Genomic DNA, 288,358 nt, shown 5'->3' on the forward strand with positions numbered 1-288,358 from the left:
ATGACAATGTAAAAAAAAAAACAGTTTTTGAAATTGTTGCAAATTTAAAAAAGAAAAAAAAAAAAAACTGAAAAATCAAACAAAGCACCAAATATTTTTAACTCAACCATTGGGCTTTTTAGAGTGTATGTAAATCACATTTCAATAATAACATGACAAATCATATAAAATAATGTGGTATTATACAATCATATTTTTAAAAAATCTAATCAAAATCAGTTTTGTGCCAACCTCGCCAGATTCTTGTTCTACATGTTCAACCACTGTGCTTATTTTCATATCACATTATTGTTTAATTTTTTTTAAATAGCATGCTAAATTATGGAAATACAATGTTCTTTACAGTACAGTCACATTAGAAAAAATCATTTTAAATCTAATTGCCAACTCTACCAGTTGTGCATGGCCTTGTTCTACACCCCCAGTCTGCCAACTTTGGTATACTATTCGATCGCCCGAAACCCAGTCCATAGTAAAGTTCCTAACCCAGTGTAGCAGTCGATTCTGTTCCCTTCTGGAATTCAAGTTCCCCCTCTAAGAAGCGTGTCCACTAACAGCACACCCAAACATAACTGGATGTAAGGAAAGCAAAAAGGGACAAAAGTGTTGGCAATGATTTCATGTCTTGCAATGTCAAAGTAGCGTAATAAAATTAATCTAACACTCCTATTACATATTTTTTGTGGTTCTTGTTTGTATTCTTAGCTTTTGTTTTAATCTCTTGAGCTTATGCACCCTAGTTTAATATTGCGCATAGGCCTGCAGTTATGTTAGTCCTTTTTATTTTCAAGTTCGTAAAAAAATATGTACTTTTGGAACCACTTTGCTTTCTGTACATAAAGTTGGGTTTAGGTGTGTCTGCATACTCTGTTAGCGGACACACTTCGTAGAGGGGGAACTGGAATTCTAAAAGGAATTGGCGACAAATTGCCACCACAGTCACTGCTTTGTGCAATGATGATGTTCATATTCATAAAAAGTCACTTAGGTTAGCGTTAATTTACCTGAATTTATTTTTATATATATTTTAAACAGGGGTTACTGTGAACTGCCACGTTTAGAACGATTTACATATACGTAAATCGCTATCGTTACAACTAACAATAAGGGAGAGTGAGAGGAATGTACTATTTTTCATAAAAACTATTTTAAAGGTTAATGCTTTAGACTGAAATACTGTTTTACTATGGTAACTGACACACAAGTGTGACCTGCGTCAAAGACTCTAGAATACTCCCTTAAAGGGGCTTAGCCTGTGTTCAATATCAGTTGGTATTTTGTACAAAGAACTATAAAACAATTATAGCATATTGATACTTTTGATCCCTTCATTAGGGACAAACGTAACATGCTCATAAGTAACCAACAATACAAAATAAAATGATTATTTTTATTAATGGCAATGGGCAATAACTTGATAAAACATCTAAAAGGAAACACAGCAAACTCTTATGTGAAAGTGAAAAATAAATACAGATATTAGCAGTGGTAGTCTACTTTCCTTTGTCCTGACAGGAACTTATGTAAAATCCATTTATACCGGATTTAATTTAAACTGGAAATTAATTGCTAATGTAAGGCCTTTATATAGCACTTACCTGTAGATTGAGTCTTACTCTGATCAATTTTGGCTTTGTTCAGTTACTTTTATCACCGCTTGCATATGGTAAGAACTCAGTTAGGGCTGTTTATCTTTAGGCAGGCAAATTAAAGTGATTTGTTACATCAACAATTGTTTTAATCAAACTAATAACTGCAATGAAGGTGTGGGAGGAACCAACTTAGGCTACAAAGCACAACAGATTAATCAAATCCACAGTGGCGTAGCGGACGGGCCCGCAGGGCACGCACCGCGGGGGGGCCCCGCGTGATTAGGGGGCCCCACGTCGTCGCGATTTTTAATAATTGAAAATCCAGGAACCGCAATAATCAAACTCTTGGGAACAACTGTGGTCGGAACCAAAGTTTACAGGTCTGTGTTCTCTGAACTCCGCTCAAGCGGTGGACTACTTCATTCTGATTGCTTGCCGCCGAACCACGTCATAGCCAATGAAGACGCGCCGCTGTTTCTTGCCGCCGGTTCTCGTTAAAAAAATTAATGACTTCTGGCTACCTTGACGCTCTCGCCACTTTCGGTTTGTGATCGCTCCTCAGTTTGTGAAGGATTCCCCGCGTTGTCACGCCACCCCGCCTCCTTTCCCCGCTCCTCAATTTGTGACATAGATATATACACTAGATATCGCATAGGGACCCTGAGCATGCGTCTATAGCGCCGCCACATTGGTACAGTGCTCCCAGGACAAATGTCATTCAACCGCACTAGTCAAGACAGTGTTATTACGTGAAGATGCTGGACTTTAGCGCTGTCTACCGGTGTAGAAACGAGCAAACAAAGAAAACAAAGCACAAAGGCAGAACATTTCATAGGATTAAGTTTTTGACGTTTATGTATGTTTTGAAATTTGTGCTAAACAGGTCACGTTATTGATAATAATAGCTATAGTCACTTACTGCATTCACCATAAGGCAAAGTAGCACCAACTCGCACTAAACACTCGGTTTATGCTAGTTTTGTTGAATAAATCAGCAAACAATGCAAAAGAAATATGACAAAGAGATGCTGCGCTGCCAGAAACTTGTATTATTGTTGGCTAGCGAAAGAGTTGTTCATAACGGAGATTCATTCACAAACGAATCGCTCCCTCCGTCAGTATGAGAAGTAAAAGCAGGAGAGGAGCTGTGTTTCAGGACATGATTAGATCAAATTTAACAGGGAGAGTGAATAGTACATTTCCATACACACAAACACAAGCTTTTTGTCAGGAATGCCCGTGCGATAAGTGATCCATCAATGTAGAAAAGTGATGTCAAATAAAAATTTTCATAATTAAATACAAAATGCATACTAACATCCAGGAAAACTCCCGATCACAGATATATGTGTATGTGTATATCTCCCACCCCACCCCCCGCCTTCAACTGGGGGCCCCGTCGGTGACCCCTGCAGGGGGGCCTCCGCATTTTGCGCTACGCCACTGCAAATCCACTGATAATACTCACGCAAATCTTCGTGCTGTTGAGCTCATGGAATCCCTCCAAAATGACACCACTTCCTGAGGGACGACGTCATTAATGATTTGGCTGTTAATTTGTTTTAATTATAAATATAAATAATTATATAGGGTGTCCAAACTCGGTCGTGTCTTACAAAGTTTAGTCCCAGCCCCAATCTGACACACCTGGCCTTGCTAATCAAGCTCGAACTAGGCTTCTAGAAAATCCGTGCAGGTGTGCTGAAGTCTGCAGGACGCCGGCCCTCCAAGACCGAGTTTGGGCACTCCTGGTGAAAAGGATGAACATTGAAAGCTATACAAAGGTCGACAACAAACATAGCATTTTAATTAAAGTTAAAATAAGTATATTTATAAATTGTACACTTCCCATGATAAGTCAGCATAACAAAACAAGACTAAAAAACATAAAATATTAATATTAAAAAAGTAGGTCATAAAAAAAGAATTGCCTGTTCATTATTGCAATGTTAAAGGATAATAATCTGTACAAAAATTGACATGACTGTCCAAAAGCAAAGAAGTTAAATACAGCGATCATAAAATTCCTTAACTTTACAAGACTTTTCCAGAACTTTCAAGCACATTTTCAAGACTTAATGTTTCATGTCTACATATAATAATAAGATCATTATTAAAATAAATTCATTATTAAATAAATAAAAATAATTTATTAATAATAAATAATAAGAAAATCAATGGTGTTCAAATTAATTACAGCATATCAAAGAACACGCAACAATCTATTTTGTTTAAACTTGTTTTTATATCTATAACATTGATTTTGATAATGCTTAAACAGCACTAACAATGTGAGAGCATATAAGGACGGAAAATAAGTAAAGATAACTATCCTATATTCAATTTATTGCTGCAAAATATATCGTTTTAACATCGATATCGCAATGTGTGCATCCGCAATAGTCACATCGCAGGATATGCAATGTTGGAATTATAGTTTAATATAGAATTTAATCAGAAATGTTTATCATCTAATCCAGTGGTTCTCAAACGTTTTTTTATCCAGTAGCATCTCAGAATAAAATTGTCTCTCCAAGTACCATTATAATCAGTATTAAAATACAGTAGCGTAATAGGCCCAGTAAAGCAGCTACAGCACTGCACAGTTAAAAAATGAGGCAGATTAATTCCTATTATTAGGATTATGTATTATTGTCAGCCACTTTAAACATTATAAATAGTTTGAACATTACTCTGTACTGTGCTTATATGTATAAAAAGTCAACATTTAAATAATAATGTGCTTTTAAAAGTAATAAATTAGTAGGTTACTGTAATTAAACAGTAAAAAAAAACTCATGTGCTTAAATTTAAAGTATTAACATATAGTGGCCTATTTATCAACACCTGGAAATGTTGGTGGACCTCATAAATACAGGCTATATGCCATCATATTCATATATAAATATTTTCTGATACATTTTTAATATATATAACTTTACATATAACATATTTGATTCCTCCACGTACCACTAGTGGTACACGTACCAGTTTGAGAGCCACTGATTTAATCAATTTTTAAACAGATAGTTCACCCAAAAATTACCATTTTCATCACACCCTTCACTTGTTTTAAACATTTATGAGTTTTCTTATTAAATAGAACACAAAATGAAGACAATTTAATAACTCCTACAGTATTGAAACAAGTGAATTGTGAGTGAATAGTGAGTACATTTTATTTTTTTAATAATTAAGTTTTTATTGCAGAGAGATACAATTCACAACATCGGTAGACATATGCCACTTTTACAGTTTTTACAATTTAAATTCCCCTATCAGGGACCAAAGAGAAAACACAAATTTCTTCAGGACAGCAACAGAACATATCCCTTTGCCTTATTTTCTATTATTCTAATCAAAACTATTTACAAAAAAAAAAGAGAGTTAAAAAAACAGCTTGGCTGTCTGGACTGTATAGCTGGGGGATTTTCGGTTTTGTTCTCCGCCGCTCTTTAGCGGGATCAGGCGGGTCGGGCAGCGGGACAATAAATTCTTAATATAAGCGGGAGCGGTCGGGTTCGGGCTAAAACCTGGCGGGTGCGGGCGGGAGCGGGATTCAAAATTTAGTCCCGCGCAGATCTCTACTTCAGGGCCTGTGACTGGTGAACATTTCAATATTTCAGAGTTTAAAACATTCGACCACAAGAAATGTTTTGTAACTTTAATAAAGATTAAATAATATACAATGAAGACTATGCAGTGTTGATTATTCAATATCTGTACCTGAATATAGAATACCTGAAATCTATAATTCACTTTTATCTTTACTATATTTATCTATGCTTGTAATTATTTTTTTATATATTATTCGAGATTTACTCCTTTACAAAATCCTTCAATCAATCCAAATAAACCTGTTAAATCATCTGGTAAAATTGTATAAACATTGCAATATACATCACAGCAATACAAAATACGGTAATGTCAGATTTTTCCAATCTCGCAAAGCCCTAATTCAACTATACAGATATTTGTTAAACTAATTTCCATGACTTTTCCAGATTTTCCATGACCATATAAACCCTGTAAATAGTTTGAAATTCATCCGTGCATGTTTACTTTATTGTCATATGGTTTCCATCTATTTGTTTATATATTGTTATATTATATTCAATATATTACAAGCACATGTATTGCATTGCATATGACCCCACACTGAGTTCAAGCCTCTTATTTAATTGTTCAGTATGCTGTACTGCACAGCATGCATTGCCTTCAGCAGAGCGTTTCAGCACAATGAGCCACGTATTTATCAAGAATCAGTGTTTATGAGGAATATTTAGTCTCCGTTTATGTGATTGATCTGCCCATCTGCCTCGTGTGAGTCTGCCAGCGCTGCAGCGGAGCTCAATCTGAAGGTGAGATCTGATCAGAGATTTCAGTTTTGCTGACAGAGAGCTGAGAGACTGATGAAAACACTGAACTCCACTTACCTTACATTCAGCACACAAACACACACCGACCGACATTCTCCATGAACAAGGCACAAATATAGCCTGCAGACTGTATTTATTTATTTATAGTTACTTGCAAAGATGACCAGTAGCAATGTTTTGTTTTGTGTCAAAGACCAGTTGTTTTTAGTTTTGGTGTGAAAGTGATTTCTTACAAACAAATCATATACAATCACCGGCCACTTTATTAGGTACACCTTACTAGTACCAGGTTGGACCCCCTTTTTCAACAAGGTACTGGAAATATTCCTCAGAGATTTTGCTCCATATTGACATGATAGCATCACGCAGTTTCTGTAGATTTGTCGGCTGCACATCCATGATGCGAATTGCTTGTTTCACCATCCCAAAGGTGCTCTATTGGATTGAGCTCTGGTCACTGTGGAGGCCATTTGAGCACAATGTCAACACGATGAGAACATCGTCATGTGCAAGAAACCAGTCGGAGATGATTCACGCTTTTTGACATGGTGTGTTAGGTAGGCTGTGGTGTTGACACAATGCTAAGTTGGTACTAATGGGCCCAAAATGTGCAAAGAAAATATCCCCCACACCATTACACCACACAGTGGCGCCCCCAGAAAATGTTCTTAGGGGTGGCCAGAAGAGGCCACACTCAAGCTTGGGGTGGCATAAAAAAATGATGAATTCAGTGTAATGTTATATTTTTGTTTCTGGAAAATGAAATAATGTGGTTTTAATTAATTTAATTAATTACTCTTGAAATATCACAATTAATTCTTTAAAAAAATCAAGAAATCAAATTCAGTAAAATAAAAATCTATATGCAGTTAAAAAAATCAGGGGTGAATCAGCTACGTCAGTGGCACCAATCAATCCACCATAATTTAGTGGCTGCTCTTTATTTATTTATTAAAATATTGTTAATTTACGCAAGTACATTTAAATTAATAATATCAACAGCAAAATCATATTGGGGTGACCACAGGGGTGGCCAGACTCTAAACAGGGGTGGCCCTGGCACCGCTGACACAACCACCACCAGTCTGAAGCGTTGATCCATGCTTTAATTTTGTTGATGCCAAATTCTGACCCTACCATCCGAATGTCGCAGCAGAAATCGAGACTCATCAGACTAGGCAATGTTTTTCCAAATCTTCTATTGTTCAATTTTGGTGAGCCTGTGCAAATTGTAGCCTCAGTTTTTTTTGTTCTTAGCTTACAGGAGTGGCGCCCAGTATGGTCTTCTGCTGCTGTAGTCCATCCGTCTCAAGGTTTGATGTGTTGTGCGTTCAGAGATGCTCTTCTGAAGACCTCGATTGTAACGAGTGGTTATTTGAGTTACTTTTGCTTTTCTATCAGCTGGAACCAGTCTGGCCATTCTCCTCTGACATCAACAAGGCATTTGCACCCACAGAACTGCCGCTCACGGGATATTTTCTCTTCTTCAGATCATTCTCTGTAAATCCTAGATTGGTTGTGCATGAAAATCCCAGTAGATCAGCAGATTCTGAAATACTCAGACCAGCCCGTTTGACACCAACAACCATGCCACGTTCAGTCACTTAAATCCCCTTTCTTCTCCATTCTGATGCTCGGTTTGAACTGCAGCAGATCATCTTGACCAAGTATAAATGCATTGAGTTGCTGCCATGTGATTGACTGATAAGAAATTTGCGTTACCAAGCAGTTGGACAAGTGTACCTAATAAAGTGTAAATACGTTTAAAGGTTGAAAAAATAAACAATTTATTTCTCCACTTATTAATTTATCTAAAACAAGAAAATAAGTGATTATGTTGTTCTAAGACAATAATTGTTCAATAGGTTTAGAACAACTTAGCTTAAAGGTTTTACACTTATTTTATATACGTAATTGCTTTGTTTCTTGAAAACAAGGCTATAAAAACAAGACTATACATTTGCAGTATGTGCGTAATTAAGGTTATATGTATAATATTTTTTATTAACAAAAAACTTTATATATTCAGTCTATTAAATGAATAATAAACATTATGTAAAAAAAATGGGTGGAAAATTAGAAACTTCCGAGACTGAATAATTGTAGCTAATAGTTATCAACGGCTGAAAATGTTACAGCTAGTGTTTTTCTCATACTGATAAATTCCGGTGACCAGTTATTGTGAGTTTTTTCATACCCAGCAAGCATTTTTTGTTTTTAAAAGACGTCTAATAGATGTCTAAACATAGTCGTCTTGGCTAAAACAAGGGTAAATTTGGGCTGTCAGTGAAAATCTAATAGATGTCTAAGAGACCAAAACTAGACTAGTCATCAAATAAACAGAATTGGATGACTACACATATAAAGTCTGCCTCATGTCTATTTGATGACTAGTCTAGTTGTGGGCTATTCTTAGATTTGTACTGACAGCCCAAGTTTAGCCTTGTCTTAGTCAAGATGACTGTTTAGAAGACTATTAGACATTTATGGAGTCAATCTAGGGCCATATTTACTTGCAAAATAAAAGAAAGCTTTGCATACAAATAAATTAGTGTGCAAAAATAAATAAATATAAAAAATAAATCTTCAAAAATCGTAAAGTAATTTTTATAAGAAATAAAAATTTATTTTACAAACAAAAATAAAGAATTGCAAAAGAAACGTTAAGTTTTGAGAAATAAAAATGAAATTTGCAATAGTAAAAAACTGCAAATAAAAATTAAGCAGTGAAAAAAAAAAAAAATCTAAAATATTTGCAATAAAAAACACTCGATATATTGCAATGCTCATTTTGATTAGCTTTTTTAGGCGACAGTGAGTTTGCAATGTTTTTTTTCACGTTGCACTTCACGTTTCTGCGTGTTTCACTTTGTGGCCCTGATTTGACAAGGGGCCATAAATGCTCAAGTTCCCTTGACTCATCGCAAACTCACTATCGCCTAAAAAAATCTAAATAAGGCAATCCAATAAAAATATTTTGATATATATATATATATATATATATATATATATATATATATATATATATATATATATTTTTTTTTTTTTTTTTTTTTTTTTTTTTTTTTTTTGTGAATATTTTAGTTTTTTTGCACTGCTTGATTTTTACTTGCGGTTCTTTTTTTGTTTGCAAATTTCATTTTTATTTCTCAACTTTTCCGTTTGCAGTTCTTTTTTTTTTTTAGCAAAATTTAATTATTTTTTCTCAAATTTATTTTCGCTTTGCAATTTTTGAAGATTTGCATTTATTATTATTTATTGCTCAATACTTTAATTTTAGTTTGCAAAACTTTTTTATTTTGCAAGTATATGTGGCCCTAGATTGACTCCATTTTTAAAAACAAAATAATACTTGCTGGGTATGCTTAAAATGGCTAATAAAAATTGCATTACTTCAGGGAACTCCTGTCTCATTAAAATATAGTTATCGCAAATGCCCATCACAATGCATATTTACTGATTAAACTGCTGGAGTTTTAGCTCCTATTAATAAATTCTGTACAAGTATTGCTCAATGGTTCACTCAGATCCATGATCAAACTCCTCAACTGCAGGTTTCCCATCACTGACCTTAAACAACAGCGATTTATGAATGGCCGCTGTCAGACTCATATTTGTGGGCTTCGTGATGCCGGTTTTGTTGAAAGTGGGTCACAGGTGTTCATTCCGTCCAGGGGAATTTATGAAGCCATTCTTCTGGGCCGCTAATTTCTGTCTGTCCTGTGGTTGTGCTTCCAGCTTTCGCGGCGAACCTATTTGTCAGAGGAATTCACATTTGGCTTATGCTGGTTGACAATTTTTCTTTTTAACCACATTAAAAATATGAAGCTATGCTCCAATTCTGGCTGTTTACTCCCTGAACCTGCATGTTCATATTTGTGGTATTTCTGGCACATAAAAACCTGAACTGCACACAATGTAAAAACAATCCCTTTATGTCTCCCAACGCAAATCAATCAAGGTAACTTAACGGTTTATACCATTTTAATTAGATTGAACAGAAAAGAATTAAGCTTTTCCCCCTAAAAAAACTCAAGATATGTGTTCTTTCAGCTCATTTTAAGTAGCTAAAACAAGCAGCAAAGGTATTTTCTTGAGTGCAGGTACTAGCAATGAACTTTTTTTTATATTAATAAAAGCTTTACTGAAAGCATTTGTTCCTTGTCTGAGAATATCCAAGATATTAGCACAACCAAATCGATCAAAAGTAAAAGGTTTATGCTGTTAAAAACGTTTTCTATTGCAAAATAGTGATGATCCTTTGAGTTTTCTATTTATCAAATAACCCTAAAAATATACATATACCATCCATTCATTTTGCTTCAGCATAGTCTCTTTATTTATCAGGGGTCGGCACAGCGGAGTGAACCACCAACTATTCCAGCACATGTTTTATACAGCGGATGCTGTTCCAGCTGCAACCCAGTGCTGGGAAATACCCGTACACAACTTAGCTTATTCAATTCACCTATAGCACATGTCTTTGGACTGTGGGAGAAAACGGAGAATCCAGAGGAAACCCATGCCAGCACTGGGAGAACATGCAAACTCCACACAGAAATGCCAACTGACCCAGTCCAGCACATGAACTAGCAACCTTCTTTCCGAAAGGCGACAGTGCTAACAACTTCATACTAATAAAATTAAATGTTATGCACTGTTGAGTTATGATGCTGAAAATTCATCTTGGCATCCCAGTATTTTTTTTTTGTTTGTTTGTTTTAAAATATATTAATATAGAATTTAAATTGTAATTATTAAGAAAAAATGTTCTCATTTAAAAATGTAAATGCAACCTTCTAAATGCCTTGAAATCTTACCAATCTCAAAACTTGTAGTATATGATTACAGTATACACTACCTGACAAAAGTCTTGTCGTCGACCCCAGTTGTAAAAGCAACACATAATAACTTGACTTCTAGTTGATCATTTGGAAAAGTGGCAGAAGGTGGAGTTTTCCCATGAATCATCTGTTGAGCTGCATCCCAATCATCACAAATACTGCAGAAAACCTGTTGGAATTAGCATGAACCCCAGATTCTAACAAAAATCTGTCAAGTTTGGTGAAGGAAAAAACATGGTTTGGGGTTACATTCAGTATGGGGTAGTGGATGACAACATCAACAGCCGGAGGTATCAAGACGTTTGTGCTGCCCATTACATTACAAAACAGAGAAGAGGGGGAAATTCTTCAGCAGGATAGCGCTCCTTCTCATACTTCAGCCTCCTCATCAAAGTTCCTGAAAGCAAAGGTCAAGGTGCTTCAGGATCGGCCAGCCCAGTCACCAGACATGAACATTATTGAGCATGTCTGGGGTAAGATGAAGGAGAAGGCTTTAAAGATGAACCCAAAGGATCTTGATGAACTCTGGGAGTCCTGCAAGAAAGCTTTGTCATTCCAGATGACTTCATTAATAAGTGATTTGAGTCATTGCAGAAATGTGTGGATGCAGTCCTCCAAGCTCATGGGAGTCATGTACAATATTCATTCTGTTTCCACTGCAGCGTGACTTTATATACTATATATTATGTCTGTTAATGACGAGTTTTGTTAAAGCAAGTCAGACCTTACTGTCCTAATTAAATAATTAAAAATCAAGACATGATCATATTTTATTTTGGTAAAATAAGCGAAATCTAGAGGCCTTTGCCTTTCATATATGCCACTTCTGATACCAAATGATCAACTAGAAGTCAAGTTATTATTTGCTTTTCGTAAAACTTGGATGGACGACAAGACTTTTGTCGGGTAGTGTATAGTCATGAATTAGGTCTCTTTGCAGATTCCACACACATAATCTATAAGAATAAAGACCACACGTAAAGCAAACAAAGAAAATCATTCCACACGTCCTCTAATCCAGTTTTATTCTTTTTCAGCAAAAGAGGAAAGGGAAAAAAAGGAAAACGAGAAAACAAAAAAAGAAAGGCTACAGAATTTTATCTTATCCATATCTTCATTTTTGTATGTTTTTTTAATGTTAACCTAAAAAGGGCAAAGTAATGCAGCTCTATGCTTAGAGTGAGAGTTAACCAGAAACACAAAGGAGGTTAAATAAGGATTTTTTTTTTCTTAAGATACACAATATTCATCTCTTTTTTTCAGTTCTGTCCATGTCGAAATCTCAACCGAAAACCGAAGTAGTAGCAAAACCAAAACGAATAAAATTAAAACAAAAGCGCAGGGTGGAGTCGGGGGGGGGGGCTAAATTGAGACTCCGCCTTCCTCGTTCCCACCAGAGCTGAACACATCCCTCCAATGCCATGATGAAAGGGAAGCAAAGAAAAGAAAGACGAAAAAATACAGAAAGAAAAGCTAGCATGAGCAGAAGCACAGGAACTAGTGAGAATAATGAGAGCAAAGAATGAGAGAGAGAAAAAAAAAGCAGCCGAAATCTTCAGCTGCTTTAAAAGAGGCAGAGTGTATGACAACGCAAGGGCTGATGGGAGCTGTACGAGGTTACAGAGTGTGTTTATTCAGACCTGAACGAACTACAGTTCTCAGATGAGCTGTGGGCGGCCGTTTTTCCCAAGCCAAACCGATAGGGTACCGTTTGATTTCGCCAGAACGGCACATGAAAACACGGCTGTAAGTGCATATGTGTGAGCGAGTGTGTATGTGTGTGTAAAACGACCTCGGCTCTGAAGTGGCTCACACCAATAAGAGCCAAAACAGAGCCGAGGTTTATTTCCCGGGACAGGGGGTGACTCGTGTTATCCAGGTCACCCCTCTTCCCTCAGTTATCATCCGTCTGCGTGATGGAGCAGAAAAAAATCCCTAGAAGTCTGGACCGATCGATGTGTTTCCCCTGGAGTCGATCGCAGACCAGAGCAGTTCTCCGAAAAACGGGTCTGACCTGCTGACCTGCGCGTGTGAGGGACTGATAACAGAAAGTTAAGGCTGTGCGGGTTCGCCTGTGTTGCTGCTGAGGGGGTCACAGGTCAGAGGTCAGAGGTCAAGCAGGGGGTGCGGGGTCCTCTGAGATGTGTTGGAGGATAAAAGATGCCACTAATGGGTGAGTGTGATCGTTGGAAATGCATGTGTGTGTGTGCGTGTGTGTGTATATGTGTGTGGGTGTGTGTTCAAGAGCACTCCTCTCCAATGCGCTGGCAGGTTCGGCCCACCTTGCGGTCCAGTTTCACCATCTTCAGCACGGCTTCCTCTCGGCCGCGGCCCAGATGGTCAAACATACAGTCGTGCTGCTCTGGCAATCGGTGCAACATGCAGAACACATAACCTGGGAGCAAGAGAGACAGAGAAGCATCATAATGAGATGGAAGAACTGTATAACCGGCTCAAGGCAGAACTCAATTTAAAGAATGACTCACACATTTTTTGTAAATAGGCTAATTTTATGGATCCCCTAGAGGTAAACTGTTGAGTTTTACCATTTTTTAATTTAATTCGGTCATTTTTAGCTTAGCTTAGCATAGATCATTGAATCGGATTAGACCATTAGCATCATCTTGCTCAATTTTTAAAACAAGTTTTCTGTTTTTCTTTATTTTTTTCTTAATTTTTCTATTTATAAAGCTTTTGTAGTTACATGTTTTCTAGGCTGATATGGCTAGGAACTATACCAGGGTTTCTACAGGTTACATCAAATCAAATTTAAGACTTTTTAAGAACATTATAAATGAAATTTCAGACATACATAAGGATAAACTCTAAGGATTTTTTTCTAATGGCTCAATTAGAACTTTAAAAACATACGTTATTGTAAGAAAAACACATAAATTGTTCATAAATAAATAAAATATCTAGTAAAACTTTTATTAAGGTGGGGTTTTAGTGATCGGATGCATTGGGTAGCTTTACATGGACACAGGAAAATTAAGACCTTATTTAAAATGATTTAAGACCTACTTCATTGATTTTAAGACTTTTAAAGGCCTAAAATTAGTTTTTAAAAATTTAAGACGTTTTAAGACCCCACAGATACTCTGTATACTCTCATTTAGCGCCATAATCAAAAACCATCATTGAAACGGATTAGACCATTAGCATCATCTTGCTCAAAAATATCAAAAACGAGTTTAGATCATTGTCCTATTTATAACTTGACTTTTCTGTAGTTACATCATGTACTAATACAAATGAAAAATGAAAAGTTGCTATTTTACAGGCTGATATGGCTGAAAACTTTATCAGGGTTCCTACAGGTTTCATAAAGTCAAATTCAACACTTTTTAAGACCTTTTTAAAGACCATAATGAATTTAATTTCAGAGTTTCACCAGAATAAACGCTAAGGATTTTTTTCTGAATGGCCCAGTTAGAACATTAAATAAAACATATGTTAAGGAACAAACCATATTGGTAATAAATTGTTAATAAAGTAATAAAACATTTATTGAGGTGGAATGTTAGTGATTGGATGCATGTTGGCATGTTAAGACCTGTTTAAAATGATTTAAGACCTACAACATTGATTTCAAGACTTTTTAAGGCCTAAAATTTAGTTTTTAAAATTTAAGACTTTTTAGGACCCCACAGATACCTTGTATACTCACATTCTAGTGCCTCAATCAATGAAATTTTCTGGCATACTATGACTGCAGCAGGAGCAATGATATTACGCAGTACCTGAAAATAATCCCCAGTTAGGAAAACTGAGAAACAACACTGCAAAATATCCTTTTCCCTCGGATGCAAACATGGTCTATTGTTTATTACGGAAGAATGAGAGTATAGTTCCTAGCCATATCGGCAGAGAAATTGCAGCTTTTCATTTTCCATCGTTACACAATAAAACTACAGACAAGTCAAGCTTTAAATAGGAAAACGATCTTATTGTTTTTTTTGACATTTTTGAGTAAGATGCTAATGCTCTAAAATAATTCAATGATCTATGCCAAGCTAAAAGTGTTCCTGCCAGACTCAGAGACCTCAGACAGAGCGCTTTTAGCTTAGCTTAGCATAGATCATTGAATCGAATTAGACCATTAGCATCATCTTGCTCAAAAATATCATAAACGAGTTTGGATTATTTTCCTAATTATAACTTGACTCTTCTGTAGTTACATTGTGTAGTAAAACAAATGTAAAGTTGCCCTTTTCTAGGCTGATAAAGCAAGGAACTAAACTCTCATTCTGGTGCCATAATCAAGAAATTTTTCTGGCATACTATAGCCGCAGCAGGAGCAATGATATTACACAGTGCCTAGAAATAATCCCCAGTTAGGTAAACTAGGTAACAGTGCTGCATAATATCATTGCGTAGCTGCAACCATTGTTCCTTGTTTATTACGCCAGAATAAGAGTATAGTTCCTAGCCATATAAGCTGAGAAACTGCAGCTTTTCACTTTCCATCAATACACAATGAAACTACAGACGAGTCGAGCTTCAGAATCGATTTTTTGACATTTTGAGGGTGATACTAATGGTTTAATCCCATTCAATGATCTATGCCAAGCTAAAAGCGTTTCCGTCAGATTGCGATCTCAGAGGAAGTTTATTACGCTAGAATGAGCGTATAGTTCCTAACCATAAGGGAGAGAAATAGCTTGAACAATGAAACTACAGATGAATCAAAATTTAAATAGGAAAATTATTTTAGAGCGCAATGCTAATGGTTTAATCTAATTCAATGATCTGTGATAAACTAAAAGTACTCCCGGAGATCAGTGGAAATGGATTAAAAAGGGTAAAACTTAACTGCTTAACTCTACATGAGATGAGCCTGTCAAGCCTATTTCCAAAAAAAAAAAAAAAAGTGGAGTGTTCCTATAACGAATTTTAAAAGCATACTTGAGAGCACATCATGAGCGCACACACATCAGGAATGGCTTTGAGAAGTCACTCATTACGTCACTGTTAACACTTCTGAAGTGTCGGTTTCTTTATTGAATGCCAGAGAGCTGGCAAAGAGATGTATAATGATCTTAGATCATTTCTAAGTGGGAAAAAAATACATTTCAGAGGTGCTTGCCCATGCAATGCATCGCTGACATGATGAAGTGGTGTTGTGGGTGGACACTGACTGGTCAAAGTGAAAAAAATGACTGATTCCTGAAGACAAATATGGCTCAGATGCAACCTTCAATGCAATTCAGCATGGGCGTTTTTTTAATAATACAAGGCTAAATAATATAAAACAAAAAAACTAAAAAGTGAATACTTAATTACTATTTACTCAAACATTTATGAGTTTCTTCTGTGATAAGATATTTTGAGGGCAGAATAACAGGAACCACTGACATCCACAGTATGAAAAACACATACTATGGAAGTCTGGTTATTGGTTTCCAGCTTTATTCATTCAAAATGTCTTTGTGGTCAACCGAAGAAAGAAACTAAAAAGGTTTTAAACAAGTGAAGGGTGAGAAAATGATGACAGAATTTTCATTTTTGGGTGAACTAGCCATGTCAAAAAAAAATAAAAAATACCCAAGCCTCTATCATAGCGTCAACTATAGAGACAAATGGTGCAATGTGATAAAACTAAATACAATAAAAGCCACTACAATCAATGGTTTTGTTGACACTGAATGCAGCACTTTAGACACTCTACAGTTAGATATGGCTCTGGGCTCCCTATCAGAAAAATTCAATGATATTTCTTTTTTTTCCCCACTCCAAAACTGATCAGTGTCAATTTAGTTTTCTACTGTTTGACAAAAAAAAATATGTCTGAAATTCAGATTGTGTGTGGCTCAGCTGTTAGAAGCTAAATAATTAAGGCTGCATATTGAAAAAACTAACATTGCAATATTTTTTTTAATTCTGTGATATCCATTGCTATATGTACACAAATTCACTAGATGAGTTGAATAAATGTTTGTAATAATACAAAGTTTTTGTTTTGTAAAACAATTCAATAAAATGAACAATTATTAATGTTAAGTTACAGATATATTGTGCCCTAAAAAAAAAAAAAAGAAAAAAAAATAATAATTATATATATATATATATATATATATATATATATATATATATATATATATATATATATATATATATATATATATATATATATATAAAATTAGGAATTATTTATAAAATAAAATAAATACAAAAAAATCCCCAAGTTTCTTCAATATCCTAAAGATGGATATGGCTCTTGTCTCTCATTTGGTGCAATTCTATGGGATTTTTGGGGCCATTTTCTCCCTTCTCTTCCAATTTAGGGTTTTAATAATATGACAAAAAAGCAGCATTGTCTTCAGATCAGCTGTTAGAGGCTAAATAATATGAAATATGATAAAGAAAGAAAGGAATGATTGAAATACTAATAATTAAATAAATAAAAACAAAAAAGAAAAGGTACCACAACAAAAGAGTTTTTCTACATGACTTCTAAAGAGTTCTCCCACACATTTTGAGAAATAATTCATAATCAGACCACACTGAGAAAAAAATATGTTAAAAAAACACTACTAACCTTATATTAAGGCAATTAAAATATCCTATAATATACAAACAAGAAACTAGTAGTTACATAACTGAAAATAAAGCAATAAAATAAAGTTATAATTACGGTTGGGTCGATAGACAATGCCATGGTCCATCACCGATGGCCTTTAGACATCACGATGCTAAGCCGGTATCACGATCCTCCGCCTGCCCAGGTAGCAGCAGTAACCCGCTCGCAAAAATACACACTTAGACCCCATTTGCACTAACTCGTATTAGAATGAAAACGCTCCACCTCCACATTGGCGTTTCATCTAGCATTTCTGAAGAGATCTCATCCACACTATACAGCTGAAAACGCGCATCACATAACCACACACACACTCTGGCATGCACTGCAGCAGCATATGCACACGTCCGAGCTCTAGGCGGTCAGCGGGTGCTTTGAGCACAAAACCCCAAAGAGCAGAGCACGTTGGACAGTTTATCAAGGCTGTATCGCTGGATTGCGTCTCACTATAGTTGTTAAACGTGATATTTAATTCATCTTATCTCCATCTAACAACTCTTCTGTCTTTTGAACCTATCAGTTAACGTGTCACAGCATCAGTAAACTGCTTTCGCTTTCACGTTCATACTTTGTAATTTTAACGAAAACCTCAGATATTGTTGGTTTGTACCTTTTTTTTGAACCAAAGTTTGTCGACGCCATTCTAACGACACAGATCACTCTGATATTCATACCAGAGTCCCGTGGAAAAAGTGATTGACCGGTGGTAATTTGTGTGCAACTTATCTTTCTTTATGTATTTACAGTAGGCTACAAATAATTAATTCGTTATGAATGAATTATTCATAAAGAATAAATTCACCGCAACATACAATGACGATGCCTTCATCCATCGTGATGTTTCACATTAGACATCGTACGATGCCAAATTGGTCAACATCGCCCAACCTTAGTTATAATATTAAAATAATACACACAAACACTTTTATAACAATTCATTCTGAAATTAGCATTACAAAAACATAAGCTACAATTAAATTAGGGGAGACCACAGTGTTATATGATTAGTAAGGTGTTTTTAATATTATTTTAATTACAGGAAAACCAAACGTAGATTGACTTCTTAGGGAGTGTAAAAACTGAGATCCAAGTTCATTTAAATGTAAATAAAACCCGCTCTGTGCACACGGAGGAGAATCCATTTTGTCTTAAGAGCCTCATTAAGAAGAGAGTCGCGTTAAGAAGTTTAATATATTCATTAATACACATGGTGTTTTTAATGAGTCTGAGATGATTAAAAGCTTACAATGTTTCAATTACAGCAGCCACAGAAGAGCTGCACACACCAGTGCATAATATAGCACTATTCAGGAGCAACTTCGCAAAATGTGCTTATATATATATATATATATATATATATATATATATATATATATATATATATATATATATATATATATATATATATATATATATATATATATGTATATATGTATGTATATATATATATATGTATATGTATATATGTATATATATATATGTATATATATAGATTAACTATCATTTTTTAAAGAAAAACACTTTATATTCATGTGTTTAGGTGTATATTGCATAAAAGCTGAATGGCACTGTCTGGAGATGTGCATGAAGTCTTCAGATGTGCAACAATACACTTTGCCTCATATCATTATACATCATGTAAATGGATAAATGGACTAACCAGCAGGCGATCTCAAGCACACCATCTCATAATGTTGTTTTAGTCATTCTGAAAAGCCAAAGTCTGTCATCAAAATGATTTGGTTAAATTTCCTCCCAGAAATGACTCACAAGGTTGTGTTCCCAAACATCAGGCATCTGAACACAAGATAACATGACAGTGTTTGTGATCGCACATGTCGCCTGCCACTCTGAGGCAGGGCTTTTTCCCCTTCTTGCTGTTTCTTTTTTTTTAATGCAGGACAAAAAGAGGTGGTTTTTCAATATTGCTAAGAATAGTACTTAAATTTTTCATTTTAACCATCCGCACTAAATTCTCAACGATGTTTAAACAAATGATTTGAGCATTATTCTTTTGTATAAGCTAAATTCACAATATACGAATCAGTCAAATATTCTCTAATGGCCTGTTTCCACTAAGAAGAAGGTTCAGTTCAGTACGGTATGCTTTTGTTTCCGTTTCCGCTGTCAGAAGAGTTGAACAATTCACATGTATGACTTTAAGACCTTTTTAAACACCAAATTAAAATTAATTTAATTGAATTAAATTAATATACACAACAACACCCCCCAACACAAAGGACTTTTTCTAATGGTCCAACTTTTCAATTTAAAATATTTAAGATCTTGGGTCTGTCAGACTGAAAAAAATAGTTTTGGGGTAATGTGAAAAAAAAATTAGAGGCATTTTAAGGTCTTCTATAAAGCACACTTTATTCAAAACATGAATGTACCCGACGTCACTCTGAAGAGCAAAATAGAAAACTGTACTGAACCATTTCATTGGGACCCTTTCATAAGAGTATCAAGCAAAAAAAAGCGCAGTGTTAAGACTCCATGAATGCTATTAGTTCACACAGAAACTTTCTCTCTCTCTCTGTGCAAACTTGAGAATGCAAAAGATACAAAATGTGAACAGCCCATATGGCTTTCTGCTTCTAATGAGAACTGATGTCAAATTTTCTGGTAAACACCATGCCTACCAAGTAAAGGCTGATTTATACTGCTGCATTGAGTGCATACAGATGGATCGGAGTAGTGTAGTCACGATACTGGAATTTCGGTACCAATCGGTACTAAAATTTTAAAAACATCCATTTCTCAGTAACATTTCCTAAACAGAAATAACTATAACTGGCCGTGGAGATCGTCAGTTTACTGCTTATCAACAAGTACTAACACACTGACAATGGAGAGCTTCAAAGTCGCGTTGACCAGCTGTCAATGAGCTGACATCCCAGCGGTCCGCTGATCTACACGTGTTTAAAACACCCCAATGTCCCTGTATCTGTGTTTGTGTTCGGTGAACTGATGACCTTCACAGCCAATCAGTCTTTTCTGTTGAGCACATGAACACAATGGCCAATCAGAAGTGTTTAAGTATGTGCTCAAATGTTTCAGTACCGAAATTCCAGTATCGTATCAACACTAGTCCAGCTTAGCCTTTGCCGTGGCTGATGACAACCCTGATGCACATCTCTCAAAAAAATTTACCCACACATCACGATGACGCATATCGCTAGCTCTCTGATTGGTTGGCTTGGAAGCATTTCCGAGTGTGGGTGATGCCGAGAGCTGCAGGCCAATAGAGCGAGTGTTTAACAATTGTCAAGTCCCGTGGATGATTCCATGTGGATACTTTTGTCTTGTGTTTAATTTATGGTTAAAGTTTTTGCATGTCTGCCGGTTACCACCTCTGAACGAATGAGTTTAAGCTACTTGTACAGTAAAGCAGCATTATAGGTATTTCCGGTGTAAACAAAACACCCACAAAGAAACTCGACACAGAAAAACATTGAGAAACCTCACTGCTATCTAGCGCTTCGGAAGTGTTATTGCAGAGCAACACAAACAGAACATATACAGTTGAAGTCAGAATTATTAGCCCCCCCGTTTATTTTTCCCCCCAATTTCTGTTTAATGGAGGGAAGATTGTTTCAGCACATTTCCAAGCATAATAGTTTAAAAACTTATTTCTAATAACTGATTTATTTTATCTTTGCCATGATGACAGTAAGTAATATTTTACTTTATATTTTTCAAGACATTTCTATACAACTTAAAGTGACATTTAAAGACTTAACTAGGTTAATTAGGTTAACTAGGCAGGTTAGGGTAATTAGGCCAGTTATTGTATATTGATGGCTTGTTCTGTAGATTATCAGAAAAAAATTAGCTTAAAGGGGCTAATAATTTTGTCCCAAAAATGGGTTTTTAAAAAATTAATAACTGCTTTTATTCTAGCCGAAATAAAACAAATAAGACTTTCTCCAGAAGAAAAAATATTATCAGACATACTGTGAAAATTTCCTTGCTCTGTTAAAAATTATTTGGGAAATATTTAAAAAAGAAAAAGAAAATCAAAAGGGGGCTAATAATTCTGACTTCAACTGTATGTATAAATGCATAGCTATGCAATCACTTGAAGCAGAAGTATAATTCAGTCTTAAGAGTATGTTGGCAGTGAAATCGCAAGCCTGATAAAGGTGACCCATACAGAGTCATACTGTAATGTACTGTACTGCTCAGTGGAAACAAGACATTTTACTTTACTGTAGATTTATAAAAAAGAATTTCTGAAGATTTTCTAACCCTAGGATGACAACTCAGCAGAGTTTCAATAACTGCAGGAGTGCTGTCTAAGACAAACCCCGGCGGGATAATGACTCAGATGCGAGCTGTCATAGGAACAGTCGGATCCATAAGTGTATTAGCAGAGCAGTGGGAATTGTGATTAGACTGATGACTTGCAATACCACCTTCAGTTTAACAAAACAAGACAAAAAAATAACCAGCACAGTCAGGAGAACTGATGTTAGCTGCGCAATTATGTTTAAACGCTCACTTTATTTAAATGACCGAGGGGGGTTAAATATATTTTGAATTTTTTTTAGGGATCTGAAGCTCACATGAAATCGAGAATAGGTCAGAAGAAACAAGGAATCGTTCGTTACCCTAAATAAAGCTGTCCTGACTTTAATGTGAGTCAGGAAGTGTCATTTTTCTCGTTGCATCGTCTGGCAGAAAATGACAGTGATACTAACCACAGCGACAGGACCCCAGCTCCTGTTGTACGAGCTCCAGTTTGGTTTGGCAGCGATGGCACCGCCGACGGTTCTTCTGCTTGGGAACCCGTGGAGAGTCTTCAGAACATGAGGCTTCTCCCACACGGACACGCTTCTCCGGGGACGACTCGCTCTCTGAACCTGAGGCTGAAACACACACACACACATTTATAATGCTTGTGCAATAGCATAACAATTACTGCTGAACGACCTGAGGCCTGCACCGTGATTCTGGCTGAACAAACTTAGAATTACAGCATTAGTTTTAGTTGAAAAAATTAGGGCAGTCAGGCTTTGTTTTTAACTTTTAAAGCCAAGTTACTAAACTCCCAAAATCATTTTGCATATATTTGTAAAATATATGGACAAAATTCTGCACAGAAATAACAAAAAATGTCCACAGATTCTTTCTGGCCCTTGTTATTAGTTCTAGAGAAGAACACAAAAGCAGTTGAGTTAAACAGCAATGTTTTCCTCTTCATCTCATAAACAAATTAGGATAAAGTATTTTGTCCTCACACTTTGTCTGGAAGATTTGAGGTAACGAGGATGAATGCACGTCCTAGGTGGTTGCTAAGGTGTTATAAATGGAAATCAAAAAGCTGATCACAAGGGACCAATTAAAGCATGGCATAAACCGGAATCTGTCTCAACCTACTTGTGATCAAATCGTTGCCTTTAAGACATCATACGTGAATTTAATATAGAAATCCAACTTTCACACTGTTCATTTTCATTTAAGACATAAACAACTGTGTTTATGTGTATATTTATTTTATAAATTTTAAAGGGACAGTTAACAATTTCTGCCATCGTTTGCTCACTCTAAAAACGTACTCTAAAACTGTTCTTTCTGTTCAACACAAATATACACTCACCAGCCACTTTATTGGGTACACCTTACTGGTAGAGGGTTGAACTCCCTTTTGCCTTCAGAACTGCCTTAAACCTCCGTGGCATAGATTCAACAAGGTATTGGAAATATTCGTGAGATTTTGGTCCATGACAGCAACATGCAGTTGCTGCAGATTTGTTGATTGCACATCCATGATGCGAATCTACTGGTTCTCCACATACCAAAGGTGCTTTATTGGATAGAAATCTGGTGACTGTGGAGGCCATTTGAGTCAGTGAACTCATTGTCAGGTTCAAGAAACCAGTCTGAGATGATTCACTTTTATGATATGGCGAGTTATCCTGATGGAAGTAGCCATCAGAAGATGGGTACACTGTGGTCATAAAGGGATGGACATGGTCAGCAACAATACTCGGGTAGGCTGTGGTTGACACGATGCTCAATGGGTACTGATGGGACCAAAGTGAGCCAAGAAAATATCCCTCACACCATTAAACCACCACTACCAGCCTGAACCACTGATACAAGGCAGGATGGATCCATGCTTTTATGGTGTTGACGCCAAATTCTGACCCTATCATACGAATGTTGCAGGAGAAATCGAGACTTTTCAGACCAGGCAACGTTTTTTATTCTTCTATTTTCCAATTTCTGTGAGCCTGTGCGAATTGAAGCCTCAGTTTTCTGGAGTGTCACCAGGTGAGGTGTTCTGTTGCTGTAACCCATCCGCCTTAAGGTTAGACGTGTTGTGCGTTCAGAAATGCTCTTCTGCATATTATTATTGGAGTTACTGTTGCCTTTCTATCAGCTCCAACTAGTCTAGTTCAGATCATTCTCTGTAAACCTTAGAGATGGTTGTGTGTGAAAATCCCAGTTGATCAGCAGTTTCTGAAATACTCTAACCAGCCCGTCTGGCACCAACAACCATGCCATGTACAAAGACACTTAAATCATCTTTCTTCCCCATTCTGATGCTCGGTTTGAACTGCAGTAGATCGTCTTGACCATGTCTAAATGCATTGAGTTGCTGCCATGTGATTGACTGATTAGAAATTTGCGTTAACGAGCAGTTGGACAAGTGTAATAAAGCGGCCAGTGAGTGTATTCTGAAGAATGTCATTAACTTCAATAGTATTTTTGTTCCTACTATGGATGTCGATGGCTGCTTTTTTCCCAACATTCTTCAGAGTATCTTGTTTTATTATCAATTACAGAAAGAAATCCCACTTGAGTGTGAGAAAGTGGTGATGAAATTTCATTTTTGTGTGAACCATCCATTTTAACATGCTTGAAACTGACTTTGTACATGGTCTGAGAAGCAGCTTGCAGTCTACTTCTTCAAAAGTGTGTTAATGTGCATCTTTTTTTATTAACATGTCAATAATTCTAAGCAGTCTGAATATATTTATATACACAAAAAAATCCATCATCAGACACTTCATAACAGCACCACAAAATAGACTGTCATACCAGCCAACCCTAAGAACTGAGTACATCATAAAGCCCCTGCAAAGAGACGGCGGAAAGTTTGCAAATGCTCCAGACAGCGGGTATGGCTTGACCACAGCTTCAACTCTATTGATTTAGCTCTTTCTGACCTTGGTTAGTCAGTCTAAACCACAGCTTTCGGTGCTTTTAGAGCTTTAAAACTCTTCTTCTTTCTGGATGGAGAGGTGGTAATGTATAGGGAGAGAGAGAGGGAGAGGGAAAAATGATGCATCAATTTAAAAACCTAAAAAACTGGATTTGATTAACTTCAAACAGCTGCTTTGAGACTTCCAACCCCCATTTGTACACTGCTGTACATTTACAACTCAGCGGTGTGATGTGCTAGGCTATCAAAAGCTGCCAGACACACACACACATACACAAGTGTACCTGAGTCGCAGGGTCGTTTTGTAGGAGTGGATAGCGTGCCGCGAGCGGTGTCTGTACTGGAGACTTCTGGGAGAGAAAAACAGAGAATGAGAGAAGATTTAGATTTATGCATTTGGCGAATGCATTTATTCATTGTGACTTTGCATTGCATTTATCAGTTCATGCATTCCCTGGAATTCAAACCCGTGACCTTGGTGTTGCTATTTTGGGGTGTTTTTTTTTTTTTGTAACTCACCATTTGAGATGCAGAACTCTCAGCACTCAGACTTTCAGGTTGTCTCAAACTTTATTCAGCATATCATATTGCCCAAAACTAATAAACAAACACTATTATAACGTGTCAGATGATCTCTTTAATCTGCAATATTCTTTTTCAGCAGTCTATCATTTTCCATGACTGCTGCGTAATATTAAAACGATTAGGGCCCATGTGAGCGTAGACGCAACGCACGGCGAAATTTCATCTTCGTTATTAAAGCCAAGACAGAAATCATGTCCTCACCGTCCTGTGCAGGAAGAGGCGTGGCTTCTGTCGAGGGCTCCTCGGAGCTGGCTGGCTTGGAGGACAGGGTTTGGCTACTGCTGCTGCTCGTCTCATTACAGAAGACTGCTGATTGGCTATTGCTGGAGCTGGGGGCGGGTTCTGGAGTGCAGTCCTCGTCTGGCTGTTTCTTCTGTATGTCTGATGGAGAGAGCAGAGTGTGTGTGGGAGTCTCTCAAAACACTCTGATTCAAGTGCAATCTTGAGTATATAGACAAAGTAACTTACCAGCAAAACATTTGGAGCAAAGATTCATGGTTTTGCTGGACCTGGGGAATGAAAACAAAGAAATTCTCTTGAATAACAGTATAGAATGAACAGTGAATTTATATTGATGCGAATTCCCATCCTAATACTAAATTAAATATTTGAAACGTCAATTGGTAACCATTTATTTTAAGGTGTCCATGTTACATATGTTCCATGTGGTTTTTAAATAAATTACTATATATATATATATATATATATATATATATATATATATATATATATATATATATATATATATATATATATATATATATATATATATATATAGAATATATATATATATATTTTTTTCTTTTTTTAAAGATTTATTTTTGGCCGTTTTGCCTTTATTGTGTGGATAGGTCAGTATTTTAGACAGGAAATGAAGTAGGAAAGAGAGAGAAGGGGTAGGGACGGAAAATGTCCCTTAGCCGGGACTCGAACTAGGGACGCCCTGAAGTGCTACTGCACCATATATCAGCGCGCTAACCACTAGGCTATTGCGCCAACGAGAAATTATTAGTAATTATGCTAAATTCTACATTACATTTAGCAGATGCTATTCTCCAAAATGACTTTCATGCAGCTCAGCATTAACCTAACATTTGGTGTGTGTAAAAAAATCCATTGTTCAGTTTATGCGGATTTAGGGTGCTTTCACACCTACACTTTTGTTTCGGAACGTGTCTCGTTTGCCGAGTTAGCGCGGTTCGTTTGGCATATGTGAACAGGGCAATCGCACTCTGTTCCGCGCCAAAGTAATCGCTCCGAGATCGCTTGAATGAGGTGGTCTCGGCTCGATTGAAACGAACCCAGGAGCGGTTCGATTACAGTGAGAAAGCGATCCGATCCGAGCGCGGTTATATCACAGTGTTTTATGGATATGTAATAGGCATACGGCTATATGAAGAGAGAATTATGAGTATGGCGGGAAGTTTTGTGAGTCTCCGGATGCACGCAAATGAGTGATGATCTCCCGGTAATCTCGCGTCTCCCTCCCGGTCCTCAAATAGGCTGCGTCGCCCACCCTTCTCACCCCTCCCCACCGCATCTCTCCTCAGACACATCACGCACGCGCACCCTGTCAATCACCATCAAACCACCACCTCTCCTGACAGTTTAGCGGGATGCAGCAAATTAAACCCTGACACTCTGACCAATGAGAGGAGAGTTTACTCGCACGTGACTTGTTTTGGCTCTTTTGGTCCGATTATAAATTTTGCAATGTGAAAGCGAACTGCTCCAAGAGCAACAATGTAACAATTGTAATCTCTGTTTCGGAACAACTGAATCGATTCACGGGTGTGAAAGCACCCTTAAAAGAAGTGTTGTACAAAGATTATGATGTCTCTGATTTAGAAGAGAAGGTGTGCCGTATTTAGTGAGTCACGTGACTGCGAATCAGTTCAGTTTAGAATCAACTGAATGAATCAATCGAGAGTGAATCAGTTCAGGAATGGTGATGTGAAAACAGAGGTCCAACAATCTCATCTGTAACTCAACAAATACAGTAGATTAATGTCTCATCCTGCAGCACCTAAACTTTGTGAACTACAGAAGACTGTATTATAATCTGGATTGACAGCGGATGGGTTTTAATAATGCTTATACGCGGTGCTGAAGTCACACTTGTGACGATCCTTGAAAGTGCGTCATTGAGAAGTATATTACATTATACCCTTAGGATTGTCAGTTATTTCTGTTGAATTGATGTACTACTACTGCATTATTGATGTAATATTTCAGTATTTAATGATGTCTGCATTATGATAATCCAAATGCATGTTGTATGGCTGTGAAAGCACATATGTAGTGCTGCTGGTGTCCATCATACAATGACGGGACTTTATTACTGACCACCTTAATTTTTTCATTATAGAACCACAAATGTGCAAGAGTCATATGAAGCAGCTTCATAATTATTCAGCAACATCCACTACTGACTGAAATTCCCGCCCTTCTCATCGCAAGAGGATTCATTGTGCACCAACGGCCCTGAGACTGTAGCTTAAAGACCAGCTTCATTTCGACCTCCCTTCATCTGAGGACTTTTTTTTTATAAAAGTTTCTTCGTTGTTTGATTTGTGAGCAATCAACATTATACCTTTACAACTTATATTGTGAACTTTTCTTTCATTATTATTTTGCGCAGGCCTACGCTCATTTGATATACTTTTTTTGTTTCCTTTGGATAATATCGTTATTTGATCATATATACATCTAATTTGAGTAAACACCAACAATTTAGTACATCTGTGTTTTTTTTTCACAGTTATTAAACATCAATAGTGTTAATAAACATACTGAGACGAGTATGTTCTTCATAGCACGACTAAGCAAATATGAAGCACATGCCATTTTCCTTAGCATCTTACTTATTTCACAACACTGGACGTCTGAAGCAATACCAACATTTGATATAGGTGGATCATGGAGTTTAAACTGTGGTGCATTGAGATTATAGCGTAGAAAACTGAAGCCTATTGAATAATTTGTTTATTACTACAGTCGTACCACAACAAAAATATATAATTACTATGACAGTTTAATTCAAGTTATAATCTATAGTATGCTTCCAAACACTATAGCATTAGAACCACATGGTTGAAAACAACCTATAGCTCAGCAAAAGAAAGTTTAATTTGATTTATTCATTCATTTTCCTTTGGCTTAGTCCCTTTATTCATCAGGGGTCGCCACAGTAGAATGAACCGCCAACTTATCCAGCATGTTTTACACAGCTAATGCCCTTCCAGCTGCAACCCAGTATTCGGAAACACCCATACACTCATTCACTCACATAGACTACAGTCAAGTGTATTTAATTCACCTATAGTGCATGTCTTTGGACTTTGGGGGAAACCGGAGCACCCTGAGGAAACCCACGCCAACGGGAGAACATGTAATCTCCACATAGAAATGCCAAATGGCCTAGCCGCGACTCGAACCAGCAACCTTCTAATTGTGCTAACCACAAAGCCTCCTTTAATTTAATTCAGAATTAATGAATTCTACTCACTGAAAAGAACTTGAAGGAGCCTCAGAAAAATTAGCTCCTAAAAACATACATCGCTACGACTTCCAATCAGATGTTCCTCTACACTAAACTAATACTTATTTAATGAGATATTTTAGTGGACGCGTTTGAAAAAACTAATCTGAATAGTTTGCATTGTGAACAACAAAGCATCAGTTGCCTCTTCAGTGAAGTGCTCTTCACAGTTTACCTGCAGGCTGAAGGCGGCGACATATCAAACACTTTATTTACACAGATGCATGCACTTCCTGCATGAGACTCAAAACTCTCGCTCTCTCAGGATGCCACAGGTTAGCAATGAAAACAACATCAACAGACCTTCTTCAACACAATCAAGAGCAATCATAATCAGCGCCCAATCAAGGAGGCGGAAGGAAGCATGGGGAGAGAGAGCAGAGCATTGTGGGTAGGAATAATGCATATTAAGAAGATGAGTCTTGAAGAGCATATCACCGCATGAACACATCAACGGGGCAGCCATAAAAAGATTTGAAAGATGTTACTCACAGTGCTGACAGTGTAACGCATGATGGTTATCATGGAGATAAGCTAATACAGTTAAATCTGCACCGGTGCTACCAAGCAAAAAGGTTAATTTCGAGCCCTGCACACACCATTACACCACCACCACCAGCCTGAACCATTGATACAAGGCAGGATGGATCAGTGGTTTCATGTTGTTGATGCCAAATTCATGTTCATGAAGGTCATTCTCCTCTGACGTCACATCAACAAGGCATTTGTGGCCACAGAACTGCCTCTCACAGGATATTTTCTCTTTTTTCAGACCATTCTCTGTAAACCCTAGAGATGGTTGTGCATGAAAATCCCAGTAGATCAGCAGTTTCTGAAATACTCAGACCAGCCCGTCTGGCACCAACAACCATGCCACATTCAAACTCATTTAAATCACCTTTCTTCCACATTCTGATGCTCGGTTTGAACTGCAGCAGATCATCTTGACCATGTTCACATCCCTAAATGCAAAGTTGCTGCCATGCGATTGGCTGACTAGAAATTTGTGTTAACGAGCAGTTGGACAGGTGTACCTAATAAAGTGACCGGTGTATGTATACCATGTGTACATACTTATTTTAGAGCAGTAATTTACATCCAAGCTTATCATCTTGTCAGAATCTTATGCCTAGTTCAGACTGCGTGATTTTAACCCCGATTTTGGCTCGCCGACAGGTTTTGAGAAATCGCCGACAAATGCCTGAAATCACAGGCAAATCGCTGCTCGTGCACGTGAGTGACAATCACACAGTATGAACTATCAAAGACGCGATCTGAGAGAATCGCCGATGAGTCGCCGATGCCTGTGAGATATTTGGCGTGCTGAATATCTGGAGCTGTCGGCGATTCAAATCATGCCGTGTGAATTGAGTTTTGACTGAAAATAACATCAGCGATCACCTACAGCCAATGAGAGAGCAGCTTTCACTTGTGTATAACTGCTGCAGGTCAGCGGGAGGCTGGGGGAGAAGTTAAAAGCGCTCTTTTTCGGTTTATTTGGACCCACGAAATGGAGGAAAAACTAGTGGAGGTTTGACAGGGCTCAGGAGCAACTGTGTCTGTTTGACGTTTCATACAGAAAGAAATTAGTTTATTATCAACGTTGAGGAGAAATAGCTAATTCCCTTTAAACCCAGGTGAGCAAACATGTACATGTTCTACCCCATTAAAGGCTTCTTTCTCATTATGTAGTTAATAACAAAAGGTATACTACGTGTTTTTGGCTGTGAGACGTAGTTTGGACGAAGTTGTCGGCGATTCTCCCTATAGTAAAGTCATGCAATGTGAATGTCCATGTCGCCGAACCATCTTGCAGTGTAAACAAAGCAGCGACGAAACGCAAGCCCAGATAGTCATGCAGTGTGGAAACATCTGTGACACGACTAGTTTGAAAATCATGCAGTCTGAACTCGGCATTACCTGCTAACTATAACTGGCTGATTAATGCTGTAGTGCCTGCCTATTTTAGTTGTGAACTTTGACTTGTCTCACAACTTGAAGTAAGGTAGAACTTGGCAATTAATCTGCAAACATAATTGAGCAAAGGTGCACATCTTCTCAGAAAAGCACAGTTGTGTGACCATAATAAATCTCCTCTAAAGGGCAGAGGGAGCTCTCGTTTGGAAACTCTGAATGCAGGTGCCATACCCATTAAAAACACAGAAAATTCTAATAGAGTTGCATTATAAACAAGATTGAACTGCTTTCATAGATTACGCTGAACTAATATTCACTCGACAACAAAGTCATCTCACAGAAGAATTCATTTCAAACCCTCGACTGAAGCTATGAAGTTTAGATACAAAGCATGTTATTATAGGTGGCATTTTGATGTGCAGCTTTTACTAGAAACTACAGAAAAAGCTGCCATTATGTCGCAGAATGATTATCTTAACGTTCAATTAAATTTAATACTGAAGTCATCAAGCTGGGTAAAAAATATTGAACGTTAAAGAGCCCCTATTATGCATTATAAAAGATCATATTTTGGTTCTTGAAACACTTTCATGGTCTTATAATATGCATTTATTTTTACCTAATTATCCCAACGACTTCCATATGATTTTTTAAGTGATTCATTTGCTAAACCCCTCCTTAGCGCGAGGATAATCTGCACTGATTGGTCCAATGACCCATTCTGTTGTGATTGGTCGACTGGGTTCAGTGAGAGACGAACAGAAACAGCCAAGAAGTAGTCAGAGCAGAGTGTATATGTGTGAACCCAATGCAGGAATGCATTAAAGCAATGCAGTTTAACACCAGCATATTGCTCTATTCTTAACCCTAACCCCAAGTAATAACAACACACATTTAGTATTATTCCACAAAGTGGCAAGTGTAGAACTATTTTGAAAACTGACTCCGTCACGAACAGCTGATGGTGGCCATGACAACAACAAATGACAGAGGACAGAGAGTTCGCAACATGTTATCAAAGTGGTTTTGGACACAATATGTGAAATAGGCCATAGAGGATACAGTACAAGCACTGATCTATAACAGATAGGTGATTACAAGCTGACCGGCGCGATTACAAGTTACAATTAAACATACAATTAAACACATATTTTGCAAATTACAAAAAACAAGGCAACCATTTTAAACACACTTCACTTTGGAAGAAGAAACACTTACAGGATCTGGATGAAAAAGAAAGTGGTCCATACAAAGTCTCATACATAAGTAGTCTTTGCTTATCCTTCCTTTAATAACATACAGTCAGAAAAGTCCCAAGCTAAAGGGTAGGTTATTGTATCAATTATCAGAAAAATGACAGGAACAAACACAGCCCACGGTTAGCTATACTGTGGTATTGTTGTGAAAATGAACTTTAACCCTTTATTCCCCACAGTCGCATGTGTGGCCATCTCTCAGTGATAGTAATTTTCACGTCATGATCAATCACGTGATCCATCACACTACGCTAGTATCTGAAGGGAAAGGCACGTTCACGTTTTACCAGATCTGGCAGTTCATAATTGGTATTGTTTCGTGTCAACGTCAATACGAATAGGCAAAAGATCCAGACGAACAACGAATCATTTAAACCAGTGGTTCTTAAACTTTTTTTAACAAGTACCACCCCAGAATAAAATTGTCTCTCCAAGTACCACTATAACCGGTATTGAAATACAGTAGCGTAACAGGCCCAGTAAAGCAGCTACAGCACTGCACAGTTAAAAAATGAGGCAGATTAATTTCTATTATTAAGATTATGTATTATTTTCAGCCACTTTAAACATTACAAATAGTTTAAACATTAACACTGTACTGTGCTTATAAGTAAAAAAAGAAAACTAAATAAAACGTCAACATTTAAATAATAATGTGCTTTTAAAAGTAAAAAATTGGTAGGTTACTGTTCTTAAAAAGTAAAAAACAAAACAAAACTTGTGCTTAAATTTAAAGTATTAACATAGTAGCCTATTTATTAACACTTGGAAATGTTGCCTGGACCTCATAAATACAGGCTATATGCCATCATATTCATATATAAATAATTTTTTATACATTTTTAAATATATGTAACGTTACATATGACATATTTGATTCGTCCGCGTACCACAAGAAGAAAGCCCACGTACCACTAGTGGTACACGTACCACAGTTTGAAAACCACTGATTTAAACGACTGAGTCGACTCTTTTATTTAAAAATAAAAATATAATAATTTTAAACAAGGTGCATTTTCAGATTTAAACCTCAAGCTGGATGTTCTCATTCACTTGTGTGTCGCAAACTGCATGGAAGGTCATTTAAAAAAAACAAAAAACAATAAAAGGTGCTCTTTTTGTTTTTTCATCTCAATATATTGTCTGTGAATTGATCGCAACAGCATTGCAATCATAATGTATTGTAAAAACAATTATTTTCCACAAGTCCGCTAATCACACGGTCACAACCTATTGGCAAATTGACCTGAAAGAATCACACTGGTAGTACAAGACCAATTACAGGGCAAATAACCCTACCAATCATACAGCTGCAGCTTTAACATACCTGACACATACATAGCATTGTAAACAAATTGTGCAACTTTTTTTAAACATTTCAAACAATGCCAACAGAGTTTATGTGTGTGTGTATGCATGTGTGTGTCTCTATGGTCTTTTCACAAGATTCCAAGCCAATCAAGCAGACCTCTCTCCGGATTAATCTGACATCTCCTGTTAAATGTCATCTGCAATTACTGCTTATGAAAAGAAGCAACATCCCAATCAAGACTCCAGCGCGCGCACACACCTCAGCCCACCTTCTGAAGAGTCAACAACCCCAAAGAAGACAAATCACATCACACCATTAATCAAGCCATTTTACTAAATAACCACAATAACACAGAGTCTAATTCAGAGATGTGATTGATGCAACGCTTCGTGCAGAATAAACCTCCCGCCAAATAATTGAATCCAAATGCATATCAAACAAAACAAAACTAACATTTGGATAAGTTTTCATTTATTCATTTACAGAAAACTTCAAAAACAAAAGATGCGTAATTAAATCTGAATGACTTTCAAATACAATTTAAACAACAACTCAGAAGTTGGGTTGTTTTTGGATCGTTAATTTATACGAATTTATACTCTTTGCATTACTTTATATCAATAATTTTCTCATCCAATTCCACATCAATAGTGTATTTTATGCTTATGTTTGGGGTTAGAACCTTAAATCTGACATAATAATAGTTTAAACTGATTCACCAGTGTTCATGAAGGACCAATAAAACCAAGAGTTTCTTATTTGTTGGAAATACACTCATATATGCAAAAATTAGGGACCAGAGTATCCTATTAGAATACGTGTTTCCATTTTCAAATTTGAGATTTATATATTTTCGCGGGACGAGGCATGCACTTCCGGCAAGTCTGCAGTTTATAAAAGGTTTATTAATAAATGTCCATATTAAACTTGAACACAACACTACACTTCCTTTGGTACACAGTAGGGCTGCATGGTTCTAAAATGAGAATCACTCTATATACAGTTAAAGTCAGAATAATTTGCCCACTTTTAATTTTTATTTTCCTTTTTAAATATTTCCCAAATAATTTTTAAGAGCAAGGAAATTTTCACAGTATGTCTGATAATATTTTTACTTCTGGAGAAAGTCTTATTTGTTTTATTTCGGCTAGAATAAAAGCAGTTATTAATTTTTTTAAAAACATTTTTGGGACAAAATTATTATCCCCTTTAAGCTAATTTTTTTTTTCAATAATTTACAAAACAAACCATCGTTATACAATAATTTGCCTAATTACCCTAACCTACCTAGTTAACCTAATTAACCTAAATAACCCTTTAAATGTCACTTTAAGCTGTATAGAAGTGTCTTGAAAAATATCAAGTAAAATATTATTTTCTGTCATCATGTCAAAGATAAAATAAATCTGTTATAAGAAATAAGTTTTTAAAACTTTTATGCTTAGAAATGTGCTGAAACAATCTTCCCTCTATTAAACAGAAATTTGGGAAAAAACTAAACAGGGGCGCTAATAATTCAGGGGGGCTAATAATTATGACTTCAACTGTATATATATATATATATATATATATATATATATATATATATATATATATATATACAGTGCGAGATTCTTTTATCTTTGCCATGATGACAGCGCATAATATTTTACTAGATGTTTTCAAAATACACGCATTCAGATTAAAGTGACATTAAAAGGCTTAATTAAAGTAATTAGGCAAGCCATTGTATAACAGTAGTTTCTTCTGCAGACAATCAAAATTCCATTGCTTAAGGGGGCCAATAATTTTGACCTTAAAATGGGTTTCAAAATGATTAAATCTGCTTTTATTCTAGCCAAAATAAAACAAATAAGCCTTTCTCCTGAAGAAAAAATATTATAGGAAATACTGTTAAAATTCCTTGCTGTTAAACATAATTTGGGAAATATTTATTTTAAAAAAATTCTCAGGAGCGCTAATAATTTTGACTTCAATTGATAATCGTTTCGAATAATCGTGATTACAATTATGACCAAAATAATCGTGATTATGATTTTTCCCAAAATCTAGCAGCCCTACTATTATTTGCAAAAAACATGGGGCAACAATAAAAATAAAACAAAGCCTAAAGATGCCCAAGCGTTCTAAAGATGTGACATGCACATTTACCCTACTTGGCCTGAAGTCGTTCATCTTTAGATGTGGAGCCATGCATGAATTTACAAAAAAAACGTTGTACACACCACTAGCTGAAATAATGACACGCACACCCAAAGCAACTTCAAGCAACACTGCGAAAGCATCACATTCGGTGCATTCACCCAGAAGAATTTGCAGATGCGTTGAAAATTGCATTTTGAGTTTAATAGCTTAAGTTAATAACTACCGAAGCTCCAAGGATTAAAAAAAATGGTATTCCGACCAGACCCAATGCAAATGCACTGATTTACTCAGGACATTCCAGAAGCAGGAGCTGTTCAATAACAGCATGTGAAGTCCTACCAATGTCAACTGAATACACACAGATAAAATCAAGCCATGTGTGTTTGTGTTCTAAAGCAGCTCAGCAAGCAAAAGAAGTGCTGCATGTTTTAAATAGTATGTGCTGTTCAAGGTTTCCAACACTACGGTCTGATATTACAGCACTTACAATGAAAGGCAATTAAAGCAACATTCAACCGGTGAAGGTTTTCTTTAGAAATAATGAGAGTATTCTGTGGGAATCACAGGGGACGGTGTGTCCAAACACAACAGATGATCTCACCATCCACACTCGCTCCCGGCCCGCGCTGGCTCCCAAAAGATAATGCATGCTTGAAAATGGGAAGAGCAATGTGCTAACAGGTGTTAAAATAGGAGATGCCAGATGGAAGCACGGAAATAAAATGAAAAATGAAATGCCACAGCTGCCCTTCACACTTCAGCCCCTTTGAACTGCGACGCCCTCTATCTCTACACAGAGAAATGCCTTCGAAAACAGAGCAAACATCATTCATTTAGGATTATATAGACTCTCTAACAAAAAACAACATCATTTTGCCTATTTGATTTAATATTTAGGGTCCAGCTTATTAAAAACATAGGACAACAGCAACAAATAAACACAATTGTTCATGTGAACAAACTAAGTGGCATTGCACAAGTCTTTCAAACCTTTGGCATTAAGGATGAATGGTCCCCAACCCCCAGGCCATGGTCTGGAACCGGTCCGGGGATAAATTGGTACTGGGCGGCAAAAGAAATCATTATTCTGAACGAGCTTTTATTTTGAAAAATGACCGTATTCTCGGTTACATTTCTGTCACTTAAGCGTCAAAATTTAACCCACAAGCAGCAAAATGAGTAAGAAACAGACGTCTTTGAAAAAAAAAAAAAAAATCGCAAAGGGGAAAAGGCCCAGTGAAGGGCCCACAAACTGCTAGGAAATAAACCCACAAGCCACTTGTCAACAAATTAGGTGAATCCAGCACATTTGTAGAAGAAGATCAACAACTAGAGATCTTTCTCAGTGATCATTCACATATAATGTCTTTTCCGTGCACAAGTTCAATATTTCCCAATGGGACTTCCAGGCACACCCATTTGAAAACATGTTCAGACTGCTACAAGCGTGACAAGAACTGACCAACAGTTTTATTTTTTGTATGGAATATACACATTTCAGTAGACTAATTTTGTCAAACACTGCCGTGCTTTCTTCATAAATACATTTTTTTGTCCGCTGAGAAAAAGGTTGATAGTTGCCTAGCAATCTTTATACATGCTCTGGGGATAAAATTGTCAAGTGTTGACTGATCCGCAGTGACAAACAGATTAGGGACCAACCTAAACTAATATAGTTCAAACATATTTAATTCACTATTGGCCCGTTTTCACTGAGTGGTACTGTATGGGTCACCTTCATCAGCCTTGCGTTTCCACTGCCAAAAGGGTACCAATGGTGAGCGTGGTGTACGACAAAGTCGACGTCATTCTCGCTCGAGGAAATGTCAAAGTAAAGCTGTACGGGTTGTTTACATATCATATGAGAAGTACTTCTCAAAAAACAGATGCTTTATACACATAAATGATCACTACTAACCTTTCTATGAAAATGATTTGATTATAACTGCAGATCAATGCAAAATAGCCTACTGTAATGTCTGCGATTATATAAAATAAATAAATGCAACATATATGAACACATACAGACCCTTAGTCTCTGATATGTTACCAAAACAGAAAAATTGCACACAACATACATTTAGTCCTTATTTGGGTTCAAAAACAACACTCAACATACAGCCCAGTCAGTGCAAACCTCTCATCTGCATCTTTAATCTTTACAAGCACATGTAATCTCTTATTAGAAAGTAATTCTGTCATTCCGAGTTCAAAATAGTCCAAAAGGTGATGATAATAGTTAAACATGGCAGTCTGTTCATCTTTTAGGTTGCTTAAAGGGCCATGAAACCCCTCGTTTCAGCAGGGTGTTTTCACACCTCTACTTTGGAAAAAGTCAGAAAAGTGGGCGTGTCCAGCTCTGTTTAGGGGGAGTGTTGGAGGAAGAAAAGTGGGATGGTGTGGGAGTGTCTATTTGGGCACGCGTGAGTTTCAGAGTCAAAATACACACACACATACAGGAGAAAGTGATGGTGTTTAACCTACATGGACATCTGTAGTCGAATTATTTGCCAAATTATTAAATGGTGGACTTTAACTGCAGTTTGGCTCTTTCATTCAGGGAATTCATTCATGCCCCTAGATTCGATATGAACAAGCTGAATAAACAAAGAGCGCTGGTCGCTCACTTACCAAATCTGTAGAGACAGGACAATCACCAGCAACTAGAGCGGCGTCTTTATGAAGAGAATACTACAAGCGTTTGCAGATGAGAACATCTCTCAGGTAAACAATGTTGCTCCTTAGACATGCAAGTTATTGTTGTCGAACGTTGCGTACACTGTTAATCCACACGTGAGTCTGAGCTCTCACAGAGAGAAAATAAAAACGAAACTTAACTGCAGCAAACTATAAAAGCAACACTTCACGCTTGTTTTGCCAATACAATGTGGCGTCTTTGCCGTCTAAACACTGTGACAGTTATGAATATTAATGAAGTTGCACAATAGAGCGCGCTGATTGGTTTGAACCAACCCTTACTCATGCATTAATGCATCACACTGTAAGATGTAATAAGACTCACTCTGGCACAGACGCCCAGTCTGCACGCTGGAATACACACTATTATGTCATGACCGTGACGCAACTTAAAAAATTCATTTCAAACCAGAAGTACGAATTTGCTTAAAATAACGCAAAAACAACCAATTTACACTTTTTAGTGAAATATAGGTGTCCTAATAGTGTTTTTAGCAGTGTGGGACACATATACGACTGTCAACAGCTCAAAAAATGTCTTTTGGTGTTTCGTGACCCTTTAAAGAATCATTTGCTCCTTTGTTTTTTCGCGCTTCAGTCTCGTGTTTGTCCATTTCTGCAAGGATGTCAGAAGAACATGCACGTCATTACCATAAGCTCAAGAAGTTCGTTATTTCAAACATTGACGCATGGCGAGTGGAATTAGGCCAAAATTTACACCAAAACAGACACAAGCACATAATTATCTAATTCGTAAATTGCTATTACATATACAACAAAATAAATATCAGTTTTATGAGTTTATAAAATCCACAGTAGGACAAATGAACACTATGGAATCAATGGCTTACTGGTTTCCAGCATTCCTCAAAATATCTTCATTTGTGCAAATGATGGCAGAATTTTAAATGTTGAATAAACTATCCCTTTAAAATACCCCATATAAACCTGTTTTTAGAATCGTAAACTTGATTGGATTGATGAAAACGCTCTTTAAATCATATGTAAACAGCACTCATTTGAACATCTCAAAAACTGCGTTTCCACATTAACATTTAAATATTTCAGCAATAAACCTGAGATATACTGTGCCACAATTGTTGTTTGCTTATACTTTAAGCTATATTTTAAGCATACAGCTTAAAAAAATAAACATTAAATAGCAGAAATATAACAGCAGCGACAAAAATAGTATGCTAATGTTTGTTTTGCTCTTTTTATTCATAAAAGACTTGTCCCACCATATTGTTTTGTTCACCAATTCACAGAAATAGGAGTAAGCGATCACTGTATACTTGGAGTCTTTGCTATTATCCATGTAATAGTTAACCACATTTTCAGATAACGTTCTTCAAAAAAACATGTGCTGAGTTCACTCACGTGATTTACTATCAGATACAAGGGTCTAATCTGGACATGTTAGTAAAGATGTGCTGTTATTTTACAACTCAAGAACACTCTTTTTCTTGACTCTGGTTATCAAAACAGAGCCACATTTGCTTGTGTCATGAAACACCAGTTGGGCAAGTCCACACAAGGTACAAGGTTGAAGAAAGAACCACTCACGTTTTCACACTTGAAACAGGTTAGCCGAAACCTTTTCTCAAGTATCGGTTTGCTTGAATTTTACGTTCTGCACAATCAAAACAACTGCCCTACAAGCATGTTGTTCATGTATGCCAAGCAAGACAAACATAGGCCTATCAGACCTAGGGATGCAACTGTTAGAGATTTTTGTTGTACGTATATAGCCTGAGGAATAATCATGCATTTATTAAATTTAAAAGCTTACTAGTTTAGAAAAATCACATGAAACCTACTTGTATTGTAAAGTGTTATTTATTGCTGCTCGGTAACCTAATAATACAGCACAAAATAATAATAATATAAACAAACAATAGTCAATTTCTCTTTGGACTTAAAAATAAGTGAAAAAAGTTTGGCAATTAAACATAAATACTTATTTTACACTGAAAATAAATGACAGAACAATGAATAAATAAATACAAATAAGAATAAATTAACACAATTTTATTTGTCTAATGTAAATCTAAACTACATATTTCTTATAACGTGACTCGCGGCATTCTTTCAACTAGATGTGCCTGGAAAGCATGAGAGTCGCTCCCAATATGTGCACACAAGTCGCACTGCTCCATAGGAAATATTGAACTTGTGTGCGCAAAATATGTGATATGTAAACGGTCCTGTCCTTAGTTAATAGCCGCAGTTAGTTAATCCAGTGTGTGTGTGTGTGTGTGTGTGTGTGTGTGTGTGTGTGTGTGTGTGTATTAGCCTCTGTGTACTAGCTCGTAAATTTAAACCAGCGCACAGTTGGCATAACTTTGTTAAGATGCTGCAGTTTTGTTCCAAGCAGAAGCCGCAGTGTTCAGTGACGAATTAAAGCACGTCTGATAAATAAGTTGGTCAACCGTTGCCTAATCAAGACTTTGATGGAAAGCAAATTATTTGTGGGCTCAATTCTTAGTGAATTCACAAACTATTGGTGTGTGAAATGTTCTGTAACTTCGCTCAAATGCAATATATATAAAGATATAAAGTAGCAAATGCAATAGCAAAATAGCAAGTAAAACAAAACAAAAATTTAAAGCAATGAATTTAACTTAATTATTTGACATTCATTCCATAGTCCACCTAGAAACTTAGAAATCCCAAAAAATTCTTCACTTTTAAAAAAAGAGCTAGGTCATACACACAAAATGATAAATAAATAGATAAATAAATAAATGCATTTTACTAATATGCATCTTAGATGACTTCATATTTTTTAATGGCCGTTTTGGTAAAAAAAAAAAAAAAATATATATATATATATATATATATATATATATATATATATATATATATATATATATATATATATATATATATATATATATATATATATATATATTGCAACAACTTGCATGTTAAAAATTTTAATGCAAAAACAAAATAAAGTTTTAATGGTTCAACAATATTTACAAAAAATTCAGAAGATTGCGTAATTGTCATGATTTATATTCACCAAACTAAACAAAAAAGTCATACAATGAACCATATACACTCACCAGCCACTTTATTAGGTACACCTTACTAGTAGCAGGTTGGACCCTCTTTTGCCTTCATAAGTGTCTTAATCATTCTTGGCATAAGTTGAAAAAGGCACTGAAAATATTTATTAGAGATTTTGGTCCATATTGACATGATAGCATCATGGATTTGCTGCAGAATTGTCTGCTGTACATTTGTGATATGAATCTCCCATTCCACCACAATCCAAAGATGCTCTATTGGATTGAGATCTGGTGATTGAGGAGGCCATTTGAGTACAGTGAACTCATTGATATGTTCAAGAAACCAGTCTGAGATGATTCGCACTTTATGACACAACCAGTCTGGCCATTCTCCTCTGACCTCTGGCACCAAGGCATTTGCGCCCACAGAACTGCCGCTCACTGGATATTTTCTCTTTTTCAGACCATTCTCTTCAAACCCTAGAAATTGTTGTGTGTGTGTGTGTGTGTGTGTGTGAAAATCCCAGTAAATCAGCATTTTCTGAGATACTCAGTCCAGCCCGTCTGGCACAAACAACCATGCAAAGTCACTTAAATTACCTTTCTTCTCTTTTCTGTTGCTCGGTCTAAACTGCAGCAGATCGTCTTGACCATGTCTACATGCCTTAATGCATTGAGTTGCTGCCATGTGATTGGCTGACTAGAAATGTGTTAACAAGCAGTTGGACAGGTGTACCTAATAAAGTGGCCGGTGAGTGTAGGTTCACTGATATTTTAATGTAAATTTCCATGAAGAAATTATGCAAACAGCATGAACTAACACACACACACACACACACACACACACACACACACACACACACACACACACACACACACACACACACACACACACACACACACACACACACACACACACACACACACACAAATCTATGATTCACCAACTATTTCAAACCTGTATGATTTACTATTCATTGAACAACAAATTAAGAACTTCTGCAACAAGTAATGACAAACCTACAATGACTTTCAGGTCTACAACTTCTTGTGAACTTAATCCTCAGATTGAGCTAAAAGAAAAAAGAAACACTAAATCTTCACTGTTAGGAAAAAAGAAACTTTAAAACATTGGAAAATCTTAGGTTAAATGACAACAGATGTTTGAGTTAAACAAACTTGTTTAACAAAGTTTAAATAGTAAGCCTCTAAGTTGCACACTACTCAGACAAACAATTTATTACTACAATAAACTGATTTAAACAACTGATTTACAAAGCAAACAGAGACACTTTGAGAACATCTACTGTATCACTGCATGTCTCCACCACAAATTAGTCAAAGTCTGAATGGAAAAGCAGTCAAGGAATTAGAATAGAGATGGCTAATGTGTCCCAGAGATTTAAACCACAGTCCATTAAACATCTGTGACATTCTTGGAAAAACACTGATTCCCTTATAAAGCCAGATATGGTGTGGTGTTTATGTGAATCTTCAACGACATCAACCATGTCACTTCAAAAAGAAGATTCCAAAATAAACCACAGCTACTATTTAGGAGTCCGTCAGCCACACAAACATGACACATTTAAGGCGTTGAGCTGAAAATGACGAGCAATTATGATGATAAAAAGGCTAATTTGTACAGTATTCATCACGTGTCAGCTTGATTATCTACACACACCTATGTACACACACACCTGAATACACTTTGACTTCATTCCAGAACTCATACCTGAAATACTAACCATGACAGCAGCCAATTTACCCTTCAGTAAGCCCAGTTTACACATGGTATAGAGATGTGTTTTCGTCAATTCAACTCCAAGTGGATAATGGTTTAAACGTGGTGTAAAACATTTTCATTTTGTCAATTATTTGGACTTTCCTGTGGTAGTCAAAAATGTATTCAATTGGATTGCCCTCATAGTGTATGATGCTTTGGTTAAATGCATTCAAAGGGGGATAAAAGACCACCTACTCTCTGCCTACTGACCTCATTTGTGATCATTACGAAACAGTTAGTGACAAAGCACACTATTTCGGTCAAAATAGCAGTCGACATCTACACAATTTGCCTGCACGTTTGCTTTTCCAGTCGCCTCTAAGCCAAATCAACTGAATATCAGGTAAATATAAATGAAACTCAGTTTGTTCGTGCTCATCTTACTGAGTACCCCTGGGAAATAATTTAGAACGTGATAAAATAACAAAAGTGGCCCAAACAGATGCATGTTCATTCCTGGTGGAAATGGTAATGCGCCTTGGCTGACCACTTGGCTAAACTTGCATGTGAACACCAGGTGAAAACAGGTCCTAAGGGTCATTACTATACTATTTATTTTACAACTGCTTAGTCAAAACAAACAGAAGTGAACTAGAGATTTCCATGAAAAATGGATTTTTCAGTAACCACACGGTATGAGTGGTAAAAAGTATTCTCATGTGAGCTGGAATGGAGCCCAATATTGCTTTTTCCATTTGCATCTGCCATTTTCCACCACTTGCAGGGCCCACGTCTTCAAACAGGTAGTCCTAATCACATCTCACAACATTTTTTGAGACAATCTTGCTTTGTTCGATTGTTTATACCTTAGTATAGAAGCCATCTCTATCACAATCAGTTCCATAAATCCCTAAGCTAACAAATCAAGGACATCCTCAACAGACTTAGTCTAATTTACACAAAACAACTGGGTATTTAATAACGGCGTAGTCTCTGTGAGCTTTCTGTGAATAAATCACCTGATAAAGTAGCCAATGAAACATGTAATTACTGATGCATCATCAAAATTTAATTGAGGTAAAGTTGATTTTATGTTCGCACATTTGGGCTTTTACCTCCTTAATATAATTTCAGAAAAGTTTTTGTTGCAAATTTCAAAGAGGCAAATCAATAAGCCAATGACTATCAATACAAATTTGTTTACTGTATGTAACACTAAAAAAATGATATGTTGGCTTTAATTCACTTTTTTATGTCAACAGGTTCAACGTAACCTGTAGTTAAGTTACCTTTAAGAAAGAATATTTATTTAAGTAACCTTAAGTTATTTACATAAAGGTTATGTAATGTTGTTTAGTTCAATCAACACATTTATAATTTAGCTTTAACCTTCCTGTCGTGTTCAGGTCAAATCTGACCGATTTACAACTTAAATCACTCATAAATATTGTGTTTTACATCTGATTGCCTCAAGGCCTTATATAATCCTCCACACTATGCACTTGAACATTTAAAAGTGATGATATCCTCTTTCATTGAATTTTGAGTGTTTTAATCAACCTTGTTACACCAGAAATATTAGTTATAGTTAATTAATAGTTAAGTAAATAGTGCTATTGTTGTTTTGAAGTCGTACTTACATGCGATTTCAGATCGAATATTCAAAGTAGCATGTCTCAAATTGTCATTGTTTAAAAATAAACCAATGTGTGAATATAAATCCAAACAGAAGTGAACTAGAGATATCCATGAAAAATTAATTTTTCAATAATCACATTCTTTGACATTATTGAATTAAATAATTTAACAAGTATTCGCATGTGAGCTGGAATGAGGTCCAACATTGCTTTTTCCATTTGCTTTTACCATTTCCCACCACTAGCAGGGCTCAAACGCCAAACAGATTAAAGTCTTCAAACGGGTAGTCCTTGTCACATCTCACAAGTTTTTCTGCCAACCTTGCTATGTTGGATTGTTTATACCTTAGTATAAAACCCGTTTCTATAGCAATTCATTCCATAAATCCCTAACCTAACAAATCAAGGACATCCTCAACAAACAGTCTAATTTACACAAAACAACTGGGTATTTAATAGTAGCTGGATAATGTAAGAGGAGCTTCATGTGAATAATTCACCTGATAAAGAAGCCAATGAAACATGCAATTACTGGTGTATCATCAAAATTCAATTGAGGCAAAGTTGATTTTATAGTCACATAGGGTTGCACAATTTACCGGTACTATGGTAGTATCCCGATAATTACTGCCGGTGCCACTGTAGTTTGTAAACAGTAGGATCGTCAGTAATGGTTTATCTACAATAGATAATGTTGCATGTGGTCAAGTCACTAAAATGCTCACACGATTGTGCAACAATAAACCATTTTATGTAAATAGTCTGCGGAGCCCTTCAAGTTTGCAAAACTGCGTAGAATTTGCATCTTTTATGGTAGCCTATTGCACATTTTCTAACGCTTTAGTTAGAATGTACATCTGAATCGGCTTATTTCTTTTCCTGTTTAGGGTTGGACGGTGTCGACCAATTTGGCATTGTACGATGTCTAACGTGAAACGTTGCGATGGACGATAAGTTACACACAAATTATCACCTGTCAATCACTTTTTCCGCAGGAATCTGGCATGAATAGGTAGAGTGATGTGCTGTGACACCTTACCTGACAGATTCAAAAGACTGAAGGGTCGTTAGATAGAGACAAGATTAATTAAAAATCACGTTTAACCATAGCGAGACATGATCCTTGATAAACTTTTCCGACATGCACTGCTTTTTGGGTTGACTGCTGGAGCTTAGAGGCTGCAGTACATGAGTGTGAAAGGAGGGCTTTTCAGAAATGCTAGGTGAACCGCCAGTGTGAAAATGGATCATTTTTGTTCTAAAATGCCGTTTTAAAACTAAGACGTGATAGTGTAAAAGGGGCCGAGTGTATTTTTCGCGAGCGGGTTGCTGCTACGACAGGGGTGGGGCAGAAGATTGCAATGGCGGCTCAGCATCGTGACGTCTATCGGCCATAGGCGATGGCATCATCTATTGACCCAACCCTATTTCTTTTCATATGATTTGTTAGACCACGACCATCTTTTAAAAAGAACGACTCACAAAGTGAAATGTTGAATTACTTTGGATTGTTACCTGATTAGACTGAAAAAAGTTGATGAATATTTGACCTCTTCATATAGCCTAATTTTATTGGAAAAATGCTCTTTTGTAACAAATTTGATTCAGCATAATTATTATCTTTATTTTAATGTATTTTTGTTGGTCAGTTATCTACAAAATAAACAAAACAGTGAACAAATTTTACGTGAAGTGGGGTGCAAATAATACTTTTCGGCCTTTAAGGGAATTATAAAATACATTCAGGTAGGTCTATTATAACATAAAACATAGTATTTCGGACAAAAAAAATCTTTATAATTTGAGTTATAAATTACAGTATCGCAATACTACTTGGTATTGTGATACTTTAGCTGGTATTGTAAGATTAATCAATGGTATCAACAACCCCATAGTCAAGACACTTTTAACTCTCACCTTCTTAATATAATTTGAGAGAAACATTTGTTGCAAATTCCACATAAGAAAATCATATAATTAGCCAATGACTATCAATATAACTTTATAGTGCGAATGTAAAACCAACTCAATCAAAATTTGATCAGACTACAACTTAGTTATTATTATTTCCAATCCAAATAGCTAATGAAGGCTGCTGAATGATCAACTGTCAGTAGCCTGTCTTGGTCTAGACCAGCTCTGGAGCATTTGTTTGCAGAACACAGGGCATGAAGTGTCAAATGACGGCACATGTGCTCCTGAGTCCTGACACATGCAGGAGGAAAAGCTCCTATCATAATCCTTCAATTCATATACATGTAAAAAAAAAACTATGAAATTCTACCCAGACAGCATTTTAAGGCATTAAATATCAAATGCCATTCACTAGGTTTTGATTTACAGCACATGAATTACTTCCGCAGTAATGTCAAACTATGCTGTAAGCACCCACAACATCCAAAATGCTTTCTAGGTCAGAATCACACTAGGTTTAAATATGTATTTTATACTATAAAATCTGAAAATTGTAATTAAAGATTTTTGATTCAAAGAGGTCAGTGTTTAAATAGTGTATAAAAATGTAAAATATAATTAAAAGAGATCAATAAAAAATTATAATTAATAAAAAAAAAACAATTCTAAACAAATATATTAAACAATGTAAATAAAATAACGTACAACTTTCATTCCTTAATCCAATTAATTATTTCTACGAAAAAACAATTAGGCCATTCATTAACCTGGAAAATACAGTAACATCAATATTAGGATGGGTGTCCCTCACGTAGCAATGATTATATTTGTGGGTCAATGGCATCTAAAAGGCTTTGAACACTCAATGTCCCATGTGATGCTATAAAAATGATTATAAATACTTGCAGCTAACCATGTTCTAAGATTCAGACCAAAAACATTGCCATGTATAATGGTTAAAATGTTACACACGCAGGCACAAGCTAGTCGAGCAGGCAGCACAGTGGGTTTCCAATATAAAAAACACAACATTATGCTAGCTATAGATTTTGTAATAGAAAAAACGACGTCCATTATGATGTCATAAATACATGCAAATGTATATGCCGCTAAAACGGTCAGTTCATCATGAGCTGAAAAATACCAACATCAATCTATACTGTCAAATATGCTGTCCTGATAAGGTTTTCACAGCCAATGACTGTGTTGGAGGACAGTATGATATCACTGATCTGTCAGTCCAGCTCAGAAGACTCGTTAAAAATCATTAGATCACCCAAATCTGCTTTCTAATTAGCCTTGAAGTTGGAACGTGATATACTTTTGAAGGAAGTATATGTTTTATGCGTGTATTTGAGGGGAAACAGCAGCTGTGGATGTGAAAAACAGGAGTGGTTGTTCCCCACCCCCATCCATCGGCCTACAACAATGAACAACAAACACTGCACATTTCATTGAAATTTATCGCCTTACCCACATCAAATTCGCAGCACGGGTACACTCACGTGTAAACTGAATCATCTTACCCCCAAAATCCACAAGGGCAGCGGGGAGGAATACTAGGCGGCTTGCTGCGCTCGCTTCCTGTGTCCCCCATGGTGGCGATGTGAAGGCGGCAGGTTTCTGCAGGAAACTTCGGGGATCCGCTCGCGGCCTAGTGCTTGTGCGGGAATTCCTCGGCTCGAAGTTTGATGAAAAATACCTTACAACGAAATCCCCGAGCAGAAAATGCAGCGTAAGAACTGTAAGATGCGGACACGAGCGGCCGCTACTATAAATTCGAGGTAATTTTGACAAAATGTAAGAAACCAACGGCCGCGTACAGTCCGACGGACCGCACCGGGAGTCGAGGCCGATCAGCTGGCGAGTGGAAGATACCAACTCATGAATAGGGTTTTGTTAATCATGATTAAAACTCATTTAAATCCACATACGTCGGATTTGCTACTTATACACAAAAACTTATTATAAAGCTAATTGTATATCATGATGGTCAAACGTCTGTACACCACATATTAAAATAGCGTTTTATTAATGTTTTAGAAAACCAACATTCCCCCAAAATAAAGTGGAGCCGTCCAAGCTGTATTCCTTGTTTGTAAAGGGGATTTGTGCTTTAAAGCTGTTTAAGTACAAGACCTGCTGTAGACCCTACATACGATGAACTGCTCTCGCGGTGGCCTTGAATACTTCACATATTTATGCAAGTTGTACACTATGACATTGGAAGTATGAAATATCATTACAAATACATGACATTGAATATAACACTAGCAGCACACTGGCTCAAGGCCATACCGTAATGTTTCTTTCTCTCAGCTAACTGGAAGGTAGATTCTAGACATTGAACGGGTAAATACACAGTGAATTGCAGGCCTTTTAGAATCAGATCGCAAAAATTGCATTAGAAATAGCTGACTATCCCTAATTAAATGAGCATTTGAGTTGAAATGTTAGATACGATGCCTTGTGTATTTATACGTTAGCACACTGACATTGTCAAGGCAACATAAATATACATCATTACAAGTCAGGTGTACTGTCAGACCGGAACAAAATAAAGCAATGCACAATTAGAGATTCTAACGGTAATTTAATACAGTACAGTTAATATACACACAAAATAGTATATTTAAACAAGTTAGCTGTTATACACTTTTTTAAAGTGATTATTTTTTATATGTTGGTAAAATCAATTGCTTTATAAGCACATATACACTGCACATGCTGACTTTTTATGACATTTCCAACGAAATTGACATAACAGCAAAAATGTATGTATCAAATAAATAATATTGTAAAATTATAGTCTAATACACATTTAATATAATTGTAATTTTAAATTGAAACTAGGGAGGCACCGACAGTATTTATTTGATCTATATTGATTTTACAACAGCAATCGGCAGATTGCAATACCAATATTGACACTTGCTCACTTATTTAAACTTTTGTCAATTGCATTAGTTTTGATCCTTAAAGGGCACCTATGATGAAAATAATCTTTTGTAATGTTTTTTGGACAGAACTGTGTGTAGGTATAGTGTTCACAGTCATATTGGGGTGATAAAAAGACAGCAAGTTTTTTTATATATTTCCTGACATTAAAATAGAATCCAAATCCCTCCCATTTTGAGGCCCACCACAAAGTGACATAGGAGTGTGGTTTCCCCGCCCACTGAAGTGATTAACATGTTTTTGTAGTAACGCGTATATTTATATCCAGGCCTTTACATTAACTTTTTTGATCACCAGCCACTGTGTAGATTTCAACATTACTAGCCACTTGCCATTTTCACTAGCCACAATTTTGTTGTTTGGAAAATATATTTTATATAAATAAATGTGACTTTGACATGGTAAAATTACTTGATTTAGATGTTGTGTTGTCCACATGCTTCCTCATTAATTTCACTGTTTGTGTGTGTGTTGTGTATGAGCTTGCTCACTATGCATGAGCAAATGGGTTGTGTCGCATTGCAATTTGTTTTTATTTCACATGACTTTTTAGGGCTCAGAATTAAGGTTTTACCAAATTCACCTCTAACAACACCAAAAAGAAGTAATTATTTTTTAGCCACATATTTTAAATGTTTCAAAACAAGCAAATATAAAGCTGTATACATGTACTTTTTATTCAACAAAACTTTTTTTTTTTTTAAGTTAACATTTAAAAAGATTCTAAAGTATGCACAGTAATCTGTCCTGGCTAAAGGTCCCAGATCACCAGTAACTACACACAAATGGAGAGTTAATCTCATATTAAAGAAATGTTATGGTAAAGGATTATAATTAAACTATATTAACAAAATAACTGTAAGCAAAAGGAAGTAGTTAAAAACATACCACAAGTGATAATAAAAGGATGATCACCTGCCTGAGAATAATTAAAACGACTGCTGCTGCTTACAAAACGATATATATATATATATATATATATATATATATATATATATATATATATATATATATATATATATATATATATATATACATATATAAAAAATTATTATTTTTTTTTTCAATCTTGAGCTCTTAAAAAGCAGCAGGACTGTGGGTACACGGTGTGGGTAGTCTAGTCTTTTTCAAAGAGAACTGATCGCACCAGTTGCGCCTCCTTTACACACGGTTGTTTCGCGCAAGTATAAGGGAGCGTGCGCACGCTTTTTAACAGTCGCACGCATTACATCAACTGTGACGATCAAATGTGATCAAGAATGACTTGTCCAAGTTTAAAACGTCTTTAAAACAGTGCATATTTGAAATGAATTACAGCAATTTTTCCATCTTTACTTCATCATCACAGCCGCATATCAGAACAATTATAAAAGAAGACGCTTCAATCCCAGTTGTGGACATTAAATCAGGTTTATTTTGCACATTACTATAACGGCTATCCATACAGCAGTGAATAATAATGTATATTCTGTCACATTTGCTGTGCAAAAACAGTGCAAAGATAAACGAGCAGGCTGTGTGTGTGTGTGTAGTGGACTGTCTGTGTGTATGCGTGTGAACTTTGTAATGACATGGTGTGTGACTCGTTGCAGAAAGGCTTGAATTAACTCCACAACAAACACATTAAATAATCATTGGGAAATTTCTAACTGTAGTATTTCTCACAAACGTTACACGAGATCTGCTTCCTTCATGCCTGTCACTGTGCTGTTTATCTGTCGCAGCTGAGGCGGAGATTGAGACAAACTCTAACAGGCACATGGGAACGGTGGGCCGGGAGAACTTTAAAGGCACAGGTCACAAAAACAGCTACACTGAGTTCAGAGCAAAACTTTCCAATATTCTGAAAGGTATAACAAATAATCTGAAGGGTGTTTTGAGCTGAATCTTTAAAGACACATTCTGGAGACACAAAAGACTGATCTTAAATCTTGAAAAAGAGGTAAAATAGGAGCCCTTTAAAGTCTCAATACATCTGCATCATCCAATCATTTTAGTATACATATGCGAATGACCACCTGCCTAATTTGCTGTTTGCTCAACATGTGCTGACAAAACACCGAGCTGTTGAGGCATGGACTCCTCCAGATCTCAGACGATGTCTTGTGGTTTCTGGCATCAACACATTAGAAGCAGATCCTTCAAGTCCATTAGGTAACGAGGTGTAGCTGCTATGGATCAAACTTGTTTGGTCCACACCACACAACAGCTTAAGATCTGGAGAGGCCACGGCGAGCTTAAACTCTTCGTCATGTTCTTCAAACCACACCCAAACAATGTGCAGCTCAGCAGGGTGCTTCATCCTGCTGAAAGAGGGCTTTTCCACCATTGTCATTGATGGGTGTACCTGATACAACCAATGTTTATATAAACAGCAGGTGACAAACTTTCCTCAAATTGAAGGACTGGACCTAGGGTTTGCCAGCAGAACATTGCCTATAATATCCCACTATCCATAGACTTGTCGACATCCTACAGGCATCCTGGTGCCATTGTTTTTTCAGGTAAATGGTACACACAAACACAGTCAGTCAGATGATGTAAAGAAAAATTGCATTCATCTGACATTCACACATAGAATTGGTCAGCAAATATCACAAGCCTGAATAGCTGAAAATCATCATAGGCATTTGATTTAATTGCAGAGTAGGGCAGCACAATATATTGTTTCAGAATTGATATTTCATTGTGCGCATACGAAAAAATGACACATCGCAGTATCTGGAGCCAGTTAAAAAGAAGCCAAGGTATATCCATAATAGAGTACATATTTATCATTTGCATGTGTTTGTAAGGATTTCGGAAGAGTTTAAAGCATTCAGAGATGAGAAATTTTAGTTTGTAGTTGGGCTGTTCGATTTTGGGAAAAATCATAATCACGATTATATTGGTCATAATTGTAATCACGATTATTCAAAACGATTATCAGTTAAACTCAAAATTATCAGCGCTCCTGAGAATTTAAAAAAAAATTATATATTTCCCAAATCATGTTTAACAGAGCAAGGAATTTAACAGTATTTCCTATAATATTTTTATATTCTGGAGAAAGGCTTATTTGTTTATTTTGGCTTGAATAAAAGCAGTTTTAAATATTTTGAAACCCATTTTAAGCTCGATATTATTAGCCCCCTTAAGCAATAAATATTTTTAATTTTCTGCAGAAGAATCTACTGTTATTCAATGACTTGCTTAAATACCCTAATTAAGCCTTTGAATGGCACTTTAAATCTGAATGCTAGTATTTTGAAAATAGTCTAATATTATTTACTGTCATCATAGCAAAGATGAAAGAAATCAGTTATTAGAAATGAGTTATTAAAACTTATGTTCAGAAATAAGTTGAAAAAATTTTTTCTTTCCATTAAACATTGGGCAGGAAAAAGGTTGCTAATATTCAGGAGGGATAATAATTTTGAATTTAACTGCATATATACAGTCATTTTCCACCCTGCAAAGGAAAGAGAAATAAATACAATAGAATAAAAATATGAAACAAACTGTGCTTAAAGCATCTTCACTCTAAGAAAAACACTTAAGCTACAAAAGTTCTTCAGTCGAAAGCACTGAGGGATTTTCTCGTTTTGTTGTTTGATTAATAATCATAAAAACAGGCGGCAGCAGTGATATTTCGCGCTGTCACTTTAATGGTTTCTCTTTCACGTCTTTTTGATTCTTAACTCGTTTGTTTATAACACAAATGAGGGTTAATATGAATAATCACTAAACACCGCGTTTTGACACCTATTTGACTATTAAAACGTGTGTGCGCTGACTGCGCTCTGCTCGTTTCAGTGTGCGAATGAGACCGAATGCTGACCGCATGCTTCTGTGTGTGCCACACACACACACACACACACACACACACACACACACACACACACACATAAGCATGTGGTCTTTCGCACTGCTAAGGTAATAATCGTTTATCTCGATTAATGGTTATTTATAATTGTTAAAAGCTAAAATCGAAATCGGATTTTTGATTAATTGCACAGCCCTAGTTTGTAGTTAAACAAAGATTAAATGTATAGAATTATTAATACGACGAAGACTATACAGTGCTATTTTACATGTGATTATTCAATATCTGAAGCCGAATACTATTAAGACTCCCAATAAATGTGTAAAGCACTGTTCATATGTTTATCTGTTGTATTTACCAGTGATTGAAATAGGTATGGGAAGATAACCAGTTTCAAGGTTTACTTTTTGGAAAAGTCAAGGTTTTGAAACCCCAAACATTTTCTTTTATACCGTTTCTAAGGTATATGTAAGTTGTTTTTTGTTATTGAGTTTTTATTACTATTTCTTTCTTTCTTTATTTTTTTTAGGTCAACAGGATCTACAGCAAAATGACACTCCATATCAAAAGCTACTGGTCAGCCCATGATTCTGGAATTGTTTAAAAAACAAGTCAATACACCAACATACAGTAGTCAACATTTGGCAAATCTAGTAAACCAGGGATTCTCAACCAATGGGCCGCGAGATAGCTTAAAATTAACCTAAATATTACACTATAATTATTTGATTTCATTATTAGATATGTCATATTAAAATGATCCAAGGAATGGCATTTCCCGCTTTCTGTGAATTGAATAAGCTAATTCAGATTCGGTACAAAAACAGCCTCACTGTTAAATGCATACTGTGGCTTAAATTTCCAACCGCTGCACATCAACTAGGACTATGTCCTTGGTTGTAAAAATCAAACCGTCACGAAAATGTAAAGGTAACGATGATTAGTTATAATAACCAGCTCGTGTGTGCCTCATGTCCGCGACTGGAACTGTATCAAGTCGCACAGGTCCGTTGATTCACAAACTATTCGTGTTCTCTTTGTGTGAAAGCTTTAAAATATCTGCATAGTTGTCCAAATTAACATCCTGTGCGTGTTTTGTAGCGAACACGCGCCTGTACAGTAGTATCCAGCGAGACTTGGTGGGGTTTCAATAGTGAACAGCTGTTCACTGTTCCTGTTAGCTAACCCCAATAATGTTCAGCTACAAACCAAACCACCTTCAGATCGATGTGTTTCAAAAGATTTAGCATGTTTTTACTGTGTTTTACATTCATTTTTAATGTACATGAAGAATAGATTAATAGATAAATAGTAGTCAGTCTAATTCAAAGCAGAAACTTTATTTTTGCCATCTCCTTTTCTCCTGTCAGGTTTTTTATTGAAGAAAAGACCCAAATACTCTGCAGTTGTAAAAAATAACTGAAATAAAGAATTCAGGAGCTTTGAACCTATCTGTTTTTTATATCAAAAATATATATTATTATATTTTACATTATATATATATATATATATATATATATATATATATATATATATATATATATATATATTAGGGGTGTCAAATCGAAATCGATCGAAATTTATGCTCAATTTCAATTATCGAATCAAAAAATAGAAACGTTGATGCTGCAATGCCCCCATGTCATGTCAGCTTGGCTTGCCAAGCGGGAAAAAAACAGGCTTGTTGAAGTGCTTGTTAAACTGCAGAAGCAGGAGACCCATTTACAGAGCTTAAACCCTTTCCTCTTTCAATGAAGTTGCCGGTGTGTAAGCATTTTGGATTTCCAGTGAGTAATGTTGACAACGTTCGTGTTGTTGACAAAAAACACAGTTTTGCAAGCTCTCCTATGTACGTATTACGTACGGTTCGTCCGATAGACAACATCGGCATCACGATCCTCCGCCCGGCCCCGTTGCAAATCCGCTCGCGAAAAGTACACACTCAGGCCCTGTTTACACTGTCTGTTTTTAAATGGCATTTCAGAACGACAACGATTTGACATCCACAGTGGCGTGTAGCATTTCTGAGCAGCCCTCCTTCCTCTCTACTTCCGAAAATGCACATCACGTGACCACACAGACAGACGCACACAGCCATATGAGCTTGAAACAGCAGGTCCAGGCAGTCAGAGGACTGCTTCAATCTTTCACTCACTTGTACTTAGTCATTTTAGCGAACACCTCAGATACTGTTGGCTGGTTCCTGTTGGTTGTGCGTTTTTTTTACCGACGCCATTATTACGACACAGATCACTGCCTATTCCCGAGTCCCGCAGAAAAAAGTGATTGACAGGTGGTAATTATGTGTGTATCTTGCCTTTATTCATTTACTGTATGATTTGTTTATGGGTAAAACAAAGACCATGCAGGTCAGGTAGTTTAAACGGTAGGCTACAAATAATTAATTAGTCATTAATTAATTATTTATAATCGAAAATCGAATCGAATCGTGCTTTTAGAATTGAAAATGTAATCGAATTGAGGATTTGGAGGATCGTGACACCCTTAATATATATATATATATATATATATATATATATATATAGTTAAGTTTTTTATATAAAATGATGTATACATACTAAAAGAACAATAGAATGCAAAATAAATGTTTTGCTAATAAATAAAGCTTAAAAATAAGCATTTTCTCTAGACAATCAGTTTGGGTTCTCAAAATTTTTTTTCAGAGAATGAGGTGGGTCTCGAAGTGAAAAAGGTTGAGAACCCCTGTATTAAACAACCACCATAAGGCAAAAATGAAGATTGTTTTATAGTTTCAGGACACCTTTGATGAAGGTTTTGAATCACTTCAAATGTTGAATACTGTACAAGCATGCTATAGACCTAAAAAGTGCGATGCTGTGCATAATTTTAAGGGGTGGAATAATTGACCCTTCGTTAAGCCCCACCCTCCTTAGTTACTGTTGCTACACCTGTCAAGCTTTCATGCCTGCCACATCTATTAGTGTGTATGCGTGTGTAGTGTTTTGGCGAACAGGTGAGATATCTGAGAAAGCCAGACAAAAATGCAATGAATATCATGTGTACCATCTTTTTTCATTTTTATTCACAGGGTCCCTTTGGCCCCACCTGAAATATTATATCATCAATTAATTACAAGTATTCAGCTTCAATGTGATCCATCTGACAAGACATACTGCAAACATACATGTCATTCCCATAAGAAATAATGACTATTGTCATTAGTGTTTTCAAAGACTAAGGGCCCTATCATACACCCGGCCTAATAAGGCACAAGGTTTGTTGCTATTTTTAGACCAGCGCAACACTAATTTTCATGTTATTTGCCATGTTGTTTAAATAGCAAATCCATGTGTGCTACTTTGTGGACTCGTAAGTGTGCCGGTCTATAAAGGTGTGATATGGAGATGGTTTGAAAGCCATGATTAAACTTTGGTTTGGTAAAGATGGTTACATTTTTTTGAAGGACATCCTGGGATCGGTTCTCACTGAACAGTATAAAGTACCCATCAATATTAAGACCTACACAGATGACCAAGCGCAGCCCTGCTTAACTTCAGTAGGTGACCATGTGAGAGTTGCAGGGAGCTAGTTGCCACACAAATCAAAGTGGTGTGATGGTTGTTTTAGCACTTCTATAATGGTTTAAAATGTTTGGCTGATTTACATGCTAATATTTAGATGAATCCCAAACTACACTATAAAACAACTTTCCCAACTTTTTCATACGGCTTAACAAAAATGGCACTGTTGTGTTGCAAATACCCAAGGCATGAATCTAAACTTTATCTGCAGAATTTGTAAAGCAAATTTAGTCAGTGTTTCATGACCTACCAGATGCTGAAGCGATGTGTTCAGTATCACCGTGTGCTGTGCAACCATGCGATGATGTACACAAGCAGAGGGGTGGAACGATTCCCTTTCAAAGCAACATCTCCCTCATCACTGGCAAAGTCCAGCCTGAGGCCTCCAGGTCTCCTGAGACACTCCACACAACTTCAAAGGGAAATTTCCCCTCGTTTCTACACACAGAACTTTAGGAATTAATGAGAAACTGTTTCAAAGATGACAGAACTATAATGTAGCTTCAGCTACTCAAGAGTGACACAGATTTGCAGCATTTCATTGACTTGAGTCGCGCGCAAACACTGAACAGTCGCTTAGGAAAATAACGGGCTGACTGATACACATATTCATTAAGGGTTTACAACAGTTCATGTCAACTTTTCAACTTTTTGCGGAGTTAGAAATCCCCCTGTACCCTCTGTGTTGTTTCCTGCCTGAAGAAAGACTACAAAGACGACACGCTCTCAAAGGAGGTTTGATTATTTAATGGGGGAAATCAGGAGGTGCGGTGCAGCGGGACCTTGTAGATGCATTGATGTGCAAAAAAAAAGACAGAAGCTCAAGGTGCCTGGAAGAGCAGGAAAACAACTGATAATTTTTCTGTGAATTGATGAACATGGGTGAACTTTCATGCTTTTCAATAGCGCTGCAACAAGGCCTTTGGGTAGAATATGCTTAGATTTAACTTTTATCAAGGTAGGCACATTCAAATGCTTTAATAAGTGCTGCATTGAAAGGTAAAGCTTTCAAAGCTACATGCAGTCAACTCAATGAAAATTAGATCTACTACATCTACAAACACATTTCAAGCAAATTAGTATGAAGTGTCTTGTGCTTGCATAGACTGGAATGTTTATGGTTTACATAAGCTCCATTTATAGCTGGTATTTATGATGTTTTTATTCCGTCTGATCATTATTAGACAATGCTAAATGCATGTGTACGTTCAATATTACTTCTGCGGAGTCATATTGAATATGATGAAATATGTGGTCAAAAAGATGTGGTAAAAAGAGTCTTCATATCACTCAACATTATTAAATGAATAGTTTTGTTGGTGAGCTTTTAAAGAGCATTTTAGCCATATGTAGAACATTTTTTTCAACTATAGAGTACATTTTGTGTAATGGAAAGATTTCATTTGTGACCCTGGACCACAAAACCAGTCATAAGTGTCAGTTTTTAGAAATTTAGATGTATACATCACCTGAAAGCTAAACAGATGTGGGGTCGCCACAGCAGAATAAACCATCTTATCCAGCATAGCGGATGCTCTTCCAGCTGCAACCTAACACTGGAAAACACACATGCACTACTGCCAATTTAGCTTATTCAATTCACCTATAGCGCAAATCTTTGGACTGTGGGGGAAACCGGGGGAACTCACGCGAACACATGGAGAACTTGCAAACTCCACACAGAAATGCCAACTGACCCAGGCGGGTTCGCACAAGCGACCTACTTGCTGTGAGGCGATCGTGCTATTAACCGTGACACCCATAATAATTTAATTTTAATAATAGAAAATATAGGTCAGGTCAGCATCTTCAGCAGTAAATTAATGGAGAACTTTTAAGCAAATGTTACTGTAAGGACAGTAATTAAATTTTAGTTTTTGATTATGAAGTTATATTGAGATGGATTGTTGGTGATTGTAATATCCCTCTTATGAGAAACTTGAGTGTTAATGGCCAGATTGGGTAACTATACATGAACAAAGGAAAATTAAGACCTGTTAAAAATATTAAGACCTACAACACAACATTTCAGTAGATTAAAGACTTATACAGGCCTAAATTTAGCTTTTGAAATTTAAGACTTTTTAATACCCCGCAGATACCCTGAGATAAGCTTACCACTGATGTGGCATGTTCCAGGACAGGACAATATTAGGCCAAAAAACTACAATTTGAATATCTGGAATCTAAGGGTTTTAACATGTATTTGTAAATGTATACGTAAAAGATTTCAAATGCAAATCAAAATACTGAGAAAATCACCTTTTCACTTGTCTAAATGAAGTGCTTAGCAATGTACATCACTAATCCAAAAAAGTTTATATTTACATAAAATCTTAATGAAAACATGGTCTTTAATTAATATTGTAATAATATTTAGCATAAAATAATATTATTTTTGACCCTTGTGGATGGATGGATGGATGGATGGATGGATGAATCTTTTTAAAAGCTTTCTTAGCACCACCTTAAAGAAAGAAGATAGACAGACAAACAAATGGTTGGTTGGTGGGTAGGTAGGTAAGTAGATAGATAGATATTTTAAAAAGCTTTGTTTGCACCACTTTAGGGCAATAATAAAAAAATGAGAGAGAAAGAATAAATGCCATGTGTGCTGCTCTAGATGTCAATACAGCTGCTTGATTCATGAGGGCCAATTTCAGAGGAGGGATGTTTAAGATACAAACACCCATGGATTTCATGGGAAATCTTTATGTGTGCATGTCTCTCCATAAACGAGTGCTCCTCTTATCCTTTAATTCCTTCCCAAGAAAAAGCGAGAGCTTTATTGACAGCGCGCTAGCAGTGTTTCAGTGTTTATAGGGTTGTGGATAGGATAACACAAAGCATCCCTCTTATGAGAAACTTTAATCGGGTTATAACTGGATTGGACTCTTGTTGCAGTAATGCAATGTCTACAGTAATGTATCATGAGGTTACGTGTGTGTAATGTGCCTCTCTAACTGTGTTTATCATAACTTAACAAGAATAAGTGTTGAATTATTACATTTCAATGTTGATATATATATATATATATATGCTTTAAGAATCAAAGTAAAATGAACATGTGTTTAAAGATACATTAAGATGCTACAAAAAATATAGTTTGAATGGTTTCATGGTTTATTGACCATTTTATCTGATTATTATCACTACTTAAAATAACTAGTCGAAGACAAAATTATCAGCTTGTGAAATGTAAGTTATTTTTCTTATTCAGAAGTCTTGTTTGAAAGTGTAAGGATTTCCTTTCAGTGATTTCTATAATATTTTTTTCTGCTGAAGAAAGTTTTATTTATTTTATTTTAGCTGTAATAAAAATCAATTTGAAAACTGCTGGTGTAAATTTTATTAGCCCCTTATGGAATACATTTTTAGCTATTTAACTTATTTTATTTATATGTTTTGATTTTGCTAATGCCTTTCAAAATGAACAGCAAGTAGCAAAGATAAAGAGATGAAATTTGATGGGAAGACCAAAATTCAGAACAAATGGAAAAAATATAGACGAAACATTGTTTGTTGCTTTAAATTATACAATGTATAATGACAGCTATAATGAAAGCCACAATAAGCACATATAAGCACAGTAAACAGTCTGTTCAATCATCGATTGAATATCACCGATGGTTGATATTAATGACTCCTGAAATCTAAACAGTTGTGTTCTGACCAATGAGATAAGAGTTTACCTGTACTCAACAAATGTTGGTCTGTTAGAAATACATCCCTGTAAAAGTGAACAGACCAAAGAAAATGCAGTATTGTGACCATTTTAACCATCATATCTATTGACCTTTCTAAAATGCGGAAGTGCGCCTGTTTTAGCGATTGTCTTAGAACTTCCGTTTCAGTCGCCTACGGGAGAAATGACAAGGAATAATAAACGGCAAAAAATGGTCAAACTACTTGCTCTACAAACAAATGTTTGCATGACTATACAGACCAAGTAGAATAATACAACAAGGAAATATCAGTTTGCAAACAGCGAAACGAGCAGTTTTTAATGTCTAAAAATGAATGGAAGTGAATGAGACCGGAAGTCTCGTGCCAAAAAGATTCAAATGGCAGCGCCCGCTCGTCTGCGGAGAATAAAGTCAATATGTTATCATTAAAACAAAACAAAAAAAGCTTATAGTGGTGTCCAGAACACAATTTAAAGTGATAGTTCATCTTATTGATTGACTCATACTCAAGCAATCCAAAATGATGACGGCTCTTTTCTTTAGTTAAACAGTAAAGAAGATTTTTAGCTGAGGCTCTGGTCCTCTGCTATCCATATAATGGAGGTCAGTGGATGCCATCATTTTGAGTATCTAAAAAACATAAGAAACAAACCATAATTACTATGAGCACCTTGTAATATACGTATGTATTCAAATATATGTCATTATGCGATGAGACAAACATAGTGCATACTTTGTCAATCTGTTAATCATTATGAATTGTTTTAAATGTTTGTTTTTTTATTCAAAATGATGGCATGAACAGAATTAGCTTTTCTCTCCTGTCTGCCTGATTTGCCGAATTATTCCACAATCTGAAATATTGTGATGGATTTTTATTATATTTCTTATGACTTTTATTGTTCTATGTAGCTGTGTTAATCTGCTTTTGCAGTCTACATCTAAAAGGTGCTATAGAATTAAGTTGAATTAAATTAAATAGTTCGTATGTGCCCTAACATGCATTCTTATGCTGCGTTCACACCAGATGCGGAACGCGCATCAAGCGCGAGTGATTTACATGTTAAGTCAATGCAAACGTGCGAATAGAAATCCTGCAGCGCGATACGCGCGAATGGCGCGGTGCGAATGACGCAAATGGCGCAGGGCGAATTGAGCGTTTTGCGTGTTTGACGCGCTTAACGAGCGTTTCGCGCGAATCTCTCAAATTCGAAAATCTGAACTTCAGCGTACATTCGCGCTGCGTTAACCAATCAGAAGCTTGCTCTTGTGGGGGCGTGATTGTGACGTAGAACCTGTTGTCGGTGTTCCGAGGGAAATCCTCCAGCCTTCACCTTCACAGTTCATCAAACTGGGCTTGGCTCAGTCAGAAGCACCGCTGAAAGCCTCTGTCATCCAGGTTAAGTTTCTGGAGGAGTTTATGAGCTCACAGAGCTGGATGCACCTCTGAAAGGATGTAGTGGACTCAGACACGACCCTAAATGTATCGACGCTGTTTTTCAGTCTTCATAATGCACATTAACACTGTTATTTTCTTCATAAAATCCATGTTAGCCATTTAGCTATGAAGCTAGAGTCTTCGGGCAGACAGAAGCCCTGGCAATCATGCGAATCTGCGTCTGTTCTGAAGTGAATTTGACACGCGATTGAAGGGGATTTGACGCGCGAATGAAGCAAGTAAACTCAAATGTTCACGCGGCTATTTACGTGCGTTCCGCGTCTGGTGTGAACACAGCATTAGGGATTTGATAAGTGGTCAGTCATGACACATTATTGTTTTCAGCTGGTATTAATATGCATTCAAATGCATCTCATGTGCCCACTTGCATTCAGATGTCTTTGAGACCCTTCTCTCTTCTCTTGCCACACTCAGTCTATATACCGCATTTGCAAGAGCTCTACAAGTAATGCATGAGTGCTATTGAATCAACAAACCCGTTTATGCAGCTTAAGAGCCAGTAAGAAGGCAAGCAAATGAAAATGATGTTGGCAGTAACTATGATTTCTTTATCATAAACCATGTGTTTTGGTTTAATGCAGTAAAACTTACTTTAATGCAGTTTCTCACAACACAACCAACACCAGTAAGTAGGAGGAGAGTAGGTGGTGTTTAGTGGTTTTTCAAATGCAGTAGGCCACAGAAGCATTTACACTACAAAAAAAGCAATCTGATCAAATGCATTTTCAACAACTCCTGGATGTGGTCAAAATTGAACAAGCTCAAAACATATTAGACCAACCTGATGGTAAGGGGCGGAACAGTGGCTCAGTGGTTAGCACAAGTGTGCCGCAAGCCTACGTTTGAGTGAAGGTTTCGGCCGTTAGATCGCCCCCTGGGGGCTGGCTGCAGTACAAGTCATAAAGCCCGCCTCCCCCGTGTTAATGAAGGAGACTTGAGCCCAAATAAAAAAAAATATTACACTTGCAATAAAATGTCCCGAAAGATAGTTCTGGTCGATTAAGGCACTGGTTATTGTGCTGAAATAGGTGCAGATCTTCATTTTTGTAAACAGTTTGTTTTTAGCAGTAATTTAATGCTGGGCGTGTCATCGTGATTTACAGCTGTGATTGACAGTTTCTCAAAGCGCGGCGTCTGAGCTTCGGCAGGAGACTGAAGTAGACTGAAATGTTATTTTTCGATTTCTGTGTTATTTTACCATGACAAAATGAGTTCAGCAGTAAACTATAGTTTCTGACATACATGATCCTGGTGGAACACTGTTTATTGGCTAAGTTCAGGGCTTTTTTCGGGCTTTATTAGTTTGCTGATACACGCCTAGCCACCCAGATAGCAAAACACAGTTCCGGCTAGATTCTCGCCTGCCGGAGACTTATCTCTTAGAGCTCAGACTGACTAATGTTACCTCTGCTGGACCTACTCCGGATGCCTGGACTCACTGCCCGATTCCAGTCCGAGTCAATCGAGCCAGATGCGGCGGCCGAGCGAGCCGGTGCTGCCGCATGCGAGCCGGAATCAGCCCGCGACGCCGCGAGTAAAGTTATGCGCTGCGGCCTGGAGCTGGCGCGATTGAATATATAAAACCCTCATATTTGTTAACGTTATTACATCCATTTGTGTTGATATGACAGCAAACGCATGCTGAGAAGTTCGGGGGGCGTAGTTGATTTTACATAAAGCGTTTGATTGGAAGCTCGACTCCGCTCATTTTCGCGGCTCCTCCTCTGGCTCCATCAGACAGTCCTTCTGCGCATGTCTGGCTCCAATTTCAGCAGTCTTTTGCGACAGTTTGTGCCCGTCAAGCAGGCGTTTTGCCCTCAAGGCGTTCAATGGGAAAAAGGGCTGTCGCGTCGTCCATATTTTTTACAGTCATTGGGTTAGCACTGTCACCTCACAGAAAGAGGGTTGCTGGTTTGAGTCCTGACTGGGCCAGTTGGCATTTCTGTGTGGAGGTTACATGTTCTCCTCCTGTTCATGTGGGTTTCCTCCGGGCGCTCTGGTTTCCCCCACAGTCCAAAGACATGTGGTACAGGTGTATTTAACAAAATTGGCCGTAGTGTATGAGTGAATATAAGAGTATATGGGTGTTTCTCAAACTCTCTGCTTAAAACATATGCTGGAATAGTTGGCGGTTCATTCCTCTGTGGTGACCTCAGATATATAAGGGAATTTGATGAATGGAGGGAATTGGATAAATGAATGGTACCAGTCTTAAGTGTCTTTCACCTATAATCGCACTGACATAAACTAGGGCTGCATGGTATTGAAAAAAATCTGACATTGCGATAATTTGTTTTGATGCGATGCATATTGCAATATATACGTTGCGATATGAATATAAATTTCTCCAGGTGATTTAAATAGCTCTATTTGGAAAGATTTCTTACATTTAGATTAACTGAGATGATTAAGTCAAGCAGTGTATCTCCATGAAAAAACAACAAGCATATATAATTAACATAGTAAAAATAAAAGTGAAACAAACAGTACCTTAGAGTTTTCTTGGGAATGTAACAGTATTCAAGTACAGAAATTAAACAATAAAATGAAAAATGGTTTTAAAAATAATAATAATAATAATAATAAAAAAAAAAAAATATATATATATATATATATATATATATATACACACACATACATACATATTTAAAAATGGCGATTCATTCCTTTAAAATAAAGACTAAGCCGAAGAAAAATGAAGGATGATATACTTAATAATAGTGATGTGATGTTGTGCATGTTGAGGCTTCGAAGCATGTATCAAAAAAACTACACATCTCTCAGTGAAACAGTGTACTGGAGCTTGATTCATTTTGCCATCATCACGTGATCAGTGACATCCGAAGCTTCATTTTTGCCTATACCCACATGACTGCTTAGAATTTTGATTCAAAGGTTTAAACACCCTCATGGGCAGGGCCAGACGGAATCTGCAGACATTTTTTGCTATTTCTGCGGAGAATTTTGGTAAAAATCTGCGGATTTCTGCGGAATTATTTTGGGAGTATCCAGTGGAGTATCATAACTAAAACCTTAATATATTAAACAACAAGTAATAAATTACTAAATAAAAACTGAATAAATTCATATTTACACATTTACTCAAGTAAATAAAAAGAATTAATAATGGCCTAAAAATCTCCAGAAATCTGCGGAATTCTGTACGCGCAGATTCCGTGTGGGCCTACTCATGGTTTAGTAAAGTGTATAGCGAGAGATGACCATGGATTACATACATTTCTACTGTTTCAAAGCACTGCACCGGTCCCACACACCAATTAATTTAGTAATTAAACTAAAATACAATAGTAATTTATGTTAAAAAGGTTTTGAACCATACTAAAGTGTATTAGCGTATTTTTTACAACTATCTTTAAAGAAAACGACTGTATATCATAGTATAGTGTTTAACGGAGGCCAGCTGGCGAGTGCAGTTCGAAAGCAACACTCTCATAGCCTCCTTGGAGCATTCGACTCCTGTGCAGGAATCGCTGGTTCGATCCCCACTTGGAACGGGACTAGGAATATGATAAATGTATATACTTTTGAACACCTTGGATTTTACTAGTCATCGGTGGTGTAAAGTTATATACCTTATGTGTAAAAACTACAGTAATTGAGTCATTTGTTTATATTACAGTTGTTGTATTATTACATGAACGAGTTGGTCAGCAGTGAACATTTGACATTTTTGAAACACAGTGCTCTCCTTCATTTTAACCAGAAGATGTCCTCATCGAGCTCTGATTTATTTTTCCGATAAGATTGAGTCGAGAGCTTCACTTGTTCAGAAAGCTTCATTTCACCATCACTACTTAATAATATCTTTATATTTTCATTAAATAAGTCTAATTTTACGATGTATCTATTGCCGATACACACATTGCGATATTGATGCTTAAACAATATATTGTTCAGCTTTCAGACTATCTTCTATTATCCAATTTTGGTGAGCCTGTGCGAATTGTAGCTTCAGCTTCCTGTTCTTAGCTGACAGGAGTCACACTCTGTGTGGTCTTCTGCTGCTGTAGCCCATTCGCCTCAAGGTTGTATGTGTTTTACATTCAAAGTGACTTAATCACCTTTCTTCCCCCTTCTGATGCTCAGATTGAAATGCAGCAGATCGTCTTGACAATGTCTATATGCCTAAAAGCATTGAGTTGCTGCCATGTGATTGGTGGATTAGAAATTTGCGTTAACGAGCAGTTGGACAGGTGTACCTAATAAAGTGCCGGTGAGTGTATTTTTAGAATGCTTGTTATATTTTTAATACATTTCATGCATAATTCCCTCTCCAACAAAATCACCCTAATCAATCTAATAAATTCTTTCCAAGTAGAGCTATTCAATTCATCTGGTGACATTGTGTTCATGTTGCAATTAAAAGAAAAAACATTGCAGAAAAATAAATATTGCAATGACTAATTTTTCCAATGTTGTACAGCCCTAATTGCCACCGTTTCCAATGCAGCCTATTTGCCATCAGATTCATTATATTTAAATGAGCTGATGTAAAACCCTTCACTGCTTGACCTGTTAATGAGATATATTGGGTTTTGCTGGCACGCTGAGTTGCTCTGTTCTCTGTGCAAATAAACAGACTGCAGCCTCTGTGGCACAGTGTACAAGTGAAACGACCCAGCAAGCATCAGGGCGGGCCGCTCCACCATCGCTCAAACCGCTGATCAAAGCGCCTCTAAACTGCCAGAAACTACAGAAGGCAAACAAAAGTATTGCAGTCTGCGAATACTCAGAAGAGAGGGGAGGAAAAAACAAAGGGAGATGGACAGAACACGTCCATGTCTGGTCACGTGAACCTGACTGTGCCTGACAGGTCATCGGTGCCAAAGCTGGAGTCTTATTAGAGATTTTAAAGGGCATGGGAAAAGGAGGAAGAAAGATCAAAGGGAATACAGAGGGAAAATCTGCAGGAAATGCAATGTAGAGACTGAGAGATGTTAAAGCAGGATGAGTGCAGGGATAATAATGAGACAGACAGCAGAGAGAGAGACAGACAGAGGTCATGAGGATCAAATCCATCATGTATTCAAGAATGTTTGAGAAAGATCAACATGGTGTAAGAACCAGATAAATCCAAGACCACATACATGACTGATTTTACTGCGCCATCTGGTGGAGGAGTGGCTGTTTTACAGCCACTCCTTATTTTTTTCCAAATAAAAAAGTCATTTAAAGTAGAGTGCAGGGCTGTGAAAATCAAAATTTAAGACTTTGGGTATATAAGAGAGGATGGAGCAATATAGACTGTAAAATCAACTGAAAATTGCAAAACATTGTTTCCGCCCGGTTTCGAACCGGGGACCTTTCGCGTGTGAGGCGAACGTGATAACCACTACACTACGGAAACCTGCATATATGAAGACATGGAACATGCGAATAAAAAGGATCTGTGAAAGAAGTTGTGCAAGCTTTGTTTTGTTTATTCTTAAAAGAAATCTATAATCTCTACATTACTTTTATTATAGCAATTTTTTTTGAAGCTATACATCTGCAGTTTACAACTGATCTCACAGCTCTTGTGCAGTACCTAACACTGAACCATTAGTTAGCCAAACTAGCCATTTAGCAGCATCAACTAAAACACTTTTGTTAAATTCACTTCTTTTAAAGGCTTTTTCTGTTGAAAAATATTAAAGATATTAACGTGATTGTTTCATTTGTGAAATCAATATTTAGCAATTTATCTTTCTTAAGTGTGCAGCAAATATAAAAAGATTCCCCATGTAGATGCATATACAAAGCATACAACAGGCAAAGTTTTAGTACTATGAACGTGGCGACCAGGTGCAGTCTAAGTCTTTAACATATGTAATAATACAGTTATAACAAAAAAATAATAATAATTGTTTCCGCCCGGTTTCGAACCGGGGACCTTTCGCGTGTTAGGCGAACGTGATAACCACTACACTACGGAAACCCACATGCTTCTTCCTGCACCTCAGTTGTTTATGTTACTCAGAACCCTAACAAACACTCCTAATAAAAAAATGCTTGTGCTTAATTTTGGTCTATGTCTACATACAGTGTACCTGCCGTGTACTTCATTTAAATCAGGTTAAAGTTAGGTTTAGAGGTAGGGTATTCGCCTTGTTTTGCAGTGCAGAAGTAAGCTATTTTCAGCAAATACTTAAGACTTCTGATTAATTTACAAAGCAAATAACTAGGATTAACAAGTTACACTAAAGCAGGGGTCACCAAACTTGGTCCTGGAGGGTCGGTTTCCCTACAGGGTTTAGCTCCAACTTGCCTCAACACACCTGCCTGGATTTTTCAAGTATACCTATTTAAGACCTTGAATAGCTTGATCAGGTGTGTTTGATTAGGGTTGGAGCTAAAATCTGCATGACACTGGCCCTCCAGGAACAAGTTTGGTGACCCCTGCACTTAAGAGTCAAACCAGATGAAAGCAAAACCTCAGAAACTACTGATTTTATTGCACCATCTAGTGGAGGACTGGCTGTTTTACAATATTATTTTTAAGTCATTTAGATTACAGGCCTGTGAAAATCAATTTTTAAGACTATTGTTAGATTTTTTTAAAAAGATGAAATAATTCAAGACTGTAAAATCAATTGAAATGAAAACATTGTTTCCGCCCGGTTTCGAACCGGGGACCTTTCGCGTGTGAGGCGAACGTGATAACCACTACACTACGGAAACCTGCATGGATGCAACCATGGAACAAAGCAACAAAAATGACCCGCCTGGCCGGGGACGTCTCAGTAAAAACTTAAAAAAATAAAACTGTAGTTCCTACATTTTTATTTTTGCTTTTGCTATAACAAACTTTTAAAGCTATACATCTGCAGCTAAAAACTACTCACAGTTTAGGTTTGCTCACTCTGAACAGTGAGCATGTAGCCATTGAGTAGTTTTCAACATGAAGTTTTCTTCTCACTTCCTAAAAGGTCACTTCTTTCTTCTGTTGAACAAGATGAAGGACATTAACGTTATTGATTTCTGAAAACTTGACTTTAATATCAAGTTGGGGCAAAAAATAAGATCTGTCTTTATGACAAACAGTTAAAAACAGAACATTGTGCAAAATATGAGCACTATGAACTTAGCGATGACATTAGATTAATAATGTCTAATTTAACTAAATAAATTCAATAATGTCCAAGTAATAATCATACTATTTATTTAAAAAAATAACAATAATTGTTTCCGCCCGGTTTCGAACCGGGGACCTTTCGCGTGTTAGGCGAACGTGATAACCACTACACTACGGAAACCTGCATGCATTGTAAATGCCAAAATATAGTTTTGTACTGTACAACCACAGAAGTATTTACTACTCACGTAACTTTTAATTCTGCATTTACATCAATCGCAGTTTTGGTTCCTCGACAATGTAGTTTTTCACTTGCTTTAGGGGGGTCAGTGGAGCTGCTTTTCAGTGGATCGTTCTTTACATTACACTAAAGCAATACTAATCTAACTAGAAACATTAACGTAAGTTCACCAGTAACGTTATCTTACTACCGCCTCTAACGTTACTCCTCTCTCTGCATCAAATGCTGAGTATGAACCATAGTTTTATACATTTTATTTTTCTTTAGATATAAAGCTGCTTAATCTACATGGTAAACAGCAGAATGTTCAAGGACATACTCAAACGACACTACGGAAACCCGCATGCATTGTAGATGGCAAAATTTGGTAATTTACTGTACATCTACATAATGAGTATTTAATGCTCAGCTAACTAATAAAGTACTACTATATAGGATAAAGAATAAGGTAGATGATTTGCAGTGGTAGATTTAGGGACAGTATCTAGTTATTACCCAGTCCAAATGACACTAACGTTAAATATTTGAAGCAAAAAAAAAGTGCACGTTATAGGTTAACTTGCGTGATTCAGTAACTCAAGTTAGGCCTATAACGTAGACTATCTTAATTAATCGCACGAGATAAAAAAAAAAATAACATTATATTCGAAAATATATTTGAAAATTTAGTAAAGGAATGCTTTGGGAACGTTTTGGAAACATTTAAAGAACGTTTCCTGACTTTTCTCCTCAGAAGATTCTTGTTAATCCTTCCAGTCCAAAGATAAAACAAAATGCGTGTAACATATGCATGAAACACCATGGTTTTGTCCTAATCTTAGACTATACAGTAGTAGTTAAGAGCCATTTCACTTAAATATCGCATGAATTACGTTAGTTTTATCAACCCAAATGTTACGTTAATGTTAGTGTCCCGCGCGGTATGAGGCCTAACGTAACTTAGTCGTGAAATGTGGTCCAATTACGACAAATTAACGACTAAATTCAATCTTAAACTTAAGTCGCTGTACTGGATATTGTTTTATATGTTCTATAAGTTACATATGTATGTACATAATTGTAATTAGCATTCAGATTTGACTGACAACCGTGTTTTGATAAGACGTGAACGTAGTCTAATGAAATTCGACGGTTAGAGCAAGTTAGTAAAAAAAACAGTTTATCCTGCATGTAAAAACATATTTAAGTGTTTATGGATATACTTTGTTTTACCTTTCGTAACTCTGTTCGTGGTTTTGTCGACGAGAGCATGTCGCAGGACCCATTCATGTGGCAGCCGTTAAGAAAAGATTCGTTGTTCGTTCTTAACCGTAAACAACTCAGTGTTTAGCGAATCTTTTAAGTGAACGAGTCTTCAAAATGTTGACTCAAATTGCTTTATATTAGGTTTAAATGTGTATGAATCTTCAAACCAACCAACTTATTCTCTCAATTTATAATATATATATATATATATATATATATATATATATATATATATATATATATATATATATATATATATATATATATATTGCATACATGGATTTCTGCTTAGTATATTTGATTTGTTTTATTCCAGCGAGATGAAAATACAAACACATTCAAGAGAATATTACAAAAGAAAGGAATATACAAGTTATAAACAGAGAAAAGGTAAATTAAGGTAAAATTAAAATGTATAGAAATGCATCAAAATAAATAAGAGCATTGCAGGATCAAATTTGATTAATCAGGATTTTATATACGATGCTGTATGATTATTCAGAACACCAAACTGAGCAAAACTATACAATTTCTTGCAGATGTTTTTGTTTGTATGGCCAAACAATATATCAAAATTATGATTTTATTAAGCTAAAGCTTGTACCACTACTGATGCTGGCATTTTACAGTTGTAAAACAAAAGCATACACACATAATGTATGGATCCTCATGAAAAGCCCGAGTTGCTCCAGTAAATATGATCATCAACATAAAAGTTCTGCATAAATATAATTTAAGAAACAATTACTAGAGCAAAGGCCGCCTCCACATCTATACAGTACAAACTTTTATAATGATTTCCTATAGCTTGCCTGATAGTAAGTACAAATTATCACACATATGACCGGAGCAGGCATGTAGTAGGTTGTGTGCATAAATGTTTTGATCCAGTTCATCATTTAGAAATCCACATATCCATTAAGTATATAGGGTTAAGATGGTCCTTTAATCCTAATATTCAACTTTACACTCATGTCTGTCTGTCATTCTCTTCCCCCAGGCCTTAGGGAAGTCTCCTGATTGCTGTGAGGAAGTCTGATAGGATACGTCTTGTCTAATGAAGGTGGTATTATGGTGTCACTCAATCATGTCTGATTAAAACCCAGTATTTATTAACACTCCACAGAGAAAGAAGCATGTTAATATGTGATCTGACTAAAGAAACCCATTCACACAATCTCCTGCTCATCATAGTCCATCGAATAAAACAAAATTACAACATGTTCATTTATGATTGTCCTGAAAAAGACTGAAGTCTTAATGCAAATGAATTATTTGATACACAGTGCATCCGGAAAGTATTTATAGGACTTCACTTTTTCCACATTTATTTTATGTTACAACCTTGGGAATTTTTCCCCATTTCTCTTTGCAGTACCTCTCAAGCTCTATTAGGTTGGATGGGAAGTGATGGTGTACAGCCATTTTCAGATCTTCCCAGAAATGTTAATAGGATTTAGGTCTGGACTCTGGCTGAGCCACTCAAGGACATTTATCGAGTTATTGTGAAGCCACTCCATTGATATTTTGGCGGTGTGTTTTGGGTTATTGTCCTGCTGAAAGAAAAACCATCGCCCCAGTCTGAGGTCAAGAGCACTATGAAGCAGGTTTTCATTCAGGATGTCTCTGTACATTGCTGCATTCATCTTTCCCTCTATCCTGACTAGTCTTCCAGTTCCTGTTGCTGAAAAACATCTCCACAGCATGATGCTGCCACCACCATTCACTGTAGAGATGCTATTAGCCTGGTGATGAGCGTGCCTGGTATTCTTCAAATGTAACGCCTGGCATTCTCTCCAAAGAGTTAAATTTTAGTCTCATCAAACCAGAAAATTTCGTTTCTTATGGTCTGAGAGTCCTTCAGATGCCTTTAGGCAAATTCCAGGTGGGAAGTGGCTTACATCTGGCCACTCTAACATACAGACCTGATTGGTTGATTGCTGCACAGATGGTTATCCTTCTGTAAGGGTCTGCTCTCTCGACAGAATGCTGGAGCTCAGGCAGAGTGACTATCTGGTTATTGATTGCCTCCCTGACTAAGGCCCTTCTCCCCCGATGACTCAGCTTAGATGTCTGGCCAGCTCTAGGAAGAGTCCTGGTGGTTCCAAACATCTTTCACTTACGGATGATGGAGGCCACTGTGCTCACTGGAACTTTCAGAGCAGCAGAAATTTTTCTGTAGCCTTCCCCAGCCTTGTGCCTCGAGACTGTCTCAGAGGTCTACAGACAATTCCTTTGTCTTCATGCTTGGTTTGTGCTTTGACATGCACTGGGACCTTATCTAGACAGGTGAATGGCTTTTCAAATCATGTCCAATCAACTGAATTGTCCACAGGTGAACTCCAATTAAGCTGCTGAAACATCTCAAGAATGATCAGTGGAAACAGAATGTACCTGAGCTCAATTTAGAGCTTCACGGCAAAGCCTGTTAATACTTCGGTACATGTGATTTTTCAGATTTTTTATTTTTAATAAATTTGCAACAATTTCAAAAATTCTTTTTTCACAGTCATTATGGGGTTTTGTGTGTAGAATGTTGAGGAAATAAACTAATTTAATTTATTTTGGAATAAGGCTTTGACATAAACAAATGTGGAAAAAGTGAAGCGCTATGAATACTTTCCCGATGCAATGTATATAACTACCTAATGTAGTAATTTAGGATGGTAAAATAAAACACATCTGTAAAGAGGAAATCAGAAATGTTTTATAAACATTTAGTTTTTATTGTAAATGATCAAACTCCATGATTTGTTAAGTGTGAATTGTCATTTGGTAAAAGCTAGCCAGATGCCAACGTAAAAAAAAGAACCAAACAAACGTTGCATATAAGTAAATACAACCCAGGTTATATTAAATACTAATTTGCATGCAATAAGAACAAACATTGTTTGTGCAAACCACAATATACATTTTGTTTTTATTGTTAATATAACTGACAGAGCTAATAAATAAATAAATACAATTAAATTCAAGAAACCAAACCTCTAAAAGTCAAATCAATCTGTTATACTTCATCCTAAATAATTGATTTTTAAATTTGGCGCATGACAACTACAATTGATTTTTTTATTATTACAATAAACAATTTTAATCTAACAAATAAGACGCTACTCCAAAACCCACTAAGTCTGCAATACTTTTATTGTTACGTTTTGTTTGTAGTTATCTTAACATAATAAAATAAGTGCATGTGACACCAGCATGTTATAATCAGCTCAAGTAATTTCTCATTATAAATATAAACAGTTCTTTCTGTAGCAGCACGTAACCTTAAGAACACAACCTTGTAAAATCAGAACCCCTAGCATGTCTTGTCATACTTATGCGAGCAAGTGGCATGAAGAATTCATCCAGAATCTAAGCGTGCGAAGACGACGACGAGGGTTTTTGGGCCATAAGGCTCTGTGAATAGGAGTTCTGGGAGCTGGTTTCTGGTTTTGGCTGATCTGGTCCAGGACTTCCTTCTTTAACAACTGTGTCCATTTGTGCAGGGCACTCAAAGTGAACGCAGTGAAACACCTGGTGGAGCAAAAAAAAAAAAAAAGTGCATTTGGGTTTCATAATTTCAAAATAAAATGTGATTAATTTGACAATGAATGCATGTGATTAATTCACCATTAAAGAGAAGGTAATAGGGGTATTTGAAAAATCTCTTATTTGCAGTCTAATGTAGCTGTTCCTCAATATAAACAAAAGATAAGTCACAATAAAAGTGCATGATAAAGACAGTCAGCTCTAAATCACCTTAACGAGTCATTAGAATTTTGAATCTTTTACTTGTTATCGATCTACAATAATCGCAATAAACACGATTGAAGTGACACATTTGCGTAAGCCCCGTGACATTCGCGTTAGCCCCGTCTGTGAAACATAAACACTCTAAAATGGGTGTTTTATTTTTGACATGCAATAGATACAAAAAAAACATCAAAATCTAACTGACCAATCAGAGCAGCATTGACTGTGTAAATACACAAAACACTTAAAACATGACCGATTGTTATTGTGCATTCACACCAGACACGGATGAAGCATCAAGCATGAGTGATTTGCATGATAAGTCAATGCAAAGATGCGATCAGACATCTTGTGGCACTATTTGCGCAAATGAGGTGGATTGAATGACGTGATTTGCGCAAATAAAGTGATGCGAATTGCGTGTTTTGCTTGAGTTGAACAATCTGAACTTTGGCGGACATTCGTGCCACATTGCTCTGGTAGGGGCGTGATTATGACGTATCGCCTGTTGTTGTTGTCCCAACATGGAACAACAGCTCATCAAACTGGGCTTGGCTCAGACTGAAGCACTGCTGAAAGCCTCCATTATCCAGGTGTAGTTTCTGGAGGAGTTGATGAACTCACAGAGCTGGGTGCACTTCTGAAAGGATCTAGTGGACTCAGACACGGCTCCGAACAAATCTACGGTTTTTCAGCTTTCCTAAAGCACAGTTAATCTCTAAATAAAATCCATGTTAGCCAACCTTGCAGACAGAAGCCCCATCCATGACATGAATCCGTATCAATCATGAAGTGAATTTCATTTGCAAATAAGGCAAATTTGACGTGCAAATGAAGTGTGTAAACTCAAAATGTTCATGCGGTACGTGCGAATAGCACAATTTATTTATTTGCGCAGGCCACATCTGGTGTGAATGCCCCATGAGTGTGCCTCACACAGGTGAGTGTGCTTGACAAAGCACCTGTAGAAACACTCCTCACTCTCAATAAAAACAAAACACTTCCCCATACTCTAGCAATTAAATGTAAATGTACTCTTTTTACTTTTATATATATACAGTGGTCACTTGCTATAACGCAGTTCACATTTCGCAGCTTCACTGATTTTTTTTTCTAGATTTTGACATGCTTTTTTTCAACAGCACATTGTGTTCTGCGTCCTGATTAATGCATTGTGTTCTGCATCCTGACTGGCTGTAGACCATCGTCAATCTGTCTCCTCGTGCCGTGTCTCCTGTACACTACAGAATGTGTCCAGCTTGCCAAATTTACATAAATCTTCGATCGCTAGCAGTGTGACTCTGAAGAGCTGTACTGTATGTTTGCAAGTTAAACCATAATGTTGATGAAACATTCTGCACCAATGGCACCTGCGGCATCACCCAAAAAGCAGAAGAAGATGCTAGCCATTGCACATAAAGTTGGACTTCTGGACATGCTAAAGAAAGGTAGAAGTTATGCGGCTGTAGGGCGCCATTACGGAATTTGGTTTCATTCTATAATTGGTTTAATTCTATAATATTGGACTTAAATTTCTTTTTTTTTACCATAATATTTTTATTTTTCATTTTCAGTTTGTACACATTGAAATACAACATTTTACAAACATTTCACAACAATAATAACCTTGTTGCATTTACAAATTATACAAAATATAAGGATATATATATATATATATTTATAATAAAAACTAAAAGCAAACAACAAACGAGCAAACAACAAAAAATAAATAAATAAAATAAAAATAAATGAACATAAAACGGCTCCTCTTTGTTTTTTAATAATGGTAATCTATTCAAACATGACAATTATAATCATACTGAGTACTTGGCAAAGCAAATATATATTAAGTAATGTATCAATGCAAAACTATAAAGCTGGAACTGCATTATCCATCAAAAATTATTCATCAACTTCTTCCTCTGTTAATTCCACTTCTTTGATATAACTAATGAAAGGACTCCATGATTTCAAATGGACTTATATTTCTATGAAGGTTTGAATTTTGAGAAGAGAGAAAAGTTTGAAAATGTTAAGGCCTGTCTGAGAAAAGTGTGTAATGAGGGGTTTTACAGCCTTAAAACATCTATACACTGCAAAAAGTGCTTTTCTTACTTACATTTTTCTAGTCCAAATATCAACAAATTCTTAAATCAAGAAGCATATTCTAGACAAGCAAAACATATTGTCTTGTTTTAAGAAATAATATGCCAAAATGAAGTGAGTTTTTCCTTAAATCAAGCTAAATAATCAGCCAAAGCAAAATAATCTTATCACAAATCGGAAAACAAGATTATTTTGCTTACACCGTTGGCAGATTATTTTGCTTGATTTGAGGACAAACTCACTTCATTTGGGCATATTATTTCTTAAAACAAGACAAAATGTTTTTCTTGTCTAGAAAATGCTTCTTGAATTAAGAACTTTTAAATATTTGGACTAGAAACAACACAAAAAAATCAAAGTAAGAAAAGCATTTTTTGCAGTGTAACCTTTGTAAATAAAACAAGCTATGTCACAGATTGCAGGTTATTTTTAACCCCCACGATAAACAAGTATAGTTGTTAAACGATGTATCAATAGACTTCATTATTTTGTAAATATTTATTTTCCCTCATCAACTTTAATCAAACAGCATAACCTTCCCTCCCCCTCGAAATTACTTTATCACTACCGGTCACATGGAATGCCTTTAGGGAGGGGCTTTCAGTAATTCTGCTCTGCCTTCATCCATTTGTTAATCTTCTTTTATTTTGTTAGCAACATCCAACAATCTAATTGGTTCCCAAAGGATGAAATCATGCACCACCCTACATTTTTATCTAATTTGAGGACTACTTATAGTGGATGTATGTCATGATAGAGGAAAAAAGGATAAACTTAACTTCAGTTTTTATGTTGACTTTGAGCCTTGAATTAATTCAACTAAACTATATTTAATATAGCAAAATGATTCTATTATTAAATGCATTTTCTGGAAATAACATTGTTTCCTGTCCTTGCAATTAAACCTGTTGAAGGAGACTCTAACTCACTATTAGGGCGTTTTAAAATTTAATATGATCCACACTTTAAAAATAAACCAGGAAAAAGTCCCAGAAATCGCTCACCTCATTAGCTGTGTTGTGAGTTCCTACAATACGAATAAAAGAAGCAGGCTGTCTGTCAAACGTCAGAGTCTGCCATGACCTGGAAGAATAACAGGGTGCAAAAACAAACAATATGTTAAACACTGAAAGGATAACAACATAAACATTTTAATGCAAGCAAATAAAGAGGTAACATTATAAAAAGAAAAGTATTGACTTACCTGCATTCATCTTTAGTGCGGTCTACAATCTTCACCCAGTTTTGTTGATTGGTGGACAGCTCAACATAATAACTATAGCTCCTCTCATCACAGTCCCACAACAACAACCTACAGACAGATTTCACAGATTAAGACTGAGTATGTTTACATGTATACTGATATGCTGAATTATTATTAGTGGAATAACCTGTTGTTCCTGTTTACATGCAAACTAATAATCAAGCAAAGCAAGTGACAAAAAATATAAAAATATGAATATATAATACTGAATATTTAGGTCAGGTAAAATAAATAATTCAAAACTGAGGAAAAGTTTAACAAAATACTTTAACAGGACATCATAATCAAAATAACCAACCAGGACCACCATAAATTAAAAATAATGGTGGTTAATATGTTTAGATAGATTTATACTGGAATTCAGAATAGCTCAACACAAGTGTAAGAAACTCTCTCCTTCTACCACGGTCACAGTTTAAGGCTTATCACAGCATATCAACTGCAAAATGGTTGAAGACACGCTTTCTATGCTAATTAGTTCCATGTAAAATATCAGTAAACTGACCACTGCTTTAGTAAATATTACGTAGTCCCACACAGAATCTGGGCATACAGATTTTAAGCAAATCATTCAATCTATTTATTTACTCATTTAAAGTGTGTAAATATACAGTCACTGGCCACTTTGTTAGGTACACCTGTCCAACTGCTCATTAAGGGTGCTTTCACACCTACACTTTTGTTTCGGAACGTATCTCGTTTGCCCAGTTAGCGCGGTTCGATTGGCATATGTGAACAGGGCAATCGCGCTCTGTTCCGCGCCAAAGTAATCGCTCCGAGATCGCTTGAGTGAGGTGGTCTCGGCTCGATTGAAACGAACCCTGGAGCGGTTCGATTACAGTGAGAAAGCGATCCGATCCGAGCGCGGTTATATCACAGTGTTTTATGGATATGTAATAGGCTTACGGCGATATGAAGAGAGAATTATGAGTATGGCGGGAAGTTTCGCGAGTCTCCGGATGCCCGCAAACGAGTGATGATCACCCGGTAATCTCGCGTCTCCCTCCCGGTCATCAAATAGGCTACGTCGCGCACCCTTCTCACCCCTCCCCACCGCATCTCTCCTTAGACACATCGCGCGCGCACCCTGTCAATCACCATCAAATCCCTACCTCTCCTGACAGCTTAGCGGGACGCTGCAAAATAAACCCTGACACTCTGACCAATGTGAGGAGAGTTTACTCGCACGTGACTTGTTTTAGCTCTTTTGGTCCGATTAGAACCTTTGCAATGTGAAATCTCTGTTTCGGAACAACTGAATCGATTCACAGGTGTGAAAGCACCCTAATGTACATTTCTAATCAGCCAATCACATGACAGCAACTCAATGCATTTAGGCATGTAGACATTGTCAAGAACGTGGCATGGTTGTTGGTGCCAGTCCTTTCAGCTAAGCACAGGAAACTGAGGCTACAATTCACACAGGCTCAACAAAATTGGACAATAGAAGATTGGAAAAAAGTTGCCTGGTCTGATGAGTCTCGATTTCTGCTGAATAGGGTCAGAATTTGGCATCAACAACATGAAAGCATGGATCCATCCTGCCTTGTATCAACGGTTCAGGCTGGTAGTGGTGGTGTAAAGCTGTGGGGGGTATTTTCTTGGAACATTTTGGTTCCATTAGTACCAATTGAGCATTGAGTCAATGCCACAGCCTACCCGAGTATTGATGCTGACCATGTCCATCCCTTTATGACCACAGTTTGCCCATCTTCTGATGGCTACTTCCAGCAGGATAACACGCCATGTCATAAAATGTGAATCATCTCAGACTGGTTTCTTAAACATGACAATGAGTTCACTGTACTCAAATGGCCTCCACAGTCACCAGAACTCAATCTAATAGAGCACCTTTGAGATGTGGTGGAACAGGGGATTTGCATAATGGACAAGCAGCTGACAAATCTGCTGCAACTGCAAGATGCTATCATGTCAATATTTCCAGTACCTTGTTGAATCTATGCCATGATGGATTAAGGCAGTTCTAAGGGCAAAAGGTTGTCTAACCTAGTACTGTAAGGTGTACCAAATAAAGTGGTTGGGGAGTATATATTTATTCAGTTTTTATTTTTAATTCCAGTAATAATATTGCATAACATGCAAATGTTTTAATTGTTTCTGACTTATGTGCAATACAGTTTGTGAAGTACTATTCTCTGTCTTTCAGTAGATATATTAGAGACATGCTTTGTTTACCAAACAAGTGCATTTGCATTGAGAAAACCTTAAATGAAACTTAAAAAGTTATTATTCTCATGTTATTATCTCATGTGCTATATCTGTAGTTACTATACTCCAAGTCATTTAGCATAAATCCACAGACAAATTATGTGCAGACATCACAAAAAATGTGCACAGATTCTGTGTGGAACCAATCACACAATGTGTAATGTAGCAGCATTGACAAAGAATGCAATTTTAGATAGATGTAAACCTATACTAACAACCCGCAAAGCTAAATTAGGAACATTTAAGACATCATAATAATAATAACTCTTGTGATAAACAAAATACCGCATGGAGCAAAGCATGTATGGCTGAGCAAGCTGGATGACGATGGCTCCAGAGCCCAGCTGGTGACAGGTGTATCCCGAGTCCCAGTCGTAATGGCTGGTGTCTCCATTCAGCAGGGCGTTTCTGCTGCGACTCACACCCTCCACCACACTGGCACATGCCTGCACGGTCGCCACGTTCTCTGTGGGAACTGCAGGGAGAAAAAGGCATGGGATAAGTTTCAGTAGGTGATGTAGAGTACCAATAGAGTCATCAAACCCCTTTAAAACATTTTCTTTATTTGTCATACAGCCTGAAATCCAATCACACTCTAAATAACTTTCCCATCCTTAGTTTTTGTAGCCTTCTTCTAATCCGTGCCTTTTTACAACTTTTCCCTGAAAGTCTTTTGAAAGCTGGTGTACTGTGAGTAAAGGTATAGATTTTCACAGATGATTTTCTATTGACCTTTTTCTTCATGTACGAGCGGTGCAGCCTTTGGAATCTTTTTTTTTGGCTTGACATTCGCTTCCACTGATTTTGAGACATTTCAAGAGTTCACACTTAGCTAATAATCAATAAAGCGTATTTGGCATGCTGTCCCGGGAGAGAGCCCTGTGCTCGTAATATCCTCGAGAACGGGGCTCCCTCCTGTTAGAAGGGCGAGAGGGGAATTTGAGGTCAGGTAGGTCTCGAGAACTCCCCTGCTTGTCACCGTGAGAAGTGTAAACTAAGGTTGTATTGGGTGATAATTTGTTTTAGTCGATTGGCTATGGTTTATGTTTTTGGACGGTGGGAGGAAACCGGGGAACCCAGAGAAAACCCACGCGAACGCAGGGAGAACATGTAAACTCCACACAGAAACACCAACCGGCCCGATGGGTTGGACCGGCGGTGTTCTTGCTGTGAGGCAACAGTGCTAGCCACTGGGCCACCGTGTCGCCCGATCAGAAAAAGTGGGAGGATGTAGGGGTGGAAAGGGGGGGAGCTTCAAGACGAAGATAACTGGAGTGAAAAACTCAGGTTATTTATAATCCTTCCGTAATCATCTAATCGGGATGATTACGGAGCTAACAAGGAGCCAGCCGTGTTGATTATAAGCACATGATCCTCTCGAAATTAGTTTATGAATAAACCACACTAAAAACAGCTGGTTATGCTGCTTGATGTTGCAAACTGACATGTTCTTATTATATTACTCCACCTTTTATGTATAGTCTTAAACACACTTGTTTGTAGAGCAAGTAGTTTGACTGTTTCTGTCATTTATTACTCAAAGTCATTTCTCCCGTAGGCAACTGAATTGTAAGTTCTAAAACAGTCACAAAAACGAGCACACTTCCGCATTGCAAAATAAGGTCAATAGGCACTGTAACTTAGGAAATTATGTAAATTAGAAAAACTGCATTACCCAATAAGCCTTTTTCCAGGGTGAAAGGTCGCAGTGTGTACATGCACTCCAGAGCCACCAAGTGAAACACTTTGTTGACGGTGTTATGTGTTCCCACAACACGAATAAACCTGTTCACCAAACAATACATAAACAAATAAGGTATACAAGTCATTTCTGTCCTCTGTCCCCTTTCGATTTTTAACATTGATCATAATATTAATACTGATAATACTGATGCTTCCTTATTTTATAAAAACAAAACAAAAAAAACACACTTATTAAAAAACAAAACTAGGATTCATATATTTTTATGTGTTCTACCTGCAGACTCGTGCTGGGAAATATAGTTGCTGCCATGAGCGGCACAAAAACTTAGAGTGATCCACCACACGGACCCAGTCCAGCTCATCCATAGACACCTCCACATAGTATGAATATGACCTGCAGATATGAGTCAGGTTAATACCACATATGATGCTTGTTGCAAAATGTTTGTACACTTAAAATATTGCACATTCAAAAATAAGATACATGTAAACAATCTGAACCAAGCTTAAATCACAACATCTTTTATGATGAAAGACCAGTAGACTTATTTTTTTATTAAAATATCCAAAACCACTAGAACAGTGTATTGTATATATACAGTTGAAGTCAGACTTATTAGCTCCCTTTTTAATTTTTCTTCTTTTTTAAATATTTCCCAAATTATGTTTAACAGAGCAAGGAAAGTATGTCTGATAATATTTTTTCTTGTGGAAAAAGTCTTATTTGTTTTATTTCGGCTAGAATAAATGCAGTTATTAATTTTTTTTAAACGCCATTTTAAGGTCAAAATTATTAGCCCCTTTAAGCTATATATTTTTTTTTTCGATAGACTACAGAACAAACCATCATACAATAACTTGCCTAATTACCCTATCCTGCCAAGTTAACCTAATTAACCTAGTTAAGCCTTGAATATATATAGAAGTGTCTTGTGTCTTCAAAAAATATCTAAAATATTATTTATTGTCATCATGGCAAAGTGAAAAAAATCAGTTATTAGAAATGAGTTATTAAAACCATTATGATAAGAAATGTGTTGACCAAGACTTAAAAAAAATAAACAGGGACTAAAAATTCAGGGGGGCTAATAATTCTGACTTCAACTATATATATATATATATATATATATATATATATATATATATATATATATATATATATATATATATATATATATATATATATATATATATATATATATATATATATATATGTGTGTGTGTGTTAAATGTGTTTTTTTTATTTAACAGAAAAAAGATACTCATAATAGCATTGAGCCACCTGAAGGTGAGAAAATTTTCTCAAAGTATGAGTAAAAAGTAGCCCTTTTAAAAGTACTCGTGAGTTGTGAGCATTACACTGTGAAAGGCTCATGCATTTACATGCATTTTTGCAGGGATTTGTAAACGTAACATTCCATAGTGGATTTAGTTTTTGTTTAAGGTCATTTGGCAATTTCAGTCATCATACAGTAAACATCCTTCATCTTCTCATCAGTGACATGCAGTCTAAACTAGTGGTGTAACGGATCACAAATCTCATGGTTCGGATCACTCTATGGTTTTTGAGTCACGGACTGGACCATTTTTTCAGATCAGCAAAAATGGGAGGAGACAAATGTTATTTTCTTTCCATTTATACAAAAATAATACTGCAAAAACCATTGGGTTTAACAAAAAGAACTTAAAACCTGTAATTTTAATTAAAAAAATAAAAATAAATAAAATAAGAACCAGCTGAAAAGGAAAATATTCAATATGAAAAATTATATTTGCTACTATTGCTAATAATGCTAAATATAGAAATCTAACATCTAAAACAGATCCTATTTATTTTCAATTAATGATTCAACAATTCACACATTAAACTTATTAATTAAACTTATTAAAACCGATTCAGTGACATAATTTTGATGGTTGTTTGTTGCCACCTATTGGTTACACAATGTAATTGCTACAACATTTACCAGCGTCAAGTTCCATTAACCAGTGATTTGAATCTTTACCATAAACATCAGTGTTTGTATCTGAACTATAAACTGTTCTCCCAGTACTTCTGTGTTATTTAATAGTGTGTGATGAACTGAAAACGTATAACAAACACAGATTTGAATGCAGCGCTTCGAAGGATCAATAAATATATGCAAATCATTATCATTTATCATGCATGTTGTGTGGGTTAGAATTGAGATCCCGATCTTTTAATTGTGCAGTTTTACACCGATTGCATTAATGCAGACTAAACAAACAGTGACAGAAAACACCTTTGAATAATATCCTATGAAAGCATTTAGGTCCCACCACAACTTTTTCTGTCATCATTATATTTTACAAGGAAGCCAATATGCTTTCTTGAGTCTAAACCAGGGGTGGGCAATCTCGGTCCTGGAGGGCCGGTGTCCTGCACAGTTTAGCTCCAACCCTGATCAAACAGACCTCCCTATAGAGTTCAAGTGATCTTGAAGACACTGATTAGTTTGTTCAGGTGTGTTTGACTAGTCGGAACAAAACTCTGCAGGGACACCGGCCCTCGAGGATCAAGTTTGCCCATCCCTGGTCTAAACAGTCTCTGGGTCATTGCGTGTAAAGATTTTGGACATCTTCTTGAACACTTTTAATGCTTCCAGATGGTTTGCTGCATTTATAAAGTGTCCATGTGTTCAGCCAGTTTAGTCTAATTCGGTTTACTTTCTATGTGCGATTTGATTGGACAGGAATCACAGGACTGATTTTTCTACTTTAGCCAATCACCATAGACAAGAAAAAGTAAACAAGTGACTGTTGGTTGAAGGAAAGAGCTGAGTAAAAGTACTGATACTAAAAATGTACTCAAGGGAAAGCAAAAGTACCCCTTTTTAAAACTACTCAGTAATTATTCTTAAGTAAACTGCTCAATTAGAGTAATTTGAGTATTTGTGACGGGTTAATTTACACCACTTACTATCTCTTTCTTATTTCATTACCTGCTGTCCTTGTCCCACAGGAGTAGGCGTATGTGGTTGACGATGGAAGGTTGACCCAGGCGGACCTGAATGCCAGCGGCTCGGCCTTCCTCTTCTATGGGGTGTCTGGAGAAGCCGTGGTCCAGATCATAGTTCTGCGTGTCTCCATCCAGGAGGGCAGACTTCAGCTCTCCCTTCACCACCACAGCACCGTGCTTCATAGTGGCAATGTTCTCTTCTGGGACTACAACACCAAACACACAGCATGAATAAACTTTTGTCATAACTTTTATTGAGATAGAAAGATCGTGATTGGATGGGTGTTGGCCCGATTGGGTAGCTTTACATGGACATAGGAAAATTAGGACCTGTTTAAAATGATTTAAGACAACACAATATTTCAGTGAATTTAAGACTTTTTTAAGGCCTACAATTTTGATTTGGATAATATAACTGTTGCTTTTAATAACCTATTAAAAGTGTTACTTGTTTCTACAGAGTGATAAACGCACTCAGCATGCCGCGGTAGTTGAGATCCATGTCTCTGCTCTCGGAGCGAGTCTGTATGGCATCCAGCAGGTCGTCGGGACTGAGGAGGCCTGAGGGACGAACCACATTTAGCATTTCAAAGAGGGTCATCAGAGGAAGTCGGACGGCTGACATCACTTCCTTTGCCTCTGGGCCATCTCCATTGTGGTGACACCAGTGGCATAGAGCCTGAAAGATCTCCCTCTCACTCGAAGCGAACGAATCTCTCCTCACAACTGTCAACAGGGCAGACTGCAGACAAGAGTTTATGCATTAATCTTAATGATTTGGGCATCATGATATTGTGGAAAAAACTGTGATTTTTGTTTTTTCTGCAATATATATTGTCAGATAAAACAAATACAGGATTTTGAAAACAATTACATACGAGCACATATGGTTGGAAATGTTTCACTAACAAATTAAACTGTTACATTTATTCCGCCACTCACCTTTGAAAGAGTCAGAAAGCCGTCTGACTTTAACACTTCAACGGCGTTACGGTCCATGTAAGCCATGCAGGCCTCCGCCAAACCATTCAGACAGTAGAGACTGGCCACATCGAACACCAGACAGACGTTTCGCGTGCTCAATAAAGTGCGGAGGAACTCACAAATGGAGACCTCTAGTGGTTGGAGACCATAACGGTGCGCAAGTCCCAGGAAATCTAACAGTGTCTCTTCTCTGGCTTCACTCAGTGTGGCTCGGCCTGTGTACAGATACCGCAACAACATGGAAAAAGCCTCAGCGCGCGTTTCCTCCAACCTAACCTCCGCCTGCGCCCGGGACTCCCTCAGCCCTCCATACAGCAAAGCTCTGAGGAATTACAAAGAAAGACATAGAAGTAAAAGGCAGGGATTAAGAAAGACTCCTGCCAACATTAGGTTACAAAGCTTAGTTTATTAAAGGGTCACAAAATACCAAAACACATTTTTTGAGCTGTTGACAGTCGTATATGTGTCCCACACTGCTAAAAACACTATTAGGACACCTATATTTCTCTAAAAAGTGTAAATTGGTTGTTTTTGCGTTATTTCAAGCAAATTCGTACTTCCGGTTTGAAACAAATTTTTGAAGCTGCGTCACGGTCATGACATAATAGCGTTGTATTCCAGCGTGCAGACTGGACGTCTGTGCCAGAGTGTGTCTTATTATGTCTTACAGTGTGATGCATTAATGCATGAGTAAAGCTTGGTTCAAACCAATCAGCGCGCTCTATTGTGCAACTTCATTAATATTCATTACTGTCATAGTGTTCAGACGGCAGAGACGCCACGTTGTGTTGGCAAAACAAGCGTGAAGTGTTGCTTTTATAGTTTGCTGCAGTTAAGTTTCGTTTTCATTTTCTCTCTGTGAGAGCTCAGACTCAAGTGTGGATTAACAGTGTACGCGACGCTCGACAACAATAACTTACGTGTCTAAGGAGGATTTTTGTTTACCTGAGAGCTGTTCTCATCTGCAAACGCTGAGATCCGGATTCGCTTGTAGTCTTCTCTTAATAAAGACGCGGCTCTAGTTGCTGTGGATTGTCCCGTCTCTACAGATTTGGTAAGTGAGCGACCAGCGCTGTTTGTTTATTCAGTTCATATTTTATTTGTATCAAACAAACTATTGCACCGAGTGTAAACAAGTTAGCTTTACAACCAAACTATAACCTCTTGTTGGATTTTGTGACCGGAATAACACACGCGGCTTTCTGACGCTACCTGCCGAGTGCATCTAAGTTTCCGGGAAATGCTGAGTTTTTTTTCTCTCATTCGCCGTGCGGTATTAAACATTGCATGAAAATACACGGTTAGAACAGTTCCTCGAATCAAATATCTCGTTTGTGGCGAGGGACATGAATGAATTCCCTGAATGAAAAAGCTAAACTGCAGTTAAAGTCCACCATTTAATAATTTGGCAAATAATTCGACTACAGATGTCCATGTAAACAGTCCCTTTCTCCCCTGTTGGGTGTGTTTTGACTCTGAAATTCAGCGCGCCCAAATAGACACTCCCACACCAAGCCTCTTTTCTTCCTCCGACACTCCTCCCTAAACAGAGCTAGACACGCCCACTTTTCTGACTTTTTCCAAAGTAGAGGTGTGAAAACACTCTGCTGAAACAAGGGGGTTTCATGGCCCTTTAACAAGAAACAATTATGAAAGGTAAAAGGTACTACTTTGCGACGTTATCTCAAAATTGATATTGAACAGAACTGAATCAACACTGAATCTGAATAGTGATGAAAGGGACTCATTTTTTGGCCATTACTCACTCTAAATCCATCCAACATGTAAATAAGTTTATTTTAGTAGAACATTATAGAAGAGTTTTAGTTGAAAACTTTTTGCTGAAATGGTTTCACATAATGCAAGTCAACAAGCTACCAACATTTTCAGAGTAAAATTTAGTACCCGTGGCTTCTGACAATACACTGAGTAGAGGTGTGAACCTATACTGGTCTCACGGTTCGGTTACGATTATCATGCCTTCGATTCGGTTCAATTCGATATCTCGGTGCATCACGGTGCATTGACGATGCTTTCCATATACAGTGTTATATTTTGGGGGGAGGCTATAACAAGCTGTCTGAATAAACACAGACACACAGCACCACACTGTCTCTCATTCAAACACATACACAAACATAGACAGCACCAAACAAACAAACACACGCACATGCACACGCGCACGCACACACACACACACACACACACACACACACACACACACGGAGACAGGGAGAGCTGAAGCTGAGGGGAAAAAAAAAAAAAAAAAAGCACTTTTTCGACGGTCCCTTACTGAGAGCTCCTCTCAGCACGAACTCTCCCGGCTAAACACATATTGCGAGGGCTTAAACAGAGCAGTGCTCGTAATGTCAAGTGAAAAAAAAAGAAAGACAGCTGTGAAACATAACCAGCTTTGTCTTTTTGTAGGAAACACACTTTAGATCTTTTTAGGGTAAGAGGTTTTTGAGTTATTGCAGTCTATAACTGAATGTGTGTCAGGAATATCGAAAACTAAACCAACTGAACCGCGCTCATTTCTGGCGCTCCCCTGGATATACAGCGCCCTTAGCATTTGCCTATGGTGCCTATGCCACGGACCAGCCCTGATTTGGCTGAGTGTTGTAAATACTCGCGCTCACCTCCCTCGCGACAGAGCGCATAGGAGATAAATGACGTCAGTACATAATAACCGGTTATGATTATTACTGAACAGATACCGAATTGTCCGCGTCTGCATCACGGTGCACCGAAAAAACAATTAATTTTGACACCCAACACTGAGGAATAATGGAAGTAAAAAAAAGCTATAATTTAAAGATAATAGTACAGCTAATAACCTTCGGAGTTCCTTTACAGATGGTAATTTCTCTTCATAAGACCTCAATGTTTCATCAGGAGCCACAGGTATTATTTTTGTTTTGTCTATTTTTTGGCTCTCAAAGTGCCGGTAACCATTGACTTGCATATGCATTTCATGTATTACCAAGGATCACAGTTTCAGCTGAAAACCTTCTTTAATGTTCTACTGTAGAAAAAAGCACCCTTGTTAACAAATTTTATAATTTAAAGTACACAAATGACTCAAATGCACTTGAAATCATACATAATTACAGAATATTTTTCTTTGACAAAAAAAATTCACTCTTTGAAGGTTAAACATTAGTTCTGAACTGTTTTCTGGTTAATTATCATCCCAACTTGACATTGCAGAACATGCCATGTGACTATTGCTGATATCGAATCTGAAACAATATAATGTGCAGCCCTACTTAAGGTGATTTCACCCAAAATCAGCCCAGCAGACAAGTGATATCATCTCACAAACCTGAAATACTGGCAGCGGGCCGCTAGAATGACCCTGTGTGCAGGAAAGCGCTTCTCCTCCACCACGAATGTGACATCGCTGTACTCTTCACCAGGAACTAAAGCGCCGAGCTGCTCTGACAGGAGATGCAGGTGGTCGATCTCAGACGCGGAGTTCATCGGCCGCAGAGGATGACTGTCACTCATGACCACAGCTGGACAACACCTTCACAACTCAAACAAACATTTGAGCCAGTCAGTGAAAATAGTGAACAGTAAAGTAAATAAATAGCATTACCACTAAAGAAGTAGAGCACATATGAGTTATTTTATGGAAGAAAAACTGTCAAAAGTGTTTAAAAATATAAAGCTTGGTGAATAGTGAATTCTAGAAGGAATTTGTGGAATATGACGTATTGAACTTTAAATGAAATTATGTGTGAAATGTTTTGAGCAAATTCAATGCATTGTTTTCTTTTCAGTTAGTGCTATTTGACAAGCTTTTTATTCCAAAAACTTTTAGCATTACTCTTGTTCCATATATTTTTTTGTAATATGTGACTATGGATTGCTAAACCATCTTCTTTTGTGCCCCCAGAATATTTGTAGGAAAGGCCAACATTACATTATGGTCAAACAAATAATATTGTGGGTTTAAAATTATTTAATTTTTAGCAGAACACATATGAGAGGTGGGCATGGTCCGGTATGAGATTGTGACGGTATGATAACCTTGGATAAAAATATCACGGTTTCATGGTTGCTCTAAAATATATTATTATATATATTAAATGTCTGGCTGAAAATTTTTTTTATCCCTTTGAACACAATATTTTTTTAAAAGAAATATTTAAAATAACTATTAATATTTAAAAAACTAAACTAAACTAAAACTAAACTAAATAAAATAGTCACAAAAAAAACATGTAAAAAAAAAAAATGTACATTTACTGTAGGAATGATATAACAGATAATTCTGTTATCGTCCCATGCCTGATGAAAGGTATTTTATGGAATAAAAATAATGCCAAATGTATTTTAAATAAAAAAGTTTGTTGAATAGCACTAAGTGAATTCTGGAAAATGAATATGAAATATTAAATATGAAGAAGTGTGGTAAATATTTTAGTTTAGTTTTAGTTTAAATAAACTAAAGCTATGTTTATTGCATTACATGGCAAAAACTGGTTAATTCAACTAATTATTTTACTTGTGCTATACAACAAGTATTTTATTTCAAATACTTTTGGCATTATTTTTGTTCCACAATATTTTCAAGTATCTTCATTTTATAATATGTGATCCAAGTTTGCAAAACCATCCTCTTTTGGGGCTCCAGAATATTTGTAAGAATAGCGAAAATTACATTATGGTCAAACATACATTATGGTTGCTGATTATAATAATAATAATTATTATTATTACTAATATGCAGAAGGATAACACATATAGGAGTTTTTTTATAGAACAAAAACATTGCCAAAGGTATTTGGGGAAAAAAGGCTTGTCAAATAGTGAATTCTGGAAGGTGAATATGACATATTAAACTTAAATACTGAACATGTCTGTGAAATATTTTTAGTTGAAATATTTACAGCTTAAATAAACAGCTATGATAAATTTCAGGCCTAAAAACCCTGGCAAATCAAGTTATTAAAATTCAAGAATTTGTTGATTCAATGCATTATTTTCTTTTCAGTTAGTGCTACTCAAACTTTTATTTCAAATACTTTTGGCATTTATTTTGTTACATATTATTGTACATTTTACATCCGTAAAATGTGTAGCAATAGCCAAAAATACATTATTGCCAAACAAAACACATAGTGGATAAAAACATTGGTGGGTCAAAATGATTGATTATTACTAATACTATTATTGCTATTACTATTATTAGTATTACTACTATATGGGAGTTATTCTATGGAACAAAAATAATGTCAAATGAATTTAAAATAAAAAGTTTGTCAAATAGTGAGCTTTGGAAAGTGAATATGAAATAGTTAACAAGTCTGTGAAATATTTATAGTTGAAATATTCAAAGCTTAAATAAATAGCTATCTTAAATTTCAGGACCTAAAAAAAAAATCTAACCCTGGCAAAAATACCAAACTAAAAAATACATTTTGATAAAACTAAATACATTGAGGGGAATAATTTATTTCTTTTACGCCAAAAATCATCAGAATATTAAGCAAAGAAGATCATGTTCAATTAATATTTTTAAATTAATTAATTCTCAAAAGAGCTTAGTCCCTTTATTAATCTGAGGTCGCCACAGCGGAATGAACCACCAATTTATCCAGCATAAGTTTTACACAGCAGGTGCCCTTCAAGCCGCAACCCATCTCTGGGAAACATCCATACACACACACTACGGACAATTTAGCCAACCCAATTCACCTGCACAGCATGTCTTTGGACTATGGGGGGAAACCGGAGCATCCGGAGGAAACCCACACGAATGCAGGGAGAACATGCAAACTCCACACAGAAACACCAACTAACCCAGCCGAGGCTCTAACCAGTGACCTTCTTGCTGTGAGGCGACAGCACTACCTACTGCTACATTGCTCAGAGCTTAATTTGGCACCTTGCTTCAAGGGCCATTTTTTCAGTATTTGGATAATTTTTAATTCTCAGATTCCAGATTTTGAAATAGTCGTATCTCAGTCAAACATCAATGGAAAGCTTACATAGAGACTGCCCTGCTCTCGGTCGTGGAGGATCTCAGACTGGCTAAAGCAGACTCTAAATCATCAGTCCTCATTTTGCTGGACTTGTCAGCTGCTTTTGACACTGTCAACCACCAGATCCTGCTATCTACGCTTGAGTCACTGGGCGTTGCGGGCACTGTTATACAATGGTTTAGATCTTACCTCTCTGACAGGTCATTCAGGGTGTCTTGGAGGGGAGAGGTGTCCAACCTACAGCATCTAAACACTGGGGTACCTCAAGGCTCTGTTCTTGGGCCACTTCTCTTCTCCATCTACACATCATCTCTAGGACCAGTCATCCAGAGACATGGATTCTCCTACCACTGCTATGCTGATGACACCCAGCTATACCTCTCTTTTCATCCTGATGATCCCTCGGTTCCAGCTCGTATCTCAGCCTGCCTGTTGGATATTTCACACTGGATGAAAGATCATCATCTTCAGCTGAACCTCGCAAAAACGGAAATGCTTGTAGTTTCTGCCAACCCGACTCTACACCATAACTTTTCAATCCAGATGGATGGGGCAACCATTACTGCACCCAAAATGGTGAAAAGCCTTGGAGTAACGATTGATGACCAACTAAACTTCTCTGACCACATTTCTAGAACTGCTCGATCGTGCAGATTTGCACTCTATAACATCAGAAAGATCCAACCCTTCTTATCTGAACATGCAGCTCAACTCCTTGTTCAAGCTCTTGTTCTCTCCAAACTGGATTACTGCAACTCTCTACTAGCTGGGCTTCCAGCTAACTCTATCAAGCCTCTTCAACGGCTCCAGAATGCAGCAGCACGAGTTGTCTTCAATGAACCTAAACGAGCACATGTCACTCCACTGCTAGTCCGTTTGCACTGGCTGCCAGTTGCTGCTCGCATCAAATTCAAAACTCTGATGTTTGCCTACAAAGTGACTTCTGGCCTAGCACCTTCTTATCTGCACTCACTTCTGCAGATCTATGTGCCCTCCAGAAACTTGCGTTCTGTGAATGAACGTCGCCTCGTGGTTCCATCCCAAAGAGGGAAAAAATCACTTTCGCGAACGCTCACGCTCAATCTGCCCAGTTGGTGGAATGAACTCCCTAACTGCATCAGAACAGCAGAGTCACTCGCTATCTTCAAGAAACGACTAAAAACTCAACTATTTAGTCTCCACTTCACTTCCTAAGCTGCAATTGCCTCTTTGAATATCACACTAATTGTACAAAAAAAAAAAAAAAAAAAAAAAAAAAAAAAAAAACTACTAACACTTCCCTTCTTAGACTTTACAGACCTGAAACTTGCCTTTAGTACTTATTCATTGTTGCTCTTGGTTGTGTAAATTGCTTCCTTGTCCTCATTTGTAAGTCGCTTTGGATAAAAGCGTCTGCTAAATGACTAAATGTAAATGTAAATGTAAATATTCAGGTCTTATATGGTAAATATAAATCGCAATTGTCACCAGTCCAGGGACATTTGAACTACATTTACCTTAAGCAAAATGTTGTCTTATTTTAAAACACAATTATCACAAATAAAATACCATAAATGCATTTCAATTTTTTTAAATACAGTAGGCACTTTCTTGTGCTTCATTAATAAAATGATGAATATCTATAAGGTTAATATTATGTCCGATTAAGGCATGTGGTGTTCAATATTAATACTTACGAATATAATTATGTAATAGTAATGTAAGATACATAATTATTGAATATAGAGCACTGATAACTATAAAAACGTGATTATAAGTCCCAACACTGTTAATGTGTGTTTTAAATGGCTGTTTTAGCTTGAATAAACATAAAACAAAAACATCAGCGAGATAATGCCTTGCCAATCATATTATGATCAATTAGAACATATAAATAAGTGAAAGATACACTGAAATATGAACATTTGTTTAAAAACATCCACAGACCACTCGGTCACACAATATAATATGCAATGTTATCGTCAAACTGACACATGTCGAGAACATTCTGACTCACCGACACCAATACAGATTTAATCAGTCTCCGGCTGAAGCAGACCGAGAAGGAAACGGTATTTAGATTCAAGCAAACGTATTTCGTTGATATTTCTTTCAAATATTATATTGAATATGTTAAATACACATTCGTGACGAACAACAAATCCATCGGATCCAAGTTCCAACCGTAAAGCCTCTACCGGATGTTTTGACGTCGCAGATGTGTGACGTGTTTAAGTCACAGCGCCGCTAGCGAACATATGAGGTATATAGTCTCTTATCCTCCGGGCCGATAGAAGAACGATTGACTTTTCTGCACTATTTTGAGGTAAATTGTATGATTGAATAATAGTTTTATTAAAATTAAAAAAGGGCGACAGGATGGCACTGTCGCCTCACAGCAAGAAGGTCGCTGGTTCGAGCCCCGGCTGGGTCAGTTGGCATTTCTGTGTAGAGTTTGCATGTTCTCCCTGTGTTCTCCTAAACCTGAACAAACCTCAGTTGGTGTTATCTGTTTCTCTGGATTCAAGCCTAATAATCACAAAATTAGATCTTTAATCTTAAAAGAAAATATGTCTATACCATGTTATTTTTTACTGGAACAATGTATTTAATAATATAAACTGGACTCTAGTATGGACATCACCTCAAACATTTTTTATTACAATAAGGCGAAAAAAATATCATTTAAAGTGCTTCATAGAGTTTATCCTACAAAATAATTTCTACAAAAATGTAAAATTGATATTGAGTTAGAATGCTGTTTTTGTGAAAGCTTTAATGAAACTATTTCACATTTATTTTGGTTTTGCCAATACACTCGACTTTTTTGGATCAATGTTGAAGCTTTTATTGCTCATATTTTAAAATTAATTTCCTAGCCTTATAAACAGAATTTTGGGTTTTTATGTTAAGGATCACTTTTTAAAAGATGCTGGTTTTATTATAAACTTTATTTTATTATTATGTAAATTTCACATACATAAATCCAAGTTTTCCAAAAGCAAACTTCTCTTCATGGTGCTAGAAAAAGAGATTCAAATGTATATAAAAGTGATTTCCAAGTCTAAAAATAGGAAAGCAATTAAAACAATCGATATATGCTCCTCTTTTAACATTTTTACATAAAACATGTTTGTATACATGCATTTCCTGTAGTAAAAGTGCACTAATAACTCTTGTTAATAACTAAAATTGGAGAATGTGCGTAATATATTTGTATGTATTTGATAATTATATACCCTCACCTCTGTTTTTTTCTCTCTTCTTTTCGCCTTTAATTTTTTTTTCTCACTTATGTCATTCTTGTTAAGAAATGTAAAGTGATTGTATTGTATAAGAAAAACTCTACATGCTGGTTCTTGTTAATAAAATAAAAAATAAATAAATAAAAATGTTCTCCCCGTGTTGCCGTGGGTGCTCCGGTTTCCCCCACGGTCCAACGACATGCACTTTAGGTGAATCAAATAAACTAAATTGACCGTACCATATTAGTGGGTGTATTAATGAGTGTGTATGGATGTTTCCCAGTACTGGATTGCAGCTGGAAGGGTATCCGCTGTGTAAAGCATATGCTGGATAAGTTGGCGGTTCATTCATTTGTGGCAGCCCCTGATGAAGATGACAAAAAATGAATGACCGAATATATTATATGAACTTATCTGCATACTTTTGTTAATTGTATTTTGTTAAATTGTTTTAGCACACCAAATCAGCTTAATGAGAGATAAAAATGAAGGTAATTATATATATTTTGCAATAAAAAAATTATATCAGATAATATTTATTTCATTTCAAGTCACAAAAAAATACATATGGGCAGCAACTGAAATCTGCAGGAAGGTGGCTCTCCAGGAACAGGGTTGGCCACCCCTGGTATATAGTTTTGGCACACCAAATTAGCTTAGGTGGCATAGAGGTCGCTGGTTCGAGTCCTGGCTGGCTTTATCCTACCCATCAGATTACGCTACCAACAATGTACTTGAATGGTTCTGAGGTTAGAGTGATATAAAGGCTTCATATCACACTACTCCACTTTAAAATTTACACTGGTAGCAGAGTCTGCTGCGCGGCATACTGCGTCATTAAATTGTGCCACATACTTTTTAAATGGGAGGTAGGACAATCTGACAAGGTAGGTCAAATCGACAGAACACCGGTTTCCCCCACAGTCCAAACACATGCGCTATAGGTGAATTTAATACACTAAACTGTATGTATGTAAGTCTATGGGTGTTTCCCAGTACTAAATTACAGCTGGAAGGGATGTGTAAAACATAAGCTGGATGAGTTGGCAGTTCATTCCGCTGTGGCCATCCCTGATAAATAAGGGACTAACCCATAGGGAAACGAATAAAGTTAGATTAATGAAATAATCTTACTAAGACGAAGGTAATTAAAAAAAAAAATGCATCAGGTAATATTTCATTTCAAGTCACGATGAAAATCTACATGTATTTAGAAATGTAGTTAACATTTAATTTAAACTGAAAAGTTCTAGGAAAAAAACTTAAAACTAAACACTGAAGGATGAATACTGATGTAACCAGCTGCCTTGTTTGTCATAACACTCATCTAGAAACTGGTTGGATTGTTGCCTAGCAAGATTTTTTTTTAATTTGCCTTACACATTTTGCAACCTCACATACTTCCCTAATGTTTCCAAGGCTTTGTGTGCAGCTTACTTTGCTTAAAGTCGCATATAAATGCTAGTGAACAGTTTGAGCTCTTAATCTATTTAAACTGCAAAAATTGCAAACCTTATGATGCCCTGGCACGCTCAAACATGCAAAGTATGCTATATGATCTATCAGAAGATAAATCTGTGATCCTTACATAGTTCATGCTACACGTATTACTGCAAATGAAAGTACTTCTGCTCTCGTTCAAACAGTCAGCAAAAGAATGCCACAACAAAGCACTTTCCTTGGTTTATTTGAACAAATATAGGCAGGGTTTTAGGGTCAGATATGAAGGATGTATTGTATTAACTTAAAAAATACTCTATTTTGACAAAGTAGAAGCTTTAGGAGGAGAATGGCATCCTTTCAAATATATTCCTATTTTAACAAAGTGTAATTTAAAGAGACAGTACACTCAAAACTGTAAATGCTGCTATCATTTACTCCTTTGAGTTTCTTTCCTCTGTTGAAGACAAAGATAAAAAGAAAATGTTGATAATGAACAGACATTGATTTATATCATAGTATTTTGTGTTCATACACTGTAAAAAAAGCAAGATTCCACACAATTCAGTGGTTTAAGTTAAATCAATTAAGTTAACTTAACAAATTTAAGTAGACTGAACATAAAACAATTAAGTTGTCCCCCCAAAAAACGCAAAAGTTATGCAGTTTCAGCTCATTTTAAAGCGCAAAATCATCTTTTTTAATGTGTTCTACAGATATCAATGACTGATTTCCCCCCCCAACATTCTTCAAAATATCTTCTTTTGTGTTTAACAAAGTGTAGAACTACTTAAATGTGAGTAAATAGTTAAATTTTTGAGTGAACTATCCCTTTGAGCTGACTGAATGAGGGTCTGCAATGCATTCATTCAAAAAGTGACTATCTGATGACATTGTTGCATTATATTGTTAGATGTAAACACTGTTAGTCTTCACTGCACTGCTTTGCAGAGAGCAACCACCCTTCCTTAAATCACCCATCTGTCCTTTATTTATATAGCTAGTTTTTTCGGATCAGGTCACAGCATAACAATGATCTTTACGAAGTGATGGACACCATGTTATTGGGGCTGAGAATCTCAATCCAGTAACCGTCAGGATCCTGGATAAAGGCCAGACCCTTCATTTTACCTGTAGGAGAGAGACACAAATGAAATAAATGTGTAGAAAATGTATACAGTTGAAGTCAACATTATTAGGACTTGCGTGAATTTTTTCTATTTCAAATATTTCCCAAATGATGTTTAACAGAGCAAGTAATTCACAGTATTTCCTATAATATTATTTCTTCCAGAGAAAGTCTTGTTTGTTTTATTTCGCCTAAAATAAAAGTAGCTTAGAATTTTTTTTAAACCATTTTAAGGTCATAATTATTAGCCCCCTTATGCAATATTGGTTTTGGATTGTCTACAGAAGAATTAGTTGAACAATTACCTAATTAACCTAGTTAAGCCTATAAATGTCACTTTAAGCTGTATAGAAGTGTCTTGAAAATTATCTAGTCAAATATTACTTACTGTCATCATGGCAAAGATAAAATAAATCAGTTATTAGAAATGAGTTATTAAAACTATTATGTTTATAAATGTGTTTACAAATATTCTTTCCAATAAACAGAAATGGGGGGGCTAATAATTCAGACTTTAACTGTACATTGAAATATAAATATTAGGGCTGTGCAATTAATCGAAAATCCGATTTCGATTTCGGCTTTTAACGATTATGAAAAGCCATTAATCGAGATAAACGATTATTCCATCACGTACCGCCCCCTTTCAAGTTGTACACGTGTGAAAACTCTTTGCCTCTGCAAAGCTCAGTTCCATGTCAAAATGATTAAAAGCATGAGCTGTAATGTAACTTTTGCAGCACGGGATGCGCATCTTTCATATTTTTAAAAGCGCAAAAGTGCTGTTGTGTGTGTGCGCGCCGTGCATAGCCTCGGACAGGTAGCGTGTGTGTTGCTACACATCTAACGCAATCTTAATGTGAGCGCTTTAATGGTGAAATACATGCACATTTGTGTCAGAGCGCGGATTCATATTAACCATAGACTGTAAAATATATGGACGGAGTATTCGTGATGTCACCCATAGGTTTCTAAAGAGCGCAAAAGAAGCCACAAGTAGGCGTGGCCAACCGTCGCCATTTTGTTCGCGCGTCATCACACCCACGGCGGGATACCAAACAAGGGCAAAGAGGCAGAGAATGAGCTGAGCTACAGACACCTGCAGACAGTTTGCTTGGACCTGGTTCAGACACACTTTGCTTTGGGAGAACGCTTAATACTTTATCACCTGCGACTCGTTTGTGTTCTGACCACTTGTGCTTGGTTGTATACTATATCAATAAAGTGTTTAGCCTTTTAAAAACACTGCTGTAATACATTGAGCGACTAAACATTGTTCTTATGACGTTTTTCAACAAGAGGAAAACGCGAATTACTTCCAAACACTTCAGATATAGTCTGTGTTAGTTAATGTAAGACTATTGATGAAATCCAGCATAACACTGTATGACAACCCTTCAGATGACTGTTCTAGAGCCTACAGCTAATCAATCTGACAGACTCTGGAGTGCATTACAGCTCTAAATATAAATATAAACGATAAATGATCTTTAAATAAAACAAATACATGTATAGAGATGGTATATAAGTATATAACTTTACTCACATGGGAAACGGAGGCCATGTGAATGGTTTGTGAGCACAGTTAAGTGCAGTCAGCATGCCAAGCCATCTAATAATTGTAGGAAACAAGTCCAAAAGGCAGTTGACTGTGTAAAGCCACATGAAACAACACAGAAATACGATAAATATGCCGAGTTCAGTGGCTGATCTGAAGGATTCAGCTGAGGTGACGTGACGGCGACCAGTGAGACCAAGCTGTCACTCAAGTGGCCACTCCCTTAATTATGCAAACTTAATATAACTTAATATAAAGGAAACGGATGAGTTCTAAAAAAATTCACCCCCCTCACAGTTGTCATGAAGGGTAATATTAGCTGTATTAACCAAAATCTTTTTTTGTACCAGGCTGTAAACACCTTTTTTTCTGCTGTAAAGTTGGCCATGCTAACAGTGAGCTCAATTGAAATTTGCTCTGTTTTGCAGCCAGGACTAGCGGAATTTCGGATGAATTGCAGTTTTAGTTATTTCCGTATTGGCTTCCTGAGAGAGAGCGGGAGGTTGCCGCTTGATATTAACCCTCATTTGTTTAATAAACAAACAAGTTGAGAATCAAAAGACACGAGAAAGAGAAACCATATCAGAACCACACTATTCTTAAAGTGAGCATGCCATATTCCTGCTGCTGCCGACTGTTTTTATTAGTAATCAATAATAAAATCAAAAATACAGTGAAGATGCTTAAAGCACAGTTTAAACATAACAGATTTAATAACTCATTTCTAATAACGGATTTCTTTTATCTTTGCTATGATGACAGTAGATTATATTTTACTAGATGTTTTTCAAGATACTAGTATTCAGCTTAAAGTGACATTCAAAGGCTTAATTAGGGTAAATAGACAAGTCATTGTTTAACAGTAGTTTCTTCTGCAGACAATCAAACATATATATTGCTTAAAGGGGCTAATATTATTGAGCTATTAAAATAGGTTTCAAAATATGCAAACCTGCTTTTATTCTAGCTGAAACAAACCAAAAAATCCATTTTCCAGAAGAAAAAAATATTATAAAAAATACTGTAAAAAAAAAAAAACCTCTGTTAAACATAATTTGGGAAATATTTATATATATAAATAAATTCACAGGAGGATGAATAATTTTGACTTTAACTGATAATCGTTTTGAATAATCGTGATTACAATTATGACCAAAATAATCGTGATTATGATTTTCCCAAAATCGAGCAGCCCTAATAAATATTATAAATGTGTACATTGCTCATTACTTGTTTAGAAACAGTTTAGCTAATTTATTACTTGTGGGAAACATGCAAAAAAAAATAATAATAATAAATAATAATAATAATAATAATAAAAACATACCCTCATCAGGCTTTTTTACAAAGGTCACTCCATTCTCTTCAAATAGCTTGCAGGCAGCATAGACATCCGGTACTGCAATTCCAATATGGCCTAAAATAAATAGAAAAATGTTAGATTATTTACATACTTTAATTTAGTTATTAGTAATGGGCCCTTATTGACGTTATCGTGCTGAGTTAACGCGAGACTTTTATCGGGCGATAAAAAAAATATCGCCGTTAATCTATTCTAAAAGTTGTGTTGGGAGCTGGGTCTATTCTATTCCATTCTATTTTAACCTTCTGAATCAAATCAGCAGCATGCCCTTCTGGATCCTTCACTTACTTTGAAGACACTACCGACTACGTTTACATGGACATCTGTAATCTAGTTATTTGCCTTAATAGACAATAACATGATTAAGGTGTTTATGTGAAGTGCTTTCATTAGAGAGTTTCCTGTAATTTTGGGTGACTTTAACTGCAGTTCGGCATTATCACATTCACTCATGAACATTTCATTCATGCCCCGGTGACAAACTGGGGTATTAGACGCAAATAAGGACTGGTGAGAGTGTTATGGAATATAATAACGCACGGCAAACGGAAAGAAAAAAAACTTCCACATTTCGTGATCTGTGTGTGTGTGTTAAAGCTGCACAATTAATCGTTAAAAGATCGCGATCTCGATTCGACCCCCTATACGATCTTAATCCAGCATTTCTACGATTCTGCCAATCATATTTTCAAGTTCAGGAGAGAAGAAAAGGCGGCTGCACGAGTCTTTTCATTATTTCACACACGTTGCTCAGTGACATTAGCCCCTTTCACACAGTGATACCGGTAAATATCTGGAAAATTTACGGAACGACTTTACCGGTATATTCAAAAAAGCGCTGTTCACACAAGCGAGGACATTACGGAAATTTTCCGGAAAAGAGCATTCACACATCCATTCCAAAATACCGGTAAATTCTGACATCATTCACCACAAATGAGCTTTAAACGGCTGCGCTTTTATTTGTAAACATTTGACTACATTACAAACTCTGTGGATGATCAATATTGCGAACAACTTTCGCAGGATCACTTTCGCATGTCGAGATGTTCATAATATGTGCGAGTGCAGGCGCTCACAGGCACATGCAAAGCTTGAAGGTAAACAAACAACGGCTTATCATAAGCATCTCATCTATGATTATTTACACAGTTGGCATTAAGAAGAACATATAAACATGATCTGACTAACTTCTAGCAGCTAAATGTGTCTGGGAAAATATTCAAAGGCTTTTATTCTCATAAACCACGCGGACGTAAATGCGTCTGACTGTTGTGATTGGCTAAAGCAGACGTCTTATGTCAGCACGTTCTAGACGTGCACGCGCTTATTACGGCAATCTTCCTTCTGCATTCACACAGCGCAGCATTCCGGCAAATTGCTGGTAATGTTACAACTTCTCTTTCCGGAAAATAGCCAAAACGAATTTACCGGTATTTTCAAAAAGGACCTGTTCACACATACAACCTTTCCGGAAAATTGCCGGCAATTTTCCGGAAAGGTCTGTATGTGTGAAAGGGGGTATAGACACCTCCAAATGATGTTGAATGAGTCACATACTGTATTTATAAGGTATAATTCACCTAAAAATGTCATTTCGAAATCACACGTGAGCTGTTGTCTCAGAGAGGCCTACATAATGATAGACGCGTGCGTCTACTTTAGTGAACAAAACCTGCATATGTTGCGAGTAATAGGTAATACAGTTGTAAATAATATTAATTTTGTGGCACAGGGTGATCGTTTGGGAGCCGCGCGCGAAGTATGAACAAGCACTTAGAAGTCAAAATGAAACCGAAAGTGTGCTCTTCATTTAAATGATCATATCGCATTTTAGAGTTATGATTACGACAAGCATTTGATATGTTTTTTTCTTTCATAGTGAACACAGTTGTGCATGAGAATAAATGTTTACAGTCAGTATAACTACTCTAGCCTATATATGGTTGAATATAATCTGATAATGGCAAATGTCTGATTTTACCAGTGAATAAAATGGTCTAATATGACAGATTGCAAGCATATATCTGAAACATAATACTTCAACATCAGAATTATTATAAGTAGAAACCAGTAGACCTACACATAATATTATTATCGATGTTGTGCCATATGTTTGTTTTTACCATACCTTTATTTTACATCTATAGAATCGTGAGAAAACCGTGATCTTTATTTTAAGCAAAAAAAAAAAAAAAAAAAAAAAAAAATCGCAATTCTCATTTTAGCCAAAATTGTGCAGCTCTAGTGTGTGTGTGCGGTCCTGTATTGACAGCCATGTGTGTGGATCTTGTTGGAAAATATGGTGTCCTACATGACGGTAATAGTTTGATTGCAGTGTTTACTTCAATAATGCCACTAATATATGCATACTCCACACGTCTTAATTCCATTTCTGTTTAGGTCAGTTATGACTTCAAAAATAGAACTTGTGTAGGCCTTCACAGTTCAAAATTCATGTTTAACTGAATAAACAGTCAGTAAGCACAAGTACATCTTATTGAACATCACTTATTTTCATCACCAATTAATTATCATAATAGAACAGTTTCTCAAGCAGTTTGTGATGCATTTTGGAAATGACTCCTGGTCTAATGCGCCACCAGGCTTGAGAAACCCATTCAAAGACTTACTTTTAGTCATTATTTGGGTAGCACACATATTCTGAATGCCTTCGGCAGAATTCAAATAAGCAATTTAATCTAAATCAATTCCAAGATTACAGTAAGATTAATCTAGATTTTAAAAATGATCTATGCCCATCTATAGCTATTACACAATACTTTGATTTAGGACTATATTTTTGCACATATACCAGCACAATCAGAACAAATGTAAAATTCTGAAGAATTATTTTTAAAGTCCATAACAAACATTTTAATGCACTTTTTCTGACCATTAGGACTTCAAATCCTTTGTGAACTGCATTAAAGATTCATTAAGCAATATTTCAAAAATGCTTTTTTTCAGCAGACCAATGCTGCGTCCCAATTAGCATACTATCCGTCCTAAATAGTAATTGAATATAAAATTAGTAAAGTATGTAGAAAACAGTATGCCAAAAATTCCCAGATGGTAAGGGTGTGACGAGACGCTTACTAATATTTGCTATTATATGAATGTTTTGTTTGGGAGCTTTCAAATATCATCGTTGGCGAAATTCACTAAGTGAAGCTTTAAGCTGGATGTTTTATGGTATTTTATATTAAAGCTTATATGTTGATAAAACATTAGAGAAAATGTCACAAATGCTATATTTACCAAAGCCTCTTGGGTCTGAGTTGCCGTTGTGGTAAGACTGGCTGTCATCCGTTTCTGAGCCCCAGTTACTAATAAAAAAAAAAAAGACAAAGAAGACATAGCACATGAAAACAGCTCTATGCAGAAAGTCAGCCATCAAATTTAGATATCTGGACCGGCTATTTAAATATTCTACAGCCTGACTTACAACTGATGATGTAATTTTATCCAATCACAAATGGAACCAAGAAAGGTCTAGTCTTTTAGGAGTAAAAATGAGCCGAGTATTGCCAAAATTATTGAAATGTTTTAAAACAATGTTCCTCAAAGAAGGAGTGGAAGACATTTAGATATATCACCATCAACAGTGCAGAACATAAATAAAAGATTCAAGAAATCTGGAGGAACTTCAATGCATAAGGGACAAGTGCGCAAGCCTAAGCTGAACTACACTAGCTATGTTTCCATCCACCTATTTTATACCTATTTTTATTTTATTTTATTTTGCAAATGCCCATAAAAAAAAACAGTTGATGGAAACGCCATGATGCGCATACATTTTTAAAATGCGCATAAAAAACTTATGCGCCTAATAGGGTTGTAACAATATACCGGTATGACGGTCTACCACGATTTGAACGTGCACGATTATCATACCATGAACAATTGCATATCAACGGTTTTAACCCTTAAAGACCGAGACAGCCGCCCGCGGCTAAAAAAAGTATTGCTATTAAATGTTTAATAACTTTTGATCCGCTGATCCGATTCATTCAATTCAAAGATTGGCATAAAGAAGAGAATCTCAGCTTTCCAGTGCTGTATCACATAACATTCGACTTTCAGAGTCTCCGGAATCAGTGGGGTTACATCATCAAAATTTGACAACGCTGATTTGACAAAGAAACGCTCATCAGTGTGTCTTCGGACAAATCAGACATGATACATTGATGCATTGTCCCTCCTCCATGCCCAGATTGGTTCAAACTCGCTATATCACAACCAATAAGCATAGGTTTCGCTTTTGTTTGTGGACCAACACTGAGCTTTTTGAACAACACGGAATGAGAGATAGGCATACGTTTATGCGCGGCTAAATAAAACGCAAAAAAAAGTTTTGCATGAAATAATTCTCATACTAAGTACTTTTGCATGCACAGAAACATGACAAAACAGTGACACAGCAAAGACGAACTGCTGCTCTTGCTGTTTTCAAAAGACGCAAATGAAGGTGCAGCTGTTTTTCTGCATTGCACACAACCAAATCCAAATCCATATCCACAGACAACCATATCCATGCTGGCACATAAAACCTAAAGATGTTCCATATTGAATCTAGTTTCGTTATGTAACTATTTATAGTATAGTAAATATTTATATCTATTTTTTACTGAGGATTTGCACCATGTTTATTTGGACTTTATTTGTACTTTGACACATTATTTATTATTTTCTTATTTTTTTATTTGTTCATTGTAAGTGGTGTTGTTTATAGTAACTGAAAATATATTATTTGGAAAAAGTCAAATTTGCTTCACTGTTCTATTATTTTGTAACATTTGTAACATACCGTATACCGCGAAACCGTCAAACCATGGTATTGTTTTAGACGATTATCATACCGTAAAAAATTCATACCGTTACAACCCTAGCGCCTAACTGGGTAGGATAAACTTTTTATTCTATAAGAAAAGATGCGCATAAACTACGATGGAAACACTTTTACTGCACAAACTCCAGTATGCGCAATAAAAAAGGTCATGTGATTTTGTTAAAACAGATCACGTGATGCTCAAAAGGTGTATGAATGGACAAATCGTCAGGCAGAGCACATTATAAAACATCTGAAATGTTATTTTGGTCATTATAAAACGCCTTACCGTTTCAGTATTAGTGTTATTATATTATTAATGACCTCCAGAATCAAGAGCGCCTGTGCTCCGCGTCTGACACCTTCAAACACCACTGCGAACTCACTGCATGTCAGGATTGTCTTCTGAGGCGCATTCATTTAGAAAAGATCGATGCAGCTTCTCCTACTGCAGCAAAGGCAGTTTTTACTGTTGATATTTGGCGCCAGTTAATCAGGAAGTGACGATTTTGGTCGATTTGACTCGTTGGATGGAAACACTGCTTCATTCGCACAACTTTTATGCGATAATGCAGTTTTGCGCATAAAGTTTATTCACATTTTTGGATGGAAACATAGCTACTGATCAATCGATTCCTCAGGTGACACTGAATCAAGAATCCTCGTTTATCTATAAGCCATATCAAACCTTTGTCAAGTACCACAATTCATAGTTACATCCACAAATGCCAGTTAAAACTGTACTGTGCCAAAAGAAAACCCTATGTTAACAGTGTCTAGAAGCACCATCAACTTCTCTGGGCTCGAAGGCATCTGGGATGGACCATCAAACAAGGGAAATGTGTATTGCATTCAGATAAATAAGTATTTCCGGTATTTTATGGGAGAAATTGATGTCATGTGCTCCGGACAAAAAAAATGGCATCATCCAGACCAGGGGTCACCAATCCTGGTCCTGGAGGGCAGGTGTCCCTGCAGGGTTTAGCTCCAACTTCCTCAACACACCTGCCTGGTTGTTTCAAGTATACCTAGTAAGACCTTGATTAGCTTGTTCAGGTGTGTTCAGGTGAGCTAAAATCTGCAGGACACCGGCCCTCCAGGAACAAGTTTGATGACCCCTGATCCAGACTGGGACAGCAACAAGTCCAAAAGCCAGGGTCTGTCATGGCTGTGTCACATAGACTGTAAAATATATGGAAGTAGTATCCGTGACGTCACCCATAGGTTTCTAAAGAGCACAAAAGAAGCCACAAGTAGGCGCGGCCAACCGTCGACATTTTGTTCGCGTGTCATCACACCCACGTCAGGATACCAAACAAGGGCAAAGAGGCGGAGAGTAGGCGGAGCTACAGACACTGCTGGCATTTTGCTTGGACCTGGTTCAGACACACTTTACTTTGGGAGAACGCTTAATACTTTATCACCTGCGACTCGTTTGTGTTCTGACCACTTGTGCTTGGTTGTACACTATATCAATAAAGTGTTTAGTCTTTTAAACTGCTGTAATACATTGAGCGACTAAACATTGTTCTTATGACGTTTTTCAACAAGAGGAAAATGCGAATTCCTTCCAAACACTTCAGATGTAGTCTGTGTTAGTTAATGTAAGACTATTGATGAAATCCAGCATAACACTGTATGACAACGCTTCAGATGACTGTTCTAGAGCCTACAGCTAACCAATCTGACAGACTCTGGAGTGCATTACAGCTCTAAATATAAATATAAACGATAAATGATCTTAAATAAAACAAATACATTTATAGAGATAAGTATATAACTTTACTCACATGGGAAACGAAGGCCACGTAAATGGTTTGTGAGCACAATTAAGTGCACTCAGCATGCCATACCATCTAATAATTGTAGGAAACAAGTCCAAAAGGCAGTTGACTGTGTAAAGCCACATAAAACAATGCAGAAATACGATAAATATGCCGAGTTCAGTGGCTAATCTGAAGGTTTCAGCTGAGGTGACGTGACGGCGACCAACGAGACCTAGCTGTCAATCAAGTGGCCACGCCCTTAATTATTAAGGGTGTCACGATCCTCCAAATCCTCGATTCGATTACATTTGATTCTGAAGGCACGATTCGATTCGATTTTCAATTATGAATAATTAATTAATTAATGACCAATTAATTATTTGTAGCCTACCGTTTAAACTACCTGACCTGCATGGTCTTTGTTTTACCCATAAACAAATCATACAGTAAATGAATAAAGGCAAGATACAAGAAAATTACCACCTGTCAATCACTTTTTCTGCCGTGAATAGGCAGTGATCTGTGTCGTTATAATGGCGTCTGTAAAAAAGACGCACAACCAACAGGAACCAGCCAACAGTATCTGAGGTGTTCGCTAAAATGACTAAGTACAAGTGAGTGAAAGATTGAAGCAGTCCTCTGACTGCCTGGACCTGCTGTCTCGAGCGCATGGCTGCGAGTGCGTCTGTGTCTGTGTGGTCACGTGATGTGCATTTTCAGAGGTAGAGAGGAAGGAGGGCTGCTCAGAAATGCTACACGCCACTGTGGATGTCAAATCGTTGTCGTTCTAAAATGCCATTTAAAAACAGACAGTGTAAACAGGGCCTGAGTGTGTACTTTTCACGAGCGGATTTGCAACGGGGGCAGGCGGAGGATCGCGATGCCGGTGTTTTCTATCGGACGAACCGTACATAATACGTACATAGCAGATCTTGCAAAACTGTGTTTTATTGTCGACAACACAAACGTTGTCAACAACAACTCACTGGAAATCCAAAATGCTTCCACACCGGCAACTTCATTGAAAGAGGAGAGGGTTTAAGTTCTGTCGACTGGTCTCCTGCTTCTGCAGTTTAACAAGCACTTCAACAAGCCTGTTTTTTTCCCGCTTGGAGAGCCAAGCTGACATGACATGGGGGCGTGGCAGCATCAACGATTCTATTTTTTGATTCGATAATCGAAATTGAGCATAAATTTCGATCGATTTCGATATGTGACACCCCGATTAATTATGCAAACTTAATATAACTTAATATAAAGGAAACGGATGAGTTATAAAAAATTCACCCCCCTCACAGTTGTCATGAAGGGTAATATTAGCTGTATTAACCAAAATCGTTCTTTGTAGCAGGCTGTAAACACCTTTTTTTCTGCTGTAAAGTTGCCCATTCTAACAGTGGGCTCAATTGAAATTTGCTCTGTTTTGGAGCCAGGAGCGGCCAGGACTAGCGGAATTTCGGATGAATTGCAGTTTTAGTTACTTCCGTATTGGCTTCCTGAGAGAGAGCGGGAGGTTGCCGCTTGTTGTGTCAGTGCCCTTGGCAAAAGTAACTTGCACTTCTATGATGGCACCTACAATTATTTTTTATTTGCATTTTCTATACTGTCCTAACTTTTTCATATTTAGGATTTTACAGAGTGAAGGAACTATGACGTAAATTTGAACGCAAAAACCTGAAAGCGAGTTAGCATTTTAGCAGTTCCGGTTCCCTCGTTCCCTCGTTTTTTCAATAGGATTCAGTTAAATCACTTAAATAAGGTTCGTGGCCAACACTTATAAAGGCTGTTGAGACAGATTATTTTGTTGATCATTTATTTCAGTTAAAGTATATTATGAAGATACTGCTTACCAGTGCAGTTTATCTGTTTCCTTCTCTTAGTAATGCAAACGTGTGAATAAATGTTTAAGAAATACACACAAATTAACTGTCATTTTAATGTGATCCAGGGATTTTTTGGTTGTTTTTTCTTCATCTGAACACATTTACCTCTGTCATAACTGCAGTATTTACACTCCTCCCTTAAATGTATAGCAGATGTGACTGTATGGGCTGCTTTTCGCTGTACTTCGGGACATAAAAAGATTATCTCTATCCATGATGGAACTAGCAGGCATCTAGATTTGTCCCTCACGCCTCATTTCTGTCACCTGTTAAGGTAAGCAGACTGTATGCACGCAAGTGATACACTTATTTAAATATGTCTTATGATAATACTATGTAGGCACATTTATACATACATGTTTAAAACTTTTACAACAACCTTAAAGCAAAACAAAATGTATTTCCCAATCAAAACATGATCTAAAAGGCACGTATGTCTATACAGATGTGTTTTTGCGCATGTATTGGTTTATAATATATAGCGTGCATTATAATATAATAAACAGAGAGATTAACTCTTTGTCATGGAGCATATTTCTAAAAATAAGCAAGAAAAGTTGTGTGTAGTAGGGTGGTGCTGATGTCACAGACGAGCGCACTGAATGCACTGTAGTTCATTTATAGCCTAATGTTAGCTTTTCAGTTCTTGCGTTTGTATTTAAGATCCAAAAGTGCTAAAAGTTGTATTTTGGTGTGAGGATTATCCGGCTGGACAAAACGTGTAAGTGTAATGAACAGTGTTTGAACACAGAGCTTATTATTTGCAATCTTCGAAAAGCCTATGGGAAAATCCTATAGGGATTTTATTGAGGGAACCAGTTTTATGCTAGCAGCCGATTAGCCTACAAGACGACGTCATAGTTCCTCCACTCTATTACTTTCTTTGACTTCCTGCACTGGGAAAATTTAATGCAAGTTATAGATGTTGAGTTTTGTGATAAAGCTATTTGCTTGCGATATAAAATTTCCCTAGAGAAATACTATTTTTTTCACCATTTTTATTAACATTTTTTTATTTATTTACGTCAAACAGTAAAATAAAAAAAAGTTAAATAAACCGTAAACATTCAAATAAACAGTTAATACATATTTTTCTTCAATCTTAAATTCTAAAATCTATTTCTAACGTCATGTCATGGAGCAAACATTAAGATTTTTAAACATAAATAATAATAACATTTTTAAACTTAAATGAATCACTTTTGGGTTTTTTTCTTTGCTTGTCTCTACTCACACCCTTATTATTTACTTCCATCTTTCTGCTGTAATGCACTAAAATAGGTTCACCTTTAGACCAGTTGAACCAATCGAGCTGTTTTTGGTGGTCTGGTTTCATTTTAGTTTAGTCAATAGCACTTACTGGAGAAGTGGGTAGAAAAAGAGTAAGACTCCATCTGATTGGTGAAATCTAGATAAACCACCAATGCATGCACGCAACAGACATAATACTTGACAATGCTTGACTTAATGCACCTCTTTGTGATCCAGATATTGCATATGCTGCTATCGTGGTTTTAGATATATTGTGCAGCCCTATTACTTTCCCTATTCCATTCTAAAACTGTATTTCCTCTTTGCCTGTCCTTTGTATTGAAAAATTGTACACATACACAAATATACACACTGTTTAACTAACTGATACACGTCACAGCATTTACATATTGTTGCTTCTCTTGCATTTACATATTGTTGTGATTTAAAGTGCTTCTATTATAATCATTTGCAAGTCGCTTATAAGGATAAAAAGTATCTGCTAAATGAATAAATGTAAATGTTTATGTGGTCAAACGCATTCAAACAGCCACAAAATAAAATGTTGTGATAAACTGCACCAAAATATTGCACACACTAGGGTTGTGCCGATTGACGATAGTATCGTGTATCGACGATAGGCAAAGATATTGCCAAGAGCTGAAACCTATGACGATTTTAAAGACAATATTTAGCTCATTTCGCATTTACATAGACCTATTACAGGTTTTAATTGCATTATTGAATAAAATGAACAGTATTTTTATTTTTAAACATCGTCATTAATAATAAATTAACTGTAAATAATTTGACAGCTTCAGCTGTTCACATCAACATCACCTGACCGACACTTTCGGACAAAAATTAATCATTTCGATTGCTCTCTCTCGCAGCGCGAGCTACACGTGAGGGCACAGCCAAATCTCATAGCAAATTAGTTTGCAACTTTGTTGTCTAAAAATAATAGGCTCAATAGTAAAACTGGATTTAATTAACAAACAAGTTAAATAAAACGATTTGTAAAAATAAAACAACTGAAAAAGAAAATGAAAGAATTTTGAAACCAGCTCAAATATTCTGGAATAAGACGTGTTGCGGTCATTGATCATTTGATACTCCTTGGACAGCACTCCCGCAAGATTATCTCTTGCTTTCACAAAAAAGCTATTTATTATCTTTTTTATATGTTATTAATAGCCTATTTAAGTTTTAAGGGGGTTATGGACTATATTTTCAGTGCATGCATTGACTGCTCCTTCAAATACACAGAATATACTTGTTTATTTGTGTTTAATTCGATAGATTGATAATCACGGACATGCGCATTATTCAGAAAATAACCTATTTATTTAATTTTAAAAAAGGCTAATTAATTTAGGTCAAATAGGCTATTTAATAATAGAGCAATTGCCGACTCGCCGCAGCCATGTCTAAAATGAAACTTATCCGAAAACAATAAACACATGGGCTGTTTCTCAATTCCAAGAACGCAGAGAACGGACTCGCGTTCTTGTGGAGAGCGGTCTTGCCAGGTGTACTCGGAAGAACGAATTCAGGAGACCGCGAGGGCAGAGAATGCGTCCTTTGAGAAATGAGATGCTGCGTTCCTCCTGATGGTCACGTGACCTTCACGTGTTTTAAATGAAAATTATTTAAACATTACAGCACTTATACCACGATTTATTGTTTTTCCCCTCTTCAAAATATATACTTTCCATAAAAGCATTATAAATATATGTTGCACAATATAAATAAAACAGATTTTAATACGAATTTCAGCAAACAAACACCCTTAATGTATTTATTCCTTTATTAAGATGTCCATGGTAATGTTTACTTTTACCGTTTCATTTAGGGAAACTCCTGAGGTAAATAAATTATATCTCTGAACTTAAATAATAAATCTAAATAAAATGCAGCGCTTCCCACCTCCAGTCGCAATGACTTCTGGGACTTCCAGAGCGAGTTCGGTGCTCAAGTCTGCATCGTTGCGTCCTCAATATCAAGAACACATCCGGGAAGTTTCACGCGTCCTTGCGATATTGATTATTGGAACTGAACTTTGGCAGCTGATGATGACGTTACACGAGAACACGAGGACGCAAGACCGCTGAAGAACGCATATTGAGAAACAGCCATAGCCTATGCCAAGCGCAATAATTGTGTTAGATCTTAGCAAATACAACTGTGCCACTGTTGATGACGTTTGTGATGATTAGACCTGAAGCCGCGCTGCGCTCAACTGAACAAAAACATTGAAAACTTCACCGCATAGTCACGTGCGGGCGGCGAGTCCTCCATCCACCTTTCGTCTGAAAGAATCTTAGAGCATCGTTTCTTCTGTGCCTATATAAATATCATTTCATTTGCTTTCATCAATGTATATTATATCCATTTTGCAGCAGTCCCGCGGGCCGAGGATAACGGCATGAACCCGAAGTCACCATCAAATCCTGTCCCGCGCCGCACTGTTGCATTGAGTCTTGTTTGAAATAATTTCAGTGTAAGCGCCTATTTAACTGTAAGAGCGTGGTGATTTGCATTGGTTTGAATTATTATCCAAGATCAAACGTCATAGAAATGCAGTAGGTTATTAAATAAGTAAAAAAATCAGCCAAAAGGTTATTAAATATCTTTAGATATAGTTAAATATAATTATCAAATATTATATATATATATATACATAAACATAACACTGCCGTGCCCCCATGCGATAGTATCGTGTATCGGCGATCTCACAGGGGGACGATATGGCGATCTGAAAATTGCGTATATCGCCCAACACTAGCGCACACACACACTTACTGAGTGAGCTCTATAGTGGCTCTACGGGAGAACGTCCAGGCCGTCCTCTCCTTCACATCTGCAGGGATCTCTTTCTTATCTTCGTAACCCAGAAAGTAGAGGGTGAAGCGCATCGAGGGGAAATCAAACTTCTGTAACAGCCTACAAATAAAACATCCACACATTAAGGCCACCTCAATGCTTCACTGATCTTCACTTTTAAGCAGGGGTACACAAAATGCATAAGTGCATGCACGGTTAAAGGGTTAGTTTGATCACTTTTGTGTGGCAAAAACACCACAACAGTTCAGGGTGCACGTTTACTATAGGCATTAGGTAGGCACAGCACAAGCATTATATTGCTCATAATAAATGCGCACCATGTGGAAGACTAAAGTTTTTGGTGCGCAAAAGTGGAGCTTCGTATTATTACAGTTGAATCACAAAAAATCTTTTGACAATGTTTTCGGTTCCTCTTCTGGACTCTTTTTGCAGTCTATGGAGGATGAGAGAGCTTTGGGATTTTATCTAAAATAACTTAATTTGTGTTCTGAAGATGAATGAAGGTCTCAGGGGATTGAAATGACTTGAGGATGAGTAATTAATAATGCAACTGTCATTTTAGGGTAAACTAATAATTTAAAATAAAAAAATGCAGGACTACGACGGAGCTAAAGAAGCACTTTTGCATAGCAACTCTTGCCATTTTGGAACCTCATCAACCAAGTGCAAAATGTGTAGAGTGTAAAATTATGCACATATTTTCCTTATATAAATTAATTTGTTTAGGATGTAGCGGTGCCGGCATGCTTTGGATTTAGTTCATGTTACCTCAGATTTAATTCAATTGGGTGTGAATCGAATGGCATGGGACATAGAATATGGGCTTGTGCAAGTTTACATGCTTGTGGTTTGGAAGAAGAATGTAATATAAAGCTGTTCTCTGTGTGCAGATTGAGTTGCAGTCAATGTCGGACTTTACAAAGAAGTTGCTTCCAATGAACTTCAGATGGTGGCAACCGGGATCTCTCTAGTGCACAAACTGTGGACCGGCCACAACCTAGAAAACTGATTCACCTGATAGAAATCTTATATGTGACATGCAAATCACATATTTAGAATACAAGTTCATATTTAGATTTTAAAGATATGCAGCACATATATATGCTCAGAAACATACACCTACTGGCCACTTTATTAGGTACAACTTACTAGTACCCAAGTACCTTCTGCCTTTAGAACGGTCTTAATCCTTCATGGCATAGATCCATAAAATTCCTCAGAGATTTTGGTTCATATTGACATGAAATCCAATTCCTGTGTGAATTGTAGCCTCAGTTTTCAGTTCTTAGCTGACAGGAGTGGCACCCGGTGTGGCCTTCTGCTGCTGTAGCCCATTCGTCTTAAGGTTGGACGTGTTGTGTGTTCAGAGATGCTCTTCTGCAGACCTCGGTTGTAACGAGTGCTTATTTGAGTGACTGTTGCCTTTTTATCATCTGGAACCAGTCTGGCCATTCTCCTCTGGCATCAACAAGGCATTTGCGCCCACAGAACTGCCGCTCACTGGATATTTTCTCTTTTTCAGACCATTCTCTGCAAACCCTAGAGATGGTTGTGCGTGAAAATCTCAGTAGGTCTGGCAACAACAACCATGCCACGTTCAAAATCGTTATCAAGCAGTTGGACAGGTGTACCTAACAAAGTGGCCGGTGTGCAACATACATTTCAAAACATTGCAAAAATGATTATTTATATGTGCAAAGTCCATGCATACTGGACAGCGCCAATGCGAAATGCAATGCGCATGTGTTGCGAATGCAAAGAATTGTAATCTTTTTGGAAACATGCTTTAAGAAACAGAGCAATCACATTAGATTGGGGCATCTAATCAATACAGCTAAACATGTATTTTGTTTCTACGTGCACTTTTTAACATTTGGGCTTTTATAAATTAATTAAGACTAACATAAATCAGTCCAAGACACTGTGTGTTGTGAGATCGGTATCTTATACACTAGTACACTCACGTCATTCCCAGGATCCGTGTGTAGAAATCCAGGGATTTAACCGGATCCTTCACCCGCAGCATTGTCTGCTGCATCATGAAGTCCTACAGGAGACAAATTAAATGTATAATTTATTAATTAATGCAAAAAAGGTAAAACACAAAATATATCATCTACAACAGTGGTTCTCAAAGTGGGGGTCGGGACCCCCTGGGGGGTCACGGGACAATGACAAGGGGTCGCTTGGTGATATCCAAAACTCAAATAAATTTTATTAAACTATCAGAATTACCATATTTTATTCATAACCGACAGAATATAGTTAATAGTTGCATTAAAGAAACAACAACATAAAAATAACAATCAGCCTTCAGCCTTTAAATTTTAAAAGCAAAATGTAATTAAATCCATAAATGACTTTAAAAAACATTATATGGCTAATAGACTGTTGCATTTTTGTGTTGTCAATAAGCTCATGTTTATATTTGCCTATAGTTGTGTCTGCAACGTTTACATATTTACACCACCTTGAAAAATGGGGGTCGCGAGCCACTGATATGATTATTTTTGGGGTCGCGGGCTGAAAAGTTTGGGAACCCCTGATCTACAAGACAGACCCAAAAAGGGGAACGAAAAGATAATTTTGAAAAGCACATTATTTTCTTTCTCTGAAAGCATTTGAGAGTCTTTTTTTTTTTTTTTTTTTTTTTTTGGATCTTTGTCTTGCTGAAATGTCCACCCTGGTTTCATCTTCATCATCATGCTAATATAAAAGTGGGACTGAAGCAGCTGATTTTCATTTAAAATGATGAAGGGCAGAGGTTTGCTAAAGAACTACTGAGAGATTTCAGCTGCTGTCTGGGCCTTCACTACCTTTCTACACCTCCCTTTCTTCATGTGTTCAATACTTTTTCCCAGCATCATTTTATTACACATAACTTCATTTATAAACTAATTAGATTAGTTTTCTTTGCATGAATGGATTTCTTTGATTGTTACCAACATCCAGGGAAAACTTCCAAGCCAACAGCACCTTTAGAAATACATTTTCTTTAAAAAAAACAGTGAAGTGTTTCAAAAACAGTGAACAGCTGTTCTCTGTGGGCAGACTGAGTTGCAGTCAATGTTGGACTTTACAAAGAAGTTGCTTCTTTGTTGGAACCTGTCTGGCCATTCTCCTTTGACATTGACAAGGCATTTGCGACCACAGAACTGCCACTAACTGCATATTCTCTGGTTTTTGAACCATTCTCTGTAAACCCAAGAGATTGTGCATTAAAATCCCAGTAGATCAGCAGTTTCTAAAATACTCAGACCAGCTCTTCTGGTACCAACAACCATGCCACGTTTAAAGTCACTTATGTTGGAATATAAGGTCAATTCCATGCGTGTTCAATAAGAAAAAGTCTGGAGAGAGTTTTTTTCAATGCCAAAAATATTAGTAATTTATTAGATACAAATGAATAATTCGATGACAGAGCTCTGGGTTACGTAACGTTACCCCAATGCAATACAAGAATTACATTCAAGAGGTTCGCAACTAACATACATTTCCTTGACTCCAGCATATATACACAACTGATATTAACAGGTGGAGTTGTGTAACGTCACTCATCAGTCATTCTGCAGTCCTTTGGATCTTGTACCCAGACATACTTCCTCTTTCTGCAACCCTTCTCTGCATACCAGAACTGAACAGTTACGTGCATCTTTAATATATTTCACAACTTCTACAAGCATCATGCTCCTTGTGACATGTCTTGACTTTGTTTTTTCCACACTTACATCACCTTTCTTCTGCATGTTGATGCTAGGCTTGAACTGCAGCAGATTGTCTTGACCATGTCTACATGCCTAAATGCACTGAGTTGCTGCCATGTGATTGGCTGATTAGAAATTTAAGTTAACAAGCAGTTAGACAGGTATACCTGATAAAGTGGCCGGTGAGTGTATATAAAACGGTAATGCAAGAATATTCCTTTTTAAATACTTGTTCAATCCATTTCTTGTCTAAATCTTTGTGAAAATTCCCTGATATCTCAATACGTATCATTCTAGTTAAAGTATGGGACACCAGAGAAGTCAGGATTTCAATGTCAAAGGTCGTTGGATAAACTTATATCAACCTGCATTACAAACAGAACCAACCATATGTTCATTTTCTTTCTCATATGACTCAGCAATATTACAATACAACATTACACAAATATATACTTGATCAAAGTCTGCTGAGATGCTAACAGAGAGGCTGAGAAAGCTCTATTGAATAGCATTTATGTGTTGTGAATCTATTTTTTCCTGCAGTATTGTGATTGTTGAGGTAAAGTTGATTTTATATTCGCACATTCTCATTAATAATATCATTTTAGAAAAGTATTCTTTGCAATAGGTAAATCATACAAGCAGCCAATGACTATCACCATTGTTTAGAGTCAATAATATAGTGCTAATGTTGTTTTGAAGTCATACTTACATGCGATTTCTGCCCCAATATTTAAAGTAGCTTGGTAAACAATATAAAGAAGTTGTGACTGTTGAATGAACGAATTCGTGCGAATAAGAATCAAACTTTACCTCAATTGTTGAGAGTTAACGTTGTACTTAAAGCAGAACAGGGGGAAAGCGACGATCTTCGTGTTTGATCGACAGGTTCCGCCCAAGTTCAGGATATAAAAAAGCGTCTTACTTTAGTGATGGAGCTTCCCTCTTTACACGCGGCGGCTGCAGCCTCGTTTGTCACCCCTTGGTCGGTCATTTTTAGGTGTGTTTCGGCCTGATGGTCACCTGGCGGCTGACAGACAGTCCGACGGAAAGACACCTCGCGGAGGGGCGGGGCTACTCAGAGCAGCGTCAGTGGTATGACGTGTCTGTGGGAGGAGCGATGATGGAGTATATGATGAAATGGCGCTGTGCTTTCACTTCTATTCCTGCAGAGGGCGAGAGTCACGTTTATCAGACAGTGAATTTGCTAAACGCATTCATTTAAATATACACTCAGCACTTCAATTTATTTTTATAAACAGGTACTGTTGTCGTGGTTCATTATAATACAGACACAATTTCACTTCTCATATCTAACAGTTATTGAATTGAGTGTTTTTACCTATTTAGTATAGACGGATAGATATATAGATGGCTAGCTAGCTGGATATTTAAATTGTTGGTGAGCTAACCATTTAAGTTGGAATGATTATATTTAAATGACAAAAATGTGTGAAAAGCCCTTTTATTCCTTCTGTAGTTCACCCAAAAAGTATAAATATCTCACCATTTGCTACACGATTTAATCTGCACGATGCACATGTCTGCAGAAGAGCGTTTCTGAACGCACAACACATCCAACCTTGAGGCGGATGAGCTACAGCAGCAGAAGATCACACCGGGTGCCACTTCTGCCAGATAAGAACAGGAAACTGAGGCTACTATTCATACAGGCTCACCAAAATTGGACAATAGAGGATTGGAAAACGTTGCCTGGTCTGATGAGTCTTGATTTCTGCTGTGACATTCGGATAGTAGGGTCAGAATTTGGCATCAACAACATGAAAGCATGGGTCCATCCTGCCTTGTATCAAGATCAGTTGTACAATGAATCATTTACTTGAGACTCACTCTGAACAAATCATTTGGATCAATTTAGTTGTTTTTAATTTCTTTAATTCTGTCTAAATATGTCGACAGACACAGCTCACTCTGGTAAACACAACAAACAGAGAAGGCATTTGACAGAATCTCAATTTCTTGTTGCTATAATTGTATTTTTCATAACATATCGTCACAATATTGTCCCAAACTGCACACAACGAAAAGAAAAAAGGTACAGGTAATAACAAAAAGTTCACTACATTTATGTGCATTACCTCATTGTATATCAATGTTTAGATTAAGCAAATTAAATTAAATTGTAAAAGAACGATCAACCAAAACTTCACAATACGCTCTCACTAGTTTGTATTCATCTTAAATATACACAAATTATTATATATTTATTTATACAAATACTTGATTGTTAATGTTTTTAAATATAAAATACATGCTAATTTATTATGAATCATTGCACACGATTAATAATTAATAAAATAATAAACCATTTAACAGTGAGTTTAATTGCATAAATTCAACAAATGCAGTCTTATTGTAAAGTGTCAATCAACAATAGACCTATAAACAGTCAGATTTTAATCAAGCTGCTGGACATGTTCTAGCGCATGATAAACGTAAAAATGTTCGGTGCAGTGGTGAAAATGAAAAAGACAATCAGAAAATTCTTATCATTTCCGAAAAGCATAAATAACGAATAACTTTGTGGTACTTTGAGGTCACGTAGACCATAACGGTACATATTTATCATCATAACACAGATATTTTGAATTTTTGAATTAGTAAATTTCCTATTCCCACATGCACTGCTGATTCACTAATATAATTAAAAGACAACTAAATCAAACTAATCTCTACTGCAATCAAACGACAACCTCAAACCATGCAGTTCTGAGTGTCACACAGGTGAGTGGGCTTGACAAACCACCTGTAAAAACATACTCTCCAATACTTTAACTGACCAGGTTTTGCACACAACACTTTCTTACAATCACTATATATCTAAAATATAAATAGTCAGTGGGGTTGACAAACCATCTGTAGAAATCCAGTTTCTCGTCTCTCAGACATTTTAATCAACACTTGCACCATTTTTTGTAGGTTTGCACTCTTGTAAGAAAGAGTCTATGCATTTATAAAGTGTGCTTGACAAACCACACGTAAAAACAGTACTCAAAAAACACCCCCTCCTCCTAACTCTAGCACTCAATTCTGAACACCGACACTTCCTATTGAGGTAAAGTTGGTTTTACATTCGCATTTATATTCTGACTTTCTCATTAACAATATAACTTCAGAAAAGTATTCTCTGCAAAATCTAAGTAGGGAAATCATATTAGCAGGCAACGACTAAAGTACAACATTTTTCAGTCAATAATGTAGCACTAATGTTGTTTTGAAGTCATACTTAGGGGAGAGCGGGGCTAAAAGTAACGCAGGGTTAAATATAACACATAAGGTATTTGCTAAGGGTTAACCGTGGCATGCTTCAGAGGTTTTCACCACAGTGTCAGCAGATGTCTTCCTGACAATTATTGAAAAATTTTGGTAAAATGTAGATGAGAAACACAGGAGAAACCATTTTTGCAGCATAAAATAATTTATTATAGTCAATATTTTTTTATTTAAAAGAAAAAATCTGTGAAAGTATGAATATGAAATCTTATATTGTTGTGATTACCGTCTTCTAGACTAAAAGATGAAACCATTTTGAAATATGCAAAAAAAAATAATAATAAAAAAACAGACTGCTAGCCGTGTTTTGAGAAAAAAAAAAACACGACAGCGGGGTTAGTTGTAACAGGGTGCTACATTTAAGCCACTTTTTTTTTTGAGTGTAATGTTAAGAACTTTTTAAATAAAAACTGTTTTTAAATAGATTTCTTTTTTATTGCTAATACTACAAATAAATGCATTGTATAATAATGGATGATAATCAATATAAATCCAAGTGTGTTTATCAAATAAATGAATAAACATAGGGGCGAATTAGCTACTGCTGTTGCCTCACAGCAAGAAGGTTGCTGGGTCGATCTTCGGCTCAGTTGGCGTTTCTGTGTGAAGTTTGCATGTTCTCCCTGCATTCGCGTGTCGTGGGTTTCCTCCGGGTGCTCCGGTTTCCCCTACAGTCCAAAGACATTTGGTACAGGTGAATTGGGTAGGCTAAATTGTCCGGCGTTTGTTGACTAACAATAATCAAATGCCGAGCGTGACGCATGCTTTCTGTTTATACTAGAATGCGCATGCCCAGAGTGCGCGAATGGTCACGTGATATACGTTTTTGGTGGCGTAGTGTGGACGGAGAAATGTTCAGAAACGCTGGGTGAAGCGCTAGTGTGGACGCGGATCGTTTTTGATCTAAAATGCCATTTTAAAACTAAAACGCACTAGTGTAAACGGGGCCTAAGTGTGCATGTTTGTGGATGTTTCCCAGGGATGGGTTGCGCTGGAAGGACATTCGCTGCGAAAAATGTGCTGGATAAGTTGGCGGTTCATTCCGCTGTGGCGACCCTGGATTAATAAAGGGACTAAGCCAATAAGAAAATGAATGAAAAAGAAAAACATACTGTGCTATGTAGAATAAAAAATAACTTGAGCTAAGTACTGAGGAAATAAAGCGACTGTTTAATGTTAAACTACATTTAAATTAACTGTGTGTAATCTGCCGTTTAAAGCATGTATTACAACTAACTCTCTGTCTGTCACAACTTTCTGTGCTCATTTGTAGAAGAGGCTTGTGTTTTGTTGGTAAAAAAAAAAACAAATGGTTTGTCTAACCTCAACACTTTGCTTATTATTTGACGAAAACCAAAAAGTGTTACCATGTGCCCTGCTCTCCCATACATATTTGGTAAACATTATAAAGAAGTGGGCACAGGTCAAAAAGTGCGAATATAAACCAACTTTACCTCAATACAGTTTCTTGTGTATAAATAGCACTTCTCGTGAGTATTGCCTCTTGTTTTATCGCGGAGTGCCTCCTCAACTGTAAATAGCTCCTGCTAAATGACAATGTAAACAAATGCATTTCATCGTGGTAAACAAGAAACTCGTGACATGCATTATCGCTTATTATATTAGCTTTTGGCTGAGTGTCGTTTAACATGCATGTCAAAGCTGTATTTATAGGGGAAAGTCTTTCCACAGTGTGGACAGGAGTAAGGTCTCTCTCCTGTGTGAATCCGCATGTGCTTCTCCATCGTCGTGCGCCGTGAAAACCCATTTCCACACACAGGGCAGCTGATCTGCTTCCCAGAATGGCAGTCCTTGTGGTGTCTGTTCAGATTGGTTTGACTGAAGAAGGTTTTGTCGCAGTGAGAGCAGGCGAACGGCCTTTCTCCTCTGTGTTTGTATAAATGACTCTGCAGAGAGGTTGAACAGTGGAACTTCTTCCCACACTGATCACAGGGGTAGTTCTTCGCGTCTTTTCGTTTCTCGCCCGTGTGGATGAACCTGTGAACTTTAAGCCATGCTTTACAGCGAAACCCGGTCCCACAGAGCTCACAGACGAACGGCGTCTCTCCGGTGTGTATGCGCATGTGACTCGCCATATGTGTTTTTCGGCTGAACTCTTTGCCACACAGTTTACAGGTTAACTTTTTAACAGGAGTCTTCGACGGACCTTCCCGTTCCGCAGTAGGCTCTTGCTTTTTAACAGCATGCTTCATGATTAATGTCGATTCAGTTAGGACACCAAACGGCAACCTTAAAATGACTAAATTGGAGAAGCAAAACAATCCGGTTTATTCCAACAGAGTCCAACTAACTGGTAAAAGTCACCACCCCGGACACTTGAAGCTATGGTCTGGTCTTTCCTGCAGGGTTGCCAGATTTTCAAAAACTCCAAAACAAAACTACCCTCATCATAGCACAAATCAAAATATTCCACTACTCCTATATTTTGTATCAATACATCTTTATTGGTATGACAAACGTGTCGCCAAAGCATTTATAAAGTTTACATTAAAAATAACATACGTATATGACATACAGTAAATAATAGTAGCATAAAAGGCTATGGTGCGGTCTCTGCAGGGTTGCTAGATTTTCACAACAAACAATATCAATGCAGTCAGGAGGACACCAAGAGAAACGGCAACCTTGAAATGACGAACTGAATTGGAGAAGCAAAACAGTCCAAGTGGTGCTCCAACAAAGGCAACTAACTGGTAAAAGTCACCACCCCCGATTCTTGAAGCTATGGTCTGGTCTTTCCGGCAGGGTTGCCAGATTTTCGCAACAAAACTAGCCTGATAATATCACAAATCAAAATATTCCACTATCCATCCGTCAAATACATATTTTATTGAACAGATTGCAATATATATATATATATATAAACAGTAAATGAGTAGTTTCTCTTAAATTCAATTAAATTTATTGGCATGACATACATGGGAGAGGCTGTGGTCACGTCTTTCCTAAAGGGTTGCCAGATTTTCTCAACAAAACTAGCCTGATAATATCACAATCAAAATATACCACTAGCCTACTTCTAATTTATAAAATACATATTTTGCATAATAAATGACTTCATTGACATGATGGCATTTGATGCCACTGTGACCAAATCAATGCTGAATATAGCATTCCAGTAAACTGACTTGCAAGTAAAAAAAAATAGTGGGAAAAAGATCCCTTAAAGCAAAATATAACTTTGTATAAAATATAATTTTGCATATAAAAGTGTTAGTACAGGTTGTAATAGAACTTAATCACACTCAAAACAACTGGAAAAAAACTGTGACAAAAGGAAACCATGTGCATTCACAATCTTTACTGAAAAGATAATATAAAGTACAAAGATTAATAAACAGGGTGCGGCTCAAAAGCAATAAACTTTCCAGTAACTCTGACAAATCTTGGAGCAATGGAAACAACCAAGAAAACAAGTCTGCAGTTTTCAAAATGCATCTATATAATGAATGGATTCTGAACTTAGTATTTAACAGTAGATGGAGCTATAGGCTAGTTTTTAACAGCAGACGACACTCAGGGCTAGTTTTTAATAGCAGATGACGCTCTAGGCTAGTTTTCAACACATCAGATGGCGCTGTAGGCTAGTTTTTGACAGCAGATGTCGCTCTGGGTTATTTACCTTTACAGCAAATGGCACTCTAGACTAGTTTTTAACAGGAAATAGTGCTCTATGCTAGCTTTTAACAAAAGACGTTGCTCTAGGCTAGTTTTTAACAGGAGAGGGTGCTCTAGGCTAGTTTTTAACAGCAGATGTCGCTTTAGGCTAGCTTTTTTGACAGCAGCTGGCGCTCTAGGATAGTTTTTAACAGGAGAGGGTGCTCTAGGCTAGTTTTTAACAGCAGACGTCGCTCTAGGCTAGCTTTTATGACAGCAGCTGGCGCTCTAGGATAGTTTTTAACAGGAGATTGGGCTCTAGGCTAGTTTTAACAGCAGATGTAGCTCTAGGCTAGTTTTCCTTACAGCAAATGGTGCTCTAGGCTAGTTTCTAACAGGAGATGGTGCACTAGGCTAGTTTTTAACAGCAGACATCACTCTAGGCTAGTTTTTAACAGCAGATGTAGCTCTAGGCTAGTTTTCCTTACAGCAAATGGTGCTCTAGGCTAGTTTCTAACAGGAGATGGTGCTCTAGGTTAGTTTTAACAGCAGACGTCGCTCTAGGCTAGTTTTCTTGACAGCAGATGGTGCTCTAGGCTAGTTTTTTACAGGAGATGGCCTGTTTGGCTAGTTTTTGACAGCAGATGTTGCTCTGGGCTAAATTTCTATACAGCACATGGCACTGTAGGATAGCGTTTTTCCAGCAGATGGTGCTGTATGCTTTACAAACAGCCATACTCTTCTTGCATCCAATTCCTAACAAACACCACTTGAACCAAAAGTGATCATCAATAAATTTCAGAAAGGTAATAACAAGTGTTCACAGTGAGCTGTGTTTACATTAAACTTGTGACAGTAAATGCCATCTTATATGATTCGCCAAACTAACAAGTGCTCCTCCTGATGAGCATTTGAGTTTACATTTAGGACATTTACATTTTTTAAAGTTCCATCTGCTATTTAAAACTAACCTAGAGCGCATCTGCTGTTAAAAAAAACTAGCTTAGAGTGCCATTTGCTCTTTAAAAACATGTGCTGTGTCCCAGTTACGCCCTAAAAAATTGTGTACTTTTTTGTAAAGTTAAAGTATATACTTTTGAGTGTGTAACAGAAGAGTATGCAAACTTTGGGACATACTACTTCCTTGTTAACAGATCATTACGTTGCTTAGTTATGTCCCTTGTCAATCATCTTGACACATCATCCACACTTCTTTCATATTTAATGACCTACCTTATTGGAGAAGCAGCGGCAGGATAATCTGCCATTCACAAGTCTTTCATGCAGAAAATCTCCTCAGTTCTTTGGGTAACTATGCATTCAGAAGTTAGTGTCCAAACACATCTTTATATAAGTTCAACATGAAATACAACACAGGAAACAAGGTTTAAATATGTTCCAGTTGGATAGATATTGATTAACAGTCATTCAAAGAACTTTACCGAAGCCTCTCTACTTGACGATTGATCTCGTGTGTCCACCAAGTTTGTGGTTTGTTTACACTTTTTACCCTAGTTTGTAGTTCTAATCAAATTCACATCCAATGTGCAATGTGTTGTGGGCAATATTAGCAGTTAAAGTATGGACGCTTCTACATTTCCAATTTTTACATCCGGTAAATTTTGGCATACTCTTCAACATACTATGGTTTGGGACATACTAATTCTACTTTTGAACACTATTTAGGATAGATAGTATGCAAATTGGGACGCAGCACTAGACTAGAGCACCATCAACTGTAAAAAACTACCCTAGATCTCCATCTGCTGTAAAGACACTTAGCCTAGAGTTCCATCTGCTGTTTTAAAACTAGCCTAGAGTATCATCTGCTGTTAAAACTAGCATAGAGCATCATATGCTGTTTAAAAAGTAGCCTAGAACACCATCTGCTGTTAAAAACTAGCCTAGAGTATCATCTGCTGTTAAAACTAGCATAGAGCATCATCTGCTGTTAAAACTAGCATAGAGCATCATCTGCTGTTTAAAAAGTAGCCTAGAACACCATCTGCTGTTAAAAAGTAGCCTAGAACACCATCTGCTGTTAAAAACTAGCCTAGAGTGCCATCTGCTGTTGAAAAACTAGCCCAGAGCATTATTTACTGTTTAGAAATTAGCCTAGAGTGCCATCCACCGTTAAGCTCTAGCCTAGAGTAGTGTATGCTGTTAAAAACTAGCCTAGAGTTATATCTGCTGTTAAAAACTAGCCTAGAGCGCCATCTGCTGTTTTTAAACTAGCTTAGAGTGCCATCTGCTGCTTAAAAACTAGCCTAGGAACTATCTGCAGTTTAAAAACTAGCCTAGAGCATAATCTGCTGTTACAACAAGCCTAGAGCGCCATCTGCTGTTAATAAACAAGCCTAGAGCACCATCTGCTGTTTCAATAATAGCCTAGAGCACCATCTGCTGTTTTCAAACTAGCCTAGAACAACATATGCTGTTGAAAAACTAGCATAGAGCACCATCTGCTGTTTAAAAACTAGCCTAGAGCACCATCTGCTGCTTTAAAACTAGCCTAGAACAACATATGCGGTTGAAAAACTAGCACAGAGCACCATCTGCTGTTTAAAAACTAGCCTAGAGCACCATCTGCTGTTAAAAACTAGCCTAGAGCATCATCTACTGTTAAAACTAGCCTAGAGCACCATCTGCTGTTTAAAAACTAGCCTAAAGCATCATCTGCTGTTAAAACTAGCCTAGAGCATCATCTACTGTTAAAACTAGCCTAGAGCACCATCTGCTGTTTAAAAACTAGCCTAAAGCATCATCTGCTGTTAAAACTAGCCTAGAGCATCATCTACTGTTAAAACTAGCCTAGAGCACCATCTGCTGTTTAAAAACTAGCCTAAAGCATCATCTGCTGTTAAAACTAACATAGAGCACCATCTGATGTTTAAAAACGAGCCTAGAGCACCATCTGCTGTTAAAAACTAGCCTAGAGCATCATCTGCTGTTAAAACTAACATAGAGCACCATCTGATGTTTAAAAACGAGCCTAGAGCACCATCTGCTGTTAAAAACTAGCCTAGAGCATCATCTACTGTTAAAACTAGTCTAGAGTGCCATCTGCTGTTTACAAACTAGCTTAGAGTGCCATCTGCTGTTAAAAACTAGCATAGAGCGCCATCTGCAGCTAAAAACTAAGTTTACAATCGTTTCAAGAGAGAATATAGATGCATTTTGAAAAACGTTTAGATTTTTCGCCACAACTCTAATGAACGCTCAACCTTTGGCCGAGTGCGTTTTAAGATGCATTTTCAAGGTGTATTTTAAAGGAAAAGTCTTTCCACATTCAGGACAGGAGTAAGGTCTCTCTCCTGTGTGAAGCCGCATGTGTTTCTCCAGCGAATAAAGGCGTGAGAATCCACTCTCGCACACAGGGCAGCTGAACGGTTTGCCGTCTGAATGAGCATCGACCTGGTGGCGTTTCAGATTGGTTTGACTGAAGAAGGTTTTGTCACACAGAACGCAGGCGAACGGCCTCTCGCCTTTGTGTTGATATAAGTGACTCTGGAGAGCGGTGGAACCAACAAACTTCTTCCCGCACTGATCACAGCTAAATTTCTTTACAAGCTTGCGTTTGACGCCCATGTGGATGCTACTGTGCAGTTTAAGCCAGTCTTTCCGCCTGAAGGCTCTTCCACAGAGTTCACAGACGTACGGCGCTTCTCCTGTGTGTATTCGCATGTGCGTCCCTAGGTTTGAGCTGTGGCGATACTCAATGCCACACAGTTTACACACGTACTTTTTACCAGGAGTTTTTTTGCTTCGTTTTTTCCGTTTGCCAGATTTGGAGACGGATGCTTCCGGTTCAGTGTCTGAAGAACTTTGATCTGATTCTTGAATAGTTTTAACTTCATATTTCAGTCGCTGGCAAAAGAGTGCAGCTGATCCTTCAATTTTACTTAGAACCAAAGTTTCCACATCATTATTAGTGGATTCAGACTCCTGAAAGGACTCTTCGTTTTTGATCACAGGCTTCATATTGATGCAGTCCGGACTCCAAGCCAACATCTAGTGAAACAGACTGAAATGAGAGGTAAACATTCTTCAGCTCATTAAACCCAAATTTTGCATTTATTAATAATACAGAAAGTTCTTGATATAGCTCTTTGTTTAATTGTGAATTCTCCTACACAACAAGTATTAGCAATTCCATGCGAATGTCAACCTTGCCATGAAAAAAAATTAAATTTAAACCAAAATAATAAAACCCTTTCCAGGTTTTTTGTGCAAGTATTTTACAGTACTTTTGAAATACTCAAAAATATCTCTATCAGTGTTTTCAAACTACTATATTTGATTTATCAAAATCACACAAAGTGACAATTTCACATCTGTGACTTCCATAACGGAGAAATGTCACATCCATAACCAAGATGAATGCAAAAATGTTAAACAAAATAAAAATCAATGACTTAAAATCAATGAGCCGTCTCTTATCATTTTGATTAACATTGTTTCTTTTGGGTTGTGCAGTTTAATTAACTGAATTTCTACAAAGTATTTTGTAGACTGTAAACTGCAGACTTTTTTGTCACATCCATAATGCATGTTTATTTTCCTCATTTTAAATGCAAAAATGTTTACAGATTGATATTTTTCTGATCCCATAATTCTGTGATGATTAGTAGTTTTGTCAAATATAAACAGATGTTTCGATATAATGTTAACATATGAAGAGTTCAGAATCAGATGCAAAACCCTCTAAATCCATCAGACCTCTTTTCTTGTAAATGAGCATTTTCTATCAGGCTCCTCTGATTAGGTTCAAACGTTTCATTTTATAGATAATGAAAAGGTTATTAGCTGGTAAATAAAATACCTTTTTTTTTCAAAAATGTCACTTTAGAAAATTCTTTGTTTTTTAACAAGGTAAATTTTATTTTGCGACAAAACCAGCCTAATCCACGACTGCTTTTTTTGCAAAAACCTCTAAATCCACCTATTGAGACTCGACAGTGTAATCACTAAAGATGCCATTAGAAATTATTTTACCAAAAATAAAACACATTACGGCTCAATAGCCTAGTGGTTAGCGCACCGACATATGGTGCAATAGCACGTCAGGGCGTTGCAAGTTCGAATCCCGGCTCGACAACATTTCCCTACCTCCTCTCTCTCTCTCTCTCTCTCTCTCTCCCACTTCGCTTCCTGTCTCAATACTGTCCTATCTAATAATAAAAGCAAAAAGGCCAAAAATAAATTTTAAAAATAAAAATAAAAAAATAAAACACATTACACAAACCACCTAAAATTAAAAACATAAATCTGTCAAGTAAGTTAGGGTTCACTGCGCTGTGGTAAACCAGGGAAAAAGCAGAAGGAAAATGAATGGAATCAAGTAAGTGCATTAATCAATAACACTAAAGCTGACATAATTAAATCTTAACAATCTGTTGTCATTTCTAAGATTTGTGATTTAGATTTAATGCAAGTAGAACAATGTAAACATTGTAAGATAAGCTTGGTAGATTCAAATAATGTAGTGTAAAACGTTGTGAAACATCAATATCTGTGCATTGTCCATTAATATAAAAAGCTTATCAGATCTAAAGGTATTATGAAGTATTATAAATAATGTATAGTTTTATACATTATATTCGTCCTTTAAAAAAATAGCTTACATTAGCAAATAAAACACAAGGCCTACTGGGCAAAAAGGGGATGCCTCTCAGACAATTTTAGAAGTCATTCATTCATTTTCAACATACTCAAGGTCATACTCATACTCTTGGTTTCTTTTTCAGCTCGTTTATCCTCATAGCATCCACATGGATAAAAGAACGGCATCTTAACTTTGTCTTTTGTGAAACGGAGTTGCTGTTTAATGTATAGTAAATCAGACTCATGCATGTTACACTTTCGACTGTACATTGGGTTTCCTTTTTCTTATAATAATGCATAAGTTTTGAGGTAAGGGACGTTTTCATTTGACATTCACTGACAGTCAGACAGGCTCATCCAATTCATCAAACTCAGTCTTTTAAAATTGAAAGCTGAATAAAGCAGTCTCCTCATAAAAGCTGGCATATCACCGTGCTACTACAATGAAGACATATGACTCGATTTGCGCCTTCTGATTGGTTCTCGGGATATATCGGCTTTTGCTGTCAAGTGGTGTTTAGAGGCTTTTGCCAACAAACTGCTATTTCTGAATGGGCTGACTCTGCAATTTAGATCATTTGAAGCAAATCTATTGGTTGATGGTGTACTACATGCCTAAAGCATTCACTCAATGTCATTATCTCATTTTCGGTGGAAGTGGCATTTAGCGGCTCTTGTCTGAACACTTCATATACTCTCCCTCTGAACTCATGCTTTGAATTTTTACTTAAAATGTCACATCCATAACGCGGGAATTGCTCACGTCTACTAAAAATGTTTCATTTTTAAAAGCTAAATAGCTAAAATTGTTGGTTGTTTTAGAAAAAACACTGGCTAGTCTAGTGTAAAGCATTGCTTAATATAGCAACAAAATTCTATTCTACATTAATTAATAATAAAGAAAGCTCTTGAGATACTTACACCACATTTAAAATTCAACAGATAAACGAGCTGTTCAACAATAAAAGGAATTGAGTGTACCGTATTAGTGAACACAAACAGAAGTTATTAGGCATCAGTGCTTTAACAACTTAAAAACAGGAAAGAGTCAACAGATGGAACTCATTGGACCAATGAAGAGACTAATTTCATAATACGAACGAATATATAAATATTGTTTATACAGGAAATTAAAACAGCTGACACTGGGCCAGATGTGTTTTCAAAAGGTACACATTTGGCCTCTAAATTGTGTATATTACAATCACAAATAAGAAAATTAAAAATGTTTTGTCCTTGTGTTCTCTATAGGGGAGTATTTCAATTAAAGATCACATAATAAAATAATAAACAACATTAATATTAAAATGACACACATTTGGTCCAGATGCAAGACAAAAAAAGTAATAATAGTAATAATAATGAAGATGATGATTAGGTATGGGCCGGTATAAAATTCTGACGGTATAATAACTTTGGGTAAAAATATCACAGTTTCAGAATATCACAGTATTGTGATTACTGCTGTAAATTATGTTCTTTTTAAATGTCTGGGTAAAAAACAACAACCTTTTCCCCTTGAATATAGTATTTATTTTTTAACATTTCAAATACTTTTCAACAATAAATGTCAGGCTAAATAATATAAATAAATAATTGACTTCTGCGGTCTTCATTAGTTTCAAAAGCAGATTTCTTTTCAACTTGAAAAGGCATCTTTGGATATCTTTCTTTCTTTGGATATATGGTAATTCACTGCAATGTTCAGCTTTATAGCATGCTGGATAGGGCTATGCGATTATTCGAAAATGGAATCGCAATCGCGTTTTGAAACGTTACAATTAGCAAAACAGGCTGCGATATGAAATATTAATTCATTTATTCATTTTCTTTTCGGCTTAGTCTCTTTATTAATCTTGGGTCGCCATGGAGAAATGAACAGCCGACTTATCCAGCATTTGTTTAATGCAGCAGATGCCCTTCCAGCTGCAACCCATCTCTGGGAAACATCCACACACACACTCATTTACACTCATACACTACGGACAATTTAGCCTAGCCAATTCACCTGTACCGCATGTCTTTGGACTTGTGGGGGAAACCCACGCAAACACGGGGAGAACATGCAAACTCCACACAGAAACGCCATATGAGCCAGCCGAGGCTCAAACTAGCAAACTTCTTGCTGTGAGACGCCAGCATCACCTACCTACGCCTGTGGAGAATTCGGATTTTTACAGTACTTTCCAATGCGTCTCAGCATGGATCAACGTTTATCCTTTTCTCATCAGTAGAGCTGTCGCCTCACAGCAAGAAGGTCGCTGGTTCGAACCTCGGCTCAGTTGGCATTTCTGTGTGGAGTTTGCATGTTCTCCCTGCCTTCGCGTGGGTTTCCTCCGGGTGCTCCGGTTTCCCCCACAGTCCAAAGACATGCGATACAGGTGAATTGGGTAGGCTAAATTGTCCGTAGTGTATGAGTGTGTGTGTGAATGTGTGTGTGGATGTTTCCCAGAGATGGGTTGTGGCTGGAAGGGCATCCGCTGCATAAAAACTTGCTGGATAAGTTGGCGGTTCATTCCGCTGTGGCGACCCCGGATTAATAAAGGCACTAAGCCGACAAGAAAATGAATGAATGAATGAATAAGCATTTAGCTTTGAATTGATTTTAACTAATGAATAAGTTAACACTGCTTTATGTAAGAATGTTCAGTGCATTTGCCTGTCTCTTTATAACTATTTTCAGGAGCCACCAAACTAGGTCAGAGGTCTCGGAGACCTTGAGTGGAACTGAGGACTGGAAGCAACTGTTTCTATTGTTATTTCTATGAGTTTATACTAACTAAAATGTCCAAAGTGATTTTGCTGTTTTTACGGTTAATTAGTTTAAGGTGATTCTACTTTTTATTTAAAATAGACTTTGTGTATTAAGGATATAACTGCCTGAATGTAGATTATACTGGTTTTTAATCAGTTTTGATAAAGACGTCTGAGAATACACTCAGCCTTGGATAAGAAACAGATTGTACTTTAAGTGTGTGTGTTCTATTTGACTGTGGATCAGTTTCACAGGTCTGGAGTCAGCTCTAAACAGTCTAGTGGATGTCTGACGTTAATGCTTAAGATATTGTTCAGAATTGTACGGACGAACCCCACGTGGAAATGTTCCTAGTCTATCTGTGTTTAACCAATCAGGTTAGAAACCTACATGTATGACACAGTTAATGACGTTATGTGAGAGTATAATTGTTATTGATTGGTGATTGTAAGCAGAGCGGCGTAGGAACTCATGGCGAGTGTTGAAGCTGGCTTCTGCTGATGAAACTGCAAACTATCTTCAGTAAACTTGATTTATTGATTTGAATCTCTGACTCCGGCTCTTCTTCATCTGACAGACTGCTCATTCTTTGGGTTTAACTTCATACAATCCCTACAACACCTGCTATATGAAATATATAATATTTAACTTCCTCCACCCAGAACAAATGCGTGACTGCTATCTGTGTGTTACAGTCTTACTAGCCAATTGAGTGAGCACTCTTTCAGAATTGCGCAATCAAACTACACGGAAAGCCAATAAAAAAAATAATAATAAAAAAAACACAAACAGGAAAGCGCAGACGAGTAGGATGATGGTGCTAGCCGCTTCAGAAGTATTAATAGACAAATTAATATCAAGTAAACAAGATATCTGTAATATGTAAATGTTTTGGTTTCAAAGTCAGACACTGAACAAAACCAGGTAATTTGTCAGAGCTGTCACAGAATTGTTGCCACATCTGGAGGAAATACAAAGCGCCACAGGTGACTATATGAGGAGTGTCTTGCTAAAAAGTCAACTGAAAGTATTGATAGTAGGCATTTGGACGATAACTGGTTTTAAGGTTTACAGTGCTTCTAAGAAGTCAAGGTTTTAAAACCGCAAAAATTTTCTGCTGTACCGTTCCTAAAGTATTTATAAGTTTTTATAATTGTTTTACGTGTTTTTTTACGACTACATGATTTTCGCTACATTCATTCTTCCATGGCAGGACGCCATGCCAAAATTCATCCCGCCACGGCTCCATTACAGCTTCTCATTCGAAACATTTAATTGTTTAAATAGCGGGTTATAATCGCACCAAAACGTATTAAAAGGTAAGTGAATTATAACAGCGCAAACTTTTCTGTAAACGTAGTAGTGCTGTGCATTATTTGTTTAACCCTTTAAGTTTACGTGCTGACTGACTGACTGACAGGTGCGTGATGCGTGAGGCCAGCAAACACGACGTATAGCCGTTTCACTTTACTTCAGGACGCATCAATATCGCTGTAGGTCTATTGGAGACATGCATAAATATTTCTAGCAAATTTAATAAATGCTGGAGACATACTCGTTACGTAGACGCACTAAATCACACTTCAGCAGCGTTTATTTGAGAGCGCACAAGAAGATCTGCACACTCTTGAAGCAGCTTATATTTGAGGGTGCGTGCAAGAAGTTTTGTGCACGAGCTGAGGAAATCGGCGCGCAAGCAAAGAGATCAGCATGCTGTAGGCTATCACAAAAATGTAGGGATGTAACGGTATTGTAAATACCGTCATACCTCAATATAAATTTTTTTCGATATTACCGAAGTCGCATGACTCGTTAAAACTATAGGTCTTCTGAGAAAATTTGCTCAGGCGAATGAAGCGAACGGGAGGTAGCGAAAACTACAATTCCCATCAGCCCATGCTTGACCATCATCCCTTGCGGTCTGTTGTCGCTACAGATCCAATAATGCGGAAATGGAGTGTGCTGCTAGAAGCGGGGATGAAAAAGAGCTGGAAAACTCTAAAGCGGGTGTTGTCGCCGCGCGCGTACTGAATAGCGGTGTTGTCGCGCGAGTTCTTATCAGCTGTGTTGTCGCGCGCGTACTGAATAGCGGTGTTGTCGCGCGAGTTCTTATCAGCTGTGTTGTCGCGCGCGTACTGAATAGCGGTGTTGTCGCGCGAGTTCTTATCAGCTGTGTTGTCGCGCGCGTACTGAATAGCGGTGTTGTCGCCAGAGTTCTTATCAGCTGTGTTGTCGCGCGCGTACTGAATAGCGGTGTTGTCGCCAGAGTTCTTATCAGCTGTGTTGTCGCGCGCGCGTACTGAATAGCGGTGTTGTCAGCACACTGTTCAGATTGATGCAGACATGAGACCTCTATCTCACTCATGGTTTGTCCTCTCAAGTGGGGGAAAGACAATGCACAACGTTACCCACTGCTGTCAACCTGGGCCAAGTCATATCTCTCTTGTCCCAGAAACCTCAGTCCCAAATGAGAGGGTTTTTTTCTGTTGCAGGGGACATTGTAAATGCCCAGAGATACCAGCTTTTACCAGATTATAGTTGTATGATAATTTTCCTTTAAACCCATCTCTATCTAAGTGAGTGAGTGATTAAATGTTGAATGTGATGAGTTTTCAACGATACTAAATTGAAACTTTATTTTTTTTTACATGGTTTAATATTTTTTTGTTATTAAAATTGAAGTTCCTGTTTCAAAGCTTACAGATAGATGACTAATTTGTATGTCATTGACACTTTTGGCACTTTTTTGGAGTATTTTCATAAGTTTTGTTTTTCCTGTAAATGATTCAATAAATATCGTACCGTGACATTCATACCGAGGTATTACCGTACCGTGAAATTCTGATACCGTTACATCCCTACAAAAATGCGATCTTGACTTCTAATACTGAGCTCACAACATTTGTCATTGAAATAATGCCACAGGTAGTTGGTGGATGTGTAAAAAAAGGCCTGCCTTCACAGCTAGAAAAAATCCTAGAGGAAACACTGGTTTTTTAGGGCAACATTAGAAAGACCCTCCACATTACAAGCTACTGGTCAGTCCGTGATTCAAGAAATATCTGAAAAACAAATCTCTTATAAACCAACATCCAACAAGCTGTAGTGCTGAAGCGGCTTTACTTTATATCCAAAGAAAAGAAAGATATCCAAAGATGTTTTTTTCAAGTGGAAAAGAAATCTGTTTTTGAAACTAATAAAGACAGCAGAAGTCATTGACTTATTTGAATTAATTACGTCGACATCTTACTGCTTTCAAAATATTTTAAATAATAAAAATATATATATCATGTTCAATGGGGTTGTTTTTTTTACCCAGACTTTTTAAAATAACTTATTTTAGAGCAGTGATCACAATACTGTGACATCGCAAAACTGATATTTTTGCCCAAGGTTATCATACCATCAGAAGCTTATACCGGCTCATGCCTAATTGCCAGTGTCACTCAATCTAGTAGCAAGCAGCAGCAAAGTACAATTTCAGAGTTGTTTGCTAATATAAGTTAAAAACTTTTCAGTTCCTTTTTAACTAACACTCACTGCATTTTAGCAAGGCAAGGCAAACTTTATTTATAGAGCACAATTTAACACAACCGCAGTTGATCCAAAGTGCTTTACAATAAAATAAACTAGGCAATAAAACTAAAAATAACTGGTATTAAAAATACAATAAAATATATTTAAAAAGTAATACTAAAATATAAATAATACAAAAATAACATGCATGCATCAGTCAAAGGCAAGAGAGTAAAAATGTGTCTTTAAGTTAGATTTAAAAGCATCCAAAGAAGGAGAGATTCTGATATTCAGAGGGAGACTATTCCAGAGCCTTGGGGCCGCAGCACTGAAAGCTCGATCACCCTTTGACTTGCAGCGAGACCGAGGGACAGACAAAAGAAACTGATCATGTGATCTTAAGAATCTACAAGCTGTATATGGCCTAATAAGCTCGCTGACATAGGCTGGGGCAGAATTGTGCAAAGCTTTATAAGTGAAAAGAAGAATTTTAAAATCAACCCTGTATTTTATAGGTAGCCAGTGCAATGAGGCAAGGACAGGGGAGATATGATCTCTTTTCTTAGTTCCTGTTATTAATCTGGCGGCTGCATTTTGGACCAACTGTAGCCGAGAGAGTGTTGACTGAGGTAGGCCAATATACAAAGAATTGCAGTAGTCTAACCGAGAGGAGATTAAAGCATGGGTTACGATTTCTAAATCTTTTTTAGAAAGAAAGCGTTTAACTTTTGCCACCAATCTAAGCTGGAAGAAACTGCTCTTCACAACCGCATTTACATGTTTGTCAAACTGCAAGAGTGGATCAAAGATAACTCTAAGATTCTTGGCGTGATTGTGCAGATTGTCGTTTAGGGCTCCTAGCTGAGTTTTAATTGAATTGTTGGTAGCAGCAGGACCTAAAATTAACACTTCTGTTTTGTACTCATTCGCAGTAAGAAGCTACAATACAGATTAATCAGCTGAAGCTTGACAACCAAATTAAATTGGAAATCAAATCGAAATTGCAATAGCTGTACAAAAAAATGCAATTAGATGTTTTTCCAAATCGCACAGCCCTAACGGTGGATGTGTTTTTTTAGGAGATTTGTTTTTCAGTTGTTTCCTGAATCATAGATTGAGTTGTAACTTGTGATGTGGAGGGTCCTTTTCTATTGCTTACAAATACCTTAGGAACGGTATAACAGAACATTTTTGCGGTTTTTAAAACCTTAAAATCAGTTATCGTCCCATGCCTAATGAGACAGAGAGAGTTTTAATTTTATTGCCATTTCATCTTCTATGGCTATGTCATGGCAAAAAAAAAAAAAAAAAAACAGATCAAGTTTACCACATTTTATAAATACCACTTTTCTATAATTATAAAAATATTCTTACAATTAAAAGTAATCAACAGTGATAAATAATATACAAGGTAAAATACATCAATAAAAAAATAATAATATATGATAAAAATCTAAAACAGTTTTTTAAGGTTTGCCATGTCTAATGATGACAAATAAAAATTTAATTTTAATGTCACATCTTAATTATGCTCAACGTGTGGAATTTAACGCAACGATTTAGAAACACATGGTGAAAGCAATAACTAGAAATAGACATAAAGAATCATATAATGTATTAACAATTTATATTTATTTTTTCATAATTACACGGCACACAAAGACAAACAATAACAAAACAAATAAAAATTGTAAATAATAATAGATGAATACTAAAGTTTACATAATTATATACAAATAAAAAAACATTTTACTTCTATAAACATATATCTAATAAAACTCCCTGTTTAATTAAGTTAGTGGCCACTGCAGTATTTACACTAACGTTAAAGATACAATCACATTGCTTTGTAATGATTATATGCTGGGTCACTTTCTTCTCGTTTCAAGTGAGCAAATAAGTAACAATGAATAAACAAAAACACAATTCATTCATCAGTACAGAAACTGCAGTTATCGCGTGAAACTTTTCCTCACACCTCCACACACGACAATGTTTTTGTCGTATTTGTTCGTCGTTTGTCAACTCACAGCGCGAGGACACATTACTAAAACACGATGTATATGTATGTTGTAACAATAAAGCACTTACTTGTACACAAGCGACATTTATCTTTCTTCCAGAGAAAAATCCAATCTGGTCCGTTTACAACTTTCTCATGCATGTTTCTTCTTCTTCTTCGCTTCACAGTAGATCATGGTGACCACTGAAACAGCGCCCTCCGGCCATTCAGAGGAACTACACATTCACAGCCACAGCAGTTTGTCACTGAACGACACTGAATACGGTTTGGCATAAATGTAAGTGCTAGGTTTAAGACTTGAGCGTACATGTCAGGGGTAGAGGATTTTTCTTTTCAGCAAATTTTTTTTGTTTTTAATTATCAAATGCATTTTTAAAGAGCCACTGGGGGTGTGGGTATATAACAAAACATTTATTTATTTATTTATTTATTTATTTATTTATAAACATAATGTTTATTTATGTGCTCAACTCCAACAATATCTCCAATGATTACTTAGGCATCAACCATACAAAAGACAGACATAACAGGAGGATATTTCTGTGGTCAGAATTATTTAAATTGAAATTCAGCAAACACACACACACACACACACACACACACACACACACACACACACACACACACACACAAAGAGTACTTGTCTACTTCAAGAATATCTTGCTCTCCAGCAGACATCTTATCAAAATGGTACAATAAACATCCTTCCACTGGTAGCTAACGAAGCATAGAAATGCTCCTTCATACAACAGAAATAGAGAAATAAAAAGTTAAATAATTTAGTCTTTAACACACAGTAAAATTCACATCTAGTGACTGGTGTTCAAGTAGCATCAACCATCTAGTTTCACCATCTAGTTTCACGTGAGAGGTCTTAGTGGCCTCTTCAATGGGCCTGAGGAAAATTCGCATACAGAAAAAGCGATGACATGAAAAGGCATGGCACTAATCATAGTCTAAGACCAGAGTTGTCCAAAATCTCATTTTATGAATGCTGTTGATTTTTTAATCTAGTCTTTCTCAATCATACCTATATTTCATTTTAATCTCCTCGTAAAATGCCTTCAAAGCCCGGAGGAGGGCAGCAATGTGCCTTCATGATTCCAGTTTACCGCATATATCAGAAGAAGATAGTTGTAAACAGACCCGACGATGTTAGATCAATATTTGATTTGCACTTGAGTCCTTAAGTATTGTTCAAATTATTAACAGTGTGTATCAGCAAATCTCTGAATGAGTATTATTAAACATATCCCGTGTTTCTTCTGTGTCTCACTCTCACAACTGAATCATAAGTGTCGTGTGAACAATGAGTTAATTAAACTTTCTGAACTGTGTGACCAATATTAGGTTAAATTAGAACATTATTTACTCACTTGTAATGGGTTCTCCATTTGTTTCCCTGCTGAAAAATCCAGCTTATACTAAATTGGCCGTAGTATGCTGGGTTGCAGATTGAAGGGCATCCGCTGTGTAAAACATATACTGGATAATTTGGCAGTTCATTCCACTGTGGCGACCCCTGATGAATAAAGGGACTAAGCCGAAAAGAAAATGAATTAATTAAATATTTATTCAAATGATGTATTTTGTGTTTTGCTGTATTTTAAGATGCATTTATTCAAGTGATGCAAAGCTGAGTTTTCAGCATCATTACTGCAGCAGTCTTATTAAGAAATCTTTCTAATATGCTGATCTAGTGATCAATTATTATTCACTATTATCAGTTCTCAGATATTAAATATTAATAATATGGAAACTGATACATTATCAGTCATAGGTTTGCAGTGAAGTGGCAGTAAAGACATTTATAATGTAACATCCTCATGTAAAGAATGATAAACATAATGCTCAGTTAATTAATAATAAAAACAACAAGTCTTTAGGTTCAGGATGTGATCAGATTCACTGAACAACTGTGATAAAATGAAACCATGTAATAAAGTAAAAAGACTCAGAAGGAACGACCAGAAATTAATGATGTTATTGAGATGACAAAATAAACAGGAACACATTTGGTGTGGATTTCTGTGCATTACATCATCTTCAGGCTGAGTGTCGTTTAAGATGCATTTCAAAGCTGTATTTATAGGAGAAAGTCTTTCCACAGTGTGGACAGGAGTAAGGCCTCTCTCCTGTGTGAATCCGCATGTGTTTCAGCAATGAAGTGCGCCGTGTGAATCCATTTCCACACAAAGAGCAGCTGTGCTTTTTTTGTGAATGACAGTCATTGATGTGTCGATACAGATCAGAATGACTGAAGAAGCTTTTGTCACACTGAACGCAGGGGAACGGCCTCTCGCCTCTGTGCTTATTTAAATGGCTTTGGAGAGCTGTGGAACCATGAAACTTCTTCCCGCACTGATCACAGCCGAATGTCTTCTTGCGTTTGCGTTTGACACCAGTATGAACGCTGATGTGCAGTTTAAGCCAATCTTGACGTTTGAACCCTTTCCCACAGATTTCACAGACGTATGGCGTCTCTTCTGTGTGTATTCGCATGTGGCGCACCATATTTGAATTATAAGTAAACTCAAAACCACACAGCTTACAGACAAACTTTTTACCAGGAGTTGGAGATGTGGAGATGGGAAGCTCATCTTCTGTGTCAGTATCTGGTGAACTTTGATCTGATGTTTCATCAGTTTTTACTCGATATTTCAGCCGTCTGCAAAAGAGAGCAGCCGATCCTTCTGTTTTACTCAGAACCAAAGTTTCTACATCATTATTAGTGGATTTGGACTCTGGATCTCCCTGATAAGACCCTTCATTGTTGATCACAGGCTTCATATTGATGCAGGCCGGACTCCAACATCTAATGAAACAGATTAGAGAGAAGAAAGCATTCAGAGTTATTCTTCAGCTGTGTTTCTCATTACACACTGATTTATTAAATATGAGTAATAAACCCTGCTAGAAAAAAAACAGCTTAAACCAGCCTAAGCTGCTTGGCTGGTCGACCAGCCAGGTTTGCAAGGGTTTTGGCCGTTTCCAGCCTGGTCTTAGCTGCTCAGGCTGAAAAATGACCAGCTAAAACCAGCCTGATTTAAGCTGGACATAGCTGGTTTTGGCTGCGCTCCCAGTCTGACCAGCTAAGACAGCCAAAACCCTTCTAAAATCAGGTTTTAGCCAGCTAAAGCCAGCCAACCAGTCTAGGTCGAAGTCTGAACACTTACTTAATATCAAAGGTTGTAACACAATAAATGTAGTTTGTGTGAAAATAAACAAATGTTATTAGGCATCAGTGATCTACAACCTATCTATTATCTACAAATAGAGCTTAGAGCACCAATGGTAGATCTTGTTTGTAGATGCAAGTATGCACACATTGTTATATAGGAAACAAAAAATTGCACATGGACCTCACTCATCAAAATAATCCATCATTGTGGATTGCTGAAACAAACTTATTTTAAGTCGTGTATGAACTGTTGTGTTGGTCTGAGTGAGTTTTGTAGATGAGCTGAACTGTATAGAGGTAAAGTTGGTTTTATATTCGGATATTGAATAATAAATGAATAGCTCTTTATATTTTAGATATATTGATAATATTATAGATTGGTTTGGCAAAAGTTCATTACACCTAAATATTGGGAAAACAAAAGAGTTATGTCTGGGGAGTCAAACCAGAAGAGTAGATACTGGACTCTTTAAACCAGTCACCATAAACGGACAAATAGTAGAGCAGGTTTCAAATTTCAAGTATTTAGGCACAATTATTGACAATAAATTGAATTTTAATAGTAATGTAGAGGCGGAAAGCAAGTCAGCGCCTCTATCTCCTCCGCAAATTGAGAAGTTTTAATGTTAGTACACAGACTTTAAACTTGGCATATAGATCACTTATAGAGAGTGTTCTCACATATAATATTGTTTCATGGTTTGGTAACACAACACTTAAACAGAAAAAGAAATTAGCGCAAATTATCAATCAGGCAAATAAGATAACTGGTCACAAACATCATTCATTGCAGATTTTATTTGACTCTTATGGAAAAAAGAGCAGTTGTGATTTTTCAAGATAATACACACCTCCTTCACTCAGCATTTGAATTGCTACCATTAGGACGCAGGTTTAGAATTCCTAAAGCACGAAGAAATGCCTATAAAAAGTCATTTATCTCAATGGCAGTTGTTGTTCTAAACCGGATCAATGTTTGTAGTGAATGAGGTGGTTACCAAGTATGATTTGCAGTATTGTGTATGGGGCTAATTTGGTTTTTAAACTTTTAACTTATGTTGTTGTGTTGATAAGTGTTATTGTGTCGTTGTTGTATGTTTGTAATTGTTGTCCTAAATCCAGTGTTGTAGAAAAATTTCCTTTCTGTGTCAAGCAGAACGGACAATTAAGTTTAAACTAAACATATTCACACTTTCTCCTTAATGATTTCAGAAAAGTAAGGTGTACAAACTCTAAGTAGGGAAATCATATTAGCAGTAAATGACTACGATTGCATCAGAGCGAATGGGCAAAGGGCTGGTCCTTCCCCCATAGAGGAAAAGTTGGTTTTATATTTGCACATTCGTTCATTTAGCAGTCTCTGTATTGTTTAGATTCTTTGAATATTCGATCAGAATTAGCATGCAAGTATGACTTCTAAACAACATTAATATTCCCTGCTAAAAAAAATCCAGCTTAAACCAGCCTTGGATGATTGGCTGGTTTTAGCTGGTCAACCAGGCTGGTTTTAGAGGGGTTCTGACCACTTTCAGGCTGGTTTTAGCTGGTCAGGCTGAGAGATGACCAGCTAAAAACAGCTTGACCAGCCTAGCCAGGCTGGGAGTGCAGCCAAAACCAGCTATGTCCAGCTTAAACCAGGATAGTCAAGCTGGTTTTAGCTGGTCACTTTCCAGCCTGACCAGCCAGGACAAGTGGCCAAAACCCCTCTAAAACAAGCCTGGTTGACCAGCTAAAACCAGCCAACCACCCAAGGCTGGTTATATTTTTCAGCAGGGTTATCTAATTGACTGTGGCCAATGTTGTACTTTGAAAGTCATTTACTGCTAATATGATTTCCCTATTTAGAATTTGTAAACATTACTTTTCTGAAATTACATTATTAAGGAGAAGGTGTGAATATCCGATTAAATAAAAAACTTTATAATTAAACTGTTTAGTCTAGAGTCATGGTGGTAATGAACACTGAACAGTTTTGAACACTTGGCTTCAGTATTGTACAATGTTAGCGGTTGAAATGGTAAAGAAAGCAGCGTTTGTTTCATGGCAACATTAAAATGATGCTGCAAATGTACATCATATGTCCTTCTAATACGTTAGTTTTATAGTTCTTATGCTAATGTCAACTAAAATTCCCAACTATGTGTTAAATGGTACTGATTATATATCCAAAACATTCCAACATATCTAAAAACATGAACTTCGTAATGTTTATCGTCCTGTTGAAGTCTTCTGCACCTTCTCTTAAAATCACCCGTTGCAAAGCTCAGAAATGTCAGTTTAGTATTTACAAGACACTTGTACAACAAGGTATATTTGTGCTTGTAGACTCAATGAGAAACCTGCTGAAACTGTTTTAAAACCGAAAAATAAAGCACTTACATACAAATCAACAACTTTCTCCTCAGGGCGACCATCTTCTTCTTCTGACATCTATTTTAGACGCATAGAGACGCTCTGCTGCCCTCCTCAGGTCTTTAAGTGTCTTGCGTATTTCCTTTAGAAGTGGAGACAAAATAATTTCTGAATTGAAAAGCTTCCAGTGGGATTGACTTCATATGGAAAGTTGCTCAAATGGAAAAATTGTTATAATTTACTCAAATAACTTCATTTATTTGCTGAAAACGGAAATATTCAAATAAGGTATTTTGTGTTTTGCTGTATTTTAAGATGTCATTTATTCAAGTGATGCAAACCTGAGTTTTCAGCATCATTACTGCAGCAGTCTTATTAAGAAATCTTTCTAATATGCTGATCTAGTGATCAATTATTATTCACTATTATCAGTTCTCAGATATTAAATATTAATAATACGGAAACTGATACATTATCAGTCATAGGTTTGCAGTGAAGTGGCAGTAAAGACATTTATAATGTAACATCCTCATGTACAGAATGATAAACATAATGCTCAGTTAATTAATAATAAAAACAACAAGTCTTTAGGTTAAGGATGTGATCAGATTCACTGAACAACTATGATAAAATGAAACCATGTAATAAAATAAGAAGACTCAGAAGGAACAATTAGAAATTAATGATGTTATTGAGATGACAAAATAAACAGGAACACATTTGGTGTGGATTTCTGTGCATTACATCATCTTCAGGCTGAGTGTCGTTTAAGATGCATGTCAAAGCTGTATTTATAGGGGAAAGTCTTCCCACAGTGTGGACAGGAGTAAGGCCTCTCTCCTGTGTGAATCCGCATGTGTTTCAGCAATGAAGTGCGGCGTGAGAATTCATTTCCACATAAAGAGCAGCTGTGCTGTTTTTCCGAATGACAGTGCTTGATGTGTCGATACAGATCAGAATGACTGAAGAAGCTTTTGTCACACTGAACGCAGTAGAACGGCCTCTCGCCTCTGTGCTTATTTAAATGGCTTTGGAGAGCTGTGGAACCATGAAACTTCTTCTCACACTGATCACAGCCGAATGTCTTCTTGCGTTTGCGTTTGACACCAGTATGGACCCGAAAGTGTTCTTTAAGCCAGTCTTGACGTTGGAACCCTTTCCCACAGATTTCACAGACGTATGGCGTCTCTCCTGTGTGTATTCGCATGTGGCGCACCATATTTGAATGATAAGTAAACTCAAAACCACACAGCTTACAGACAAACTTTTTACCAGGGGTTGGAGATGTGGAGATGGGAAGCTCATCTTCTGTGTCAGTATCTGATGAACTTTGATCTGATGTTTCATCAGTTTTTACTCGATATTTCAGCCGTCTGCAAAAGAGAGCAGCCGATCCTTCTGTTTTACTCAGAACCAAAGTTTCCACATCATTATTAGTGGATTTGGACTCTGGATCTCCCTGATAAGACTCTTCATTTTTGATCACAGGCTTCATATTGATGCAGTCCGGACTTCAAGCCAACATCTAGTGAAACAGACTGAATAAAGACATAAACATTCAGAGTTATTCTTCAGCTGTGTTTCTCATTACACATGCCAAATTGAATAAAATGTCACAGATAAGACCAAAAAAAAATAAAAACTCATAAAAGAACAAATTATGTTATCCGACTATTCAAAAACATTGCCTTTATATATATATATATATATATATATATATATATATATATATATATATATATATATATATATATATATATATACATATATATATATATATGTGTGTGTGTGATTGTGTGTGTGTAGGTTATAAGGTGTTTTTTTTAAATGCGGACCTCCTCTATTAAAACACACACACACACACACACACACATACACACACACACACACACACACACACACACATTTATATATACATATGAGCAATTCCGTGCAAATGTCAACCCTGCCAAGAAAAAAATTAAGTTTTCACCAAAATACAGAAATTGTTTCTGGGTTTTTTGGGTAAGCAAGTATTTTACAGTACTTTAGAAATACTCAAAAATGTCTCTGTCAATGTTTTTAAACTATTATATTTGATTTACAAAGTTACACAAGTGACAATTTCACATCTGTCACATCCATAACGAAATAAATCCCTCATAAATGTGAAAATATTAAATAAAATAAAACCAATAATTTTTGTTTTATAGAGAGCCAACTCTTGTCTTTCTGATTAGCATTGTTTCTTTTGGGTTGTGCAGTTTAATTCACAGAATTTCTACAAAGTGTTTTGTACACTGTAAACCCACAGACTTTTTGTCACATCCATAACGCATGTTTATTTTCCACATTTAAAATATAAAACATGTTTATACAGATTGATATTTTTCTTGCTCCTATAACTCTGTGCTCAGTTGTTCTGGAAAACATAAACAAAAGTTTCAATATAATGTTAACATAAACTTTCCATGTGAATTTATGGTTTGAGTTTTACTGCAAATGTCTCGTCCATAATGCTGGAATTGCTCATACACACACACACACACACACACACACACACACACACACACACACACACACACACACACACACACATACGGAACCCCGGAAGGGACGTAGTGGAGGAGAAAAAAAATGGGTGGGTAAAAAAAAAATAATGGGTGAAAGAAAAAAAATGGGTGGGAGGAAAATATATATTTCTAAGTTTTTTGCGTTCTCTCGCAAAGATGTTTTGCGTTCTCTCGCAAAACTGTTTTTCCACAAACACTTCCTGTTCACTGCACTCACATAAACCCTCCCGTTTTTGCTGAAATTCTCCCATATATTACCATTCTATCCCACTTTCTTTACATTACTGTGCGCTGATTGTCGCCTTTCACTTTGCAACCTCTGAACCAGTGAATGCATGTTTAAGCGCTGACTGACAGACGCGCTCCATACAATAAACTGATCCCAGATCAGCGTCTGTACGCGCCATTTAAAGGGACACTTCTGTTATCAAACAAGTGCGCAGCAAATGAATCTCATGTTTTGTTTAGTTTAATAACAGAGGTGTCTCTGTAAGAATGCACAGATCTATAATGAAAGCAGTCCATTACTTTAGAAACTGTTTGTGCTCATTTAAGAGAAAATAAGCTGTTTAAAATAAAACATGCAGGACGGAGATATTTCATATTATTCAGTGTATTTGTCTGTTTAAACATACACCCGCTCCTCTGTAAATGGCGTGTACAGACGCTGATCTGGGATCAGTTTATTGTACGAAGCGCGTCTGTCAGTCAGCGCTTATACATGCATTCACTGGTTCATAGGTAGCATACGCACAGTAATGTGAAGAAAGTGGGATAGAATGGTAAAATACGGGAGAATTTCGGCAAAAACGGGAGGGTTTACGTGAGTGCAGTGAACAGGAAGTGTTTGTGGAGAAACAGTTTTGCGAGAGAACGCAAAACATCTTTGCGAGGGAACGCAAAACTTTGCGAGAGAACGCAAAAAACTTAGAAATATATATTTTCCTCCCACCCATTTTTTTTCTTTCACCCATTATTTTTTTTCACCCACCCATTTTTTTTCTCCTCCACTACGTCCCTTCCGGGGTTCCGTACACACATATACATACATATATATATATATATATATATATATATATATATATATATATATATATATATATATATATATATATATATATATATATATGTATTTCTCCTAAAATCATTAGTTTGTTACAAAGCTCTGAAAAGTTAACTTAGTTCTCCTTTAACTCAACACACTTGTTAAGATTTTGCTGAGAGACACGGAGAAAACTTGCAATATTTTTGTAGCTACTTATACACACATTCAGAAACGTCCTGATCCACAGGTTTAACACTGAACAATAAAAGACTTACATGCCAATCAATCAATCAATCAATCAAGAATAATCATTTATTTTGCCAACATCGTTGGGTCATGATTGTCCTCTTTTGTGCGATCATCTTCTTCTTCTTCTGATATTTGGGCAGACTTGACTCATAAAGGCGCTTTGCTGCCATCCGCAGGTCTTTAAGAGGGTCTTCCAGTGCTTTATTGCAGTCTTGGCAGACCAAGGAGAAGCTGCATTTTCGCCACCAACTGATTTAGAGTGTGGATAGTTTTAAAGAAAACTAAAACATTTACGTAAAAAAACATTAATTGAAAACTAGATTCTGTCAATAAATCCTGTCTTTCAAGTAATTAAATAAGTTTTGCACTTTACATTGCACTGAACCATTTCAACAACACTTTTAAAGAGAAATGTTTAAACCAGGAGACCTAAGTCATGAATTGAAATCTCCTTTTATATGCTTGACAAACTAAAATAGTTAGCAGTTTCTGAATGTCCACACACTTGTATCCCAGTTTCACGCTTCACTATTTTGTGCAGTGTAGTTCAGTGTTGTATGAGCTATTCTTAATCTTGATATCTTTCTTCCTACCTCCATATCTTTTCCTCTCGTTTCCAACACACTGTTAAATCTGAAACAGATGTCTTCCTTTAGACCCGTTGATCCATGATGTTTGCCATTTCTTCCTTCCATTAAACTTAATCTTTTGAGTTCTGAATGCTGCATTCATTTCTGTTTGCTGATGTTTTACTGCTTTCTTTTCTGGAATATCTACTTCATTTTCCTCAACACCGACATGTGCTGGCACCATAAAATGTTACCAGTCTTTGAAAGGGTCTTGGGTGTTTCCTCTTTTTGTCATAAATTTTTCCAGTTATATTGCACCCCGTGTTGCTTTGGTGGAAACCAGTGCATTTAATTTCAGTCATGAAGGCTGCTTCATAGTATGCTGGTGCAGCTGAAAATGTGACCTCCACAGGACAGTAATGAGATGCAGATTCAGAGTTGTAAAAATCCACAAGGTGGTTTTTAATTAGCAAACAATATAAATATTACAAACACAGCAAGTAGCTGAGCAGTTCACAGTGTAAAACTAGATTGTCGACAATCTGGCAACTTGCATGGAGTCATAATAGGAGAGACAAAGTGAATATTTTTTCCATATTTTTCATTTGTACTACAATATCTCATTTATCTCTCCTACATACAGCACTTTTAACATGCATTTCAAAGCTGTATTTATAGGGGAAAGTCTTCTCACAGTGTGGACAGGAGTAAGGTCTCTCTCCTGTGTGGATCCGCATGTGTTTCTGCAGTAAAGAGCGGCGAGAAAATTCATTTCCACACAAATAGCAGCCGTGCTTTTTTTCTGAATGACAGTCTCTGAGGTGTTGTTTAAGATCATGTTGATTGAAGTAGGTTTTGTCGCACTGAACGCAGGCGAACGGCCTCTCGCCTCTGTGCTTATTTAAATGACCTTGAAGAACAGAGGAGCACTCAAACTTCATTTCACACTGATCACAGCTCAATCTCTTCTTGCGCTTGCGTTTGACACCAGTATGGATGTAAAAGTGTTCTTTAAGCCAGTGTTTACGTTTGAACGCTTTACCACAGAGTTCACAGACATAGGGCGCTTCTCCTGTGTGTATTCGCATGATGAAGTCTTCACCAGGAGTTGGAGATGTGGAGATGGGAAGCTCATCTTCTGTGTCAGTATCTGATGAACTTTGATCTGATGTTTCATCAGTTTTTACTCGATATTTCAGCCGTCTGCAAAAGAGAGCAGCCGATCCTTCTGTTTTACTCAGAACCAAAGTTTCCACATCATTATTAGTGGACTCTGGATCTCCCTGAAGAGACTCTTCATTTTTGATCACAGGCTTCATATTGATGCAGGCCGGACTTCAAGCAAACATCTAGTGAAACAGACTGAATAAAGACATAAACATTCAGAGTTATTCTTCAGCTGTGTTTCTCATTACACATGCCAAATTGAATAAAATGCCATAGATAACACCAAAAAAAACTCTTAATAGAACAAATTATGTAATCCAATTATTAAAAAACATTGCCTTATTTATATATATATATATATATATATATATATATATATATATATATATATATATATATATATATATATATATATATATAGTATGTGTGTGTAGGTTATGAAGTGCTTTGTTAATTGCAGACCTCCTCTATATATATTTATATATCATTCATTCATTTTCTTGTCGGCTTAGTCCCTTTATTAATCCGGGGTCGCCACAGCAGAATAAACCATATACGTATATATATATATATATATATATATATATATATATATATATATATATATATATATATATATATATATGCAAATGTCAACCTTGCCATGAAAAAAATTAAGTTTTCACCAAAGTACAGAAGCCGTTTCTGAGGTAAGCAAGTATTTTACAGTACTTTAGAAATACTGAAAAATGTCTCTGTCAATGTTTCCAAACTGATATATTTGATTTACCAAAGTCACACAAGTGGCAATTTCACATCTGTCACATCCATAACGGAGAGATGTCACATTCATAACAACACTTTTTACATAAATGTGAAAATATTACATAAAATAAAACCAATCTTTTTTATATATATATAAAGAGCCAACTCTTGTCTTTCTGATTAGCATCGTTTCTTTTGGGTTGTGCAGTTTAATTCACAGAATTTCTACAAAGTGTTTCATACACCGTAAACCCACAGACTTTTTGTCACATCCATAACGCATGTTCATTTTCCACATTTAAAATATAAAACATGTTTACAGATTGATATTTTCTTGCTCCTATAACTCTGTGCTCAGTTGTTCTGGAAAACATAAACAAAAGTTTCAATACAATGTTAACATATACTTTCCATGTGAATTTATGTTTTGAGTTTTTACTGCAAATGTCTCGTCCATAATGCTGGAATTGCTCATATATATATATATATATATATATATATATATATATATATATATATATATATATATATATATATATATATATATATATAAATCATTAGTTTGTTACAAAGCTCAAAGTTAACTTCCTCCATTAACTCAACACTTGTTAAGATTTCTAAGAGACACAGAGAAAATATACAATACTTGTGTAGCTACTTATACACACATTCAGAAACCTCCTGATCCACAGAATTAACACTGAACAATAAAAGACTTACATGCCTATTAATCAATCAAGAATTATTATTTTGCCAACATCGTTGGGTCATGTCCTCTTTTGTACGAGCATCTTCTTCTTCTGAGATTTGGGCAGACTTGACTCATAAAAGCGCTTTGCTGCCATCCGCAGGTCTTTAAGAGGGTCTCCTAGTGCTTTATTGCAGTTTTGGCAGACCAATGTTGATAGTTTTGAAAGAAAACTAAAATATTCATGTAAAAAAATCATTAATTAAAAACTGGATTCTGTCTATAAATCTTCTCTTTCAAGTAATTAAATAAGTTTAGCACTTTAAATTGCACTGAACCATTACCTAAAGAGAAATGTTCAAACCAGGAGACCTAATTCATGAATTAATTGAAATCTCTCCCTTTTTATACGCTTGACAAACTAAAATATAGTTAGCAGTTTCTGAATGTCCACACACTTGGATCCCAGTCTCAGGTTTTACTAATTTGTGCAGATTGTACTTCAGTGTTGTATGAGCTATTCTTAATCTTGATGATATCTTTCCTCTCATTTCCAGCACATTAAATATGAAATAGATGTTTTCATTAAGACTCGTTGTTCTGGAATGTTGGGCATTTCTTCCTTAAACTGTAAAAAAAGATTTTTGGGGCTTGTGAATAAAGATAGCATAATCCAAATACATTTTACAAATGAATCATATTTTGTCTTTTTTACTTCAAAATGTCATGTTTAATTCAATAAGCTACTTAACATTTATTTTTAATCTATTGTGCTTAAAATACAATAGTAAATCCAGATGGATATATCCAAGTAATATTAACTTAGAGTACTAGGTACTAATTCACTAAGTATTTCACGTCTTACAGTTTGTCTGAAATACACTGCCACAGTCAGTTATTCTCCTTTAGATATGCGTGTCTTTGTTTTGGTCTCTAAATCTGCCAGTTTACCCAATTATATGGAAAACACACATTGAGTGGGCTTGTTTTCGTTTACACCAGAGATTGTATTTTTTACGGAGGTTGCGTCTTTTTGGAGTTAACAAGAAGCTCATGATGTTGTTTTATAAAGCAGTTCTTGAAAGTGTAAGAGAAAATGATGACGAAGAAAATCTCAATGAAGATGTTTATTCAGCATAGCAGTCTCAAAATACATGGCAGTAGCTTGGGTTCACCGGAGTCAGCATGAACCCTGAACATTCTTAAACTCAAACCTTTATACTGTTTTTGATGTTGCATTTAGATGTTAATGAAGTTGCTCCTTGGCTGTTGACCCAGCTGTTCTCTCTATCATGTTAATGCAGTTTCAACACTATTGATGAGATTGTTCTCTGTGTGCCACACCCATCCCCATTCTACAATTGTTACCATTTGGTCGAGATGTAGTCACCTTAAACAATGCAGAGACAAGACCCTGTTGACTTCTCTTTTCTCTCATGAGTCAGCCCTTTTGTGAAATAAGCATCAATTCACCATTTAGAGTGGAAGTTGGGTCGAGGCAGACTTATTTCTTACAAAAGCATTGTCAGGTATGGTATTACAGTGTGGTTTGGCAACCTATCAGTGTAAATCTAAACTGATGCATCTCTTAAAGACAGCATGGAAAATTGTCGGGCACGACGAATATTTTAATCCTCAAGTTTTATATGAGAACTGTGTCCTCTATCAGGTGGAAAGGATTGTAAATGATCCAACTCATTTTTTGTTTCCACATTACGAACTGCTTCCCTCTGGTAGAAGATATAGAGTCCCAAAGTTTAGGTTAAACGCTATAAGAAATCCTTTGTATCTGTGTCAGTGGGTTTATTTAATAAGAGTATATCTTAATTATTCATTCATTCATTCATTCATTTTCTTGTCGGCTTAGTCCCCCCATCAATCCGGGGTCGCCACAGCGAAATGAACCGCCAACTTATCCAGCAAGTTTTTACGCAGCGGATGCCCTTCCAGCTGCAACCCATCTCTGGGAAACATACATTCACACACACACACTCATACACTACGGACAATTTAGCCTACCCAAATCACCAGTACCGCATGTCTTTGGACTGTGGGGGAAACCGGAGCACCCGGAGAAAACCCACGAAGGCAGGGAGAACATGCAAACTCCACACAGAAACGCCAACTGAGCCGAGGTTCGAACCAGCGACCTTCTCCTCGCCCTATATCTTAATTAGCACTATAAATTTTGTAATTGTTGTATTTTCTGTTGTTTTTTATTACTTCTTTTAGTGAGTGTCTGCAGCAATATGGCGATGCCCATAACAAATCTCCTGTCAAGGATAATAAAGTTTTACTACTACTACTACTACTACTATATTCCACCCAATGTTGCTTTGGTGGAAAACAGCGCATGTAATTTCAGTCATGAAGCCTGCTTTAATGTATGTGGGTGCAGTCAAAAATATTTAGGTATTTAATTAGTATTTAGGTACTTCCATTGAAATTAATCGTTTGAGTTCTGATTGCTACATTAATTTTATTTGCTGATGTTTTACTGCCTTCTTTGCTAGAATATCTATTTCTTCATTTTCCTCAATTCCTACATGTGCTAGCTGTTGTTTCCTCTGGATGTTTCCTCTTTTTATTTTTGCCAGTTTTATTGTCGCTTTGGTGGAAAACAGCGTATTTCATTCTGGTCATGAAGGCTGCTTCATAGTATGCTGGTGCAGCTGAAAATGTGACCTCCACAGGACAGTAATGAGATGCAGATTCAGAGTTGTAAAAATCCACAAGGTGGTTTTTAATTAGCAAACAATATAAATATTACAAACACAGCAAGTAGCTGAGCAGTTCACAGTGTAAAACTAGATTGTCGTCAATCTGGCAACTTACATGGAGTCATAATAGGAGAGACAAAGTGAATATTTTTTCCATATTTTTCATTTGTACTACAATATCTCATTTATCTCTCCTACATACAGCACTTTTAACATGCATGTCAAAGCTGTATTTATAGGAGAAAGTCTTCTCACAGTGTGGACAGGAGTAAGGTCTCTCTCCTGTGTGGATCCGCATGTGTTTCTGCAACGAAAAGTGGCGTGTGAATTCATGTCCACACAAAGAGCAGCTGTACTTTTTATCTGAATGACAGTCCTTGAGGTGTCGACAAAGATCAGACCTACTGAAGTAGGTTTTATTGCACTGAATGCAGGCGAACGGCCTCTCGCCTCTGTGCTTATTTAAATGGTACTGAAGATCAGTAGGACCATCAAACTTCTTCTCACACTGATCACAGCTGAATTTCTTCTCACGCTTGCGTTTGCGTTTGATACCAGTATGAACGCTACTGTGCAGTGTAAGCCAGTCTTTGCGTCTGAACGCTTTCCCACAGACTTCACAGACATACGGCGTCTCTCCTGTGTGTATTCGCATGTGACGCACCATACTTATGTTACTACCAAACTCAGAGCCACACAGCTTACAGATTAAGTCTTCACCAGGGGTTGGAGATGTGGAGATGGGAAGCTCATCTTCTGTGTCAGTATCTGATGAACTTTGATCTGATGTTTCATCAGTTTTTACTCGATATTTCAGCCGCCTGCAAAAGAGAGCAGCCGATCCTTCTGTTTTACTCAGAACCAAAGTTTCCACATCATTATTAATGGATTCGGATTTTGGAGCTCCCTGAAAAGACTCTTCATTTTCGATCACAGGCTTCATATCGATGCAGTCTGGTTTGAAATCTAATGAAACAGATTAAAAAGAGAAGTAAACATTCAGACACAGCAGGTTACTGTGAGGTTGGGTTTAGGTGTAGACGTTAATAAAACACAGCAGGTTACTGTGAGGTTGGGTTTAGGTGTAGACGTTAATAAAACACAGCAGGTTACTGTGAGGTTGGGTTTAGGGTTAGACATTCATAACACACAATATTGGACTCTGTGTCATGTACAAAACTAAATAAATAAACAAAAACTCCAGGTTTGTGAAGCCCACTTGGAGTTTGAAGGCCCACCTGGAGCCCCAACAACACCCAACAATTAAAATTAAGTTTTTTACCAAAATACAGAAACTGTTTCTGGGGATTTTGTGAAAGCAAGTACAGTACTTTAGAAATACTCAAAAATGTCTCTGTCAATGTTTTCAAACTATTATATTTGATTTACTAAAGTTACACAAGCGGCAATTTCACATCTTTCACATCCATAACGGAGAGACGTCACATTCATAATGATACTTTTTCCTCATAAATGTGAAAATATTAAATTAATTAAACCAATCTTTTTTTATATAAAGAGCCAACTCTTGTCTTTCTGATTAGCATTGTTTCTTTTGGGTTGTGCAGTTTAATTCACAGAATTTCTACAAAGTGTTTTGTACACTGTAAACCCACAGACTTTTTGTCACATCCATAACGCATGTTCATTTTCCACATTTAAAATATAAAACATGTTTACAGATTGATATTTTCTTGCTTCTATAACTCTGTGCTCAGTTGTTCAGGAAAATATAAACAAAAGTTTCAATATAATGTTACATATATAATATACACACTGTATAAAAATCGCCTCCTTTGGAAGTCTTATGCACTTTCTCTTAAAATCATTAGTTTCTTACAAAGCTCTGAAAAGTTAGTTCTCCATTAACTCAAAACTTGTTAAGATTTTGCTGAGAGACACGGAGAAAACTTGCAATACTTGTGTAGCTACTTATACACACATTCAGAAACCTCCTGATCCACAGAATTAACACTGAACAATAAAAGACTTACATGCCATGTCCTGTTCATCATCTCACTGTTTATCATCTTCTTCTTCTTCTGATATTTGGGCAGACTTGACTCATAAAGGCGCTTTGCTGCCATCCGCAGGTCTTTAAGAGGGTCTTCCAGTGCTTTATTGCAGTTTTGGCAGACCAAGGAGAAGGAGAAGCTGCATTTTCGCCACCAACTGATTTAGAGTGTGGATAGTTTTAAAGAAAACTAAAATATTTATGTAAAAAAATAATAATTAAAAAAAACTGTATTCTGTCCATAAATCTAGTGTCTTTCAAGCAGTCCTGTCTTTTTGCACTTTACATTACACTGAACCATTTCAACAACACTTTTAAAGAGAAATGTTCAAACCAGGAGACCTAATTCATAAATTAATTGAAATCTCTCCCTTTTTGACAAACTAAAATATAGTTAGCAGTTTCTAAATGTCCACACGTGTCACATTTCCCAGTTTAATGCTTCTCTATTTTGTGCAGATTGTAGTTCAGTGTTATAGCTATTCTAGCAATTGAGTTTGAGACCTATGGTTTATACCCTTCTCAAGCTAGAAGGCGCTTTTTGCCCCCTCAGGACTTTTTAAAGGGTCTTCCTCTTCTTCTGGTGTTTTATTGCAGTTTTGACAGACTAAAGAAAAGATGCACTTCCACCACCTAGTGATTTGGTGTGTGGAGGATGCATTGTTTTGGAAGAAAATTAACATAAATTTATACATGTATGTATATGAAATAAAAACTGGATTCTGTCCATAAATCTAGTGTCTTTCAAGTAAGTTTTGCACTTTACATTGCACTGAATCATTTAAACAACACTTTTAAAGAGAAATGTTCAAACCAGGAGACCTAATTCATGAATTGAAATCTCTACCTTTTATACGCTTGACAAACTAAAATAGTTAGCAGTTTCTGAATGTCCACACATTTGTATCCCAGTTTCATTTTTCACTATTTTGTGCAGTGTAGTTCAGTGTTGTATGAGCTATTCTTAATCTTGATATCTTTCTTCCTACCTCCATATCTTTTCCTCTCGTTTCCAACACACTGTTAAATCTGAAACAGATGTCTTCCTTTAGACCCGTTGATCCATGATGTTTCCCATTTCTTCCTTCCTTCCATTAAACTTAATCTTTTGAGTTCTGAATGCTGCATTCATTTCTATTTGCTGATGTTTTACTGCTTTCTTTGCAGGAATATCTACTTCATTTCCCTCAACACCTACATGTGCTGGCACCATAAAATGTTACCAGTCTTTGAAAGGGTCTTGGGTGTTTCCTCTTTTTGTCATAAATTTTTGCAGTTATATTGCACTCCGTGTTGCTTTGGTGGAAACCAGTGCATTTAATTTCAGTCATGAAGGCTGCTTCATAGTATGCTGGTGCAGCTGAAAATGTGACCTCCACAGGACAGTAATGAGATGCAGATTCAGAGTTGTAAAAATCCACAAGGTGGTTTTTAATTAACAAATAATCTACAAAATACAAACAGACTCGACTGTTGTCAATCTGGCGACTTCCGTGGAGTCATCAGGAGGGATCAAGTGAAAAAAACAAAACTCCAATATTTTATATTTGTACTACAATATCTCAGCTGTCACTCCTACATACAGCACCTTTAATATGCATTTTCATGCTGTGTTTATAAGGGAAAGTCTTCCCACAGTGTGGACAGGAGTAAGGTCTCTCTCCTGTGTGGATCCGCATGTGTTTCTGCAGTGAAGACTGGCGTGTGAATTCATATCCACACAAATAGCAGCCGTGCTTTTTATCTGAATGACAGTCTCTGAGGTGTTGATTAAGATCATGTTGATTGAAGTAGGTTTTGTCACACTGAACGCAGGCGAACGGCCTCTCGCCTCTGTGCTTATTTAAATGGCTTCGGAGAGCAGTGGAACTATTAAACTTCATCTCACACTGATCACAGCTCAATCTCTTTTCCCGCTTGCGTTTGACGCCAGTATGGACACTAAAGTGTTCTTTAAGCGAACCTTGACGTTTGAACCCTTTCCCACAGACTTCACAGATGTACGGCGTCTCTCCTGTGTGTATTCGCATGTGACGCACCATATTTGTGTTACTACCAAACTCTGAGCCACACAGCTTACAGATTAAGTCTTCACCAGGGGTTGGAGATGTGGAGATGGGAAGCTCATCTTCTGTGTCAGTATCTGATGAACTTTGATCTGATGTTTGATCAGTTTTTACTCGATATTTCAGCCGTCTGCAAAAGAGAGCAGCCGATCCTTCTGTTTTACTCAGAACCAAAGTTTCCACATCATTATTAATGGATTTGGACTCTGGATCTCCCTGAAGAGACTCTTCATTTTTGATCGCAGGCTTCATATTGATGCAGTCCAGATTTCAAGCAAACATCTAATGAAACTGATTAGAGAGAAGAAAGCATTCAGAGTTATTCTTCAGTTTCTCATTACACAGATTACCCAAACATGAATAATAAAGAAACCTCTAATGATGTCTGAACACTTATTTAATATCAAAGCTTGCAGCACAAGAAATAGAGTGTCAAAAACTATAGAAATAATATTGAACATAATCAAAATGATTTTAAGCATCAGTGCTGTAATCTGTATCTGATTTGATGTCTGCTGCTTCTGTGAGAAACACTCTCAAATCTTGAGGTTTTGATGAAGACAGATTTTAACGTCAGTAACAACGAAGCTGAAAAACTCAACCTAGTCTGTGTTTGCCAGTGTTGCCAGAGTGGAAATGTCAAAGTATCGTACCAGAACCTCAAAATTATCGTATTTTGGAGGAAAATTATCGTACACGAGTCAAACTGAGAGTATACAGCTATTATCTAGACACATATCGTTTTGACACAACCTGCAAATGACCACAATACGTTAAAAAAACTAGGTACCTTAATGGGAAGGTTCAAACTCCACCTCTGAGTTGCTGTCATTGAATGTTGCCACATGTTGAGGGATTTATTTTCTGAGGTGTGCATGCTTTGTTTTGTTGAGACTAACTTTGTAAAAAAACATGTTCACAAGACGCATTTGAATGGGGAAAAACGAGAACATCAAGGGAAAACTCCCGTCCTTCTCACCTTCCTTTACAACACGAATTGTTTTAACATTATTGCTTAAAAGATCGACCTCAAACTGAAAACTACTGACCTAACCACGGGCACGCGCAGCAGGAGCTTTAACTCGTGAGAGAGAGAGCCATTCTCCACGTTGATTGGCTGAGAAGAGGCAACGTAAGATGAGATAGAAAACGTGCCTAACTCCACCTACTCCTCACAGACAGTACAGAAAAGATGCAGCTGGATCAATAAGTAAAGAAGCCCGAAGATTACAATGAAGTTTCTTTTAAATGCCATAAATTTCTGAAATTATCGTACATTATAGGATTTTTCTCATTATTGATCGTACATCGTACAGAGGGCGAAATTATCGTACAAATACGATAGTTATCGTACGTCTGGCAACACTGGTGTTTGCAGACTGTTATACAGTTTTTCCTGGCATCTATAGGGTATACGCTGAAGCATGCTAATAGGACTTTTAATTTGCCAGTAACCTGGGTTAAGCGCTTCAGGCGAACTGTAGGCCAATGCAAAAACCGGCGCATTTAAGGGCTGTTTTCTTTAAGAATCAGCGATCTTCACTGGCTGAGTGATATCCGATATAAAGTGGGTCTCAGATTGTACAAGAAGCTCTGCATTAAATTACATTTTCCCTTTGTCTTTATAATCTAAGCATTTATTTTACCCCAGTATATTCAATGGAGTTTCTGCGCTAGCCTGCCGATTCTGACGGGTGCGTGTGAGTAAACGGCTTTTTGTCTCGTTTTACGCTTGAGCAACTAAATGAATGCCAAAGTTTAACCGAATGTGTTTTAATTACATTACAACATCGATGCTGTAAAAGGAACTGTATAAAATGGAAAAAAGTTCACAATAACTAACAAGTCACCGGAAGTTTATCAGTATGGGAAAAGCACTAGCTCGGCATAGACCCTATTTGTCCCTCCATACATGTATTCATTTTAGTAAGGCAACATAGGTTCATATTAGCAGAATATTATGGATAACTCAGAATAACCAGATTATTCCTTTACAGAGCTCTTTTAGTCATAAAGATGGTGAATTACACACAGTTATAGGGTGTTTGTACAGTATGATTAAAATATCAAGGTATCCTTGTATGGTGATTACTGCTCTAAAATATGATCTTTTTTTAAATGTCTGGGTAAAAAACAACAGCATTTTCCCATTGAACATAATATGTATTATTTTTAGAAACATTTAAAACATTTTGGAGCAGTCAACATGTCCGTTAAATAATTAAAATAAGTGATTGACTTCTGCTGTCTTCATTAGTTTCAAAAACACAGATTTCTTTACAACTTGAAATTCATCTCTGGATAAAGTAAGTCACTGCACTGTTCAGGTCTATCGCATGCTGGATGTTGGTGCATAAGCGATTTGTTTTTCATATATTTCCTGAATCGTAATAAAAAGGTGGTGGTGGGGGGGGGGGGTCTATCACTGTATAAATAAATAAAAATACAATAATTATTACATTATGTATATGTAGTCTACATTTGAAAGCATGTAAACAAATACAAAATACATGTAAAACTGTACATAACAAATGACAGCCAAAATACACACGTGTAATGTCTGCAAAAATAACTCCTAAATGTCTGCTGTGCGCTGACATACACACGTCTGAGTGAAGATATTTACATAACCATATGGCATGAACTCCAGAAGGTTTATCAGTAGATATCCCATCATGTGTTATTATATATATATATATATATATATATATATATATATATATATATATATATATATATATATATATATATATATATATATATATATATATATATATATATATTATCAGCACAGTCACTTCACAGTCAGGACACAACTAGCGTTTTCTCTAATTAATTCATGTTTATTTATACAGTGCTTTTCACAAAGTAGAATGTGACAAAGGCACAAAGCAGTTTAACATGGTTCTAGTAAAGTACAGATTTCAGAGTTGAAAATCAGTTTAGTTCAGTTCAGTGTGGTTTAAGTTTCACTGCTGAGAGTTCAAATTAATTTAAACGACCATAATGAAAATATTGCACGTAACAAAATAAAAGTCTTATTTAATTCTGCTCTGAAGATATAATATCTGAAAATATTCCCTTTGATATATTTATTTCTCGCTAAGTAATTTCGTTTGGAAGTTTTTATTTTCAATTTCACTTTAAAAGAAAATCACCTGTTTGTTAAAAAGCCCAGAAAAGTTAACTTGGTTCTTCTCAGTTAACTCAGTATTTACAACTTTGCTAAGAGACATAAAGAAAGCACGATATTTTTGTACCTTTAGTGTCAGAAACCTACTGATACACAACTTGAAAATTTAACAGCAAAGGACTCACTTGCAAATCAAAACCTGTGCAAAATCGTCAGGTCTGTTTACAACTGTCCTCTTCCATTCAATCATCTTCTTCTTCTGATATTTGAGGTAGACCAGACTTATAAAGGCGCATCGCTGCCCTCCTCAGGTCTTTTAAAGGGGTGTGCGTGTGTGCGCGAGTCAATCTAGGGCCATATGTACAGTTAAATTCAGAATTATTAGCCCCCCTTTTAATTTTTTCCCAAAATATCTGTTTCCAAATCATAATAGTTTTAATAACGCATCTCTAATAACTGATTTACTGTATCTTTGCCATGATGACAGTAAATAATAGCTTAAAGTGACATTTAAAGGCTTAACTAGGTTAATTAGGTTAACTAGGCAGGTTAGTGGATAATTAGGCAAGTTATTGTATAATAATGGTTTGTTCTGTAGACTATCGAAAATAAAATAGCCTAAAGGGGCTCATAATTTTGATCTTAAAATGGTGTTTAAAAAATAAAGACTGCTTTTATTCTAGCCGAAATAAAACAAATAAGATTTTCTGCAGAAAAAGAAATACTATCAGACGTAATGTGAAATATTTTTGCTCTGTTAAACATCATTTGGGAAATATTTAAAAAAGAAATGACAATTCAAAGGGGGGGCTAATAATTCTGACTTCAACTTTACGTGCAAAATAAAAGAAAGCTTTGCACACAAAAAAAATTGTATTGAGCAAAAATAATAATAATAATAATAATAATAATAATCGCAAATCTCCAAAAATTGCAAAGCAAAAATTCATTTAAAAAAATAAAGATGAAATTCACAAAAAAAAACCTGCAAATAAAAACCAAACAGTGCAAAAAAAAAAAAAAAAACTAAAATATTTACTATAATAATAAAAATAAATACAATATATAGCATTGCCTCATTTTGATTTGCTTTTGAGACAGTGAGTTGCCGATGCTGTTTCATTTTGCACTTCACGTTTTTGCATGTTTCACTTTGTGGCCCTGATTTGATCACCATGGCAAAGATAAAATAAATCAGTTATTAGAGATGACTTATTAAAACTATTATGTTTAGAAATGTCGTCAGCTTAGAATTATAAGGTTATAAACATGTTTCTTAAAATGGAGTTATTGACATATTCTTATTAAATGACAACTTATTGACATTATGGGATGTTCTTTATATGAATTGTTTACATTTTAATACTTTTTATTTAAGAAACAACTGTTACACACATATTGTTTGGAAAAATATTTATTTGTTTGGAAAAATGTCTGATGGCCACTTCCAGCAGGATAACACGCCATGTCATAAGACGCAAATCATCTCAGACTGGTTTCTTGAACATGACAATGAGTTCACTACTCAAATGGCCTCCACAGTCACCATTCCTCAATCCAATAGAGCACCTTTGGGATGTGGTGGAACGAGAGATTCACATCATAGATGTGCAGCCGAAAAATCAGCAGCAACTGCGTGATGCTATCATGTCAATTCAGACCAAAATCTCTAAGAAAAATACCTTTCCAATATCTTGTTGAATCTATGTCATGAAGAATTAAGGCAGTTTTGAAGACGAAAGCGGGTCCAATGTGGTACTAGTAAGGTGTACCTAATAAAGTGGCCGGTGAGTGTACATGTACAGCTATCACCACAACCTTCACATCATTCTAAATCTCTTCTCAGAGTGAATGGCAAGCCAAATTAAAGGTTACCATGGGCCAACATTAATCCGCAGGCCCTACTTTGGACATCTCTGATCTAGATAAACTGGGAAATTCCAGGTTGTCTCCTAATTTTTGTTCTTGATATAGACGTTCAGTTGGATTATTTTTATTTATTGATTTGTTTGTATTATTGCTGAATACATAAAATACAATATCAATCAATGAGTGACATTGACAAAAATAACAGAACAATAAGGAACAATAGAAATAATAACAATAACCTCAAGAAAGCAAGAGAGAGAAAAAAACAGAAAAGCATTAAAGTGTTTTGCATTTACAAGGGTTTATTTAAGATTACTTATTCAAAGACCTAAATAGCAGAGCAGATGTTAACAGATTTAAGCTTTCTTAGCTTTCTTCTCCTGAAGTCAACTTTATATAATTATCTGTATCTTTTAAGAAGACCACAAAGACCGGTTTACAATTTGAGAATTTACTTTTGTGAACATAAAATTTGCTTAATAAATAATTTATAAAAAAACAAAACAAAACATTATTTTCTTTTGTGTGGTGCGAGTTAAAATACCCAAATATAATCATTTTTAGCTCAGTTTGATTAAAAGAAGTTAGAACAGGTTCATCATGATGACGTGCTACTGCATTTATAGCATTTATATCATTACAACCTTTATTTTTTTGTTAATTTTTGTTATTTTATTTATTTATATATGTTGTATTATTAACAAAGATGGAAATATTGTGAATGTATGCAATTCCATTGTTATCTCAGTCTTTTGTGTAATTCTAAAAAAGTATTAATGCCTTTCTGTTACCGTTCAAGCATTGCTAATAAAATATATATATATATATATATATATATATATATATATATATATATATATATATATATATATATATATATATATATATATATATATATATATATATAAAAGAAGCCTGTCTGCATCACCTACTGGACTTTTATTCTGAAAGTCGCACTCTTAAATGACCAAAATACACAGTTTCAGCCTTCACACTGTACCAAAAGCATGTTTTCACGGAAACAACACTCGCAGAGTCATAAAATTAGTCAGAGCAGAACAATGAATGACCGAGAACTTGATCTCACTGAAGAGCAAAAAGCACTTAAAGCTAAATATCCTCCAATCACCAAGAAATATGAGTGTAAGTGGAATCAACTTCTGTTCCGCATGTATCATCATGTAAACCCAGAAACGAACAAATCTACGTAACTAAATGGAAACGTGCTAAAAAGTGTAATAGTCGTCGTATATAGGTATTAATTTAAGACCATTGCTTGACAGGAACATTACAGAAAAACGGTATTAACTGCGAATGCACGAATTATTGCAGCATGAATGTTTATAAAAAAAAATCACGTGGCGTGACGTTACGTGCAGGATTACGTCAGCACGTATCATTCTATTATTATTTTTTTTTTGTTGTGGTTGTAAATCTTTAAATATCTTTACACATTACCCCAAGATTAATACTGATAAATTGTGTACGAAAAAATGTCCAGTGTTATTTGTTTATTTGTAAAGCATTAAATATAATGCATCTGTATAATGTGTGTGCTAAATATGGTGCTAAAGTGCTTCTTTTATTCTAGGTTTAGCAAATTAGGTCTTCTAGGAGTTATATTCTCATTTTTAAGTAGTAAATTAGACTCTTTTATTATTGAATACAAGAAAAATAACATCACTGCATTGAGGAGAAAATCCAATAACAAAAAATAGTAAAGAGAAGAAAAAAAAAACACTTTACAAAACCTCAATCATTAAGAAAAAAGATTATCATACGCTTTAAGAAACTTATTCTTATTATTATTGATAAGCTTAAGAGATTCAATACTGAACGAAATTTCAGCAAAGAAAAGTATCTAGGTATTGCCTTTAGGAACTTATTTTTTGTGTATAAAAATGTACAGCGTAACAAAGAAATTAACTATAAGATCGAAAGCATGATCATTACCAGAGAAATACAGAAATATATACTTTATAGACACATTTAAATCATATTTAAATAAGGATAATAAATAAAAATAATGTTGTTACAAAGAAGTTTAACTTGAGTGCAGTTATAGAATAAGGGAAATAAAAGTTGCTTTATTTATATTGCAGAAAGTACACACATTAGATATATCAAAATAATCAGCAATTTAGGAAATTGCAGGATATACATTATGCAAAATCTTAAAATGTATCTCTCATATTTTGTTGGATATGCTAAACATTTCAGGTAATAACCATGCTCTCATCCATTGAATACTTTCAGAACAATTGTTCCAGAAAAATGTACATCTTGGGGAGGTTTATACAGAATAATGTAACAATCATCTGACATGTCACATTTTTTATCCAAAAAAAAAGACTGTTAATGTGTACGAAGAGGAGGGGTGGCACAGGCTACAGCTCTGGGGAAGAAGCTGCTCCTTAGCCTGTTTGTGCGGGTCTTAATTGCCTTATCTCTTTCCCGTGATGGGAGTAGTGTAAAAAGTTTGTGTCCTGGATGAGTAGGGTCCTTAATGATGTTGCTAGCTCTCCTCTGTAGGCGGCTAGGGTAGACTGTATCGAGGTTTGGGAGTTTAATTCCTATGATCCTCTGTGCAGTCTTAACAGTCAGGGTTAGAGCTCTCTGGTTTTCTGCAGTGCAGCTTGTGTACCACACTGTGATGCAGTGACAGAGGATGCTCTCTATCGTGCTCCTGTAGAAATTTAGTAAGAGCTGGGTCGGTACTCTTGTTTTCTTGAGTTTTCTTAAGAAGAAAAGTCTCTGTTGTTTAAATAAATGCACATAACTTGGTAATAAACTCTTTAAGTAATAGCGTCATTTTGCTAAAAAAAAAAAGTATGACGTAATAAACCCTCGTTTGCTGAAATGAGTCAAGATTTGAATCACTGATTCGAAACCAAAGATCCGAAAGGCGGCATCGAAGCTTCACATTTGAAGTCATTATTACGTAATTTGGTGGTACAATTATAGACCATTTTGAGGAATGTAAACAAAAACAATAGTCCCAACTTATTTCCTGTTTTACATTTTTAATTTCTAGAGCTTCCGAGAATCCAAAAAGAGCCACATATTGATAAACAACGTTATGATAGCTGTTTTAACATTAAGTTATGATTGAATTTCCTCTTGTTACTGATGTGAAATAGTTTGATAACTAGCAGGAAACGGTCATGAGCACATTGAAATGGTCTCGACAAGCGGTTATTCTTTTGTATAACCGTATATTAAACCCAGTGTTAGGTAAGGTTGTTCATCATTTAATAATGCAGCATATCACAGACTGATAAACAGATAAAGACCAAAATTCTTAAGCTCAATTTTTATTCATTTATTTTAATACAATATATATATATATATATATATATATATATATATATATATATATATATATATATTAGGCATGTGCGAAGCAGCCGGTATTTGTATTTGTTGAGAGGGGAAAAGTATTTGTATTTGTATTTGTATTCGAGTAAAATTCAAAATGGCGCAAAAATATATATTTTTTTTCTATTACACTTCTAATTTACGTTATAGTGAAAGTATTGTTTAATTATACCCATTATATAAATTATAGATATGCAATATTGGCTGTTGTTTTTGAACATGTGACAAGCAATGTCATTGAAAAGAAAATAACATAGAAGCCATTATCTCATCCATGGTTAAACCAACAACTAATAAAATACCATTGTGAATATTATGAACCCCACCACCACCGTTCTTGTTGAAGGACACTGAATAGACAGAATAAAACAAATAATACTTCAAAAAACTGTTCTTCTTCTGAAAGACCTTCTTTCCAATGGACAGAATTCCAAAAACTATAATATTAACTAAATAAATCTAAACAAAACCCTGCCCGGGAGATCTGGCAGAACAAAAGTATTCTATATAATACTAAAAGATACAGCCCTGCTATTATCATCTGCCAGCCACAAAAAAAGACACAAAGTTTGTTTGTTTGTTTATTTAGAGATATCTGCAAATATTTTTCAATGGAAGTCAATGGAGGAATATGACTAGTCAGTCATAATATATTTGCAGATATTTCCAATCTGACTAGTCGAATTATAATTATGATTAAGTCAAAATATAATTAGAGATATCTCTAAATATATTTATGGATAGTCTGAACAAGGTTTAAATGCTAAATGCTTGCCATACGCTCTCACTCAGCAGCACAGTGGAGATTTCTCTAGTTATATCGTTTCAGTCGTTTGTTATGCAGTGACATGCAGTCAAATATTTCGCCAAACAGTCCTTAGGGATGCGGGGACACGCAGTCAGATATTTTACCGGACAGATCCGCCACTTTTGGCGCGCATAAACAATCATAAAGCTCTCGTGCTGCAGGAATGAGGAGGTCTGCTGAAGGCGCGCAGCTGTCGTGCTGTGAGGAGTTCTCGTCTTTAATAAACTACGGCAGTTTGCGATCACTGAACAGTAAGAATGATGAATAAATCCATATGAAACAACCCCTTAAAAGTCACGTCTCGCTTTCAGTTTCGGGCTTTGGTGAGTTTTGCACTGAGCGTCTCTCTCTCTCTCTCTCTCTCTCTCTCTCTCTCTCTCTCTCTCTCTCTCTCTCTCTCACTCACTCACTCACTCACTCACACGGGCATGCACTGTGGTCTCAGAAGGAAACGCTGCTTTTTGATATAGTGTTTTTTTTGCTCCCGAATACAAATAATTTTTCAAGTATTTGTTCGAATCAAGTATTCGTAAAAACACGCTATTCGTGCCTTTCCGAATACCGTATTCGGGTTCGGCTCCACCCTTAATATATATATATATATATATATATATATATATATATATATATATATAATATTATATTATATATATATATTATGTGTTTGTGTAGATTTTTAGGGTTTGACTGTAAATCATCATCTGAGCAATATTTGATCTTCTGTTTTAGATCTCGACCACACTGCAGATGTCCAGTAAGTATTTACCTGGGAAAGGTGTTCTGTTATTTTTAGTAAATATAACGGAAATAGTAAGAAATGATCTTGGCTAAGACAAACACTCAAGTGAAAACTGAGCTCAAGGAAAAGTGAGTCACTTGTGCACTGCTCGTATCACTAAATGGACCATTAATGGAAGATTTAAAGCTTGCAAATGTGTGTAAATATATGCGGAGTCACACTACAACCCTGTGGACATTTCATCTCTTTATTCATCACAGGATTCATTCATGGGGTAACTCACTAGAGGAGGCCTTTGAGCAGTGTGCCATGGGCATGTTTGGCTACATGACGGATACAGAAACGGTGGAGCCCATCGATACTGTAGAAGTGGAGTCAGAAGGTGGGAAAAACAAACATATCTTTTTTTATCTCTGCCGTTACAAACTTCCAGTGTGTTTACCTTAAAATAAAGTCCCTCTAATGGAAAGTTTGTCATCATTTACTCTCACCCATCTGCATTTATTCACTGAAAGGCTTTTTCTTTTTCAAGTATTTCCTAAATGATGTTAACAGAGCAAAGAATATTTCACATTATGTCTGATAGTGTTTCGTCTTCTTGAGAAAGGCTTTTTTGTTTTATTTTGGCTAGAATAAAAGCTCATTTTAAATTTTTAAACACCATTTTAAGGTCAAAATTATTAGCCCTTAGGCAATTTTTTTCATTGTCTACAGAACAAACCATCATCATATAATGACCTGCCTAATTACTTTGGAGTTAATCTAGGGTCATATATACTTGCAAAATACAAAACTTACAAAAAATAAAGTATTGGGCAAAAAATAAATTAATAAATATCTGCAAATCTCCAAAAATAGCAAAGCGAAAATACATTCTTGAGAAATAAAGATAAAATTTACAAAAAAAAAAAAAAAACTGCAAATAAAAATCATACGGTACAAAAAAAAAAAGCTAAAATATTTGCAATAAAAATGCCATAGATTGCAGTGCTCATTTTAATTAGCATTTTAGGCAACAGTGAGTTTGCGATGCTGTTTTCACGTTGCACTTTACGTTTCTGCGTCTTTCACTTTGTGATCCTGATTTCAAAGTGGGCCACAAAGTGAAACGCGCAGAAACGTGAAGTGTAAAGTAAAAACAGCATCGCAAAATCACTGTTGCCTAAAATGCAAATCAAAATGAGGCAATACTATAAAAATGTTTTGCTAACATATATAGTTTTTTCTTAAAAATTGCAAATATTTAAGTTTTTTTTGTGCATTACTTGATTTTTAATTGCAATTCTTGCAAATTTTATTTTTATTTCTCAACTTAATTTTCTTTTCGCAATATTTTATTTTTGTTTAAAAAGTCATTGAAAGTGCTTAAATCTGGTGTCCATGACGGAGTGGGAACTGTAGTGGTTTTCTTGGTTTTTCTCTTACTAAATCAAACTCAGTCTGGAGGTTATGAATATCAGAAGAATATACTTTATTGTCGACAACAAAGGAGAACTTTCAGGAGACCCACAGTAGCATCTCTGTCTGAAAAATCCTGTCTCACTAATGAGCTGGCTTTACTTAAATACCCTTTTACACCCCTTGTTTTCTTTTGTTCTCCATATATTACACAAGATCCCTCCTAGTTTAACCCTTGACCCCAAATTCCACCTCTATCATCTGTTTTTCCCTTATTTCTACATGTCACACAAATTCCACCTAGGTTAACCCCTGACCTCAATTTCCACCTAGGTTAACCCCTGACCCAAACCTGGTAACTATATAACTTATCCAGTTCTTGTGATATGGTAATTCTTCTAATGGTATGCAAGTCTACAAGCAGATTATATACATACAATTTGAATATATATATTAACTTCAGACTTTAAAGAGTATAAAATCCACTTCAGAACCCTGACAGTTGTATTTTGTTGGTGGTTTATAACCTGCCTATTATTGAGATATAGTTTGTTTATTAGTACTTTTAAAGTACATATTCTGCATGATCTTATTTTACATCTCTAAAACTGACTACTACCTAAATAACTATTAATTAGCATCATCTTAGAAGTCTATTGAGCTAAAAGCCAGAGCTTATTAACAGCGAGAATTGTATCTTAAAATAAAGTGAGGATTCTTCTTTCAAAACCTTTAACAAAAAATATCTCAAATGTTATATTTATTTTGGTTAGTAGTGCTGGAGTTCATTATTAATGATTAATGGACATTTTAAAGTGCATTTTCAAAAATAAATCACGCTTCAGAACGTTTGTGTAACACAAAGGATAACCTTCCAGACACAGAAATGGATGATTTATTAGCTGAAGGGATTCAAAACAGCACTACATAAATAAACCCTCCTTATACATGTCATATTGTTCATGCACAGACGGAGAGACAAGCCTTATCAACATGTTCCTAAAGCCAATTAGAGCCTTAAATGGTTAAAAGGAAATAACACAGAAAACTCCCTTCCTCTCTTTTCTTTTATCAGCCTTGTGGTGTTTGCATCACATTTTTGTCCTAGGGTAACTTACAGAATCGTTGAGCATCAGTTTTATGGTCCACTTATTTTATATTGGGTCACACTTTATATTAGGTGGCCTTTACTACGATGTACTTGCATCAAAACTAATATACACTCACTGGCCACTTTATTAGGTACACCTTACTAGTACTGGGTTGGACTCCCTTTTGCCTTCAGAACTGCTTTAATGCTTCATGGCATAGATTCAACAAGGTACTGGAAATATTCCTCAGAGATTTTGCCCTATATTGGCATGATAGCATCACGCAGTTGCTGCAGATTTGTCGGCTGCACATCCATGAAGCGAATCTCCCGTTCCACCACATCCCAAAGGAGCTCTATTGGATTGAGTTCTGGTGACTGTGGAGGCCAATTGAGTAAAGTGAACTCATTGTCATGTTAATTTGTGCTTTATGACATGGCTTGTCATAATGATGTCATATTAGATATGCGTGAAAGTCCCAGTAGATCAGCAGTTTCTGAAATACTCAGACCAGCTTGTCTGGCACCAACAACCACCATGCTACGTTCAAAGTCACTTAAATCCCCTTTCTTCTCCATTCTGATGCTCGGTTTAAACTGCAGCAGATCGTCTTGACCATGTCTACATGCCTAAAGGCACTGAGATGCTGCCATGTGATTGGCTGATTAGAAATTCGCGTTAACAAGCAGTTGGACAGGTGTACCTAATAAAGTGGCCTGTGAGTGTAATGTACTTACTGTGTTCATAATGTATTGCAGAACACTTCTGGTCCAGTTGAAGTGGGATATGGAAAGGTTTAAGGGTGGGTTATGGTGTAAGGGATGGTCAACAGTGTAATTACATACAGATGCAAATGCATGTTGTTTTGTGCCGGCTCAAGCACGCAACAAAATGAAGGGAACCAAACCAAGTTGAATGAAAAAAATGCAAAAAGATATTTATTTAAAGCGTACAAAACCAAACTAATAAAATAAAGTGCAAAGGGGTATCAAAGTAACCAAATGAAATGTCTAACATAACATGTAACTGTCAAAACAACAACAAATTATATAGGAGCAAAGTTCAAAATAAACAAAAGTAATATAGGCAGTGGGTAAGCCAAAGGAAGTCAAAGGAAAAAAACGATCCTCCAAAGCAGTCTTGCAAACACATCTGGGCAGCTCCTTAAATAAGCTGTAAGATTAGCCGCACCTGCTGCACCATAATGATTCACACACAACGCCAGAAAATGGAAGGAACCAATCACAAACCCATAACACATGTATTTACACAATAAGCACATAGTAACAAGTGATTCATTTCAAGGAAGCACATAGGCAGAAACTAATATAAAGTGTGACTATTTCTTGACAAACAATGTTTTTTTTTTTTAATCCAACCATAAAGACTTGTGGGATTTTTCTAGACAAAACCACAGCAGTTTGCACAAATTAAACCGTCTTTGTAGAGCAGACATTACAACATGTCTTAACACTGTATAAACAATAGAGTTAGAGAAATAAAACCTCATTTACTCACCCACATTAAGTCATGCAAATAATTTTGACCTGCTTTTTTCCCATAAAAGGAGGGGGACAAACCTGTAATTATGTGTCATGGGATTAGAACTATTTAATAAAAGTAGGTTTAAATTGTCGTGTGTAATGCATTATCGAAATCACAAACGAAGTTCATGATATATTACGTTAGCTTTTGTAGAAAGCACTTACAACAATATGTGTCAAAGACGAAATGGAGGTTTTTAAGGATTGATATGATGTAATACAGATTTACATTCTGTTTTTGGTTTCCTTGTACATTTTAATGTTATTTATTTATTTATTTATTTTTGGAACTGTGCTTTTTTTGAAGTTTTTTTTTTAACATAGTATAAAAAAACATTTTCTTAGAATGTTTACAATCAGAATGTTATTTATTAATTAAAAAATAATTAATCAATTAATTTATTTGTAGCAATATTGACTTTTCAGTCAATGTCGTTTAAAGTGTAGCAATAGTTCACACATTAAAAACATATTTTTAGGCATATATAGAATATTAGAAGAATATATAGTGTAGATTTTTATATATATAGAAGAATATTTTGATGTTATATTAAATGACTATATATAAATATTTGCATAGAAATATAATTAATTGACATTTATGTCTGATCTTCATACTTTGACTCTGCCCTTCAAACTAATAGACTGTAAAAGTAGTTAACTTTAACAAATTGAGTAAAACTAATGATATATTCATTTTCTTTTCAGCTTAGTTCCTTTATTAATCAGGGCTTGCCACAGCTGAATGAACCACCAACCTAATGATATATATATATATATATATATATATATATATATATATATATATATATATATATATATATATATATATATATATATATATATATATATATATATATATATATATATATAAATGACATTTGGCTTAGTAATATGCGTTGCTGAAAACTTAATCATGGACAACTTTACTTGTTTTCAATATGTAGATTTGTTTTTGGCACCCTCAGAACAGATAACTCTGGAAAAAAGAAAGTAAACCCATTGCCTAAAAGCAACAAGTTGACTTTACTTAACAAAGCGAGTAAGCACATTATAGCTTGGAACTGTTTGGTTGATTTAACTAAATCTTTGTAATTATTCACATAGTTCATTTACTTGCTAATTTTAGGACTTTTTAAAAGTAAAGTCAATTAATCAGTTAAAAAACAAAATGTTTACTCACTTATTTTAAGTAAAGTCAAGTAATAATAGTTTACAGTGTAGGTTTTGACCAATTTTCATCATGGCCACAGCCATGTCACCCTGCAGCCCGTGACCAGTTACTTACTGAAGCTGAGCAGGGCTGAGCCTGGTCAGTACCTGGATGGGAGATCACATGGGAAAACTAGGTTGCCCTGGAAGTGGTGTTAGTGAGGCCAGCAGGGGCGCTCAACCTGCGGTCTGTGTGAGTCCTAACGCCCCAGTATAGTGAGGTGGACACCATACGTCCTGTCAGTGAGCGCTGACTTTCGGATGAGACGTTAAACCGAGGTCCTGATTCTCTGTTGTCATTAAAAATCCAATGGAACTTCTCATAAAGAGTAGGGGTAACCCCAAAGTCCTGACCAAATTCCCTTAATCAGCTCTTATCCATCATGATTGTGCAGTGCTTCGGTTGTATGGCAATACACAGTTCATGTCCTATATAAATACACACATTACATTACGTTTAAAATACAACATTTAGCATGATTACATATTCTTTTATGTAAATGCAGGTCGGATTAACCATGTTTCAAGGATATATACATTTACATTTAGTCATTTAGTCATTTAGCAGACGCTTTTATTTTTATTTTTATTATTTTTTATATATATTATGCTGAATGAAAAAGGAAGACTAATTTGGTTTATGAGCTATGTTTGTTTATTTTTTTTTTTTAATTTTTTCCCCCCAAAAGTTGTTTAAAACAGATACTTTACTTTAATTCAGTATGTGCATGCACATCAAAATAATATTTGTTTTTTCTTTTAAGTACTGTGTACATTTAAAGGACAGTTCACACAATACAAATCTTTATCAGTTTTTTGATTTTGTTATCAAAATGTGTTGAATATACGTTAGAGATATAAAAGCAACAAGTTTCATCTATTAAATTAACCTGATAGTGTATGTTAATATATATAAGAGTTCCTATTAACTATATATATATTGCTCTGCACTGTATTTCCAACGGTAACAGTGATGATTTAAATGCCAACTGAAGAAACGGTCAAGTGAATGTATATTATATGTATCAACTTAACAACTAACAAAGGGAATATTGTTACAAAAGTAATTATAAAGTCACAAAGTGCTATTATTTCCCATAGTTGGTTACAATGTATATTTAAAGAGAGATATATGTGTAGGTCGGTTATATGCCTTTGTGTGTGTTATAGAATAATTAAACTGTGAATAGTTTATTCAGGAAGAATCATATAATTACTTTATAGTAATTTATAACAGTAATGTGCAGGGAATTTGTATGTGATTATTTTGTGATATGTGTATATATATAATCTCTGTGAAGATGTTTACGTATGTTGTTCTACAATGTGAAAGTACACTTTTAAGTGCATTCATTTAAAAAAACAATACACAGACGTGAAGCAGCAGCAGCTCCGTGTTTCCTGTGTTTTTATTAACATTATTGTCCCTCATCAGGCGGTGAGGGCGCTGCACATGCACATCAAAATAATATTTGTTTTTTCTTTTAAGTACTGTGTGCATTTAAAGGACAGTTCACACAATACAAATCTTTATCCGTTTTTTTTATTTTGCTGTACACAAAAGAAGATATTTTGAAGAATGTTAAAAACCTGTTGACGTCCATTTACTTGCCAAAACAAATACTAGGGAAGGTAATGGTTACAGGTTTCCCGCTTTCTTCAAAATGTTTTCTTCTGTGAAACAAAGAAACATAAACAGTTAAGGGTGAGTAAATGATGACAGATTTTTTGGTTTTGGGTAACTTTGCCTTTAGTTAACAGTGCAGAGGGAAAGAACAAAAACACCATGTTTATACATTGCAGTTATTTAAATCATGGTTTATTTTCAGCTGCTGTTGAAAGTGTGGAAATAACCAAAATTGAATATTCCAAGGCATTGTGTGACTGAGAAATAGGCGTAATGTGTTTTTAAATGAGTCACAAAAAACACAATTAAATTGCTTAAATATTCTGTTTGTTCTTTTCCCAGCAAGACTGAAATAACTATTTTATCATTCAAGAAAAACAAGTCGCATATAAAACTTTTGTCACTTCATTGTTAAAGCAGATGCACTTCCAGGGCTGCCGCAATAACTTTAAACTGAAATTGAGTCATCTTAAAGAGACAGTACACACCAAAAATTAAAATTAAACAATTTACTCATCTAAAACCTGAAGATTTTTTTGAAGAAAGCTGAAAACCTGTAACCACTGACTTTCCTAATGTTTATTTTTCTACTATGAAAGTCAATGTTTACAGGTTTGCAGTTTTCTATCACAATATCTTCAGGTTTTGGATGAATAAATAACAGAATCTTCATTTTTGGGGTGTACTGTCGATTTAAGAAAACTTAATTTAAGTTTAAAGTTATTGCGGTAGCCCTGAAAGTGTGTCAGCTTGAACTACAAAGTTTAATATGCTACTTTATTACAGAAAAAAGAAACTCTTTAAGGCGTGAAACTATTTAAAGGAGATTAAATAGTGGGTAAATTTTTCTTTTGGGGTGAACTATCCTTTTAAATTCAACTTTGTCTAAGGCTGTAATAAAATACTGCGGTCACACTTTACAATAAGGTTCATTAGTTAATGTTAATTAATGCATTTACTAACATAAACAAACAATGAACAACACATCTACTACTGTATTTGTTCATGTTAGTTAACGTTAGTTGATGAAAATACAGTCGTTCATTGTTAGGTCATGTTAACTCATGGTGCATTAACTAATGTTAGCAAGCATGGACTTGAATGTTAATAATGCATTAGTAAATGTTCAATTATGATTAATAAATGCTGTACAAGTGTTGTTCATGATTAGTTCATGTTAGTAAATGCATTAACTAATGAACCTTATTGTAAAGTGTTACCAATACTGCTCTAAAACTTAGAGGTAGGAATAAGTGGTAGGAAGATGAAATCCGGACATGACAGGAAAGAAATTTAGTGCCTTTTTTATTTTTTTGAAATATTTTATTTGGTTGTTTTCTTGCATGTCAAGGAAAAATCAAACATGGATAACATGTAGAAAATTACTTATAAAAGGAAACTGGCAACTATGATCTTTGGCAACTATAGTTGCCGGTGGCCTTAAATAGGTTATAGTTTAAGCTGACACACTTTCAGGGCTGCCTCAACCACTTTAAACTGAAATTAAGTTATCTTAAAAAGACAGTACACCCCCCCCCCCACCCCCCCACCCCCCAAAAAAAAAGAAAATTAAACAATTTACTCATGTAAAATCTGAAGATATTTTGAATAAAGCTGAAAAGCTGTAACCACTGACTTTCCTAATGTTTGTTTTTCCTACTATGAAAGTCGATGAATACAGGTTTGCAGTTTTCTTTCAAAATATCTTCAGGTTTTGGATCGAGCAAATAGTTGAATTTTCATTTTGGGGTGTACTGTCTCCTTAAGATGTCTCAATTTCAGTTTGCAGCCCTGAAAGTGTGCTGCTTAAACTACAAAGCGACAAAAGTTTAAAGAGACAGTACACTCCAAAAATGAATATTCAATTATTTACTCGTCCTCCACTTGAGTTTCTTACTTCTGTTGAACACAAAGAAAGAAATACTGAAGAATGATTGTATTCTTTGTTCCTATTATGGAAGTCAGACCTCACATTCTTCAAATCATCTTCTTTTGTGTTCAATCGAAGAAAAAACTCTTAAAAGTTTGGAGTAAATGATGAAGAAATATTCAATTTTGAGTGAACTATCCCATTAGTCCCTTGATTATCAGGGGTCGCCACAGCAGAATGAACCGCCAGCTATTTTAGCATATGTTTTACACATGCGGATGTCACAACCCAGTACTGGGAAACACCAATAAACTCACATTCACACACATACACTACGGCCAATTTAGTTTATTCAATTCTTCAAAGCGCATGTCTTTGGACTGTGGACCGGAGGAAACCCACGCCAACACAGAAATGCCAACTGGCCCAGCCGGGTCTCGAACTAGTGAATTTCTTGCTGTGAAGACCACAGAGCCATCATATCGCATACTATCCCATTAACATAATAAAAAAGACCAATAAATAAATTAAACAGAAAACTATAATAGTAAAGCTTATTTCTTTTAAATACAGCAATATATAAAGTGTTAGTAACCAATATTCATCGTTTTTGAATTCTGTCTTACACAACGGCCCTCTTAGGAGTCAAAAGGCTGTTTCATTGACCAAGAAAAGCAGAAAAAGTGAATCATTGTCTTCATGATGCTCTGTGTGGGAACAGGACTGGTTAGACCAGATGGTAACTTTATCTTGTGTTTGTTTCAGGAGATGATATGGAGTCACTTCTTTACCACTTTCTGGATGACTGGCTCTTCAAATTCAGCGCCGATATCTTCTTCATCCCACGGGTATCATACACACAGTACACACATTGAGCTTACATCCTCTTTCCATGTTCTCCAACAAGCACACCCTTTTCCTGTTTTTCAGGAGGTGAAGGTGTTACACATTGACAGAATGCGCTACAAGATCCGCTCAATAGGGTGAGTGCAGACTCTGTGTAGTAATACATGGCTCACATGGGTGCTGAAAATCATAGAAAATGCTGACATTTTATCTTAAAGGACACCTATGATCAAAATCATCATTTGTAAGCTGTTTGGACAGCACTGTGTGTAGGTATAGTGTGTCCACAGTCATACTGGGCTGATATAAACACAACATGTCTCTTTTTTTTAAATTGCCTGATGTTGAAGTAAGATCCAAATCCCCCCCATTTCTCACAGCTGCATCTTAACATGTCTCCGTAGTAACGCGTACAATAATATCAACAAGACAGGACATGCGCAAAGCAACTGGGATTAAAAGATGGGTTTAGCTCTCTGTGATCATCAATCATCATCAAATGTGATCAAGAATGACGTGTACAAGTTTAAAATGTTTTTAAAACAGTGCATGTTTGTAATGAATTACAGCAATTTTACTGTCTTTACTTTAGCACCACCGTCGCTTGTCAGTACAATTATAAAAGAAAACGATTCAATCCCGGTATGTGGAGGTTAAATCAGGTTTATTTTGTACACTAACATAACGGATGTCCATACAGCAGTGCATATCCTGTCACATTTTCCATGCAAAAACAGTGCAAAGGTAAGCACACACGCTGTGTGTGTGTGTGTGTGTGTGTGTGTGTGTGTGTGTGTGTGTGTGTGTGTGTGTGTGTGTGTGTGTGCAGGGGCAGACTGGGACAAAAATTTAGCCCTGGCACTGTATAGCCACATCACCCCACATTCCCACACTGACACAGCCCCACCCATGGGCACACACATCCACTTCTCATATTGGTGTACAGATGGTGAAATAATATAGGCAGTACCATATCATATGCAATAGATATTTAAACATTTAATGTATTTGACTGGAACAAAAACAACCCGTTAATAACAAATTTATACATACAGTAAAAATGAAATAAAAAACAATCTGTGAATCTTGCCCTCTACAGAAAGTCTGAAATTACTATAGAAATGGGCCACATTCTAGGGACATTCCTAGCAAAACAAATAAACATAACATTTGTCATGACCTGTCAGTCAAAAGCATCTCGCTATAGCTACTTAATTTATAATATAGCCAAATAAATTTTATTTTGCTGTATAAGCTGTTTATTTTGACATTCTTTTAACATCTAGGCTCATTGTTGATTATACAGATTTATATTTTAAATACACCCTTTTAAGTAATGAGCTGTTCATCTTCTGTGATTGTGACAATCTTTTTGTAAAAACAGTGATATTTCAGTTGCATCCACTCTCACACTAAAAAAATAGCATAGTAATTTATAGCAATATATAGTGTTGAAAAAAAAGTATTGTTTATAAAAATATCATAAAAAGCCTATTTAAATTCTATAGTTACTATGGCATCACAACAATAAGCATAACCCAATACTGAAAAAACAATTCAAAACACTATAATATTTACTATAAATAAATTATCATGGTAGTTTTTTCTTGAGGTCATTGATCTGTGATAAAAAAATAAAAAAAAATGTCGATCTCTGCCACTGGTGCTGTTTCCAGGTGGCAAAACAGTGAAATTCGGGAAGTGTCCGACTTTTGATGTATTATTATTATTATCATTATCATTTTCATTATCATAGTATTCACATCTTGCAAGAGATAAATGCTGCCTGCATGTAAAAACAATACATTAAAAAAAAAATTATTAAAAAAACTGACCGACCCACATTTGAAACATGGTCCAACCCTTCTGGCATTTGCCAGAATTGCCAGATGGCCAATCTGCCCCTCTGTGTGTGTGTGTGTGTGTGTGTGTGTGTGTGTGTGTGTGTGAACTTTGTAACAACATTGTGTGGTACTCATTGTTGCAGAAAGGCTTGAATTAACTTCACAACAGACACAAAGGACTTATCTTAAATCATGAAAAAGGGGTAAAATATGTGCCCTTTAAATGATTTATCTCATTAATCTTTTATCTTAACTAGTGTCTTTAACCCTCCTGTTGTCTTAATATTCTGTGCACTGTTTGTCCTAAGGGTCATAAATGAGCCGCCTCCACTTAACCTCTAATATAAAGCAGCTACATTTAATTTCAATCCTCAAATCTATTTTGCATGAAGAAACAACCTCATCTTCATCACAAACACTGTGAATATTTGGATATTCCCTCATCTGTGTGTAGTATTTCATCAATGTTTAATCAGAGAGCAACACTAAAGTGAAAGGTTTATTTTCTAATGGTAAAATACCGGCATAAGCCATTCATTCATTTCTCTTCAACTTAGTCCCTTATTTATCAGGGGTCGTCACAGCGGAATGAACCACCAACTATTCCAGCTTATGTTTGATGCAGCTGATGCCCTTCCAGCTGCAACCCAGTACTGGGAAACACCCATACACTTATATTCTCACACACACTCATACATTACGGCCAATTTTGTTAACCCTTTTCACCTATAGCGCATGTCTTTGGACTGTGGGGGAAACAGGAGCACCCAGAGAACATGCATGGAGTTATAAACATGGAGAGAACATGCAAACTCCACACAGAAATGCCAACTGGACCAGCCAGGCTCTAACCACAGTGACCTTCTTGGTGTAAAAATGATTTTATAGGTGACGTGTTGTACGTAGCGAAAGCACCACACTCGGCACATAGCATGAGGACGACCCTATTAAAAGAAGTCACAGCTTTCCTGCTCCCCAAGTGCGCGCACACACACACACATTTCTCGAATTATTGGAGAAGTGTGAGTGCTCTGAATCGGCTCAGACAGGGTTCACTTGGCCGGCCCTGGCCCGGTTGGAGGAGGTGTGTCAGAGCGCGGTTCACTTGGGTTTTGCCGCGGTATGCTTGTAGTGTGAGTGCAAAGTGCGCCTGAGCCCGAAACTGAAGACGAGAAGTGACTTTTAGAGACTGTTTTATATGGATTTATTAATCATTCTTACTGTTCAATGAAGGCAAACTGTCGTAGAATATTAAATACGCAAACCCCTCACTGCACGACAGCTGCACCTTCAGCAAATCTCCTAATACCTGCAGCACGAGGAGTTTATTTTTTGTTTATGAGCGTCAAAAGTGGAGGATCTGTTCGGCGAAATATTTGACTGCATGTCACTGCATCCTAAATAACTAAAACGACAACTGAAAAAATCTCCACTGTGCTGAGTAAAATTGTTTACTGAACAGTGATGACGTAAGCGTGCCCAGGCCCAAATGTAATGTAAGTGCAGGCTTTCAGGGGAGACAGGAGGGGGACAAGTGTGCTTCGGCCTGATTCAAGTCAACTGTACATAGTGTGAATACGCCCTAAGACAAAATACTGTCCTATTAACTTTTAACAGAGTATCTCACCAGATGACTGTAGGGTTTAAGGCATAATGAACACATGGTCACACGGTTCACCCAAAAAATTAAAATTCTTTCATCGTTTACTTGTTGCTATTTCCAAACCTGTTATGAGATTTTTTTGTTCAAAAGAAGATAGTTTGAAGAATGTTGAAAACCTGTAACTGTTGACTTCAATAGTATTTGTTTTTCCGACTATGAAAGTCATTGGTTACAGGTTTTTGGCTATCTTCAAAACATCTTCTTTTGTGTTAAACAGAAGGATAAAAACACATACAGGTTTGAAACTGCTGAAGGGAAAGTAAATAGTGAGTAAATATTCATTTTGGGGTCAACTTTCCCTTTTGTAATAATAATTTGACTTGATCAAAGGGTGTAAGAACCATATAATTAAATACTCCAAAAACAGCAGAACGTTTAGCAGAACACCAGCTATTAGGCATTTAAAAAACACAACATCACATGATTTCTTTTGAACACTATAACGGATAACATCTAATATATTATGATGAAGTATCTATGTGCATGCAGATATGCAATTCGCCACACTTCTAAAGTGCTAGAAAAGTTGGAAAATTGCTTGTAAAGGGCTTACAGGGACACTCAAAAATGAAAATTCTGTCATTTCCAGACACATTTGAGATTTATTTGTTCAGTTGACCACAAAAGAAGATATTTTGAAGAATGCTGAAACCCTGTAACCATTGACTTCAATAGTATGTGTTTTTCTGACTATAAAAAGTTTCTGCAGGATTCACGAAGTCAAATTTAAGACTTTTAAACAACTTTTTAAGATCATTGTGAATGAAATTACAGACTTATGCAGGATTCATTCATTCATTTTCTTTTCGGCTTGGTCACTTTATTAATCCGGGGTCGCCACAGCGGAATGAAGTGCCAACTTATCCAGCAAGTTTTTACGCAGCGGATGCCCTTCCAGCCACAACCCATCTCTGGATAACATCCACACACACACACTCATACACTACGGACAATTTAGCCTACCCAATTCACCTGTACCACGTCTTTGGACTGTGGTGGAAACGGGAGCACCCGGAGGAAACCCACGTGCAAACCCACATGCAAACTCCAGCTGACCCAGCCAAGGCTTGAACCAGCGACCTTTTTGCTGTGAAGCGACAATATATATTATAAAGCACAATAACTAAACCATATTGGTAAATAGAGTTATTGTACTGAGTTTTGTTAGGAGATGTAGATCCATTGGTGATTGAATACGTGTTGGCCAGATTGGCCACCTTTCCATGAACAGGAAAATTAAGACCTGTTTACAATTATTTAAGACCTGCAAGACAACATTTTAGTGAATTCAAGACTTTTTAAGGCGTAAAATTGTTTTGGAAATTTATAACATTTTAGGGCCCCACGTACACCCCAAAGTGTAAAAGTCAATAGTTACAGGTTTTCAGCTTTCATCAAAACATCTTCTTTTGTGTTAAACAGAAGAAAAAAAAAACACATACAGGTTTGAAAGTGCTTGAAGCAGAGTAGATAGTGAGTAATTTTCATTTTGGAGTCAACTATCCCTTTAAATTCGACTTCATCAACGGGTGTAAGAACCATGTAATAAGATATAGCACTAGAACTCCACCGACAGTCCAAAAACAGAAGTATGTTTAGCAGAACACCAGCTATTTGTGTGTGAAACTAAATGAACAACTTTTTAATCTGCATAGCCAGACAGTAAAGTCATGTGATGATTCATTTTGAGCTGTAGTGGATGGAAAAAGGATGAGTCTTGACAGAATAAGGACAACAGTCGCTTTCATACCTGTAAACTGCTCAGCCGCTGAAATAAATACCACATTCACTGTTGTTGAGCTGTAAACAGATGAGTGGTTCACACAAACAATAGCCGTCTGTTTTCTAATACGCCAGTCTTGAGAGATAATTATACTTTTAAACAATAGACAATAGAAGCAATCACATCTAACAAAGGAGCGTTTATATATTAAAAATTATGGTGAATTTAATTTTATGGAAGACTATTTCTGCCAAAGGATAAACGCTTAAAGATTTTTTAATTGTTTTTTTTAAAGGGATTTTTAAACTTATATTTCGACACTGTGGGTCAGTGGTTTGCATGTCGCCTCACAGCAGGAAGATTGCTGATTCGAGTCTCGGCTGGGCCAGTTCTGCATGTTCTCCCAGTGTTTCCCCCACAGTCCAAAGACATGCGCCCTAGATGAATTTGGTGAAGTGTTTGTGCAAATGTGAGAGTGTATGGGTGTTTCCCAGTACTGGGTTGCATCTGGAAGGGCATTCGCTGTGTAAAACATAAGCCGGAATAGTTGGTGGTTCATTTCGCTGTGGCGACCCCTGATAAACAAAGGGATTAAGCTGAAGGAAAATGAACGATTAAATTAAATTCGCCTTTATTTCTATAGTGCCTTTACAATGTAGATTGTGTCAAACCTTGGGATCATCTCGTTGCTGGTCTTGGATCGAATAAGTAGCGCTGCGTAGTCTGAGGGCCTCGAGATGAGTGTCCCCAGGTGGAAAGAGAATAAAGAGAATAATTAGCGTAGCTGCAGTTCATAGTGTATATAAACGAAATGCAGAAACCTGTGTGGAGCACATTCATATATCATACCACTAAGTGAGGCACTGAGTGTATGCTTTGCTAAAAAGATAGATCTTTAATCTAGTTTTGAATTGGGAGAGTGTGTCAGAGCCTTGGATGTTATCAGGAAGGAGCCATAAATGAGAAGGCTCGACCTCCTTTACTCGACTTTGCTATTCTAGGTACTACCAGAAGCCCTGACCTTTGAGATCTTAAAGAGCGAGTTAGATTGTAGCCAGACAGAAGGTTGGTTAGATAAACGGGAGCTAGATTATTTAAAGTTTTATAGGTAAGAAGCAATATTTTAAATTCAATACGAAACTTAAGAGGCAGCCAGTGTAAGGAGGATAAAATTGGGGTGATATGATCATAAACACTGAATAAATTCTGAGTTTTTACCCTATTTAATTTTAAAGATATCAACAATTACGTACAGTTTCCATATCACAATTCAGATATTTTTTTGTAAAAAAAAAAAAAAAACGCAAGGGAACAAAAACTATTGCAAAATACAAACCTATAATTCCGAATTGTAAGCTATATATAAAGAGTTCAGATCTAAAAACCTCTAAGTGCCATCTGAAAATTTCTTCTAAAATGAGCATTTTGGCAAGCCCCTGTGTGTATTTCCAGTAAATCCACTTTTATGGCAAAAAAATTACAATTTAATTTAAAACAATTAAAGCAAAAAAAATCTAAATTGTGATATATACAGTACAGTTGAAAGCAATATTATGGGCAATTTAATTTTATGGAAGACCATTGCTGCCAAAAGAAAAACACTTAAAAGGGACGTTTAAATTGATAATTTTGTTGCTTTTTTTCAATAAATTCTGAACATAATAATCAATAATTATGGACAGTTTGCATATCACAATTCAGATATTTTTTTGTTTCTGAGAAAAAGTCAAAATCGCAAGGGAACAAACATTGCAAGATGCAAACAATTCAAAGTTTTGCTAAATAAATTCTGAATTTCTGACTTTTTCAGAACAGTTGAGATTCTGTTTTAATTTTTCACATTTCTCCCTCAGAATTATGAGGGAGAAATCTAAAATTTAAGATGCTGAGTCACAAAAAGATCTAAATTGTAATAAATACAGTAAAAAAATTCTATTTTTAGCCCCCATGTGAAATTTTTATTCTTTTTCAAGGGACAAGGACATTTTTCACAGTATTTCTAATGACATTTTTCTCTGGAGAATGTCTTATTTCTTTTAGTTTGGACTAAAAAAAGTTTTTCAACATGTAAAAACTGCTGTGGTCAATATTATAGCCCCCTTATGCTCAGTTCAGACTGCACCATTTTCAAAGTAGTCTTGTCACAGATGTTTTCACACTGCATGACTGTCTAGGGTAGCATTCAGTGGCTGTTGTGTTTACACTGGGAGTTGGATCGGCGACGGGGTTTCACGCTGCAAAACTTTACAATAGGAGAAGTGAAATAAAAACAACGCGAGGTCATGTAGTATATCTTTTTATATTAACTACATAATGTGAAAGAAGCCTTTAGTGGGGTAGAAATGTGCTTATTTTGCTCACCTGGCCTTTGAAGGTAATCAGCAATTTCTCCTCAACCTTTTTTCTTTTTCGACCTGGTTGTGTTGTTGCTCAGATGTCACGTCAAACAGACACTGGCGCTCCTGCCAAATTTACACTCGATTTTCCTCCATTTCTTGGGTCCAGATAGACTGAGAAGACACTTTGAAGTTCTCCCCCAACCTCCCACTAGCCTGCAGATACCTACTAGTGGATGCTGCTCTCTCATCGGCTGTAGGTGATCGCAGATGTTATTTTCAATCTGGACATATTTCACACGGCATGATTTTGAATCGCTGACAGCTCCAGATATTTAGCATGCCAAATATCTCACGGGTGTCAGTGACTCATTGGGTATTCTCTCAAATGGCGTCATTGATAGTTCACAATGTGTGATTTTTACTCATAGAAACGAGCACCGATTTGCCAGTGATTTCAGGCATTTGTCTGCAATTACTCAAAACCCGTCAATGAGTCAATTGAGTGATTGGGGCTCAAACCATGGAGTCTGAACTCTGCATTAAGAAAAATAAAATTATTTAACTGCGTTTGTTCTGAATGATTGCTAATTTGCCACAATCTGACTTTAAATTGCAATTCTCAGGATTTAAAAAATGGACTTGAAATCCAGAGGTGTAAAGAGTACCTGAAAACCTTACTTGAGTAAACGTACAGATACCTTACCGAAAAATTACTCTGTTACAAGTTACAAGTCTCCAATTCCAAAATGACTTGAGAAAAAGTATTAAAGTATCCAATTTTAAAAGAACTTAAGTACTTTATTCATACTGAATGTAGGCTCTAAGATCACCAAAAAAGGTTTTATTTTGTAATATAGACCTTTTTCTTGGAACGCAAAATGACCCATTATGCTTTGCGTGTATGCGCAAGGAGAATGCGAAGAACTTCCGGTCGGCAGCTGATGCGTGTAAACAGTCACATTTGGACAGCTTTGAAACGATAGTTTTAATCTATTTTACCTGCTTTTATCATCTTTGAACTATTACTGTTGTCCATCAGCACCATCTCCTGGACTGATCATTTAAAGAAATGCGATCTAATAGGATGGAAAACAGCTGCTGTGAGGCATTTCCCCCTCGTTGTCAGACAGCATCTTCTGCCGTTTAACTGAAGCCTTGTCATCGCTAAAGTCAACATTTTCTCTTTGTTTCAAATATATAACCAGCCCAAACAAATGTAGTTCACCAAAATGCTGGACACACACACGAAAATATAGGCTAGTGTCATTTCAAAATGACAGAAAAACACAAACCGTGGTAAAAACACGAACACATGAAATAAAACACAAACGGCTCGCGATTAGAATGAACAGCAAATCAGCCAGCACAGTATCAATAACAGACTTTTATTGGTCATTTTTGTAAATTGCACAACTCTCTCTCTCTCTCTCTCTCTCTCTCTCTCTCTCTCTCTCTCTCTCTCTCTCTCTCTCTCTCTCTCTCTCTCTCTCTCTCTCTCTCTCTCTCTCTCTCTCTCTCTCTCTCTCTCTCTCTCTCTCTCTCTCTCTCTCTCTCTCTCTCTCTCTCTGCGCTGAGCTAACAGCTGACAGGCCGGGAACGCACACACACACTATTTCTGACGGCAAACACGTGAACTACAGTAGGAGAACGTTTTTCTCGTATTTCTGACGCGCTTGAACCACATGTGACCGATTATAACGGCTTTAAAGATACATTTCTAAGTTGTGTGTCACAAAAACGCTCTGTTATCCATTAAAAACGTTATTGAAACCCATTTTCGGAGCGCAAATTACCAGTTGTACACGCTGTAAACGGCAGTTTTTCGCATTCTACCGGAAGACGCTGATTGCTATGGCGCCCTCCATGCAGCAGCCATGAAAAAGGTCTATAGAATTTAATTTAACACATCAATGTTTCAAAATGGCAGAACAAAATATATTTTAATAAAATAGAACAAAAGGCCTGAATCAAACTCAAAAGTTTGGAAAAGGCACAAACACCCCCCCACCCCCCTACCCCCAAAAATAGTAAACGTAGTAAAAAAAAAAGATTCAGAGCTGACTTTAAGTGATTCACCTCTCAGTCTCACAGGGGGTCAATACTTTTATTTTGAGTAGTTTTTCAATTGATTAGGATGTTTTTCTCTGTATTAAAATTAAACAAAGAGGATCAGTGTTATTTTTCAACTTCGTAAACTACATAAAATGAAAAATACATCACAAACTCACAGCTAAATGCACCTAATGCAAAATGTACAATTTCAGTGATACATTTATTCACGTTGCACAAAAATAATTAAGCAAAAACATAGTCATGTCATGTCGCAGAAGTTTTGCCATATCATTACTGTAATAACTTTTGGTAACATTATGCTTACAATACCATTGTGAAGTCAGACAGAATTTGACAAAATTCACATTAAATGAACATTAAATAGACTCTTAGCTCACTGGGCTTTCCCAAATTTGACGATAAATTCTTTAAAGTACTTATTTTTGTGGTTTGTGGCGAACAAAGTAGACACCACATCCTGTAAGAGCCATTCTGTATACCGGCAAATGATATCCTCGTCCCCCCAACAAATTAGCCATGGTAGATAAAGAGGCCGACTTGTCAAGCACTATCACAATGTAATGAGTAACGGTAAATTGGTAGTAGAGTAAAGAGTACATATATTTAATCAAAAAAGTAGTCAAGTAGAGAGTAAGAGTTGCTTGTATTTTTAATACTCAGTATAAGTACAAAGTAGCCAAAAAAATACTTAAGTAATGTAAAATCGAAGTCCATTTACTTGAGTAGTTTACACCACTGTTGAAATCTGAAAAGATTAGCATTGTGAGTAGAAAAAAGCTATATATATATATATATATATATTTAAAATAAATTCTTTATTCTGTGACAAAAACAAGCTTTATTTTTTACATCAAGCTAAAATAAATGACACAAATATTGTCAAACTGCTTTTTTAAATGAATTTTATTGTATTTTATTTTCATTTATTTAAAAACAACACACACACAGGCTGTATTGCATTAGTTAGAGCCATGTCCGACTTTCTCTTCCTTTTTATGAACAAACACATGTATTAAACATGGAGTCTGAGTCACTGTTCTCTCAGTATGTTTCAAAAATTTTCTAGAAGCTTTCAGAAGGTCAGACGCTCCTTTAATAAAGCTCTACTGTTTAGTTTCCTTTAAACGATGTCCTGCATTCCTGTAAAAGGGTCTGGCTGTAGTGTGTAAACTGGAAGAGGCACCTTCAGGGTCTGCTTACTAAAAACCCAAGTTTTGAATTAGATTTCAGGAAAGGAAATGTTAAAGGGATAGTTCACCCAAAAATGCACTCATTTCCTGACCCTCAGCTTGTTCCAAACCAAAACAAATTGTTTTATTATAATTTAATAATGTGCACGTTTTGTAAAGCTGCTTCGGAATGACAATTATTTTGAAAAGATCTATACAAATACACTTTAATTTATTTTAATATACAATTGAATTAATAATAATAATAATTTTATTGTATTTATTTAATTTTATTAAGTTTATTAATTTTATAAGTAAGTGGCACCTTTCTAGACACTCAAGGTTGCCTTACAACAAGCATCAACAGCCATAACAGAACAAATTAAAACAATTCATAAAACATTACCAAACAAGCATTTTAAAAGCATGTAAGGAGTTGCAGGTACAAACACACCGTGAATATAAAATAACATGATAAAAATTAGTCAAAAGAAAGCCTGCTTAAAAAGCCGGGTCTTTAGACGAGATTTAAAAGTGTGAAGACTATCACTGCTCCTTAGATCCAGGGGAAGAGAGTTCCATAGCCGAGGAGCTAAAAGATCTGTCTCCCATTGTGCTTAATCGAGTGTGAGGTGGCACCAGGGAGAAAGAGTTGGCTGATCTAAGAGTACCAGAAGGGGTATAAATATGGAGAAGTTTAGTGAGATATTGAGGAGTAAGATTATGAAGTGTCTTGAAAGTTATAAGGAATATTTTTAAATCAATACGAAACTTTACCGGAAGCCAGTGAAGCTGATAGTGAAGTCTTGTGAGGTGCTCATGAGATGAGATGACACGAGCTGCATGATTCTGAACCAGTTGGAGTTTATGGAGAAGTTTAGAAGGAAGCCCAGAGAGAAGTGCATTACAGTAGTCAAGACGTGAAGTAACTAATGCATGGATGAGATTTGCTGGGTTATTGGTTGTGAAAGAAGGGCGAAGACAAGTGATATTAGTGGAAATATGCAGTTCGTGTAATATTAATAATGTGACCTTCAAATGAGAGTGTGCTTCCCAAGATGAACTACCTTTTACTTATTATTAGACCTTCTAAAAATAACCCTCCTGTATTTTTTCCAAAATATTTCTAAACATAATAGTTTTAAATCATTTCTAATAACTGGTAATGGTCCTGATTCTCAGAGGTTTTGGAATATCATCAAAACCAATTCATCATTTACATTTCTCTTTATGCATATTGACTTGCATTTTATGTTTGTGGCTCTGTAAATATTGTACATGTTTGCTGTATTGTGTTTTATTCTTGACTGTTTTTATTTTTGTATTTTTTAATGTAAAGCCTTACCATGGACGAGGGCTGCAAATTAGCTTTATGCTATATGCCCTATGTACGCAACATTGGTTATCTTTGTATAACAATGTCAAGTGTATTGTCCCTGTAAAATAAACAAGCAAAATAAAAAAATAAAAAATATATTATTTTGACTGCTACAAATATCTTGGAACGTGGTTGTAGATGATAAACTGTCATTTGAAACCCAAATAAATTATTTGCTTAAAGGTTCAGGACACACTGGAGAACTTTTTTTTTTTATATTAACAGATGTGTGTGTGTTGAGCATCAGTTAAGACAATGTTAGCACCTGTCAGCTTTAATTGTGGGGAAAACTGGATAATTTTGAGCTTTTGTCAGCTAATTTCAGCTTCCGGGTTTAAAATGATTTTTGGGGCGGGATCAAAATCGGCGACGTAGCGCAGAACTGCAAGTGCAATGATGACGTGTCGGTTTCTTATTATTATTCATAGCGGAGTTTTCTTGCCCTATGAGAAGAGCCGGCTGCTTAATTATTTATGAGACCATTTATGGTCTCTAACATTTATGGCCAGAACTGCCAGAGTCAAGCCTGAGCTGTGAGACACGGCACAGTATTTAACCGTTCATGAAGGCTCATATGCCTTTTTTTTCCATGATCCACAGGGTTTGTTGCATGTTTTCTCCCGCGATCTTGTCAGGGCCGATAATACAGCAAAGCTGTGTGCGTGCTGCTAGCATTTTCGTCGGGAGAGCAGCACGAGAATTAGAGAATGGCGGATGCTGTCTTTTATCAGGAGTTCGTTCACATTCAGACACATCACTGTGCTGCTGTTTTGCCTAAATCCTCCAGATTACCAGCAGGGCTAATGGTTAAAATAGACAGGTCAGGAGACCTGCTGCACTGAGTCTGCTGGATACGGGGATTGAGGGAGAAGTCCTCATGTTATAATGTTTTTACATGAACACACTTATCTTTATAATTATATAAATTGTGGTTATGTGTATATGAAATTACGAATAACAAATGTAGCAGGGCATTAAATCACTGTTCATTTCTTTGCATTTAACTTTGTAAACTATAAACTCATGCGTCTCCTCACGGTTTGTCTCATTTTGTGAGCTAGCTTCGTTCGCTCACGTTCTCCCCTGCTGGCCACACCCACTCCTGCCCGATGCTCGCGGAGCTCCACGCCCATTAATCATGCATCTTTTGAAAAAATTCTGAAGTAGACTTTAACTGAAAGTGGGGGGTGTCATGGCCCTTTAAAAAGGTTAAAGGTTCTTTACAGAAACAAATCTTCCTTTATGCACTCTTCAAAGCACCATTTGTTCAACTTTCCAATTCTGGATGATGGGGATTTAATTTACAGATCAGCTTCAAAAACTCTCCTTCACAAACTGGATGTTATTTACCATGCAGCAATTGGTTTTGTTACTGGTGCGCCATTTAATAATTGCCACTCTCATCTTTACTCTTTATTGAATTGGCCTTCCCTTCAATCATGTCGGCAAATTCTTTGGTTTCTGTTCATTTACAAAACTCTTATTGGGAAAACTCCACTATTTACAGTCACTTCTTAACATTCAGGAAACATGTCGAAATCTGCACTCTATTAGTTTTATTAACCTTTGCATACACTCTCAGAAATGAAGGTACAGGAGCTGTCTCTGGGACAGTACCTTTTTAAAAGACACATATTGGTACCCAAAGAGTCAACAGTGGTACATAAAAGGTGCATAGTAGTACCCAAATGTACCTATAAATTACATTTTAAAGTACCATTATGGTACAAATATGCACTGTTTGAAAAGTTACTGCCTTAATGAGCTTCTGTACCTTTATTTCTGAGAGTGTACCCAAAGTTCATTTGGTCGCTACTCCTTTCAGCTTTCTGCTGCTGATGCTTGGAATAACCTGCAACAGACCTTAAAGCTCAACACTTTTATTTCATTATCATCATTTAAAAATTCAATCCAGTCAATTGTACAAGAGAACTGTGCTTGTTTTTAGTTTTTTCTTGGTTTTATATATCAATATCAATTTTATATTATTAATATTTATGAAATTTTTATTGTATCGTGTCCCTGCTGCTTTGTACTGGATCTGCTTTTTATGTTGCCTCTTGGCCAGGTCGTCATTGTTCTGTAGACAATTCAAACAAATATTGCCTAAGGGGACAAATAATATCTACCCTTAATGGTTTTAAAAACATTAAAAATTGACTTTATTCCAATCGAAATAAAACAAAGTTTTTTCCAGAAAAAAAAATATTATCAGACATACTGTGAAAAATTCCTTGCTCTGTTAAACATCATTTGAGAAACATTTAAAAAAAGAAAGCAAAATTCACAGCAGGGAGAATAATTCTGACTTCAACTCTAGGTGATTCTAAAGTGTCCGAAGCAAGTAATTCAAGTCTTACTTTCTACACAAACCTAGTATATACTATATCCAGTATATGGTTTTGAACAATGTTCAGTTTTGCCCCTCAAACACTGTAGTAGTTGTATCTGAAGCCTGGAAGAGCTTGGTTTTATGTCTGCTCTCTGTGCTGCAAGGACAAATCAATTATGCATGCTTGCACTTCCAAAGGATGTCGATTCCCGATGGACTTTTTTTTTTTCATGTTCCACATTTTTCAGCAGCTAAGGTCATCATATTAGGGCATATACATGTCGAAAGTAAGATAAAGTGATGAAGAGAGCCGTGAATGGGAGCTTGACAAATATCTGAAAAATGTTTGCAGTATTTTGTGATTGATTTTCCCTCATTTATTTATGCATTTGAAGTGCATTATGGGACCTTGATCTTTCTTGCAACAACTTTTAACCTTGAAAAGTTAGAAAAAGTGACTTTTCTGAACATTTTTAATATTTTTTTTTTTAGTTTGCAGTGATATATTGTCTGGCTTGGTGTTGTATATTACGCTACAAAAACACCGGCAGTATATTTTCTGTTATTTTACACAATTATTTCTCTATATATTACTTTTTTTAATACATTATATTATTTTAAACTACTAAAATGTCAATAAAGGTCTGTGGCGAGAGGGCGTGGCCGAGAGCCGTGGGAACGGGGTGAGGCCACCGCGTAAGTGGATACACCTGCGGTGCGCACCTGCCTCGGATCCCACGGAAGGAGCTCTGGACCATAAAAGGAGGACCGATGGCAGAGTAAGCCGAGAGAGGATCGGGCCCGGACATATTTTACTTTTGCTTTCAGTTTGACGGCAGTCTCCGTGAGGAGCTGCCGTCCGTTTGTTTTGGTTTAGACGGCAGTCTCTGCCATCGGTTCTCCTTTTATGGTCCAGAGCTCCTTCCGTGGGATCCGAGGCAGGTGCGCACAGCAGGTGTATCCACTTACGCGGTGGCCTCACTCCGTTCCCACGGCTCTCGGCCACGCCCTCTCGCCACAAGGTCACTTTGGTAAACTGTGGAGTTGAACGTTTAACATAAAATGTCAAAAGAGCAGAGATCAACATCCCATAATGCAATTCACAACCGTAAATAAACAGAAAACACTTGCAAATCCTGAAATACACAAACTGTTCATTAACAGATATTATTTAAAGCATTTCCATTGACTCAAATAGCAAAACAAAAACTCCACGATAGGGTTTTTATAACTTTAAAAAGGGAAACAACTCTACTGTTCTTCCTATAGACACATGAATTAGACACACTCCTGCATTCACATTAGGGGATAGTTCACCCAAAATAAAACTGTCTTCATTTACTTACTCAATTGGTTCTACGCTGTAAAACCTGAAAACAGGAAACAGATTGCTAGATACTATGAAAGGCTGCACGGTGGCTCAGTGGTTAACGCTGTCGCCTTTACAGCAAGAAGATCACTGTTTTGAGTCCCAGCTGGGTCAGTTGGCATTTCTGTATGGAGTTTGCATGTTCTCCCTGTGTTGACTTGGGTTTCCTCCAGGTGCTCCGGTTTCCCCCACAGTCCAAAGACATGTGCTATATATAGGTGAATTGAATGAACAAAATTGGCCGTAGTGTATGAGTGTGCGAATTAATGTGTATGAGTGTTTCCTAGTACTGTGACGCAGCTGGATGGGGTCAATCATATATAGAAATATAAGAGATTTCATTAACTTCGAGAATGTTACAGCATATCGCGAGGGAATGTAGCCCAGAGCTTACGTTAGCAGATTTGAAAAAAGACGCACCGAAGAGAAGATATGGCAAAGCACCAGAGAGGAGATCAAATTGTATGTGCTAAAAAGAAAGCAAGGATATATTTGGATAGTTATCTTGAATTCGGTTTCATTTAAGCAATGGACAAGGTGAGAATTGAGTCTGTCATCTGTGGTGAAAGCATGAAGCCCTGCAAACCAAAGAGACATCAGAGCACCAGACATCCACAGGCGGGTGGTAAACCCAAAAGATTTTACCTTATGAAAAAAGAACGGTAACACTTTATAATAACTACACACTATAAATCATTTACTAAGCATTAGCAAATAGTGAATTTATTATTTGTTAAGCATTAACTCTACATTAATAAACGTTAGTAAGCAGTTTATAACTGCAGCTACAAATGCTGTATTCTTGAGTAGGGTTGGGTATCGTTTTTTCTTTTTTTTTTTCGATACCAGTGCTAAATCAGTACTTTTAAAATGGTACCGGTGCCAAAACGGTGCCTTAACCGATACTTTTTAGCCACAAAATGAATAGGTAAAAAAAAAAATGAATAAAATTATATATATATATGTATATATATATATATATATATATATATATATATATATATATATATATATATATATATATATATATATATATATATATATATATATATATATATATATAAATAATTGAACAATATAAATATATATTTATAATACATTTAAAGTAAACATCAATTCATATTTAATATTTTTGAATTGCATTAATATATTTCTTTTGATCATTTGTTTATTAACAATAATGCAAGATTTGCATTATGCTATAAACATTACATTACCTTACTACTAATAAGTGGAAAGGCTGTCATCAAAATCAGGGAGCACCTTTTTTCTGGGTTTGGGGCTTGTGACTACTTTTACATGGACATCAGTAATCTAATGATTTGCTTCAATCTGAATAAGACAATGACATGATTCAGGTGTTTACATGAGCTGCTTTTTGAATGTTCCATTCATGATTCCCAATTACATGCTGTTATAGCTCATAGATCCATCAACGTCACCAGCCTGTAAATGTTTCCTTCGCAGTTTGTGTCTGTGGTCCTTTAAGATAATCAAAAATCCCTGTTTACGTAGTAGACTCTTTATTAAAGTATTGTCTTATATTAAAATCAGAGTATTGGTGTCCATGTAAACGTACTTAGATAATGTGCCAGATGATGTCGCAAGCTGTTAAAGACAGTCCATTCCTCATCTTTAAGGAGATTCGATGAGCCCTCACATTTCATAAATTTGACGTGTTTCTCTCCTGCACGCAACTTTTGTAACATCTGCTGCATGTTGGTGTGTTAGAATCCTTACTTGTAACATATAGCCATACCGTAGAATGCTTAGTTTAGGCAAATTAGATGAATACGATCATGCGTGTTGATGAAGTGAATCGCTCACCGCATGCGCCATACTGCGCGCCTTGCTTACTATACAATAACAAACGCCTGACATCGCTGACATTCGTATCCTTTAAAGCTGTGCGGAATTAAACATTTAGAGATGTTGTGACACAACGCTTACTCACGTGTGTCTTTAATGCACCCCTTGATGCTTCTTAAGCGTGTCACACATCGAATGCGCCGCTCAGAGCCTCGGCACGGAGCGCACATGACAGTTGATAGTATCACACACCAGACGTGCACATTCGCATGTTATTTAAAATGAAACTATTCAGATGGCGCTCTGTGGCATGGCAGAAATATAAAGAGTCCTGAGTCGTGACTGGACGCTGCGTACAGCCGCTGATTTGCTAATTCTAAAATGCATGGCGCTGCGCGTCGCCGAGCGGCGCTTCCGGTGCACGACCTGCTTTACGTTCTTGTTGGAGCACCGAAATTAGGCACCGAAATTTATATGCTAATTTGATCCGGTGCATACCGGTTCCAAAGGTACCGTGGAACAGAGTTTCAGTACCCAACACTACTTATAAGCAATGTGCTCAATAACTGTACTTTCATACTTAGTAAATGATTTATTTTTCATTACTAAATTAAGTATCACATTATTTACAAACCAGTTGTATTTAGGAGTAGTTTAGGGTTTTTAGGCTAATTCAGAATGAGTTAGTAAATGATTAATAAACTGTTGAAATCAACGTTTATATATCTTAGGGCCTACTCACACTATGCCATCCGTACCGTGCCCAGGCCCGTTTCCCGGATTGTTTGCGCTGAATCGGGCTCAAGCACGGTTCACTTGGCCGGCCCTGGCCCGGTTGGAAGAGGTGTGCCTGAGCGCGGATCACTTGGGCTTTGGCGCGGTACGCTTGTGTGTGAGAGCAAAACGTGCCAAAGCCAGAAACTGAAAGCGATACGTGACTTTTAAGTGGTTGTTTCATATGGATTTATTTATTATTCTTACTGTTCAGTGATCGCAAACTGCCGTAGTTTGTTAAAGACGAGAACTCCTCACAGCACGACAGCTGCGCGCCTTCAGCAGACCTCCTCATTCCTGCAGCACGAGAGCTTAATGATTGTTTATGAGCGCCAAAAGTGGCGGATCTGTCCGGTAAAATATCTGACTGCGTGTCGCCGCATTCCTAAGGACTGTTTGGCGAAATATTTGACTGCATATCACTGCGTAACAAACAACTGAAACGATATAACTAGAGAAATCTCCACTGTGCTACTGGGTGAGAGCGTATGGCAAGCCGTTTTAGCATTTAAACCTTGTTCAGACTATCCATAAATATGTTTAGAGATATCTCTAATTATATTTTGACTAGTCTTAATTATAATTTGACTAGTCAGATTGGAGATATCTGCAAATATATTATGACTGACTAGTCATATTCCTCCATTGACTTCCATTGAAAAATATTTGCAGATATCTCTAAATGAGTTTTGACTAGTCACAATTGTAATTAGAGATATCTCCAAATGAATTTTGACTAGTCAAAAATCCAATTCAAGATATCTACAACTGTAATTCGACTATTAGTAAATTAATTAGAGATATCTTCAAATATATTTGTAAATATCTCTAAATATGACTAATTAAAGATATCTCCAAATGTATTATGACTAGTAAAAACTCAGAGATATCTCTAATTACAATTGTGACTAGTCAAAACTCATTTAGAGATATCTGCAAATATTTTTCAATGGAAGTCAATGGAGGAATATGACTAATCATAATATATTTGCAGATATCTCCAATCTGATTTCGTACTAGTACAATTGTAATTGCAGATATCTCTAATTGTCATTCTGAGTAGTGGAATTATAATTATGACTAGTCAAAATATAATTAGAGATATCTCTAAATATATTTAATGGAGTCAGAACAAAGATTTAAATGCTAAAAAGGCTTGCCATAGAGAGCCCTTCACTGAACAGCGCAGCAGCGATGACGTAAGCGTGCCAAGGCCCGATATGGTGTGAGCGCGGGCCGTCGGGGGAGACGGGAGGGGGGACAAGCGTGCTTTGGCCCGGTTGGAGGCAACTGTACCTAGTGTGAGTACAGCCTTATTATTCAGGCATATACCAATAGTTAACTAATATGTTAATAAATGCTTTATAAACTCAACTTCATGCAGTTTTGTGACCAAATCTAAAGTGAGGACTATTTATGCTTTATAAATCCCTTATAAATGACAAATAAAGGCTCAGACTCAAATAACCAGTAATCTGACGATTGACACGTTCTTCACAAAACATCACAGTCCATATAATAATTTAGTTGCATGCGGCTTATATGGAGCTGCATCAATGATGGGGAAAAATAAGGGCTTCAATGCACGTTCAAAGGAAAAGGCTGCCCACTGTCTTGTGTGTCACTGTATGATGTGGGGGGGGGGGTCTTTAAAATGTCAGTGTCAAAATAGGAGTCTCCTGGAAAAAAGGTTGGGAACCACTGCCCTAGACACACTATACATATTTTCATCATAGGTGCCATTTAAATGTGTGATAAAAGTATACAAACCCATTTTTTTAACATAATAAACTATAATAAATTAAATATATACACAGCAGTCTACCCAGTTCAGTGTCCTCACGCTATGTGGTCTGTAAATACTTGTTGTTTTTGAAATTTAAGCCTTTAAGACACCCTGAAGCTGAGTGCCATTGAAATGTGTCATGACTTTGTTGTGTTCATTGTGTAACTGCAGTCTTTGTGTTCTTATAGTTGGGGTGAAGAATTCAGCATCAATAAGCACCCACAGGTTTGTTGTCCAGATGTGTGCGACTGCCAACACTAGAGTAGTGTCTGAAATGAAGAAACATCTGTGCTTTATTTGCTTTACGGGCTGTGAACCGCATCGAGTTAAACAGTAGCTATCCACTGGGATTATGGTCAAATGCTTTACCATGGGATTACTCACCCATCTTCTGTTCAGGATACAAATGTGTTTTGTAGATTACAGAAGCGATTAAATGACCACAGACTACAATACATGCCCTAGATGGAGTTGTTATGCATTTATAAAATATTATCTTGTAGAACTGTGTCTGGTCCATTTAAAAATACATTTCTACTATCGGTACACATACAGTGGAACTCTCCTGTTTGTTTTTACATAATTTTCTGTTTAACAGAGAAGATTATTTCAACACATTTCTACACATTATAGTTTTAATAACTTATTTCTAATAACTGATTTATTTTATGTTTGCCATGATGACAGTAAATAATATTTTACTAGATGTTTTTCAAAGATACTAGTATTCAGCTTAAAGTGACATTTAAAGGCTTAACTAGGTTAATTAGGCAAGTTAGGGTAATTAGGCAAGTAATTGTATAACAATGGTCTGTTCTGTTGACTATCTGAAAACAAATATTGCTTAAGGAGCTAATAATAGTACCTTTAAATTGATTTTTTTTTAAATTAATAACTTATTTTATTTTATCCGAAATAAAACAAATAAGACTTTTTCCAGAGGAAAAAATATTATTGTAAATACTGTGAAAATTTTCTGACTCACAGGAGGGTGAATAATGTTTACTTCAACTGTATTTCAAAATATCTAATTATTATTCTTTTGGATTTGCTGAAATTGTTCTCCTTTGTTTGTTTTTTTTCTTTGTTTTGTACTTTTTTTCTTTACTGCTGCTTTCATGTACATAAGGTTACGGTCAAATACACTCACCGGCCACTTTATTAGGTACAACTGCTCATTAACGCAAATTTCCAATCAGCCAATCACATGGCAGCAAGTCAATGCATTTAGGCGTGTGGACATGGTAAAGACAATCTGCTGCAGTTCACACAGAGCAACAGAATGGGGAAGAAAGGTTATATAAGTGACTTTGAACGTGGCATGGTTGTTGGTGCCAGATGGGCTGGACTGAGTATTTCAGAAACTGCTGATCTACTGGGATTTTCAAGCACAACCATCTCAGGGTTTACAGAGAAGAAAAAGATCAAATATCCAGTGAGCGGCAGTTCTGTGGGCACAAATGCTTTGTTGATGCTAGAAGTCAGAGGAGAATGGCCAGACTGGCAACATGTCCAACCTTAAGGCAGATGGGCTACAGCAGCAGAAGACCACACCAGGTGCCACTCCTGTCAGCTAAGAACAGGAAACTGAGGCTACAATTCACACAGACTCACCAAAATTGGACAGTAGAAGATTGGAAAAATGTTATCTGGTCTAATGAGTCTCGATTTTTGCTGCGACATTTAGATGGTCGGGTCAGAATTTGGCACCAACAACATGAAAGCATGGAGACATTCTGCCTTGTATCAAGGGTTCAGGCTGGGGGTGGTGTAATGGTGTTGTAGATATTTTCTTGGGACACTTTGGGCCTATTAGTACCAAATGAGTACCGTGTCAACACCACAGCCTACCTGGGTATTGTTGCTGACCATGTCCATCACTTTATGACCACAGTGAACCCATCTTCTGAAGGCTACTTCCAGCAGGATAACGCACCATGTCAAAGCGCCAATCATCTCAGACTGGTTTCTTGAACATGACAATGAGTTCACTGTACTCAAATGGCCTCCACAGTCACCAGATCTAAATCCAATAGAGCACCTTTGGGATTTGGTGGAACTAGTAATTCAAATAATGGATATGCAGCCGACAAATCTGCAGCAACTGCATGATGCTATCACGTCAAATTGGACCAAAATCACAGGAATATTTCCAGTACCTAATTAAATCTATGCCATAACGGATTAAAACAGTTCTGAAGACAAAAGTGGGTCCAACCCGGTACTAGTAAGGTGTACCTAATAAAGTGGCCAGTGAGTGTATATTGCAAAATAAAAACATATATCGCAATGTTACATTTTTCCACTATCAAGCAGCCCTAGCACCTTTTAAAGTCCTGTACTGTTATTTTGTGTGGAAAACTTTCATTCTTAGAAATGTCTTTCCCGTAAGCACAGCCTTTAAAGTCATCTGCAAACCATGTGCTGCTAGATAAATATCTTCAATATCTTTATTCTGAAATTAAAACATCTGACGCACATTTTTATAGATCTTCAGCCAAAGTACAGAGATTTAGGAAGTGTATGCAAACAAGAACTGCATTTATTCTTTTGAGCAGATCGTTCATGTCAGAAATGATGCAAATCAGCGGTGAATAATAGACTAAAGCTGTTTATTAAAGCTGGACCGTTTTTAGTCAGGCATGTTTTTTCCTATAAACATCTAAATCTCCTGTGCCAAAATCTCCAGTTTAATATACACAGACGGCAGACTGCAGAGATTTAAAAGCTTTTATTGCTTTGCTTTTCAGGGTACAGAAGTCAAAGCCATCACTTATTCTGCAATGCAGATTCATGAGACCGAACAGCCAGAGATCTTCGTCATCATCGACATCTGAACAAACATTAATAAAAATATACATGAAATACCTCGTAAACTAACATGACAAGTTTCTACCTTCTAGAAATGCACATTTTTTGGAAACTCCTGTTGTACTGCGTGGCTAAAATACTATGAATTTGACAGATTTTCAACATTAATATTCGAATGCTTTTATTTTCTGATTCAGAAACTCATCTATACAAAAACACATCATACAGAATAATGATTGATTCAGATCAGCTTTGGTCTTGATTTTGCTATTTAATTTGTTTTTATAAATGTTTGTATTGATTAAAAATGCTTTAAACATGACAGAAATAAAATATAAAAGCAGTTAAAAGTTTATTGAAATGCTTTCATTTTCTGATCTAGAGTCTCATCTATACAAAAAAGAAATACTGCTGATGCAGGATAATGTTTGCTTGTTATGCGATTGGTCTTGATTTTGCAATTTCGATTATTATTTTTTAAATAATTTGTGTTGATTAAAGTTTTTAATTTTTAAAATTCAACTCTGAAACTGGACTGACACTGTTTCAGTTTACTAGAACTTCTATGTTAAGCTGCTTTGACAATCTACATTGTAAAAATACTATAGAAATAAAGATGAATTGAATATTGGTTATTGGCTGTTTCTCAATATGGGTTCTTCAGCGGCCTTGCGTCCTCGTGTTCTCGTGAAAAGTCATCATCAGCTGCCTAAGTTCAGTTCCAATACTCAAACCGCAAGTACGGAGGACTCGTGAAACTTCCCGGATGTGTTCTTGATATCGAGGACGCACCGATGCAGACTTGAGCACAGAACTCGCTCTGGAAGTCACAGAAGTTATTGCGACTGGAGGTGGGAAGCGCAGCATTTTATTTAGATTTCTTATTAAAGTTCAGAGATATGACTTATTTACCTCAGGACTTTCCCTAAATGAAACGGTGAAAGAAAACATTACCATGGACATCTTAATAAAGGAATAAACACATTAAGGGTGTTTGTTTGCTGAAATTCGTATTAAATTTTGTTTTATTTATATTGTGCAGGGTATATTTATAATGCTTTTATGCACAGTTTATATTTTGAAGAGGGGAAAAACAATTAATCGTGGTATGAGTGCTGTAATGTTTAAATAATTTACCATTTAAAACACGTGAAGGTCATGTGACCATCAGGAAGAACGCAGCATCTCATTTCTCAAAGGACGCGTTCTCTGCCCTCGCGGTCTCCTGAGTTCGTTCTTCCGAGTACACCTGGCAAGACCGCTCTCCACAATAACACGTCCATTCTCTGCGTTCTTGGAATTGAGAAACAGCCATTTTCTTTTTGATACACTCAAAATTGACTTGAATGAACCGCCAACTATTCCAGTATGTTTTACGCAGTGGATGCCCTTCCAGCTGCAACCCAGCTCTGGGAAACACTCATATAGTACAGTTTATTCAATTCACCTATGCATGTCTTTGGAGGAAACCCACATCAACACAGGGAGAACATGCAAACTCCACACAGAACTGGCAACCTGTCCAGCCGGGACTTAAACCAACGACCATCTTGCTGTTAGGTGACAGTGCTAACCACTGAGCCACCGTGCCGCTTTCAAAAATGACTTCAAACTTCTAATTTAAAATGAGTTGAAACATCTCAATTCTAAAGTTTTTTTTGGGGACAACTTAATTCTTTTATGTCCAATCCACTATAATTTGTAAAAACGATGAAGTTGACTGAAGGAATTGTGTGGAGCTCAGCATTTTTTTTTACAGTGTGTTGCTGAGCAGAAGTTGTACCGAATGTTAATGTTTCCAAACTATTGAGCAGTGCTGTTTCTATATAACATGTAAATGTTTATGCTACAATGAAAGTAAATAACCCAGGCTCATTTTGAATACGTACCTCAATCTACATTTCTAGAGATCATCAAATACATCTCAAGCCTGGTTTATACTTCTGCGTCAAGTGACCGGCGCATGCAGCGCGTAGCTGTGCATTTATAATTCTGCGCGCTGTCTCCGTTGGTCTGCATTAACACTTCCGAAACGCTAGTTGGCAGTGAGGTGTAAATGTTCTTCTGTGTCAGGAACCGGCGGACCTGCAGCAGCTTTAACTATGAGGTAAACACAAAAAAAACTTTCCATCCGGAGCTCCTTCACGGGACTTCACACTTGTAAACAATCGCTCCATCAGGCTCGCACCATTCACGCGGCTCTCGGTCCCGCCCAGACGGTCCAGCGATACCAAGCCGACCAATCACAGAGCTTTCGCTACGCGTCGTTGCGACGTGTAGTTACATTTTTTGAGAGGTGCACGTCAGTGACGCCGACGGCCACGGCGAAGGGCTATGCGTCAGCGCCGTAGCATACGCCGGCGTTTGACGCAGAAGTATAAATCAGCCTTCAGGAGCTACGATTTTTGCAGCTTTTGTTTTTGCGAATCCCCCAGAGGCTGCTGTTGAACTGACCAATCAATCGACTGTGTTTTCTCTTATCAAGGCAGCGCCACCGGCATTTCAGCTGCCCAATCGCCCGCTCTACAACTGACTGAGTGCGAGAATGGGCATCATTGTGTCTGCGCTCTTGGTCAGTTTGTGGGTTATTGAGGGGGGTTTAACAGCCACGTCTTTAATGGATAACCGTGGTCTCCTGATATGCAGTTAAATAATTGCGCTCGCTCACTAAAATAAAATAAAAACAGCTGGAATAATATCTTTAAATACATCCCTCACCAAGAAGCCACCCATCGCGCACCCTGCCACCTTTAAGCCTTCGAATTCGACCATTGACAATGTCCTCTAATAAGACCAACACTGCCATTGCCAAAGACTAGGGGTTGTATACATTTGCAAATGCTTTAAAACGTTCTAAATCACATGATTGGTAAAAAAAAATTATATATTTTGTGTCATCTAACCCATTTTATCAATTATAAGTTAATAGCAATGTTTTTCACGTGTGTTGGAGCGATAGTTTGACATAATTTAACATAATTGCCTCTAGGAGTCGCCAATGGGAATAAAACACACACAGGAAATACACGTACGCCAGACATGAAGTTGGTGCGGACCAACGCACACTCTCACGTTAATTTCATCGTTAGGAAATCCAAACGTTTTTGTGCGTACGCAGCGTTGATATGTAAGGCCCCAGGTCACAGGTCCGTCGACGTAAGCAGTGAGCCACTGCAGAAACTGATAACCACAGAATAGCCGTCCACATGGACATAAGTGGCGCCCTATAAAGTTTTAAAGATGAAGTGCAGCCATACATACCTCTGGCTACATAATTTGCGCTCTTCAGAAATGTATATAGCGGCACGTTTTCAGAATGAGTCAATGATGCAAGTAAACCTCTTCAGTCAGTCTGTGCACAATAAAATCCTTCAAACATCCACAGTCAGAAAATGTTCGTGTTCTCTTTCACACACACAAATGAACACACATGGTCACTAATGCTTTGATGTAGAACCATCTTATATGTAAAATTAAAGCTGAAATGTGTCGTTTTTATGGCGCCAAACAATAATAACTCCAGGTAATAATGATTAATAGTAAATATATATAACTAATAGTGTTATTTCACACTATTTATGGTACACAACTATGGTTGGATATATAATTTTAAATGCATTCAAAAGCAGCTCTTGGGTGCCATTAACCCAAAGCATCTTGTGTCTAAAAAATATGAAGTGCAGCAATGATACTAACGAAATCGCAGCATAGAGCATGAGGGTAAACAGAAGCTCACAAAGTTGGCCCCGCCTCAGTTCTTCTGATTGGTCCACTGGTTTGACACTGATATTGAAGAGTGGCTGCATGCAAAAGTTGAAGATATTTTAACTTGACACTGCATTTTAAAAATGGGGCAACTGTGTGCACCAATTGTAAAAACGTTATCATAAGGAGCCATTCACACAGAACACAATCTACAAACATAACACGTTGCGTCCCAAATTACATTTACATGCTAGATTCTTAATCAGAATATTGTTTTAGTCATATTACTAGTGCATATAAAAGTACTCAATGATGAGAGGCATCCTTTAACAAACACAAAGCTTAATTAGTTTCAATACCATTATACCATCATAAAAACAATGCACTTACATTGGAGATAAGGATTAAATATTAAATATCATTGATTCAATGCCTACAATGCATATGCGTGGCTGTCATCACGGGACAGTGTAGAGAAAGAGAGAGGTGCACTGTAAAACCCAACAGTCAACTTTATCAAAAGAAATGAGTGTAGTTAACTCAAAATGTACTGAAAGTTAATTCTACTCATTTGAAAAGAGTTTTGAACTCAGGGTTAAAGGTAATGAGTTCATTAAATACCTCATTTCTTCAACTTAAATGGAGTACGTTCACAGTACTCAAATAGATTCGTTTTTTTAACTCAAATGGTTTGTTGCAATCGGTTTCCTCAAACGATTTGAGTTGCCTTAACTTATTGAGTTTTACAGTACTCATTTGGTTTGAGTTCTCTTCATTTATTGGGTTTTACTTTGCTCAAATTGATTCGTTTACTCAAATGGATTAAGTTCACTACTCATTAGGATTAGCCTTTAAACTCTGGTAGCAGCCAGAATAGCAAAGTCCACTAAAGGAGGTCGAGCCTTCTCATTTATGGCCCTCAAACTCTGGAACTAAAACATATGGAATACTCCCAGAAGAAAATGAGATTGTTGGCGTGTATGCACTATTTACTAATACACTATAGGGTTCGGGGATGTGATTTTTCTGTACACAGATTTCCGTATTTTATGAGCTCAAAGGGGCGACCACTGTAATTTTAAACCTAAATGGTTTGTGGCAATCAGTTTTCTCAAACGACTCTGGTTTTACAGTGTGGGGAGAGATGGCGAGTCGCTCACCAAGTAATCTGGTCTTGAAAAAGAACACAACTCCTGCAGTTTGGCAGTACTTCGGGTTTTGACAGAACGAGAAGGGAAAGGCGGTAAATACAGATGAGGCAATTTGCAAATTGTGCAACAAAAAGGTGACCGCGAGAGAGGGAAATGCCTAAGGTCGCATGTACAGTATTCAGTTTCTGAATGGTTTAGGCACAAGTCAACAGTTTGGTGACGCTGTCTGAGCCGTACATCATCATTTTTTGTGTGAGGTTATGAGCTTCATAGAAGATCTGGCAACTTGACGAATGGGAGATCAGGGCTTCTGGTAGCAGCCAGAATAGCAAAGTCCACTAAAGGAGGTCGAGCCTTCTCATTTATGGCCCTCAAACTCTGGAACTAAAACATATGGAATACTCCCGGAAAAAATGAGATTGTTGGTAGGTATGCACTATTTACTAATACACTATAGGGTTCGGGGATGTGATTTTTCTGTACAAAGATTTCTGTATTTTATGAGCTCAAAGGGGCGACCACTGTAATTTGTCCTTCTTTTTTGAAGGAGGAGGGGGGTGGGGGTCTCAGTGAGGTTCATTGTCATCAGAGCAGAAGACCTGATTGATGGTTTGCTCTTTTATTGTTCATTATTGTGCACAAAAAGGAGCATACAAAAAGGGTACATATCAGGACCTTAAAAGTACAAATCCTCTTAAAATTTTTAGGCACTAATTTATACTTTTGAGGTACCAAAATGAACTCTTTAAATACAAACATGTACCTTTTAAAAAGGAGACACACTCTGAGAGTGTATGGTAATCAATTTCTGAATGGTTTAGGCACCACCCAACAGTTTGGTCATGCCGTCTTACATCATTTTTTTATTATGCACGATAATACCAATACACCTTTAAAATGTTACCATCAGGTCGTTGATAGCCTATTGTGTTCCAAGATGCTTAAAAAATAGGACAAAATAATCACTTCAAGCAATTAGGTTACTAAATTCCTCCTCTATCAGTAGCAGTTGATGGCCAGTATACTTGATATTTATTTGGAGTAGGGGTTTCGTGGTACTTTAGATTTTAAATTATTTATTTACATAAATGCCAAATGTGAAATGTCAGATGTGTCTGTGAGTGTACGCTGCAAATGAAATCTCTCTATGGGGACAAATAAAGTTAATTAACTAATTTATACACATGCTTATAACTTATAACTGTAGCTGTATTTACAAACTGCTTAACAAATAATGAATTAACTATTTGCTAATGCTAAATAAATGAGTCATAATGTGTAGTTAATATAAAGTGTTGCCCTTTTATCATATGCTGTGTTCCAGATGTTTTTCTACTTTTTAAGAGGAAATAACATCTAGTATGCTGCCAGAAAGCAAGTCAGAAAGTAGAGCTGAGAAAACAGAGCCACAGTTCTCAGTGAGACATTTCATTTCTCACCACTTCACAGACGAATGCTTGTTCTGATTCAGCATAATAATAATAATGCTCTGTTCCTGACACATTCAGACTTGGGAATTTCAGCACTGAAGTCAGAAGAGAGACATTTCAATGTGTTCCAGTCAATCACGCCTCAAAGTTTCATTTTCACCCAGTGAGATGTGAATGGTATTATGTTCAAGATGTAAAGAATAGGCTGTTCTTACGCACTCAAACATGCTGTTTATGAGTTTAGTGCGGTCACAATTTCAAATTGCATTCCAGTTGATGTTTACCAGTTGCCGAACAAGTTACATAAATGACCAAACTAACAAACAATCATGAGTACAACCACATTCACCATCTGGAGGGGAAAATAATCACTTGCGTAGGAGAATTTTGCTTGCAAAATCCAAAATAAACAAAGCAATACAACCTTAGCAACCGACAGCTTCGTCATTCAACATTAAGTGCGCTGTGTTCAGCATTACACACTTATGTTTATCGGTTGAATACGTGCATCATCCAGGTATTTAAAGTGAATTTTCAGTGGGAAAATAGAAGATCTGGGAACTTGACAAATGGGAGATCAGGGGGCTGTTCCATAAACCAAGCTTAGAGAAAAAGTCAGACTTATTTTGGTAAGTCAGGTTAATAATGGCAGATTCTGTTTCATAAATCAAATTTATGAGTTTAAACTCAGTTACTCTGGCAACTTATGCTGAGAAACTAGCCTGGTCCTGGGCAGGTTAACTCTCAGGCTGAGTCTTAAGTTTATTTAAGTTTATTTATTTATTTATTTAAATTGAATTAACATTCGCCTGCTGTAATTTGATGCCATTTTATTTCAATTAACCTCTTAATAATGATTAAAACTTTATAGTCATTTAATAGTAAATATATATATATATATATATATATATATATATATATATATATATATATATATATACACACACACACACACACAGCAAACAACTTTAAGATTAGAAATACATTTAAAGTAAAACAAGTTATCGCAAACAAAACAAACTACAACATTTCAACTAAATTGTATATATTTTTTTAATGTTTAAGTTGATTTTTTTCCCTGTTAATTAAAATTTAATTTAGTTTTTTCCCGCAATTAAACAAATTTTTGGACTGATCTTCAGTTTATTTTTTGTTAAATTAGTTTAAAATTTGGTTTTGATACTGAACACAACTAAATATATTATTGTAGCTGTGAGGGGCTAGATATATATGTATATATGAATTACAAAAATGTAACAAAGTAAATAATATTAAGAAAGCACTGACTGATATAAAGAAGTAGGCTACATTTCTTAATGAATGACTTTAAAGCATCAAACCCTGAGTGGAATAATCGGGAGATGGATCTGGGCTGAGCAGTACCCTTACTTCAATATAAAGATATTTTCCCACGGGGGCGCGGGAAACACAAGTGTCAAAGGAAAAGCAGTAATTTGCAGCAGCTTCGGTAGCAAATTAAAAATCCCGCCGCTTGTGCGTGCCAGGCTCTTTGTAGCCATTATTTTAAACTTAAACTTTTGTTATTAATATTAATATTTATTATTATGTTTGAACTCTAAACACAAGCGCAGTTCATTCACTGTGAACGTATCTGTCTCAATTCAGAGTTCTTTCATCGTAGCTGCCATGGTAGCGCACAACATAATCGATGAATCTTTGCTCAACCTTTAGCATTTTATGACAGTAATGTGAACAAGCAGTTATCTAGATTATTGAAACTGAACTCAGATTTAGTTAGATCAAATGATCTTCAACTTGCTTTTATGGAATCAATTGAAGCGTGGAGGTTTAGTTCGGCTAAGTGAAGTCAGGCTTTTGATTTTAATCCCCGATTTTCTAAGTGACTTTTATGAAACAGCCCCCAGGGTTTCTGATGGTAGTTAGAATATCAGTCCACTAAAGGAGGTTGAGACTTCTCATTTATGGCTCCCAAACTCTGAAACTGAAAAATACAGGAGACTCCCGAAAAAACGAGATTGTGGGCGGGTATGCACTATTTACTAATACTATATAGGGTTGTCAAAACAAATGTAATTTCGAATATTTGTCCAATATATAAAGGTAAATAAAGGTTCACACAATTTTTTGGTGCGTCACTATTGATTGTACAAAAGGGCATAGAATTGTGCATAAGTATGTGATTTGGGACGCAACTTTAACATAAAAAAATGACTTCACGTTACGTTAACATAAAAAAAACGTAATGCCAACTTGCGGCTGTAAACGGTGCCTCAAAACCTGGCCCCACCTCAGCTTTGGAGAATATTGATGAATGACTGCATGTAAAAGTTGAAATATTTTTAACATGAAATGTTTTTAAAAATGTAATCACTTCATAAAGACACAAACATAAAAATCACCAAGAAAAAAAAAATACTTTGTGTGAACGGCCCCTTATTAAACACTTCTCATCCCTAACTCTTTTCATGAAGGCTTAACAAAAATCACACATTTCAGCATTACCGCTGGCATATTGGAATGACATGCAGTTGAGCAGCAGAGGCATGTTTCAAATACAAAAATACAATCCCAAACGGTTGTTGGAAGCACTCTGTGATTGGCAGTAGTTGTTGATACATTTCAGCAGGATTTCATTTTAGTGATGATTGTTCATTGTGGGCTTGTGCGCAGGTTTGCCATGAAAGTAAAAGTATAAGAGAACGCCGGTTGATAATAGGAGACACGAGCACAGTACAGACAGAACAGCAACTGATGAGCTGGAGCTCTGGCCTCCATCTGAAAACACACACAAGAGAAACACATTGATAACATACACATGTTGAGGACTGATGACATTTCCAAAAAGTTACAAGGCTTTTCCAAACAGGATACTTGATACAAGTGATAAATCATTTATTTTTTTTAAATTTTAAGGTTATTTTATATGTTTGAAGTCTCATGCTCACCAATGCTGCATTTATTCCAGATTTCTAAACTGTGAAATATCACTACAGTTTATCAACAATATTGTAAATCAATATATTTTAAAATTAACATTATTTTTCATCAATCACATCATGATCCTTCAGAAATCATTCTAATGTCTAGACCAGAGGTGCCTAAACTGGGGTCTGGAGGGCTGGTGTCCTACAACAAACCTGCCAACACTCCCGTTTTTCCCCTGGAGTCTCCCGTATTTCAGACCCATCTCCCATACTCCCGAAATTCCACCCCCCCAGCTTTTTGGTTCAGTCCCCATGCGCACCAAACCCAAAGCGCAACCATCTCCATAGTGCGCACAACAATTGTTGGCAGGTATGTCCTACATAGCTTAGCTCCAACTTCCTTCAACACGCTTGCCTGGAAGATTCTACCTAGAAAGAGCTTAATTAGCTGGTTCAGGTATGTTTGTTTGGGGTTGAAACTAAAATATGCAAGACGCCGGCACTCCAGGACCGAACTCTTTTGTTATATTATGACAGTGTTTTCCTCTGTATTTCCTTCCTCATCAACGCTGCATTTATCCCAGATTTCTAAACTGTGAAACATCATTCAAGTTCATCAATATTACTGTAAATGAATATATATTAAAATGCCATTCATTCATTTGAAATTGTATAATCATTTACCCCTAATAGTAACTCGTTAGTCCTTCAGGAAAACATTTCAATATGCAGATTATTTTTGTGTAGTTCTGTAATGAATAATTAATCGTTGGTTATTTTAATACATCAGCACATACAAATACAGTCCCAGCTATAGTAGGAAAAAAGGGAAATATACAAACAATAGGATAAAACAGTCAGGCTAGGAGCAAAACTATAAACCACAGAATAGAAAATCAGGAGAAATTATTGCTGTAATCCCAAAAAAGGTGTCCATGGCTGCCAAAAGTCATCTGGCTTGTGATGTATGTCATAGGTGAGTTTCTCTAGTGGAAATAACTTACATACTTGAGACAAGCACATTTAAAAGGAGGGTTACCTGAGGAGATGACAACAATAAAAGTATGCATTTTTTGCCAGATAGAGCAAGATTAAAAACAAATGTCCAACACATTCTCTACTCCACCATAGAACAAATCAAATTCCAGAGAAAGACTCCTTGTAAAAAAATTATTCCCCCATAGTCCAAAGACATGCGGTACAGGTGAATTGGCTAGGCTAAATTGTCCATAGTGTGTGTGTGTGTGTGTGTGTGTGTGCGTGTGTGCGTGCGTGCGTGCGTGCGTGCGTGCGTGTGTATGTTTCCCAGCTTGAAGGGCATCCGCTGCGTAAGAATGTGCTAATAAGTTGACGGTTCATTCCGCTGTGGCGACCCTGGATTAATAAAGGGACTAAGCCGACAAGTAAATGAATGAATGAATAAATAGTTACATTTTTTAATAATGATCAGTCTTTAAGGTTGTTTTAAATGTCATTGATGTGTCTCATGCTCATTAACGTAGCTTTTATTCCAGATTTCTAAACTGAGGAACATTACAGTTCATTAACATGTTTATAAATAAATATATATTTTAAAATGCCATTTATTCGTTTGAAATTGTTACATCCTTTCTCCTCTAGACTCACTCTATAGTCCTTCAGAAATGTTTTTAATATGCAGATCATTTTTGTGTAGTTCTGTAATGAAGAAGAAGAATAAAATCCTTTTGTTACAGGCTTTTTTTAACACAAATTTGGATTAAATATTGAAAAACAACCGCTGAATAAAAAAACATGAATAAAAAGTCACTCTACAGTCCTTCAGAAATCATTCTAACCTGTAGATTAATATTTTTTGTGTAGTTCTGTAATGAATTGGAAGAATAAAAATGTTCTGTGACTGTTTCAAGTACTGAACATGATCTAGGATGTGACATCATGGGCTTTCATTCTTTCTTTAAACAATTATCAAGGTCTGCCAAAAACTTACAATTACATCAGATCTTCTGCAGAATTTCCTCAGCGTCATTGACGGCACAGCCTGAGAAATCTACTATACTCTCGCCAATTTGGCACGAAGTGAATGCAAGGTTTTTTATACTCGAATTATTACACTGTACACTTAAAAAATGTAATGACAAAAATTCAAACATAGTTTTACATTGCTTTCACTTATTTTAATGAGTTAATCAGGTTTCAGCAACATACTTTAAGTTACTCATAGTTTAACTTGATGTTTTTAGTCAGTTCAATTGAGGCTAGTTGAGATGACGAGAAAAGTTCATTTGATTCAACTAAAACATTTAGGGCAGCAAGAATTTTATGTACAGTGTATAATAGTGACCCTTTTTTGAAGTTTCCCAAAGCACATAAATCCTTTGTAAAGCTAGTCCAAACACCATCAGGAGGTTAATGAATGTCTTGTGGAGCGGATTGATGTGTTTTTTGTGGCAACAATATTTAAAAATCACTTAATTCTGCTGCCGAATGCACGTTCTTGACAATTTTTTGTCTGAACTCTGACATACGACACATTCAAAGCAGAAGAGTAATGCCCTGTATCATGTCACTTATCCGTTCTTTAGCCAGAAAACTATCATTAAGACAATAGTCTGTTCTTCCAGGCAAACCATGGTCAAGATAACGGCAAAAAAAAATCTTTAAATAATGCAATGTTTGTCGTCATCATCTTACTACGAGCCATGTCTATTCCCAGAGTTTCCATTTGTACAGTGGGAGGAAATAAATATTGAACATGTCACCATTTTTCTTAAAAAACATATTTCTGAAGGTGCAATTGATTTAAAATTTTAACCGGATGTTGATAACAACCAAATAAATTTATGTATGCAAACGAAACAAATCTAATTAGCTTACAAAGGAAGTTATATGTAATAGAATGAAATGACGCAGAGGAAAAGTATTGAACACATGAAGAAAGGGAGGTGTAGAAATGCATGGAAGGCCCAGACAGCAGCTGAAATCTCAAAGTAGTTATTTAGCAACCCTTTCTCAGTGTAAATCAGTGTAGCATGATAATGAAGATGAACCCAGGGTGGACATTTCAGCAAGACAATGATCCAAAAGACAGCCAAGGAAACTCTCAAAGGCTTTCAGAGAAAGAAAATCAAGCTGTAAAATGACGAATCCAATAGAGAATACAAATTAAAGCTCAGGTTTGATAGACGAGATCCACAGAACCATCAAGATTTTTACACTCTGTTGACGCCTGTGAAAAACTCACACCTGAGCAATTCATGTGCCTTCATTCCCCAAATGTCTTCAAGCTGCCATCACCACAAAAGCCTTTTATATAAAGTATTAAATACACTGCAGTAGTTCAGTACTTTCTCCTTATGTCATTCCAATGTCATTACACAAAACTAATATGTAATAAAGCAACAGCTCCTTTAAAAACATTATTTCCATGGAAAAAACATGACGTGTTCAATACTAATCTAAACGTCACGAGTTACACTTTGAGTCAAAGGAAGCTTTCGTTTTTGAAAAAAACTTCATAAAACGGCCACAACTCAACGCCACAGCATGGAAGAGCCAGGATAAATGTAAAACTACTCCGACTGTGTTTGTCTGAATCATATAAACCAAAAACAGCTTGAGGGTGAGTAAATGAATGGTTATTTTGTAGTAGGACTAGCATATTTGTTAACGCTAGAATTATTTGAGAGGTATTAGTAGTTTGGGATTTTTACTACTAATAATTTTACAGTAGGATATGGCTAGTCTTGGTAGTCAGAATGGCCACAGTATAGAGTACAAGTACTAAATCTTACTAATAAAAAACATCTCTAATAAACATGTACTGGTATGAACAAGTGCTAGTATGTATATAAAAGGAACAAGGACCTGATTAATAAATACTGGTATCTAATAAGTGCTAGTATGCAAGGATTCAATAGTTGTAAAATGTACTATCTAAAAAATAAGAACTAGTAGCTAATAAATGGAGTGCTTAATGGAAGAATATTATACTAGTAGCTAAAATAAGAAGTAAATCCTTATTTTTTCCAACACAAATGTGGATTAAACATAGAAAAAACAACCACTGGATTAAGGAAAATGTAATAATATTTAAACACAGCCATTGGGTTTGTTTATATTTGTCCCAGATTTGGGTTGAAATTGCATGAAAACAATTACTGTGAAAACAGATCCTGAAATGTATTTTAAACTAATTTAATACATATATTATACAAGACTGCATGTAAGTCATGAGTTAGTTTTCCTTCCAATGAACTGAAAGGACTCTAAAAGGTCAATCAAAGTCAGTAAAAATGAGTGAGATCAAGATGGAAAAGCTTACACACTAATTATTTTGGGAGAATTTGTCACTATCCTGATTTGGCTAGTTTAGGGGGCACCAAACTCAGGTCTGGAGGGTCGGTGTCCCTGCAGGGTTTAGCTCTAACTAGACTCAACACACCTGCCTGGCTATTTCAAGTATACCTAGTAAGACCTTGATTGGCTTGCTCAGGTGTGTTTAATTAGGGTTGGAGCTAAAATCTGCAGGACACCGACCCTCCAAATACAAGTTTGGTGACCCCTGGGCTAGCTGAACATGTTGGCTACGCTTAAAAAATGTTGTTTACTGTTTAACTCAATGACTGTAAAAAATATGGACGACGCGACAGCCCTTTTTCCCATTGAACGCCTTGAGGGCAAAACGCCTGCTTGACGGGCACAAACTGTCGCAAAAGACTGCTGAAATTGGAGCCAGACATGCGCAGAAGGATTGTCTGATGGAGCCAGAGGAGGAGCCGCGAAAATGAGCAGAGTCGAGCTTCCAATCAAACGCTTTATGTAAAATCAACTACGCCCCCCGAACTTCTCAGCATGCGTTTGCTGTCATATCAACACAAATGGATGTAATAACGTTAACAAATATGAGGGTTTTATATATTCAATCGCGCCAGCTCCAGGCCGCAGCGCATAACTTACTCGCGGCGTCGCGGGCTGATTCCGGCTCGCATGCGGCAGCGCCTGCTCGCTCGGCCGCCGCATCTGGCTCGATTGACTCGGACTGGAATCGGGCAGTGAGTCCAGGCATCCGGAGTAGGTCCAGCAGAGGTAACATTAGTCAGTCTGAGCTCTAAGAGATAAGTCTCCGGCAGGCGAGAATCTAGCCGGAACTGTGTTTTGCTATCTGGGTGGCTAGGCGTGTATCAGCAAACTAATAAAGCCCGAAAAAAGCCCTGAACTTAGCGAATAAACAGTGTTCCACCAGGATCATGTATGTCAGAAACTATAGTTTACTGCTGAACTCATTTTGTCATGGTAAAATAACACAGAAATCGAATAATAACATTTCAGTCTACTTCAGTCTCCTGCCGAAGCTCAGACGCCGCGCTTTGAGAAACTGTCTATCACAGCTGTGTATCACGATGACACGCCCAGCATTAAATTACTGCTAAAAACAAACTGTTTACAAAAATGAAGATCTGCACCTATTTCAGCACAATAACCAGTGCCTTAATCCACCAGAACTATCTTTCGGGACATTTTATTGCAAGTGTAATATTTTTTTTTATTTGGGCTCAAGTCTCCTTCATTAACACGGAGGAGGCGGGCTTTATGACTTGTACTGCAGCCAGCCCCCAGGGGGCGATCTAACGGCCGAAACCTTCACTCAAACGTAGGCTTGCGGCACACTTGGTTTAACTACTATTTAAAATGAGCTGAAATTATAACAACTTAATTGTTTTATGTTCAATCCACTTACATTTGTAAAAACAATTAAGGTTAACTCAATTCCTTCATGTTGCCTCACCACAAATCGGTTCTGTGGATGCCAGCATTTTTTACAGTGTAGGAGTGTGTGACATTTCTTGTGTACAGTAATTCAATTCATCTGTATTTCTTTAGCGCTTTTACAGTGTAGATTGTGTCAAGGCAGCTTCGCATAAATTATAGTAAATTGAAACAGTGTCAGTTCAGTTTTCAGTGTTGAGGTTTAGTTCAGTTCAGTAATGTCGTAACTGTTGTTTTAATGATGTCTTGAGCTGACATAAGTCACTTGTGAGTCCAATAGGATGAACACTAATGGGGTGTTTCCCACTATCAGCCAACAAACTTTTTTTTTTTTGTTAACAAAAAGCTGGAGCGGAACATGTGTACATTTTGTTGCTAAATGCTTCATTCAGAGACAGGGGGTCCATTCTTCGTACCTCACTTAAATGATCTAGGATGATTTGACAGATCCTGGACTTTTTAGTCTTGATAGCTGATCTCTGGCTAATTTAGATCATGAAGTTCACAAATGAGATTAAAATGTCTGGATGAACTGATCTGAGATCACTATGTGTGTTGTGAGGGACAGATCTATTGATCCTCAAAATCATGATCAGCAACGCAACGATTGGCTGATGGCACAGCAGAGTAATGACATCATCTGATTATTAATCAATCTGAAAATTAGATCAAATTTGTAGTAACCTTCCACATTTGTCACCTCAGAATTATAAGGTTGTATCTGCTACTGAATGATTTTGAGATATTGAGCTTCAAAGTTTTGTCATTCCACACAGCAAACAATATGTGTGTAACAGTTCTCATTCACGCATTAACATGACTGAGACCCTAAATGTACTCTAAATGTAAATTATCAAAGTTCTCTAACATTTGCAAATTGGGCTAAAACCATAGACTGTAAAATATATGGACGTGGTATCCGTGACGTCACCCATAGGTTTCTGAAGAGCGCAAAAGAAGCCACAAGTAGGCGCGGCCAACCGTCGCCATTTTGTTCGCACATCATTACACCCATGGCGGGATATCGAACAAGGGTAAAGAGGCGTGGAGTGAGCGGAGTTACAGACACTGCTGGCATTTTGCTTGGACCTGGCTTTAGACACACTTTACTTTGGGAGAACGCTTAATACTTTATCACCTGTGACTCGTTTGTGTTCTGACCACATGTGTTTGGCTGTACACTATACCAATAAAGTGTTTAGACTTTTAAAAATACTGTAGTAATACATTGAGTCACTAAGTATTGTTCTTATGATGTTTTTCTACAGGAGGAAAACGCGAATGACTTCCAAACACAAACACACAATATAGTCTGTGTTAGTAAATGCAGGACTATTGATGAAATCCAGCATAACACTGTATGATAACGCTTCAGATGACGGTTCTACAGCCCACAGCTAATCAATCTGTCAGATTCTGGAGGGCATTACAGCTCTAAAGAACATTACAAATGATAAATGCATTAATAGAGATGGTATATATAAAGTTATATACTTGTAAACCATCTCTATTAATGCAAAAACAAATGCATTAATAGAGATGGTTTACAAGTATATAACTTTACTCACATGGGAAACGTGAATGGTTGGTGAGCACAATTGAGTGCACACAGATCCCATTTCATCTGATAATTGTAGGAAATAATCCCAAAAGGAAACTGACAGTGTAAAGCCACATAAAACAAGACAAAAATATGATGTATATGCCGAGTTCAGTAGCTAATCTGCTGGAGTCAGCCGAGGTGACGTGACGGCGACCAGCGAGACCTAACTGTCAATCAAGTGTCTACGCCCTTAATTATGCAAACTTAATATAACCTAATATACAGGAAACTGGAAAAATTCACCACCCTCACAGTTGTCATGATGGGCAATATTAGCTGTATGAACTAAAATCGTTCTTTGTACCAGGCTGTAAACACCTTTTTTTCTGCTGTAAAGTTGGCCATTCTAACAGTGGGCTCAATTAAATTTTGCTCTATTATGGAGCCAGGACTAGCAGAATTTCGATGAATTGCAGTTTAAGTTACTTCCGTATTGGCCTCCCGAGGGAGAGCGGGAGGTTGCCGCTTGGGTAAAACAAACATGGTAAATGGGGATAGAACCTTCTCATTCTGAAAAGTCATTTTCCGCTGGGAATAATAAGGTTCTATCTGGCCGATCGTTAATTGAAGGACTACCTATTAAGAAATACAAATCACAAAATATATAAATTGGTTGTTGTAACAATATGTTGATGGTTGAGAAAGTAACATTTTTGCTTTCTTTAACATTTATTTAATGTTTTAGGATGAATATTTTTTTTCTTGATCAAATTAAGCATACAAGGCTGTGCTAAATATTTTATCCATTGCAGATGTCAATGTAATTATTATGGTAATATTTATTGAATTGTATCCTTTATATGAACTATTGAACTTTATTTATTGAATTATGTCTCATGAATTAAATTAAGTATTTGCTTAATATCAAATTTAAAGACTTTAAAAGAAAACAGACAATGAGCAAATGAGTTTAATAAACACTGAAACATGTTTCACTGACTATATATACACACACACACAAATAAAAATATTTCACATTATATACATTTTTTTAATAACCGTTTCTTTTTCAACAATGTCAAGTTTAACATTTTATCTCGATGTCAAAAAATGCTACCAAATCATCACATTTACACTCATCTTTTCAGTTTTAGGTTTCTTCTCAATTTTGTGTGGTGCAGCATTTTTTAGTCGACTTTAGTGATTTTAGTTGACTTTAGTGATTTTGTGTTTCTTTTTGGTCTTTCTCACTGTCAATGGAGCAGTCCGGAAAATGACAAAGAAAGCTGATCCTGATTGGTCCTTGTGTGTGCATTTGAAATGCAGGCTAGAGTTCGACTTTGTAGATAAAACTTTGTTGTTTTTTTAAATAGAAAGTCTTAAAATGTAAACAACTTATAAAAAACACTACATAATGTATATAAGTTGTCATTTAATAAGAATATGAGAATAACTCAATTTTGACAAAAATGTCAGATACCTTATAATTCTAAGGTGACGATTTGTTGTGAGCTGCAGGCTTTACACTTACATTTCAAGAGTATTTACAATTTATTTCCCTTTACATTTAGAGTGGATTTTCTAGTAGCCTATACCTATTCAAGTTTCATAATCGGCGTAAGAAATAACAGGCTGTTTACCTTAATTTTGCATCAAAAAAGCAAACTGGTTTTAAATTAGTGTATGGAGAGGCAATGACCGAATTTTGAATTTTGAGTGAACACTATCTCTTTAACCCCTGATCCACACGTCTAAAATATAAGAATCAGCCATTTCTGACTCATCAAAATGTTTTGAATGGAAGGAAAGTATCTGCTGCTGACAAATCTGTTAGTCAGCACTGAATTCAGTTGAAATCCCCAAAAGATCCTCAGTACTCAACATATCTGATGCGGTTTTCAGTTTTAACAAACTCAGCTTTTTTTTTTTTTTGCTTCATCGTATAGGAGTAGTATTTTACACCTACTGCTCTGTAACCAAAGCTTATTTGGAAAAAAAAGCTTTAAAATGCAACGCCTGCCAATTTCCCTAAAATGTTCCCCAGTGGAAATGCAATCTGACGTTGTAAAACAATGAGTCTCGCTTAAACTTGCATTATAGCCCATTGTTTAGGGCTGACAATTTAAGCTTGTGTCACAATGAAACATTGTGTATGTTATTCTAACGCCTGTTTCACACCGCAAGCGTCAGCGGCGCGTGAGCAGAGCGTGAGCAGCGCGTATGTCGAGCAGTAGCAGCACGCAGGCGTTTGCCTTTCACACCAGCTGCGTCTGCAGCGCGCAGCTCTTCGGCAGCTGCTGCAGAGATCAACCTATCTCTGTCTATTCTATCTAGTTATCCATGTCTCTCTATATACAAATACACTTTTTAAACTTTTCATCTGCACCAAGGCCCCCCCTATGCTGTTTCTTTAACCTGCAAATGTTTATTTTACACATTTTATAGATCAAATAGTACTGTATGCTGAGAAGTGTCTACAGTCAGAAGACAATCGCCTGTGATATCATGTCATTTGTTTTTTGATTATCAGGTTGTTGTAGACCTAGTTATAATAATATTTATACTATATAGTTATAATGATATTTATACATGATCAAACTAGTATTACTTTCTCCGCTTCAGTGCTGTCCAGCGGCAGAATAACAGCTCGTTAATGTATGCTCGTGCAGATGATGAGACGGACAAAAGTAACCAATGCATGCCATTCTTTTACTTATTTTCGTGTTGTCAGATTCACAGAGCAAACAGCTCCCGGTAGGAATAACTCGAGTGAACATAAAACAAAAAGCCGATTAAAACTTTCTTCCTCTGCTCAGCTGCACAGAACACAGCGAGCTCACATAATCCAGCATGCGTGTCGAACTACACTACCCACAATACACTTCGCTATGGACTACAAATCCCGTAAATATTCCAATTCCCCTCTCCTACAACACTAGTGTGCAACTTAAGCAAAAATGATAGTAAAATAGTTTTACATTTGGTTTTGTAGTTCGGGCCTAAATAAATGTTTGTTGTCGTTTTTAATCGTTTTAAGTTCATTTGAATGACTATATATAAACCATTTGACATTATTAACGCATTTATTGGGTAAAATTGCTAGTTTTTACTGTCATTCAATGTGTTTTGGTCATTCTCAATGCACTGTCACTTTAATTGAGCGTGAGCAGTGCGTCAAAAATAGACCCAGCGCCGAAACTATCGCTGCACTGCTGCTTCGGCGACGCTCACGCCTCCCTCTGACGCGCTGATGCTGCGTGCGGTATGAAAGCTCTAATCTGTTAACATGGACGCCGAAAACACACGCGCTGCTCACGCTCTGCTCACGCACCGCTGACGCTTGCGGTGTGAAACAGGCGTAAGAGCGAACATTTATGGCAAGCAGTTTTTACATTTAATTTTTTCAACTCATCTTTATTTTCATTCTGCTTCTGACAAAGTAGATTGTGTCGAAGCAGCTATACAGTAGATGAAGTACCAGTAAATTAAAACAAAACTGAAATAAACTATTATATATTTGTTTGTAATTAGTATTCATTTTTTTAATAAGTACTAATTGCAAGAAAGGAAGTCAAGAAAGAAAGTTATTTTTGTATTTTATGTTTCTTTTATTATTGTGTACGTAAAGCTCTTTGAATAACCATTGTGTATAAAATGTTGTATAAATTAACTTGCCTTGCCTAAGTAGATTTGTGTATTATTCATCAGTAAATAGTTCTTATTCTCGAGTTAAAAAACATATTTTTAAACGTTTCTAATACTCATTTATTTAATACTAACCATATAGCGAGAAGCAAAAGTTTACTTCACTATAATGCATTTAAATTCTAATTATGACTTGACTATATCTTGAATAAAACCTGATTATATATTGTTAAAAAAGGTCTTCTGAAGGCATATTTTACTGTTGTTATTTTTTGTCTTATTATTTAGTAAGAGTAATATAGATCAAAATACATTTACTTTCACCTTTCAACCTGTGAGACCATATGGGGTTACATATTTAAACCATAATGTGATAGTCTAATCATAAATTATACATCATTTGAAAGCTTGACATTTCTAGTTTTCAAATCTGGTGACTGATTTTTGATAGATTACCGAGCAATAGTTGTTTATTAACTTGTGGCAAGGATAGTCAGAGTCGTAAAGCATTACTTTGCTACAGCAATCCACATGTACATTTAAAAAAATGTTTTTTAGAGGCTTAATTGAAATCACAATCACCAAACTGCCCAGCTACTTCAGAATTTAATGCCTACTTTACAAATATTTTCAAAAAGTATATAAAAAAAAAAATCCTTAAAATATTCCTAAAATATGCACAAAAATAGGGGGTGCCCTCATATAGTCACCAATGGAAACTGTATGTGGTCACGTTTGGTACTGCAGCCAAACAAAATCTTAGTGGAAGCTTGTTTTTAGAGAGATCAACTATAAATTTGGAATATAAATCATTCAGATATTTAGCTTCGATTTTCTGTCACATTTGACCTAAAACAGGCTTTGCAAAAGATATATTTAAACATCTCTAGTACTCATTCATTTGATACTAACCCTATAGCGAGAAACTAGTGAAGTAAGTTTACTTCACTATAATGCAAATAAATTCTAATCTAATCATTACTTGACTATTTATTGAATATATCTTGACTTTATATTGTTGAAAAGGTTCTGAAGGCATATTTTACTGTTGTTATGTTTTGTCTTTTATTATTTAGTAAGAGTAATATAGATCAAAATACATTTACTTTCACCTTTCAACCTGTGAGACCATTTGGGGTTACATATAAAAACCATTATGTGATAGTCTAATCATAAATTATATATCATTAGATAGCTTGACATTTCTAGTTTCCAAATCTGGCGATTAATTATTTATAGATTACAGAGCAATAGTTATTTATTTACCTGTGACAAGAATACTCAGAGTCGTAACGCACTACTTTGCTACAGCAATCCACATGTACATTTTTAAAAAATGTTTTTTAGAGTCTAAATTCATATCAAATATCTCCAAACTGCCCAGACTACTTCAAAATTCAATGCCTACTTTACAAATATTGTAAAAAATATGATTTGTATTCCTTAAAATATGTACAGAAATAGGGCCGCCCTCATAAAGTCACTACTGGAAACTGTATGTGGTCACGTTTGGAACTGCAGCCAAACAAAATCTTACTCAAAGCTTGTTTTTTTGAGAGATCAACTTCAAATTTGGAACATAAATTGTTCAGATATTTAGCTTCAATTTTTGTCACATTTGAGCTAAAACAGGTTTGGTAAAAGCTAAATTGTCAGTAGTGTATGTGTGTTCGTCCTGATCCTCCAGGTTGGGGGTTGAGAGTTGGGCTAACAACCTACCTCATAAAAACTAGATGTTACGAAACACTAACATGGATTGGCTAAATATCAACTTCGATATAAACGACCCTGGAAATAAGTAAAGCATTGAAGATCAGCAAGCATGTCTATGTTCAAAACAGTTCAGGGCTAAAGCAGATACTACATGAATGCTGCAAATGATTTGGAGGGGAAAATAAGAAGTGTTTTGGGGATTTTCAAGAATCCTGAATGAAGCATTTAAAGAAGCATTTCAGGAAACATGCCTGATTCAACTATTGTTTTAGACTAGATACTCATTCAAAACTGTCCCTGGGAAAAATGAATGTAATGTGACAGACAAAATCCCACTAACCATCAGACAAAAGGACTGTTTGTACTTACAAAAACCCACACATAGCTTAACATACAAGGCTGAAGTCTAGTCTAGTCTAAACTGTATGGCTGAGCTGTCTTAACTCAAAACAACTTGCAATGAGAGATCGTAAATTGTGCCACTGTTTTGTCTTCGTGTTTGTGAAACACTGAGATTTATTGCTCTGCATGCCTCAAGCTCCAAAACAAATGACCATGTCCTTGTAATGAGCAGATTAGCTTCCATCTAAAGCAGAGAATTTGTATTATATAAACAAACCGTAATACAGCTTGAATACTCTTGATTATTCTTGACAGTGATTGGCAGGTACTAATGCGTACACCTCTTCTGTTTTGGCATAGTGTTTATCTTAATGTAGTTCAAACACTTGGAACTACTTTATCTGTGCAGTTCCCGGGAAATAATACAAATAATAAAAGTTCATTAGCCAATGAGAATCAAGCATTCGACTGTACCGTAACATTCATTAATTCAATTTCCTTCAGCTTAGCCCCTTATTTATCAGGGTCTACCACAGGGTGGGAATGAACCGCCAAATATTGCGGCATATGTGTTTTACACAGTGGATGCCCTTCCAGCCGCATCCCAATTCTGTAAAAGCACCATAATATAAAATGATTGAATGCACACAGGTTATTACAGGACACATTTACACTAGCAAAAACTTGCACATTAGAATGAAAACACAGCTTGTCCAGACTGGTGTTTTCACCGAGTTTGAGAAAACGATCTACATGCACAATATGAAGCCTAAAATGCATGAAACAAGACTATTCATGATCACTAGGCATGCACTTATTTTGAAGGCATTCGTAATTGCATTCTGCCAGTTGTGCAATAGCTATAGAGGAGCTTGATGAATCAGGGAACGATATGCAATAGTCCAGCAAATTGTAACATGTAACCCAGCAGCTAACACTTAAACTAACCATCCGTCAATATAAATCAGGATATGGGAGGCTGATATAACTACAGTGGCAATTTATTCAAAAGATATGAATATTCCTTCACATCTCGAGTCGTCTTCATTCGCCATATAGGTCAGATATTGTCAAGTATTGTCACTGTAAGGCCCAATCCCAATTCTATTTTTGTACCCTTGCCCCTTGGCCCTTAAAACAGAGTGTGATGGGCTTCAAAATTTACCCCTAAGAAATGGGACAGCATTACAGCACCTGCCCACATCATATGTCATCGCGATCTCTTGCTCCATGCCAGATCAGACGATCGCGACTCCTGTAGTGATTCCAGTTGTGTGATTTTTTGGTATTTACCTTCAGGAACTCACTGAACTCTTATATCATGTTATCATAATGATCTAATGTGGCAATAAGATCGTAACTTTACTGTTTATTTTGCACAGTGGCCATGTTCATCTATGTAAACACCAAAAACAACATTAACATTAAAGCAGACACTGTAAAAAGCTCATTCTCAGCAACTAGAATTTTCTGACAGGGTATTCCAGTGTCAGAATGTTGTGGGCTGCTACACAGGAGGCATTATTAGGGATTATAGATAGTGAAACTTAGCGGTTTTTATTTTAGCGTTTTTTTTTTTTTTTAGTATGACGGTAAAACACGAACACGTTGTGAATATATTAAAACGTGCTTGTTTGTTGTAAAAATCGTAATAATGACACAAAAAAATGTAACAAAATTTTCTTTTTGGCTTAGTCCTTTTATTAATCAGGGGTTGCCACGTTGGAATGAACCACCAACTTATCCAGCAAATGTTTTACACAGCGGATGCCCTTCCAGCTGCATCCCATCTCTGGGAAACATCCATACACACATTTTAATACAGTACTAAACCATGTAAAATTTTAATTTACCACAAATTAATAAGCCGAACACACAAGGTATCTCTGTACAACATGAGTGGCTACGGTGACATTTTAAATATCTCTCTTGGCACAAAATGTCATGTTATCTGGAGTTGCCATAGCGAAATGAACTGCCAACTATTCTGGCATATGTTTTATACAGCAGCTACCCTTCCAACTGCAACCCAGTACTGGGAAACACCCATACACTCTCATTCACACACACACACTCATACACAATGATCAGTTTAGTTTATTCAATTAACATAAACCGCATATCTTCGAACTGTGGGGGAAACGGGAGAACCCGGAGGAAACTTACGCTAACACAGGGAGAGCATGCAAACTTCACATGGAAATGTCAACTGAGCCAGCCGAGGCTCGAACCAGGGACCTTCTTGCTGTGAGGCGGCAGTGCTCACCACTGAACCACCGTGACAATGAGAATGTCAAAGCTAATGATTGTGAAATGCCTAAAGAGTTACTAATGTACTAAACTACTTAAAATTTAAATTTACCACAAAGCATAAGCCAAACACACAAGTAATCCTTGTGCAATATGAGTGGCTACAATAACATTTTGAATATTTCTCTTGGCACAAAATGTGATTGCTTGCCATTACTACTGTGGACAATCTCTGAAAGGATCTGATTTGAGGGGGGAAAAAAACGTTTGCATGCAAAAGACTTGTAAAGCAGTACAAAAATAACACAAACAACAGCTGGAATGCCTGACAATGATAATGATCTGCTGAAATAAAGGCTCCCTAAAGGCTTTCATGATAATACAACACATCAGTCCCTAGTAAACTGCACACTTTGAGATCAAACCGATATGACTGAGTGAGAGCATAATTCCAAGCCATATTAGCTTAGCAACTTTTCATTTTCAGCCAGACTTAGTACATGATGCAACTACAGAAGAGTCAAGTGTTAAATGGTGAAGTTTTTTCCTCTCTGTTGTCGCCACTGGCTTGCATGGTTCGAGATCTGTAGAGCTGCGCATCGATGGATTTGCTCTTCAGTCTTTGGACTCTCAGTAGTAATTATTAAACCACACTGAACTGAGCTAAACTGAACTTAAACACTGAAAACAGAACTACACTGTTTCTATTTACTATGATCTTCTATGTAAAGCTGCTTTGACACAATCTACATTGTAAAAGCGCTATACAAATAAAGGTGAATTCAGTTTAATTGAATTGAATTAATTGGGAAAATTATCATAACTAAAATGGTCATTTATGAGCGAGATGCTAATGGTCTAATCCAATTAAATGATCTATGCTAAGCTAAGTGTCAGCATGGTTAAAACATACTATAGTATTTACAATAAATTATTCTAGTGTATTATGACGTAGGTGTCTGACAACTGAAAATAGTAGCAGATATTACAGCCTGACACTTTTTACTTGCACTTTTTAGTTATTAACATTTATTATTTATGATATACACTACCTGACAAGACTTGTCGTTGATCTCAGTTGTAAGAGCAGCAAATAATCATTTGACTTCTAGTTGATCATTTGGAAAAGTGGCAGAAGGTCGATTTTTCAGATGAATTATCTGTTGCGCGGCATCCCAATCATCACAAACACTGCAGAAGACCTATTGGGCACAGCATGGACCCAAGATTCTGATAGAAATCAGTGAAGTTTGGTGAAGAACAAATCATGGTTTGGGGTTACATTTAGTAAGGGGGTGTGCGAGAGTCATACACAATATCAATTCTTTTTCCACTGCAGCATGACTTTATATTCTATACTGGACATTATTTCTTATAAGTGAGAAGACTTTTGTCTAAGCAAAGTCAGACCTTACTGTCCTAATTAAATTATTAAAAATCAAGGCATGATCATATTTTTGTGCCTTTCATATAAGCCACTTCTGATACCAAATGATCAACTAGATGTCAAGTTATTATTTGTTGTTCCTAAAACTAGGATAGGCGGCCAGACTTTTGTCAGGTAGTGTACATTCTCACATTCTAAATGCAATGCCTAATTATTAAATTGTTAAAATGACTGTAATTAAAAGAAACATTCTTATCTTATCTTGCAATATGATACTATTATATTATCATTCTGGCATTATATAATGAGTGGCATAAAATGGCCTTAAAATGACAATAATAGCGTTTATCACAGTATATTTTGGTGCAATACATCATGACAAGCCTGCTAAGAGTAGCACTTTTTATCCATTCATTCATTTTCTTTTCGTCCCTTTAATAATCTGGGGTTACCACAGTGGAATGAACCGCCAACTTACCCAGCATATGTTTTAGCACCAGATGCCCTTCCAACTGAAACCCATCTCTATTCAATTTAGGCTAAAATAACACCAATACTATTCAACTCTACACTGTAAAACCCAAGTTAAAGTAACTCAAACCGTTTGAGGAAACCGATGGCAACAAACTTTTTAAATTCAAAAACGAATCCTAATGAATACTGTGAACTTAACCCATTTGAGTAAACGAAGCAATCTGAGCTCAGTAAAACAAAATAATTAAAGCAAACCAACTAAGTACTGTAAAACCCGATAAGTTAAGGCAACTCAAACTGTTTAAGGAAAACGATTGCTATAAACCAGGGGTGTCAAACTCAATCCCTGGAGGGCCGAAGCCCTGCACAGTTTAGTTCCAACCCTGCTCCAACACACTTACCTGTAGGTTTCAAACAAGCCTGAAGGACTCAATTAGTGTAATCAGGTGTGTTTAATTAGGGCTGGAACTAAACTGTGCAGAGCTGCGGCCCTTATGGAACTGAGTTTGACACCTGTGCTATAAACCATTTGAGTTAAACTAGGGGTGTCCGCACTCTGTCCTGGAGGGCCGGTGTCCAGAAGAGTTTAGCTCCAACCCTAATCAAACACACCCAAAGAAGCTAATCAAGCTCTTACTAGGTATACTAGAAACTTCCAAGCAGGTGTGTTGAAGCAAGTTGAAGCTAAAGTCAGCAGGACACCGGCTCTTCAGGACACCCTTGAGTTAAACTAATCTATATGAGTACTGTGAACTTGCACCATTTAAGTTGAAGTAATGAGGTATTAAATTAACTCACTACCTTCAACACTGTGTTCAAAACTCATGTCAAATGAGTAGAACTAACTTTCAGTCAATTTTGAGTTAACTGTACTCATTTCATTTGATAAAGTTGACAGTTTTACAGTGTGGGAATGATGTAAAATCTGCCTTAAAGATATTGACTGTTTGTTAAATATGCTGAATGTTTTCTGGAATTCCAATAGGAAATTGCTGAGAAACTGAGATAACACATCTCACCAATCAAACATGCTTTGAATGTGGGATTTAAGCTAGAGATAAACAATAGCTTTCCTGCATGAGGGCAAATGTCCCTCTCACAACATTAACTTCAATTTGAGATTTCAGTGCCAAGTACCACCCTCTAGTGTGTGTGTGTGTGTGTGTGTGTGTGTGTGTGTGTGTGTGTGTGTGTGTGTGTGTGTGTGTGTGTGTGTGATTTTATGTGATGATACACAGATCAATCTGTCAAAAAACATTAAAAGTCAATTTCATTTCATTTGAATTTTGCTTTGGCTTAGTCCCTTTATTTATCAGGAGTCGCCACAGCGGAATGAACCGCCAACTCATCCAGAATATGTTTTACACAGCAGATATCCTTCTAGCTGCAACCCAGTACTGGGAAACACCCATACACTCTCACATTCACACGCATACACTATGGCCATTAGCTTATTCAATTCACCTGTAGCGCATGTCTTTGGACTGTGGGAGCACCTGGAGGAAACCCACACCAACACGGCGAGAACATGCAAACTCAAAAATGCCAACTGACCCAGCCAGGACTCAAACCAGTGAGCTCAAACCTTCTTGCTTTGAGGTGACAGTGCTAACCACTGAGCCACCATGTAGCCCGGGACAGTTCATCCCAAAATAAAAAATATCGTCATCATTTACTCATCAATTGTCTCAAACCTTTATGAGTTTCACAATAGAAGATATTTTGAAAAATGTTGTCTTCCATCGACTTCCAGAGTATTTGTTTGTGTTACTATGTATGTCAATGGTTACCAGCTTACAACATTGATCTAAATGTCTTCATGCGTTTAAAAGAAAACAGAAAAAAAAAAGTTTGGAACCAGCTAAACACGAGTAAACAGTGACTACATTTCTATTTTTGGATAAGCTAATTCTCTCAAGATTTTACAATAAATCCAAAATTCTGGTGCCTGTGTGTTGACATACATCATCTCGGTCTCACATTACTTCACTGACGGCCCGTCATATTAATTTTAAGACATTGATTTTAACATTTTAAGCGGTTCATGATTCTGCTCCCGATTACATTTGTGATTAGATCTCTATTTCTTCTGCCTGATGCTGTTTATGTTCTGCCTCGGGTCCTACACTGTTTCAGCCTCGTTTTCAAACTCAGCATGATGGAAGATAGGGCGTTCTCTTCCAGAGCACCCAAACTGTGGAACGCTCTTCCCACAAACACTAGGAATGCTGGTTCCTTAGCTACGTAAAACTCATCTTTTTAGGACTGTTTTTAATTTGTGATATCATTTTTTATTCTCACTGTGTTTTTTTAACTGTATTCTTTATTGTTTTATTGTGCTTTGTTGTTTTTTTTACTGTTTTGTAAGCGCTTTGGGTCTTAGAAAATCATAAATATACAATATATATATACAATTTATTATAAGTACAATTTATTATTATTATTAAGCTATTCCTTTAATATTGAAAAAAATATACAGTTTGGGAAAGAATCATGTCATTTAAATGATCCTTTTTGAACTGAGATGCAATAAATTCAGTATTATTCACACTGTAAACAGTAAACTATTAACAATTTTAAATAATAAGTATAGGTTAATATCTGTTGATACTGCTCCTTTAACAAACATTTAACTGACTATAAGAAACTTTGCAAGTACATGTCAACTTATACTAACCCCAACCCCAATCTAACAGTCTACTTATAATCTAATGAGAATTAGTTGGCATGTAGATGCATCGTAACTTAAATTCAACAAACAGAACATCAAAATAAAGTGACCCAAACCTTTTCTATTTTATCAGACCTCGGACTAAAAGCTTGTCTGTTAGACTCAGCCTGGTCAAAAGAAATGTAATATGCATTTTTGTAAAATAATTTAGTATTTTATGTCATTATTGTATTTATTTTATTTATTTATTTATTTTTTTGTTTCTTGAAATGTATAATTTTTTTATTAAAATTTTTCAAATTATTAGGATTCAATTAGGATTCAAATTATGTATGATGGAAATCCTATTATTCAGTGTAATTTTCTGGCATGTTTTTGCACGAAAAATGTTTAATAAAAATATATGTGTAAAAAAGGTATATAATATATAGAAAATTAAGTCTGTAAAATAATTGAAAATGCACTGGCAGTAAATTACAAGGTTTTAATAGCGTTACTATGACCCAGACAATATATCACTTTAAACTATTAAAAATGTTAATAAAAGTCACTTTTTTAAACTTTTCAATGTCGAAAGGTTTCGTACGAAAGGTTAAGGTACCATAATGTGATTTCAAAGCATAAATGAACAGGGGAAAATAAAAACATGAATTACAAAATAAGGAAAACTGCTAATTTATGGATGATTTTACAGTGGAGCACCTCGCTTTCTCATGAACATGCAAAAAAAGTAAGTGTACTGACAAGTTTACCAAAAACCAGCCTGATCTCACGAGAAAACGTAAGTATTTTACGTTTTGCCAGTTTAGTGGCTAATTCGTACGAATTCGTACGATTTCAGTCGTACGAAATGATATGATTTTAAAAAGGAGGCATGGCACCTAACCCCACCCCTAACCCTAACCGTCATTGAGAGAAAAGCAAATCGTACTAAATTGTACGAATTAGATCGTACGAATTCATACGCATTAGCCACTAAATGAAAAAGTTACGAATTGCCGTGAGATTGTGTTGCCAAAAACATACTTTAAAGGGTTAGAAACACCAAAACACAGTTTTTGAGCTGTTGACAGCCATATGTGTCCCACGCAGCTAAAAAGTGAAAATAGGTTGTTTTTGCGTTATTTAAAGCAAATTCATTCTTCCGTTTAAAACAAATTTTCGAAGCTGAGTCACACCAATTAGATAGTTGCGTGTATTCCAGTGTGTAGACTGGCTGTCTGTGCCTGAGAGTACTTTGTGATGTCTCGGAGTGTGCTGCATTCATTCATGAGAAAAACTTGGCTCAAACCAATCAGCGCCCTATATGAGGTGCAACTTCATTAATATGCACGATGGCTTCGAAGACTGTTTTTAGCTGAAACAGTGTTCAGACGGCAGAGACGCGCCACGTAGTGTTGCCAAAACAAGTGGAGTGGAAGAACAAGAACTGTTTGGAGACACTGGTCGTCCGTGTTGCATTTTTAAATGTGCTGCAACAAAGGTTTTGTTTTTATTTTCCCGCTATGAGAGCGCAGTTGTACTCACGAGTGGATTACAGTACACGCGGCAGAAATGCGTTTGTAAGGAACATTGGTTTACCCGAGAGCTTTTCGCATCTGGAAATGGTGAAATCCGGATTTGCCGCTCGTCTCCTTTTAAAAAAGACGCAGTTCCAGTTGGTGTTGATTGTCCTGTCTCTACAGATTTGGTAAGTAAGCGATCAGTGATCTTTCATTCCACCATCATTATATACAATCACTGCCTTTCTCCCCTGCGTCTGTGTATTTGTTTTGCTTCTGTGAAAATCAGCGCGTGCCCAAATGGAAACTCCCATTTTTATTCAAATCCTTCCCTCTTTCCCTCCTCCGACACTCCCACCTGAGCAGAGCTAGACACACCCACTTTCCTGACTTTTTCCAAACTAGAGGTTTAAAAACACCCTGCTCAAACAGGGGGGTTTCATGGCTGTTTAAGTAACCTATTTCAAGGTTGCAAAAATGCAGACAGCGCCCTCGGGTGGATTCATCATCTGAAAAGTGCAACGAAATGTATCCGGAGCAATGTATTTGACTTTTTGCAAAAATGTAGGTTGAGGCAAGTATTTTCAGTGAGTCTGGGGTGTGTACTTGGCAGCCTTCAACCTCTCATTCCATGAGATATAGCAGGACTAGACAGGCTTCCTCTGTGCAATATTATACTGGCTGTGGGCAAAAAAAAACTTCCACAAATGTTATTTCAGCAAAAAAAAAGGCATAAAACCTTCTGCTGACCCTCCAATATTTTTGTTGGTCTTATTAGAAAGAAAAAGGTGTTTTAAATTCACTGTTTAATAGGAAACCGTTTTCACTACAAGTCTAAATGCACAGCTTTGATCTTGCTTGTTTCCATTCCCTTTAGACATGTATTTACACTAATTTACCATACATTTTGTTAATCAGATTAGAAAGGAATGCTACATATGAAAGTAAATGTTATCTTAAACACACCCAAGTGCAGTGGGAAATGCATACACATGGTTCGCTGACTGATCTCATGTGGTTGAATGAGTTCAAGCAGTCAAAATGCCAAGATGTGTACTCCTACTGAGCACATTCTGTGATGTGCACACTGGTATTTTGAACTTTGCAGTCAGTAATGTGATGATGGCAGTAAAAAGACGACTCTCATGGAGAATGAAGTCACATGCATTGCTCAAGTGTGAGTTTATTTACAGACTTCAACAGTGTAAGAATCTTGATGTTCTGTGGATTTTTTCGATCCCGTCTGATCTTTTGATTTGTATTTTCTATTAGATTTAAGTCAGGTGTTTTGCTAGGCCATTTTACAGCTTGATTTTCTTTCTCTTAAAGCATTTGAGAGTGCCCTTGGCTGTGTTTTGGATCATTGTCTTGCTGATATGTGCACCCTGGTTTCATCTTCATCATCCTGCTAATGAAGATGTTGGTCTAAAGCAGCTAATAATCATTTACAATGAGGAAGGGCAGAGAATTGCTGAAGACCTACTGAGAGATTTCAGCTGCTGTCTGGGCTTTCCATGCATTTCTACACCTTCCTTTCTTCATGTGTTCAATGCTTTTTCCCTGTATCCTTTCATTTTTATACAAATAACTTCATTTATAAACTAATTAGATTTGTTTTCTTTTCATATGTAAATGTGTTGGTTGTTTATAAAATCTGTTGAACATTTAAAGTCAGCAGCACCTTTAGAAATATGTTTTCTGAGAAAAATGGTGACATGTTTAATACTTATTTCACCCACCATCTAATAAATAAATGCTTGTTATTGTTTTTAACTGGACATAACTTTAACTGTTTTTATCTTTAAAAAAATATTATGAAAGCTTCAGCTTTGGAATGTTAAGTAGTACCCATGGGAACTGGATGTGTTTAGCTAAGAATGTGCTATATTTAAAACTATATTTGTGGATCAGTGGCAGTCCTCTCCTCTCTTTTCCCATCCCCGAATCTCTGTGCTGGTCGTGGGAAAACAAAAAGTTGTAAGTGGAAGTTTGTTTTCACATGACCTCCACATGTTAAAACTGTCTGAACACAAAATGTGTGATTTTGGAATATTTTCATCTGATGATTTGACATTTTATCAACATGAGGATGCTCCATCACCACGTTTCATGCGTGTTTTATATGTATTCCATATATCATTACTATACCATTACTGTTTTTGTAAGGGGTACACTTGTGCCAGTAAAAAGTCTATTGTGTGTGCTGGTAATTCTAGTGCAGAGATGCCCAAAGTAGGGACCGTGGGCCAGAGTTGACCCATGGTAACCTTTGATTTGGCCTGCCATCTTAAAAGAGAGGTAGAATGAAATCTCTCTATCCTCTTTTTCCACCAGGGGGATACTCATCCCGAGGTCCTCAGATTATGCGGAGTCACTGATTGGATCCAAGAGATGATCCCAAGGTTTCCATATCCAGGACCAGGCCATATCCTGAGCTGCTGCTGCGCTGATGGTCATGGGGAAGTGGAGAACATGAGTCTGATTCCTGCGACGCTCCAGGGACAGACGAGTCTTCGCTGAGGCCACCTTCCAGCCTCCACCGCGGTGACTAAAGCTCTGCACAAGACTTTTGGCCAGCGGAGAAATTAAAATGGTCGTGCCCAACTGAGTCTGGTTCTCTCAAGGTTTATTTTCTTCACTCTCCTATCAGGTGAAGTTTTTTCCCTCTCCCCTGTCACCACTGGCTTGCATGGTTCAGGATTGGTAGAGCTACGCATCGATGAATTTGCTCTTCAGTGTTTGAACTCTCAGTAATGATTTTAATCACACTGAACTGAGCTAAACTGAACTGAACTTAAACACTAAAAACTGAACTACACTGTTCCAGTTACTATGACCATTTATGTGAAGCTGCTTTGACACCATCTACATTGTAAAAGCGCTATACAAATAAAGCTGAATTGAATTGAATTGAAATGATGGGGAGGTGGCTGGGGCGAATCCCTTTGACATAATTCATCATTTAGAATCTTTTGTGTCTTAGTTTGATTCTGAGCTACAAAAGAGTCAACTGAAATTAAATGATTCAGTTAAATGTTGTAAATGAATCAGACTTTTAAAATGTAAATACTGTCACTTGATGTACATCTGACATCTGCCAGCATATCAAGTTAAAAGCAGGAGCAGCTTGACTGCATTCAGCATTGAACTCTATTGTGTTATAAATGTTTATGTATTTACAGTAATAAGTTATAAAATGTTAATAATGATACCGCATTAATTAATATGATTTAAAGCAACCAATTTATTGTAATACGGTTTAGTATATATTAGACCCACAACTCTTAGTCAGCTCTGGTTTTTGGCCCTTTAAAAGAAAAAGTTTGGCCACCCCTGCTTTAGTTCAATAGTATAGAGTGCTTCAACATTGCTCATGTCAAACACACTCAATTTAAATCATCATCTCATTAGAAGAGACGTGCAGACCTGAAAAATACGTGCTTTTGGAAACTGCCTCTGTGACTTTTCTTGATACCAAAAACTAAATGGTTATGGTCATGACTATAACATTCATGGTCAGAAATATTTGCCATGGGAAATGATAGGAAAATACCAACAATATGAAAATAGAGATCAACATGTTGGTCTGCCACAGACATCATGAAAAACCACAGTAGTGAAAGAATGTAACTCTACAGTAAAATAAATAAAACACATACACACAAAGACAGACAGTGAGTCTGCAGAGTGAAGGCCTTTCATATCTAGCATGATAACTGTAGAGTATAAGATAATGATAAAAACATTGCTTTAAAAATCAGTCTGGTTTGTGCCAATAGCCTAGTGGTTAAGGCCCAATCCCAATTATACCCCTTAAGCCTGGTTTATACTCTACTCGTCCGCTTGTTCGCTTGAGTGTGCGCGGCGAATGTGACGTCATCGCGGAGTTTGCGGAGGTTCGATTTGGGAGCGCGCGGCAGGATTTCGGCTGGCGGTGCGCAGGGCATTTTTTGAGACTCAAGCGAAGAGTGCGCGCGGCGCCGCAACTGATTTGAGTTGAACATGAACCACTTTGAAGAGATTTTATCTGAAACAGTATGACTGAACACACATCTTATGACCCGTGATCAGAGAGATAACCGGAGAATCAATAATTCTTGGCCAGAAATTGCAACAGCCGTGGGAAAGGAGAAAGTTTTTGTTAAAAGGTTTGGAAAAACCTGAAGAATAAGTTTATTAAAACCAAAAGATGCCATGGCAAAATGTACACAATTACAGATTATGTTTTTCCATCAGTCATAGGTTTTGCACTGATGTATTTTGTTTAATTTTGTAATAAAAACAATTTAATAGTTACAAAACTATAATGAAGTCACAAAATTATTTTTGATAACTGGAAAGGAACACAATATACTGATGGTCTGTTTCTCTGGGCTTTATTGTTGATAATGGTCAGGAATGTTGGACCATCACTGCATTTTTAGCATAAGAGGACAGAAACTAGCCAGACAGTAATGTGTGAATTGTGGAGCAGGCTAAATCTAAAAATATCTGTATTTTTTAGTAAGTGTGCTTTTGTGCTTTTATTTTTGCGATAATAAAACATTTATTTGTAGAGCTACTCATGTTCTGTTGTCATTAATATTTTAATAAATTGTAATAAATATACTGTTCGAGATATGAACAAAAACAAGTGATGACCATTAATTATTTGCTAAAAATAGCAACAGCAGTGAGAAAGGAGGAAAGTTTATGTTAAAAAGTTTGGAAAAACTTTAGGGATGCTTGTTTATGCCAAAAGAGGCCATGACAAAAGTGGAGACCCAGGTACACAATTACTGAATATGTTTTTCCATCAGTTTAGGTTTTACACTGATGTATTTATTTGTGGATCGGGCTAAATCTAAAATAAAAAAACATGAGTATTTTTTAGTAAGTGTACTTTTTTTGCTTTTATTCTTGCTATAATAAAAATATATTTGTAGAGTTACTCATGTTTTCTTGTGATTTATATTGTAATAAACTTTAAATGGTAAAACTGTCCGAGATATGAACAAAAGCAGGTGATACATCAAAGTTTAATAAAATTTTTTGAATGGTTATAAAAATGCTTATAATCATTATAGTAATATATTAAAAACAATACAAAATAATTAGTTTAAAGGTATTGAATGATATTAATGATATGACGTACTTCTGGAAAGTTCCTACTTCTCTGTTTATCCGTCTGATTTTACGGTGGGTTTCTTTTGACCGGCCCCTGTCGTTTTAAAGAATATCACAACGGTGAACGCGGCGAGTGTAAAAGCTTTGTCCGTTTCGCGCAGTCAGCGGAGGTGCGCGATGCGGCGCGAGTATAATTCGCCCTTTAGCCCTTCCCCTTACCCCTACCCCTCATTTTGTGCATACACATGAAGGGGTAGAGGTGTCCCAATTCTCTTTATCTTGAAGGCGTAGGGCTAAGGGGAAGGGCTAGATAACCCTTGAAAGAGAGAATTTTCAGGACCACACTCGAAACCAATTGGGTTAGAAAATTTCTCAGAATATTTCCCGGAGATGGGTTGCGGCTGTAAGGGCATCCGCTGCGTAAAAACTTGCTGGATAAGTTGGTGGTTCATTCCGCTGTGGCGACCCCAGATTAATAAAGGCAATAAGCCGACATGAAAATGAATGAATGAATTTCCCAGAATACACAAGCCACAACAGGAGGATAGAAACACCTGGAGGTCAAGAGATGCACCAATTAGCATTTTTTGTCATTATTACAAATTTTTACAACAAACAAACACGTTTTATTTTAATCATAACCGCGTTCATGTTTTACCGTCACGTTTAAAAAAAAAACCCTCTAAAATAAAAAAATGCTAAATTTGGCTATCTATAATCGCTAATAATAACTCCTGTACAGCAGTCATTCTGACACTCGATGACACTCGAATACCCTGTCAGAAAAGTCTAGTGGCTGGGAATGAGCTTTTTACAGTGTCTGCTTTAATGTTAATGTTGTTTTTGGTGTGTTTAAATAGATGAGTATGGCCACTGTGTTAAATGCACAGTACAGTTATGAGCTTATTGCCACATTAGATCGTTATAATAACATGATATAAGAGTTCAGTGATTTCCTAAAAATAAAAACCAAAAAATAGCACAACTGGAATAACTACAGTAGTCGTGATTGCCTGAACTCATATGAAGCAAGAGATCGCGATGACATATGATGAGGTGTGAAGGTGTTGTAGTGCTGTCCCATTTCTTAGGGGTACATTTTGAAGCCCTTTCCCCTTCACATTCTGTTTCAAGGGCCAGGGGGAAAAGGAAGGGATAGGGGTACAAAAATAGAATTGGGATTGGGCCTAAATGTGCCGACATATAGCACGAAGGTGCTCACAACGACCCAAGTTCAATTCCTGGCTTGAGGTCTAATGCTGATCCTTCCCCTCTAACTGCTCCCAATAATTTCCTGTCTGTCCGCTACTATCCCATCACAATAAAAGGTAAAAAAAAATTATTAAAAATGTTCTGAATGTAAGGGTGTTTTCACAATAGCACATTTGGTCAGCACCCGGGTTCGTTTGACAAGTTCGGTACATTGAGCTAGTGTGAACACCCACAAACTGTACCCAAGTCCATCTGAAAGAGGTGGTCTGGGGTACAGTTCATGCAAAGTGGTCCAGTTCAATTTTGATATGAAGTGGTCAGCTCAGTGGTTAGCACTGTCACCTTACAGCAAGTAGGTAGCTGGTTCTACCCCTGGCTGGATCAATTGGCATTTCTGCATAGAGTTTGCATGTTCTCCCCGTTTCCTCCGGTTTCCCCCACAGTCCAAAGGCATGCTCTATAGGTGAATTAGATTAAGTAAAATTGGCCGTAGTTTGTGAATGCGAGAGTGTATGGGTGTTTTCCAATACTGGGTTGTAGTTGGAAGGACATCCGCTATGTAAAACATATGATGGAATAGTTGGTGGTTCATTCGGCTGTGGCAACCCCTGATAAATAAGAAACCAAGCTGAAGAAAAATGACTGAATGAATGGTCAGATGAGCAAGTAGCACACTGAGGACATCAACAAGGAAGTCATGCCCAATGAAAATCATAAACTAAAAAACTAATTTTGTATTGTTCTTCAGTGTAGATGCAAATATATTAATGATTATCTTTATATTTATAGTTATCATGCTTGATATGAATGCGCCTTAACTTCTGAAAAATTCCTCTTTGTATATAAATGCCATTTTGTAATATATTCAGACAGAATACTGTTGTTGTTTTTTTGGAAACAGCCTCTGTGACTTTTCTTGATACCAAAAAAACCTAAATGGTAATAAAATGCTCATGTTTAGAACATTCATGGTCAGAAATATCTGAAAAATGAATAGGAAATACCAACAATATGAAAATAGAGATGAATATGTTGGTCGGCCACAGACATCACGAAAAACCACAGAATGAATGAATGTAACTCTACAGTAAAATAGATAAAACACACACAAACACACAAAGACAGACAGTGAGTCTGCAGAGTGAAGGTCATTCATATCTAGCATGATAACTGTAGAGTATAAGATAATGATAAAAATATTGCATTAAAAATCAGTCTGAATGTAAGGGTGTTTTCACACTAGCACTTTTGGTCAGCACCCGAGTTCGTTTGATGAGTTCGGTACGTTTAGCTAGTGTGAACACCCACAAACTGTACCCGAGTCTGCCTGAAAGAGGTGGTCTGGGGTACAGTTCGTGCAAACTCTGGTCCAGTTCACTTTTTATATGAAGCTAGAAGTGCTAGATATAATACTATTATACTAGATAATATTTGTTCAGAATTGCAGTATTATAAAGTACTGTAAAGTTTTCTAACTGGTGAATAACATGATCTAGTGGGTTGTCTACTGTCATCTTTAATGTGCACGTTCGTGACTTCAGGAGGCGTGGCTTTGGAAAACAGGAGAGGGACTGTGTTTCAAAGGCAGATCACCTACTACCCCTTTAAGTAAATGCATTGGTGAACATTAAACTTCTTTAGAAAATAGTAAAAATTCTTCTCTGAACATTTTTAGAACAGTAAACAAGTATCCTGGAAATGTGCACAGTAAAACATGACAATAAATGATCACGCTTACCAAAGTTGAGGATAAGATGCCTCTGTAGCTCCTGATGCGCAACAGTGTTTTTTAGCATAAATGTGATGTTTATTGCTGGATTCTTGGTCACGTAGCTGCTTTTAAGGTAGTACAGGCCTTCTTCTGATGTATTCGAAACCTCCTGATGGTTGGTGAGATTCTGCCCTCCTGAATTCAGCCACAAGACCTCTGGCTTCGGGAAGCCCTCTGTCTCGTACTGGACAGTCACGTTGGAGGATTTGAGATGGATGCTTAACCTTGGTTCTGAATAAGGGGCTGGAGACACAAAACACACACATACTCAATAAGTCAAAGCATAATCATGGATCCTTTTACTAAGACTGTTATGACGCGTTTAATTCAAGACCCAGCCTCCCGCTTTCCCTCGTGAAGCAAAGACGGAAGTAACTGAAACTGCAATTCATCAAAATTCTGCTAGGCCTGGCTCCATATAGAGCAAATTTCAATTGAGCCCACTGTTAGAATAGCCAACTTTACAGCAAAAAAAAAAAGGGTGTTTACAACCTGGTACAAAGGACGATTTTGGTTCATATAGATAATATTATCCTTCATGACAACTGTGAGGGAGGATTTTTTATTAACTCATCTGTTTCCTTTATATTAGGTTATACTAAGTGTGCATAAATAAGGGCGTGGCCACTTGAGTGACAGCAAGGTTTCTCTGGTCGCTGTCACTTCACCTCAGCTGATTCCGGCTGATTAGACACTGAACTCGGCATATACATCATATTTTTGTGTTGTTTTATGTGCCTTTAGGATTTATTTCTTACAATTATGATATGGTGAGGCATGCTGTGTGCACATAATTGTACTTACAAACCATTTACATGGCTTCCATTTCCCAGCCGAGTGAAATTATAAACTCATATACCATCTCTATAAATGTATTTGTTTTATTTAAGATCATTTATAATGTTCTTTAGACCTGCAATGCACTTCAGAATCTGACAAATTGATTAGCTGTAGATCAATCATCTGAAGCGTTATGCCTGGATTTCATCAATAGTCCTGCATTTACTAACACAGACTATATCTGAAGTGTTTAAAAGAAATAAGCATTTTCTCCTGAAAAAAAAAAACGGCATAAGAACAATTTTTAGTGATTAAATCTAATACAAAAGTGTTTTTAACAGTCTAAACACATTAAAGACATAGTATACAACCAACTACATGTGGTCAGAACACAAACGAGTCTCAGGTAATGAAGTATTAAGCGTTTCTCCTAAAGAAAAGCCTGTCTCAGCAGAATGCTAGCATGCGTCTGTAGCTCCGCCTCTTTGCCCTTGTTTGGTATCCCCCGGTTGGCGCAATGAGGCGCAAACAAAATGGTAATGGTTGGCTACGCCTACTTATAGATTCTTTTGGGTTCTTCAGAAACCTATGGGTGACATCACGGACACTACACACATATCTTTTACAGTCTATAGTTTAATTGACATCAGCATCTTAAGTCCTATTTTAAGTATTCAGATTTTTAAATGTATGAACATTTATATGTATTTATGCATGTATTATATCAACTTTGCATCAAATTGCAAAATAAAATGAATTAATTACCTTTCATGCAAGGTGTTTGTAATGCAAAGTCTATGGGGGTGGGACTATAAATCTGACATGGTTCTCTTGTCTGGCTGGCGTCTCACACAATTTTCCTCCCTTTTCTGAAAGTCTTGATAACTTCATCCTTACGTTTTTCTTTTATTATTTCAGCAAATAGGATTGTAAAAAAATGTTTTGTTGTACTCTCCCAAGTTTACCCAACTATGAAGACTTAAAAACTCAAAAATGTGAGAGGGTTCATTCTAAATCATATCTTCACAAATGTAAGATTTGAGATACCACAGAGACTTTAATGTTGTTGACAATACAAGTATGGGCTGGAAACACAGAGACCGTTTGCTCGTTACCTCACTATGTGGGAATGTGGGAAAGCTCACTCCTCTCCTTTCTTCCTGAGCCCCCCTTCCTGACCCTTACTTTACCGTATCCATCAGATCAGATCACTCACATTTCAGATAAACTGTCCAAGTTTTTGATATGGTGTATCTTGTAGCTCTATATTCATGTTTGGTATCATTTTAAATGTCTCTGTGTGATTGGTAAGGTCTCAAATTCATTGTAATATTTCACAATTCACTTGAATATGTTGATCTGGTTTTCGGCTTTGATAAAATCTTTAATGACCCACAGAAACCTCAACTGGCCTGTTAGAGACTTGGAAGTTCTTGCTGTGAGGCAACATTGCTAACCACTGGGCCGCCGTGCCGCCCTATTAAAGGCTGATTTATACTTCTGCGTCAAACACCGGCGTATGCTACGGCGCTGACGCATAGCCCTTCGCCGTGGCCGTGGCCGTCACTGACGTGCACCTCTCAAAAAATGTAACTACACGTCACAACAACGCGTAGCGCAAGCTCTGTGATTGGTCGGCTTGGTAGCGCTGACGAGTCGGGGCGGGACCAAGAGCCGTGCGAATGGCGCGAACCCAATGTAGCGATTGTGGAGTACCGTGAAGGAGCTCCGGATGGAAAGTTTTGTTTTGTGCTTATCTCATAGTTAAAGTTGCTGCAAGTCCGCCGGTTCCTGCCTCAAAATGAGCGAGTTTGAGTCACTTGTACATCCCGGAAGTGTTCAGTAAAAGCAAAAAAGCAGCGAAGAAACTCGACACAGAGGAACATTTACACCTCACTGCCAACTAGCGTTTCGGAAGTGATAATGCAGACCAACAGAGACAGCGCGCAGAAGTATAAATGCACAGCCACGCGTGCTGTTTATCATACTGATATTCATGTCATACTTCTGTGATGTCCCAGCAGGCACAGGACATCAACATGACATCAGATTAATGTTGTACCCCAGCGTCGTGAGACATTGCATCTTGTTTGGCAATGAAAATCAGGTTGATGTCAGAACCCAACGTCAATGTCCAACATCGAACAGTCATTGCATTTGTTGCAAATATCAATGTCTAATGATGTTACAGCTTGACGTTGTGTGAACGGTGATGTCTATCAGATTTTGGTTGCCATACCTGAAGAATAAATGTCAATATTTAACGTCAATTTGATGTTGGTTTAAGATGTTGGCTCGACGTTGGATTTTGGTCACTTTCCAAAACAATTTAAAATCAACCAAATATCACCGTCATACAACGTCATTATTGGACGTCAAAATAACATTGTCCTTAGATGCTATTGACCTAAATCTTACCAAACATTAATGTCTTATGACATTGTGTCTGCTGGGGGTTTTTAACATTTAACAAAGTCGGTTTGAAATCAAAATGTGCAATGTTTACTATGCTAGTGCACCTTGTTATTTATTAAGGGAACAATTAATCAGTGCAAGTTAATTCCACATGTGCATGGTGTCTCAGTGGTACTCAGCGGCACTGTCACCGCACAGCAAGAAGGTCGCTGGTTCGAGTCCCGGCTCGGCCAGTTGACATTTCCTCCGGGTGCTATGGTTTGCCCCACAGTATATAGATATGTGCTATAAGTGAATTAGGTTAACAAAATTGTCTGTAGTGTATGAGTGTGTGTGAATGTGAGTGTATGGGTGTTTTCCAGAACTAGGTTGCGGAAGGAAGGGCATCTGCTGCGTAAAACATACGTTGGAATGATTGGAGGTTCATTCTGTTGTGGCGACCCCTGATAATCAGGGATTAAGCTGAAGGAAAATGAATGAATGAATGTTTCCCAGAGATGGGTTGCAGCTGGAAGGGCATCCGCTGCGTAAAATATACGCTGGATAAGTTGGCAGTTCATTCCACTGTGAAGAACCCAGATTAATAAAGGGACTAAGCTGAAAAGATGAAAAGAAAATGAATGAATGAATGAATTTTTCACTGAAAAAAAAGTTGTTTTGGTAATCTTCAATCCAAGTCTTTGTGTTTGGAGTGGCCAAAGTTTGATGCTATTGGCCACAATATTCTTAACCCCACCCTCTGAAAGGTCTTTGTATGGAGAAGTCAGAAATGTTTGTGTTTTATTTTTTCTCATATTGGTGTCTGAAAAATTCAGTATGCACATAACCCTCACATTGAGTCCAGTGTGTATTAAATATTCTGAGTCAACGCAAGTCAGTTCAAGCACTGATGCTTTGTTCTTATTTCTTCTTCTTCCAAAAAGAATAAGTACAAAGAAATATTGTTTTTATCCAACCCACTGCACAGAGAAGGAGAGTTTACATCCTTATCAAAGAGCTTTGCACTGCAGGATTATCCCTAAATTCAGGGTTTATTTCAGCAAATCAGTGGAATTTTAATACTTTGCTTGTGAAACTTCAGCTGAAACAACTTTCCATAAACGACTCCTGAAGAGGGACTGGCAGCACATCAACTACACACACATGCTAAATTTAACATCCAGCACATTCTGACTTTATATTATTGTCTTTAGTCTTTTTACAAATATATATAATTATTATATATTGTGGGGAGTATACTGATGCCACGTCGCCTTGGTACCGGATTCAACCGAGCTGTCACCTCATCACAGCGGATCGGTCACAGCTAGTGCTCATCAAGAGGCACAGATATAAGCCACCACCAAACAGAGGGAGGACGAGCTTCATTTAACCAATGACTTCCTGCGCTAACATCTGTGTCTCTCTCTCTCTCTCCCCTAGCGGACTCGAGCAGCAGACCGATCCCTCACCAGAACTCTCACTCAACCTAAACTTCTCCCGGAGCACCAGCGCACCTACATGTTGAAGAGCACCATATCCATCTCATCTCATGCAATATCTTCAACTTGTAAATAAATCACACTCCAGGGAATTGTCTGTAACCCCAACCTTGATGTGTGTGTGTTTTCCCTCTGTCTCGCCACACTATATATATATATATATAAAACTATATATATATATAAAATATATATATATATATATATATATATATATATATATATATATATATATATATATATACACACATACATATAACAATATATACATATACAGTTGAAGTCAGAATTAACAGAGAGAGACGATTTTAAACGATAAACTCTAAGGGCTCTATTTTGACGGTCCATGCGCAGAGCGCAAAACGCAGGGCGCAAAACGCAGGGCGCAAACGCTTTCAGGGCGTGTCAGAACGCATTTTGCTAATTTAAGGATGGAAAAATCTGCTTTGCGTCGTGGCGCATGGGCTAAAAGGGTTGAGTTTATTTTCTTAATGAGTTATAGGTGTGTTTTGAGAATAAACCAATTAGATTCTCATCTCCCATTCCCTTTAAGACCCAGCTGCGTCGCGTCAAGAGCGCATTCGCTATTTACAGGACGCAAAGTAAGTCTAAGTGGAAAAAATGAGCATTTCACAAGCAAACAGTTGACAGTTTTTTTAACAGAAAACTGTTAAACAGAGCATCTACTGCGTGAGAATGAGAGATAATGGATCACTTTCACTTTCGCTCTTAGATTGGTGAAACCTTTACACACAGACATCAATTAGCCTATAAATAATTAATTTCGTTTGTTAAGCGCAAAGATTTGTTTCAAAACTATTTCTAAATTCAGTTCTAATTTCCAGCAAACGAATAAATGAACAAAAACGATCAAGTGTGGTCAAAAAAAAGTTATTTCCAAATATACGTGCCATGCCCCATATGGTCTAAAACCTGACAGGTGGGCAAATCTAAGCTTGCTTTTAATAAAAACAAATATAAATATGGATATAATAAATAATACTGCTAATAATAATAACATTATACAAAAGAAAATTGTTATGAATGAACTGAAAAAGCCTCCCGAGATGAAGAAGACATAAAAGCAGTGATTTTTCATATGTATGTAGGCTAGAAAATAATGTTTTGTAATATTATAATCCTTTATATTTATATCCTATATCTATTCTTATTATATCCTATATATATCCTTAATATTAAATTTTTTTTCATATGTAAAGATATTTGCCTATTGCTCTCTTGTGCGTATTAAGCAGTGTGTAAGCGAGGCGCAACTCTGCGCTGGAGTTTAGACCGGGTTAGTTTTGGTCTAATGAAAAATCTATTATAGTTTCTCAAAATAGCAACGCGCCAGCGGTCCGCCTCAGAACACCTTCCTTTTTAAGACCAGAACGCCTATGGGTGCACAAATGAGCGCTAATGCATTTGCTATTTAAACAGCATAGCGCAACGCCTCAAAACGACTCTTGCGCCAAGCTGAAACTACCAAAAGACTATTGCGCCACGTCTTGCGCCACACTGCGCCGGGTGTATGACAGGGCCCTAAATCACCAAAAAAACAGTTTCAGATTAATATCTTCTCTAATGTTCTATTGAGTAAAAAAAGTGGCATTTCCATCAAGCTTTAACGCTGCTGACTGTAGTATCAGTGTTTTGCATTGATGCAGGGTAACAGAAACCCAGCCAATGACATCTTGAATGACCTCAGAGGAAGCAATTTCAATAACATTGTTACGTAATGTAAATAAGTGGTTGCCGAAGTGCTTTAAAACATTACAGTACTGGCTTGGAATGACATGAGGGAAAGAGTAAATAATGACAACTAGTGCTTGATTATCCTACACAGGATGACATGAATTGTTATTGTATTTGGCACAGAAGAAAGACTAAATAGAGACGTTTCGAAACAAGGCCCAGACTAACCACTGAAAGCACACTGAATAATGAAGGGGACTTGAGGATGGAGAGAAAGCAGCCAAATTTATCTTTAGATTTTTTAAGTGATGTTTTATAAAAATTTCTGTAGGAGAATATGCGGAGATGTTTCAACAATTTTAACACATCTTTGACAATCTTTCTATTATCCAATCAGCATTAGACAAAACTCCCATCAATACCAAACTCATCCTACATTCATTATCTCACGACTTTAGCATGCCTCCACCACCCCGACACGTCATCTCATATGGCCCGTTTCCACTCAGTGGTTTGGTACGGTATGGTTCAGTTTGCTATGCTTTTATGGCCATTTTCACTGTCAAAAGGCGTACCGAACCAAACCACACCACTTTTTCAGCACCCTTTCGAAAGGGTACTAAACATGAGAAAGGTGAATGTGAATACAGTCTTAAAAATAAAGGTACGTTCTTATTGAATCTTTAGCATACTTTTTAGTGTGTTTCTTTTGTGACCTGATGAAGACTTTGTAAGTTGAAATGCTGTCCAACTAAATTTGTGCTTTGGGAGCTGTGTGGCAGTGTGTTGATTTTATTCAGCTGGATAACTCTCATGAACTGAGGAATGCCTGCCAAAGCAAATGACAGGAGAGCCAGTCTATGACTTGTAGGTGTTGGTTTTGTGGGTCAGCCTTTGTACAGAGCACAAATGATTCTCAGAACCACATAAAGGAGGCTGAAAAGGACAGTGCTTTACCACAGGGCTGAAAGAGGACAGATCTCTGCTGGCATTTAATCTGGTGTCTGGTTTACAGCCCTGGCAATTTTCCGGAAAGGTTGTATGTGTGAACAGGTCCTTTTTGAAAATACCGGTAAATTCGTTTTGGCTATTTTCCGGAAAGAGAAGTTGTAACATTACCGGCAATTTGCCGGAATGCTGCGCTGTGTGAATGCAGAAGAAAGATTGCCGGAATAAGCGCGTGCACGTCTAGAACGTGCTGACATAAGACGTCTGCTTTAGCCAATCAGAAGAGTCAGACGCATTTACGTCCGCGCGGTTTATGAGAATAAAAGCCTTTGATATTTTTCCAGACACATTTAGCTGCTAGGAGTTAGTCAGATCATGTTAATATGTTCTTCTTAATGGTAACTGTGTAAATAATCATAGATGAGATGCTTATGATAAGCCGTTGTTTGTTTACCTTCAAGCTTTGCGTGTGCCTGTGGAACAGCCTGTGAGCGCCTGCACACGCACATATTATGAACATCTCGACATGCGAAAGTGATCCTGCGAAAGTTGTTCACAATATTGATCATCCACAGAGTTTGTAATTTAGTCAAATGTTTACAAATACAAGCGCAGCCGTTTAAAGCTCATTTGTGGTTATTGATGTCAGAATTTACTGGTATTTTGGAATGGATGTGTGAATGCTCTTTTCCGGAAAAATTCCGTAACGTCCTCGCCTGTGTGAACAGCGCTTTTTTATATATACCGTTAAAGTCGTTCCGTAAATTTTCCGGATATTTACCGGTATCACTGTGTGAAAGGGGCTAAAGCTGTAAATGTGCGTACGCAGTAAGAAATTCAGATGTATGAAACACTGCGGACACTGAATCCCACGCATGTTCTCTTTGTACATCTGAATTAACGTAAAACTGAGCACACGTGCACGAGTACAAAACCCCTCCCTGCCTCCTCCTAAATATGGTAATGACTACTTTTTTGAAACCAAACGAAAAAGCAATGGCAAAACCAAGCAAGAAGAGAAACTTCACAGAAGGTGACTTGGAGGTGCTCCTATCAGAGGTAGACCAAAGAAAAACTGTGTTATGTGCAAGTTTGTCCTCTGGAATTAATAACAAAAGAAAAAAAATAGAGTGGGAGAGTAACGCAGTGGAGTCTGAACATCACACTGTGAGTGAATTAAAAAAAATTGGTCCGATGTAGAGGTGCACCGTCAAGGTGTGAACCGAACAGGCGGGGGAACAGGGGATGCTGAACTAACACCCTTACATCAGACAGACATTACAGACATTACATTTTGGTTACTTTCCAACGCAACCTAAAAACAAGCAAATATCAACGTCTAATAATTTTGGTTCCCATACCTGACAAATAAGTGTCAGTATTTGGCGAGTATATGACGTTGGTTTAAGATGTTGGCTCAACGTTGGATTTTGGTCACAACATAACCTTAAATCAACATCATTTCACGTCATTATTAAACATCAAAATAACATTATCCTTAGATGCTGAAAACCTAAATCGAACCTCATATTAATGTTATTGTTATGATATTGTGTGTCTGCTGGGATCAGTGACATGCAATCTAAACTCTCTCTCGCTCATTGTGTGTAAAGATTTTGGACATCTTGGACATTTTTTAATGCTTCCAAATGGTTTGCTGCATTTATAAAGTGCCCATCTCTTGAAATTGTTCAATATGATGCGATTTACTGTCTATGTGCGATTTGATTGGACTGGAATCATAGTGACTGCAGGTTGAAGGAAAGTAGTGGATTAAAAGTACTGATACTGCACTAAAAATGTACTCGAGGGAAAGTGAAAGTACACATTTTAAAAATGACTTAATAAATTACAATTCCTGAGAAAAACTACTCAATTACAGTAGTTTGAGGACTTGTAATTTGTTACTTTACACCACTGATAATTACACACATATTACAGTTTCTTTCAATTGCTTACACAAAATAACCACAATCTACAAAAACACTCAATGAGCAAAACAGCAGCCTAGATTTGCACAACTGTCAGCACATCGTCAGCTTCACACATTTGCAAAACCTTACACAAAGTGATTTGCAAACCACTAAACACACTTTTATGCAGTAGACACAGATATTAATCATGATGCAAAGGCATTCACACAGGAACCAGTTGGTTATACACAGACGTCAGGTGTGCACACACACACTGGTGCATAACTGCAGACACACCAGTCAGGTGTAAGTAGAACAAAATTGCAACGGTTTAGTTTACCTGTCACTAATAAATATAGAAAGCAATGTTGCAGTAAGTGGAGGAGAAAGAATCAGAGGAAAAGGAGTATACAGGAGCACAGGAGACAGGGAATGGGGAGGAGGTAGACCTGGAGAAGGACCTGGACAAAGAAAATTTGGAGTAATAATGACAATAATATGGATAATACAGTTTTTTTTTTGTTTGCTTACACACTAAAATATTAATTTTTTCAACACTTGGCAAACTTGACCTTCAATAAGCAAAATGCAAGGTTAGATTTGCACAACTGTCAGCTTCAAACATTTGCAAAACATTACACACAGTGATTTGCAAACCACTCAACACACTTTTATACATGCAAATGCATTCAAATGAACACACACACATTAATCAGTTAGTTATACACAGCTAGTCAGGTGTGCACATATAAAATAGAATTGGTTAAGTTTACCTGTCATCAATAAATATGGAAGGAAATGTTGAAGAAAGTGGAAGAGGAAAGATGAGAGGAAAAGAGGTATACAGGAGGACAGAAGACAGGGAACAAGTAGACTTGGAGGAGAACCTGGACAAAGAAAATAAGAAAAAATATGAATAATAATGATGATAGTATAGACTATAATATGGATACAGATATAACTAAATAAATGATACAATCCAAATAAAAACAAAATATGAAAAAAACTATAAGTGAGACGAAATAATAATGACCTAAAAAACGGGAAGCACTGAGGTGCGCGGAAATTCAAAAATAAATAAGAATGATACATAATTTTGATATGAGATGAGCTTATATGAAAAGAAAACCTAATTTAAATACATTTAAAGGTGCACTAGGTCATTTTCCACAATGCTAACAGCTTAGCATAAATCTCTGAATTAGTCCCTCCCCTGCCGTCTAGAGCCACGCCCCCTTAAACACGAGCACAGCAAAAGAACCCTCTCTCAGACCTCAAAATATCACACCTCGAGAACTGTAATGGAATTCATTGAGGCCAGACCATGAGAATTGTTATCCAATAAATCAATAAACTTTCTTATCTGAAGAAAAGGACATGCGAGAAAGAGCCCAGAACTGCATGTGACAAATTCTTGCCATCTTTCTTGCTGAGTTTGGACTTAGAAAACATTTCTCTAACAAATGAACCGTTCATTGCTCTCAGGCAGAAATGTGTATAAGGGTGCGAGTCTGTATCCAGACCGGTCTGTATTGCAGAGCTCTGAAGCTCAACACTATGTATAATTTGGACAATCCTTTAGATTTATCATTAATATTCATTATCATTATCAGTAATTAATGCTTTTTATTGTTTGATTCTATCATTTTTTTCTGGAAAGTAATGTGTTTTGTTTGGATTCATTCTGAGTTCTCCAAAAATCATTATGTCCTGTAGATTAAAGTGGGGGAAAAAAGGGATGAACATGTCATGTGCTTTCCTGGGAATAATATTTCTAAAGGAGCTGTTGACATGGAATTGAACCCGATTTTGGTAAAAACCCAAAAAACACACACATGAAAAATGAGTTCTGTGTAATAACAATGAAATGACACACAGACAAAGTGCTGAACCACTGAAGTGTATTTAATACTCTAATAGATCAATTTTAATATATATATATTTAATATATAAAAGGCTTTTCTGGCGATGACAGCCTAGAAACGCCTTTCATGGGGAGAATGAAGTCATATGAAGTGCTCAGGTGTGAATTTATTCATAGACTTAAACAGAGTATAAAAGTCTTGATAGTTCTGTGGGTCTCGTCTATCAAATCTGATCTCTAATTAGTATTTTCTATTGGATTCAAGTCAGATGATTGGCTCGGCCATTCTACAGCAAAAAAAAAAAGCTTACTTACATACATATATTTCAACATTTAAATCAGCCCCTGAAATAATCTGCATGTGCGTTACTTTTGACTGAGAGAAACCGAAAGTAACCCAAACACATACACTGTAAGCCCGGACAGGTTGATTGAACTTAAAAAATTTATGGAAACTCGCTGCCCTAAAAAAGCTAATTTCGTCTTGTTGAAAAAACAATACATTTTAAGTTTATTGTATTTCAGTTTTCAAATGCATTTAATTAAATATTTAGTTGACTGAAATAAAGGTTTTTAGTACAACACTATAGAAATCTTAGGTACAATAAACCTAAAAAGTATTGTTTTTTCAACAAGACGAAATTAGCTTTTTTAGGGCAGCGAGTTTCCATAAATTTTTTAAGTTCAATCAACCTAAACTTGAAACATAAAATCTTGACCTGAATGTTATGACAGAAATAATTTTAAACTTAGCTATTCACTATAAATGATTTAATGAAAATACCCCTAATTACAAACAAGGACAAAGAATAATAATTTACTTTACACTTGATTTAAAATCATTTAGAAATATCACTCCGAAACAAGTGACAAAACAAGGAAATGCCTTGTATAACAGATTGTCAATATTTATTGTTATAAATCTTATTAAAACACTTGTTTAAAATATTTAAATACATTTTTACAAACATATCCAAATAATAAACAACCACTAGATATTATTACATTGTAACATTATGGAATATTTACACTTGCCAAACACTAAGGCCCCATTTACACTAGTGCGTTTTAGTTTTAAAACGGCGTTTTAGAATGAAAACGATCCGCGTCCACACTCGCGTTTTACCCAGGGTTTCTGAACTGCTCTCCGTCCACACCAAAACGCTGAAAACGCACATCACGTGACCACACAGACACTCTCGGGCAAGCGCTGCAGCCCATCTACCCAGATGAGAGCTCTGCTAGTCGGACTTCTCATCAAGCATCTCCCGCTGGATCTAACCTCACTATATTTATTAAACGGGATATTTCATTCATCTTGTTGTCTTTATCTAACGACATATTCCCTGACTTTGGTCATTGGAATCTATTACTTGTTCTCAGGTAACGTGTTTTGGCTGAGCGCAAAGATAAGTTAATGATTAATGTAAGCACGTAGCCTATTCTGTATATTGACTGATCGCTTGCCTTTATTTCCTATAAATGTATAAACTTATTGTATGTTATACTTTTATAATGGCCATTATCCATTATTAAAACTGATAATCAGCAAAAGAGAGGGTATGTTTCATATTTTCACTGAAATTGAAAGGAGGCAGTTGTTATCGGCTCCGTTTTGTTATAAATATCCACACAGTGAAGATGACGCTCATATTATGCAGCACGACGCCTCAACATTTCTGCTGTCTAAGTTGCTAATATTAAAATGAAAATAGGCAGTTCCTTAAATCATGTTTACATTTTATTGTTGAGAAAGTGAAACAACGTAGCTAGAGTGATGTGAATGAAGTTATAAAGTACACTGTTCCCTTTGAAGATTTACCCGTGTCCTCGGTATAGTCTGTTGTCCATATCAAACTGAGAAGAAGCAACTGCAGCCTTGATCAAACTTGTGAAGTCTGAATTTACAAGGAGAGAATGCAGGACTGAACTGTGTGTGGGCTACTTAATATTCAGGAAAAGCCCCAATCAGAGAGGTGAATGTCTGCAGCCCCGCCTCCGTTTTCAGATGTCTCCGTTTTTGCTCATCCACACTGAGACGGAGCAGCAGCGTTTCAGAATGAAAACGGCCTCTCCAGCGTTTTCGAAACGCTCCGTTTTCGGCGCTCGAGAACTCCGGCGTAGTGTGGACGGATGGCGTAACCGTAGCAAAACTTATGCGTTTTCAAACTAAAACGCATTAGTGTAAACGGGGCCTCAGGCATAGTTTTAAGTTTTTTTTAACTCACAGTTAGGTACAGTGCTTTAAATGTCCAGTAGGGGGGTCAAAAAAGCGGCTATATGCGACTGCAATAATAGTGAATCAAAAATACATGTTTTGGCAGGCAGAATCTCATTATATTTTTGACGTCAGTTTGAGACCCATGCTTTAAATAAGTTAATAAATTATAAATGTGATCCATACTTATAATTAGACATACATTATAAATTTGATGGTCACCTAAAATTGGACTGAGATTGAATTCAGAACTGGAAATGAATATAAATAAAGGTTAAAGAATACCTCACAGAAGTGCTACAAAAGGCTAAGCATATAGCCTTCGACCATTCGTCTAATTCTGTCGTTAGGCTGATAGAGTGAAGCCCTACAACAACAATTCAATAAGTCATAAAATAAAAAAATAATACAGCATTTTGGCGTACCTGCGTAAATGAGTTGTAAAGTTCCTTTGTCAGTTCCTTTGGTGTTGCTCACTACGCACTCGTATATCCCAGCATCCTTCAGTCCAAAACTTGCTATACTCAGAGATGCGTTTCCTTTAGCAGTTTCGTTGTAATTTAAGTGTGTGCGATTGAAATAATCAGCACTCTGTCTCTTCAGCTGGTCCTTCTGGTGGTAGTAGCTGTGAACGACACGCATGTCTTCCACCCGCTGCCACGTGATCACCAGACTCGAGGGGTTCGAGTCCGACTCAAAAAAGCATGAAAGCAATGCCGTCGCTCCACGCACAGCGAGTACAGGATAAGAAGGCACATTGACGGAAAACAGGTCTGGAAAAGAAGAAAGAGTACATTTAGACAGGATGATTGCAGGAAGTGCATGTTTGTCTTTTAACTAGTGATGGGAATTTTGGATCATTTCACTGGCTCAGACCTTTGAGTCGCGTTCATCAAGATGAGAACGAATCTTTTTTTGAGTCATTTCATTCATTCATTCATTTTCTTGTCAGCTTAGTCCCTTTATTAATTCGGGGTCGCCACAGCGGAATGAACCGCCAACTTATTAGTTTTTACGCAGCGGATGCCCTTCCTGCCGCAACCCATCTCTGGGAAACATTCACACACACACACACTCATACACTACAGACAATTTAGCCTACCCAATTCACCTGTACCGCATGTCTTTGGACTGTGGGGGAAACCAGAGCACCCGGAGGAAACCCACGCGAAGGCAGGGAGAACATGCAAACTCCACACAGAAACGCCAACTGAGCCGAGGTTTGAACCAGCGACCTTCTTGCTATGAGACGACAGCACTACCTACTGCGCCACTGCCTCGCCTCATTTCATTCATTTAGTTCAATATGCCAAAATAACATTATACACATTATAAACATTATAAACGTTGAACACACTACAAATAAATCACAACTAGAATGCTACTATACAATGCAATGCTATTATTCAAAGAAAGAGAAAATAATCCTTCATTGTTTACTTGGTGTTTTGTCTATGATTAGCTCAGCTCACGTCTTCTAGCATGTCTTCGAATTTAAGTAGTTTGTTTACCCAACACTGACAGTCCCATATAAGCTTAACCAATGCAAAGAGGAAACACCCAATGATTAGTTCACCTTTTGAGTCTTCGGGTTTTTGAGTTATTCGTTCATCAAGTGACAGCACGCAAAGAGATTTCCTCTAGGATTTTTCCCAGCTGTGGCGGCAGGCCTTTTTTGCACAGATCTACCAATTACCTGTGGCGTTATTTCAATGACAAATGTCATGAGCGCAGTATTAGAAATTGAGATGGCATTTATGAAATAGCCTATGAGAATGTGAATCTCTTTGCTTGCGCATCGATTTCCTCTGCTCGGCTGAACTTTGGTCACCTGACATCACTACCTAAATCGAACCTAATATTACATCTTGTGTATATGACGTTGTGTGTCTGCTGGGCAATAACTAAATGCACTACATAATGTTACGTTTACACACATTCACAGATAACATGTAAACACATCAGCTTTTTACAGTGTAACACTCATTACTCTTGAATACTTTTGAAAGGGTTATTTTTACTCATACTTTGAGTACGATTTAACAGATACTTTTATTCTACTTGCACTACATTTTTAGACAAGTAAAGGCACTTTTGAGTATGATTTTTCAGTACCAGTACCAGTATTTTTCAGATTTTTCAGAGATCACTCAGATCTTTAGGATCATATAAACTAGAAGTTCCAAGAGTTCAGTCAAAGCAGGGTGAATCTGCCTTCAGCCACTATGCTCCTCACTGCTGGAATCAGCTTCCAGAAATGATCAGATGTGCTCCAACATTAGGCACATTCAAATCAAGACTGAAAACACATCTGTTTAGCTGTGCCTTTACTGAATGAGCACTGTGCTGCGTCCGACAGATCGCACTATTATGTTTTTCGTTTTCTTTTTCATTCTTTTATAACCTATTTTAACTCATTTTAATTTGTTTTTATCTGTTTTTAATAATTTTTATTGTCTGCATTTTATGTTCCTAAACTTGTCTTTTTTATTCCTGTTTATGTAAAGCACTTTGAATTGCCACTGTGTATGAAATGTGCTATATAAATAAACTTGCCTTGCCTTGCCTTGCCTTACCCTTTCCACTACTGCATGCATGATATAATCAGACCTTTGCGTTTAAGTTAAATAAAAATACAAATGTGTTTAAACTTTTATTAGATAAAATCTTGTTGAACCAACTCAATTGCATGTAATTGTGTAAATGTTTTTATTTAGTTGGTGCTAAACAAATTTATTGGATGGAAATCCTGCCCTCAATTAAATTGAGTTCATCCAATGAGTTATTTTTTCGAGCGCATGCTTCGTGTGTTGGCAGCTTAATCAGCAAAAATGCAGTTTGTTGCTTTGCTCAGTGAGCAATATCCCGTCTTAAAATAAGAATATCATGAAATATACATTTAGGATAACTTCCAATAAAACTAAGAGACTTCGAAATGTACGACACAAAATAGACAAACATGATATCATCAGACCTTTGAGTTTAAGCTAAATAAAAATACAAAAGAGTTATTTTTTTGTGTAAGGGTCCTATATATCTATATACAGAAAAAAAAGTTAATTATTGTTTCATAATTTAAAGAAATAACACATTGTTTCCATAAATAAAACCTTTTAAAACTGCAGCTTGGAAGGTCAACCCACTGAGCATCATGGGAGTCCACTATATAAAAAAAAATCCTTGATATCTTCCTAAAAAACATCATTTCTTTTTGACTAAAAAAAGAAAATATTGAACATAATGAATGAAAAGGGGTGAGTAAATCACCGAGAAGTTTTCATTCTTGAAGTGAGCTAACCATAACAACCTTGTAGAAATGTATCTATATTATTATTATTATTATTATTATTAATATAAAGGCGATGCAGTGGTGCAGTAAGTAGTGCTGTCGCCTCACAGCAAGAAGGTTGCTGGTTCGATCCTCTGCGTTTCTATGTGGAGTTTGCATGTTCTCCCTGCGTTCACGTGGGTTTCCTCCGGGTGCTCCGGTTTCCCCCACAGTCCAAAGATGTGCTGTACAGGTGAATTAGGCAAAATTTTCCGTAGTGTATGAGTGTGTGTGTGAATGAGTGTGTGTGTGGATGGATGTTTTGCAGAGATGGGAAGGGCATCTGCTGCGTAAAAACATGCTGGCTAAGTTGGTGGTTCACTCCGCTCTCATGACCTCAGATTAATAAAGGGGCTAAGCCGAATGAATGAGTTATTATTATTATTATTACTACCAACAACATCTAAAGATAGCATGACCATTGTTGCGATCATGTATCGTCAAGTCTCTGATGTTTTGACATCCCCTACACTATTTATCTGTCTTTTCAGGAAGATTGACTTTCTCTGAGATTGTGTAACACGTGTTGCGCAGGCTTTTCAATCACGCAAAGATTTTGGACAAAAGATACGCAATGTGTGCAGGTCTCCAAAATCTCTGCCTGCCTGATTCTGCCAGCACGTGTTAAATACCAGAAAAGCTTTTAAGCTTTAACCTGAAGGCTAAACACAGACACAAAACGAAAGTGAAAGTCAACATAATAGTCTGTAGCTGGGTTTTATAAGTAGAATGAACAGTTGACTGAGCTCTGATAATGAGGCCTGCTTTAAACCTTCTTACTTCTGCATGACTTCACAAACCACCAGCTCAAAAACAACAGAGAGAGAGAGAGAGAGAGAGAGAGAAAAAGAGAGAAAGAGAGAGAAAGACTGATTCGTTTTACACACAATTCCTTAAAAGATTTCCACAAAAGTTGCTGTTATTTGTGATGAATGAATTAGATGTACAGAAACAGGAATTCTATATTAATTTATAGTAATAATAAATGTTTAGAATAAAATAATCATTCAGAATTTCACATTAAAACGTTATCATTAGGATTTTTATTTATTTAATCAAATATTTATTTGCATAAAATGATTAACATAGAATAAAATAAAAATTCTCAGATGAAATATAGAAGAAACAGTTGTATAGAAGTAAAACCTGCAGGGTTTAGCTCCAACGTGCCTCAACACACCTGCTTGGGTGTTTCAAGTATACCTAAGGCCTTGATTAGCCTGTTCAGGTGTGTTTGATTAGGGTTGGAGCTAAAATCTGCAGGACACCAGACCTCCAGGAATAAGTTTGATGATCCCTGGTCAATAATATAACTTGTAGAACAGGGGTGTCAAACTCAGTTCCTGGAGGGTGGCAGCCCTGCACGTTTTAATTTTAACCCTGCTTCAACACTAACACAGGCTCATTTTAAAAACAAATCGCTATGCACACTTCTGAAGATCGCCAAATACGTCTTAGGAGCTACATTTATTTGCATTTTTTGTTTGACCAGCAGAGGTCGCTGTTGTGTATGCTTTTTCAGATTTCAAATTTTTCTTGCGAGTGCCATTCTCATCTGCTGTTCTCTTGAATCCACCAGAGGCTGCTGTCGACTGACTGAATGACTGACTGACTGAGCGATCAACTGACCCACCCTCCTCCTTCTCTAAACTCAACAAAAGCACAGACGAAACAGCGATTGAAGTCAGCTGACATATATGATGAGCTACCAGACAAACTGGTAAGAGCAGGAAAGTCATCCATATGAAGGTAAGTGGTCAGCTGGTAAGTGTGAAAAGGAACGGCGTCATACCGCCCCGAATCGTTTGTTTTAAAGACGAAATGCAGCCATATGTACTTCTGGCTACATAATTGGCGATCTCCAGAAATGTACATAGGGGTACGTTTTCAGAATAAGCCTTTGTTGATCAACACACTTAAGGCTGATTTATACTTCTGTGTCAAACGCCGGCATATGCTACGGCGCTGACGCATAGCCCTTCGCCGTGGTCATCGCCGTCACTGACGTGCACCTCTCAAAAAATTTAACTACACGTTGCAACAACGCGTAGCGCAAGCTCTGTGATTGGTCGGCTTGGTAGCGCTGACGAGTCGGGGCAGGACCGAGAGCCGTGCGAATGGCGCGAGCGATTGTTTACAAGTGTGGAGTACCGTGAAGGAGCTCCGGATGGAAAGTTTTGTTTTGTGTTTACCTCATAGTTAAAGTTGTTGCACGTCCGCCGGTTCCTGCCTCAAAATGAGCGAGTTTGAGCTACTTGTACATCCGGGAAGTGTTCAGGAAAAGCAAAAAAGCAGAGAAGAAACTCGACACAGAGGAACATTTACACCTCACTGCCAACTAGCGTTTCGGAAGTGTTAATGCAGACCAACAGAGACAGCGCCCAGAAGTATAAATGCACAGCCACGCGCGTTGCATGCGCCGTGGGTTACGCCGGTCACTTGACGCAGAAGTATAAATCAGGCTTAACCTGTAGGTTTCAAACTAGCCTAAAGGACTCGATTAGTTTGATCAGGTGTGTTGATTAAAGTGGAAACTAAAGTGTGCAGAGCTGCGGCCCTCCAGGAACTGAGTTTGACACCTGTGTTATAGGTGAATAAAAAAAACATTTTAGATCTCTCAATTTCTCTGGATTTACTAGATTTATTAGGTATAGTATGAGCAGAATGTTATAATATCTATAAAGGTGTGATAAAAATGTCTTTCCGATTTCAATAAACTTTTGATAATTAGAGCCTTTTTTCCACTAGAAAATGACAATTGATTAAAATAACAAATGTTTTAATTTCAATAGTATCTGGATGCAGCCTTTATGATGAAAGCTGAGACTGCATCACTCAGCGATGCAATGTCAGACACAATGCACTCAAATGGAGCTAGTGACATCACTGTGACGGGTAGGGTTAGGTGAGCCCATTAAAAAGGATTGGATGCAGCTCAGATTGCACTGCACCAGATCTGCAGCCAGACCCCTCTCTTTAATTTGTTGTGATTGAACATCTAATGTCAAAACATTGGTTTTACGCCAATAAAAAGCTCTAAATGAGCACATTCAAATTGTGAATTTGGAAGAAATGTTATTGGTATTTAACTGAATGAAAACGAAATTAAAGTTTATTCAAAGACAAAATTACAAGTCATAATTTTTTTACTAATTACACGATGTATGTGTGTGTGTGTGTTTCTGGTTGTTTTATAAGCCAGTATTTGATGCAACCTTCCTTGGCATCAACACACCTGAATAGATTTGTTGAGACTGTCCTATATTTTGCAGAAACATAAATATCAGGCTTTTCTAAGCACTGTCTATGGTTGTTCTTGAATATTTAAATATATTATTTTTATATTAGAATATTCAGGTCTGGACTTTGTGGAGGCCATTTCAAGACTGCTGTTGTTTTATCTTCTATCCCCCCTCCAACAAATATGATTTAATTGCATTAGCAGTGTGTTTTTGATCAGTATCATACTAAAAAATAAAACCATTACAAATTGTGCTTCATAGAAAGGATGACATAACAGATTAAAACATGTCTTTGCAGACAATATTGCCTGAAGCACTGGCAAAAATGAAGCCCAAACCAGGACAAGCACACTCCAGCATGTTTCACTGAAACGCTCATTCTTTATTTCTCGCCAATTCTTAAACAGACAGATCAAAACAAATCTCAACTGCTTGTATTGTAATAAAGAAAATAACAGAAAATTATATATATTTATATATGTGTTTATATATCAAAACTTCTTGTTGTCCAACTCTCATTCTTGTCTTGGGAATATTTAATATTTTTAAAAACTTTTTTGATCCACTTCAAATGTTGACTACAGTATATACATGTACAGTTGAAGACCTCCCGTGAATTTGGTCGTTTTCAAATTGCTATTAACTGATGTTTAATAGACCCAGGAATAATTCACAGTATTTAGTTTTTTTGTCTCAGTGCCTCTATAATATTCAGGTCTGGACTTTGTGGAGGCCATTTCATGACTGCTGTTGTTTTATCTTCTATCCCCCCTCCAACAAATATGATTTAATTGCATTAGCAGTGGGTTTTGGAGCCAGGCCCGGATTGGCTAATCCGTTAAATTGGGCCGGTCTGTTTTTTGGCCGTGAGGGCCGATGTCCCTAGCTGCTTGCACTCTCAGCAGTTGCACTTTATTAATTTATTTGTTCATTTGACCATAACCTTACTCTTTTTATTCATTATTTTGCTGCAGCTCCGCTCTTTTTATTTATTTTCTGGCAGCCCTGTGAGCTAAATGCAGCCCGCAGGTTAATGATGATCAAAAATTGATAAAATAAAATATGTTTTTTTTTCAGTGTTAAGACATAAAATACTGTTTGGGTTACTTATGTAGGGATACATATTTTTTTTGTGTGTGTGTGAGACGACTGTTACAAAGGACTGGATATCTATAAAGAATTAATGTTCCCATATTTATGAAAAACATTTGTAGTTCTAAAGCAGCTGTGTCCTTGAAAAAGACATGTTAGTGTCATTTGAAACTGAATTGGAAATGACGTTATTTTAATATTGTCAGTCGTCGACTAAGGTGGGCCGGTCTAAGGCTTGAAACTCCAGAGCTAAAAAGGAGTCCCACTCCGGCCCTGTTTGGAGCATTATCATACTGAAAAATAAAACCATTATAAATGCTTCTTAATAGAAAGGATGGCATAACAGATGTCTTATAACATGTCTTTGCAGAGAATATTGCCAAGAGCACTGGCAAAAAATGTGTCATCAGCTATTTTCTTCCCCCACATATGATTTGATTGCATTAGTAGTGTGTTTGGGAAAACTTTTATACTGAAAAAAAAAAACCATTACAAATGGTGCTTCATAGAAAGGATGGCATAATGGATTAAAACATGTCTTTGCAGACAATATTGCCAACAGCACTAAGGGAAATAAACCCAGGACAAACACACTCCAGCATGTTTCACTAAAACGCTCATTCTTTTTGTCTCTCCAACTCTTTCACAGGTCTTAAACAAACAGGCCGGTATTTTAATAAAAATGTTAGATAATTGTATGTATTTATATGCATGTATATCAAAACCTCTCATCAAAGTTGTCCTAAAACTATTGCGCAACCCCCATTCTTATCTTAAGGATTTGTTAAAAAAAGTTTTTGGATCCACTTCAAATGTTGACTACAGTATAGTCATCCTGTGAATTTTGTCTTTCAACTTAATCCCAATTGATGTTCAGTAGAGCAAGACATATTCAGAATAGTTTGTTCTTTGTCTCAGTGCCTCTGTAATATTCAGGTCTGTACTTAGTGGAGGCCATTTCATGATTGTCAAGGTTTATCAGCTTCACCTCAAATATAAATGGATTGCATTAGTAGTGTGTTTGGGATCATTATCATACTGAAAATTAAAACCAATACCGATGTTGCTTCATAGAAAGGGACGCATAATGGATTAAAACATGTCTTTGCAGACAATATTGCCAACAGCACTAAGGAAAATAAACCCAGGACAAACACACTCCAGCATGTTTCACTGAAATGCTCATTCTTTTTGTCTCTCCAACTCTTTCACGGGTCTTATACAAACAGGCCGGTATTTTAATAAAAATGTTAGATAATTGTATGTATTTAGATATGCATGTATATCAAAACCTCTCATCAAAGTTGTCCTAAAACTATTGCGTAACCCAATGCTTATCTTAAGGATTTGTAAAAACAAATCCACTTCAAATGTTGTCTACAGTATAGTCATCCTGTGAATTTTGTCTTTTTCAAATTAATCCCAATTGATGTTTAATAGAGCAAGACATATTCAGAATAGTTTGTTCTTTGTCTCAGTGCCTCTGTAATATTCAGGTCTGTACTTAGTGGAGGCCATTTCATGATTGTCAAGGTTTATCAGCTTCACCTCAAATATAAATGGATTGCATTAGTAGTGTGTTTGGGATCATTATCATACTGAAAATTAAAACCAATACAGATGTTGCTTCATAGAAAGGGATGCATAATGGATTAAAACATGTCTTTGCAGACAATATTGCCAACAGCACTAAGGGAAATAAACCCAGGACAAACACACTCCAGCATGTTTCACTAAAACGCTCATTCTTTTTGTCTCTCCAACTCTTTCACGGGTCTTAAACAAACAGGCCGGTATTTTAATAAAAATGTTAGATAATTGTATGTATTTATATGCATGTATATCAAAACCTCTCATCAAAGTTGTCCTAAAACTATTGCGTAACCCCCATTCTTATCTTAAGGATTTGTTAAAAAAAAGTTTTTGGATCCACTTCAAATGTTGACTACAGTATAGTCATCCTGTGAATTTTGTCTTTTTCAACTTAATCCCAATTGATGTTTAATAGAGCAAGACATATTCAGAATAGTTTGTTCGTTTTCTCAGTGCCTCTGTAATATTCAGGTCTGTACTTAGTGGAGGCCATTTCACGATTGTCAAGGTTTATCAGCTTCACCTCAAATATAAATGGATTGCATTAGTAGTGTGTTTGGGATCATTATCATACTGAAAATTAAAACCATTACAAATGGTGCTTCATAGAAAGGGATGCATAATGGATTAAAACATGTCTTTGCAGACAATATTGCCAACAGCACTAAGGGAAATAAACCCAGGACAAACACACTCCAGCATGCTTCACTAAAACGCTCATTCTTTTTGTCTCTCCAACTCTTTCACGGGTCTTAAACAAACAGGCCGGTATTTTAATAAAAATGTTAGATAATTGTATGTATTTATATATGCATGTATATCAAAACCTCTCATCAAAGTTGTCCTAATACTATTGCGTAACCCCAATGCTTATCTTAGGGATTTGTAAAAAAAAAAAAAATCCACTTCAAACGTTGACTACAGTAGTCATCCTGTGAATTTTGTCTTTCAACCTAATCCCAATTGATGTTTAATAGAGCAAGACATATTCAGAATAGTTTGTTCGTTTTCTCAGTGCCTCTGAAATATTCAGGTCTGTACTTAGTGGAGGCCATTTCATGATTGTCAAGGTTTATCAGCTTCACCTCAAATATAAATGGATTGCATTAGTAGTGTGTTTGGGATCATTATCATACTGAAAATTAAAACCAATACAGATGTTGCTTCATAGAAAGGGATGCATAATGGATTAAAACATGTCTTTGCAGACAATATTGCCAACAGCACTGCCAGAAACAAAACCCAAATCATGACACTCCAGCATGTTTCACTGAATCACTCATTCTTTATCTCTCTCCAACTCTTAAACAGACCAAAACAATTTCAGACTAGTTGTATAAATACAATTATATGTATTTGTATATGTATGTATATCAAAACTTCTCTTCAAACCTCTCATTGTCCAAAAATTAAGCAACACCCATTTTTGTCATGGCTTTTTTTGATGCACTTCAAATGTTGACTACTGTATACACATGTATTCTGTATATATAAGCATTATACCAATTTGCCATCACTAAAACAACTAATGTAATTCTGAACCGAAGCTTTGGATAGTGCTGTATATACAATATGTAATATAATACTGTCATTAAAAAGCAATATAGGGGCACTCCTATTCTGAAGTTGGGCTGCACAATATATTGTTTCAGCATCAATTTCGCAATGTGTGAGCGCACATTGCAGAATCTGCCACAATGACGAATTGGGATTATATTTGAGCAGACACTGCATTTCAAAATATTGTTGGGTTATTGCAAAGTTTAACCTTAGTGGGAGAGATTTTATTCACATGTGTTTTTAAGGCCTGTGACCCTTCGAGCATGTCAAGCTAATTTAAACCATTTTACCCACAGTACATTATTCATTCCATCTTCTTTAGCTCAGTCTCTTATATATCAGGGGTTTGCCACAGTTGAATAAACCGCCAACTATCCTGGTATATGTTTTATGCAGCAGATGCCCTTATAGTTGAAACCCAGTACTGGGAAACACCCATACTCCCTCACATTCACACACACACTCATCCACTATGGCCAATTTTGTTGACCCTGATTCACCTAGTGCATGTCTTCGGATGCACAGTACATTATAACTATAGCTACAGTTTCAAGAGTTCACACTTAGATATTGCTTGATAATAATAGCAGGTTTGGAATGCTGTCCCAGGAGAGAACCCTGAGCTCGGAGATAATTGGGCCCAGGGCTACAGCCTGGTCAATGAGCATATATGGGGGTCCAAGATCAGGTAGGTCTTAAGAGCTCCCCCTGATAAAGCGAGAAAAAGGAGGAGATGGGGTAAAAGGGGGGATTCTTCCAAAACAAAGAAAGGGAAGTAAGGTGAAATCAGCCTATTTATTGTAAGATTGAATCAGTTTGATTGATTGCAGCTTGCCCATCATGCATAATCAGCAATAATTCAATCACGTCACATGCTCCTCTCAAAACTTGTTTATAAAACTTCACGTATTGCAAAATATATACAGTTCAAGTCAGAATTATTAAAAATTATTTCTGTTTAACGGAGAGCAGATTTTTTCAACACATTTCTAAACATAATAGTTTTAATAACTCCTTTATAATAACTGATTTATTTTATCTTTGCCATGATGACAGTAAATAATATTTGACTAGATATTTTTTAAGACACTTCTATACAGCTTAAAGAGATATTTAATGACTTAACTGGGTTAACTAGGCAGGTTAGGGCAGTTAGGCAAATTATTGTATAACGATGGTTTGTTCTGTAGACTATCTGAAAAATCTATAGCTTAAAGGGGCTAATAGGTTTGACCTTAAAATGCTTCCTAATAAAATAAAAGCTGCTTTTATTCTAGCCAAAATAAAACAAATAAGACTTTTTCCAGAAGAAAAAATATTATCAGTAATACTGTGAAAATGTCCTTGCTCTGTTAAACATCATTTGGAAAATATTTTAAAAAGAAAAAAAAAATTCAAAGGGGGGGGTAATAATTGTGATTTCAAATGTATCTATCTCGCAGAAAAATAAAATATCGCGATGTCCGAGATTTTTCCAATATCATGCAGCCTGAATTTCCAGACTAAATGTTGCACGAAAACATTTGTGACTTTAATAGAAAATAATTTTACTGATTTTTTTTTTTTTTATACAATGAAGATAGTGCTTTTTTAACAATTGATTAATAATTCTGAACCTGAATACAATCTGACTCTCCAATAGTATCTGGATGCAGACTTGAATTTGCAAGCTGAGACTGAATTTCTCAGAGATGCAATGTCAGACACAATGCACTCAAAACGTCACTGTTAGGGGTAGGGTTAGTTGTGAGCATTAAAAAGCATTGCATGCAGGTTGCAACTGCACAGGGTCTGTATCTATCCAGACCCCTCTCCGACTCTCTGGAAAAATATAAAGCACTATTTATTTAATTTATCTTTGCTTTGCTCTATTGTATGCTTATATGCTTGCAATTGACAAAATCATCTGAAGCATTTGTAAAATTATAGATTTTTTTCCAAATTATATATATATATATATATATATATATATATATATATATATATATATATATATATATATATATATATATACACACACATATATATACAGTTGAAGTCAGAATAATTAGCCCCCCTGAATTATTAGCGCCCGTTCATTTTTTCCCCCAATTTCTGTTGTGTTCTGGGAAGATTGTTTCAGCACATTTCTAAGCATAAAAGTTTTAAAAACTTATTTCTAATAACTGATTTATTTTATCTTTGCCATGATGACAGTAAATAATATTTTACTAGATATTTTTCAAGACACTTCTATACAGCTTAAAGTGACATTAAAAGGCTTAACTAGGTTAATAAGGTGAACTAGGTAGGTTAGGGTAATTAGGCCAGTTATTGTATATTGATGGTTTGTTCTGTAGATTATCGGGAAAAAATTAGCTTAAAGGGGCTAATAATTTTGTCCCAAAAATGTTTTTTAAAGAATTAATAACTGCTTTTATTCTAGCCGAAATAAAACAAATAAGACTTTCTCCAAAAGAAAAAAATATTTCATTCATTCAAATTTCATTGCTCTGTTAAAAATCATTTGGAAAATATTTAAAAAAAAGAAAAAAAAATCAAAAGGGGGCTAATAATTCTGACTTCAACTGTATCTATAAAAGCAGAAAAATAAAATATATGGCACGCAGCCCTCAGTGAACTGAATTGGACACCTGTTTTTTTTTCTTTCTTTTTTTGATACCTTGTTTTTAATCTTTTCTATTGTATCAGACTACGCTGAAATACTACACTGAGTCCACAAAAATCCCCCTCCTTAGGGGAAAATAAAGTATACCATATCCACCTGTGCTCACAGAGTCTTCCCATAACACAGATGAAATAAACAGGGATATGAAAGAAACTCCAAGAGGGCCAAATTACATCTAGTCCAGGTGTATTTAATTTGCTTAAAAAAAAAAATGTATACATATACACACACAAGATCAAATAAAATAAAGACCTGGAGCTGGAACTTCCAAACCTTAGTATAAAAGCAAGTTATTAAATTTCATCAAGCTAAGAATCCCTCTTAGCCCCCAGTTCCTTAAGACAGCTCTAGAGGTCTGTATGATTAAAAGACAGCTCCAGAGGTCTTTATGAATAAGAGTAGTCAGTTTTTTTAAAATAGAGAGCAGATACTTTTTAAAAAAATAGGCTCATTTTACAACTTAACTTTAACACTCGAGTTTTACCATTTTTGAATCCAGCTGATCCCTGGGAGCACTTTTAGCTTAGCGTGAACCATTGAATCGAATTAGACCATTAGCATCGTGTTCAAAAATTATTTAATAAAAGGATTTTGATCATTTTCCTATTTAAAGCTCGAGTCTTTTGTAGTGACATCATGTGCGAAGACTGACGGAATGGTAAAAGTTGCTATTTTCTAGGCGGATGAGTCTAGAATCTTTCCTTTGCTGCAGTACCATGGCTGCAGTAGGAGCAATGATATTATGCAGTGCCTGAAAGTAGTATTTGTGTAACATAATTGTGGCTGCTTGATAAATACAGGTCCTAGTGGATGCGTTTTAAAATAATGATGTAACTCGCTGATGAACTGGCATACGATGCATCATTTGGGAAATGAATGATGTCAACATAGGCTCATTCTGAAAACATCCTACTATATACATTTCTGATCGCAAATTATGTAGCCAGAGGAATGTATGGTATTGTCTTTAAAATGAACGCAGTATGACACCGTTCCCTTTTCAGGCTTACCAGCTTTTTTTCTGTTACCAGTTTGTCCAGTGGCTTATCACGTATGTCGGTGGACTTGAGACATGAAGAGGAGCTGACCGTGATGACAGGTCTGGCAAAGAATGGTTCCAGAAAGCAGGTAAGACAAAAACAAAAGCCAAAAAATTAAATAAACAAGTAATCAACAGGGTGAGAATGTGGTAAAAGAGGACCTTTCTTTTCTGGATTGCTTTTCAAAACACTGGCTGTTTCTCAATTCCAAGAACAAAGAGAACGGACTTGCTGTCATAATTACCAGCGATTTCATAGGATCGCTGGATTTCACTAACAATAACCATGGACTACAAATCAGCCATTTCTGGACTACATTTTCATACATGCACTCCGGTCACACTCGCACATGCTTCCTTATCTAGACTGATTACTCGCACCACCTGAGGATTGTCAGAGACTGATTGCACACACCATATAAGCAGCACACTCACTCACACTGCCGAGTCCTGTTATCTGTATAGTAACACTAGAACGCGGTTTCCTTGTCTTGTTTCTCCGTGTTTTGATCTTAGCCTAGTTTATCCTTTTGTCCTTGTTTGCCGCCTGCCTTCTGACCTGTTGCCTGTTATTCGACTACGATTCTGGACTGTCTCCATATACCTGTTTGCAGCTGTATTGACCAATGCTTGCCTGACCACTGATTAAACCTGCATTTAGATCCAACTTCAAGTTGTCAGTGTCACTTTCCCAGGGTTACACTTGCGTTCTTGTGGAGACCGGTCTTGCCAGGTGTCCTCGGAAGAACGAACTCGGGAGACCGCAAGAACAGAAAACGGGTCTTGTGAGAAATGAGATGCTGCGTTCTTCCTGATGGTCACATGACCTACACACATTTTTTAAGGAAAGTTATTTAAACATTACAGCATTCATAAAACCATTTATTGTTTTTCCCCTTTTCAAAATATATATTCTGAATAAAAACATTATAATATGCGTTGCACAATATAAATAAAACAGAATTTAATACAAATTTCAGCAAACAAACACCGAAGAACACATATTGAGAAACAGCCACTGTCAGCTGGGTTTAGAGAAGTGGGTGGGGGAAAGGATCAGTCGGTTGGTTCCTGCTCCTGGCACGTGTTTGGCGCTCTCCAGAAATGTCTATAGGGGTACGTAATCAGAATGAGTCTGCTTGATTATACGATGTCAAACTACAAAAATATTAAAAAAGCCACTTAAATTGTTGATTTTTCAACATCAAAAGTGGACAGAGCAGAGATCAACATCCCATAACGCTATTCACAACCGTAAATATACGAAAAAAAAAGAAAAAAAAAACTTTATGAAGTGTGTAATAAAAATAACTTTGGAAGCAAATTACATAAAATACGAGCAAGACAACTTTAATCTTAAAACCTTTAAAAGTGTTTCAAATAAATAGGGCATGGAGGGGGTAACTCAGAATATCACACAGCCAGGAACAACTGCTTCAAACTACAGGTCTAGAGGGTTCAACCACACAAGTTTGCGATGCTGTCTGTAAATGTTCATTTGGGAACCAACCAAACACAGATTTATGTTTGCAACAATGGAAATTGCCAGCTAGGCTGTCTGTCTATTGATGGTTTTGAAAAACACACCTCAGGTGGGATCCGTCTTTAAAACAGGCCTTCCAGTAAAAGCACCTTTAAAGTCAAGGAAACAGCAGTGCTTATATATAATGTTAGACTTGGCTTGACTTCAATTTCCACTTTTTAGCACCAGACGATGTACCAGATGTAAATTTCGTCTGCTAAGGTGTTCTGGGTGGTAACTAAAGGTCATTTCCACAGCAAGGCTTTCAAAGCAAAAAACCTTTGTGCAATGGAAATGTCCCATGGAGGTTTTTCCTGAACCCGTAGATGTAAAATTAAGAGCTTTTATTCTTAGGAGTCATTCAGATGTGTTTACCTCAGTGCAAAGAACATGAAACATCGAAAGACATGTATTATACTATAGAAAAAGCACTTTTTGTGGAATAGAAAGAGCTTCACGCTTCAGATTTGGGAAGGAACATTTTCATAATTCCAGTAACTATTGTCAAACTGGATAACAGCAACACATTCATACAGTGATTTAAACACCAGTAAGGTGTCTAGACGAACATCAAAACACATTCTTAGAGAGATACACTGTGCAAAACATATGTGCAGGCCCGTATCCAAGAGGGGTTTGGGTGGTTTGGAAGACTTACCCCTCACTGACTTCACTTTTCAGTCAAAATTTGGCCATTTCAATAAAAAGTAATCAAAACATAATAATAATAATATTAATAATAATAATAATAATAATAATAATAATAATAATAGCATCACTGTGGCAGATTGAGTTGTAAAATCGCCTCACAGCAAGGTCGCTGGTTGGAGCCCCGGCTGGGTCAGTTGACATTTCTGTGTGGAGTTTGCATGTTCTCCCTGTGTTTGCAAGAGTTTCCTATCCAAGTCCAAAAACATGTAATATAGGTGTATTGGGTAGGCTGAATTGTCCGTAGTGTGTATGGGTGTTTCCTAGTAATGGGATGCAGCTGAAAGGGCATCCGCTGCGTAAAAAATATGCTGGATAAGTTGGCGGTTCATTCCGCTGTGGTGACCCCAGATTAATAAAGGGACTAAGCTGAAGAGAAAATGAATGAATTAAATGTTTCAATTAAATGTTCAGATTTTTAAAAATTGTAAATATGTCACTTGAAGATTGAAACAAAGGGACGCTTTTCATTTGCGTTTATCGTCAGCGTTTTTCAAGACGTTTTTCCGGATTCAAACCCAAGCAATTTTCACCGTGCCGAGCAGAAGAGTATGCAAAATCACTCCTTGACGTTTGATGGCGCTACACAACTTTAAGTTTCTGACACCCGCTTTAAACACAGAAGAAGACAAAGTCAATAGTATCTGGATGCAGCCTTTATGGTGCAAGCTGAGATTGCATCACTCAGCGATGCAAAGTCAGACACAATGCACTCAATGGAGTGAGTGACATCACTGTGACGGGTAGGGTTAGGTGAGCGCATTAAAAAGCATTGGATGCAGCTTAGATTGCACTGCACCAAGTCTGTAGCCAGACCCCTCTCGACAAAGTTGACACACTTGTTGTTATGGATGGTTCAAGTAGCAGCTCCAGCGATGAAGAAATAATTATTGTTCACCAGAGCAATAAACAGCTCCACGTTCATATCGCCTCTGGGCATCTTCTTCAATGAACCACAAAGCAAAAGTTCCGGGAGTCTCTATACATTTGCGGGACTCATAATGCCCGCAAACAAGTGGTAATCTCCTGGAAATCGCAGGTCTCCCTCCCGGTCCTCAAATAAGTCGCGCACCCTTCTCATCCCCGGATCCCTCCCCGCTCTTCAGATTTTCACATGATGACGATGTCATCGTCCATCGCGATGTTTCACATTACACATCGTACGATGCCAAATTGGTCGACATCACCCAAACCTATTCTATACTGTACATTATTTCTGTTAAGTGACAAGACTTTTGTCTAAGCAAAGTCAGCGCTTACTGTCCTAATTAAATCATGAAAAATCAAGGCATGATCATATTCTGGTAAAATAAGAGTAATCTAGAGGCCTTTGCCTTTCATATAAGCCACTTCTGATACCAAATGATCAACTAGAAGTCAAGTTATTATTTGCTGTTCCTAAAACTTGGATAAGCTACTAGACTATTGTCAGGTAGTGTACGGTTGAGGGCAAAATTATTACCCCTCCTGTACTCAATATATATGTATATATTTCAATTATTTGTAATATTTAATGAATTAAAGAATTTTTCACAGTATTTCCTATAATACTTTTTCTTCTGAAGAAAGTCTTATTAGTTTAATTTCGGCTAGAATAAACGCAGTTTTTAATTACTTTAAAACCATTTATTTTAAGGTTAATATTATTAGCCTATATATTATATTATATTATTAGTTAGGGAAATGACTTGCCTAATTACCCTAACTTGCCTAATTAACCAAATTAAACCTTTAAATGTCACTTTAAGCTGAATACTAGTATCCTGAAAAATATCTAGTAAAATATTATGTCTTGTTATCATGGCAAAGATAAAATAAATCTGTTAATAAAACTATTATCTTGTATAATGTGCTAACAAAAAACCTTCTCTCCGTTAAACAGAAAGTAGGGGAAAACATAAAAGAGTTTAATATTTAACAGGAGGGCTAATAATTCTGATGTGAACTATACTTTAAAATAATTGTATCATATATTGTGATGTAATGCTTCCCATTTAAAATAAATGCTTTGTATCTGAAATAATCTGTAGAAATATTTCTCATTATTATTATTAGTAGTAGTAGTAAAATACATATATTTCACTGCATTTATCCAGTCCATTTCTGAACTCTGAATGTCTTGAAAAGTGTTTCCATCCACACATATGCCCTTTGACTATTATTTCAACAGCATGTGCAAAAGCTTAAGCATTTTATATAAACTGCATTTTCAGCTGATTCTTGTTTGCATGATCTGCCTCTTCAAAGCCTCCCTTGTGCACAGTTGCCACATCAGCACAGCATGACACCATTCATTAAAGCAAATCACTACTGATCTAATTACCACTCCTGAAGGTACAGTAAACAGCTTTATTACATCCATTTAGTAAAGCGGCTTCTTTTAAATCAAACTCCCTTCTTACCGTCTTAATGCTTAACTTCCTTCTCTGCTGTTTGGGTATGAAAAAGATCTGCACATGTGCCAAGCACAAAATCACCCCAAACAGATTAGCAGGGCATGGGTTTTCTTCCTGAATGCGTCATAATATGCTTAATTATAGAATATTCAGTGTGGGCATGGCTTGGTTAATGTTTATCAACTTAATAAGATAAACAATAATAACGAGAAATGTTTTTTTCAGTTTCTTTGACATACAAAACGTGTAATTTAAATTGGAAGTATATGGAAGTCCTAAGAGGCCATGCATTGAAATATTGTTTCTCTCTTGTTTACTCATGATCATGACCTAAATATCTTGTGATCTCGACATTACAACATTATTTTCTCATGACGTCAACATTACAAAAAAAGTTATCTTCTTGTTATCATGAATTATTTCATTCACTCATTCATCTTCAACTTCTTTTCCGGGGCCGGGTACCGGGGCAGCAATCTTAGGAGAGGACCCCAGACTTCCCTCTCCCCAGACACTTCCTCCAGCTCCTCCGAGGGGATCCTGAGGCATACCCAGGCCAGCAGAGAGACATAGTCCCTCCAGCGTGTCCTGGGTCTTCCCCGAGGCTTCCTCCCGGTAGGAAATCCCTGAAACACCTCCCTAGGTCGGGTAGCATCTAGGAGGCATCTGAAACAGATGCCCGAGCCACCTCATTAGCAGCAAATAAATTAGCAAGCAGTTTACCCTAATAAAATTAATAGCTATAATAAACAAATAGAATCAAGTTATCAAATCTAATTAATATTTTCTCCACTGTTTAACTGACACATTCTGTGTTTAATTAAATTAAATAACAGAGGTGTCACTTTAAAAATGCACACATCTAACGTTATAATGAAAGCATTCGCCTGCTTTCCTAACATTTTATGCTCATTTAGGACCAAATAATTTGTGTTAGAAAAAAACTCCACCATGATCGTCTCCTTTAGATGTTATTATTATTAGTTATGTGTATCTGTCTGTTCAAACACGCACCCAAAGCCCAGACTTTCGCTCCGCTTCAAATCGCGTGTACTTGGGGTGTAACGATACACTCAGCTCACGATACACTGTGTATCACGATATAATGTTCACGATTGGATATGTATCACAATAAAAATTGAAAATTAAACTGAAATGCAAATTTTACCAAGTAAACTATTGTTTATGTATTTCTTTTGTTTCAACTTGTTAAACTGAACCTTCTTTAAGAAAATAAATTAATCAGGCCTGTCTCTGGAAAATAAAACAATATAAAAACTTCTTAAAAATATTATTGAAATGACAGAGACAAAATTAAGGAACAATTTAAGTAAAGATGCAAAAAAATAAGCTTTCTATTCAATTGAATTTAACAGTAAGAGCTTAAGGCTTTGCTTGGTCACTTGCGTTTTTTGTGTGTGCAAAAAAAAAAAATCCACATTTCCAGGTATTTAATTCATATTTAATTAAATTCTTTTAGAGATATCTCTAATTACAATTGTGACTAGTCAAAACTCATTTAGAGATATCTGCAAATATTTTTCAATGGAAGTCAATGGAGGAATATGACTAGTCATAATATATTTGCAGATATCTCCAATCTGATTTCGTACTAGTACAATTGTAATTGCAGATATCTCTAATTGTCATTCTGAATAGTCGAATTATAATTATGACTAGTCAAAATATAATTTAGAGATATCTCTAAATATATTTATGGATAGTCAGAACAAAGGTTTAAATGCTAAAACGGCTTGCCATACGCGCGCCTCTATCAAAGTCCGCCCTCTGTAGTAACAGCTCACGTCATGTGTGATTTTGTGGCGGGAACATTATATGAAGACAGAATGATATTTTAGGCTGAATTGTACCTTATAAATACAGTATGTGACTCTTTCAACACCATTAGTAGGTATCCCTGTCGCTGTGCAAAGTATGTAAATCACTGTGAAGACTTCAAAACTTAGGATGTTTGACCCAGTATGCGTGTTAAAAAGCAGACGAGTCTAAAGCAATGACTGTACAACTGAAATGTTGCCAGACGTCTGATTTTGAGAGGATTACTAACATTACTGCTGCTGCAATCTGAACTCACGTGCGACAGCAGGTGGACCGTAGCTCACGTGCAAACAGCTCAACTAATAAGAGAAAACGGACGTCATATCGTAATCAAATCGTCATAACGCCACGATGCATATTGTGACATTTTTGCATCACAATAAATCGTACAACGATAAATCGTTACACCCCTAGCGTGTACAGAATCCGTTTGGGAAACAGGGTCTATTTATCGCTATGGAGCGCGTCAGCTGACAGTCACGCACCACTATATGACTATTTTGAGGATTGCATATTGAGGGGCGACGGCACCTGTAATGAAAAGGAAAGGGAATAGCGCTGTTTTTATATTTATTTCAAAGTGTTTTCATGCCTTAATAAAATAAAAGCACAGAACAGATTCAAATTTAAGAGCAAAGGTGGTGGTTCGGCGGTATGGGTTGCATATATTATGGCCACCCTTCATAGAAAGATTGTAAATATACGGCAAATACCTTTACAGGATGATACCTGGATAAAACTGTAAAAATACGGGAGAATTTCGGCAAAAACGGGAGGGTTGACAGGTATGCATTACAAGAATTATTATTATTAGAAAACAAGAGAGCAAACATGTTTTAACGCATGGCCTCTTAGGACTAGAAAGTAGAAATATCATATCACAAAATATTACACTTTTTTAGGGTTTTTTCGTATCCCAATGCAGCCTCGGTGAGCAGAAAACACGGTCACAAACATTAAAATGTCATTGTGAGAAACTAAAAACAATAAGCTTAATCATTCTGAATGTTTTGACAAGTGGTGTAATTATATAAACACAAACAAACTACAAAAGACACATTTCATTTGAACATGTGATTTGTTTCTCAACCATTTACTGCAACAGTAGTGAACATTTTATGTTGTTTTTGGGCTTTTGACATGATCATGGGTGTGTTTGACTGATGGTTTCAATGAGAGTTTAAAACTGCAGTAACCACACTTTTCTGGTACATTCCCGTCCGGAAACCCAACCATAACTGTCTCTCACAACCCAAAATGCCCTCTAATTTAACTGTTTTCGCAAACACAAAAATAAACGTTCGAGGTTACTAAAGTAACCCTTCGTTCCCCGAGGAGGGGAACGGAAGCACTATAAGTGGATTTGATTTGTAAAATCCACGCATTGGGAGGTTCGGTTCAGAAGCTACTCGTCTGAAAGAGTATTGAACGGGCCAATTAAGAATGAATTGGCAGCGCAAGCCTGCGCAGGTGAGCGGCATAAGCAATCAACTGAGTATATAAGCTCACCTGGCGCCAGCAGACGCTATCCTTTTTAAGCTGAAGAGACTTTCAACAGCTAAGGGACAGTCATTATGGCGACGGAGTATAGTGCTTCCGTTCCCCTCCTCGGGGAACGAAGGGTTACTTTAGTAACCTCGAACGTTCCCCTTCGGGGGGAACTTCAGCACTATAAGTGGATTTGATTTGTAAAATCCACGCATTGGGAGCCCATTGAAAGCGCCATAATGACTGCACCTTACCAACACCCCCGATGAGGAGATAGTCAAGCAAGCGTGACGCACCCGCATCATGGGGGGCGCGGTCCTCCAACGTGTCCCTGGCCCTAATTTATCCTACTTCAACAGAAGTTTCACGGATTTAGATATATTTTTTGGGAAGTCGTGAGCATCTAGATAATTCTAGGAAATACGACAGTACGTTGGGAAGCGTGCAATCCCGATAGGGAGGACGCTGCGGAGGCCATCCGTTACCCGAGGGGGGATAGATGGCAGAATTTACATATGGACTAGCCCTAAAAAGGGGGAGTACGCATAGCAAAAGAGTGGTTAGCGGGGAGGGAAGACACGGGTCCGCCCAGGGGGGGGACTTAACCGTGGCGGAATAAGCATATGGGATCGCCTAGTGGGGATCACGCATAGCAGGCACCTTTACCCAAAACGCGGGCTGACCAGCGGGCAGACCTACAACGTAGTGGGCCAGCAAGTGACTCCTCCGCTGAGTCAGTGCTGGGGGCCACGGAGGAATCTGCAGGGCTCACCTGACGGGGAACTTTACTGACAGATAAAAAGGCGCTCGTATCTCCGTGTTAGGGAAAATGGCGCAGCAAGCGTGTTTCAACACCCTACCGAATTGTTTCCTCAATCACCAAGGGTTACCTAATACCCTTGAGGAAACCGGCTCCACTCGCAGATTGTAAAACCTTGCAAATGTGTTGGGTGTCACCCAGCCCGCAGCTCTACAGAAGTCTGTTAGAGGGGCGCCGCGTGCGCGCGCTCGAGAGGATGCGAAGCTCCGAGTGGAGTGCGCACGCGCTCTCGGGGGACGCGGCTCATCTCGGCTCTGATAGTGAAAGAAAGGCATCCACAATCTAGTGGGAACTTATTTCGGTACGGCACTTCCCTGCTGCCGACCGTTATAACAGACGAAGAGCTGCTCAGATGATCTAAACTCTGAGTGCGGTCCGGATAATACGCAAAACACGAACTGGACAATAAAGAAGGGCTGGGTCTGCCTCCTCCGAGGGCAGCGCTTGCAGGCTCACTACCTCGTATTAAAACGGAGTGGTAGGAACCTTGGGCACATATCGCGGGCGGGGTCTCAGGACGTGAGAGAAGCCAGCCCAATTACAGGCACGAGTCACTGACCGAAAAATGCCTCCGGGTCCCCGACCCTCTAATCGATATCAACGCGACCAGCAGAGCTGTCTTCAGGGACAGAAAGATACTGAGTCGAGGATCGAAGGGATCTGAAGAGGGCATGAGAGGGGGCGGGATGGATTAATTCGCTTAGCGCCCCTGAGGAACCGGATGATGAGGTTATGCGTTCCCACGGTGCTGCCAGCCACCGCGTTATGAGAGCGGAGATGGCAGCCACGTAACCTTGAGTGTGGAGGGCGACAGCCTGCTCTCCAGCTTCTCTCGGCGTAAAGAAAGCACAACGCTGATCTGGCAAATTACGGGGGTCTTCTCAGCGAGAGACACACCATTCAGTGAATAGACTCCACGTCAGGGCATAGGCGCGCTCGGGGAGGGGGCTCTAGCCCGAGTGACGGTATTAGCCACCGCAATAGGAGGTTACCTAAGTCTTCCTCGCGTCTAAAATCTCTTCAAAGATCGGCGAGGGTGCCAGGTGGTGCCCTGTCCCTGAGAGAGTAGGTGCTCTCTCGAAGGGACTGCCAGGGGAGGGCTATCGCGAGGGAGAGCTCTGACATCCAGGTCCGGTTGAGCCAGAGGGGCGCAACCAGCAACCTGTTCCTCGTCCTCTTCCTGACCTTGCACAGTAACTGCGCGAGCAGGCTCACTGGGGGAAACGCGTATTTGCGCGTGCACCGAGGCCAGCTGTAAGCCAGTGCATCCGTGCCGAGAGCACTCGGTCAGGGAAAGAACAACTAGCAATGAGCGATCTCGGGGGAAGCAACAGATCGATCTGGGCTTCCCCGAATCGCGCCCATATCAGCTGAACAGACTCGGGGTGGAGTCTCCATTCTCCAGGACGCAAGGCTGCCGTGAGAGCGCATCGGCTGCACGGTTGAGCTTGCCTTAATATGAATGGTGTGCAGCGATTTCAGCCGCGGATAACTCCAGAGGAGCAGACGGCGGGCGAGCTGAGACATGCGGCGAGAGCGCATACCCCCTATACGGCTGATATACGCCACCGCCGCCGTACTGTCCGTCCTGACCAGCACGTGTTGCCGCTCCAGCACCGGAAAAAAAAACGGTGGAGAGCGAGGAACACTGCCAACAGCTCCAGGCGATATGCCAATGCAACTGGGTACCTTTCCACAGGTCCGCAGCCGCATGCCCGCAACGCACAGCCCCCCAGCCCGTGTTGGAAGTGTCTGCTGAAACGACAACAAGACTGGACGCCTGTTCTAGAGACACCCAGGTCTGTAGGAACGAGGGGTCGCTCCAAGGGCTGAGGGCGCGGCGACACAGCGCAGTAACAGAGACTCGGTGTGCGCGCGCGTGCCATGCGCGTCTGGGGACTCGATGGTGAAGCCAGTGCTGAAGTGGTCTCATATAGAATAATCCGAGCGGCATGAAGCGGCTGCGGATGCCATATGCCCCAGGAGCCTCTGAAATAGTTTCAGTGGGACCACTATTTTACTGCCGAGCTCTCTCAGACAGTACAGCATCAGCTGAGCGCGCTCTCCGGAGAGGCGCGCTGCCATGGTGACCGAGTCCAGCTCCAGCCCGAGAGAAGAGATCCTCTGCACGGGGGCGAGTTTGCTCTTTTCTCGGTTGACCTGAAACCCCCACAGGTGGAAGTGCCAGAGCACTTTGTCTCTGTGCATAATCAACTGCTCTGAGAGAGGGCAAAAATCAGCCAGTCGTAAAGAAATTGAGTATGCAGATGCCCGCGAGCCGAAGGGGCGCTGAGGCACCCTCCGCGGGCTTGGTGAGGACCCGCGGAGACAGAGAGAGCCCGAAGGGGAGGGCTTTGTATTGCCAAGCTCGACCTTCAAACGCAAACCGCAGAAACTGTCGGTGGCGAGGAAGAGTGGAGACATGGAAATACGCGTCCATCAGGTCTAATGCTGCAGACCAACCCAGAGGACGAACGCACCGGAGGATGCGCTTCTGCGTGAGCATTCTGAACGGCAGCTTGTGCAGGCAGCGGTTCAAAACACGCAGATCTAGGATTGGCCGTGACCCACCGCTCTTTTGGGCACGATGAAGCGTGGGCTGTAAAACCCACTCTCCATCTCGGCTGGAGGGAGCGGCTCGATTGCATCCTTCGCCAGGAGGACAGCAATCTCCTCTCGCAAGACAGGGGCGGACAGGGGGCTGACCCTGGTGAATACACACCCGTGACTTGGGGGGCCGTTTCGCGAACTGAATCGCATAGCCGAGTCTGATTGTGCGTATGAGCCACCGCGAAGAGCTGGCCCGCGCTAACCAGGCAGGCAGAGCTCTCGCTAATGGACTCATCGCTACAATCGCTGACGTACCAGCAGTGGGGCAGCGCGGAGTGGGTGTGCTGATCCGGGAAGCTCGCGGGTCCCACGGAAAAGCTGGAGGTGAGATATTTGCTCTCACTCCAAACCCGAGCTCCGGAGGGGAGGCTCGAGGGGTGGGAGAAAGGAGACCGTCCTCCCAGCGCTCGTGAGCCACTGGCGAAACGCACCGAATCTGCAAGCTAGAAAGCATAGCGTCCCAGACTGGCAGATTTCGGGCTGTCACATCTGGGGAAGTGAAAAGTGCCCTTTCATAATGTTTTCATGGCAGTAAAAAGTGCCGTTGGAAATGGGGCCCCGCCCTCCAGCGGGGAAAGAGCAAGTTCCCTCTTCTCCAGATGGCCTGTCCCAGGGGCGCTTCGCGGTCCGTTGCCGGACTTAGCGGCGTTCTGGGCAGGGGGGCTGCCTGCTTCCGAGGTGCCCGACGCGCTCGCTTCGCCTGAGGCGTGTGCGGGGGCGGAGCAGCTCTCGTAGGCGGGCGCCTTCGGCGAGGAGCAGGTATGAATGGCACGGCGGGCGGAGCGGGCTACGGACCGCCGATAAGACATCACCCACCAACTGCTCTCTCACCGCCTTGAATTCCTGGGTGAATTCACAGACAGTGTCGCCGAACCTGGCTGGGGATATGGGGAAGTCAAGAAAGCGGACTTTGTCGACTTTGCGCATATCAGCCAGGGGTGGCGCTCCTGGACCACTAATGTGGACATCGTCCTCCCCAACGCACACGCAGCGGACTCAGTAGTCCGAAGAGCTAAGTCGGCGGCGGTGCGAAGCTCGTAAGCCTGGGTTGGACCCACCCTCGTGCAGCTCGGCCAGCGCCTGCGCTTGGTAGCGCTAGTTGGCTATCGCATGCAAGGCGGAAGCAGCCTGGCCCGCAGCTATGTAAGCTCTAGCTCCGAGGGAGGTAGATAACTTACAGGCTTTGGATGGGAGACGAGGCGGATCCCGCCAAGAAGAGGCGCCGCGCGGATTTACCGCCATCGCGCACTCAACCTGAGGAATCGCCACATACCCCCTGGCTGTTTCACCGTCAAGAGTGGTTAGGGTGGAGGAACACGCAGCACGAGCAGAAAAAAGTGCCTTACAAGACCGCGTGAGCCTACTGTGCACCTCCGGGAAGAAGGGAACGCCCCTCTAGTCGGTCCGGCCGCGGAGCTGGGGGATAAACCATCTCCAACCCACGGCCGAAGCAGCCCGGGAAAGCACGGCTAACATGTCCGTTTCAGGATCCGTAGTGACAGCGCACACCAGCCCGAAGGGGGCGAGCGGGTCTGGATCATCATCGGACAATGAAAGCCCACCCTCCGATGCCGCGGTGGACATCTGGTCTCCGGTGTCATCGGGCGTAAGGGCTACCATCTGTTAGACGGATCGCTTCCCCCGCCCGAAGCTTGGATGGAGCGCTTAGAGGAGCGGGAGGTCCGCGGGCCCGTGGGCGACGGATTATCTCTCGCTGAAACCCTCAGATCTGCCCGAGTGCCCGCTGCAGAGCAGGGGACAACTGGGGTGGTTCACCCTTTTGCAAAGGCTAACCGCGATCTTGCGCAACAGTCATGGCATCGCAATGACGACATGAACTGCCCGCGAGCAGCGCATTAACATGCTGGACCCCCAGACATGTAACGCAGTGCCCGCGCCCATCATCCGAGGACAGGAAACCACCGCATCCAGAAACGCACAGTCGGAGCGCCGTCCTGATAAGGACGTGCTGCACGACTGTGTTGCTCTTTCTGTGAAGGTTGCAACTTTATACGCACCGCTCTGGAGGACCGGACCCAAAGAACGCCAGGCAAGGGAGAAACCCAGCTCGACCGTCTGCCACTGCGTGTACACACTCTGGACCGGGAGAATGCTCTCGTTCGCTCAGAATCGCTGGTCACAGCAGGAGGAACCCTCATCGACTCGATCAGAAAGTCTCTGAAGCGAAAAGGATAGCGTCTGCTGGCGCCAGGTGAGCTTATATACTCAGTTGATTGCTTATGCCGCTCACCTGCGCAGGCTTGCGCTGCCAATTCATTCTTAATTGGCCCGTTCAATACTCTTTCAGACGAGTAGCTTCTGAACCGAACCTCCCAATGCGTGGATTTTACAAATCAAATCCACTTATAGTGCTGAAGTTCCCCCCGAAGGGGAACTCTGAATAATAAACCCTTTTCCCAATAATTACAATTGATTGAGCTGCCATCTGTGTATTACAGTATACTTATGAGATTTCCCTCCAGCCACGACTACCGTAGAAGGATTTTACTTTTCCAGGACAACCTATTGGTGTAATTATTTTTTAACATAATTTATTTAATTATTTTAATTATTTTTTAGGGTTTTTCAACTTTATTGATAGGGCAGTGGAGATGGACAAACAGGAAAGTGTGGTGAGCAGAGATGGGGGAAGGATCGGCAAAGGACCTCGAGCTGGGAATCGAACTCGGGTCGCCGCAAGCACCTAGATGCTATGTGTCAACATTTTTTCAACATCATTAATACAGTGCTACATGATCCTTCGGAAATTATTCGAACATGCAAATCATACACCGTCGGGAAACACTTCTTATCAATATTGTAAACAGTTTATTATTTGTTGTAAAAACCTTTAGGTTTGCTTGATGAATATACAGTTTTAAAGGGCACCTTCACTCTCAGAAATAAAGGTACAGGAGCTGTCACTGGGGCAGTACCTTTTCAAAAGATACATATTTGTACCCAAAGAGTCCACAGTGGTACCTCAAAGGTGCATATTAGTGCCCAAATGTACCTAAAAATTACCTTTGAGGTACCGTTATTGACCCTTCAGGTACAAATATGTATCTTTTGAAAAGGTACTACCCCAGTGACAGCTCCTGTACCTTTAATTCTGAGAGTGAATGATGAAAACCGGAGCACCTGGAGGAAACCCACGCGAACATAGTGAGAACATGCAAACTTCACACAGAAATGACAACTGACCAAGCCAGGGCTCAAACCAGCAACCTTAAGGCTGATTTATACTTCTGCGTCAAACACCGGCGTATGCTACGGCGCTGATGCATAGCCGTTCGCCGTGGCCGTCACTGACGTGAACCTCTCAAAAAATATAACTACACGTCGCAACGACGCGTAGCGTAAGCTCTGTGATTGGTCGGCTTGGTAGCGCTGACGAGTCTGGGCGGGACCGAGAGCTGTGCGAATGGCGCGAGCGATTGTTTACAAGTGTGGAGTCCCGTGAAGGAGCTCCGGATGGAAAGTTTTGTTTTGTGTTTACCTCATAGTTAAAGTTGTTGCACGTCCGCCGGTTCCTGCCTCAAAATGAGCGAGTTTGAGCCACTTGTACAACCAGGAAGTGTTCAGGAAAAGCAAAAAAGCAGAGAAGAAACTCGACACAGAGGAACATTTACACCTCACTGCCAACTAGCGTTTCGGAAGTGTTAATGCAGACCGACAGAGACAGCGCGCAGAAGTATAAATGCACAGCCACGCACGTTGCATGCGCTGTGGGTTACGCCGGTCACCTGACGCAGAAGTATAAATCAGGCTTTAGTGTGAGGTGATCGTGCTACCCACTGTGCCACTGTGACACCCACAAATTTCACTATGCTTGACAATGTTTTGTCATTTATTGCATTAGTAACATTTTCTATTTATGAAAGAGGTCTACTTCTGCTTGAATTAATGCATCAGATGAACAATGATAATCGGTATTCAACAAATGACTAGAACAACAACAATAGAGAGTGCTTTGAACCCGAATAGCCTCTGGTGCCTAGACTGCAGCCCCACACAAGAATTTTGGCCAGAGGAGAAAAGGTTGTGCCTGATTTTTTTTCCTTCAATCCGTTGGTTAAAGTTTTTTTTTCTTTGCCAATGTGGTTTCTATGTTAATTTCTATGTTAAGCTGCTTTGAAACAATCTACATTGTAAATATTATATTATATATATATATATATATATATATATATATATATATATATTTTTTTTTTTTTTATATACATATTTTTTAATATACATTGTAAGTATATATATATATATATATATATATATATATATATATATATATATATATATATATATATATATATTAAATAAAATGGCAAGACCTTCTTTTCTTTGCTAAAAAACATGACGGAATCAAGGCTGAATGGGAACAAAAGGGAACAAAAGGCAAGGCAGTTAAAACAGCAGGCAGAGCCCAAGGAAATCATGCATGCAGAGGTTGCCATGCCACACAACACAAAAAAGACTGGCCCAGCATGAGACAGTGGAAAAACACAGCTTCATTAAATGTTGACTCAGTCCATTTCTGTGTGGAGTTTGCATGTTCTCCCTGTGTTGGCATGGGTTTCCTCCAAGTGCTCCGGTTTCCCCCAAAGACATGAGCTACAGGTGAATTGAATAAACTAAATTGGTCGCAGTGTGAGTGTGTGCGCATGAGTGTGCATGGATGCTTCCCAGTACTGGGTTGCAGATGGAAGGGCAACCGCTGTATAAAACATATGCTGGATAAGTTGGCGGTTCATTCTGCTGTGATAAACCCCTGATGAATAAAGAGACTAAGCTGGAGGAAAATGAATGAATGATTGAGTCCTCCATGTATAAGGAAGAAAATGTCCCACAGTGCAAAAATGCTGGGTTCCACACAATCGATTTGTGTTGGGGCAACATAAATTTGTAAAAACAATTATGTTAACTTAATTGTTTTATGTTCAGTCAACTTAAATCAATTAAGTTGTGAAACTCCACAGAGAACTCTCACCCGGGAAGAGAACCACAGGGCGCCCAATTCTGTGATTTAAAGATGCCATGAAGAGGGACATGAAAGCCCTGGACAAAAACACACAGTCCTCGAAAGACCTCGCAGCAGACCGCCTGAAGTGAAGGTGCACCCTGACCAAACAACTCAAGTCAGGTGAAAAGGACATGATGCGTGCATCAGAGTTTGCTGAAAGGTGTGGAACAACGACAGCCAGGGAGCCAGCTATCAGTGCGACATCTGCGACAAAGAATGCCTCTGCCTTATTGGTCTCTTTAGCCACCCACGACGCTGTCTCAGACAATCAGCCATGCCTCAAGATAAGAATTAGGATACATCATCCATGGTCAACACTGACTGACAGAGGCCTACTACTACATTGACTGAAAACGCTGATGCACCTCCGGGTGCTCCGGATTCCCCCACAAGTCCAAAGATAAGCGGGACAGGTAAATTGGGTAGGCTAAATTGTCTGTAATGTATATGTGTGAATGAGTGTGTATGGATATTTCCCAGTGATGGGATAACATATGCTGGATACGTTGGCAGTTCATTCCGCTGTGGTGACCCCTGATTAATAAAGCCGAAGGAAAATTAACGACTACACAAAGCATTAAAACAGTAATAAAAAATTTTAATTTTAAATAAATATTTTTCCATGTGCAATATTTCCTATATTATTAGTCTTTATACTGTATTTCAATGAAATAAATGTAGCCTTGGTGGCACTGAGAAGTCTTTTAAATACCTGAAAAATAAATAATTAACAAAAACCTGTAATTTCAACATTACAATTGAACAGTCAAAACTTATTGTGCATACAAAAAAAAATATTTTACATTTTCCATTGAGTCCATTTCTGAACACTGAATCTCTTGAGGAGCTTCTTTCCAACCTTTTGCCCTGAGACAACGAATAAATTGGACAGCTTATAATATAAACAACCTCCACACACAGGCTTTTAGATGAGAACCTGTAATTTCTGTTGATCCGCCTCTGCACTGCCTCACTTCTGTACGGTTGCCACATCAGCACCCGAAAATGGAAATGCACATTAATGAAGTGTGTCATTTTTGTAAATTTCCACTTTTGGGTGGACCCCAGGTATCCTTAACACAAACAGGCTGAGTGCTTCGTCATTGGGGGGAAAAACAGCTTTTAGTTTACTACAATCAATTCTTAAAGTGTTTGAAGCACTGGGATGATGAAACTACATAATTTGCAGTCCAGAAATTACAGAGTGAACTTTCAACATATGAGATAAAAATAGGCATGTGCCTATTTCAGCAACAAAAATACTGACTGAAAGAAGAATAAACCCCAAATTACATGCCTAAACTGACAATTAAAATGTGACTTTGCCGGAAAATGTGACCTGTTCATTTTAAAAGATGTATAAAGTTGAAAAGCTCACAACTAACAGAACACAAGTAGAACCATTTCAGGTTTCCTATAGGTAATGACATTGTCTTTTACTTCTGCATTACTTTAAAGACACAATATGTATGGATTCTTTTCATTAAAATATCCAAAACCCCACTGGTACAATTGTTCAAATAAAGGGAAAATGTTCAAATCCAGAGAAATACGCAATTCAAACTGTTTTCTCTGGTTTTATAGAACAGTTGGCGCTAAAGTGGGGGTCGGGAGCCCCTGGGGACCCTCTGGGGAGTTGTGGGACAATGAGGGTGAAGTCGCTTGGTGGTTTCCAACAATTCAATTACAAGATAAAGTTCACTCTCCCACACTGAAAATGCACAATAATCTAACTATCTTTAAAAGGTCCTATAAAGCAGGGATTCTCAACCGGTGTGCCGCAGCCCACTAGTGGGCCTCAGCGATCCTGCAGGTGGGCCGTGAGAAAATTTACTCAAATATTATACTGTAATTATATGATTTTATTATAAAATTTGTTATAATAAAATGATCAAAGTAATGGCATTTCCCGTTTTCTGTTATTAAATAGGCTAATTCGGACTCACTGTTAAATGCAGACTGTGTTTCAATTTTGAACCCTAGAAAATAATTACGTACAAGTGACTACTTGAATTGAATAAAACATTTTATTTAAATATTGAGTTATATTTAATACATATGCAACAGTGTAACACATTTGATTTTTAATAAACAAATAAATTTGAACTTGGTGTTGAACACTACAGCCTTCGCAGCTCTGCTGCCTTGGCTGCAACTTTTTCGCTCAGACTCTAAAGTCCTGTAAACTTCTCCTAGTAGCTTCTTCTCAACATGTTTGCCGTAGAGTTGGTGTTGAGCCACAGTAAGATAGGATGTTCCTTGGCTGTGGTGGCAATGCTTCTAATGTTCGGTTCGGTTACGATTATCATGCAATCGATTCGGTTCAATTCGATATCTCGGTGCATACACAGTTTTGTTTTTTTCTGTATAAACACACACACACCTGTAACAAGCTGTCTGTATAAACACACACACATAGACACAAAGCACCAAGCAAGCAACACACACACACACGGCTATATGAAGAGAGAATTATGAGTAGGACGGGAGGTCATTCCATCAAGTTCCAGGAGTCTCCCACAAATGCACAGAGACTCCCGGATGCCCGCAAACAAGTGATAATCTCCCGGAAATCGCGTCTCCCTCTGTCCTCAAATACATCACACACCCTTCTCACCCATCCTTATCGCATCCATCCTCACTCTTCAGACACGCACCTTGTCAATTGTCAATAGTTAGCTACGGCGACGCACTTTCTGCTATTACGTGGAGAGCGAGATGCACTCAACATTACGCTGCATGAATTTTTTAATTAGCCTACATTAGTAACGGTTAATTTTGTTATGGTATGAACTTTAATCCTAGGACAGGCAAAAATAAATTAAGACATTTGTAACGAAATCCAAGACTTCAAGGCTATTAAGGCCTTAATTTGAGATTATCAAATTTAAGACTTTTTCAATGCTTTTAAGACCCCGTGGGTACTCTGTTTTAGCATTATTGACAATAGTGTACAGTCAACAAATATCAATAACAGTTTCATCGCCCAGCACCACTACATACTTTGTAGAAATTCTGTGAATTAAATTGCACAACCCAAATGAAAATATGCTAACGAAAAGAATAAGAGTTGACGCACTATACAGCACAAAATAATTGATTTATTATTTTATTTTACATCTTATGGATGTGAAGTCTCTCCATTATGGATGTGACAGATGTCAAATTGGCACTTGTCTTGCAAAATCAAATATAATAGTTTAAAAACAATGAGAGACATTTGTGAGTATTTTTAAAGTACTGTAAAACACTTGCTTACACAAAAAAAAAAATGTAGGAAGGGTTTTACTATTTTTGGACATTTGCATGGAATTGTCTAAGCGAAAAAGCCAACACCAAATATATAAGCAGACACTTACAAGCTATAACGGCACCAATAATAACTAAATCACTGAAGATTATCTAAAAGATTTCTGCCGAATCGGAGCTCTGACAGAGACATGATGGTTTTAAATGACTGAAAAACAGCTGCGGGTGCACGATAAAGATCAAAAGTGCCCACAATTTACAGTTTGTGATCATATTTCGGTTTTGTTGATATTTGTAGCTTGAAACAGATAGAGGTAAGAGGGAAATTTAGTTTGGAGAAATGTTTAGTGCTGAGATCCCAGTGTAGCTGCCAATACGGCCCATTGTTTTTTCCCCGCCAGCTTACACTCACATGACTGAAAACTATCAATGCATCTCCCACAGAGCAACACAGTTTACAAAATACTTGTACTCAACATCCTTGACAACTAGTTTTCATGGGAAGTTGCTTGCGAAATTGTGATTTCACTGGGCTGTGATGTCATGAACAACCCTTGACACAAAAACTGAGTGGTTGCATAGAATAGTAGTCAATAGGTACAGTAGGTGAGAGTTCAATGTGACCATTACCGCTGTGGCTTATACCCCCGCCGCTTTAAATGGGCAAGCACGTGTTTTTAATGTATGACCGCAGTTTGTGAATATGTCGCCAGGGGGCACAAAGTGACAGGATGCGAACGGACAGAAACAGCCTATACAGCAGCTGTGAATATCCTACTGTACTCATAAATGAAGATGAAACAAAGCATTGTAATTCCTTCATTAATCATTAAACATTTGTTAACACGCTTTTATAATTTTGTAAACTAGTTAAGTGCAATGGAGGATTCATTTTGGAAAGTAGAATTGAAGAAATAAGACAACTAAAATGAAAGCACAAACATTCAGAGCAAATAAGTAGGCTAAAATAAACAAATAAAGCACTCTTTTAGCCTAATAATAGAGAGGTGTTGTTTGCTAGTTTGATAGGACTAAGACAGTCATTAAAAAAAGCTTTTTAATTTACGTTTTCATTTGTTTTTATTTACATTTTCTTGTTGATTATGTTTTACCATCTCATTTTATGTCTCAATTATTGTACATAATAATAAATTAATAATGAAAAATATATGAATAATGAAAAAAGGCCTAAATTATTATTTATTAAAAGACATTGCAGCGAAACACTGTGAAACGGTCCGGTGCATGGTCTAAAGAGCTTAAGTTGAATGCTGCCTAATCAAAAGCATAAAAATAAATTGACCTACCTTAAGCAGATCTTTAAAAGTATGATAAAAATGATTTTGCCGCAGGACAAAAATTAAGTCCCGCAAGTTTATTTTCAATAATTTTGTTTCAGTTTAGTTCAGTTTTTTTTTCGAAACGTCAATGTTCTCCTTTAAAGTATAATTGATATTTTGCTTTATTTTTTACTTGAGGTAATGGCTCCATATTTTTTCTATTTTAATTTCAATTTCAGTCACCTTGCGTGTAAAATATAATGTGCGCATAACCGTGTAATAAAAAAAAGAAAGAAAAAGCTGACTAAAAAGTTAGAGCTACTTCATCAAAATTAGCTATATTAAAATAGAGAATGTAGCCTATGTTAATACAGGCAGAGTGAACAAACTCAGGTTAAGACTAAGATATGAGCTTGCCTTTTAATGCATTTAAAAATAGTTAAAGTACTCCTATTATGGAATATGAAAGGTTCATATTTTGGTTTTGGGAGTTCGAACAATTGGTTGACATGCATACAAGGTCAAAAAACACTTATATTGTTTTATTTATTTATTTTCCGTCAGCTTAGTCCCTTATTTATCAGGGGTCGCCACAGCAGTATGAACCACCCACCAACTATTCCAGCACATGTCTTACGCTGTGGATGTTGGGAAGGGAACAGCCTTTACTGCATTACAGCTTTTTCTCCATTACTGCATAACAGCTTGTCAAGTAGGGGTGTACGGATCACAATTCAAAGTACAGAACGCACATGACCCGCGGATTAATAACTTGTTTGAACTTGTAGGTTTCTCCAACATTTATAACAATTGCAGAGAGATCGCCTCCTACGTCATACAAATCTCGTGTGTGAAAGCATTTTGGCTTTCCTGTAAAATACAATGATGATTAAACCATTTAGGTCCCCCAACAAATGTTTACATTGGTTAATAATCTTCTTATTGGTTAATTAATTAAAGCTTCCAAACCTGCATCTTTGTTCTTTAGCATTTGAGCCTTCTTAATGTTGAGCGGTTTGCATTATGTTTTAATTGTTATGCATGTGCAGGACATATTTTAGTTAGTATTGATTGTGTTCAGTACTTTAGGCAATGTTGTTTTGTAAAAAATGTGCTATACAAATAAACTAACTAATAAACATTAAAAGATTGTGATCTCAATTCAAACCCATGTAACATGAGTGATAAATGATAATGATTTGCATGTTTATTAACCCTTGGAACAACTTTGAGCGTTACTACCACCTCTCGCTCTGGTCGGTGGCATCACAAACCAATTAGGCTAACATGACAATTTGCTAGATGGAAAGAGGACTGAGGGAGAGGAGGTCTATATATAGTTTACTGTAGTAAAGGCTGAATTATACTATGGTATTTACTATTGGTTCATGATAGTTACTAATGATACTTCATGTACTGTAATTTAGAGATCTGCGCGGGACTAAATTTTGAATCCCGCTCCCGCCCGCACCCACCAAGTTTTAGCCCGAACCAGACCGCTCCTGCTTATATTAAGAATTTGTTGTCCTGCTGCCCGACCCGCCCCGTTTTCTACCCGCCGCGCCCGATCCCGCTAAAGAGCGGGGGAGAACAAAACCAAAAATCACCCAGCTATACGGTCCAGACAGCCAAGCTGTCTGCATAAACACACACAGACACACACACACACACACACACAGCACCAAGCACACACACACAAAGCTCTCTCTCTCATACGCGCGCACTAACACACACACATAAGCACCAAGCAGACACACAGGCAAAGCTCTCTCTCTCATACGCGCGCACTAACACACACACATAAGCACCAAGGAGACACACAGGCAAAGCTCTCTCTCTCATATGCGCGCGCACTAACACACACACATAAGCACCAAGCAGACACACAGGCAAAGCTCTCTCTCTCATATGCGCGCGCACTAACACACACACATAAGCACCAAGCCG

The 288,358-nt window shown here is 37.1% G+C and overlaps 12 protein-coding genes, 2 long non-coding RNA genes and 4 other non-coding genes across 29 annotated transcripts in view; 1 reads left to right on the plus strand and 17 right to left on the minus strand.

Annotated features, from left to right (window-relative positions):
* Window positions 1-3,326, minus strand: part of LOC141377066 (uncharacterized) — a 14,024-nt gene extending 10,698 nt beyond the window's left edge. The window contains exon 1 of the long non-coding RNA XR_012388926.1: window positions 3,061-3,326. This is a non-coding gene — a long non-coding RNA (uncharacterized lncRNA). The remainder of the gene's footprint in view (window positions 1-3,060) is intronic.
* Window positions 3,327-11,823: 8,497 nt separating this feature from the next.
* Window positions 11,824-70,397, minus strand: zfand3 (zinc finger, AN1-type domain 3). 6 transcript variants are annotated; one of them, XM_073919689.1, is made up of 9 exons: window positions 70,319-70,397; window positions 68,636-68,733; window positions 60,838-60,961; window positions 56,896-57,095; window positions 25,626-25,666; window positions 25,359-25,538; window positions 24,857-24,922; window positions 22,102-22,269; window positions 11,824-13,210 (listed from the first exon to the last, which is right to left on the minus strand). In XM_073919689.1, exons 5-9 carry the CDS (start codon window positions 25,651-25,653, stop codon window positions 13,056-13,058), a joined length of 597 nt encoding a protein of 198 aa, XP_073775790.1. In that variant the 5' UTR covers window positions 25,654-25,666; window positions 56,896-57,095; window positions 60,838-60,961; window positions 68,636-68,733; window positions 70,319-70,397; the 3' UTR covers window positions 11,824-13,055.
* On the minus strand, window positions 67,086-67,158 carry trnav-cac (transfer RNA valine (anticodon CAC)). Its single transcript has one exon. It is a non-coding gene; the product is annotated as a tRNA-Val (tRNA).
* trnav-aac (transfer RNA valine (anticodon AAC)) lies at window positions 67,656-67,728 on the minus strand. Its single transcript has one exon. It is a non-coding gene; the product is annotated as a tRNA-Val (tRNA).
* trnav-cac (transfer RNA valine (anticodon CAC)) lies at window positions 68,399-68,471 on the minus strand. The gene has a single exon. It is a non-coding gene; the product is annotated as a tRNA-Val (tRNA).
* trnav-aac (transfer RNA valine (anticodon AAC)) lies at window positions 68,974-69,046 on the minus strand. The gene has a single exon. It is a non-coding gene; the product is annotated as a tRNA-Val (tRNA).
* A 2,657-nt stretch (window positions 70,398-73,054) lies between the features above and the next one.
* On the minus strand, window positions 73,055-93,539 carry btbd9 (BTB (POZ) domain containing 9). 2 transcript variants are annotated; one of them, XM_021480593.3, is made up of 11 exons: window positions 93,349-93,539; window positions 88,685-88,896; window positions 85,318-85,681; window positions 84,850-85,117; window positions 84,359-84,581; window positions 81,670-81,789; window positions 81,367-81,476; window positions 79,977-80,166; window positions 77,403-77,510; window positions 77,203-77,281; window positions 73,055-73,873 (listed from the first exon to the last, which is right to left on the minus strand). In XM_021480593.3, exons 2-11 carry the CDS (start codon window positions 88,867-88,869, stop codon window positions 73,712-73,714), a joined length of 1,809 nt encoding a protein of 602 aa, XP_021336268.1. In that variant the 5' UTR covers window positions 88,870-88,896; window positions 93,349-93,539; the 3' UTR covers window positions 73,055-73,711.
* Window positions 93,540-96,246: 2,707 nt separating this feature from the next.
* On the minus strand, window positions 96,247-117,388 carry glo1 (glyoxalase 1). Of its 2 annotated transcripts, none has more exons than XM_073919393.1 (6): window positions 115,205-117,373; window positions 114,609-114,760; window positions 112,603-112,743; window positions 103,328-103,395; window positions 100,031-100,120; window positions 96,247-97,147 (listed from the first exon to the last, which is right to left on the minus strand). In XM_073919393.1, exons 2-6 carry the CDS (start codon window positions 114,683-114,685, stop codon window positions 97,056-97,058), a joined length of 468 nt encoding a protein of 155 aa, XP_073775494.1. In that variant the 5' UTR covers window positions 114,686-114,760; window positions 115,205-117,373; the 3' UTR covers window positions 96,247-97,055.
* LOC141377067 (uncharacterized) lies at window positions 104,778-111,429 on the minus strand. The gene is made up of 3 exons (XR_012388927.1): window positions 107,884-111,429; window positions 106,033-106,921; window positions 104,778-105,846 (listed from the first exon to the last, which is right to left on the minus strand). It is a non-coding gene; the product is annotated as an uncharacterized lncRNA (long non-coding RNA).
* Window positions 117,389-118,212: 824 nt separating the features above from the next.
* On the minus strand, window positions 118,213-121,958 carry LOC101886929 (uncharacterized). The gene has a single exon (XM_005169548.6). It carries the CDS (start codon window positions 121,853-121,855, stop codon window positions 121,265-121,267), a length of 591 nt encoding a protein of 196 aa, XP_005169605.1. The 5' UTR covers window positions 121,856-121,958; the 3' UTR covers window positions 118,213-121,264.
* Window positions 121,959-122,473: 515 nt separating this feature from the next.
* On the minus strand, window positions 122,474-137,307 carry si:dkeyp-2e4.8. Its single transcript, XM_073920294.1, has 3 exons — window positions 137,227-137,307; window positions 126,335-127,284; window positions 122,474-125,977 (listed from the first exon to the last, which is right to left on the minus strand). The coding sequence occupies exon 2, from the start codon at window positions 127,269-127,271 to the stop codon at window positions 126,480-126,482; it is 792 nt and encodes a 263-aa protein (XP_073776395.1). The 5' UTR covers window positions 127,272-127,284; window positions 137,227-137,307; the 3' UTR covers window positions 122,474-125,977; window positions 126,335-126,479.
* Window positions 137,308-139,039: 1,732 nt separating this feature from the next.
* On the minus strand, window positions 139,040-142,797 carry si:dkeyp-2e4.6. Of its 2 annotated transcripts, none has more exon segments than NM_001128283.1 (2): window positions 139,040-139,973; window positions 142,719-142,775. In NM_001128283.1, coding segments are annotated over 2 exon segments (804 nt in total). In that variant the 5' UTR covers window positions 142,754-142,775; the 3' UTR covers window positions 139,040-139,204.
* Window positions 142,798-143,363: 566 nt separating this feature from the next.
* Window positions 143,364-146,689, minus strand: si:dkeyp-2e4.5. The gene is given in 2 exon segments (NM_001423541.1): window positions 143,364-144,229; window positions 146,564-146,689. A coding segment is annotated over 1 exon segment (744 nt). The 5' UTR covers window positions 144,187-144,229; window positions 146,564-146,689; the 3' UTR covers window positions 143,364-143,442.
* Window positions 146,690-147,544: 855 nt separating this feature from the next.
* Window positions 147,545-149,819, minus strand: si:dkeyp-2e4.7. Its single transcript, NM_001386665.1, is given in 2 exon segments — window positions 147,545-148,455; window positions 149,738-149,819. A coding segment is annotated over 1 exon segment (699 nt). The 5' UTR covers window positions 148,426-148,455; window positions 149,738-149,819; the 3' UTR covers window positions 147,545-147,726.
* Window positions 149,820-152,417: 2,598 nt separating this feature from the next.
* Window positions 152,418-159,899, minus strand: si:dkeyp-2e4.3. Of its 2 annotated transcripts, none has more exons than XM_073920296.1 (4): window positions 159,824-159,899; window positions 155,429-156,796; window positions 154,420-154,579; window positions 152,418-153,391 (listed from the first exon to the last, which is right to left on the minus strand). In XM_073920296.1, exons 3-4 carry the CDS (start codon window positions 154,424-154,426, stop codon window positions 152,607-152,609), a joined length of 792 nt encoding a protein of 263 aa, XP_073776397.1. In that variant the 5' UTR covers window positions 154,427-154,579; window positions 155,429-156,796; window positions 159,824-159,899; the 3' UTR covers window positions 152,418-152,606. The 2 variants fall into 2 exon arrangements, with proteins under 2 accessions (XP_073776397.1, XP_073776396.1); XM_073920295.1 differs by having other exon boundaries at window positions 154,420-154,597.
* On the minus strand, window positions 155,840-159,907 carry si:dkeyp-2e4.2. Of its 2 annotated transcripts, none has more exons than XM_073919167.1 (2): window positions 159,824-159,899; window positions 155,840-156,796 (listed from the first exon to the last, which is right to left on the minus strand). In XM_073919167.1, exon 2 carries the CDS (start codon window positions 156,755-156,757, stop codon window positions 156,002-156,004), a length of 756 nt encoding a protein of 251 aa, XP_073775268.1. In that variant the 5' UTR covers window positions 156,758-156,796; window positions 159,824-159,899; the 3' UTR covers window positions 155,840-156,001.
* Window positions 159,908-162,545: 2,638 nt separating this feature from the next.
* On the plus strand, window positions 162,546-199,720 carry zbtb8os (zinc finger and BTB domain containing 8 opposite strand). The gene is given in 7 exon segments (NM_001017687.1): window positions 162,546-162,650; window positions 166,423-166,447; window positions 166,693-166,814; window positions 175,940-176,022; window positions 176,105-176,157; window positions 196,468-196,504; window positions 199,030-199,720. Coding segments are annotated over 7 exon segments (489 nt in total). The 5' UTR covers window positions 162,546-162,568; the 3' UTR covers window positions 199,117-199,720.
* Window positions 199,721-206,518: 6,798 nt separating this feature from the next.
* Window positions 206,519-288,358, minus strand: part of LOC797620 (V-set domain-containing T-cell activation inhibitor 1) — a 101,899-nt gene continuing 20,059 nt past the window's right edge. The window contains exons 2-4 of one of the 2 annotated variants that reach the window (XM_021480896.3): window positions 251,383-251,730; window positions 237,614-237,889; window positions 206,519-208,133 (exon numbers count right to left, since the gene is read on the minus strand). In XM_021480896.3, coding sequence (XP_021336571.2) covers window positions 207,994-208,133; window positions 237,614-237,889; window positions 251,383-251,730 — 764 coding nt within the window. In that variant the 3' untranslated portion in view covers window positions 206,519-207,993. Of the gene's footprint in view, window positions 208,134-228,321; window positions 233,012-236,777; window positions 237,890-251,382; window positions 251,731-288,358 lie in introns of those variants that run through there. The other variant, XR_012388922.1, reaches the window with a different exon arrangement.

The sequence above is a fragment of the Danio rerio genome, chromosome 13, assembly GCF_049306965.1.
Source record: "Danio rerio strain Tuebingen ecotype United States chromosome 13, GRCz12tu, whole genome shotgun sequence".
In the NCBI taxonomy this organism is placed as follows: domain Eukaryota; kingdom Metazoa; phylum Chordata; class Actinopteri; order Cypriniformes; family Danionidae; genus Danio; species Danio rerio.

Bases quoted from the DNA above. Each gene is read 5' to 3' on its own strand.
- si:dkeyp-2e4.2 (XM_073919167.1), bottom strand. From the start codon at position 156,757: ATGAAGCCTGCGATCAAAAATGAAGAGTCTCTTCAGGGAGATCCAGAG.
- zfand3 (XM_073919687.1), bottom strand. From the start codon at position 68,676: ATGGCTACATGCTCACTGTTCAGAGTGAGCAAACCTAAACT. The intron at 25,539-25,625 runs GTAAGTTACTTT...TCTCTCCATCAG, and splicing joins TTGCTCCAAATGTTTTGCTG to ACATACAGAAGAAACAGCCA. The intron at 22,270-24,856 runs GTACACTTGTGT...TGTGTGTTTCAG, and splicing joins AAAACGACCCTGCGACTCAG to CCTCAGGTTCAGAGAGCGAG.
- LOC101886929 (XM_005169548.6), bottom strand. From the start codon at position 121,855: ATGAAGCATGCTGTTAAAAAGCAAGAGCCTACTGCGGAACGGGAAGGT.
- btbd9 (XM_021480593.3), bottom strand. From the start codon at position 88,869: ATGAGTGACAGTCATCCTCTGCGGCCGATGAACTCCGCGTCTGAGATC. The intron at 85,682-88,684 runs GTTTGTGAGATG...GTAATTCCTCAG, and splicing joins GCCCGCTGCCAGTATTTCAG to AGCTTTGCTGTATGGAGGGC. The intron at 81,477-81,669 runs GTAGAACACATA...TTTGGTGAACAG, and splicing joins TTCCCAGCACGAGTCTGCAG to GTTTATTCGTGTTGTGGGAA.
- si:dkeyp-2e4.8 (XM_073920294.1), bottom strand. From the start codon at position 127,271: ATGTTGGCTTGGAGTCCGGACTGCATCAATATGAAGCCTGTGATCAAA.
- glo1 (XM_073919393.1), bottom strand. From the start codon at position 114,685: ATGATGCAGCAGACAATGCTGCGGGTGAAGGATCCGGTTAAATCCCTG. The intron at 103,396-112,602 runs GTAAGTGTGTGT...TTTTTTTATTAG, and splicing joins GCCACTATAGAGCTCACTCA to TAACTGGGGCTCAGAAACGG. The intron at 97,148-100,030 runs GTATGTTTTTAT...TCTCTCCTACAG, and splicing joins TGTAAAAAAGCCTGATGAGG to GTAAAATGAAGGGTCTGGCC.